The sequence below is a fragment of the Besnoitia besnoiti genome, chromosome IX, assembly GCF_002563875.1.
Source record: "Besnoitia besnoiti strain Bb-Ger1 chromosome IX, whole genome shotgun sequence".
NCBI classification, from domain to species: domain Eukaryota; phylum Apicomplexa; class Conoidasida; order Eucoccidiorida; family Sarcocystidae; genus Besnoitia; species Besnoitia besnoiti.
Window position 1 is genome coordinate 2,386,625 of NC_042364.1, and position 272,758 is coordinate 2,659,382.

General features: G+C 58.1%; 33 protein-coding genes and 1 non-coding gene across 34 annotated transcripts; 20 read left to right on the forward strand and 14 right to left on the reverse strand.

Moving 5' to 3' along the window:
- Window positions 1–1,370: 1,370 nt before the first annotated feature.
- On the reverse strand, window positions 1,371–11,707 carry BESB_015080 (uncharacterized protein; the record flags this gene model as incomplete). Its single annotated transcript, XM_029360237.1, has 9 exons — window positions 1,371–1,807; window positions 2,306–3,266; window positions 3,616–3,849; window positions 4,281–4,526; window positions 4,805–5,298; window positions 5,954–7,841; window positions 7,987–8,643; window positions 8,976–9,488; window positions 9,599–11,707. 9 exons carry the CDS (start codon window positions 11,705–11,707, stop codon window positions 1,371–1,373), a joined length of 7,539 nt encoding a protein of 2,512 aa, XP_029216904.1.
- BESB_015480 lies at window positions 5,761–5,833 on the forward strand. The gene has a single exon. It is a non-coding gene; the product is annotated as a tRNA-Lys (tRNA).
- A 2,930-nt stretch (window positions 11,708–14,637) lies between the features above and the next one.
- On the forward strand, window positions 14,638–18,610 carry BESB_015090 (rhoptry metalloprotease toxolysin TLN1; the record flags this gene model as incomplete). Its single annotated transcript, XM_029360238.1, has 3 exons — window positions 14,638–15,689; window positions 16,018–16,417; window positions 16,781–18,610. The coding sequence occupies 3 exons, from the start codon at window positions 14,638–14,640 to the stop codon at window positions 18,608–18,610; spliced, it is 3,282 nt and encodes a 1,093-aa protein (XP_029216905.1).
- Window positions 18,611–19,557: 947 nt separating this feature from the next.
- Window positions 19,558–28,704, reverse strand: BESB_015100 (Tubulin-tyrosine ligase family protein; the record flags this gene model as incomplete). Its single annotated transcript, XM_029360239.1, has 9 exons — window positions 19,558–21,120; window positions 21,312–21,530; window positions 21,821–22,732; window positions 23,162–23,992; window positions 24,201–24,436; window positions 24,560–24,770; window positions 24,994–25,235; window positions 25,478–25,681; window positions 26,016–28,704. The coding sequence occupies 9 exons, from the start codon at window positions 28,702–28,704 to the stop codon at window positions 19,558–19,560; spliced, it is 7,107 nt and encodes a 2,368-aa protein (XP_029216906.1).
- A 6,749-nt stretch (window positions 28,705–35,453) lies between these two features.
- BESB_015110 (AP2 domain transcription factor AP2VI-3) lies at window positions 35,454–39,615 on the forward strand (the record flags this gene model as incomplete). The annotated part of the gene is made up of 2 exons (XM_029360240.1): window positions 35,454–36,869; window positions 37,177–39,615. The coding sequence occupies 2 exons, from the start codon at window positions 35,454–35,456 to the stop codon at window positions 39,613–39,615; spliced, it is 3,855 nt and encodes a 1,284-aa protein (XP_029216907.1).
- Window positions 39,616–45,218: 5,603 nt separating this feature from the next.
- Window positions 45,219–50,623, forward strand: BESB_015120 (glycosyl transferase, group 4 family protein; the record flags this gene model as incomplete). The annotated part of the gene is made up of 11 exons (XM_029360241.1): window positions 45,219–45,231; window positions 45,751–45,884; window positions 46,252–46,954; window positions 47,229–47,296; window positions 47,650–47,712; window positions 48,035–48,102; window positions 48,599–48,644; window positions 49,071–49,172; window positions 49,462–49,502; window positions 49,909–49,975; window positions 50,504–50,623. The coding sequence occupies 11 exons, from the start codon at window positions 45,219–45,221 to the stop codon at window positions 50,621–50,623; spliced, it is 1,425 nt and encodes a 474-aa protein (XP_029216908.1).
- A 2,153-nt stretch (window positions 50,624–52,776) lies between these two features.
- Window positions 52,777–54,630, reverse strand: BESB_015130 (uncharacterized protein; the record flags this gene model as incomplete). The annotated part of the gene is made up of 1 exon (XM_029360242.1): window positions 52,777–54,630. The coding sequence occupies one exon, from the start codon at window positions 54,628–54,630 to the stop codon at window positions 52,777–52,779; it is 1,854 nt and encodes a 617-aa protein (XP_029216909.1).
- A 2,361-nt stretch (window positions 54,631–56,991) lies between these two features.
- On the forward strand, window positions 56,992–59,732 carry BESB_015140 (carrier superfamily protein; the record flags this gene model as incomplete). Its single annotated transcript, XM_029360243.1, has 4 exons — window positions 56,992–57,130; window positions 57,599–57,724; window positions 58,381–58,710; window positions 59,047–59,732. The coding sequence occupies 4 exons, from the start codon at window positions 56,992–56,994 to the stop codon at window positions 59,730–59,732; spliced, it is 1,281 nt and encodes a 426-aa protein (XP_029216910.1).
- Window positions 59,733–60,859: 1,127 nt separating this feature from the next.
- On the reverse strand, window positions 60,860–62,749 carry BESB_015150 (uncharacterized protein; the record flags this gene model as incomplete). The annotated part of the gene is made up of 1 exon (XM_029360244.1): window positions 60,860–62,749. One exon carries the CDS (start codon window positions 62,747–62,749, stop codon window positions 60,860–60,862), a length of 1,890 nt encoding a protein of 629 aa, XP_029216911.1.
- Window positions 62,750–65,651: 2,902 nt separating this feature from the next.
- On the forward strand, window positions 65,652–68,726 carry BESB_015160 (putative heat shock protein 90; the record flags this gene model as incomplete). The annotated part of the gene is made up of 3 exons (XM_029360245.1): window positions 65,652–66,650; window positions 66,981–67,866; window positions 68,065–68,726. The coding sequence occupies 3 exons, from the start codon at window positions 65,652–65,654 to the stop codon at window positions 68,724–68,726; spliced, it is 2,547 nt and encodes an 848-aa protein (XP_029216912.1).
- Window positions 68,727–70,355: 1,629 nt separating this feature from the next.
- BESB_015170 (uncharacterized protein) lies at window positions 70,356–74,585 on the reverse strand (the record flags this gene model as incomplete). The annotated part of the gene is made up of 2 exons (XM_029360246.1): window positions 70,356–70,634; window positions 71,178–74,585. The coding sequence occupies 2 exons, from the start codon at window positions 74,583–74,585 to the stop codon at window positions 70,356–70,358; spliced, it is 3,687 nt and encodes a 1,228-aa protein (XP_029216913.1).
- A 2,350-nt stretch (window positions 74,586–76,935) lies between these two features.
- On the reverse strand, window positions 76,936–83,365 carry BESB_015180 (uncharacterized protein; the record flags this gene model as incomplete). Its single annotated transcript, XM_029360247.1, has 12 exons — window positions 76,936–76,981; window positions 77,463–77,514; window positions 78,068–78,104; window positions 78,463–78,576; window positions 78,928–78,997; window positions 79,442–79,503; window positions 79,997–80,062; window positions 80,484–80,749; window positions 80,936–81,139; window positions 81,869–82,666; window positions 82,794–83,147; window positions 83,326–83,365. 12 exons carry the CDS (start codon window positions 83,363–83,365, stop codon window positions 76,936–76,938), a joined length of 2,109 nt encoding a protein of 702 aa, XP_029216914.1.
- A 1,346-nt stretch (window positions 83,366–84,711) lies between these two features.
- Window positions 84,712–88,189, forward strand: BESB_015190 (L1P family of ribosomal protein; the record flags this gene model as incomplete). Its single annotated transcript, XM_029360248.1, has 3 exons — window positions 84,712–86,995; window positions 87,467–87,589; window positions 87,852–88,189. 3 exons carry the CDS (start codon window positions 84,712–84,714, stop codon window positions 88,187–88,189), a joined length of 2,745 nt encoding a protein of 914 aa, XP_029216915.1.
- A 3,029-nt stretch (window positions 88,190–91,218) lies between these two features.
- On the forward strand, window positions 91,219–97,313 carry BESB_015200 (katanin-like family protein; the record flags this gene model as incomplete). The annotated part of the gene is made up of 15 exons (XM_029360249.1): window positions 91,219–91,278; window positions 91,319–91,483; window positions 91,605–91,664; window positions 91,890–91,948; window positions 92,134–92,185; window positions 92,317–92,393; window positions 92,898–93,070; window positions 93,707–93,797; window positions 93,938–94,026; window positions 94,334–94,480; window positions 94,677–94,801; window positions 95,400–95,647; window positions 95,830–95,938; window positions 96,472–96,642; window positions 97,194–97,313. 15 exons carry the CDS (start codon window positions 91,219–91,221, stop codon window positions 97,311–97,313), a joined length of 1,746 nt encoding a protein of 581 aa, XP_029216916.1.
- A 1,614-nt stretch (window positions 97,314–98,927) lies between these two features.
- On the reverse strand, window positions 98,928–102,347 carry BESB_015210 (uncharacterized protein; the record flags this gene model as incomplete). The annotated part of the gene is made up of 4 exons (XM_029360250.1): window positions 98,928–99,014; window positions 99,612–99,720; window positions 100,049–100,263; window positions 100,656–102,347. The coding sequence occupies 4 exons, from the start codon at window positions 102,345–102,347 to the stop codon at window positions 98,928–98,930; spliced, it is 2,103 nt and encodes a 700-aa protein (XP_029216917.1).
- Window positions 102,348–104,132: 1,785 nt separating this feature from the next.
- Window positions 104,133–107,405, forward strand: BESB_015220 (zinc finger, C3HC4 type (RING finger) domain-containing protein; the record flags this gene model as incomplete). The annotated part of the gene is made up of 4 exons (XM_029360251.1): window positions 104,133–105,745; window positions 106,335–106,500; window positions 106,546–106,621; window positions 107,119–107,405. 4 exons carry the CDS (start codon window positions 104,133–104,135, stop codon window positions 107,403–107,405), a joined length of 2,142 nt encoding a protein of 713 aa, XP_029216918.1.
- A 1,641-nt stretch (window positions 107,406–109,046) lies between these two features.
- Window positions 109,047–113,597, reverse strand: BESB_015230 (NEK kinase; the record flags this gene model as incomplete). The annotated part of the gene is made up of 8 exons (XM_029360252.1): window positions 109,047–109,100; window positions 109,586–109,705; window positions 110,366–110,497; window positions 110,877–111,022; window positions 111,765–111,899; window positions 112,373–112,466; window positions 113,104–113,176; window positions 113,506–113,597. 8 exons carry the CDS (start codon window positions 113,595–113,597, stop codon window positions 109,047–109,049), a joined length of 846 nt encoding a protein of 281 aa, XP_029216919.1.
- Window positions 113,598–115,677: 2,080 nt separating this feature from the next.
- On the forward strand, window positions 115,678–121,766 carry BESB_015240 (uncharacterized protein; the record flags this gene model as incomplete). The annotated part of the gene is made up of 5 exons (XM_029360253.1): window positions 115,678–116,902; window positions 117,404–118,179; window positions 118,879–119,129; window positions 119,560–120,722; window positions 121,426–121,766. 5 exons carry the CDS (start codon window positions 115,678–115,680, stop codon window positions 121,764–121,766), a joined length of 3,756 nt encoding a protein of 1,251 aa, XP_029216920.1.
- Window positions 121,767–123,117: 1,351 nt separating this feature from the next.
- BESB_015250 (uncharacterized protein) lies at window positions 123,118–127,716 on the reverse strand (the record flags this gene model as incomplete). The annotated part of the gene is made up of 7 exons (XM_029360254.1): window positions 123,118–123,271; window positions 123,754–123,936; window positions 124,150–124,217; window positions 124,686–124,874; window positions 124,923–125,216; window positions 125,587–125,671; window positions 125,732–127,716. The coding sequence occupies 7 exons, from the start codon at window positions 127,714–127,716 to the stop codon at window positions 123,118–123,120; spliced, it is 2,958 nt and encodes a 985-aa protein (XP_029216921.1).
- Window positions 127,717–131,900: 4,184 nt separating this feature from the next.
- Window positions 131,901–134,751, forward strand: BESB_015260 (putative eukaryotic initiation factor-5; the record flags this gene model as incomplete). The annotated part of the gene is made up of 5 exons (XM_029360255.1): window positions 131,901–131,922; window positions 132,524–132,776; window positions 133,169–133,533; window positions 133,918–134,171; window positions 134,404–134,751. 5 exons carry the CDS (start codon window positions 131,901–131,903, stop codon window positions 134,749–134,751), a joined length of 1,242 nt encoding a protein of 413 aa, XP_029216922.1.
- A 3,873-nt stretch (window positions 134,752–138,624) lies between these two features.
- On the forward strand, window positions 138,625–144,908 carry BESB_015270 (uncharacterized protein; the record flags this gene model as incomplete). The annotated part of the gene is made up of 6 exons (XM_029360256.1): window positions 138,625–141,255; window positions 141,687–141,793; window positions 142,337–142,411; window positions 142,890–143,042; window positions 143,473–143,554; window positions 143,871–144,908. The coding sequence occupies 6 exons, from the start codon at window positions 138,625–138,627 to the stop codon at window positions 144,906–144,908; spliced, it is 4,086 nt and encodes a 1,361-aa protein (XP_029216923.1).
- A 1,943-nt stretch (window positions 144,909–146,851) lies between these two features.
- BESB_015280 (uncharacterized protein) lies at window positions 146,852–148,594 on the reverse strand (the record flags this gene model as incomplete). Its single annotated transcript, XM_029360257.1, has 1 exon — window positions 146,852–148,594. The coding sequence occupies one exon, from the start codon at window positions 148,592–148,594 to the stop codon at window positions 146,852–146,854; it is 1,743 nt and encodes a 580-aa protein (XP_029216924.1).
- Window positions 148,595–151,011: 2,417 nt separating this feature from the next.
- Window positions 151,012–155,988, reverse strand: BESB_015290 (uncharacterized protein; the record flags this gene model as incomplete). Its single annotated transcript, XM_029360258.1, has 2 exons — window positions 151,012–152,663; window positions 153,096–155,988. 2 exons carry the CDS (start codon window positions 155,986–155,988, stop codon window positions 151,012–151,014), a joined length of 4,545 nt encoding a protein of 1,514 aa, XP_029216925.1.
- Window positions 155,989–157,375: 1,387 nt separating this feature from the next.
- BESB_015300 (uncharacterized protein) lies at window positions 157,376–159,301 on the forward strand (the record flags this gene model as incomplete). Its single annotated transcript, XM_029360259.1, has 1 exon — window positions 157,376–159,301. The coding sequence occupies one exon, from the start codon at window positions 157,376–157,378 to the stop codon at window positions 159,299–159,301; it is 1,926 nt and encodes a 641-aa protein (XP_029216926.1).
- A 2,650-nt stretch (window positions 159,302–161,951) lies between these two features.
- BESB_015310 (NAD(+)/NADH kinase domain-containing protein) lies at window positions 161,952–171,539 on the forward strand (the record flags this gene model as incomplete). Its single annotated transcript, XM_029360260.1, has 8 exons — window positions 161,952–162,646; window positions 163,387–163,515; window positions 163,944–164,013; window positions 164,561–165,191; window positions 165,482–165,702; window positions 166,219–166,420; window positions 166,716–170,899; window positions 171,264–171,539. 8 exons carry the CDS (start codon window positions 161,952–161,954, stop codon window positions 171,537–171,539), a joined length of 6,408 nt encoding a protein of 2,135 aa, XP_029216927.1.
- A 1,642-nt stretch (window positions 171,540–173,181) lies between these two features.
- Window positions 173,182–179,904, reverse strand: BESB_015320 (uncharacterized protein; the record flags this gene model as incomplete). The annotated part of the gene is made up of 10 exons (XM_029360261.1): window positions 173,182–174,055; window positions 174,282–174,337; window positions 174,542–174,593; window positions 175,971–176,003; window positions 176,455–177,324; window positions 177,693–177,823; window positions 178,126–178,185; window positions 178,847–178,976; window positions 179,469–179,632; window positions 179,800–179,904. 10 exons carry the CDS (start codon window positions 179,902–179,904, stop codon window positions 173,182–173,184), a joined length of 2,475 nt encoding a protein of 824 aa, XP_029216928.1.
- A 3,584-nt stretch (window positions 179,905–183,488) lies between these two features.
- Window positions 183,489–192,084, forward strand: BESB_015330 (uncharacterized protein; the record flags this gene model as incomplete). The annotated part of the gene is made up of 3 exons (XM_029360262.1): window positions 183,489–188,488; window positions 189,070–189,793; window positions 189,988–192,084. The coding sequence occupies 3 exons, from the start codon at window positions 183,489–183,491 to the stop codon at window positions 192,082–192,084; spliced, it is 7,821 nt and encodes a 2,606-aa protein (XP_029216929.1).
- A 3,251-nt stretch (window positions 192,085–195,335) lies between these two features.
- Window positions 195,336–214,543, forward strand: BESB_015340 (uncharacterized protein; the record flags this gene model as incomplete). Its single annotated transcript, XM_029360263.1, has 20 exons — window positions 195,336–197,783; window positions 197,987–198,826; window positions 199,181–199,381; window positions 199,674–199,798; window positions 200,387–200,489; window positions 200,917–201,729; window positions 202,042–202,181; window positions 202,642–202,723; window positions 203,186–205,030; window positions 205,268–205,455; window positions 205,827–206,045; window positions 206,681–206,796; window positions 207,201–207,687; window positions 208,149–208,372; window positions 208,945–209,193; window positions 210,268–210,574; window positions 210,767–210,837; window positions 211,163–212,683; window positions 213,144–213,805; window positions 214,475–214,543. 20 exons carry the CDS (start codon window positions 195,336–195,338, stop codon window positions 214,541–214,543), a joined length of 10,710 nt encoding a protein of 3,569 aa, XP_029216930.1.
- A 1,646-nt stretch (window positions 214,544–216,189) lies between these two features.
- On the reverse strand, window positions 216,190–218,594 carry BESB_015350 (zinc knuckle domain-containing protein; the record flags this gene model as incomplete). Its single annotated transcript, XM_029360264.1, has 5 exons — window positions 216,190–216,245; window positions 216,572–216,791; window positions 217,136–217,251; window positions 217,820–217,979; window positions 218,511–218,594. The coding sequence occupies 5 exons, from the start codon at window positions 218,592–218,594 to the stop codon at window positions 216,190–216,192; spliced, it is 636 nt and encodes a 211-aa protein (XP_029216931.1).
- Window positions 218,595–221,758: 3,164 nt separating this feature from the next.
- Window positions 221,759–230,187, forward strand: BESB_015360 (GMC oxidoreductase; the record flags this gene model as incomplete). Its single annotated transcript, XM_029360265.1, has 12 exons — window positions 221,759–222,368; window positions 222,946–223,217; window positions 223,858–224,178; window positions 224,782–224,905; window positions 225,535–225,886; window positions 226,164–226,397; window positions 226,797–226,950; window positions 227,473–227,622; window positions 228,033–228,150; window positions 228,511–228,969; window positions 229,320–229,524; window positions 230,130–230,187. 12 exons carry the CDS (start codon window positions 221,759–221,761, stop codon window positions 230,185–230,187), a joined length of 3,057 nt encoding a protein of 1,018 aa, XP_029216932.1.
- A 1,608-nt stretch (window positions 230,188–231,795) lies between these two features.
- BESB_015370 (uncharacterized protein) lies at window positions 231,796–236,130 on the reverse strand (the record flags this gene model as incomplete). Its single annotated transcript, XM_029360266.1, has 8 exons — window positions 231,796–231,968; window positions 232,518–232,763; window positions 233,157–233,391; window positions 233,692–233,780; window positions 234,432–234,477; window positions 234,884–234,952; window positions 235,275–235,508; window positions 236,119–236,130. 8 exons carry the CDS (start codon window positions 236,128–236,130, stop codon window positions 231,796–231,798), a joined length of 1,104 nt encoding a protein of 367 aa, XP_029216933.1.
- Window positions 236,131–237,426: 1,296 nt separating this feature from the next.
- Window positions 237,427–242,048, forward strand: BESB_015380 (putative quinone oxidoreductase; the record flags this gene model as incomplete). Its single annotated transcript, XM_029360267.1, has 9 exons — window positions 237,427–237,709; window positions 237,939–238,016; window positions 238,228–238,349; window positions 238,960–239,017; window positions 239,841–239,942; window positions 240,297–240,372; window positions 240,826–240,903; window positions 241,159–241,342; window positions 241,932–242,048. The coding sequence occupies 9 exons, from the start codon at window positions 237,427–237,429 to the stop codon at window positions 242,046–242,048; spliced, it is 1,098 nt and encodes a 365-aa protein (XP_029216934.1).
- A 2,635-nt stretch (window positions 242,049–244,683) lies between these two features.
- BESB_015390 (DNA-directed RNA polymerase I RPA1) lies at window positions 244,684–265,681 on the forward strand (the record flags this gene model as incomplete). Its single annotated transcript, XM_029360268.1, has 33 exons — window positions 244,684–245,046; window positions 245,874–246,466; window positions 246,884–247,095; window positions 247,615–247,734; window positions 248,105–248,648; window positions 249,122–249,305; window positions 249,767–249,864; window positions 250,254–250,824; window positions 251,216–251,383; window positions 251,801–252,082; window positions 252,290–252,528; window positions 252,928–253,083; window positions 253,627–253,683; window positions 254,041–254,947; window positions 255,349–255,609; window positions 255,844–255,974; window positions 256,468–256,568; window positions 256,907–257,029; window positions 257,513–257,747; window positions 258,338–258,542; window positions 258,798–259,076; window positions 259,434–259,715; window positions 259,851–260,081; window positions 260,424–260,545; window positions 260,733–260,914; window positions 261,317–261,820; window positions 262,235–262,342; window positions 262,637–262,724; window positions 263,139–263,229; window positions 263,685–263,785; window positions 264,044–264,223; window positions 264,670–264,764; window positions 265,266–265,681. The coding sequence occupies 33 exons, from the start codon at window positions 244,684–244,686 to the stop codon at window positions 265,679–265,681; spliced, it is 8,229 nt and encodes a 2,742-aa protein (XP_029216935.1).
- A 3,210-nt stretch (window positions 265,682–268,891) lies between these two features.
- On the forward strand, window positions 268,892–271,506 carry BESB_015400 (uncharacterized protein; the record flags this gene model as incomplete). Its single annotated transcript, XM_029360269.1, has 4 exons — window positions 268,892–269,743; window positions 269,990–270,439; window positions 270,713–270,777; window positions 271,338–271,506. The coding sequence occupies 4 exons, from the start codon at window positions 268,892–268,894 to the stop codon at window positions 271,504–271,506; spliced, it is 1,536 nt and encodes a 511-aa protein (XP_029216936.1).
- Between the last annotated feature and the right edge of the window lie 1,252 nt (window positions 271,507–272,758).

A 272,758-nucleotide genomic window follows, 5' to 3' on the forward strand; every position in this document is an offset into this window, starting at 1 on the left:
ATTCACCCTTCTCGGAAGTGCCAGGTCGGATTCTGGCCGCTCTGAGCCAACGACCCAGCAACGATTCGCGCGATGCAACCCGGCACTGTTTCACCCAAGGGGGGTCCTGTCCTGCACACGCAGCGAGACGCAGACCCAATCCGCCCTGCCGTCGATGGTGCTGTCAGCGCAGAGACGATGAAGGGCAAAAAGGAGGCTCTTTGCTCCACTGAGACAGTGGGTGCTGTATCTGCTTCAGTGTGGAGCGAAAATGCTACTGAGGCGCGACGAGACAGACACGAGGGCACGTCAACCGCCCCTCTGGCGTCGTAGCGGTGCGTGTGCGGCGCGGGCTAGCGCCAGTCTACACCACGGACAGTTTGGAGTTCGGTAGCCAAGCTAGTAATGAGACGTCGTTTACTGTTCACTATCCACGGCCCACGCATAGCCCTACCACCGGGTCGCCCCCTGTTGGCCTGTAGACCCTCACCGACGGGGAGGAGCCCTGGCAGTCTTGCCCTGCCAACTCTGCTGGCTCCACTAGCTGCCTGCCTCTGCTCCAGGCTACAAAGACATATTTCTAGGTCTAAAGCCCCATGAAATATGTCTTTCGTAGCATGTGGTGCAACACCGCCTGTCGTTCGTTACTGAGTCGATCTGTAGCTGAGAGCATCTCTCCACGAGTACTTCGTCGGAAACGCCAGACCTATGAACCGTTACGCAGCTCCGCGAACCCTCGTAGTATTAGCAATGCAACCGACATCAACCATGGCACAAAGGTCACACACTTTCCGTCCCTCCCCAGTGCACCTTGTCATCGTGGCTAACTCGCACGTATTGCGAGGACGGCTGCTTGGTGATACTTGTTTGCGGCATCGCGTATACCATTCATCACTACTCGCTGAAATCAATGCGCGCACTCACAGCGTGACGAAAATGCCCTGTTTCATCATCTTGTGTAAGGTGCATCGCTAAATCAGATGCAACTGCCTCACTGTATGGCGCCAAGCGTTCTTCGGCGGCGAAGCCCGCGCTGCGCTGGAGTTCCGACCATGGTTTGACTTTCGTTCCCCAACGTCTGTCCAACAAGAGAAGTCCCTCACAGACCACGCAAATCCACGGCATGAATGACAATACGGAAAAGCGAAAATCAAGCACGTCTGCAGCTCACATGCACAGAAGGTACATCTTCATTCCTGAACGCACCCATTCGTGAAGACACGCACAGATGGTAGCGCGGGCCTCTCCACACCCCGATCAACAAATTCAGGCACACTCGTCGGAGACATCCTGTTTGAATATCCTATCCTTCCCACTCGTCCCTCCTTGTGGTCTTTAGGCAGTGCCCTTCATCTCCTTGTAGCCGAGAATTCGCGAGAATCCAACCGCTCTCAATTTGTCGACGATTCTGAGACGGTCCTTTGCATAGCCTCAACGGCGTGAGGGCTCACGGCGACTGCCTTCATGGGCTTCTTTTGAGCAAGAAGCTTGTAGCTCAGCTTCGCACACACATTGAACACGCGCGGGCCCGCAGGTCTGGGCTGCACCCTGACTGGAGCTTGCCTGGGCTCGACGATTGGCTGAGGAGCTGGTAGCGGAGCCGACTGGGTAACTGGCGGAGCCGACTGGGTAACTGGCGGCGCCGACGGGGTAACTGGCGGCACCGCAGCTTGGGGAGGATAAGTCGGCGGATATTGCGGATAAACCTTCGGATAAAACATCGGATACATAGGAGGGACTACCACCGACGGTGGTTCGTACGTCGTAAGCGGTGCTGAGAAGCCAGGGGACGTGGCGCTAGGCGGCGGAGATGTGCTGCAGTAAATTGCTGTGCACACATCAGCACACGGACACCCACGCGATAACGCATTGAGGATAACAACGAAAACCGCAAAGAAATAGCCTAGACAAAAGCGATAGAAGACTATTAAGGACCAGGCATCCCGTCACTCCAGGACGTGCCGCCACAAGTTGATGCATTCCGTCCTACTTCCTGCGCTTGTCCATCCTGCGGTTCCTCTCCTACTCTTCCTTGCCTTTGGCCGCAGGCTTTCAGACAGACTCCACTACAACCCCAACTTGACATGGAATTACCTATTCAGCCGCAATAGTTGGGTGTAAAGGGCAAGCGCGCCACCACGTGAAACGTGGGTATGGTGCCACGCCCATATCTCCGTTTCTACGGTAGATTAGACCTGTCTGCTTCCTCCTGCTTCGGTGCCATGTTGGCTCTGCGTCAACCTATCTCACTGTCTACATATGCACAGATGTGACAGACACGTCGACCAGAGGGGAGTGCGTTCGGAGCTCCGGAAGTTCCACTCACCCTTGATTTGCTTGACGCCGTCACTCAGCAGCTGCACAACCTTCTCCAGCTCACCCATGTGCCCGAATTCCCTTAACAAGTTCTCAAACTCTTCTCCCAGAGCGTCCCCAACCTTCTCGAGCGCATCGTTGGGGAACAAGCACGTCAGCAGAGACGCGACACTCTCGTGCGGCACACGCGGGAGCAGCGACTCGAGTAGCGCAGTGAGTTGAGGTAGCGGCAGTCCGTCTCCGATGGTCTTCAGCAGGTGGAGGCTCTCGAGTGGGGGTGCTCTTTCGACAAAACGGGCGAGTTGCTCTTCTGTGTCAGCAGAGTTGGCGGCCTTGTTGGGTCGCTCGTTCTGCGTGCCTCCGGAGAGGCCTTTGGCGCCGCGGCCACGGAGACTGCGGCAGAGGCTACGAAGTGACGAGGCAAGCTGAACAGCCTCGGGAGACAGCTCCTTCAAAGACGCTTCCCTAACCAGATGCTCAAAAATCGCCCGCGCCTCCGCTGGCGAAACCAGCCGCTCCACCAGGGTCTCCAGGACGCTGGCAGGCGTCCAGGGGGCGAGCTGCCGCAGGGCCTCCACAACTTCTTTGGTAGAGAGGACGGGGTGCATCTGAGTGATGAGGAGACTTATCGCTTCCCCATCGCCGAACGCCGGCAGAATCTGCAGGAGCGAATCGACTGCACGTCGGAAGTAGCACTTCAGATCTTCAACTACGGACGCGGAGAGGGGCCCTGCGTGCTGAGACGAAAGACGAGCAACGAGGGCCTCGAGCTCTCGAATCCGGCAGCTGTCACCTGCGTTCCTATCTTCGCGCTGCTCGCCGAGTTTCATCTGGAACTCGTGCAACCTGGCCTGAAGCAGTTCTTCTTTTCTAGCAAAGTCACGCGACAGACGGCTCCGCAGATCTTCCTGCTCACGCGTGTACTCCTCCAGGCTCTTCCGCATACGCTGGTTGGCTTCGGTGACCTTCTCCTGCGAGCAACGGCACACACAGAGGAGCCGCGATGCTCGGCACTGGTCGAGACGAGGTGCGAAACTCGAGTCACCAAACGAAAAAAACACGAGGCTGACGCCCGCCTGTCCAGATGTCAGTCTCGAACGGGACAGGCAGGTCCAACCGACACGAGCTGGTTTGCGAATTGAGTTATTTTCAGCAAAGGCAGAAGCGGCAACGCCGGTAGGCCGAGAAGGCCTAGGACAGGCGCCGTAGGCAAAATCGAGGACGGGCAAGAGGGAAGATCAGTTGAAACGCAGACACACAGAACCATGGACTGACGCGAACTCTTACGCCATAGCACTCCTCTGCAGAAGATATGCTCACCCGTGTTATTGAAAGCTCGTCTTTGAGCCTCTCGATCTCCCTCGATTTTTGCCTTGCTTCTTCCTCAAAATGCCTCGCCTCAGCTCGAATCTTAGCTTCGAGGTGAACCTGTTCCTCCAGTTTCATCTCAAGATTATGCACTTGCTTCTCCAAGTGAGCCAGCTCATTGCCGATCTTGCCTGTCTTGGGATCTTCCTCACGCCTTGTGGCTTCTGTAGTAAGTCGATCTATTTCCTGAGTTCCCACAAACGCGACGGGACTCGGCGGTCATTTACTACGGAGGGGCATGGAGACACGAGGCTTCACGACACCCAAAACCAACAGCAAAGAGCGAGACACGCTGCAGACCGGACGCAGACTCCATCTATCTGCCCGCGTATTCCGATTCAAACACATGAAGGCACACTCCCACTACCTCAGTGGCAGCGATCGCACCTTCACCATCGCCCCACGAGGCTCCCTCTCGGTCGTGGTTCCTCGGGCGAAGCCGGGCTGACGCCAACTGGAATCGTTCGTCTCCTCAAACCAATGAACGCCGATTCCGGGTTCAGCCAGCGGACATGCGAGGCTCTTCTCCGACTCTAGCTTGTGTCCGCCTACTGCCCTCGGGCGCCTCACCCCTACACCTACATGCGAAGGTCTTTGTCGGCGCAACGGAGACATACCTCTTGAAGTTTGCAAATCTTTTCTGTCGATTCGCGCCGCTCTGCTGCCAGCTTGTCGCGCACTTTCCTCAACTCCGCATTCGTCGTTCTGGCCTCTTCCAAGTCGAACTCCAGTGCCGATGCCTTTCGCTTTATCTGCGCCATCGCTTCCAAGTCACTGTGGTCCTTCGATCTCAGCATATCCTGCAAATGATCCACATCTTCTTCCAAGTCTGCTAGAGCCTTCTCCTTGGCTGCAAGCTGGCTCTGTATAGGCAATAACGCAGTGAGAAGGCATACAGAGAGAGGCGGATCAGAAAACAGCGACAACTCAGATTTCACAGCGAGTCAGCTATGCAGGAGTTTCGCACATCTTTGACATATCTTGACGTGCAGGATCTCAGCTCCGCTCAACCAGGCGACTAGCGTTGGGTTTTGAGGCCAACAGAACAATGGAGTTACTCCCGTCACTGTACCAAGGCGCAACCTGCTCAAACACCGTCATCCGCCGTCACATTAAACACGTCGCTAGCTGCTTCGCTTACCTTAAGGGAGTTGGCAATTTCACGCTGTTTCATTTCTTGGTTCTTGACCAGACGCGCGGATTCGACGGCCTTTTTCAGTCTCTCGTCCTTCGCGACCCCGTCAGCTTTCTCCTTCTCAAGTGCGTGACGGAGCTCCGCCAACTTGCCCTCTTTTTCGTTCAGCGTTTTCGTCAGATCTTCGATCTTTTTCTCTTGGGTCTTTACGCTGTCCAGTGTCTCTTTGAGGCGACGCTCCAGCTGATCGTGTCCATCGGCAGTGCGGCCGCGTTCTTCCTCTATCGTGACTTTTTCTCGCTCAAGATCTTCCTTCACCTTCAGGAGATCTGCGTTCTCAGATTCCAGCTTCTGATTCTTGTCGCATGCCTCCTCCAACTTCCGCGTGATCGTATCGATTTCGTGCTGCAAGTTCATAATGCTCTCTTGAAGGGTCTGCCGGAAACGATCCGAGTGGGTGCCGTGCATCCGTCGCTCCAGCTCGAGGTTCTTCTTGTACCCTGCAGACAAGTTGTGATCGAAAACAGACAGAGCAGCAGAGCTTGTCGCTGACCCGCTATGACGCCTTCTTCTTGGCCGTTCACACCCCCCTCTAACATGTATATGGTCACCCCTTGTGCCCATGTCCGCGAGTTCTCACTTCCGCGCATTCTCGGATGAATGACCTGCCGGGTCCTTACCGACGCGCTCACCACGAGACCCGCTCACTCAAGCACCACGTATTAGTCCTCAAATGAAGAGAATCACACTGTGAAATGTGCGAGCGGAGTCGCAGAAAGACGCCGGCAAGCGCCATACGTGGGATAGACCAGGGCATTACATCTGTGGACGTGAACCGCCAGATGCAGCGCGCTCATTGGTAGAGCGTAAGTGTTTGAAAAGTTCACTCTATCGGGCAGAGATATGACCCTTCTGTCTTCCACTGTATTCCAGCCGCGGAGCCATCCCAGCCGCGGAGCTCAGCCTCTTTAGCTCAGTCGGTAGAGCGCCAGCCTTTTAAGCTGGTGGTCAGGGGTTCGAGCCCCCTAGGAGGCTGCCTTCCGCTTTCCAAACTGAGTTCTTCCTCATGCCGGTTTAGTTGAGATATGCTCAATAATCCCCGCCCCGCTGCTAGCCCGCCTTTACCGCCCACACACGTGCGCAAAAGAGACCTACGTTCAATTTCGCTACGAAGGTCCTCTTCTTGCCGTTTGAACTTGGTTTTCAGTCTTTCGATTTCCTCCGCATGGAGTTTCTTGGTTGTCGCGACCGCTTTGTCAGCCTTTTCGCGTTGTTCTTTGACGATGTTCATGTAGTCCTCCGCGCTTCTCGCCATTCTCTCTTTTGTCTCGTGGAGGTCGGCCGCACTTCGTCGCTTGAGCTCCTCGACCGTTTCTTCGTTCTTCTTCCGATGCTCCTCCAGCTTCTCGACCTGCGTCTTGCTGAGTCTCTCCACGTCTTTGGCGTGCGCCTTCTTGAGGGCGTCATGCTCTTCGGTCTGTCTCCTCAGAGCCTCTTCGTATTGCGCCTTTGCCTTGGCTAGGGCCGCCTCAGTCTGTTCCTTGTGGGCAGCAAGCGCCAGTTCATACTCCTTCTTAGCTTCAGCCAGAGCTCTCTGCGCGTCATTTCGGAGAGCCTGGATCTCCTCTTGATGCCTTCTGTTGAGTCCTTCAATCGACATGGACTTCTGCAGAAGCAGCGCTTTCTTGGTTTGCTCAACTTCTTTCTCGTAAGACTTCTTCACACTCGACAGCTGGCTCTCATGTTGCTTCTTGACACTCGAAAGTTCTTCCTTGAAGTTCTCCTCGAGAGTTGCCTGACGTGTCAGCGCCGCCTCGGCTGTCGCCGTCGCCTGCTTCAGCTCTGCCGCGAATGTCGCCTGACTGGTTTCCAGCTCCTTCTTGAATCCCTCATTCCGGCTGTCTAGCTCATTCTCGAATCTCTTTTGTAGGTCGGAGTTCTCCTCGACCATGCGACTCAGAGTTTGTTTCAGGACGTCTTTCTCCTGAAGGTGCTTCTGAAGAAATTTCTCCCTCTCGAAGTGCTGTTTGGCATTCATCTCCGAGAGTTTCGCATACTTCTCCTCCGCTTCATTTCGCAGCTTCTCCTCTTCCGCTCTCTTGTTCTCGGCGTCTGCGCAGCGCTTCTCAGCCTCTTCAGCCTTCCTCTCGAGTTCTTGGTGAGCGCGCTGCAGTTCGGCGACCTGGCTCTGCAACTCAACATCCTTCTTCCCTTCCCCCTTCAGCTTCTCCAACTCCTCTTTATGTCTCTGTTGCTCCTCCTGGCGCACCGCCTTCTCAGCCTTGAGGTCCTCCAGCGCCTTCGCACACTCCGCGCGCGAGGCCGCCAAGTCCCGCTCCACTGAAGCGAGACTCTGACGAGTCTGTTCAAGATGCAAGGCCTTCTCTGCCAGGCTTCGGTTCAAGCCTTCGGTCCCTTTTTTCAACTGTGCCTCGTCTTGGAGAATCTTGGACTGCCTTTCCTTCATCTCGAGGAGTGCGGACTGTAGAGTCTTCTTCTCCTCCTCCAGCGCGGTCACGCGCTCCTGTTCCTTCCTGCACTTGTCTTCCAGCAGCTGGCAGCTGGCCTCAGCCTCGGAAGCTTGCGCCTGGAAGGCGTGACTCTCTTGACGCATGAATGAGATAACTTCTTCCTTCTCTTGCTGGTCTCTTTCTAGCTGTTGCGCGAGGGAAGCGACTTGAGACCGCATCACACTCTTGGCTGATTCGTTCTCCATCTTGAGCTGTTCAACTTCTTTCTTCAGCGTCTCCTTTTCTTTCGCCTCCAACTGCGTGGACTCTCTAAGCGAAGAAATCACCCGATCCTTCTCAGAGATCTGGCGAAGTAGACCTTCCTCGTCCACGCCCCGCGCCTTTCGGAGCTCGCCAAGCTCCGCCTCGAGGCCTGTCAACTTCTGGCGCAGGCTCTCGACGTCCTGCTCTCGCTGCTTCACACGGTCTTCCGCTCGCTTGCGACCCTCTTCGGCTTCCGCAACTAGGCGCTCGGACATGACCAGCCGACTCAGGGCGTCATCCTTTGTTCTCTCCGCGGCGTCGGCTTTGCGCTGCATGACCCGCAACACACGACAGCCAGAGCAAGGGTTTTGGGACTAGGCAGACAAAATTTTCAACGGAGAAAAGCTGCTTCGTTGTCGAGATTCGCTGCACACACACCTAACACGTGCCTCATGCTTCGTTGTGCTAGTTTACCTGGAGCTCCACGATGTTCGCCCTCGCCTTTTCCCCTTCGCCTTTTATGGCGGCGGTCGCTTGATCTTTTTCTTGCTGAACAGCGTTCAATTTGGCCTCCCACTCCTTTTGCAGCGCGTCGCTTTGCTCCTTGAGCGCCTCCTCTGCCATCTCCACGAGCTCTTTGTTTTGTTTCTCGAGTGCCTCGGCATACGCCTTTTGCTCCGCGAGCTGGGTTTCAAGGTACTCAAGTTGCTCCCTACTCAGCCCTGCTCCAGCCATTTGCAGGTACGTTATCTGAGCATGCAATTCCGTGCACTTTTTCTGCAGAAGTTCGTTCGTGTTTCGCAGGTCCTCGCGCGCCTCGGCCTCCTCCTTGGTCAGCAACGCCCAGTACGAAGGCGATGGCGACCGCGACCTGGCGCTCAGCATTCCGTCGCGTTCCCTGCCCCCGTCCATGAGATGGAGTCTATACTCCGCCGACTCGGCAGCAGCAGCCCCTCCGGCCGCGCCATAGCCGTAGGGCGAGAAAGTTCGAGGCATAGGCGAAGCCGGCAGCGTGCCCAGACTGCGGCCGTCTGGGCATGCCAGTGCGAGGCGACGGCGACTCTCACTTGGAGCAAACGGGTAGGGGGTCGTTGTCTCTCGCACCAGCTGACGGAGCTCCTCCCTCCGGCTCTGAAGACGCAGCAGAAGGAAAGAAGACAGAAGCCGCAATCGCACGTCCGCAGGAAGAAACATTCGGGAAGCAATGCAGGCAGGGCGGAGGTACCCGACCTGTTCACCCGGAGAGATTCTCTTTCCGTTGTGGCGCCTGTGCGGAGAACCCACTCCAGAGATACAGCTGGCTCTGCAGACGCCATCGATAGCTGCTCACGACGCGCGAATCCCCCAACAATAGTGTTCACATCCGCAACCCTGGCGCTGACCCTAAACCCTGAACCCTCACCCACCCAGAGGCCGCGAGCGACCCTCGATGACAGGATTTCTCAAACCGCTATTTGGCTCACCTCTCGGATGTTCTGATCCAGCGCTTCGGCTTCCAATCGCGCGACAACCCGTTTCTGCATTTCCTCTTGTTCCTCCTCTTGCGCCTTCAACAGCCTCTCCTGCTCCCTCAGCAACTCGAGCTGCGCCTGCTGTTGGCGCAGCATCTCCTCTTCTTGCCTCTGCTGCTCACGTAGAGCCACCGTTTGTTCATGCAAGATGCGGACCTCCATTTCCATCCTCTGGCGCTCCTCCTCCTCGTGTCTTCGCTTCTCTTCCCTTTCGCCCAAAAGCTCGTCAAAGCCCGCCTCAGACATCTCGGTCGCGGAGTCAACGAGCAGCGGCTTTGCGGGGGCTGGCGGCTGGGACTCCAGGGCTGCCGGGCGGCTCGGACTCGACCTCTGGAGATCGGCAGAGCGCGCAGGCTCCGGCAACTTGACCTCGAGCGTGGAGGACTGAACGTCTGCGCTGGAGGCCGGCAGAGACTGAGAAGCACCGGGCTGTTCAGTCGCTAGAGGCGAAAGCCGGCCGGATTTCTGCGGTGCAGTTGGCAAGCTCGCGGCCATCGAGAGAGCAGTTGAAGACCGAGGCGACTCCGGAGGAGGAAGAACAAGCGAGGAGGTGAGGAAAACCTCTCCCCGAGTACCGGGGGGGGGACAGCAGCGGACGAAGGCGGGGGGAGAGCCTGCGGTTGAGGCGTTTGCGCCTGAAGCACCTGTGGCTGAGGCGCCACCTGGGCCGGCGCGCCGCTAGGGAAAGACGGAGCCCCGTCCCGCCCCTCAGGGTCTGCTTGAAGCGGCATATCGTACTCGTGGGTAGGGAGACGAACTCCTTCCCTCGCCGCCTCGAGCTTTCGATACAGGATCTGCAGCCCTTCGATGCTGCCTTGTCGCGCTCCGCGAAGTCGACGCAGCAGACGCAGGTGCCGGAGAAGGCCAGCCGTCTCCTTCCGCTCGAATGCGTTGGATGCCGCGTAGCACTCCAAGTCCTCAGACAGTTTGCGTATGTGTGCCTTGAGCAGCCGAATGGACTCGTCTTGGTAGGCGATGCATCCTTCCTTTAACATGTTTTCTCCGCGCGCTCGTACCTCCTGTTCAGCAAGAGTTGCTTCCAGTTCGCGAATGGCTTCTTGAGCCTCCGCAAAAGCCAGCAGATCCTCCTCAGACGGCCGCCCCGGCTCGAGGTGCCTTCTCTCGGAGCCGCCGACGCCCGCGGGAGCTGCCACGACCGCCTCCAGGTTTTGCCCGCCGCCTAGCGTGTACGGCGAGGCGACCGCGGCCTCGTGCGGCTGCCCCCCGCGAGTAGCGAACACCACTTTCTGTTCGGTTCCCCTGGGCGGCCTGGACCGCAGCGCCACTTCTTCCGCAGCAATGCCGTTGTAACCCTTCAGGCGCTTTCCCCGTTCGCGCCAGAAACTCGACAGAGGCTGCCGAGGCTCGGGCTCTCCGTCAAAGCCCCCCCACCAACTCGCGCGACGGGCTGGAGACGCGCGCTGCGCCCCTACTAAGCAGGCGCGCTGGGCCCCGTGGACGGTTCCGGGCGGCTCCGTCTCCCGCGTGAGCCAGTACGGGGGTCGCAGCGAGTTTCTTCCTGCTGGGTGCAGGCGAACGCCACCGGGACTCCCGAGCGCTCTGGTGGAAGCTGAGCTAGGCGAAGTTCCATTCGCGGAGAGGGCGGGGCGACCAGCGACGTGGAGGTGCTCAGACGACAGCGGCTCCGGCGCCGCGCTGGAGTGACCCCCCGCAGGCTCTCCGTCGCCGAAGGCAGCGATATGACAGGGTTCGCCAGCTTGGCCTGCGAGGGCGACTCGAGGTGCCGAGTCCCTCTCCACATGCGACAAATCTGAAAACGGTCCAGTGGACCCGCTCGCTGGAGTGGAGGCTGGTGCCGCCGAAGGCTGCCTTGGCAGCACGGGGGTGGCGTCTGCTGCCACAGAACCGACCCCTGCCACGGTGGCCGCAGAGACAGACGTCTCCGAAGCCTGATCTGCTTGGTCTTGTGCCGCACTCGAGGCGAGTTGCCGCGCGGAGGCCACCTGCACCACCTCGTGCGTGGCTGGGATGTGGGGAGGGCCCTCTCGCGCAGCTTGGCTCTCTTGCCCTTGTCGCGGGAACTGCAGCGCCGGCGTCACCACCTCGGACGTTCGCGCATCCGATATTTGGTAGGGGGCCCGTTGGCGCTCAGCCTGGCGACTGGGCGAGGGTGGGTTAAACGGGACAGTATGCTCGGAAACGGCGGCCGGAGGCGACAGAGAACTCGTGGCGAGGCGCGCCGGGATGCCGGAGGCCGTCACCGTCTCAGGAAGCGCCGAAGGCGTCGGGCCTTTCGGGGAGATGGACGGCGCGCCGCCTTGTGTGGCCCCCGCAGAGTCACCTAGCCGAGTAGACCTACTAAAGCAGACTTTCTTGGAGTCAGCCAGAGTGATGTGAACAGTCTCAGGCTGGTTCACGCGACCCTCTGCCCCTGCCTCGGCGCTTGCGTTCTCACCGCCGGCGGCTAAACGTGCAGACGAGAGGGCTTTCCAGCTACTTTTCTGGGGCACGTGAGCTTGCTCAGGCGCAGTTGCGGATTCGCCATGGAAGGATATGTCTTGCTGAGAAGAAAGAGCATGCATGCGCTTCAGGGCTTCTCGAGCAGCTTTTCTGGCCGGCGGAGAATCTGCTTCACCTTGTGTAAGCCCTGCTGAAGCCGCCACGTCGCGGGGCTTCTCGCTGCCCGCGACCTCGGATATCGCGCCTGATGCGGGAGGCCCCATTGCGTTTGCCAGGCAGGACGGGGAACTGGGTGCAGAAGACAACGTGCCACGTGGCGGCGCAGCAGTGGACTCGGCGAGCGGCTAAGAGCCTCGTTTCTGGCGTGGGGCCCCACCGGGCGCACGCGCACGGAGTTAATCGACTCCACTCCGCCCTAGCAGGCCTGACGAAGCTGCAAGGATCCGAAGGAAACCCTGAGCGCGTGGATGGTGCCTCGACGGTTTCCTGTTTCGCGGATGTCCGTAGATGCCCCCCGCTCGAGAGTCACCGGCGAAGGACGACGCGCAGTCGGTCTAGGATCTGTCCTGCAGACCCGACGAAGGGCGGAGCGCACCGTGACCTCAACGGAGATGGGAGTTACGGAGACGCGTGAGCGAGCAGAGACTCCACAGGTGACTAGACCGGGAGAGAGGCAGGGCGAACACCAGTTAGCAGGGGCAGAGTGCTGAAAAAAAGAGCGCGCGAAGACGGAGAAAGGATCTGGACGCCAGCTAGCGCGCTCTGAAGACCACTGCTGCGGCACGCCTTCGCTCCGACTTTCCAAAAGCGGTCGAAGCGGCGGCCTACTTGTGATTTGTGCCGACGCGGGCGTGCGCAGTCACTGCCTCTCCGGTAGGGCAAGGAGGCTCTGCGCATACAGCGCTGCGTTACGAGCCTAGCCCCTCTAAAAAAAAAACTTGCTAAGCAAAGATGCCGTTTTCCCGAAAATGCGCAGGAGAAGCTATTGCACGCGTGAAAACCGCAAAGACACTACAAAGCCTTCAGCCAGCGACGACCTTCGAGGTTGGCTCGATCCGAATTGTCTGCGGAAAGCCGCTGAGAATGCGCACTCGCGGAAGCGCGTGCGGACGCGGCACGGAAGGTTGAGTGGTTCAGTAGATGTGCTGGAGAGAGTGAAACGGAAGCAGTACTATCTATGTACAGCAAGGCGAAGATTCACGAACTCCTCGAGCCCTTCAGAAAGCCTCCCGGTGAGCCCGCGGCGGCGGGGAGGCGCAGCCGGAGTGGGGTGCGGACGGGGGAGGACAGGAGACCCGACAGTCTTCGCAGAGAAGAAGTGCAGGTTCCACTGGCGAGGGACGGAAAAACGAACGGTCTCGCTCGGAAAAACACAGGTGACGCAATTCGTCTAGGACGGCTACTCTTCACAGGACCGGTGCGACTCTGCTCATTCACTGTGAGACAACGGGCATCAGCCGACACACGTTTCTGCGAATGGGCCGCGCGCGTGTCTTTGCCAGGGTCCCTCCGGTAGCCGAGCGGCACAAACTGTCGCCCGGAATTTTCGTGGTTGCACAGGCGTCCAGGAGTTCTCGACGACGACTCTTTTACAGCAAGACAGCAAACTGACGTCAAACTGGACGCGCTCCAGAGCGAGGCAGGAGGCTGTGGCGGGCTCTCGCCCACCCTGGCAGCCTCGCGCAGCTGCGCGCGCAGACAGCCCCGAAGACTGCGCGCGCGACTTCCTGCTTGGGCAGGGGGACGAGATCGTGCACGGATTTCCTTCATTTGCTCCCGCGAGACCCCAACTGGACTCAAACAGAGACGGCCAGTGAGTTCAGAGCAGGCCGCAGTTTAGTGGACAGTCGACGGAGATGCTTCGCCTCGTATGCACTCAGAGCAGGGAAACAGCGGCGGAGAGCGATGTCGCGCGCTCCTCCTCACCTCGCCTGGAGAAGCAGTCGATGAGGCACAAGACCCTCCTGGCGGACGGCGTTTCCAGCTGGTCGGACTGCAAACGAGTCGCTTTGTGCGGAAAAGGAAACGAGCAAAGCGAGCAACTCGCGTGCCCAGCTACAGGGTTCCGCGTGAAAGGCTGCGGCTGCGGGTCCCCTTTTTTCCACTCGACGCAGGAAGCGGCGCTCGAGACTGAGCCCCTCTCGCAGAACAGAGTGTCTGAAGTGTCTGAGAGCGGAGCAAGGGCCTCGTGGTACCTCCGTACCTTCTTCGTCCGAACAGAACTCTGGATCGGTGAAGCGAGACAGCGCCACTATGGGAGCAGAAAGCTGCCACATGTGTGTTTTTCCCGAGTATGGAGATGGTGGCTCAGACGTGGTGTTGTCCGGACTGAAACAGAGCATACCATTCAACCTTGCGCAGCCTCCACACTCATCTCGTAGTCAGCTTGATCTTTGCGGTGCTCCACGTGCGACTTCAGCACGACGAAGCCAGATCAGTACTTCCGAACGACTGTCACTTCCAAACCTACCTCAACTTGCTTTTCTGGTGCTCAATGATAGCAGAAAAAAGCAGCTAGTTGATTCAGGCCAAGTCAAAGGGGCAGACTCTGTCTGCGGCAGCCGACAAGCGGGGCATGTGCTGACGCAAACGACTCGTCTCTTTATGGAGAGTCCCTTTCGTTTTTTTCGCCTTAGATGATCTGCTGCCAGCGCTGCGGTTGTGTCACGATACCTCTTGCCTAGGCTTTCTGCACCTGTTCCTTCCAGCCGCTCGTCATTCCATTTCCTTGGGATCTCCCGGCGCGCTCTCTGCAACCTACGTCTCTCGCGTTCGTCCCGCCGGACGGCTCTGAGGCGCGCGGCTGGCATGTGCGCCGGCGGTTTCTGCTCAGGTTCGGTCCTTCCATTTGATAGCCATTTCGTGCAGTTTCCCGCGTTTGTTTCAACCCGGTTGCTGTAGGCGACCAACACCTCCGTTTCGGTCTTCGCTCGCTCCACGCTGCACGCGCTCGTCGCGTCGTCGGCTCTAGCTCTCCCTCGGTTGCCGTCCTTCGGCTGAACCTCACAAACTTCCGTCCTTGAACGGAAGTCCTTCCACTGTCAGCAAGCAAGCTAGGCACTGGTGGCTCTGTCGGCGTCTGTGGCTTGCAGCGGGCATCGCGGGCTTCGGCTACGGAGACTGGACGTCGGTGCGCCGCGTGTTTACCACTTCGCACAGGGTCTGCAGCTTTTTCGCGATTCGGTGCTCCGCCATGGCGGTCTGCGTCAAGGAAGATATAGACAAACCGAACACAGACGAACGAAGCTACAGGTATGTGAAGCTGCAGAACAACCTCTCGGTGCTGCTGGTCAGCGACCCCGAGGCCGACTTGGCGGCGGCGGCGCTGGACGTCAATGTGGGCTCCTACTTTGACCCGCGACCCGTGGAGGGTCTCGCGCACTTCTGCGAGCACATGCTTTTTCTGGGGACGGAGAAGTTTCCCGACGAGACGGAGTACTCGAATTTCATCAAGCAGCATGGCGGGTGCAACAACGCGTACACGGAGCACACGCACACGAACTACCACTTCTCAGTCGCCCCCGAGCACCTCGAAGGCGCACTCGACCGATTCTCCCAGTTCTTCGTCGCGCCGCTCTTCACCGAGAGCGCCACAGAGAGGGAGTTGAACGCGGTGGACAGCGAGTTCCGGCTGCGACTCGTGAACGACTTCATACGGCGGTGGCATCTGCTCCACAAGCTGGCGAATCCGCAGCACCCGTTCAATCGGTTCTCGTGCGGAAATCGAGTCTCTCTGCAGGAGACGCCGCGGGCGCTCGGGGTGGATGTCCGCGAGGCGCTCCTCGCGTTCCACAAGCAATGGTACAGCGCGAACATCATGTCGCTCGTCATTCTCGGGAAGGACTCGCTGGATCGCCTGCAGCAGCTGTCCGAGACGTACTTTGGCGCCATCCAAGATAAGCAGGTGCCTCTCCGCCCCTCGAAAACCATTGTCGACCCGAGCGTCCCGGTTTTCCGCGAGGAAGATCTGCAGAAAATCACGTACATCGTGCCCATCAAAGACCAACGAGAGATCCACTTTCAGTTCGTCCTCCCGCCCCAGGCCGACGCATGGGAAACCAAGCCCACGCGATACATTTCGCACCTCGTTGGTCACGAGGGAAAAGGCTCGCTTCTCTCAGCTCTCAAGAGCGAGGGTCTCGCCATTGGCCTCAACAGCTGGAGCCTGGATGAGCAGTGCGTGAGCGTCTTTCATATTTCCATCGAACTGACTGAACAAGGCGCCTCCGACGCAGGCCTCGAACGGTGCGTAGCTGACGAGAAACGCGCCAGTCGCGCCAGAACGCGCCGATACGCTAGCCCTTCTTTCCACCCGCAGGCGTGCTCGACTGTGTATCTCAATTCTAGCTGCCGCCGTTCCTCGATTCCATCGGCGCACCGTGAAGACGTCGGTGAGAGCCTCGGCAGAGACAGAGCTGCGCGTGGCGACGGGCTCTGGTGGGTGCGGCTCCTGGCTCCGCCGTTGGCATGTGGACTGGTGCTGAAGTGTGAAAACTTGCGTGTGCTCGGGGAAATGGAAGCTAGCTCTGCAGGCGTCCTTCCCGCACATGTCGTGTCTCTCTCGCTGTCTCAGAGTGGAAGACCTGGTTTTCATTTACCTGCAACTGCTTCGCACCTCCTCGGTCCAAGAGTGGGTCTTCGAAGAAGCGCGCGCGCTGGCGGAGATGTCTTTCCGCTTCGCCGACAAAGAAAACCCGTTCCACTTTTGCGTCGCACACGCGAAGCACCTGCATCTGTATCCGCCTGAGTACGTGCTCTCCGGTCCACACTTGTTCTTCGCCTTCGACGAGCAAGAAATCAGAAGCATTCTCCAGCGTCTCACTCTGGACACGCTACGCGTTGAAGTCGTCGGAAAGCGTTACGAAGCCATCTGCAGCAGCAGAGAGCCCATCTACGATATCGCGTACCATGCAGAAGCCTTCCCCAGCGAGCGCCGCGAGCGGTGGGAGCGAACGCTTCGTGCGTCGCCGCAGGTAATCCGCAGACCGGGGCTTCGCCGGGGGGCGGTGGAGCCGACCGTGGTTACTGTGCACGCATGCACAGATCTCTGTGCAGATACAAATGACGGCAAGAATCCGCCTGTGGTGCGCACCTGCTTTGTAGGGTTCCTGTAGACCGTTTTCTGAGGTGTGCTTCGAAGCCGGTAGTTTTGTTGCGTGCGAGCTCGCAGGCTGTAGCTGGCGTTCCTTTCATAGCTCTCGCTGTGGATCTTCGTCAAACTCTGTCTGCCGTGGTTTGGCCTGTCGACGGTCACGGGACAGAGCAGCTGGCTGTGGAAGCTGTGGCATTGGTCCGTTTTTTCTCTGCGTGATTGCGCGTCTCGTTTTCTGCCTCAGGAGGCTTTGAGTCTCGCAACAAAAGAAGGCCTTCGGTTCCCCTCTCCGAATCCCTTCGTCCCCAGTGACCTCTCGCTGCGTCCGCTGGTTGCGCCCGCGTCTGCCTCCTCGCCTTCGCCTGCTTTGCCTCGGCACCTTCTGCCCGGGGCTGAAGGCACTGGAGACGCGAGAGCGTTCCCGTGCCTCGCCAGGCTTGAGCCGCAGATTTTCTTCAAGCATGACGACACTTTTTTTCTGCCCAAGTTGTCGGTGCGCCTGTGGATCAAAACCGCAGTGCCGTCGGAGCTAGACGACACTGCCCTCGCGCGCTTCTTCATTCGCGTCTGCGTCTACGTGCAGACGGTCGCGGAGACCGTCAACGAGGACCTGTACGACGCCGAGGTTGCAGGTCTCTACTTTGTCTTGCATGCTGGCGACTGGCCTGGCGAGATCTTCCTCTGTGCGCAGGGCTTCAATGACAAGCTGCCTCTGCTGCTGGACAGGTTGACTTTTGCGCTGTCTCACTCCGGAGCTGCTGTCGACTCCGCGAGCAGGGGGAGTCAGGGCGGCGAGCAGGCTGCAGACGGATGCTTTCTTCTGGATCGTCGCGCGTTCGACGTTGTCAAAGAAAACCTCCACAGGAAGCTCTCGAACAGCATCCTCTATCGCACAGTGTCGCAGCAAGCGGGCACGCTGTGTGGTGAAGCCTTGGAGACGCCGTTCTTCAGCTACGAGGAGAAGCTGAAGTGTCTCGAGGAACTCACCTATGAAGAGACTCAGCAGGTGCCGCGGACCTTGTTCAAGCGGGCGCGCCTGGATGGGCTCGTAGTTGGCAATATAACCGCCGCCGAGGCCTGCTCAATGCTGGAGAGAGCTTTGGCGAACCTGAACATCGAAGCCAAGCTGGAGGCAAGCAGCGTGTCAGAAAAAGCTGTTGTCGATCTCTCCTCTCTGGACCTCGCTCAGCTGCGATCCGCTGTGGCGGACTCTTGTGACGTCGACGGGACCACCTTATCGGCGAACGCAAAGCGGCTAGGGGCAGACGGGACGGAGGAGTCGTTGTCCGCTCCAGCGAAACTGAGGATCGAGAAGGAAAACTCGAACCCGCAAGACCCGAACAGTGCCGCCTTTCTGCGCTTCCAACTGGGTGATCTGGCGCTGCGAGAGCGATCCATGCTCTCGTTGTTTTCGCACTGTTTGTCTCAGTCGTTTTTCGATGACTTGCGGACGCAGCAGCAGCTGGGGTACGTCGTGAACGCCCACAGGAGCGTCCAGCTGCGTTCCCAGGGAATGGACTTCTTTGTGGCTGGCTCCAAATACTCCTCGGCGCTTATGACGGCGCGCATCCAGAAGTTCTGTCTAAAGTATTTGAATTCGCGCGAGAGTCTGGTGGACGTGGTGTCGGACGCTCTCTTTGAGAAGCACAGAACTGCGCTGATCAGTGAGCTAAAAGTGAGGCCGCAAAATGTCTTTGAAGAGGCGCAGCGGTACGCGAGAGAGATAAGCTCGAGGTATTTCATGTTTGATCGCCAAGAGAAGACCATCGCGGAGCTTGCGGACCTGAAGAGGGACGAATTCTTCGACTTTATTCTTAACCGCATCCGGCCTGCGCCGGTCCTCCTCCTCTGTATTGAGAGGCAGGCCTCGGCGCCGGCGAGAGACCTTGCGGCTGGCGGCGGCGAAGCGGACAGCCATGCAGCAGAGAAACAGGAAACGACTGCTTCGAACGAAGGCAAGAGAGAGGAGACTGTGGATGCCATGGAGGGAGATCTCTTTGTTGGCTGGATGCACATTCGCACTCCACGAGAGCTGCGCAAGTATGCCCGCGCGAAAATCCAGGTGCCGGCGTGACTGCATACTTCTCCATGTCCAGCGGAGTACCCATGAATCTGGCGCAGATTTCGGGATTCTCGGCGGATTTCCGTAGGTTTCTGTTGGCGTTCAACGCCGAGCAATTTGAAGCCCTGTCACACGCGCGGCAGCGTTGTCCTCTGGTTCCCCTTTGCTCGGCCGTGGTCTCAGGCTTAGTTCAAATCACTTGTGTTCTATTGTGTTTTCTCCTTAATGCCGATGCTGAGTTGAGCTGCGATTTGTTGAATTCCGCCCCCCCCCCCCCCCCCCTTGGTGTCTAGCGTCAGCTGCAATTCTAACCCCGGGTTACCGATCTGTTGGTTCCCGACTAAGGCCTCGTCTGCTCCTGCCCTCTCAACAGGTGCCTTTTCTCAACGACAGGCCGGGTTTCTGGCGGCTGCTGTGTCGCGGAACACCTCGCTTGGTACGCACATCCGTATTAGAAGACTCAAAGCCTTTTCGCGCAAAACCAGTAATAACGGGTGTTGTATTTGAAGAAAAGTTATATTACTGTAATAATTCACGAGTTTCTAGCAGACAGGCCTGCGTATGTTTTAGAGCTACTTGTGTTCGCTAAGGCAAGAATCTGGCGCCGCAGCAGTGGTAGTGCTAACACAGATATCTGAACTCTCCATGTATGCTCTTAGCGAGTAAATCCGCCGTTTAGATTCATCTGAAGGACGCCTTATGCAAATGCCTCAGCGGGGCCTTCTCTGAGACACATCGTACCATGTAAGATGTAGCAGCCACGGGCAGCCTTTAACTGTGGCATAGGCCGCGGAAAATGGATTCTGGCGGCGCGTCTCTTGTTCCATTCCGGCGCATTTATGTAGAGTTTCTATTTAGAGGCCCCGCACAGAGCGGGAGCACCGTACAAGGTTTCCGTTGCGTTAACGGGGATTCAAATGCCGCACAACCGAACAAGATCAGAAGACAAATTCCGCGTTCTACACAGTCTTTCCTTGAAGCAATACACAATAGTTGTGGAGATCCCATCGTAGCTGGAAGTAGTCAATAAGCCTCTCCATGGCAGCCTTCCTGTCTTCCGCTGGCACATGGTGGCACACAAACTCTCCGATATCCGGCCAAGATGAACAGAGGCCTTCGTGCCAGACAGGGGCGTCCGTTTGGCTCGCGTCGCCGCAGCCCGCGTTCCTGTTCTTGTCGACCGACAGTAGCGACTCGCCGCCTGACTTGCCTCGAAGCTTTTCGTCCATTTCGAGTTCTTTGTCGTCCGACAGCAGCTGCCTCTGGAGGCGCGAAGGCAACGAGGACAAGCGCCTCCCGCAGCCTATCATTCGACTCTTTGGCTCTTCAGCCGCCGCGGGAGCTGAGCCGGAATTTCTCGGCTTTGAGGCGGAGGGCAGACGGCTTCGATTTCTGCTTTCCGTCCCCAGCTGTCGGCCGCGCGCATTAGCGGCGAAACCGCTTCCTGCCCGAGCGGTCTGAAGTGTAGCGACCGAGGCAGCGCACTTCTCCTTCGACACACCCGCGTCGCCGGCTGTTCCCGTCGTAGACCGACTGCTGAGGTCTCTCTGAGGCGCCGTCTGATCGAAAAACCTCTCTGCTTCCGAATACTCCTGTCCCTCCAACGTCTGAAGCGAGGAGGAGTCTGTATCGCTCCTGCAGGCTGCGTTCTCTGAGCCGTCATCAGAACGTTCTTGGTCGGACGTTTGCGCAGAAATGCATTTGCCGCCTTTCGCTTTCGTCGACAGTTTGCCTCTCCGTTTCGACAGTTGCAGAGCCTGTCTTTCCTCCTCTTCAACCTTCCGCAAAGCTTCCTCGAGCTCCCTGACAAAGACAGTTTGAGAGCGGGACCTTTCCAGTCCTCTCTCGAGTGCCGGGGGCTCTGTCTTGTCCAGCCTCCTGCCTCCGGAAGGAAACGCCGCGGAGGACAGGTGCGAGTTCGCGTGCCCTGTGCTAACGTGCAAAAAAGCCTCCAGGAGCTTCGCCTTAGAGGGCAGATAGGGGTAGCAAATCAGTGCGATGGCCTCAAAGACGTACCACGCCTCCAGCAATCCTAATCCATACGACCCCTCTGGCAACTGGAGCTGCTTTCGCACCGACTGCAGGTGGTAGTACCACAGCGCTTCTATGTCGGGCAGGCCTAGGCGTCTTCGCCTCTCGGCAGACAAGGAGGACATGCTTCGTTGCGCGGAGGAATTCAAGTGCGGAGTCGAGAAAAAAGGAGCCTGCGCCGCACCCCCAGTTAGGCGCTGGCGCTGCAGGCCCAAGGGCCCCGGGTGCCCCCCCGCGCGGCTGCACGCCGCTGCGGAACTGTGAGAAAGCGACTTGACTGAGGCGGAGGACAAGAGACACGAGCCGTAAGCAGAGTCGCCCGCCAGGTTGGCTCGACTGTTGCTTCGTCCGAACGCAGAGAGCGGGGCGGACGCATCCTGGGTGGAGCCCCGCGCCAGCGCCGCGTAGAGGTGCGAAGACGCATTCGACGAAAAGGAACGCGGCCCCGTCTTGGAGTTTGTTCGAGTTGGAGTGACGAGGGGAACTTGAATCTGAAACGCACAACCACAACCACAGCGAAAGACGCATCTGCTAAGGGTCAAGACTCTCCACGCGCGCACACTGCGGTGGTGGTGCCCTCTGCGGGTCCGCATACCCCTCGAGCCCCTAGAGTAGGATGAGTCTCACTACTGACGTTGTCAGTCGCGACAGACAACGAGGGTTCCTAAAAGCAACCCCTTACCTTTCTCAAAATATCCGGAAGCTTGACGACCCGACAGGCGTCGAGAAGCGGGACTCTCTGCAATGCGAGCGCCTTCGGGAACTTAATGAGCCTTTCGAAAAGAAGCTGGAAGCGGAGCAGGCATGTTGTCTCAGACACGAGGTCGGTCACCGACGAATTCAGGTCGATCCAACAATGCTGCGGCTTCGCGTGCTCCCCCGAGAGAGGACGCAGAATATCCTGGGAAAAGCAGTGAACAAGCAGCCACTGCTGAAACGAATGTGTGTGTATTCCCTGCAAAAACAGTCTAAGCTGAATCGGCTTGCCGACTTCCGTGTCCCCTGCAAGGGCGTCCATGCATAGAGAAGGGAACACACGACCACAGGAGGTGTTTGCATCTGCGTGTGTTCGAGGAGATTCCAGCGTAAACCGCACAGCCCCCCGACAAGTCCCACACTTGGCGCTTCAGACGTTGCCACCTAGTGAGCGGAGCCACCGCCCAGAGGCCTGTGCTCTCTGCGTGCGCGCACCTTATGTAACTTCGTGTAAGAGGATTTGACTTGCGGCTGCATCTTCTTCGCCGCCACGCGATCTTTCCTGAGGAAGGGCTTGTACGGGCCAGGTGGGAACTTCTTTTTCCCTTCCTCTGTGGGTTTGCTTTCTTCCCGCGAAGCTGGGTTTGCGAAGCGCAGCCCCAAGACATTGAAGCCGTCCATGCACTTTTGCATTTCCTTGTAGGCGGCGTCGAGAAAGTTCAACTCGTAGCACAACTCCTCGGCCTCCGGGAGCGGCGAGCCCGTCACAGTGAGAACGGTGGAGCTGAGGATTTCCTTTTGAGGGGAAAAGCTCGTCGGGGCGCGCAGGTCGCTCTTCGCCTCCACGCTGGGGAGAGCTTCCTCTGCAGAATGCCTCGGGGACTCAGGCGACGCGGCTTCGCCGGCACAACGCGGTGAAGAGGGCGGTGAAGTCGCAGCGGTATCCGCCGACCCGAGGCGAGGGAGGGAGAGAGGAGACCCCTCTGTGGGGTGCTGGCCTCCAAGTTCCTCTTGGTGGAACTCGCCGTCGTTTTCCGGATTCGTTTTCTGCGTCTGAGCAGGCGTCTCCGCGTCCGCGGGCTCGGCCTTGTCGCCAACCTCGTCCACCTGCTTCACCCCCGCGCCTGCTGCTCTGTACAGCATTTCGAGCTTTTTTCCACGCGCATGGCTCTTGCGTTCCTCGTCAGAGTCTAGGCCACCGGCGAATGGGATTCCATTTCGACTCGAGACCCTCGAGCTCGTCGTGGTGCTCATCCTCGAAGAGACGTTAAGGCCGAGCTCAGTGCCTTCCCTGCGCTCGCCAGTCGCGCGGAGTTCGTTGTCACTGCTCATCTCAGCGCCCTCCTCGCCTGCAGAAGGCAGCGGAGCTGAACTAGTCGACGGGCTGTTGAAGGCCGCGGAGTTCTTCTGACACCAACACCAAGAAACACACCATCCACTGTGAACAGTCTAGCAAACGTCCACACCCCGCAGAACTGTCGAAGGAGTCACATGTGTAGATCTACGAATGCGTGCATAAGGTAGGACTGAAACGCGGGAATACAGAGACACAGAAAAGAGAACAACACACGTGTGTACCCAACGAAGTGATCGGAGATGCTGCACGACAGGCCAAAGATGGGTGCGCCTGACGCACGCCGTGAACAGACGAGGAGCAGTTGGTCGGGAGTGTCAATGAGCCACGGACACAGTCAGAGGCATGCAAACCTACACTGTGGTGAAAGATAGCCGGACAAGAGTTTTCTCTGCTTTGAGATTCTGGAGCATCCCCCCACAGTGAGGGAGTGCAGGGGCAGGGGGAATAGATTCAGTCCTCAGCTAGCTACAGGCACTTACCAACTGACACGCTCCGGACGCCTCCATGTGTTCCAGAAGCGCGCGTACTTTCTCAACCGCGTGCTCCATTTTGAACTCGGTCTCCTCAGACACGTCATCGTCAGCCGCTTCCTCTTCAGCCTTCTGCCGTCGTCCGATCCTCTTCGTTGGCTTCTTAGCAGCAGTTGCCGGCTGCCGTGCGGCGTCTCTTCCTGCTCGCTTTTCCCTCAGGTCTTTCTGCTTGGTCTCTTTTGCGGCCTTGGCCGTGCTGGCAACTGAAGACACCTTCGATGTCTTCCGCTTCTCCGCCGTTCTGCAGCTGCAGGCTGCTATCGAACCCGCTCGTCTGCCCGCACTGACTCGCGCATCCTTTTCATCACCAACCTTCGCGCGTCCCCTTTGGTCGCCTCCCCATCCGGAGCCGGTCGACGGCTTTCCAGACTCGAGAGGGACAGTCTCGCCTTCAGCCTCTGAGGAGGCCGCTTTGTTGACCGCGAGCTTGGGGCGCGAGGCGCTTCTCTCCAGAGATGCTGCGCGTCCGCTGGCATGCAGCGGAACCTTGCCAGCGCGCGAGGACTGTCGCGAAGGAGGCCGGCACGGAGTCAGGGTCTTCGAGAGAGAACTACGTGCATGCGCAGCGTTTCCTGGAGCCAAGACCGACAGACGCGATTGAGGACCGAGAAGCGAAGCGGAAAAGTCCGAAGTTCGTCCCTTCTCAGCGCCGCCGGCGGAGAAGCAGCGGCGGCGATCCTGGAGCAGAAGGCGATACGCGAGTCCCAGACCCTCAGAGACGACTGGCTCCTTGATGTGGCGGTCCATAGCGCTCTCCAGCTGAACGTCGACGCCTTCGTACTAAATGAGCAGGAAGCACACAAAACAAAGACGAAAGTACACCAGGAATGGCGCAGTTGAAAGGCGCGCTGACTGGAGAATGACTGGCGACGCAGCAGCTGTGATTGGTGCGTTACACTATGTTAGGCATCGCGTACACATACGCCGCAGACAGAGGCCAGGGTAAACGCAGCGAAGAACAAAGTCGCGAATAAAAAACGTAGCATACCTTGCTGTCAAAATAGTCGATGCGCAGACTCGGGTTGGAGTTCACTTCCAGAAGCCAGCATTTCTCGTCCGCGTCGAGAAGAATATCAAAGCCGAGCAGCTGGAAACACCGAGACGGCTCGGATTCTCGGCCCTTGTAGACGTGGCGATAACGCAGATTAAGCCACGGGTAAAGGCAGACGACCGTCCTCGCGGTAATGGACTTGATCTGGTCCCAGACATTGGCAATGTTGACGCCTGGTGAGCAGCCACAGAGCAGGAGTGAAACAGTGGGTCAGAATTCCAGTGCCGGGTTGCCAAGGTCCGGCCGAAAGAGTGCAGGGGCATCGCGCTGGCTGGTTAAGAGAGCAGAGAGATTACCCTCTTTAGCAAGGTCGCAGAAGACGTCCTTGAGCATGCGTTTGCTGTTGCTGTCGTCGTGCAGGTCCGTGGAACGAATGAATGAAGAGGTGTTGTCTTTGTTGATGGAGTAGTTTGTCAAATGCATGAACGGGTTGTCAATGTTGCGCCGCGTAGGCGCGCGGTACTGCTCTGTGCAGAAGCGCGCCATGCCGAGCTTGGAAATATACGCCTGGAGAGCAGTCAAACGTAGCGAAAAGGCAGACGCGGGTCGTAATTCGACGAACCCCTTCCATTTGGATCCGCTTCAACCGATGTGCCTGCCCAACCCCGCGAAGCGGGGTGAGGGCTTCCGCTGAAGTCCAGTCGCATGATGATCTGTTGCTGTGGGCGGCCTAAAGCGACTTAGTTTCCGCTCGTTCGCTGCTCCCCTTATCTCTCTCTCATGCCCCTACCTTGGGTGTTCCATTGACCGAGAAGAGCATGCAGTAAATGCGGAAGTCGAATTTCCTTTTATTCATCAGGTACGGGTTGGAGATGTACTTTTGCATGATGTAGTTTCCGTCTCCTCGAAGCACCATGCAGTCGATATCCTTATAGCGCGTGACAAGTTGGACCCCATTGCCCATGGCTCCTCCGTCGGGCTTGAGGATATACACTTCCTGGTTCTTGCTGTGGAGAATTTGCTCAATGGTTTCTGCGAGATGGCATCCCACATGAAGACACAGATGCGCGTGCTGTAACACGGAGCGGAACGAACGCGAGAGACAAATATCGCCAGCGGTGGAAGGGACGAGGTCGACCGGCTCAGCCAGCGACGCAACGGCAATGGAGAAGACCTCCAGTGTCGAAGGCAATGGAAAAGCCGAGGCAAAGATCCAAAAAACCGCCATGGACATTCAGCACCCCCCGGTCTAATTCTTGTTCGGGTCGGCCTACCTCGATCCTCCGGCAATGACCAGCACGCTGGCGAGAAATTGAAGAGATGGGGGTACAGCTGCTGATACAGACTAAGAACTCGCGAAAGCATCCTCTTCTTCGTCATGTCCCACATGCCAGGGAAGCGATTGATCAGCTGCAGGGGCTTCATATACTGGAGATGCTCGTGGTCCGGGACTGAGCCTCCAAGCCAGACGATATTGCCTGAGAAACGAAAGCCTTCCACAAAAGACTCGATTTGAGGACGAAGCTCCTCGACAATCTGCAAAGAGAGGAAAACAGATCCCTAGCCCTCACGTAGCTGAGTCGTGGAAGATAACGAGGAGACTGCAGCGACGCACATTCATCTCGTGGTTCATTCTATTCATCTGCAGCGGTGGAAGCTCGCGGTGCGAGTACGTTTGCTTTTTGCTTTCCGATACACGCAACACACGCGAGACAACCGTATTGCCGAGCCGCCTTTTGGTGAATTTTGGAGGGAGCAGAGCACGGGACGCCCTGGATGAACTTGGATATGCATGCGTGTAGGTGTCCTTACCTTTCGTGGTAACTTGTTCCTGTCGAGCCCACCCAAGGCGACAGCCAATAGTGTTGATGAGTGGCTTTTCCGCTCTGCACATCTTGGTGTTGAGAACGACTTCGTTCCAAGGAATGGTGCCTGATGCTGCTGCTGCGCGGGCTGCATTTTCGTCTCTCTTCCCCGTTTCGCCCCTGCTGGTCTTGGAGCGTCCCCTACGATTCGTGTGTGTCCGCTCGACCTCGCGTTCTTCTGGCCCTGTCCTTTCGGCATCTGTCTGCCCATCCGGATTCGATGCTACAGAATTCTCGAGCAGCTCGGCTGAGAGGCCGTCGTGCTTGTCCGACACTTCATGGGGCCGTGGAACGGACACGCGGACCACGGATTGGGACTCTGCGTGCGCTCTCGGAGTGGGCATTTGCACATCAATGCACGGATCGTCCGCCCAAGGCATGCGGATGTCTGCGTCTGTCGTGACGAGGCTTCGCGCGTCTGCTTTTTCATCGAGGTCTGCTAGTCGAAGCTCGTCCGTGTCGGAGTGCGACGCCTGGTGAGCGTCGAGGTCGCCAGCAGTATGAAGACCGTCGTCTCCGCGATCCGCCTCGGCAACGGCGGCCTGCGAGGCTCGGAGCAATCCAAGATCGTCGTTCTCGTACGTGTCTGCTTCCTCATCTTGTGCCTCACTCTCTGATCCCCCTATCACCTCCTCATCAGGACCGTCGCCCAACCTCACTGGCTCGTCTCCGGAGTAGATTGATCCCCACGCGTCTTCATCTCCCTCGTCAAGGCCGTCTTCATCTTCCACCGACATGAGCCCTTCCCGCTCCAAGTCTGATTCTGCAGAGCAAAATTCGTAAGTTACATGGCCACAACCCGCCTCCTGTTCCACGCCGAAGTCTGCAGAGCGAACCAGGCGACTGAGGTCTGCCTTCTCGCCTGTAGTGGCTTCGACTCGCTGAGAAAGAGCGTCGTCTGCTGTCGAGCTCTCGGAGCGGGGCTCGTGGAAGAAACCTTCGTGCGGCATCGTCGGGTTCTGCCACGGCTCCAGCTTTCCTGAAGATCCATGTTCGCTGCCAGCGGCAGCAGCGACGGAATTTCTTTCCTCGGCTTCGGAGCGAAGGACAAACAGTCCCTTGCGTGTTTCCTGTCTCCCAGATGTCTGCAAGAGTGATGTCTGTCCCACTTGCCCACGACACCCAGAGATCCCATCTGCTGTGTCCCGCAGCCCGTCGGAGGCCGGGACCAGTATTGCGCCTTCTGGAGACCTCACTGGCGACAGGCGACACCTTCCGCGATCCTGCTGAGGGTTCTCGGCAGCGGAATGCGTTAACGGTGGTGCCCCGTCTGTGGCGCAAACTGGATACGCACGGTGAAACAAACAGCTCTGAGCCTGACGAGACCCGCAGAGACTACCCGTGCTCTCTGGCAGATTCACACGTGTATTACAGCATCTAGATCCGGCCTCCAAGACCTCCCTAGTCTCTGCTGGGACCATGTCTCTTGCAGCAATAGAGCAGGCGAACGCACCGGGACCGAGGCTCGGCGCAGCAGGCCCTGTACCAAGGCGTGTTCCTGCTTGCTGCGGCTTGCCCTTATTCATATCCGGCTGGACGGTCAGAAGCGGTTCTTCAGGAGCAGCCTCTGACACCGTTGACGCGGAAACAGCTGATCTGAGCGTGACAGGATTCCCTAAATGAACGGGCTGCGCCTGCGCTGCGGAGGCTGAGCAAAACCCGGCCTCCGGTTGAGCCCGCACAGGCATTGGGCCTGGTAGTAAAGACTGAGGCTGCAAAAATCCAAGCCGCTGTGCAGCTGGCGTGGGAACTCGACCACGAAGTGCAGACGCTTCGAAGCCAGAGGGGAGGAGGCCGCGGGACAGGCGTGCATCCGGGAGACGAGCGTCCAGCTGGCTCTGATACGCCGTTGCCGTGCGTCCGGCCTGCTGCGTGCACGACCGCTCGACGGGTGCCCGTTCTGCGGGTCCTTGATATGGTTGCTGAGGAAAATGTGTCGACGTCAAGTGATTCTGCACGTAGAGCACAGCACTCTGTTCAGACGTTTGCTGGCGCATTTGTTGCGCCGGAAGCTCTACAGGACATGGAACGTGTCCCGGCGTGTTCGGCAGAGGTCTGGGCAGAGGGCACCCGCGGAGCAGGACATGTGCCGAAGACGATCGAAGCACAGGACTTGGCTGAAGTCCGTCCAGGGGATTTCCTCCAAATGCCTGTTGGGCACCCCAGTTGACCGCAGGTGGGCGAGGATACTGCGAAAGAACGGCGCGCGAGTACTGTCGGGTAAGCGGCGGACCCGTAACGGAGGGCAAGACTTTGAGGGGGCAAGAATTGAGGGGAGCGCCCGGAGGCGCGATGTGATGGGACGCCGGCATCCCAGCGGCCACAGCAAAATATGGAGGCGGATTCGGAGAGGCGGCGCCAAGAGAAGGCGAGATTTGCGGATTTCCTTGTCCGATTGCTGGTGGGAATCGACGGTGGAAGGCAATTTGAGGAGGCTGGTTGTTCGGGATGGCTTGGCAACCTGCACTGAAATTGAAGGATTGTGTAGAGCATGGGACGGACCCAGCGCAGGCCTTCGTGTAGGCGACCGAGGTTGTATGCGGGACGGCAGAAGGACCGCTGGCTTTCGGCTCACTGTTGACGAATGGTGCCGTGCCCGCCGGAGGCACGTTCTGATTCTGTGTGAAGTGCAACATTTTGGCGTGATAGGGGATATTGAAACAAGGGTAGCCTTGATGAACACAAAGAAAATTCCTATACAACTAAACAAGGAAACAACAGCCAAGCGAGAGTCTTCAGCGACCACCAATGAAATGCGTGTCTTGCCGGCTGCCACAACAACGCGATGCTCGTTCCAGACTATCCATCATGTAGCACTCGCGCCTTGGGACTGCTCAGGGAAAACTCTCACGGCTGAGCGTGGAGCCTGGTTCCCAACAAAGACAAAAATAGAATGGAAAGGGTGAAGTGTCACCCAGAAATGCGTATGCAAGCCGCGAATTTCATTTGGGTGTCCGTGCTCGGATCGACGTGGCCGCTGGCGACGGCGACTGGCACTGGAGACCCAAGCTGAGCGGGAGCGTGTACTTATTGCGAGGAAATTGGAGACCGCAGATATATACAAGGCATGTCCTAGACCGGATGTTGTATCCAATGTCGCCAGTCTTTCTCCTGTACTATGCCTCTGAAGGTTTGTAGCTGAATGCCTGGTGACTCTTGTCGCTCAACGGCAGTGCGCGCCCTCCCCCCTCCCGCTGGCTCGTTGGGGAAACGTGGCGCTGGAGGGGCGGTCTCTTGTCTTGAGGGAACGATAGGGCACGATTAGAACTCGAGCGCAGGCTGCCTGCTCAAAAAGCCACAGTCACCGATGAACAACGGGAGACGATGCATAACAGTAAAATTTTCATGAAAGAGAGACCTGGGACACGGGGGGGGAGCGGAATGCGGCCGCAAGACGGCCGCCACAAGTGCGAGTTCGGAGGCACAAGGGAGAGAGGCAACAAACAAGACCCACGCGTGAGCAAAACTGAAAACCTGTGTGCGAAGGCTAGAAATAGTTTGAAAGTCGAACAATGGAGTGGCTGCCAAAATGATTGTCCACAAGACCGCTCCTCGAAATGCACAATTTGACGATGTCCAGGTCACGTGCATCTCTGTTCTCTATGGCGGCATGGGGGCGCTGCTATGGCGTGCCAACCCGAGCGCTCGGCCTCTCGCCAAACGGAACTGCGTGCAGTTTCTCGACGGAAACCGAAGACTTGCGTGAAAGTGAACATCAAACCAAAAGGACAAGCGGGAGCGGATTTTTTTCTAAGAACATGCAGGAAGCGAATGGAGCAACCCTATCCAGCTGGGGGGACCGCCTGGTATTCATAAGAGGAGCGGAAAGAAGACGCGCGAACCTGGCGTTCAAGACACGCCAGTTGCAGCAGACAGCCTCTGCGCGGACTCTGCATCCCTACTAGCGAGCTGTTCAGCAGAGGGTCTGGAAAAATCCGTTGGTGGTTGACGACATGCAAGGTTCATCACCAGACTGCACTACTGCGCATTGCAACTCTCAGTCACCGCAAAAAACTTGTTTCAACGGTAGGTAGGTGTCTCTCTGAGTGAAGCATCCGGCATATGACAACACCGTTTGCTCGGGGCTACGAAGAGCAGTGTCTCGCCATATGTGAATACCCCCCGAATGGTAATTTTGGGGGAGGGTCTTGATATCGTTTGAGCTCTAAAGCAAAGCAGTGTCTTTACCGTGTCCGTACCATTTTCATGCGAGGTGTTGTTTGTGCACAAGAGAGGAGCTAACCCACGCGAGCAGAGAGGAGGTGAGTCAGCCTTGATGCTCAGCACAATCTGTCTGAAGTTTAGTGCGGAAATGACTTGACAACGGGTCCATGTGGCCTGTTCTCATCATTTTAAGTGCCCAACTGAAATCGATGAAGTATCCTACGCAGCGGCAGTGCTATGCACCATTTTTCGACGATTATTCGACCGTGCCACCAGGAACAAGCTCAGTTTACTCGGTTGAGGCCATGTCTCACAGGTCGATTTTTCGTGATGATGGTTCTCCTATACTGCAGGGTCATGTACACTCTATCCTTCGATGCACTTCTGCACGTCACTTCTTGGAAACAGAGATGAATACAGATTAAGCCCCCAAATGCTGTCAGGAGTGACTGATACAAACGTATGTCTGCTGTATGGTAAGGCTTTTGGCACTAGCATGAGCCGCATGATGGCGGCTCCGGTCGAAATGACGGTTGTATCAATTGTAGCCCTTCAAAGACATGCATCCCTCAATTGCTCACAGCGACAAGATCTAAACTCGACATCGGTTGTAAGGCTACATTTCAGTACACCATTTTGCTGGGTCAGGTCATGCAAGACTCTGTTGCCGCTTCAAGACCAAGGATACCAAAGTGTCGCCTCCGCAGTGGAAATGCCTTGTGGCACCCACATGATTGCTGCTCAACAGTCATCACTGGCAAGAAATAACCACATCAATGATTCAATCTTGCATATTAGACTAACACCTCTATCATGCTGCCATTCAACGTGGTGCCCAGGTGCTGAGATGTGTGAGAGCAGTGAGGAAGAGACAGCCTGTCGAAAAAATAAATCGTGTGGTGCTGTCGACGTACACCTAAGGCATCTGGCGAAGGAACTACGGTAACAGTAACTGTGGAAATACTAGCCGTGTTTTCTCCTAAGTCGCTTTTCAAAGCCCACGACCTTTTTCTAACACTGATGTAGGGGTCCTGATGTACGCTCCGTTGCGGTTCAAGGATTTCTGCTGCTGTGGTCAAGCAGGGGAGATAGGGCTGTCCTATCGATGGAACCATACACAAGCATCACGCAAACAGCCAGCAACTCCCGTGGAGACTCAAGGGATGTTCGTCGTGAGCCTACGAAAGCTACTGGTATAATACTTTTAGTCTTGAGCACACTTGTTGAGAATCGTCGTGGTTGTCTGCCGCGTAAGGCACGGTCCGGGTGGCTCAGTCCGAACAAAAACCATCGGGGCTGCTGGCGAATATACATATACGCGTCTGTTGCATATGAGCAGAAGCATGACCCCCCTCCATGTCAGACTGCCGCCTGGAAGCAAACCCGCTCTCTTGTCCTCATAATACATGAGCACGCACGATGGAGTGTCAAGCAAGGAAAGGGCTGTTGGATACTGCTGCTGTGCTGGAGAGTCTCCGAGTGTGATATTTCCTGACTATCCGTCAGCGGTATTCAGTGTTCTATGCTGTAGCTCACTCCATAAAGGGCATAAGGCAAGTCAACTGCCACACTGCGCTCGCCATGCGAGTTCTGGCCCCACCTTAGCGAGCCGCTGTTGAGCGTACATGAGGGAGCGAAGCACACATGGCGGGCTTCTGTGTAAATTGGTCAAAGGAGACCGCTGAGAGAAAATACAATGTCTCAGACGAGCGAACCTCTAACAAACTGGCAAAAAGTGGCCCGGCTGCTGCTTTACTAAGGAGGAGCAAAGTTTGGTACTACCTTATGCAAGCATTCCGGCACTGCTTGCACTGGTACGGCCGCAGATATCCCTTTTCGCAGACCCTGCAGTATGTTCGGTGCCCCTCTCGCGGAGACAGAACTACTGACGCGGTGAATGTTGCCTCAGAGGTAGTAGCCGCAGTCATGTGACTTTGCGGGCACAGATCAGAACGTCCACACACACCCGCTATGTTGCATCCGGTCCCGGAGCTGGATTAACGTGAAAAGGGCAGGACAGCTGCTTCGCAAGGAGTCGTATGCCGTGTTGGTAAATACGCGACTCTTCAAAGCCCAGCAGTCACGATATCGAACGCGCCCAGCAACCTGGCTCCCAAACGAGACTATGCATTCACTTGCTATATCGGGACCCTCGGCGCACTATCGCACTCAGCACACCACTTACCGGCGACATGAGCCATTGAGTGGCTGGCATCACCTTACGCGGGGATATAGCATCATAGGCAGTTCGACATTTTGTTGCATGAGTAATGCAAGTCTCCCTGGCCGCAGGACTCTGCACCGCCCCGTAAGTGCAATCTTCTCCACGAGGGCTCAGTTCGATGCTGAGCAAACACATGGAGATGACGTAGTATGAGACCCGTTCTGTCGTTTTCGAAGGCCGGACTCTTGACAGCACACACAACAGACGGTCGCTGCCTAGGTCGCTCGAGTTGTTAGTTTTGCCGCCGCTCCCTGGCAGAAACGGTGGTGCCCAGGAAATGGCCCTGTCCGACGGCATTTCACGCAAAACGGGAGTCCTGCGGTCGTCGCGGTCGGTCTGCGACGGAGGGTTTTTGCCGTTATGCCCCTCTCTTCGTCCTCCCTCCCCCTCCTTTTGCCTCCCCCCGGCCCCTGCTGCCCTGCGCTATTGCACGGTGTTTTTCTCCCCCACTCCCCCCCAAGTGTGAACTCGTGGTCACTCCACCGCAGGGAGCAGGTGACGGAGATCTCTGTGCGGGACGGCGGCGCCGCCCTGGTACGCAACAAAATTCGCCACAGTGCACGCGCCATCGTGCCCGGTCTCCTCACGTGTCCCTCCACTCCCCCCCCCCTTTCGCTCTCGTGGCAGCCGGGTGCTGTCGGGTGTGGCGGACCTCTCATCATCAAAGCGCGACCTCGGGGGAGCACCCAAAGCTGCCCCTCTTAGGTCCTCACTTATTACAAAGTTTGAAAATTTTCTTCTTGTGGGGGCTCTCGCCAGTACGAGCTGAGAGACAAGAAGTGTGCAGCGTGGATCTCTGGTTCTTCTTCCCCACTATGCCTTCCACCTCGCCTCCGCGCTGTGAATGTGTGTTGCTGATTACGTGCCCTGCCCTGCCCTGCGCAGTTGTCTAGTGATCCCTGTGCTGTGTGGAGGCCCCCGGCTGTTGGTCACTCTTGAGTGCGCGACAAATTCGGTGTGCCTCGAAAAAACAGTGCTGTAATTCAGAGAACCTGGATGACTTTCTGGGGCTGATCCAAGGGGCACGGAAGTTGAGCGAGGCTTGGGAGGAATGTTATTCTCTCCCTTCTTGGAGGTGTGCTCGAGGCAGTGCGGGGGGGCAGCTCCTTGAAACAACCTCAGTTAACACACTGCACGACTGCGCTGTGTGTCACCCACGCCCGCGTCCAATTCTTTCACGGTGGCGACCGCCTTTCGAGGAGAGCCATCCTGAACGCAGCGGAGCTGTGTTTTTCCGATAACACACACGAAGAGATGTGTAAATCTCTGCCGGAGGCATATACGTCCCCTCCAAAGATCTCTGCGTCTTCTGTGAGGAGAGAGCGAACAGTTTCGTCGGGAAACGAGCAACCGCACACGTGCTCCTACGCCAGAATAAATGCCGCGGGCAACAGCACTCCCGACGCGGTCGCGCTCTGTTTCGCTGGCATGTGCATCCACCGCAGTTCTGTGAGCGATTCTGGAGGGCAATACCTTGCTATCACGTAGGTGGGCAGTGCGATGCTTTCCGTGTGATGCATGGGCCGGTTCTCTCCCTTTTGATGCCCCCCTGCCCGTTCATTGTGGAGGGTATTTTATGCAGATTTCATTTTGCCTTGGCTTCGCATCCTGTGCGGACGCCTTGCCGCGGCTCCTCTCCCCAAGATACAAAAATCTGGCTCGCGCCCTGTTGCGGAGGGGGGCGGGTGCGTGTCTGTTTTACGCTGGAAGACATGAGGCGCTGGTAGACTTCCGCGGACAGCCACATCTCCGCCCTGTCCATCTCCCAGGGATATAATTCGGCTTCCTGCCCAACTGGCAAACTATCGGTGTCGAATGCGTGAGCTGTCTCGCTTCCCAGCAGGCTCCGCCACACACCGCGTGAAGGCGACAGAATTTGTCGCCTACTTATATTTCGGGCGAGGAGACTCTCCCAGTACCAGTCTGCCCAAGACCGCATCGAGCCATCTATCGTTTGCCCTGTTTTTTCACGTCTAGCGACCAGCAGAGCGTCAAAACAGCTACGTGTGATGGTCGCGCTTCTGGATACACACCCTGTAAACCCGGTTGCTTTGCCAGCAATGTGTTTTGTAAAAATCACGTTGGGCCTCGCATGCCGATATCCCCCCAAGAGCCAGCGGATCGAGATCTCCTGCGGACGCCGCACATCTTCATGGCGCGGTAGTCAAGCCGTCGGGCTTCACCCGCGGTTCTTGTATTGCGAATCGGCATCTACCCACATGCCGCTTTGAACAGCGACGAGTCCACGGCGTTGGTTCTGTCTGGACTCATCCGAGAACTCGCTCTGCGAGCTCTCCGCGAGGTGCTGACCATTTTCGATTAAGACAGGGTGGATTTCTGCGTGCTGTCCCCCCTGAACGACGAGGCCGCCTTCGCGCTCGGGTCTGTATTTGCCAGTTCCTTTGACGTACAAGGCGACCTTGCATTTTCTGCGACCCCATGTTTGACGTCAGGGACTACTCGTATCTTGCATAGGGACTGCGTCCGGCGTTCTAAGAAGCCGGACGGACGAAAATTACGTGTCTGGGGAGGAGCGCCTAAAGTGCGAGGCACGTTTTTGCAGAGTATCGCGTTCCCTCGCGGCTGCGCTCCCACGTGGTGTGTGCTTCGCATCGCTCTGCTGGAGGTAATTGCCCTTCAGGAGTCCCGACGCGGCGCTGCACGCGGACGTTTTTCCAACGAAAAGCGAAGAGACTGCTTTGACGTTTTCGGCAGGAACGGCTTCAGTCTTTGTGACAGATCGATCGCTGAGCCGAAGTCATGCGCTCACACTGGAGGAGGCAACCAGGAATCGTCACCTGTGTTGGGCAGCGAACGCTCGAGCGAACAGAGGAGCGGCAGAGCTAGCTGGACGTGAGTCGTGAAGGGGGAGAATTTGTATCTATTGCCTGGACGAAAGGGACGTTTGAACAATCTGTCCGCTGTTCAGACGCATGGTGGCGCGCCCCTTCTTGATCGCCGAAGGACTACGACAGAATTGGAAGTTCAGTTCCCAAGATGCCTCCTCAGACTCTCTCCGACCCTCTTGCTGGTGTCTCTTCCCGCTGCGGCGGGCACCCCTGGCCTCTAAGAGCAGAAGCTGAGGCTGCACCTTTGAGGGAGGAGCGAGGGTTGTTGAACCTCGTCGCCGAAACGCCGTCAGACTCACGCAGTGAGCTGCACAGCGATCCAGTGGCGCTGCGGGGGCTGTGGTCTTCTGGTCTGCCTACATCGTGCTGCAAAGCCAGCGGCTCAGCCTTCTCGTCGTCACCAATGATGCCTCTCGCGCTCCCCTCTAGGAGCACTTCGGGAAGCTCTGACATGACAGCCTCGACCAGTGTCTCATCCAGAGCAAGTCAAGTTTCAACTTACGAAGGCGCGACCTCTCCTCCCTCTGAGTCTGCATCGGCGTGTCCCCCTCACGACGAGGCGGCCATCCAAGCCGTCTCTTCTTCCCCAGCGTCCGTGTGCGTTCCGTTCGAATTCAGGACGCCTGTGGCAGCTTTTTCCGCTTGTACAGATCTACCGCTGTCTCAAGGTGCACCCGGTCCTCCAGGGAAGACCGAAAAATCCCATCAGTTGGGTCCGCTCTTCACGACACCGCCTCCACTGAAGCAACTGACAACGGCGGATCCCCGAAAGACAGCGCCGTCAGCGTTTGCGTGCGTCACGTCCGCAGACGCGGGATATGCCATCCCCCCTGCACTGGGTGGAGGAACAGAAACGGCGCGTGAACTACACGACGGCCTCCTGCGTCTCGATTTTTTGTCGCCTTCGCAGCGGCTCCGAATTCCTCTTCAGATGCCCAAGTCCTGCTCGGGGTGCTGTCTGCCGTCGACATCAGGCCTTGCTGCATGCGCTGAGTCCTGCTCCACTCCAAATGCGTTAAGCTCAGCGTTCCGCTGGGGGCCAGAGAGATACTACTACCCCGAGCAGTGCACTCCAACCGTGGCAGGAACGCCAGGACCTGAGGAGTCGCTTCAATTCGCGGGCGGCCGCATGGAGCCCATTGGTCTTTTGGAAGAACACAGCTGTGTGAGCCCATTCGGCGGCGGCAAATTTTCCCACGCCGACCTGTACCATGATTCTGTGAGTCTCGGCGCAGTTGCGAACAGTCAAAGGCGCACAACCGCTGGAAGCGAAGGAGAGCGCACGCCGCGCGGATACCACCCGGGTGGCGTGAGCCTCGGAAGGGACGTCCATCGACTCCGTTTGTTCGCGGATCCGCAGGAGCCCGATAAAGATGAGCAGTATCCGGTGCCTGGGGGAGCTCGCGGCCCTTCTGGGCGTGGACGGGGCGTGTCGCTGGACGGGGGAGACAGTCTTTGCAACCCGTACCAGGAATTGCAAAAGTTGACAGAAGGATCTCCTCTCTACGAACGCGGTGGAACGTTTCCACCCTTTCTGCGGGTCAGCGAACCCGACCGCCCCGAGGTGAGCCGCCTGAGGATGTGCATCGGCAACAGACAAATCTCACGTGTCGTGGCAGTTTTGTGCACTGTCGGAGCCTTGCCCAGCACGGGGACCGCTGTCGCTTGATGATCTGCGTGGTGTTCTACGGGCCACAACTGTACCGCCACTGTAATCATGTGCGGAGGTGGGTTTAGTCCAGGGCCTCGGAAAAGTCGAGTAATGTTCTTATTTCCGGGGAGCTTGTCCTTGACGTCCCCACGTAGCGTTGTTTCTGCCGTACCGCATGCTCGCGCCCTGCTTGCCACCACTCCTTGCGTGCGCCTTTCAGACCCCCTACACCTACTGCCCGTTTGACTCCCCCACGTCGTGGACAGCACTGACGGCGTCCCCAAGGAAGCGCCACAGCCGTTCCATCTCGCCTTCCACGTGGGACGGCTTGTCGATTCCTCTAAGCGCGTCAGACGTTTTTTATCAAGATATGTCTCTGCCGTCCGCCGGCCGGAGCCCCCGTTCCCCTCTGGTTGGACGTGGAGGGCTCACGCTTCCCGAGTCGTGCGCTCACGGCGAAGAGCCTTCCACTCGGCTAGCGCCGATTCGGTCGTCAGGCCTCGCTGGAGACTCAGATTCGACCGCGCGCGCACATGCTCCGCAGCGAGGTATAGAAGAAGGCCTTCCTCTGGGCGTCTCGCAAGCAGCAGCGCAGGCTTCGGAAGCTCCGCAACCTTCCACAAGCCACACCCAAGCAGCGACCCCGGTGACCGAAGTCGTGCAAGGCGCTGAAAAGAATGTCTTTGCTCCTGCTGCCTCAGGCGTACAAGCGTCACCCGTTCAATCGTGCGCAGGGGACAGCCCGGCTGTGCAGGGAGACGCGTACTCCAACGTTCAACAGCTGCAGGTGAAACACGAGACAGCGGCTTCGAGCTCCCTGCCGCCGATTTTCAGAGAGGGTCCGCCACCTTCGAGTGTTCACAGCGGCCACGATCCGCTGCAGGCCACATCGACTGGTGTTAAAGAAGCAAAGGCCGAGGCGACGTCGCTTCCTCTTGTCGCCGCCCCAGCAGGCACGACTTCACACCGGGCTGCGTCTACAGAGTGTTGCGCTTCTCGGGAATCGGCTGAGGCGCAGAATGACGACGGCGGGGCGCAACACACGCTCAAAGCCAGTGTATCACCATCAGCAGCCTTCAATCTTGTCCGTTGTTTCCTGGCTATCCCGCACTCAGATTTGACCCACGCAACAGCTAGTGCAAGCAGCGCTTGCCTCGCTGGAGTCATGGACTCGGTGCCCACGCCAACAACGGCGTCTCATTGCAGCCCGACTGCCTGCTCTTCTGTGTCGTCTGAGAGTGGAAAAACCGCACCCACGCCGTTTTTCCCGTCCCGAAAGGAGTCGCCATGCTTAGCCTGCGGCAACTCTTCCAGCTCTTGCAGCTGTGCGCCTCCCACGGGGCTTGCCTCGAGCCGCGTGGGCACCGACAACACCTCTTCCTTGTCGGCGGCGTCTCTCTGCACTTCACCCTCGTCCTCCGGAGGGCTGGAGGCTTCAGCTCTTTCTTTGAACAAGGCTCTTTCGAGTGGCGAGGAGGAGTCTACCCGGGCGCGTGTCCAGCCGGCGCACTACGTGGCGCGGGCCTCGCCGCCTAGTTTGTCCTCTGGAAGCGCAGCGATATGGAACCTTGCACAAGGGCTGCAAGAAGGCGACTCCTCAAATGCAGCCAGCACCAGTGGCCTTCGACTGTACGCAAACTCGTCGCTTAGCGTCAGCGCAGCCCCACAGCACTTAACGACGACAGTCGCTCAAGCGATTCCGCCGTGTCCGCGTGAGGAGTTTGCGGCTCGCTCTGTATCTTATGCTCCCTCAGGGAGCGCGGGAGACGGTCACGTGCCGACGCAGGCGGCGGTCCTGCAGCATTTGTTGCCACAGATAGCAAAGACAACTCCGGTAACCGCCAATATGTGGGCCGCGTCGGAACCGACTGCGCCACAAGCTTTGGCTGCTTCGTCACAGTTCTGCCCCCCGCGAGCGTTTGCCAACGGCCCCGCGTCTTCTGCGAGTCTACTGGCGGTTGCAGGCGCGTCAGGTATTGACTGCAACAATTTGGTGAGATACCCTTATCTTTGCCCCCCCATTTCGTATATCGGTCGAGCCGCGGCCGTGCGCGCATTTGGTAGTGCTAGTTGCTTAGTTAACGAAGAAGTTCCGACTTTCGACGAGCATGAACCCGCCGAGACGCAGCAGGAATCAACGTTCGACTTTGGCGGCCCGACAGCCGTCCCCATTAGGACTCGGAAAGGGTTTCGCAAGCCTCTTCCTCTACCACAGGAAATGCTGGCATGCCCAGGCGAGATTGGAGATACGGAGCGAGGCAACGAACCAGTACTGCAGTACGACGCAGCTTCTCGCGAGTGGAGGTACGTCATGCACGCGTCATGTTCACGGGAGGGCACTGTCAGCAGCCAACAGAGTGCCTTCCGGGCGCCTCCGTCCACGCAGGATAACGTTAGGGATCATCAAGGAAGTTTAGTTGCGCTGCGGGTCTTTGCTGCGTCGGCGCTCCGCTTGTTCAGGGTATTCTGGGTCGAAGATAGGCTCGCGCGGTACAAGGTCTTTCAGGCAAAGAAGTTCGGCAAAGAACGAGCTCAGCAGCTCGCGGAGGACTGGTATCACAGAGCACGGGCTGGGCACGTGTCTGTTGGTTCACGAAGCCTCCGAGGGGTTCAAGGTCAAGGCGCTCCAAAAGCGAAGAAGCTAAAAACGGAGTCGTAGGCTCCGGAGACGCGCGCTGTGGCTGCGCCTGCACCCTTTCGCACGCGCTTCAGTACTTGCCTCGATAGGGTTGTTCGATATGTACTTCGCTCGCAAGGTTCCCGGCTTCCACTGCGTTCTTTTGGCGGTTGCAAAGGTTGTCATTTAACGCATGAGCTGATAGCTGTGCTATGCTTCCCTGCGATCTATACGCTTTGGTGATGATGTAACCCGCCCGGCGATGGTGCAAGATGCCTGGTTATCTTCTACAGGAAAGCCATGGTAAATTACCGGTTGAGCCCTGCGCTCTACACCTTGTCAAGAGTATTGTATAGCTGCGGTTTGTGCATTTTCGCTTATCACTGTCTGGTCCAGGCGGCGGCATGGCCAGTGCGTCTACAGGAAACGTATGCTGCCTCGTCTCAGCACGTTGTACAGTTTTCCAACGGACATCCCGGCTTTTATGGGTTGCGTTTCGTGTGTGTGAGGCAACTGTCATTTCAAGCACAGAATGGTTCCGTATGAATTTCTCTTTAACTTTTCCAAAGGCGCTCGTCATGTTCCTGCGTCTATACTTAGTCGATGTGCCTTTGATAAGTTCCTCTGAACAAGGTCCTGCCCGGTCCCGCAATAGCCCTACGAAGTAACAATGTCCAGGGCGGCGATTTCCTACCTCACGACGGTATCCTGGCGGTCAAACGTCACACACCGGAACACATCTCATTCCGCTAAATAAAGGGAATCTGGGGCGTTCCATTGAATTATTCGTGTTGTCCTACACGGGGGCGGCACGGTCTCGTCATCTACTGCAACACAGCCCCCGAACATCGTTGGTCGCGGTCCACGCCATACGCGGCACCATCGTGCGGGCCCGTGTGTGCGCCCTGGTGTCAAGTTGTAAACAGTTAGCCGTCACCTCTCATAGCCAGAAACCAGGTAACGGTTCCTCGTCTACGGTGTGCCGTGCACTACGCGTGGGATGCTGAGCTGGTAAAAGTGTTAGCCCACAAGAGTATTCCCACCAGATCGTTGTACTGGACGCGCCATACGCCATAAGCCCCTATCCACTGTAATGGATAGTTGCGCTCTACAGACACATCTCGATTTCTTGCAACTCGGGGCTACTAGAGACATCTACGCAGCAAGGTGGCGCGCCGTGTGGGTGCCGACAGTTGCTCAACCCGTCTGAAAGATCCTATTGCACCGCATCCGTCGTTGTTAAGTTGAACAAAGACGGTCCGCTATCCTACCGCCTGCACCCCTCTGCCCATGTGCGACACACCTAGCGTCTTAGTGTAAATAAGGTGGTGGAATATACAGTGCAGTGTGCTTCGCAACTCACGCCGCAGTATCGACGCCGACATGCTTCACACCACCACCGCGTGGCCAACGGCTCTTGCGTGGGTCATTTTCCCAGGCTTTCGCCTGAGCAGAAAATAATGGAGGAGAACAGTCTTGTGGGATCAGGTGTATCGACATCATTGTAGAGGCAAACATCGGAAAATGGTAATCAAATATGGGTTGCCGATTCATACTATCATTCTGCCATTGGCACTAAATTGTTGTCAGCTTAGGGACACGCTGTGATACCGTGCGGCTAGCATCTTTCCCCTGCTCCGGGTTTCTTCAAGTTCGGATACAACAGGCGCTGCCTGGGTGCTCCCAGGCTCTGCTCAATGCCGCAATTGTCTCAGGGATACTGCAGGGCACCATCCTCCACATTGCCTGCAAAACCCTCTCCATCACCCAACGGGATGGCAAGACGGCTGAAAATATCAAGCTGACCTATAACAGAAGGGACGCCGACTTCTCCCGTAATGAAGCCTTCGTTGGGAACCTGTTCGTGCGCCTGTTAAGGATCCTCCGAGAGCAATAGCGTAGAAGCCTACGTACGTGTATCGCTTTCCCCTTGCATAGCCACGCATGATTTGTGAATGCAGTTTTAGCGCCCCTCACCCTAGTAGGCCGCGCACTGAAACCTGTTATGAATGCTGTCCTTGTGCACCTACCCGTTTGTCGTGGACAAAACAAAGAAGTCACAGTTGACTTGTTTACAGGCAATTGCTGCATCGCTGAGAAGAATCGAATCAGGAATGCATTGAATCACCATGGATCGTGTGCTTGGAGCTTACGCGACATTATGCACGGGGCTCGCCTCAGAAATGAGCTGATCTCGCTCGCAGACACTCTGCACATCTGTAGATCGCACTTCAACATGCGCCCATGTGTATTCCCATTCTTGATGCGTATCATACTGGGGGTGATAGTAAACTCAGACGCAGTGTTGCCTGCCGCTGGGTGTGGCGTCACCTCACACCTTGCGAGTTACGTACTAAATATCACATTCACCCTTGGAGGCCTTGATATAGACCTGCACAGAAGCTTCGAGCGTCGTCGGCTAAATCAAGCCACGCCACTGGGACGTACCATCGAACCCTTTTGCTTTTTAGGGTTGGAGTATGAACCCGATTTACAGAGAGTCACCGATAATGGATTAGCGATGAAGAAGTTGCAATATGTTTGAGATGAGCATCTGGGGTGCATACGTTCACAATCACGTGCGACAGCTCGCTGTGTCTGAAGCCACTTACTTCTCCTCTGCTTCCACTATAGATTGCACCGGCGGTTCCATCAAAACAGGATCGCTGCATTCAGCAACGCTAGAACAGGCATCACAAGACTGCGGCGTCTCTCAATACGGAGCAATCACTTACATGTCCGGCAGGTGCACGTACTGGAGATCTAGATTTTGTTGGGGTGAGACGGCAGACGGGCCCCCACCTGGTGTTCCAAAGAACACGGGTTGAATGCAGTCAACCCAAATCTCAACACTCAGATCAGACCTGGCTTCCTGGCGACCGTCCAATCTGCTTGCGTGAGACGTTTCCACAGAACTTTCTGAGGAGCTTTTCGGTCGATATCCTGCATGTCATTTGCCACCTGCCCTGGTACGTCGTTGGCAGCTTTCTGCCGATGCCGAACAAAGCTCGCGACAGCACACTGCCAGGGCAGTAGGGACGATATCAAAATTGTGTGTCTAAAATAACGCTTCATGATGTCGTCCTTCGGTCTGAACTATCTAGTGGTACCTGGCTGCCTCCTTACGATCACTTTGTCCACACTTTCTATCGTTCGCGACGGCGGAGATTAGGTGGCTCGTACATACACCTCAATGCGGGATGCGGGATGGCGGATCTTCAGCTAACTTGTTCGCTCTTTCATACCCGTGTGCTTTCTTGAACTGTTGCATGAATTCCCGGGGGAAACACTCTAGTGATCCCTAGCAAGATGTCGACCGTACTTTTTTTTTCGCATCGGTCGCCAACAGAGTGGTGCCGCGTGGCACCTAAGGTTGGCTTTTGCGTTTTCCACTGGGACTTTGTCGCAAGTTCGCCAGGGGTGTGTCACCGTTTGAAACCTGCGGACGAGAAGGGGTAAGCCTATTGTCGCTACGTTACAGAGAGTCTCAATTACAATTTTGAATGCACACCGAATGACTTGCGACGCAAGCAAGGCTGATGCAACTCCTCATTGAGCCATGCTCAGACACTCGTGTAATTGAATGAGTGCCGGACTGCACCCCTGGATCCTGAGATATAATTCCGTGACCTCGATTGCCGCCTGTAGTCTCTGTAGACGATAAGTCTATCCTGTTTTAATCCATCATGCCGTCAGCTAGTTTGAGAATTGGTTTGGGGACATATATCCCCGTTCAAACTCGGAGGCGCAAAAAGCGCCTGTAGAACCAATATGGACAGACTCTCTTAATCTACCGCCAGAACGATGCTTCGACGGTCGCATAGCCACGGATGGTCACTTTTATCACCACAAAACAACATGGAAACAAAATTCCAGATTGAATCTACTTCACGGAGATGACATAGTAAGGGCTACAACCTTGCATGAAACACTTTCTGAACAGCATTTTGTTACTCAGCTCCGGCTGAGCACACTCGGAGAGAAACGATTGCGGGGCTCTGCGACACAGATGATGGCGGGACTTACATGAAGGGAAGAAACAGTGAACCGGGACTTGTGCCGGCCAGCGCTTCGTTCAGTCCTTGAGAGGCAATCCTTTCAAAAACTGGCAACTGATCTTCCCCCTCTGGGGTGGAGACCCCAGCTATTAGGTTTTCGTTGCCACCTCCACCATCGTTCCCGCCAGACAACCGAAATACCCCTTCCTTCTAGACTAGCCTCTCGCCGCGGTGGTAACTGCGGTTGGCTATAGTTCGGCTGACTGAACAGTCCCAACGAAAAAGCAAACCGCAACCGCAAGGCTAGAGCGCGGGAGTTATACTTAGCTTCATGCTCTAGTGTCTTCCTCGTTTACCATTGACTTGCGGACCTCCAGCCCCCCGGTCGCTCCCGAGCACACATGCGCGCTAGAACTCTTTCCAGACAGCCATGGCAATATGCAGTGCTCCATTCAAAAACAGCCTCTGACGAGAAACTCTTCAGGCAGTTTCTCAATTGGAACATGCCGCCGAGACATCAGCGCAGGGTCACTTTCAAGTGTCGCATGCATCTTTTGTACAAAACATGTGCGCATGCCCGCAAGACAACAACATCAAGACGACGGAACGACTGGCGAAACCGGTATTCGCGCTCCGGTGGACGATTTAACCCATGCAAATGCAGAGGAAGTGGTACCTCTCGGACGCGGAACTTACTGCCTTCTGTAAAGAAGGAAAAAACTATGGTCGAGTACCGCTGTGCCTCGTGTATCGCTGCATGCAAGGAAGCAAATATAGTCGAAAGCAGACGAAACAAGCAGGAATATGACCATGCTCATCGGTGCTAATACTGATTACGACGGGTGAGATGAAACAGTATATACGTACGGGATTATGACATTGAATCTCCAAATCCTTCTGTCCGTCCGCTGCACTCTTTTCCTCTATGTCAGCAAGATAGACGACGGTATACGCGTCGTCGATGTGCACAAAAACGGCATGAGCACAGAGCACGGACACGTTTTCGGCCGGCCCTGAATTAAGCCTGCCTGTGCATGTTTTCCGTTGCCTTTGGCTGAAGCGAGCTAGGCGCTTCTCCAGTGGGTGACAGATGAATAAAAGTAGGCTGTAATTCCGCTTGTCTTCTGTTGCCGCTGGTACCTCTTTCTGCATCACTGCGTTGCGTTCCTTTCCTTCGAGTTTCTCTGCTGAATTCCCCTGGTCTATGGATCCCTTTTTTAAGAGAACAGAAAAGCTTCGGGGAACTGGAGCCGGAGATAGGGAGATGCGCCAGGCATGGTGCCGTGTCGCTCTTCGGTCTACATGTGACTGCCACCGCCTTTCTTTATTCCCGCTCGGTGGAACCTTCATCCTTCACAAGCAACGACAACGATACCACTGCTAGTGCAGGCAAGCGTGCCCACTTTCCTTTTCCCTGCAGAGGAAATGGAGAAGACAGGAGGAACGCCTCCGCGCGACCGCGACCAGGCATCCACGCTTCAACCCTCTCTCCGTCTTTCACAATGCGTCCTGATCTTGATCGCTCCTCTCTCTGTACCCTTCTTTCTTCTTCCAAGCCCTTTCATCCGACCGATAGCAGGGGTCATTTTGCTTGCTTTTCTTTGCTTTGCTTTTGTTCGTCGTTTCATTCCGTACTGGGACGAGAAAATGAAGATGAAGGGTAGGACATACCTGCCTTACTTCTTTCCAGTGCTTTCGTTCCGACCCTCACCCAAACCCTAAACTGGCACGTACATCTACGCGAAGAAGGGCTGCCCGGGGCCACAGTTTTCTGTCTTGCATGTCTGCGGGATCGCTCCTCGTATCCAGTGCCTCATCTGCTGATGGGAACGTCAATTGTCTCCAAATGTCTTCGTACTTCAGCCTTTCTGCTACCTGATCACATATGTATATATAGCTTATTATCTGCTCCAGGCTTTTTGACCACGTTTCGGGTCGTATAGGTGCAGCTATATGTCTTCACGTGCGTGTGTGCATCTGGTTTACCTTGAACTGACAGCTGCGCGCAGACGTCAGGCCTTTTTCCCTGAGAAACGAAGGTTGCTTGCCACGCAGAAGATGGCCGCTAGGGGGCGGGCCTCGGCTGCTTCGTCGATTTCAGATGCCTGGTTTTTCCTTGAGTTTCTTGCCTGCAAGTCCCCCTCGTGTCTGGTGTGTCTGTGCATTGTCTTCACTCTAGGCGTCACAGGGAGAGATATGCACAAACCGCCGCCGGCGCCTGTCCTCTCAGAGGGCATGGGGCTCGTAGCCGCCTTCGTGTTCGTCCTCGCTGCGGTCGCGTCGCAGGTGCTTCTCAAAAACAACGACAAAAAGGTCAGAGCTCTCTGTCTGATTTCTCAGACACTTTTCGGTCCCCCGAGGGAGGAGGAAGGCTCTTCTTCTTGAGCGAGGCGTGGCCTTTTCGCGTTGTCTTCCATCTTGCGCCTCTTCGCCGGGACTCATCGCCGCTCCAGATGCATCCCGTTGAGCGGGCGCCGCGTCCGCGAAGCCTTGCAGCTTTCCAGCGCGGTGTTGGCCGCCACTCCACCAGGCCCAGAGCTGTGCGTTTTGCCCGCGTGCTGTGTGTTTCGCCCCCTCGTCGAGGCTCCTGCAGCTCGTGAGAGGCTTCCGCAGCGTCCGGCGCTGGACTTTCAAAATTCTGCCTGCGCTCTGTGCGTTCTCTGTCCTCCTTCCTGCGCAGCTAGTGGAATACAACGCGGGTCTGCTGTCCATCACACTCATGACGTTCTTGGGCTTCGCTGACGACCTCCTCGAGCTTCCGTGGAGGGCTAAGATGCTCACACCTCTCGTCGCGGCCGTCCCTCTCCTCGTCGCGTACACCGGCCGCACGACGATTCTTCTTCCGAACTGGGTGCTTCCCTTTCTTCACTCCCTCTCTGTGCTCTCCTCGATTTTGGGTCAGTCTCTCGCCGAGCTGGGCGCTCCTCTGGTGACGCCCCTCAGCGCGTTGTGGGCATCTGTCGTCTCCTCTGCGGACTCGCTGCCTAGCCGCGTGCTCAGCGGTCTGCTCGCCGGCACGGCGGAGCTGTCTCTGGAAGACGGCGCACTTTTTCAGAGCCTCGGGAGCTCTCTCTCTGCACTCACCGCCTTCTATCAGCTGCTGCCTGGCTCGGCTCCAACCGAGGCCGTTTCTGTGTCTTCCTCTCCTGCGTCGGCCCTTTCGCTTCTTGCGTCGAGCCGGACACAGACAGCCCCTCTTCATCTCTCGACACCCCGCGGGGGGGGTGCGACTCTCCCGGCGCCAAGCGCCACGCCGGACCTCAGCCTCCTCTCGGGCAGGCTGGCGACAGCCGCGCCAGTCATCGCCGACTTGGGCGTCTTCTACTACGTCTACATGGCTCTCTTGACCATCTTCTGCACCAACGCCATCAACATCTACGCAGGTGTGTGTGCAGGACGCTGGCCGCCTTGTGCATGCGACGCAGAGCTTCAGTGATGCAGGATGGAGGCCGGAAACTCGTAGCTCCCTCTCTGAAATGAGCGCCCGCTGCTCGAGGCTAGAGTCGACACTCGGACGCAGCCATCAGCGTTTGCCTGTACACGAACGCGAGACATGTGCCCTTCTGCTGCAAAAGCGAGCGCCTCGGCAGCTCTCAAAATTCCCGCCTGACCCCCGCTGGTCGCTCGCGCCTCTGCGCGGTGTGTGTCCACTTGCAGGAATCAACGGGCTCGAGGTCGGGCAGTCGGTGGTGATGAGTTTCTTCGTCATCCTCCACAATATCCTGGTGAGAGGTCGCAAGTCCCTCGAGTGCGACGGAGACGTCAGGTTGCCGCCGTCCTCTCCTCTCTCTCGCGTGAGGCGGAGTGAGCCTCTAGCAGTTCATACAGTCCATACCCGCAGAGGCCGCCCTCGCAGAGGCGTTGCATACCAAGCGGCAGCCACGTCCGTCCTGAGGCCATGCGTGTTATAGCTGTTTCCACCTCACGCGACGATGGCCTGCTGCTCCCAGATGGCCTTCGAAGCGCCATACTTTTTTGTTAAGCGTTTGTCCGCGCGCACTCTTCTCGTTTGGCGGGGACGAATCCTTTCGATACTTTTCTCGCGCCTTCTCCTGCGTGCGAATTCGCGCGTTTGCAGGAGATATCGAGCAACTGGCTTTCTGGAAGTGCGCACCTGGAAGCGACTTTAGTTTGGCGCCAGGTAGGACCGTGTGGACGACGGTCGTCTGTCTCTTCCATGGCCCGCGCTGGTTTTTCTCTCTGCGAAGAATTGTCTTATCTTCCTGTTTTTCTCTCTTCATTCATTCGCCCCTTGGCGATTCCTCGCCGCTGTTGGCGATCTTTGTCCGTCCTCGCTTCCTTTCTATGCTGCTTCTCTGCGCAGAATCCCTCTGCCTCGCCCCGCGTCCGCTCCAGCGATGTGACACATGGCGAGGCCCGTCGCAACGTGTGCAGAGGCTTCAGCCTCTCTTCCACCCTTCGTCTTGCAGCCATTCCTTTTCTGTTTGCGGTGATGCTCACAGCACTACTTCTCCCTCATCCTTTCGCTTTTCTTTTTCACCTCGTCCGTCGGTCTCCTTTCGTTCAACTGGTGAGCCAGAGGAGCGGGTCTGAACGCTGAGAGACACCGACACAGATGGCGGGAAGACTCGTGCCGCGGAGGTGCGGCGCGTGCGCTGGAATAGTATCGTGAGCGGCCTCTGGTTTCTTTGCTCCCTGACTGCGGAGGCATCTCTCGTGAACACCTTCCCGGTGCTGACACCTCCGTGGCTCTTCTAAGCTGTGTACCTCCACCACTGCTCCAGAGACATGCGAGAGAGACTGCATCGGGGGCCTTTCATGCCGCCAGGGGCCGCGCCGGAGAGACAGCGGAGTGAGGTGTCTTCTTGTGCACGCAAAGATACGGATAGGTCGTTCTTTCTCTGTTAGACAAAGACTTTCAAGATCTAACCCCCAGTCGAACATGTAGTATAGTTCCAAAGAAGGTAGCCTAAATAAACCTACAAATCCGTTTGCAATCACAACAGTCATATGAGGAAGACAGTCGGAAGCATCCGAGGCGTCCTGTGTGTTTGGGCCTCCCTCAGGTACCCCTCTCGAGTCTTTGTCGGCGATACATATACGTGCTTCGCTGTAAGCGGCACCGGATTTACGACTCGTAGAAACTGTTCCTGAGAAACGGCTCGCGCCTTCAATTCCAGCGGGTCTCTTTGTGTTTCTTTGAGCACCTGTCTGCTTTGCGTCGCACCCTGAGGGGCTCGTTCGTCCCTCTACTCACGCGTCGTTTATGAGCGACTTCGCCTCTTGCCCCCGTTCAGTGCCGCTGACCCAACCGGCGCGTTCGCCGTGTATCTCTTTGAAGGGTTGTTTGAGTGTGGATTCGGGTCGTTTTAAACAAGTTCCCAGAAACGGCCAACAATGGCTGTAGGACTTAGCGACGAGTCGCGAGGCGGTGACCCGCGGTTCGCTGGCGTAAGGTTTGCCGAATCTCCTACGACTTTAGCGCCTGTAGCTGAGCTGCTGTCTCGGGTGTTTTTGCCTGGTGCTTTCGACCTGCAGGGCATCTACTTTGCTGTCGTCGGCATTTTGGGCCACTTCTCAAAGACGCTGCTTCTCCTCTTTCTTCCCCAGCTCTTCAACTTCGTCATTTCCCTCCCTCAGGTCGGTCACGTCTGTCAGCCGGATAGCAGCATATGAGCACAGTACAGTGTTCCCTCATCAACGCGCGAGCGCTCAACTGCAAAGAAAGAGCCGCAGTTCGCGTGGTGCAGCAGGCGCTGGAGGCTTTCACTGGGGGTGAACGCCCGTGTGTTGCGCGTGCCTGAGCTCTGGATTCAGCTGTCGCCGCATGGAGTGCCTCACTCACCAGGTGGCGCTGTGCGAGTGCCCACCGCGGTCGATGCGGTGGCTCACTCTCTCCTCTGTTGCGTTCTGCCCTGCGCCCGCCCAGCTCTTCGGCCTCGTAACGTGCCCCAGACACCGGACACCCAAGTGAGCTCTCCAGGGCTTCGCAGCCTGGTCGGTCGATGCAGCGCCTTCCTTCTCGCTGCGAGAAGGCGTGGACTTTCGTCGTAACTGACCCTGCGCGACCATGTTACAGTGTAGCTCATCTCCGTTTCGTCCAGCTTCGACGCACTGAGAGCCTCCACACACTGCATGTGCATCGGGCATCTGCCTTTGTGCATGCATGCGCTTCCCTCTGCCTCCTCAAATACGCGTGTGTGTGTGCCTGTACATGGGGCGCTAAGGAAAGGATACCTTGGGGAAGGGGGCTCTGGAGACTGTGACCCGTTTCCCGCGACCTCGATCGGGCTTAGACGGACTGGATGTGCGACCACATTCCGGTCAAACTGGAGTCCGTGCGTGCGTCTTCCTCATCTCGTGTGTCGGCTTGCAGGTTCAATAGCGCCACCGGCAAACTGGAAAGCTCGGGAAATCTCACGCTTATCAATCTCGTTCTCAAGGTAGGCGCACACAGTGAACCAAAGGAGGCCTAAAAAGACGCGCAGTCTGGTTGACAAGATTTACACGCACGTCTACTAGAGACGTGGAGGTCTCACACCACGCTGTTCACACAGGCATCGACGTCGGTAGCGTACCAGACGCGGCCGCTGTTGTTTCGCTTCGTGACTTCATCGTGGGGGGCTCTTACTCTTTAGGAGGCAACTGCCTCAGCCAAACTAGGTTTTTATGAACGCCCCTTTTTCTACGTGTCCAGTTGTGCTTGGCAAGGTGCCTGCTATTCAGTCATCTCCCTGCGTACGTCGGAGAAGACCAAAAGAGTGGATCAAGATGATGAGGAAAATGAGATCTCTCGACTTTTGCGTGTATTTCCATCGGCGCCACGCGTGTGTCTATGTGCGTGGGCCTCGCACGGACGCATGCAGGCGCTGAACCAGTTCTCAGTTCGTTCCTTGTGCGCACCGGTAGAAAAGTCTATTACGGCGCTCTCAGACACGCTTTTCTGTTTGTGTTGACTGTCGGCTTCGCAGATATCGGGTCCCATGACCGAGCGAAAGCTTCTTCTCACTCTCCTTTTTCTACAGTTATGCTGTTGTTCCCTGGGTCTTTTGATCCGGTACTCCTCTGGGATCTACATGCTCTTTCTCTGAGCGCTTCTCCAAAGAACGGTAAGCAGACACTTTGCGTGCGTTCCGCGCCCCCCTTGCCGGAGACAGGCACATCCGGAGACGCCACCATACTGTAGATTGTCTCGTGGAGTAGGCTGCCTCGCAGCGCTGGCAAGCAACTTCTACCGAGCCCGGATATGTCTCGAAAGAACGTTTCTGAGAAATACTGGTCGTTTGATAGTGCATGCGCCGACGAGCAGTGCATCTTGTTTCCTTCACGCCGTTTGAGGACGCTCGCACATATATTTACTAAGGGCTAGCCAACCCTGTGTTATAGTTTGAGCTCTCAAAACGACACGCATGTTGCACTTTGTGCTGAGGTTTCCGCAACTGCTAGTGCTGCAGGCTGACGGCCCCCCTTTTACGACATTCACCGTGGTCTGTTCGCGCGGCCTTGGACAAGAAACATTTTGATGCAAGAAGATCGGAGGGGGGGCGATCCGGGGTGGAGAACACAAGTCTACCCTGAAGAATAGCAAGGCGCCACCATTCTATGCACTGTATTGTGACACTCCGTGCGGTCATGAACGAATGTTGTTTGTGAAATTGGGAGCCGTAGTGGACTGCTGATACGTGTAGTCTTCAGTGCCGCTGATCTGGCATGCCAATAAAGCTTCTTCCGGGAGAACCAACTTAGCACGCCGTGCCTCTCGGTAGTGAGGCCGCCTGACCGCGCACGCCGTCATTTGCGGTAGTCTGCCGCGCAAAAACCGCACAAACCCGTTGTTCGGAGACCGATGCCGTCTGTAGCGGGGCCCAGGTTGGCGGTTCAACGCACGGATGACCCCAGCGCCCGAGTCCCTCTGCGACGACCACACACGGGCTGGAAAGGCAAGGACCCCTGGAAGGATAGAGTCGCTCGCTGAGGAAGTGCGGTCGTCTCTCGAGCTCCGGTTATTATGCAGACTGTCGAACGACCACGAGTCGGTGCTGATGCTCACACAGGCGTTTCTACCTGACTGGTTTTCTGTGAAACGGGGCGCCACAACAGCAGGACGGGGGAGGCGACGTCAGAGTTTGTCGGGTTTCTTTGGCTATGGATTCGAGGGCGGTTCGGGTTTTAAAGTAACCAGTCGAGCGCGTGCACTCGACTGGTTACTTTGCAACTAGACTGCACATTTGTTTGTATTCTGGAGCCGAAAGCCAACCCCACACGCGCTCGGGTATCCCCACAGAAGTAGCGACGTGGAGCCTGGGGAGTATTACGGCGGGGCGACAGTATTTTTTCAAGACAGGTGAGATGAGTAGCAAAACGAGAAGCCACCATCGTCTGAGAAGTCGCTGAGATGCCATCTCACGAATAACGGGTCGGCGAGGTCTCTGTACAACGCACTGTGTTGGCGGGTTTCCTCGCTACTGCTCTCCACCTCCGCCCATCAGATCGCGGGCTATCCGTGACCCAGTCTTCTCAACGGTGATGGTTGCAGCGGAATCAGAAAAAGAATAAAAAACCATATACATCAGAGGACGCGGCCAGTCTGCACAAAAGAAAATCTTTTGAAATCTCTGAGCTGCTCAATAAACGGATTTGAGACCACCGAACGCCAGTCAAGGCATTGTGTGACGGACACCACAGCGGGCGATGAACGACAGACTTGAGGTCCCTGAGTATGGCGGCGGATTCCGATGAGGTATCGCGTGGCGCGGTGCTGGGAACTCTCCTCGCCACGAGTGCGCTTTGCCGCGCTGAACCAGAGTCAAAGGCGGCGGGACTTCTCCTCACGAAAGGCTCCTTCGTTCTTCGCACACTGATATCGTGGAAGGCCCATCTGCCTAGGCTTGATCAGAGTGCGCACTGCATTCAACTCGGCAAGCGGGACGAAGGCACTACGACTCACAACCGACACTGGACTGCCGACTACGAGCGCCCACCGATCTGCCGGAAATCCACACACTACACAACGCGCGTCCGCGCATTGTGCGCGTGCCACCAAGCAGAGAGATAGATCCCCGCAACGACGTTGCACGTAGCGGGAGCAAGCACGCAACAGAGGCCACAAACATACCACGCGACAAGCTGGAACAACAACCGAGAGAAAACAATCTGTACAGACCGCGCGGCAGCGTCGTTCTGTCCCATGCAGCTGGCTTCAGGAATCTCACGGGCGGGCGGACCCCGTCAGCCGAAAGGAAGTTCAGTCATTTCTTCTTCTTGCCTTGGCGTAGTAGTAGCCGGCGGCGCCAGCGACGACGCTGAGAGCGGCCGCAAGGAGAGCGACGACCTTTCTCGCGGTCCTTCTCTTCGACACGAGGGAGCGGCGCTGCACCTGTGGAGACGAGCTCTCGCCGTCTTCCGCCGGGGCGGAGCCGCTCTGGCCTCTCATCGTCGTCTCACTTGCAGGCACACTACGGGGCGCCATGTATCTGCCGCCCTCTCGGGTGACCGCGGCCGTCGTGGGCTCGTACGCCTCCTCCGCAATCGACCACCCGCTCCCCATCCCCTCTGCGTTTTGAGCCTGTTTGCTTCCACGAGAGACTTCGCTGCGGAGGCCTTGTGCTTGGAAACTGTCGATAGGCTCTTCCCTGTCATACTCGGGAGAGCCTTCGTCCTCGAATGCCCCGGAGCGGTCCCTGTCTTCTTCACGAGGACCTCTGTCTTCCAGGTCGTACGACGCGGGGCTCCCTGAGGCCGCCAGGAACTCATGGGTTCTCGAAATATGCGCCAAGAAACGCAGGGCGTCTTCCAAGTTGCCTGCCCACGACGTGCTGTCATCCGCGACGAGGCGGTCTTCGGAGTCCTGATGCTCCAGCGCTCCCTCGGGCACGCGCACAACCGTGACGTCACCGTCAGTCTCCCCGCCTTCTGCGGTTGCGACTTGTTCGACACCTGCTGTGGTCCGGACGTCCTTCGGCTCCTCGCGGTCGGCGTCCGCACTGCTGGAGTTTCCTGCATCGCCGTGGTCGTCCGCGTGGTCGCCTCCTCCTTCTGGTCCCAGCACTTCTTCAGCGTGTCTCTTCTCGTCCCTCTCTGCCTGTGCTCCAACTTCAAGCGCCTCGAGGAGGTCAGCGGGGGCCTCATTCAGGAAGGCCTTCGCGTAGTCGTCGACTTCCCGCAAAGCAGACCCGACCACTTCCTGGTGCTTCACGGCCTCCGCTTCCTCGGGGTAGTCTCTGAACAGGGGGTACATCCCATCGCCCTCCAAGTCAGTAGTGTCGGTCTCGTCCGCTGGAGCCTCGAAGTCCGCAGGCGAAGCCTCTGGTCTCGTCTGCGTGGCCTCCTCGACTCTTTCGTCCGCTTCGGGCTGCGTCCCCGCGACATCCGCCGAATACGGACCGTATTCTGCGGAGAAAGGGTCGACTTCGTCGCCATCCAGCGCGAGTTGCTTCAGAAGATCAGCGAAATCATCGGCCTCCACCGGCACTTGGTTGAAGACCTCGGCGCCCTTCGATACTTCATTGAACTCCTCCGGTTCGTATGGGGCCTCGTTGAACTGATCGGAGAGTTTGAGAGCTGTGATGAGGTCCTCGGGATTCTCCAGGGCTTCAGTGAGCTCGTCGACAGTTTCTGGCAGATCCTGGAACGGCTCGAGGTTCTCAGCGAGTTTGGCGGGCTCCTCCTCAGGGCTGTCGGGGTCTTCATACAGCTTCTCTGCAGCCTCCTCCTCGGGCGGGACATCCAGATTCTCCGCCGAGTCATCCGTTTCTCCCTCTAAAGTGGTGGTCTGCAGAGTTGGCTCACTCTCAAGAACCCTACCTTCCTCACTCAAAGGGATTTCTTCTGGTTCGGGGGTCTCAAACTGATTGCCCGCCTCGCTCTCTTCTGTGGTGCCTGGCGCCGAGTGTTGCCGTTCAGTGACCGTCTGCACAACTGGTGGGTGGAAAACTGCCGGCTCGCTCCAGGTTTGTTGCAACGCATGACTCTGAGCTTGCTCCTCCTCGAGGCTCGGAAAGCTGATCACGAAGTCGTTTTCCCCGCCATGTGCTCCGCTCCCTCCGCAGTCAGGTACGAGGCAAGCAATGACGAACAGCGTAGACGCGAGCGCGGACATCCGCAGAGCGGCATCGCCTCGCGATTTCTGAACAACTAAAGATAAACAGGGCTTTCGGCGAGTTGCAGTGCACAGTGGGCAAGAAGGGCTCACGGTTCCCTCGCCGTCTGTGGGACCGAGGGCCGCCACCGGTGTTGTGGCTGCCATCGCCGGACGACGCGCGGACACGGTCATTTTTGGGGTGTTTCCTTTTGCACGCGGGCAACGGGGTTAGAAAAGCGCGAATCACTCCAGATGCGAAGGAACTGCTCGAAAAGGCGCGCCAACACAGACGGTCCAGAAGAAGGCACGCCCTGGCGGTGGCAGAGGCGCGATGAATGAAGAATGGCGGTGACCATCCGAGGAGTGGCGCCAGTGGTGCCGTGGCACGCCGAGACGGAGAGGGAGGCGGGGAAGGAGCACTCAGGACACGCGAAATGAGACAAGCCCCTGAATGTCACGAGGTATCAGATGCGCAGCCTATGCGGGTTTTTGCAGAAACCGGAGTTCGCCGTTGTTTCCTTAGAATGTCCAGCGTCTACGCGACCTGTTCCGTCGTCTTCGATCGAGCGAGCAAGGGTTTCCTCGCCGGAACTCGGCAACAAAGACGCTCGCAGCGAGCTCGTGCCCTGCTTGCTGCTGCCTCTGGCGCGGGTCTGCCTGCCACTGTCTCAATAGTCCGTGTCGCCCCCCAGGGTAGCCAGGTGTGGCAACTGTGTCGCCGCAACCCCGGCTGCTTGACCAAAAACAGAAGCACACCTCTCTCGTCCTGCGGAGCTGGGACGGACAGACAAGAGACCCGAAACACCTCCGCGACCGGAGCAACTGCAGGCGCACACCTCGCTTCGGGGAGCGGATGAGAGTCTCGCGACACACGGATTGCGCGTCTCCGTCTGTGTGCAGCGCGAGCCGCGTAGCAGTCGTTGCCGAGCGCGAAGCTTCCTGCCGCAGGTGTTGCGCGGCTCGGAAAAAAGATAGAGATGCGTCACATTTCCGTGAACCCCTCTTCAAGGCAAGCTGCTCGCATCTATTAGGGCCTGTTTTTCTGCTTGTTCAGGGGAGAGCTTTTCTCCAGTGGGGACTAGGCGTGGTGTCACCACGAGGGACACTGAAGACGGTTCGTGTAGCAAGGCTGCGCGTGATCTAACCTAGCGCAGCCTACGATAGATGTGTGTGCTGGGCGCGCAGGGGCGCTCCACGCTTTTTTTCAAGTGAAATGCTGGAGACGGCAGCCGAGCCGGCAGCCGCTGCAGTGGACTTAAACCCGACTAGTTGGAAACCTGAACCCGTCGACGGCTGTGCATGACGCTTGGTCCGAGCTAGGCCGGCGCGTTCAAACTAATTTCTGCGTAGACTGGGCTGCACTGCTGCCGGGTCCCCCACGCCGGGTAGTTTTCACGGGAGGGGGGGGTCACACCGTGGAAGACGAGACGTGCCGTGGGCGAATTTGCTGCCGCCACCGGCGTCCAACTTCCTCAGGCGCTTCCTCCATATCTCTAGCGGAGGGGAAGGCCCCCATGTGCCTTTCGCCCAAGCTTGCCGATTATGTACATTTTTTCGCAGGAAGCAAGGAGTAGTCCTAGCAACTCGAGAAAAAAGAGGAACCACTCACCAGAAAGGCTCAATGAACACGCATCACTGTTCTGTGGCCCACAGCTGTGTCGATGCCGGGAGAGCCCGCGAAACGCCGCCGAACACCTCTCGGGAGCACGGGAAGTGCAGCTCGACCTGGGAACTCCTGACATCACGCAGAGGCAGCTTCCTTCTACAGTTTGAGCGAAGAAAGGCAAATAATAGTGCCAAAGCCAACCGAAGACGATAAAAGGAGTCGTTTGAACGGGCGTGTGTAAACGAGAGGCAATGCCGTACAACCGGCATTATGGCGGGGGCTCTGCAGATCAACGGACGAACGTTGCGGTTTTTTCGACTCATTTTACGTGTTTTTGCTTCAACCGGTGTCATGGACTGGTCTCTGAGTTTTCTCGTTTGGGAAACCTACTGACTGCAAGGTTTTGTGTCGCCGGGGGTTCGACGCGACGTGTAGCTCCCTCCCGCAGGAGGAGGAGAGCAGGTGCAGCCTAAGCAATGGCATTGTTGTCACTTCCTGATCGGCAACTCTTCGTGTAGTTTTGGAGCGTGCTTCTCTGAAGCTTATTTTTTGGCGGGGGCCGTGCGCATCAGCATGCAACTTCACATTTCTGATGCATCGGAAACTCTCCGCACATTCACGAACGGGGAGGGACAGCTGCGCCAGATAGATTTCGTGGCACAGTAGAATGCTACGGCGGTTCCAAGCCCCCCGTGACGTTTTCGACGCGTGAAACTCTCCATTTTTGCACTCGTACCGCTGACTTGACCGTTTATTGCGGGGTCAACGTCACCATGGGAAATGACGAGGGCCGTGCTGCAGTGATCACCGGTCGTCGCGCGCCGAGCGAACGCATTGTGCCTTCGGGCTGCCTCACGTGCGGTCTTCTCACCGGTGCGCTCTCTTCCAGTTTGTTTACTCCTTTCGACAGAGGTGAGAAACGCAGTGAGCTGCGCCTCCCTCCTGCGGCGCAATGCTGCTTGCGCCGGGCGCTGTGACGACAACAGGTTGCTCATTCCGACGCTGGACGAGGTCGTGACGACATCACCGTATTCGTTCGTATGCAGTTCAGCAACAGGCGATTCCGTTTGCTTTCTCGCAAGTTTCCGCCTGCGTTTATCTCAGCCCTTTGCCGCCGCTGTCGCGCGAACTGTCTCGTGGCGCCAACGAGTCAGTGCAGCTTCAGTGGCGTCGCTGCGGCTGGTAGACCGCCTACGAAGAGCTGCAATGCAGCTGCTGTCATCTTTGTGGGGGGCGTGGGGACGAGGACCTCACTGCATGCTGTCCGCTTCTGACTTTTTTCGTGGGAGCCACGTGATCATCGCCTGCACGACTAGCAGGACCCCGCCCGCGCTCACAGGGTGTTTTCCTCAATCCCGTTTTCAACTCTCATGCCTTCAGCGTTGTATCTTTCTGTCACCGCCCGGCGACCCCTGTTCGATCGTCGGAACTGGGAGAGACCCTTCCAGGGGCTCCTGAACACGTTTGTCTCTCGGGCAGTTAATACGGGCCTGTATTATCCTCTAGGTACGTGTGCCGCCAGCGACGCTACAGCTGTGGGATGCGCTGCTCAAAGACAAGACTGAAGGCGACGCGTGCCGTAGACTCACGAGAGACTCACAGCTGGACTGAGTTGCGATCCTCACATCGCCAGAGCAGTTTACATGCACAAACGGCCAGGGGATTAAGAATTGGGCTTTCTTTCAGTGCCACGCGTAGAACGTGAGTCGCTGTACACATTTGACTTAGGCTCACCACCGCTATGTCTACGCACGCATATATATTTATGCAGGCAACATGCGTACAGACTTCGGTTTGTGACCCTCGTCTTAGTCCGGCATTCTGTTTCCCAGTCAACAGAATTCTTCGAGGGATGACCTGCCCTGATAGAGCCTCCACATGCGCGGAAAACATCGGAACAACCACACACGACTCGGTCGCGGGCTCGCGCATGTTCCACTGCGGTTTTAACGCCCCCTTTGACTTGCAGTGTTTTGCGTGCTGACGCGTCGGCGAGCAGTTTCGCCTTTCTGGGCCCTGGTCAGGAAAACCTCGCAACGTCGCAGCTCTACATCGATGTGCTTCGCTGTGGGTCGACGCCGGGCGCTTCTCGTAGCTACACTTCGTGCTGGCTCGTGTAGAGGAACGTGGACCGGCTCACTGAGTATGGCTTTCCTCTGCAGAAAGCATCTTCGCCAATGTCCTATCCTCGATTTGTTCATCGTCTCCATTTCTGAACGCGCTGCGAGCTCAGCAACATGCCAGCCTCGGCGCGCCAGGACAGGCGGGCGCACGCCAGTTGCAGGAAGCTGCAGCTGGTGAGCCGCATGAAGCTGTGAAGGACTCCGGCAGTTCGCCTCCCACTTCGAAATGGATTTTCTTGGCTTCTGGGCAACTCGTCGGCCTGACGACCGCGCTCGTGTGCCACCCCATGAATATGGTGAAATGCGCCAGCTGGAGCAACCATGCTGAGACATCGTCTGGCGCCTTCTTCAAATCTCTGCGAATAGGAGGTGAGCACAAGGCCCGCCGCGGCTCCACGCCTGCGCAGACTCAGCGCCGCAGGCATTCAGAGCAGAGACTCCGCGGCCACTCCGCAGCGGCGGGTGATGAGCTTCGCGAGCCGCGCACACGGCGATTGAGGACACGCGTGAACTCATGTGGGGCCGGCGCCTGCGCGGACTCGTGTCTGCAACTCGCCAGTCATGCGTACAGGGGGGGGGGGGGGGGAAGGGGGGGACTCCGAGGCAGACGTCTGGTGTCCACGATGTTCAGCAGGCACCTGAACGCTTCGTGCTGCCCCTGAGGTGCCTGCGCAGAGGCTCGCCCCCCGTTGAGTCTTTCTGCAGCTGCCGCTGTCTCGCATGCAGGTCCCCAACTCCTGTACCGCGGGCTGGGTCCAACTCTGTGGAGGGAGGTGACCTTCGGCGGCGTGTTCAGCGTCCTGCGCCACGAATGGGGGGCCGCCAGGGGGGACGCAACGTCCTGGAGCTCGACGGAGACCCTAGAGGCACCAGGAGCGCCTCCGGCTTCCTGTTTTTCGAAAGCGACTCTCCTGGACATCTTGAGCCCGTTTGGCGCGAACTTCCTCGCGGCGTCCGCGGGCGTCCTGCTTTCTTCGCCGTTCAACTACGCGCGAAACATGCAGCTCGCGACTCCGTTGGCGCGGCCTACGCCCTCGACCTGGGGCTCCTTGCGCGACCTCTGGAGAGACGCCTTCCGCCCCGCGCCGGCCGCAGAACACGAGAACCCTGTCGCGCGGGATGTCTGTGGCGCAGGCACACCTGCGCAGGCCTCCTGCCGCGCGCGAAAGCTTCTAGGCAGTTCGTCTCAGGCTTCGCGCGCAGACCTGCCAAGGGACATCCAGAAGAAAGCGCTGGAGTTCTTCGTCCACCACCCCACAGTCCGCGGCCTAGTCGCCCTAAACGACCGCCTGCGCATCGGTTGGGGCACGGGGCGAGCATGTCTGGGAATAACGATTGGAGCGATCGCGTACGATGCATGCATGATCCACCTCATAACGCCAGGCTGCTGAAGCCCGAGGGGTGGCTCAGGAGTTGCGCTGCGCCAGGGATAGGAACTGCGACCTTGTGAACCCTCGCGGCTGCCTTTGCTGACATCGAGGTTCGGCTCTCCTCTGAGGACTGCGCACGACACCGCGTGCTGCTGAACTCGAGTCAGTAGCCGACAAACGACTCGTGGAGCAGCCTCCCTGTGAGTCACACTGGCGACTACGCGTGACGCTGCCGAGGCCAACACTCCTGCCAGAGAAAGCCTACGGCGCAGAGACCGAAGGAGGGGGATCAGAGCCCTGGAGCTCAGCAACTCACTAGAGAAGTATCGATTGCAGCCTAGCTGCCTCGTTGCTCACGAGTCACAGAAATAGCTCATGCATCTTTTTCCGCGCCGTGGAACCCCTCTTCGGGCCCCGCGTAAAGAATAAGTAAAGAGATATTCTTAGGTAGTCCCACCGGATAAACTATATATATATATATATTTGCATGTATGTGTATATGTGGCGCTGCATGCATAGATGCAGACGCGTACGCCTCAGCATCGCTGACTCCAGTAGCTTCAGCCATCTGCCTCGCATCCAGTGTAACAGTGTAACTGCCTCTGCCGCGCTGTGCGAGCCTACACCGGCGCTGTGTGCTTCGGATGTCACTGCGAGTACAGAGGAGCTAGAATAGAGAGCCAGAGTCTAGTACAGTCTGTCGGCTTCCTCCGCTGGTGCCTGGCTACTTGAAAGTGCCCCTTGGAGACGCCGCTGCGACATCTCGAAAGCGTTTCGTTTGTGGAGGTGACGACTGCCCCCGAGAGAAAGCATCGAAGGCCAGAGGCCGTCCGCGAATTTGAAAAAGCTTCCATTAAGAAAAAACGCGGTATGCGCCGACTCGTCGACGCCGGCGGAGAAGATACGGACGCCGCCACAAAGGCGAAGACAGGGTACCCGAGAAACGTCCATCCAGGCATGGACTCAGGCTTCTTGCCTCGAGGGAGACGACACCACGCAGACGGCGCACATACCTGCCTCCTCCGCCCTATGAATGAGCCTCACGGAAAAACATACACAGATACACACATGCATATATATCTGTATATTTATACATACCAAGAGGCACACGTGCATGTGCATGCATGTGTGGATAGATGTGCGCCGTCTCAAGCGCGTGCCTTGGATCCCATGTTTGGCAAGAAGGCGAAGACGATAGCGAGGAGCGCAGCGACCGCAGCGATCAGCAGGGCGCCTACGTTTGCAGAGACGGAGCCTCCTGACTGCGTTCGGCCTGCGCCTTTCTGCCCGTTTCCTCCAACCTTCGCCTCGAGTGCCGACCAGAAGTCGCCGCGGCCGACGAGGCCCTCAACAGCGACCGCGCCCGCGCCGTTCTCCGTGGCTCCGTCTGCCGCCCCGCCAGCGGCGTCGCTGCTGGGCGCCGAGCTAAGAACTGCACGGAGAGAAGGCGGGAAGACGCCTTCGACCAACTCGCTTTCGAGAAGCGGATTCGAGACGCCCAGAAGGAAGCCGAGCGCCTCTCGCGCGGCTGCAAGCGGATCTTCTTCGCCGTCGCCTTCGTCCTCTGCAAAGGGCGACTTCGTGTCAGCGATCAGCAAAGGCGCGACTGCGTGCTGGTCGCCCGCGCCCTCACCTCCCTTCCCGCCTCCTCGCGACGCGGCCGCAGGCCAAAAGAACTGGCGGGTGCCCAGCGAGAGCGGAAACGCGGCCGCGTCTCCGGTGTTCTTGCCGCTCGCCTGACCGCCCTCGGCTTCTTCCGCGGCGGCCGCGTAGTCTAGGAGGGCCTGAACCACGCGGCGCGAGAGCGAAGCCGCGAGGTCTCCGCAGAGCGCGCTGCAGACGTTGGACAGCGGGGATGAGTCCGCGGCAGACGAGGCAGCGAGCGAAGAGAAAAAAGCGGGGAGACTCGAGCCGACGGCTGTGGCGACGAACGCCCCCTCCGCGGAGACGACGCGCCGCCCGCTCTCGGCGCCTTCCGGCGCGGTCGTTGGAGCGCTCTCCAGCGCGAGCGACGGTCCACGTTCGCACGACTTTGGAGACAGCGAGAACCTCAGCGGCGCCTGCCGGGTTTGCAGCGGCTGCAGGTAGACGAGGGGGCGTCGCGGGGCGAAAGAAGGCAGCGCGAAGGCGTGTCGGTCGGGTAAAACCGCGCAGACCGGCTCGCGCTCTCCCTCTTGAACGAAGAGCAACGGACCCGCGAAATACTCGTCGAGAAGCGCGAGGGTCAGCTCGTGCGCCAAGAGATTGGTCGTCTCCTCAGGCTGCAGGGACACTGCGGACAAGACTTCGCGGGGAGAGAACGAGACGTCCACGCGCAGAGGAAGGACCGAGGCATACGCGCAGAGCGTCCAGCCCGCAGAGGGCGGCAGCGAAAGCGAGGCGACGAGGTTCACGGGGACGGAGAGAGGCGCAGACACGGAAGAGTAGTCCGTTCGCAGAACGAGGCAGCGGACCGCAGAAGCATCCTTTCTTCTGGACTCGGCTTCTTGCGGCGCGCCCGCAGAGACGAGCAAGACAGCCAGGAAAGAGGGCGCGGCGCCGCAGGGGCCTGGAAGGCCGGCGAAAGCCGCGAGGAGCGAGGAGACGGCAAAGAGGTGCGTGAAATTTGCCTGCTTCTCGTCGATCTTCTCAGCCGGAACGCGCAGCCAAAGACCTCGAATCGCGCAGCCTCCAGGCAACTGCTGAAGCGCCAAGGCCGCTTGCCGCGGGAGCCTCCGGCAGAGGAGATCGGTCGGAGTGCCCGCGGAGGGGAGCCCGCGGTGGAAGGCGAAGAAATCGCTCGCTCCCGCGGCAGTTTTGCCGTCAGATGACAGCTGAGAAGCCGGAGGAAGAAGCAGCACTGGCAGCGAAGGAGCTTTCTCCGCAGCGGACAGGCGCTGGGGGTCTGCTGTGACTGCGAGGCCGAAGGGATGAGCGTCGGGAGACGCTGCGCCCCCGAGGAGAGGCGAGGGGACGGCTAGAGAAGAGAATGGGGGAGAGGCAGGCGAAGACGAGGACGAAATGGCCTTCTTCGCTGAGGGCCGTTTGTCTTTCGCCATCTTGTGGGGGCGACGCGAGAAAAAATGTGCAGAGGTGGAGACGACAAAGGGAACGGACCTCTCTGCCGAGGCGCGCAGGAGAGGCCGCCGCGGGAGCGGACTCAGAGCGCCGAAGCGGCGTCTCGGGAACGGGACGAAGGAAGAAGAAAAAGCTGGGACGTTAAATGGAGGAAAAGAAGGCAGGGGGACTTACCAGGAAAGAGAGAAGAGGACAGACACACAGGAACGCGCAAGAGAAATCGCGCGCGGTAGAGGCACACATTTACAGATGTGCCGATGCTCAACGCAACAGGCGATGCGAGACGCGGCGGGACTGGCGCGCTTCTAGCGGAGTTTTGCAAAGCGCTAGACGCTCACATGTTGAAAACAAAGTGCCCTCAAAACAGAGATACCTCAATCTTTACACGCGCCTTCGAAACAAAAGACATAGGGAAGCCCGCCGCTCATCGGACGCGCAAGTGGTAAAACTACGCACGCGAAGACAGGTCGCGGAGACCGCACTCACACACCAAGGTACAGAGAAAGCGGGAAGACACAAAAAAAAGCGGAGACAAACAGGGCACGAGATGCCGGTCTTCCCTTCTTTGGTTTGGCTTCTTGCTCAGTCGCGGTCTTGATCTCTGCCTCGCGGAAGAGTAATCGCCGAAACACCCCGCCCCCCTGCGAGAGCTCCGTTCGCGCCCACGAGCGGGAGAAGCCGGGAGGCGCGTCGTGCCCTTCTTTGTAACAAACAACAAATTCACCCCTCAAGTATACACACCGACTCATTTTGGCGCCTCTCATTCACCTCAGTTTCACGCCAAACTCATAGAGACAACACAACGGGCAGCTCGTGCCCAGGCGGGACCTCCTGGCTGCGGCGCTGGACGTGTTCGAGTTGATTGAAGATCACCACATCGTGACGCGACTCTTCGCTAGAGAGCCTTTCTGTAAAGATGCAGTCGATGACAAATCCGATCTATACAGAGTTAGTGCCAATTTCGCCGTCAGTGTATGTGGGCGGCTGTCCGCTATCCAGACGAGCGGAAATGAGACTTAGCTCTATCGCAGTGTAGTTCGGGTCGTGAGAGGAGACGCGATATGCTGCTGCAGTAAGAAGGCTGTTGCTTCTAGACATTCGTCTAAAATGCGAAACTTGAGTTGCAGCGAGGCGCAGGGATGTGCAGCTCAGAACGACTGGAGGCGGGTGTCTTCTTCGGCGCGCGGCGCTCGGTCTGCAGCAGCAGCAGCGCAACAGCTGGGTAGCCCTTAAGGGAGAAGGAAAGAGAGTGGAGCGGAGACGGCACTCGGCAGCGTTCTCAGGAAGTCAGTTCTTTCCATAGATTGCTGTATATCCTCAAGGCCATCTGCAGGCCTCGTATGGCTCCCCAGTCATCCCCTGTGGCAGCTCGTCCTTTGCGAAAGTCGCTCTAGATGTCCGCGGCAGGCGAGTGCGTTTGAACCGATACACTACGGTAAGTCAACTAATGATGCGGACGCGGTACGCTCACCTGTAGCCTTTTTCGGAACTTGTTGGCTTTCAGCGGGAACTGAAAGGGGGCGGCGCTGTTGAGCCCGTTGTGGGATCGGTGGATGTCCCATCGCTCAGACGTGCTGCCGCGTTCCCTGCCAGGTGCTGTGTGCTTGACGCCGCCTCTCTGTGAGCGTGTCTCTGCGCGGCGACCACCTTGACGAGGACGAGTGGGGGGTTGACGAGCGCGAGGAGGCGGAGGGAGGTTTGGAGCACACGCGGTAGTACCTTGTTTGGATGGGAAAAAGTGCGTGAGAAGCCACGCAGACGCGCGTGCGTCGGCGAGAGTGCGTCGCGTCATTTTCTTCTTTGTTTCGTCCTTACTTTGGCCAGGTGGTGTGGCGCCAGGGGCAGAAACGGTCGCGCCTTGTTTCACTTATCTCTTTCGCGCGTTTTTTTCTTTTCTCTTCGTCTTTCTGTATCGAAACCCAAACGCGGAAGCGGGCGAGAAGTCACCTGGCTCTGTACACTGCATCGCGTACAGTCTCCGGCGCCTCTGCTCTCGTCAGTCACTTTTGTCTTTCAGGTAAGACAAAGCCTACAAAATCAAGGGCAGCAAAGCAGAAAGGCAAGCAGGCAAAGGGCGACGAGGCGCGGAAGACCGCGCCGCCATCGCGCCGGTCTCCAGGGATCGCGCACCAGGCGTGTCTTCCGCGTTCCAAATAGACAGGGTTCGATATTCTTTTTGACAGGACGCAGACATGAGCGCGAGGCAAGTCGTGGACGGGAAACGGTCGGTGGATCGAACAAAAACGGATGCTTTGTGCTCGACGTGCGTATGAAACAACGCGGCGCTGGTGTGTCTACTGTCTCTGTCCCGCCGTCCGGAGGAGGCGGAACACACAGCTTCTGAGGCAGAAGACGCAGCGGATATGTGGCAAATTTACAAATTTTTTTGATACTGCGTGGACACCAGGGCTGTTTGCTTTCATTCTCATACGATTTCAAAGACGTAAAATTGGATAGGCAGATGCAATCTCCCCTTGCTAGGCGTCTGTGCCATGCGTCTACATCGCTTGCGCTGATGGCGACCTGACTTAAAGCTCGCTTTTTCATACGCCTTCCAGCTTCTTCAGTTCGGTACCGCGTTTTCATTTCGTTCACGTTCTCTCGAAGCCTATCCTCCGTCTGGCGTGGATGTCGACTCTCATCCCTCATTAAGTGTAGAGAGCTCCCTCGCACATGGACGCGTGGTGAGGAGTTGAGGAGTCACTGCACATATGTTGCCACGTGTGTCATCGCCATTCTGAGAGTGGACTGATTGTTGCTGCCGGCCTTGCAGGTAGGCTGGATGCGTTTGTCTTTCATTGTCTTCTGATGACCTGTGTGTGTTGTCTACAGGCGTTTCGTTCATCCCCTTGACTTCTAATTGTTTTTCAATCTCTTTCCAACATGGCGTTGACCGTTCCGCACGGCGCGGCGCTGGGCGCCTGCCTGCTGTTGCTTCTCCTCTCCGTCGCTGTGTCTCCGGCTTCCTTGGCGGCGGCGCCGCGCGTTATGGGCGTGTCGGCGGATGCGGCAGAGGCCTCAGAGCCGCTGACGGCTGAGGAGGCGCCGCGGTCACTGCCTGTTGAAGAAAGCGAGAAGAAGCCTGCGGCGCTCTCGGCGGAGGAACAGGAAGCCGTTGAGAAGACGCAGGAGAGTCACCAGTACCAGGCGGAAGTGTCGCGTTTGATGGATATCATCATCAACTCGCTGTACGCGCAGCGCGAGGTTTTTCTCCGGGAGTTGATTTCGAACGCCGTGGACGCGCTGGAGAAGGTGCGCTTCACTGCTTTGAGCAACTCGAGCGTGATGGAGCCGAAGAAGAACTTGGATATCCGCATCGAGTTCGACTCCGAGGCGAAGACCTTGAGCATCATCGATACCGGTATTGGAATGACGAAGCAGGACCTCATCAACAACTTGGGGACTGTCGCCAAATCGGGCACCAGCAACTTCCTCGAGGCCATGGCGCAGGGGAACGACGTGAACCTGATTGGTCAGTTCGGCGTGGGCTTCTACAGCGCCTTCCTCGTTGCTGACAAGGTCACAGTCATCTCGAAGAACGTCGAAGACGACCAGTACATCTGGGAGAGCTCGGCTGACGCGAAGTTCCACGTCGCGAAGGACCCGCGAGGCAACACGCTCGGTCGCGGAACGTGCGTCACCCTGCACCTGAAGGAGGACGCGACTGAGTTTTTGAACGAGTGGAAGCTGAAGGACCTGACCACACGCTTCAGTCAGTTCATGAGCTACCCGATCTACGTACGCACCACACGCACTGTGACCGAGGAAGTCCCCATCGAGGAAGACGGGGCGACGAAGGAAGCCGACGAGAAGACGGAGGAGGAGAAGAAGGACGACGTCGAGGTCACGGAAGGCGAAGCTGAGGAAAAGGAGGAAGAGAAGGTGAGCACAACGCACAGGACGGAGACGAGGAGAAAGTCGAAGGCATTTGCTTTTCTGTGTGCGTCTCGCGCATCTGTCAGCCCGTGGCTGACCCGCTGTTCGCTGCTGTCTGCTCCTTCTCCAGGTCTACGGATTACCAGGTGTTTGTGTCGCGAGTGACGCGTGGCAAGCGAGTGTGTGAATCGCCAGTTGGAGGTGGAGTCTCCTCACTTTTCGGAGTGGAGACACTTTGTCGCTCATCCCCGCTCCCGGTTGTGGAGCGTTCCTTGATCGCTAGCTGGTGGGCGCGTATCATGGAGGCTTTGTTTTTTCTTTTTTTTCCCTCTATAGCCCAAGACGAAGAAGGTCGAGAAGAAGAAGGAAGAGTGGGAGCAAGTCAACACGCAGAAGGCGATTTGGTTGCGCCCGAAGGAGGAGATTGAGGAGAAGGAATACGCGGAGTTTTACAAGAGCGTGAGCAAGGATTGGTCCGATCCGCTGACGCACATCCACTTCACCGCGGAGGGCGAGGTGGAGTTCAAGGCGCTTCTGTTCATCCCGAAGCGCGCGCCGTCAGACATTTACAGCAACTACTTCGACAAGCAGACGTCCGTGAAGGTTTACGTGCGCCGCGTGTTGGTCGCCGACCAATTCGAGGACTTGCTCCCCAAGTACCTGCACTTCGTGAAGGGCGTCATCGACAGCGACGACTTGCCGCTGAACGTCTCGCGCGAGCAGCTGCAGCAGCACAAGATCCTGAACGTCATCTCGAAGAAACTGGTGCGCAAGACGCTGGATGCCATGCGCAAGCTCTCTCTCGACTCGATCAAGGAGCGCGAGGAGATGCAGAAGGAACTCGAGAAGGAGGAAGACGCGCAAAAGAAGGAGGCGCTTGAGAAGAAAATGAAGGAGAAAAGCGTCTACGAGAAGTTCTACGACGAGTTCGCGCGCAACCTCAAACTCGGCTGCTACGAGGACGACACCAACCGCACCAAGATCATCAAGCTCCTCCGCTTCCACACGAGTAAGACCGGTGCCGATCAAACGACGACCCTTGAGAGTCTGGTGAGCAAGATGCCGGAAAACCAGCCCAACATCTACTATGCCGCCGGCGACTCGTTCGAGCAGCTCATGAAGGCCCCCGAAATGCAAATCTTCCTCAAGAAAGACATCGAAGTCGTCTTCCTCCTCGAGGCCATGGACGAGCCCTGCATCCAGCGCGTCACCGACTTCGAAGGTGAGTCAGTCGCGCGCAGGCGTTTTTCTGTAAAAGAGAAAACGGCGATCTCGACGAACTGGCACGCCTGGGGGGGCGACCAGTGCTGGAGTGGGGGTTAGGGTCGGCTGAAGACTGGTTGTGTTTGTTTTTCTTTTTGTGCGGGCGAGTGAGGCGCGGTTTCACGTTTTTACCGCGTGTTTGGCGTGTTTCTTTCAGGCAAGAAGTTCCTGTCGATCCAGAAGGGCGACGTGCAGCTGGAGCAGACGGAGGACGAGAAGAAGACTGAGCGCCGCCTGAAGAAGGCGTTCGAGCCGCTGCTGACATGGTGGAAGAAGCTGCTGGACGGCAAGGTCACAAAAGTCGAGATCTCGAAGCGCCTCGTCGACGCGCCGTGCGCCGTCGTCGCCTCGGAGTGGGGTTACTCTGCGCAGATGGAGAAGATCATGAAGACGCAGACGTTTGCGGATCCCCGCCACGTGCGCATGATGGCAGGACAGAAGGTCTTCGAGGTGAACCCGCACCACCGCATGATTCAGTACCTCTTGGCGCAAGTCACCAAGGCGGGCGCGGAGAATGTGGGCGAGAAGGAAGCCGAGATTGCACGGCTGCTCTTTGAGGTCGCGAAGCTCGCCTCCGGATTCGAAGTCGACGACCCCAAAGACGTCGCCGCCAGTCTGTATCAGGCCGTCGCCTCGGAGATGAACTTCGGCCGCGAAGAGACGATGATCGCCGAGTACGAACTCCCCCGCGAGGAGGAAGACGTCAAGGTTGGCGACGAAGAGGAGAAGAAGGAAGAAAAGGACCTCGAGGGCGAGGAAGACGAAACCGATGACAAAGAGCCTGAGAAGAAGCAGGAAGGCACTCACGACGAGTTGTAAAACGACGCGTGCCGGGTGAAAACCAGGAGCAACGGATGTGTGTACGGACGACGGCCCGCTTGGGCTGGAAGACAAAAAGGCTGAAGGGGAGGTTTTAAAGAGTGAAGAGGGGGGGGCTTCTACCCCCGAAGGACTCTCTCCCCCTCCGGGGTTAGCATGCTGCAGGGGTATAGCTCTAGATCGAGGAGGCTTTGCTGGTGTAGGAGGCCTGGTGTGTGCGACTAGCTGTATCTGATTCCGTTCTACTTTTGGTGGCGACATAGCCCGCCCTCAACATCTACCAACACCGACTGGAGCCGTTCTGTTCGACTGCGTGGCCTCTACTGGATCTGAAGGGCAGAGGGCGAGTATGAGCCATCGCGTTCCACGCCTGGGGTGGCGCCGCCCATCGGAGACGGGAGTCGCTGCAGTGAACAGCTTCTAGCTGCGTTTCTGAGGATTTTCTCGCGTTTCGGTTTTTTTGTTTTCTTATAGTTTGAGACAGAGTGCACCGCTTCCACCGCCTCCCACACCTTTCTTCACGTCTCACAGGACTCGCAGAGAACGAACATTGTTCCTTCTTTTCTCGTTATCGACATTTTGCTGCGCAAGCGCGCATCCTCACTGATGAACACTGACAAAGTCAACCAACAGCGGGGACCTCCGTCGCTCGCCGCGCGTCAGCGGAGTCTCGCAAACTACATGCAGAGGCATGCGCTAGGGCAGGGGATCGACTCCGAGATTCAGATAACTAGGATTGTTTAGAACTTGGGATATCCCAGTCTTCCCTGGCGGCAGGCTAGCCGGGCGTGTCCGCCGCCACCATACAAGCGCGCCTCGTGACAATTAAGCTGATTCTTGCGTCGTTATGCAAGCTCTGCTCTCTGAAGCTTCCCCCGGCTTCTTTCACCCTCCGCGATTGAGTCGGGCTCCAGCGCTGAAGCAAAGCCACTCTCCAGTCTTCACATGCAAATATATACACCTCTTGAATACTTAGAAGCGGATATGCATACACGAATATTTATAAACCATGGTACGTGTGTAGTGCCGCATTTGTGTACTCCGCAGCCAGACGCGCGTCCCTCTCGGGCGACGCTTCTCGAGAGGGCGACACGAGAGGGAAGCAGATTTGGAGCCGTATCGACGCATTCAGTGTTTTGAATAAAAAGAGTCACGTTTATTGTCGGAAGTGGATTTAGGAGACCTCGCTGGAGGCCCTACAGCAGCGCGGATCGGCGATGACTTCTGACACGCACCCTGTGCGGAAAATTTCAGATGAAAACGGCAAGATGACGCGCACACATCTAGATACACGCGTTAGCGAATCTATATAAGATCGTGGAATCACGAGGAAGCAAAAATCGGCGCCGGAGTGACGGGGCGCGCATTTCTGTCTTCCCACAGCTCCTGTACAAAAAGTGCACCCATGCATGTTCGTATATATATTCATGTGCTTATGACGTGCATTTATCCTTTCACGTGTCATGGCACCGACGCGAGCTCGTAGGCGCCGAGCGCCACTGCACACAGCGCCAATTCCACGGCTGGAGGCGCAGTGCGCGCGCCGAACCTCGCACACAGAAAAAATTTCTGCCTGCGAGATGTGCGCAGATGCGAAGCGTTTTCGCGCGTCCAGGCGCGACGGTCGCCTCATCGCCAGCGGAGAAGACGCCACGGGACGATCGCCCGCAAAACGCGCAGAACGGGCTCCAGGAGATACTTCTCAGGCAGCGTTTTGAGGAGAGTTCTGTACAGACTTCGATATCGCCACGCCGGCGCGCCGTCGGCGAGCTCGCCAAATCTCTCTGAGGAAGAATGGAGGCCGCGACAGGCGCCCGAAGAAGAAAACGGCGAGGGTGCGCCGCAGCCCAAACCTCCGGCCTCATCGCCCTCGCGCAGAAGGCGGCCTCTGACGCCCCGGCGGTAGGCCTGCAGCGAGAACCAGCAGCCACAAGGAAGCGAGCCGATGCAGAGATGGAAAAGACAACAGAGGCAGCGGCTGCGCAAACGTGGCTGAGGAACTACAAGGCAACTCGAGCACGAAGCAGGGGGGAGGATTCACATCTAGTGACCCCGCAGAGGCGAACCGAGAGAGAGGGAGACAGCAGGGAGGACGCCCAGAGAGACGCGAGAGCTCGCGGAGTGGGAAGAACGACCATTCCTCAGTTTGAGTCAAGGAGTCCTGTGTTTACAGCTCGCGCCGTTACTTTCAGGAGAAGACAAAAGAGTTAAGAGGGCGCCAGCAAAGCAGCTGAGACCAGCGAAGCACAAGACGTTCCCCATGATGTGGGAAGATGAGAAACGTGGACACGCTGGGCTACCTCTGAAACGAAGTAGATGCAAATACCGCGCTCGTCTGCATGTGTTCGACGCGTGCTGACGCGCCTGCAGCGCGTGACGTGGCGAGCCTTTCAGCTCCTGAGATAAGCGTTCGAGTTGAGCCTCCCACTTCGCTGCGCCCTCTCTCCTCACCTCAACGGCGGGGAAGAAGTAATCTCTAAACACTTGAGCGTAGTCACGCTGGAGCAGAGCAAACAGCATCGCTTGCCTCCTCAGCGCGTCGAGTTCGCCTGTCTCAACGCAATCTACGAGGCGCGCGAGCTGCGTGCGCATCTCTTCGGCGATCAGCCGCTTGGTTTCGTCCCCTAAATCGCACAGCGCGCGGTAAATATCCCAGTTCTCGTGATGCCGGAGGCCGATGAAAGCGTCGTCGTCCTCCTCATGTCTGTCTCCCTCCCCCTCCTCGCTATGCGCGCCCTGGCGTCGCTCCTCTGCGTCTGTCGCTTGTCGGATGGCGAGAATCAGACGCTCTTCGGCTGCCTGGCGTTTGCCGCGAGTCTCGTCTCTGCGGAGGATCGCCTCCAAGTCGATCTTAATCGGAATGATGAAATCGCGTGCATCTCCTGGAAATCGCGCGTCTTCGCGCGATCCGAACCGCGACTGTCGGGCGTGGCGCCTCTCCGCGTCGTCTCGGAGCCGCTGCGGCGGCGCTTCTCCGCTGCGTTTGGCGCGTGCTTCTCGGTGACGCTCCTCCTCTGCGCTCTCCATCGGCTTCGTCTCGCGGCGGCCTGCGACAGCCTCTCCATCGTTCTCGCGGCCTTCTGTCTCTCGCGCGCCGCTAGGGGGTTCGCCACCTCGGGCGGGGGTGCGCTCGTTCTTTCTTCTCTTTTCCAATCTCCTCCCGAGAAGCACTTCGGCGACGATGCAGCCGCTCGCCAGCATCTCGATCGCCTTCCGTAGTACCCAGCCCTCCGCGCTGCCATAGAGACAAATCTTCGCCTGCATCATGGAGCCGAGGTAGGCGCCGCGGTGCTGATTCAGCTGCTTCGTAAATGCACTCAGGTGAGAAGACGTAAACGGCCGGCTGCCTTTCACGCTCTGCTCCCCGCTCGCCCACGCTGTCGCGCCTCCCCCAGAGTCCCTCCCGGCCTCCTCCTCCTCCTCTAAGCGGTTCCCTTCGCTTCCTTCTGCGCTGGTAACGCGCACCTGGCTGCATTCTTCGGCGTCGCCGCGCTGCGAGCCCCGTGACCTTCGCGCGTCTTCTTCGCACAGAGCAAAGCGCCGCTCGAGTTGATCAAAGTTCTGCGGAAACTCGCGGCTGATGGTAGTGTGCGTCTTCGCCTCGGTGTAGCCGCCATGCCGAACTTGGTGGACTGTCAGGCGGCGCGGGCTGCGGGTCTCTGGCCCCTGGGGCGCTCGCCCCCCGCCCCCTCCCTCCGCCCCTTGGAGAGGCGCGTCGGCTGTCGCCGTCTGTGTGCTGCTGTCTCCGCCGCTCTCTGTTCGCTCGCCCGTCGGTAGTTTCTGCGTTTCGGGCTCTGCGGTCTTCTGCGACTTCGCCAGTTCCCTGAAAAGGACGCTGAATAAGTCCCGCGTAGGGTACATGGAGCAGCTCGCGTTGCCGGCGGTGAGCAAGTCTATCGGGCGCGGGCTGCGCAGGAGCGTCTCGACGCGCGCCTCCACAAAGGCGCGCCTGCTTTGCCTCTCCGCCTCCCTCGCGGCGGCGTTTGCTGCCTTCGCGCCCGCCGCGTCCTGCGCGCTTGCGAGCGGTTCTTCGTCTCCAGGCGCTCCTCGCTCCCCTCCTCCGCCTGTCGCTTCCGCTCGGCGACTCGCCGCGCCCGCCGCAGGAAGCCCGGGGGCCAGAGGCGACGGGGCGACGCCGCGCAGGATGCAGGCGGCGCTGATGCCGTGAGGCAAGAGAGCCTCGAGCAGCTCCGCCGCGGGCGCCTGCGGCTTCTCCGCAGCCTGAGCCCGGAAGCGCTGGCTGAAGTAGACGCGCGTCGTTGGCGGCGGCCGGTAGGCGTTTGAGATCCATTCCCCGAGCGCAGAGAAGAACGCGTCGCGCGCCGACCGCGCGACCCGCGGCGCATTGGCAGCCAGAGGCCACCTGCTGGGTCTTCTCGCACTGGCTCGCGTCGCCGCGTTCGCGTCTGCTCCGTCTCCAGCTCCGGCAGGCGTCGAGGTCTCGACCCTCTGCAGGCCCGTAGGCGAGGGCGTCTCCGCGGCGTCGCCTGGGTGGCTGCCGCGCGGCGGCCGCAGGACGCCGGTCTCGCCCCCTGCGAGGGCGCCCAGGCTCACAAGTGTTTTGCTGGCGGGACCGAAGGCGAGAAGCTGGCTGTAGGTGTGCAGGACGAGGTTCGGCTGCACCGCGAGGAGCCGGCGATGCGCGTCGTCCTCCCACTCGTGTTCGATCAGGACAATCAGCGAGGAAGGGTGGAGCCCGGCGCGCCAAAACTGCGCGTCGTAGTTGCGGAAGCGCCCCTCGGCGTCTGAAAAGCGCGTCAGGTGCGTCCAGTGAAGCAGGAAAATGTCGTTGGGCGTCTGCGGACCGAAGCGCCGCGACAGCGCGCGCCCGAAGGACGCCGCCCCGGGCGAGGGGGAGGAGAAGGCCGCGCATGAAGGGAAAAAAAGCGCGCGGAAGAGTCGGTTGTGCGAGGCGCAGGACGCGAAGCCCCCTGGGGAACCCTCCCGTCCGCATCGGGCTGCCGCGCGCGAACAGAAGGAGGGGAAGGGTGGACGCGCAGCAGGGAAGCCTGGAAATCCTTCGCCCCAGATGTAGACGTCGTACGAGATGTCTGTCGTCGAAAACGCAGACTCGCGCGCGTCGGTCTCTGCGACTGCTGGCTCGCCAGAAGCCTGCTGCTCCAGCCTTCTTCGCGCAGCGTCCTCCATCAGCGCGGAGGCCATCTGCGTCACCCAGCGGTCCATCATGCCGTAGTAGTACGTGAGGGGCTGGATGAAGAAGAGTCGGTAGTGCCGGCGCCGGCCTCGGATGTGCGCCAAGGGCGGCAGCGGCGCCGCATCTGAGAGCGCAGCTGCAGAAGCGCTGCCTGCGTCTTGGTTCGGCGACCAGGGAGAGGGAGGCGTGACTGGCGCGCGCGGACTCTCGCTGGCGCACAAAGCCGGAGCGAGGCAAGGCGCCTTCGCGCGGCCTCCAGCGCCCTGGGGATGATTCGAGGCTGTGTGGAGATCGGCCAGGGGCGAAGGGGTCTCCAGACCCCGCCGCCCAGCGCTTCCTCTGTAGGGGGCGCCTGTGCATTCATCCAGAAGCGGATACACTTGGTGGAAGAGCTCTGCGAGCCTGTGCTCGGCGGCGCGTTCCTGCTCTGCGTCGCCTTCCTCGAGAAAGGCAGCAGGGAGCGTCGGGTGCCCATCCCAGTCTCCCACAGAGGACGCTGAGGAAGCTGGCGGGCGGCGAGGCGCCGCGAGGGAGGAGGGGGCGTCGCGGCCGTGGGGACCGCCGCCCCCCGCGGAGCCATCGCGATGGAGGAAACCCGGCAGGCGAGAGAGACGGGAATCGAGCAGAAAGACGTGAAAGGAGGAGAGAAAACAGGTGACAAAAACCGAAAAAAGAGCCACCCAGCGGCAGGTCACCGCCCTCATTGCGGCGGCGGAAGGTGCCTTCCCCGGAGACCGAGCGAGAGGTTCCGCATGCGCGCACCAGAAGAAAGCTGCGCGTGCCGGCAACCGCACTCTGTCTTCCAGGGCAACAGAAAAAGCCGAAGTGACATACGAGGAATGACGTCGCACACGCTCACACCCGAGAGCCGGCTGCTTCTCGCGATTCAGACACCCGCGGAAAAGGCGTTAAACTGACACACCCGCCCTAGACACCACCTGATCTGAGAGAAGCTGCATCGAGCTCTTCTCCTTCTGTAGACACGACCCAAGACATCTCAGCGTCCGCCTCAGAATTGGAAGCCGCACAAGCGAGGCGCAGACGAAGTGGAACACCACATGTCGCCGGTTACGTGCGGCCTGCACCACGGTGAAAGGCGACGCCAACGAAGCCGGTCGTAGGCGAAAAGAGCGGAAAACTCAGAGAGGTTCGGATACCATGAGACGCCGATGAGACAGAAAAACAAGTGCCTGTGGCTAGGTGATCCTGATTGAAAGTCCCGGGGGCTTCGACCCCCGCGAGCACCGAGGAAGCCGAGAGACGCAGGGACCGACAAAAGAGGAAAGGCAAAGACACAAACACCGACACGGAATACGGTGCATAACGAGACTAATGCGTTCCTCTCAGAATCGGCAGCGGGCGTCTATTTCATAAACCAGCGTCGGGCTCAGGACACGCCGCCGTCCGCCGTCCGCTCCGCATGCAAGCGCGTGCAAATGCTAAAACTTGGATCCGGTAAACAAAGACCTTCAAGATCTAAACCCTTAGTCCAACTCGTAGTATATACTCCCCAGAAAAAGCTGATAAATAATTCTGTCTCAGAGATTACAAGAAAAGGCGAGGTATTTTCCTCAAGGGATCCGAGCCACTATCTGTGAAACTAGCGCATCTTGAATCCTACTGACACTTCTGTTTCGCCCTGAACTTCACTTCACTGCAGGTGTTGGCCTTAACGGGTGACTCGGCCGTCTTTTTGTGGATTTTCCGCACACTTGAGCCGCGTCCCTTGTCGCACCTAGTTGGGCGATTCTCTCTCGTTACGCCTCGCTTTCCCTGATCTCTCGGCTTTCCTGTGTGTCGGGTCTCTGCCCGTAATGAACTGAGGGGGGCTCACCCGCAGAGCGTCGGCGGCACCACCGTTCAGTACGCTGCGAAGCAAAGTTACAAACGAGTCAATCGTTTTCTCAAGTGCGTAGTACTGAGCTTGCTCTCGTGTACTGCTGCCTTGCTAGCCGTGCTGAGCTCCAGACAGATTTTCTGCGTAGCAGGGCGAGATGCTGAGCAGTTGATATGAAGGCTTAATTGACGGACTGCGGCCTCACAATCGTTCAAATTGTGAGGCCGGGTCTCGAGGACTGCAGATGCATTACGATTAGAAAGTCCTGGGAGGGAGGAAAATATATTCGATCGAGTGTGCAGGGGCCCAGGAAGCAAGGGAGCTTTGAAGGGTGCCGAGGAAGCCTATTCTACTTCGTAGCGCCCTTTGGACGCAGATACTCGTATGCATCTAACGGGAAACATCGCAGTGATTTCGCGCAGGAACGATCTCGGGTTCGCCTGCGCAGAAATTCCTTGCCGAATCGTTCTTGTTTTTCCTTTGTTCCTGGCAGCCGCTGGAAACGTACGATACTCTGGATTCGGTCTTCCCTTGGTACTGCGTACCCCGTCTCGCCTGCCGGCGTCTGAAAAACCCAACCAAGCGACTACCAGACGTAGTCGTTTCACCTGGGGCTGTTTTCCACAAACGCCGCTGGAAAGTGCGTTGAAATCCACGGCCTGCAGCTCCCACGTCTGGAGAAACGCTGGCATACAGATTAGCGGAGTCCGTGAAAGGGGGAGGGGGGGGGGCAGAGGCGTTACAATATAAGATTCTGCCACGACACCGCTGAAGCGTGCAGACACGGATATCGCCAGATGAGTATCTCTATATTCCTTGCAAGAAAGTGCTTGCAAAATACATCAAGTGATCTTCAGAGAGATCGGTAGACTGGTTCGTGGAAAGCCCTCTAGGCGTGGCAGCGCACTGATGACTTGAACGTTGCAAAGCGCGTAAGCCCCCAGCCATTTAGACACGACCCACGGAGCTTCCCCAGAGTTTTTTTGGCTAGAGAGGGTTTCGTTTCGAAATTGAACTCGGAAACTGTAGCAGCTAAGCAGAGAACGACACCCGAGTGAGCACCGAGCTACACACATGCGCCACCACCAGACTTTCCGCTAGGCGGTCACCAGAAGACTGCCTTCGACAGGCAAGCTGCAAATGCCGCAGCTGCTTCCGGACTCCTCGGCATGCTTCGCCGCTTGGTTTCGCATCCTTCCGCAATTCTTTGAGGGCGATTACCCCGCGAGCTGCCCGTCCAGATGGGCGACGATCCTCTCCGGTCTGAGCACCAGACAAAAAGACGGAAGCGCATGCAGGCCATGAAATAAAGCTTGTCTTAGGCAGCGAATCCGAACCCAAGCGCTGCTTCCCGGCACTCACGCAGGCCCAAGACCCCCCAGCGTCTCAGTCTGAAGAACTTTCGTTGCAACGCACAGGCGTGGCGGGCGGGCTCCTGTCGCGCCGACCGCCCGGGGCGCCTCGATTCCAAACTGCCGAGCTGCAGACGGGCACTGCTCCGCGGAGAAACCTGAAGCCCGCAGGGACGAATCCATTCGCGGATTCACGTGGATGCAGAAATAGTTACGGTATGCCTGCACATATGCAATGTATACATATCGGAGACTTATCAACAAATGAGGAGGGAGCGCTGCGGTACCCGTAGAGTCTGTTAGTTGCTTTGAGGCAGGTAGGCAAGGGAGCGAATTAGTCGTCTCGCGTGCGTGGCTGGCGAAACAGGGTGCCCAGACTGGGAAGGACTTACGGAAGGCCGTAGCGTTCAAAGAGCGTCTGCAGCTGGCGCAGAGTCTCTTCATCTACAAACACAAACCCCACCGCACACACACCCACACGCACCTCCGCGGACGGCCCCGTATCCATCGCGCTCTGCCTGCTCAGCTCGCCTGCCCACCTGCCGCACTCGCGTCAGCTCTACCTCCACAAACATACATCTCCATGGAAATTGCGAGATTCATCGCACATCTGTGGGGGCGCATGTAACTAAGAACAGACGCTGACACCGAGACTTCAAACCCAGCGGAGCACGCAAGTGCGCGGGGCTTGCACGCACCGCGGAGCCAGAACTCGCGTGCCAAGAATGCGGAGGCTTCACTGTCACTCGATTCACTCGCGTGGAGAGTTCACTTTCTGTAACAAGCGCTCGCAGATGCCACGCAGCGACGACAAAAAACTGCAGAGAGCATCCCTTGTACTAAAGACGCGGGGACTGGACTGCGCGAGAGGCTGTCGGTGTGGGAGACAAGAAGAGTCACGCTGAAAACACAAGAACTTTGGCGCTTCGGAAAAGCACCGAGCCAGTCTGCAGCGCTGCCGAGGATCCAGGCCGCGGCGCTCTCTTGGACGGCTTACCACACGTTGCAAGAGCCTCATCGAGCCGCGCGCCGACCTGAGAAGACACCAGCCCGCACCAGCGACCTCTGCACACTTTGCGCGAAACAATACAGGGGAACGTCTGTCTATAGATGTATGCAAAGTGTATTCGCGTGTGAAATGCATCTGCCCATAAGAGCAGACGCAGACAAAACGTCGATGTGTGCACTCTGAAGGTGAACCGACACCTGTGGGTCACGACCCAGGGCCGCGCAAGTACAAATATTCATGTGTATATATATATATATATATATATGGATACACGTATGCTTGTATATTACCTACTCGTGAGCCCGTATGCACGCAGAGAACGTATGTGCACACATTCAGGCGCGACCGGGCACGTATCTTTCTTGACACGGAGCTGCGCATACCTCGCTGAGAAGCAGATTTGGAGGAAAGTCGAGCGCAGAGAAGTGCAAAGCTAGCTGGATCATGGCGGGCAGTTCGAACTGCGGAAGAGTCTGCGACACGCGCTCCCCCAGTGCCTGCAGCGAAACACGTCAACCAAGGAGTCGAATCTACATTCAGCACCCGAGTTCAGACGAGGCGGGAAACCACGTATGCGCGCAAGGCTGCATAGGGCGGGCTGTGTGACAAGGGGCTCTCTAAGGATTGTTGTGGAGAAGAGCGAGGCGCATGCTTGTGGGTATTTGGAGCGCAAGCTCGGCATGCGGCGCCCAGGTTTCCAGTCGTCGTAGTGGCATCGATCTGACTGGAAGCACCGAGTGAAAGATCTCGCATTCGTGATGAACGTGTCACAACCCGCCCCCGGTGCCGGAGATGCTCCCTGCGGGTTCGAGGATCCCCGCCTGACTCGCATGAGTCTGTTTTCGGACCTGAAGAAGGTCATCGAACTGCACGTCAAGGGCCGCCACCGTCTGCAGAAGTCCGAGGATCTCGTCGGGCCTGTCCCACACACGCGTCAGAGAAGAGAGACTCCGTTTACAATTTAAACGGAAACATTTTAAAGAAGATCGAATCCCCATTTTAACATTGAAATTAATTAGTTAAATCAATAAACGCGCAAACGATTCTCAGCTGCGGCAGACTCTCGGCGATTGCACACCCGAGAGGACCTCCAGGTCACGATAGAGGCGCTTCGCCTTTGTTTCTTAGTGCACATAGGAGCGCGGCCTTGGGCCTTCGACGCCTCACACACGAACTTTCGGCGTTGCCTCCTAAACAGTCCAACTCGTATATACTGCCCAGGAAAAGGTTGTTTAGATGAACCTTGGAATCTCACGTAAGTAAGTGTAACATGGAGTCTACCTTCAGTTGTTACGGACTGGTAATGCATGCCCTGAGAAAGTAAGGAAAAAGAAAGGTTAACCGCCATTTAAACACCCTTACCTCATGTAAGGCACTCGCGGGAGCGCGCACGTGCGAAGCACCTTGTCAACGAGAGAGCCCGGCTGAGAGGAAACGCAAAGTCGAAGCCGCAACGACAAGCTCCCTGGATTCGCAGCCAGCACAGTCACACCGGCAGGCCCTCCAAGCCGGCAGCAGGCACACACCGCCTTTTCCCTGGCGTGAGAATGCGCCTCTGCAAAAACTCTCGAGGCCTATTCAAATGCCCATACATTCGGAGAGGCAGAGACGCACACCGCCCGTCTCTAAACGCGCCTCAATTTACAGAACAATCCCACTCAGCGCATCGCTAAATCGAGACAAATGGCTTTCTCTCTAACTGCAGGTCGCCCCCGAAACCTCAGCGCCCGCGCAGGACGGCAGCAGTCAAGCGCGTGGCCCTGCAACGATCAGCGGCAAACCCTAAACCCTAAACTATATATATACATGTATACACGAACAAATTGTAAGTATATGTATGTACACCAATCATATATATATATAAATATATACGTATATATGTATATGGACAGAGGTCGCCAGAGTGCGAAGGCGTACCGCGTAGGAAACCAGCGCAAGCGCCTCAAAGAGAAGGATGACGTAGCGAGCGTCGAGGCTGGAGACCTGGGACACGTCGCAGCCAAACTCAGAACGAGTGCCCCTCTCCTCACGTGTAGAAGCAGAGATTTGTATTGTTTTTACCGGGGCGAACTGCGCAGTTCTCAACTCAAAAATAGAACCTGCAAAATAATCCACCGATGAAGCGGTGCTGCGAGGCGCGCCACCGCACACTGGACCAACACGGGGATTTCTACGCACTCATCGCCACACAGCACAGAAACTGCGCAACCTCATATGTGCAGCGGATGTGTACGGAGGGTGACTCGTTGGATGTGACGACTACTGTATAAATAATATATACTTACATATATACACATAGTATACATTTAAGTTGCTTCTTGAGTGGCCGTGAGTGTATGCGCGGGCGTATTTCGCCCGGACTGTAAAAGTCTAGATCAAAAGAGAATTCAGACAGGGAGCGCACCCGTTCCTCGACTTGCGCGAGCGCGTCAAGAAGCAAGCCTCCGACGTTCCAGTCAAAGGCTGCCTCTTCGCTTCTCTCCGTCGCGTTCTCCTCTCGTCGCCCTTCGCCTGCGGCTGCAGCGGAGGCGAGCGACGACGCGGAAGCACCAAGACAAGACAGGGAGGGACGCGACGCCGCGGGCGTATCTGCTGCGCCGCCAGATACAGGGAGGAGAAGTGACTGGCGGGCGAGATGCATCGCGCAACCTCTCACAAGAAACACGAGGTCTGAAGGCAGCAACGCGAGGCACGGAGAAGCGCCGCGGCTTCAGAGTCTTCCCGGTTTGAAAAGAGAGAGCGCTGATCGTCATCGACGTCTACACGCAGCGATCCCTGGCGCACCAAATACGCATTCCCACGCAAACAGATGGGCACAGAGGAGTGGGAGGAGGCGCGCGAGGTCTGTTGTTGTACCTTCTGTGGAACACGCGACTCTGCGCTGGGCGCCCGCAGCCCCTGCGAAACACTCCACAGCAGCGACAGCGAGGGCGGGCGCGGCGAGACCGAGCGCGCCCGCAGCGTGCCAAAGTCGCAGGAGCCGCCAAGGCTCTGAAGCCGCTTCTGCCTGCGAGTCTCCATCGGAGGACGCGTTGCCGAGGCCTCCGCCGGCGAGCGTGGCTGAAAAAGGGCAGAAGCCACGAAGGCAGCAAACACAGGAACACGTGAGAACACAGCGAGATAGTGACGCGAAAAAGGGGTCAAGAGAGGGCGTGTACTGCTGCAGAGGCAGCGACACGGACGCCGCAGAGAGTCGCAGAGAGAGCCTCACGCCGCGCTGTGTAGACTTGCGACCTCCGGAGCCTACATCACCATGTAGGCGAGGAGGATGCAGCAGACCAGAAGATCGTGGTTCTACAAAACTAGACACGAAACTGCTCTCTCGCTCCGGGGGCCAGTTGAACATATACTTTACTGCCATCCACAGACATCCACGCAGATATATACATACATATACATATATATACATATATATACATATATGCCCGACGTGGCCGTGCACTGGTAAACCAGGGTGACAGAAAAGAGATGCAGAAAAAAGATGCAGAGACGACACGCCACAGAAACGCAGGCACTGCGAGGCGACACTCTCGACAGGCGAGGTCATCCGACAGACGCAGCGGCACGCCGAGTCGAGAGAAGAGAGAGTCAGAAGACAGCCGCGGCGGCACAAGGCCTTACTTGGTTCGCCAAAGTCGCTTGGAAGCCCCAGCTTGAAATGCTGAGAAAGCCCTGCCTGCGGCGTTTCGTCCCGCGCCCGCTGGCGGCCTGTCGGGACCTACCCGTTCCCCCCTCCCTGCCCCCCCTTGGGCATGTGCGTGCCTTTCTTGAGCGCCAGGATCCACTTACGCTCAGCTGTTTCGGCTTCTTTTTCTTCGACTGTTTGCTCAGCTAGAAGCCTCTGTCTCGCCGCCGCGAGGAAGCGCTCGTGGCCAGTTTGGAGGAGCTGAAAGGAGTTTGAGAACGCGGCAATTTCCTCGAGACTCAACTCGTCGACTTTCCCGATCGCCTGCGCCTGAACAGCCTCGAGGAAATCCACCGAAAAGCCCTGCTGCTCCAGTGTGAAGGCGCGGACGCCTTGAGAACGCGATAAGGCGGCGCTGGGCTCGCGACCGACAGGGCCTTCCCCCGCGGGCGAGGGCGCGGCGTTCGCCTCCCTACGTCTTCGCCTGGAGCGCGCGCAGGAGAGAAGACACGCAGGACCGAAACGAGCCATGGCGTCGAGAAGCACGAGTAGCTCCGCAGTCGAGAGCCGCGCGAGGTTCCCGTGCGCCTGAAAAAGTACCTCATCCCAAGTCGCTGCATGCGAACAAGCTGCCGAGGCCGAGGCAGGCGGCGAAAGGCGAGCGTTGAAGGGCGGAGAAAGGCTCGTTGGCGCGGAGCTCGCCGACCTCCATGCAGATGCCGACCTCAGAGAGCCGCGGAAGGAGGAAGGGGAGGCAAAGGTGGAGGAGGAGGCCAGAAACGGAGACGGACGCGAGAAGGAGAGCTCCTGCGCAGTGCGAAGCAACTCCGCGAGCTCGCCGCCGCTGCTGGACTCTGCGCGAGCCGCGGGGGGCGTGGCAGACGAGGCGAAGCATCGAAAAGAGGACCGGCGCACAGGTCGAGACACACGCGGAAAGAGAGGCGAAAACAAACCCGACGGGCCTGTATGTGCAGCGCAGGCGCGGGAAATCACGGGGAGAGACGACGAGACAAAGTTGAGTAGAAAACAAGAAGTGCAGGGAACGACGCGAGGCGAAGCCGCCCAAACCGTTGCGGAGCGGGGTCGCACCGGGTGGCAGACAGCCGAGGAAGAAAAGGAGCGAGCTGAAAAGGGGAGCGAAGCGGAGGCAGATGCGCGCGAGCAAGTCGGGGAGGAGAGACGACGTCGACTTCCTTTCGAGGCCTGGGAAGAAGCCAAACTGCTCTGAAAGACTGCAGACGCTGAAACAGCGCACTTCCTGTTCAGCCACCTTCCTTCCCCCCACGGTCGCCACAGAGGACTCGCCGCCATGGCGCGGCTCCTGTCTCCTGTCTTGAGCGAATTGGAGCCCTTCACGCCGGTGAACGCCGCCCGCGGCCTCCTCCGCCGTGCAGACTGCTGCGGCTCCAAGTCTGCTCTCGGCCGCCCCCAGAAAAAGACGGCCTGAGGAAAAGAATCCGTCGAAAGGAAAGAGGCAGAAGAGAGAGGAGGCACCCGGGATCAGGAGAGTCGAGAGACTTCGAAAGACGGCGACTTTTGGAGACGCCGACGACGGACGAAGTTGAGCAGACGCCTCAGAAGTGGAGTGGAGTCGAATGCAAGCAGAAAGAAAAAAGCTCACTCAGACAAATCCCATCGAGATCGGGACGACGAATGAGCATGCTCGTCGATTTTGTACCGAAAGCGTAGAGACACTCGCCACGGGGCCTTCTCGGGGCGGCTGGTGCAGCGGAACAGACAAAAATCTGCGCATCGCCGCGAAAAGAAGTCGATTTTGAAGACTAATGGTGCTTGAGCAGCCAGGAAGCTTCTTCTAGCATCGAGACTTGCCAGAAGCTGTCGTGCGACGTTTCCAAGCGTTGACTCGCGCGACGACAAACAACATGCGCAATGAAGGATAGTGTAGCGGGAGATGACGCGAAAACGACGCCGACAGAGCCTGCCTTCCGTCGCCCTATATGGGCAAGTTCGAGAAGCCAGCAGCCTTGGATCTCTGAGAAGAAGGCGGAAGGCTTGGGTGAAATGAACCACAGTCGCCCGCCAGCTTTCCTGTGTGTCTTCTCGCGCGAGCTTTCGACGAAGGCGGCGTGCCCTACACAGAGACAGATGCGCAACTGCATGCCCGCTGTGCCTTCTCGGTCTGTGCAGTGAATTCGTTTCAAGTGGCCTCTGTTCACGCGGAATCGGGAGTCTTTCTCCTTAGAGAGTTGGAATATCAGATTTCCGTCTCGAAGACCGCGGGAGTCACATCCGCTGCAGAAGATTTCGTCGTCCCCTGCCGTCTCTCCCGCAGCGTGTCGCACCAGGGGCCTCTCCGGACGCACCCTACCGTGCGCTCTTTCTCTCTCTTTCTCTCACTCTCGTCCCGAGCCAAGAACCGTCCTCCTTTCCTACATCTGTTTCTTGGATTTCTTGCCAACGAGTCCATAGCCTACACTCTTCCGCCCTAGAAGTCGAGAGATGTGCGCCGGTAGAGTCTAACGGCGGTCGCGGCGCCGGTGTCTCTGTGTGCTTCGCCTGGCCAAAGAGCGACGCGAGCGGCTGCAAAAAGATGGCGAATGCAGAGCTTCACCAGGGAAGCCGTGTTTTTCCTCCGTCCTACGCGTTGACTCTTGCGCCTCCCTGCCGCTTCCTGCGGCTGCTGCGGACATCCAAACAGCCACGCCGACGCCTCGCCAGGTCCGCGACTCAGAGGCAGAGACGCTCGCGACGCGCGCGCGCAAATCCGCCACGAGAGACATCGGGGATAGAGGCAGATGACTAGAGAGAGCTGCGTCTGGAGGGCCGAAACCGAAAGAGCGCGGACGCGCGTGAGGAGAGAAAAGACACGGAAGCGGATAGTCACGCCGGCGGGGAGGCTAGTGTCGGCGTTATGCTTGGAAAGATTCGGCGCATGCACACGCGGAGGAGGGCGACTTGCGGCCGCTTCGAGATTTCCACAGTTTTTCTTTCTTCTCCTCCAGAGGGGCTCTCAAGTCCCGGCACAAGATCCGCAATCCCTCACGCGATGGAGAGGATGGCTCGCCGTCGTCCTCCCGCAGGCAGGATCTGCTTCGCATTTCTCTCTATATCGCTTCTGACCACTGAGTGTGGCCCTTCTTTCCTCCCCGCTCTTCAGCTTGCTGCCGGTCTCTCGGCGCCCTGGAGCGCGGAGCTCCGGCGCGGATGGTCTGTGAGGACTCCCGACAATCCAACTGCCCTGTTTAGTTCGCCTTTTTTTGCGTTAGCGACGCCTCGACAGACTTCTCTGCTACGTCTGGCTTCTTCGCTCGTTTCTCCGCTCTCCGCGCTGTCTTCGCCGCCTGCACCTCGCTCTCACGGCTCTCCTTCCTGCTCATCCGCTGCGTCCTGGCTGCCACTTTCGCCGTCGCCTTCGCGGACTCCCGGCATGACCGGCGCCCGGAGAACTCGATGCGTTCAAACGGCTCACGCCAACCACAGTCAAGAGAGCGCGCGTTATGTCAGAAGGCGTTTCTTTGCATGCGTAGCGTCAATACACTCTGCAACACATGCGACGAGGCAAATCCGAACACTTCACGCGACGCCACGCCGCACAGCCCACCGCCGGTGTACCTACACTGGAGGGCTGAGTGATGTGGATACTCAAGCGGAAGAGAGAGCATTCGGCGCGTTTCTTGTTTCGCGCGCGATGCATGCTCTCCCTGTGTCTCGCTCCAAACCTGGTTCAAAGCGCGTGGCTGTTCCCTGCCGCTCAGCCGCTCGCTGCTCACTCCGTCTTCCCTCTCCCCGCGAGGAGGTGTTTTCTGCTGCTCCCCAACTTCGCCGTGCGGAGCAGCTGGGATTCATGGTGGTTCTATTGCCTTCAAAAGCAGCGAGCCTTTCCGTCGCCTTCTCCTCCTTCTTCTCCTCCCACGGGCTTGGCCACTCGGCTGCGATTTCCTCCCGTACACCCGAAGCTCGGCGCACGTTGTTGCTTTCTGCTGCGGTCCCGCCTTCGAGTGCCCCGGAGTCTGCTTCGGCTGCTGCTTCGCCTGCGCCCAGTTCCGCGTCTGTGTCTCCTGCGTCTCCTGGTTTAGGCCAAGCGCCTGCGTCGCCGCGCCGCCTTAACATTGGCGAGCGGCGTCGCCTGGATCGCATGCAGAATTGGTTCAAGCAGTACCCCTACGCGCCCGAGCCGCCGGTGCCGCCTAAGCAGAAGAGCACGATGAAAATCAACGTCGACCCAGACAATATCTCTCCCGATCGGCTTCCGCTGCCATCGAGACGCCTGCCGTCTTCGCTTCGGTGGAAGGCACTCGCGGGCACTGCTGCGCCCGCCCCCGTCACTCTCGCAGCCGCCGGAGCTGCCGTGGAAGCTGCGCACGAAGCTGTGCGTACACTGCAGGCGGGCGGGATGCCTCGCAGGCGAAAAGGCAAGAACCGGAAGATGAAGAAGGTCGCTCTCGCGCGCGCGGCGGTCGCCGCCGCGGTCGCTGCCCAGAAGGCGCCGGGGCTGGCGGCCCTTAAGGCCGCTGCTGCATCCGCAGAGCGCCTCGTCTCATCTCCGCTGTCCACTGAGTCTCTTGCATCTGCGGGCAACTCCGTCTCTGAAGACGGAATCCCAGACCCCGTCGCGGTAGGAGCCGCGGACGCCGCAGCGTTGTTACCTTCCTCGCCTTCTTCCTCTTCGGCCGCCGAGCGAGAAACGGGCGGCAGCGGGGCGTCTGCGGAGGGACAGCGCTCGTCGCTCTTATCTGTGCTGTATCCTTCTCGGGACGCAGCGTATCCGCCGGATCTAGCAGTCTTTCTAGTTAAGCAGCTGAGCACTGCAAAATTCACTGAGACAGTCGAGCTGCATGCGCAGCTGAACCTGGGAACCGGCACCCGGGGGAAGGCGCGCAAAGGCGGCGGCTCGAACGTCTCAGGCAGAGTGAGGGGATTCGTAACGCTGCCGCACGGTCAGCTGGGGCAGCTCGCCGCTCTCCACCCGCAAGACGCTTACGCGGAGAAGACGCCCGCGTCGGGCGAGACGGCAGAACAGGCCGCCGAGGAGGACGGAGACGCGGCGCACGCAGACGAGGAATGCAGAGAGGAGGACGAAGGGCATGTAGGGCGCGCCGCGCGCCTAGGCCGGGGAGACTGCGGAGAGAGGAGCCCCGAAACGCCGCGCAAGGCGCAGGACGAGAAGGCGAATGCCCAGGCGGAGTCGGCGCCGCTTTTAGGCGGCGTCATCAACGTCAAGCCTGAGTCTGGCGTCGTGAGAGGCAACAAGCGGGGAGGGATTTGGAGGCGAAAGCGAGTCATTGCTGCGTTTGTAGACAAGAAGGACGAAGCGGCAGCCCTCGAAGCGGGTAAGATCAACAGACGCAAAAACGTTTGCGAATCCACCAGTTGCACACACAAATCTACGTTGGGCGGGGCGGGAGGGGGGGGGGGGGGAGAAGGGGAAGCCTAGTACCCGTGACGGTGCATTCCCAACGCACTTATCAGCTTTTTTACGTGTGCTGCTCTCGAATTTTTGATAGTACTGCTTTCAAATGGGTTCATTGTACTTATTTTTCAACACTTATACATTATTACCCCTTCTGTTTTTGCTTTTCGAAAGATGCAGTGACAACACAACTTTAGTATTTGAAGTCCCGCCGTTCAACTAGTGGCCTATTCCCTTGCCGGCTCGCCTTCGTCCGCCGCGCGTCTGTGTGAAGACCTAAATGTATCTGCATCGCCAGCTTTGTATTCGTGCACTGTCTATCTCTATGCGTGCGCTGCGTCTTCAATGAAACACCCTAAAACTCAACTCGTCGTTTTGTGTTTTCGCTCAGGGGCTAACATGGTCGGTGCGGAAAGGATTCTGGAGGAGATTCGAACGAACAAAATTTCCTTTGAAGTTCTCATCTCCACCCCAGATATGGTAGCTCGTCTGACGCGATACGGCAAGATACTCGGTACGTGCAGCCACGGACTTTGCACTTGTATAGTGTTCCCTTTCTCTCCGTAGTATGGGGTGTCTACCTGCCTCAACATATAGGGGCGTGGCACTTGACACACACCTCAAAACTGTAGTGAGATCCGTGCGATGAACAACTTAAAAACGCTGGATTCCACTGGACACTGTGTCACTCGAAGGCGGCAGAATATTGGAGGGAGTCAGCACGCGAAAGTCGCCGCATTTTCCTTTCTCGGTGGTGTTGCGCTTGCGGCGTACAGGGCCGAAAGATTTGATGCCGCAGACGGCGTGGGGCACATTAACGCCCGATTTCGCGGGGGCAATTCGTTTGTATAGACAAACGACGATCCCATACAAGGCAGATCGCTTCAACATTATCCACATGCCCATCGGCTTAGTGTCCATGAGCAACGAAGAACTTCGGGAGAACCTTGATGCAGCCATAGCGTCCATCAACGCCCGCCGTCCCCCCTCCGCAGGCAACAAATTCTTCAACAAAATCCACATAAGCTCCACCATGGGGCCTGGCATCTTTATTGACATGCACCATGTCAAGCTCACTGCAGCCGCAGCAGCGCGAGGCACGCAGCGCCGCTGACTAAATGGAGGAACGATACAGGTCAACTAGCTTAGGGGTTGTGCAATGCTGCCTCATTTGTGTGGATGCCAGCCACTCGACCGGTAGCGTGATTTGACTAATGTACCTCTCATAAACGCCTGAGCGTTGCGCCGAGGCTCCGAGCGCAGGGAAGGCTCTCTCGAAACGAAGAGTGAAACAGTGGAAAACACAGCCTCCTTCGTGAATTGGGCATTCGGGATACGCTGGGAGTGAGACACGCGTGTGAGCAAGACTTCCCGTATGCGGCTCAACAAATACACTTCTTGGCATCTTTGAGTCTGTTGTGACTACTCCTTCCTCGACCTACGGTCAGAAAAACGTGTCAGTTTCGCCTTCATGACATTGACTTCACACAACGCAACGCACCCTGTACTGTCACGCGAGTTCGAAAGACGTCTAGACGCATATGTAGCGAATGCGAGGAGTGTATTATGGAACTTCATCGCAGGATTCTTAACGCGCTGAAATCAAGAAGAGTTGCAGAGAACATGACCTTTGTACCTACGTATATTGTGATGGTAACGATGCATGGCCTAAATATGATCACTGCGTGTATAATGCTTGCTTTGTACAGGGGACAGGGTATCTGCAGGGTACGAGAAGCTGCCATATCCGCCCTACGATGCAGGCACTAAGAACGCGAAGATCATTGCTGCGTCATACATCGTTATTGCAACGTCGTCTCTGTACCAAGGACCTGCGACTCAAAACCGTCAAATCAAATTAACAAACACATTATAGCTCCCCAAACTCTGAAGATGACCCTTGTTATGACACAGGTCAAGTGCGTCGATGGCTACACGAACAATGCTTTAAACTATTCTGGCCGTGCCTTTTGAAACATGTATCGTGGAAAGACTCTTCGTGTCCAGCACTGATAGGCAACCCACACTGACAGACTCCGCGATCGAGCTGCCTGGTAGAGTGCCGGCCTTTGCGGCTGCGTTTTTCAACCTAATGGGCAGATATCCCTGCTGGCCCTCCCCGCACTCTAGTAACAGGTACTACACAGCAACCTCCCACTACGTCACCGTGCTCGGCGGCGCGGCAGCCGGCTCACGTCACCAGCCATAATACACGGTTGTCTCCATAAAACGCTGGCATGGGATTTGAGCTGTTCGACATTATTGAATGAGTGATGCTGTGGAAGCCACTGGAATTTCACCACCTCGTGAAAATGCTTGTGAGCACCGCATCCTTTCGCTTTCGGAGTACGCTTCTTTCCTGCGGCCGCCAGGCAAGGTGAAGAGAGGTCCTCAGGCTGGCAAAGAAATCAACTAGTTTTTGCGCTGGCCCTCAACCTATTGTAAGCCTGCTGTTATCGGAAACGGGGAAATGTCGTTTTCCGCGCAACTGCACTATGGACCTGACAGCTCTGTGAGGTGCACGCGAAGAATGCCCTGGCACACAACATGTTTCATTTTGCATGGTATGCATGTTCTGAGCTTAGCGACTCTGAAGGAGAAAAGCCTCTCAAATGTCTCGTACGACTGTCGATTGCTGCGGGCACAATCGGGGTTCGTTTACGCGCTTTTCCGCGGCTTAACGGGGCCAACTGAACATGCTCGTTGGCGCGTACATGTGCGCAAGTTGCACCCTGGAGTGACAGCGCATCAAAATGCAGTCTAAATAAATGACTTCACTTTGTCGAAGAATGGTGTATACTACCGAGTCTAGAGCATGGCCTGACGACAAAGGAGGCGACCCTCTGCGAACCCTAACGTGCACGTATCAGACTTGCAACAGAAGCGATCCCTTTAGTTCTAAAATGCTGCGCATGGTATGCACTGCTCCGCTTGCCTTCCCAGCACAAGCTGCTTGCCCATGAGGAGACAGCTTGCGGCTTCCAAACAGCCGAGACACACAGCTGTAGTTCCCGTTCAAGTCGTCCGTCTCACGTTCCCGCCGGCAAGACTTTGCCTGCTCTCGATGGCGACCACAAGCGCACACGCGGTTTCTCAGGCGAACCTGGAAACCAGTCAGAAGAAACGTCGCGGCGGAGCAACGCCTCAGCGGCGCCAGGGAACGCACGGAAAGAGACAGGAAAAAGGAGAAAGGCTTGTAGCGCTCACCTGCTTCCCGCAGGACACCGCGGGAATGACCCGGTCCGCCTCTTTCTGGTCGACCTCGTCGTCAAGCACGTGCTCAGTTTCCACAGCTTCACGTCGAAAGCTCTCTTTCGTCAGCCTGGAGCCCTCTTATCCAAGGGCGTTTGATACCTCGGGGGGCCGTGGCCGTCGTCGCCCAGGAGAGTATGGAACACCGCCTCTATGCCTGAATAAGGGCACGAGTGATTACACGAGCGAAAATGACTCTCGTCACTCGACAATTCCCCATGATACAACGTGGCACTTGTGTGCATTCTCTGCATGAGTATACAGCCTTAGTTAAAAAGGAAAATAAGCCACCACTTACTCTCGAGCGGACATCGAGGATGGCCGAAAAAGTAAATCAGCTGGCACGAAACACACGCGCCCCCCAACGTGGTAACGCACGACCCCCCTCAGACTTTTTTCGCTCGCTGTTAGATTTCTCATGCACAGCTTTCCGCTGTACCGGGTTTCTGCGCCGTTCGCCTTTTTCCTTGAGAGCTGAGACTTCATTCAACTGCTGGCCTCTCCCCCGGTGTTCGGTGACTGCTGTCTCGGGCAGTTTCAGTTGAACCCTGAATAAACTAGCTCGCGGCTTAGCTCCAGTTTCGCCCTCGTGCTGCGTTCTGTCTCTCAGAGTTGCTGCTCGTCCCGGGACAAAACCTGCAACGAAGAAGGGAGCTATGGAGGCTGGCGCATGTGGAGGCTGGGTACAGTGCCGACTCACCTGCTTCAGATCTTTGCCGGAAAGCATTGGCAACTCAGTGTCGCCGCATATCGGATAAACCTTTCCTTCCTCAAATCATACAATCAAGTCAATCGTTTCACAAGTGCACGAATACGATTTATTGAACTATGCGCACGGCGAATCGGAAGGTAGTTTCTTCAAGCTCAAGGTTCTTTGTGCTCAAGGGTTGCATGAGTCATCATCGGAGACATCTTCGTTCCCCTCCGCATTTACAAGCACCGTCGGACATGGTGAACGTTTCCTCGACACTGGTGTTTTGGGGTTCTGTAGCTCAAGCATACGGACCGAGGACGCGTTTACCTCTCTAGAAGAAATAAAGCGGTCGTGGTCATAGAAGGCAGTCCTGCCGCTTTCTGCGTCGCCACATACGAAGGCCTGCCAGAGGAGAAGGCCGCACAGGCGACAGGCCGTTTCTCACTGAAGGCCACTCTGGAGGTAAGACAGGAATTATTGGCACTCATTCTCTCCGTAGGAAACTGGCAATCGCGAAGGAGGCGGGAAAAAATAGATGGAACATCATCATCAATTGTATGTCGAACCGGACTTTCTTTTTCAGGCTGCTCCATCAGGGCACCTCGACGGCCAAGCCCTCTACCTCGTTTTCGATCTCCAGAAAGTGAGCATGTCCCGCATTAACAGCACGGACTGCCAGCGTGTGACGGTTTTCGCTGATGTGTAGAGATATGGCTCTCAGAACCCCTCAGGGTCGGTTTGCAGTGCTTCGAGACTGGCTGGATGTGAGGAAAGCCGGAGCAACATTACGGAATTTCTTTCAATGAAAGTTTTCGGACGTGTTAGATGTGTGAGCGTCCCTCCGCGTCTCCGAACCTTTGCTCCGCAGGCAGGCGACGTGACTGGGGCGTGTGACTTTTGTGCCCTGAATTTAAATTGCTCCACTCGGTAGGTGCTTTCTGTTTTATTCGAGTCGGTCGGTCCATCGCCCGTCTGAGACTAGACTGCCCATGATTGGCAAGGGCTGATCAAAAGGAATCAGAGGATTCGACAGCGCTACGGAAACACAGCAAGCTAGTGGCGTTCCACGCTAAAGACATCGTCTACGTGTTTTTGGTCTCTAACAACCTCAGGGAATATCGCGTTGAGAGCTACGGGGCCGGAGGAAATCTACGCGTCCTCCAGGTAGGCGAACATAGCATTGGACGGGCGGTCGCTTCGGTGACACGCCCGAGTAGCATGCGGGATTCCCGCCAACTAACCAACAGAAAGTGTCCCGCATTTCTGTTGTTTCTGCCTGATATCTAAAACTTCAGACCGCTGCGAACGTGGCGGCACTCCGCCCCAACGAACCGGTTTCCGTGCGGCTCATGTTTCATGCTGACGTGATCAGGTAGGAGCGTTCCACAAACTCTTCCAAACCTCAGCAAAGCTCTCGAACGCCTGCGGTGAGCTGGCATCGCCGCCGATGCAGAGCATTCCCCTTGGGCGAAGAGTAGTGAAACGAGCATGAAAGAGGAAGCGCGGAGTCACGCAGTGTCTCCGGGGGGCGTCGCGGCTGAACACATGTCCGAAGAACCAGAATAGATGTTGATCGTGTAACCTATCACCAGAATACACCCTGCAGACGAACCCATAGCGGAGGACTCACGCTGCCACTTATTCAGCCAGTTCTGCAGTAAACTGAGACGCAACTGACGAACTCGAGGGGAACAGCCGTCTTTCCCGCGCGGCACTACCTCTCGTCGACGAAACAAGCAGTTCATTTCTCGGCGTTCGCGTCAAGGGATCCACCGCTTCACGACTCACGGAAAACCGCGACAGTCGTGAGAAGAACCTGGCGTCAGAACATGCTCGCTTACGCCGTGCCGTCGCCTGTATTCCCCTCTCTCGCCAGCGTGGAGATAAATGAGGCTATCGTGACGGACAGCCTCCACGTCGGTCGCTGGCCTGCTCTGCCAGTCGAATGTGCATATACGCGCGGCGTGGGGGTTGCGGTATACGGTCGGACGCGCGCCCTCGTTTCCAAGTTCTCACTCACTTCAGAGTGCCCGACTCTGAGAGTCGCGAGTGAGCACACTGCACAGAAAAGGGGACACTCGACACATGCATAGTCGTGAATGCCGGCGAGCCGCACTCAGATCTTGGCGGGCGCCTTCCGTTCCAACCGCCCCCTCTCTCTCTTCCCCGGCGTCTTTTCTGTGAAGCGCGCTAGCGTGTGAGGAATTTTGAGCGCCTCAGATAACGGCACGAGCTGATATCACATTCTAGCAGGATTCCCTGTCATAGCACCAGCCTGCCGGCAGCGATGAAATGTATATGCAATCCTCACATCCTCTCTACAAATATCGCATGCGCCCTGGGCTCAGAATGAGTAGGAGCAATGCGAGCCCCAGACTAGCCACGCGTCTCACAGCAGGTTCCATCATCTCTTAGAAGGTTGAAGCGTACTCTCACATCGGTTCAGAGGCCATGATATATATTTCGCCCGAGGGGACGACGCCCGTAAAGTAGGAATAGACCTTCTGCCTGCATTGCACGACGACCCAGCGGCGAGAGTGATGCCACGAAAGCAGATCGCGGTACACATCGGAGCACTTCGAGCCGCGGGTTGAGGTGCATTGAAGCTACTGTGACTAGGATTCGTATTCGTAGAGGCAGAAGAAGACGGATTCCGACGTTTTCCACGCGGTGTTTCCGTCGCAGGACCCTCCCTCTCTTTGGGAAGTGATGAGCTAACTGCGAGATCCCTCGCCACCGTGGAACGCACGGCGGACTGCTCATTTGCCTCGACCAGGTAACGCTCGCGTGGCAGCTGCACACGGCCGCATGCTAGTAGCAATGCCAGCAGAAGCTGCAAAGCTGCAACCTCTTCAGAGAGTATTTCGACGCGTCTGACGCTTTCGAGTTCTCTTCTTGACTTCTTGGCGGCTCCAGGCTCGTGGAGGAAGAGGGACCCCGCCGGGACGCCGAGGAGACGGAGCTCGCCGCCATGCTTGAGCGCGACATTCTTCGCGAGCCCCTCCGTATGAGACAAAAAGACAGCTTACGCTATCTTCTTACAGAAGAGTCCGCTCCGCCCCTGTCTCTTCATCGTCTGCGTCTCTCTCGAAAGACGTTCCGCTTTGCTACATTTTGTCCTCAATCGCTGTGCGTCGAAAGCACTCCGCCCCCCCCTTTTTCATGCCTCAGGCGCCTCAATCAACTGCAGGTCTGCCGTCTTTCCCGAGAAAACATTTGGCGGGCCTTTCTTCAGCGTCTCTGTCTGCTCGGCTGAAGCACCATCTCAGAAACGGCCTAGATTTCGCCATGCCGGGGGTGTCTTCTGCGCAGAGGTCTCTTTCGACGACGTGGCGGGTTTGTCAGACGCGAAGCGCCTGCTGAAGGAGGCAGTGATTCTTCCTTCGCTTCTTCCGGAGTTGTTCAGAGGTGTGCGAGAGCCGTGGAGAGGCTTCCTGCTGTTTGGGCCTCCAGGGACCGGTGAGAGATCTCGGGTGAACGTTTTGTCTGGCGGCCTAGGGTGAATGTTTCTATCGCCCTTTCGCGACTCAGGGGCGCGGAAACTCGCCCACACTGCATTCTTCACGATAGGAGAAACGTCCCGGACCGTACTCGCAATAAATGTGGGCACGAGCTGCTTGGGCGTCGCCGTTCCAACTTGTTTTTGCAAACACAGGCAAAACCCTTCTGGCGAAGGCAGTGGCGTCTGCGACGCAGTGGACGTTTTTCGCGTGTTCGCTGGCGACTCTCACCTCCAAGTGGCGCGGCGAGTCTGAAAAACTCATTCGCGCTCTCTTCCAAGTGAGAAAATGCAGGTCGCCAGGAGTTCTCCATGGTGTAAGAACTAGCCTGCCGCCCCTTCGCAACAAGCGGTGCGCGACGGCTTCACACAGGCAGACAGACAGAAGGCCGGAGCGAAATCCAGGAGCGGGGTCTCTGCCCTTTGGTGAGGGAGAGATTGCTGTAAGCAGTTTGAGCAGCGCTCCGGACGGACTGGCTGGAGAAGTTCTGTGCTTTGGAATTTTGCGCAGGGGGCTACGTGACACTACCTTCCCACGGCCACTCGACGGAGACGTATCCCCCTACATCCGTGTTTCTGTTTCTGCGTACGCATCCCTACACGTGTCCACTCCACAGAACGGCACTATTTCGCAAGCCGACGCTTCTTGCGAGTGAGGCAGGGCGTGAGAAATACAGCCCATTTCCAGTCTAAACCTGTTGTTTCACGGAGGTAGACCTGGATCCTCTGCCCTCTTGCCCATCGTAGCGGATCTGCTCTCCAGCGGCGAATGCTTCTCGCAGTCCACCGCCTTCTCCGCGCACCCAGCCTCGCTCTGGAACCGAGAGGCGACGCGCACTCGACTCTGCGCTCTTCTTTCCCACCGTTTCTCTCCGTCAGACGGCTCGCGCCAGGGGCCCAACTGTCCTTTTTTTCGACGAAATCGACGCCCTGATGGCCAGGCGGGGGTCGGCCTCAGAGCACGAGGCCTCGCGCCGCGCAAAGAGCGAGCTGCTCATTCAGCTCGATGGCTTAACTGCTGCGGCGGTTCGTCGCAACCGGGCCGGCGAGGAGCCTGAAACAGACACAGGCGGAGAAGGGCTCGCCCCTGACCACATTTTAGTCCTCGCCACCTCAAACACGCCGTGGTAGGTCTCCGCGTGGAACGGAAGGCGCTCAGGGGCTGCCGAGCAGGAGGCACCAGGCAACGCCGCGGAAACAGGGCGCAGACGGAGTCGGGGTCTCTCACGACTCCTGCGACTCCGCCAGAAACGAGGGAAACATCCGCTTTCGCCAGCGAGGCCCCGCACTGTCTTCTCTGCGCTCGCAGGGACATTGACGACGCTCTGCGGCGCCGCCTAGAGAAACGGATCTACGTCCCGCTGCCTGACCGGGCGGCGAGGGAGCACCTGCTGCGCATTCACGTGGGAGATATTTCTGTGAGTGGGGGAAGTAAGGCGCTTGCAGAAGTCGCGGAACGATTCGAGAAGAGCTCCTGCCGTCCGGAAGCTCTACGCCGGCGAGCTGACATGCAACGCCAGCGAGAACTCGGTGATGCCCTTTTATTAGACAGAAGTGGATCCACAACGCTGCCATCCGCTCGTTCTCTCCCCCCCTCACAGAAGATTCTTAGTATGAAGTTCCCCGCAGCGGATATCTCGGCGCGTGTATCTCATCTGCCGTTCCTCCAGTGTGTTTTCAGACGTCTGTAGGTGTTCGCCGCGGTCGCCTCGGGCTGCCGCTGCCGTGTGCTTCGTCTATATGTGACTCTTTCCCCCCTTATCCGCTTGCTGACTTCCGTCGCGGGCGCATGACCACAGAACGTCACGCCGGGTGCCGCCTCTTTGCAGACTCTACCTGCAGATACATATATATATCTACTTACATACACATATTATATACATATATATATCTATATGAAGAATAACTATCGCACTGGCGCCAATCTGCTTGCACGCGGTGCGCCCTGCAGTCAGCTGAAGACCTCGATTTGTCCACCGTGGCGGATCGCACGGAGAATTTCTCTGGTGCCGATCTCCAGCACCTCTGTCGCGAGGCCTGCATGAACCCGATTCGTCGCGTTTTCGCCGATCTCTCCCTCGACGAAATAAGGGAAAAACGTGCAACGGGCGCGTTCGATAAAGTAGGCTCCGGGGCTTCGTTACCAACCACAGCGGTGCGGATGGCGTGTATTCAAAACATCTGACGAGGGCGGGACACACACAATCTGTTTTTAAGGGCGAACGCAACCTTTACAGATAGGCGCCTAGCACGCTTCTAGGTGCCGCTCTGCGCCCTGCACTCCTGCATGTGCAGCATGCATTACCTGCTCTCGACTCTACAGGAGACGGCTTGTCCGGCTGAGAGGGTCAGAGGATAGTCAAGAAAAAAAGACTACTAGCTCACCGCCAGAGGGGGGGGCACTATCGATCAAGGCGTGGCACATTAGTTTTCGAGTCACCGCCTGCTAGAGGCTGCCCGCCATTTCTGTGTGGATCTTCGCTGGATTCCGGAGCGACGTCGCGCATCCCTTAGGCGCTTCACACACCCGCTTTCCGTGCTGAGACCACCTCCCAAAAATGCGAGTTTTTTTCTCGAGAGCCTCGATCCCGAAGGAGTTGCACAGCAGGTGGCCGGCCCGTGGATGTCGCTCTCGAGAGAAGCGTCCTCTCATCTGCTCAATTCTCTTTCCAGGACGCAGTTCAAGTCACCATGGCAGACTTCGAGCAAGCCCTGCAGAAAGCGAGACCGTCGATAAACGCTGCAGAGATCAAGAAATATGAAGCATGGGACGCGGCGTTCGGCAACCGATGAAGAAACAAGAGAGAGATTTCCAGATACAGGCTGCCTCTTCTTTGCGCTCTCAGGCTTGCTGTCACAAGTGGCGATCCCTTCGCTTTGTCTCAGCCTCGCGGAATAGAGCCATGCATTTATATATATATATATATTTGCAGATTTAGATGTCCATATCTTTGCAGAACAAGGCACCAGCAACCGCTTGTCAAACGTGTAAATGAACTTTTGGCAACCCCGTGGAACCTGCGGTGAATGCCCTCCCGTAGTGCCTCCCCGCCAATCGGCGCCTCTACATATCTACATATATATCTATTAATATACTTATATATATATATATTTATATATGGACGCGCATGTGTGAATGCAGCAACGAGTGTGTATTTACGTAATGTGTTTTCTGTCTCCTTCGTGCCTTCTGAAGATTTGAATGGCCGCAGGAGCCTATGGGATTGGAGCTAACCCGTGGGAATACGAACGGATTTTCTCTGGCACGGAGCTCCACGCCTGCGGGATGGGTGTCGACTCAGAGCATGCGAATAGTCTTCTGCCTTCGATATTCTCTCGCCCGTTTTCGCCTTGGCTCTCCTCTAATTTTGTATCCCTCGCCCTGGGTAGAGACAGAGAAGTCTGTAAGGTGTTTCCTGTGCTTCTGTAGCTTTGCTTGCTCGGGTGACCACGCGACAGCGAATCGGCGGCATCGTCTTTGCGCTCCTGTTTCTCTGTGCATTTCATCGCGGAAAACTATACACCGAACGCCGTTAAAGAGCGGAAGTCGTGTCGTGTGTTCTGACCTCAATACAGGCCCACGCCAATACGAGTTATTCTGAATCCCTCCGATACATAAGCTGCAGTCCGTTTGGATACATGTTAAGAGGATGCGTAGTCGAGAGGACGCTAGCAAACGAGGCGGGAGAGGGTGGAACGAGAGGAAGAAGAAACACGAGATTTTCTTCGCCTCCCGAAGCAAAATTTCCAAAAAAAACCCGAAGGAAAAAATCAGCGGCGCGAGTCCACGAATCACGCGGAACTGGACACGGCCGCAAAAGTGTATCAAAAGGAAAAGAGCAGGCAAAAACCGAAATTGAGGAACTAGGACGACAAGATTGAGTTGCTACACAGAACTGTTTTTCCTTTCTCCGCAAGAAGTGGTTTCGAGTGCCTCTGCGAGCCACACGAGAGGAAACCGGCTCGTATCCCTTCTCTCCGCAGTCTCTCGACCCCATCCACGCATGTGCATGCACACACACAACGAACCCTATGAAATACTATTTTATTATCATGTGCGAGCATGAGGAGAAGGCTCTGCGTTGTTTTAAGAAGATATTCGAAGACGAACAAACAGCACCCCGCACGTTCGCCCCGGTCTTCTGCTTCGCGCGACACCCTCGCCTGCCTCCTCGCGGCTGCGTCGATTTTCTACCTCCCTCCATGGCGCACCGCGCCGCCGCTTCAAAGAGGAAACATGGGAGGGAGAAGAGACGATGAAGCAGGCGAGAAAAGGACATAGCTCTAAAGGCGGAGACGAAACGAGACGACAGACAAAAAACTGGGCGACACGCGCGGAGACAGAGGAGGTGCGCAAGAGAGAGGGCTGGGGAGGAAAGAGACTGAGAAAGCGAACTCGTCCTCTCCTCAGAAGAAAGTCGACGGGCGACGGACGCCGATCGTCTCCTCGAGCATCTGCACACCGCGAAGCACGATGTTGCTGTCGACTCGCCTCTGCAGCACACAAACATGAGAACAAATGCGCAAGGAAAACAAAAGAAAACAAAACAGACATGCGACGATATCGGACTTGCAGGCGACTCACAACCCACCACACACCGCCTGCCGCGATGCGCACATTCCCCTCCCATGAGTATCTTCAGGCGGACAAATACGCACCCAAACGCCTGTAGATACACACACAAGTCTACAAGATATATATTCTCTGCAGACCAAAAAAACAGGAGGCACTTACATCGACGCCCCGGCGCGATATTCGACAAGCGGCCGACCCCGAGCTGCAGCTGCCTTTTTCTCCCGATCTCGACTACTCGGAACTGCTTTCTTTCGCCGGTTTCTGCTGTGAATTTAAGAGCTGCGGTGCTGCTCAAGCTCTGACTGGCGAGAAGTGATGAAACACCCCGCATGCGTTGCGATTTCGGTCAAGGTAACGAAACTTCGCCCTCGACTTAAAAAGCGCTTTGCCTCCCTCGCTGCTCGCGTGCGCGTTGATTTTGTGTGCGGTCTCTGCTTCGCCTTAAACTCGCGTTTTTTCTGCGCGCTCTTCTTGGACTGCATGCGACGCCCTAAATTTTGTTCAACATCCCTTACCCGCAGCTGCGCCATGCGCCAGGTGTGGCGCCAGTGCTCGAGCAGCATGTAGCAACCCAGGCCGAGGCCGCAGAGCAGGAAGAATTGATTCATGCGGCTGCTAAAAAACCTGAAAAAAAACGCATGCCCCCCAGAGAGCCCTTCATTCATGCGGTTCAAAAGCCCCCTTCAATACAGGTTTTAACCATACACACCCCCGCTCATAGATGCATATATATATATATATATGGAGAGAGGAGACGAACATCGCACAGTTTCGCTCTTTGGCATGACGAACAGACCTTGCGAAAGAGGCATGTACGCACCTTTCATGAGTCGAGCGAACACGCGCGAGCATCTGCGCCCAATTGTCCTGCAATAATGCACTGATGCACGTGAAGATGTGTCTCCCATTGCGGCGTGTTTTCCGTATTTTTCTCTTTTTGCGTTCGCTTTACCTGCTCAGCCACTCGACGAACCGGTTACGCGGCGGGTCGCCGCGGCCGCCTTGCTGGACGTTCGTCTCAGTCGTCGCCGCGACTTCTGTTTTGTTTTGAATGATGATGTTTGGAGGCTTCGAGGCCGCCAATTGCAGCTGCATCATCTCGCCGCGCAGCCGGGAGAGCTCCATAAGCATCAACATCTGCGCGCGCCCGTCCTGCGGTGGAGGAAACTGAAAAAAAAAAGACGCGACGACGTGACACACAACTCCAGTTCCTCCTCCCGCGTAAGTACCTGTGTACTTGATTATATATATATATATATGTATATATATATGCATGCAACGCAACTGTACAGGAGGCAATGCATTATCGCAGACAGGTATTTCATACCGGCACTCGCTTTCTCGCCTAGTTCACACGCATGCATACGCACACACACAAGCGAGAGCCATACATACAAATATATATATATATATATATAGAGCGATAGTAGATAAATATATCTGTGCACTTGTATATGGTTATTGTAGTGCTTTTCGGAGCTACTGGCGGAGCCCCGTGTCGTTCCTTCGTTCGGCGTTCGACGCATCCGCTCTTTTGAGACTGGAAAGCGATTCCTTACAAAACGGTAGTCTTCAGCGCGGCGCGCCGGGTACGGATGCGGGCGCTGGGCAAGAGCAGACTGGAAGTCGCGACTGAGCTGCGCGTCCACTCCTCCGCATTCGCGGCCGCGGGCCTGCTCAGGCATCTTGAAGAGGGACTGTCTCTCCTCGGCGTGGAGATCGGCGCGCGCGAACGACGGCAGCGCCTCGGTGGGCGCGAAAGACGCGAAGGACGCCGAAAGCGAAGCAGCCTCCGCGGGCGGCGGGAAGGCGACAGCGGAGGAAAAGGACGACACACGCGAAGAGACGAAGGACGCCGTCGCGTCTCCGGCGGCAGAGGAGGCAGAGGACTCACCGGACGCGCGCGAACGCGGCTCAGGTCGCCGCGGCGCGTGGATCAAAGAAGCTGCTTCGGAGTCAGCCGCCTCTCGCGCGCCGCCGAGACGCTGAAGCAGCTTCGCGAAGCGCCCCGGGATGAACGCCGCGCGCAGACCGCGTTCGGGAGTTCTCGCGCGCGTCTCTTCAGACTGAGCGAAGGGAAGGAGGAGCGAGGGAGGCACGTGCACGGACGCCTGCGGCAGCGGCGACCAAGTCGACGCAGGCAGCCCAGGAGAGAGCGACGAGTCGCCCCGCGAAGAGGAGATCAGAGTCTCTTTCTCAGGTGCTTCAGGCGCCTCATGCGACTCCACGGCTGCGCGGGCGCTCGCGCTTGACAGTGCGTCGTCGCGGCCGCCCCGGGAGCCGTCAGGCGCGCCGCTGCGGGTGAAAGGAGGGGGCGGATAGGAGGCAGTCAGGCCCGTCAGAGCGAACCGCGCAGCCGTGGCGAAGGGCGAGGTCGCCGGGAAAGACGTAGAGGAAAAGAAAGACTTGATGGGCGAGAGCGGCGGCGCGGCGTCCACGCTCAGCTTGTCTTGAGGCAAGGCCGGCGCGTCGCAAAAGGACGCAGCAGAGAGCGGCGACAGCGAAGCCTGGTTCGCAGGAGCGGCCGCTGTCGCAGAGTCGCTTTCCCCCTCGTCTTCCTCCGTCCCTTCGCGGGCGGCGTCGACGGCGAACGGCGCGGACTCACCCGCTGCGCAGGACGCGAGAGACGAAGAATGCAGGCGGACGGAAGCCGCGGAGGACAAAGAGGAGGATGCCGCGGAGAGAGGCGAGGCGGGGACGGGCAGCGACTCGCCCCGGAAAAAGAGAGGCAGGCACGCAGCCTGCGACCCTTGGGAGAGAGAGGCGCTCTGCGTCCGCCGGGAGAACGAGGAAGGCCGAAAGAACGAAGAAGAAGAGATCTGCGAGAGCGAAGTGACTCTCTCACCCGGTGCCTCGCCGTCGCCCGGGGCGACCGGCTCGGGGGCGGCGCCTTCGTCAGAGAGCCGCTCGCGCGAGTCAGAACCCGAAGGGGCCTCCGGTGGACTCGGCTCCTCGGAGATGCTGGAAGAGAAAGACGAAGAGGAGACGAGTGAAGACGCGGGAAGCGACAAGTACGAGGACGGAGACGACGCAGACGGGTCGCAGGAGGGGACGAACTCGGTCGACGACGCCCGCGAGAGGACGCACGGCGAAGAGGAAGGCGAATGCGCCTTCACTTCCTCGTCTGTCGCTTCTTCGCGCTCCGAGCCCGCCAGGTCTTCTGCGCCGCTGTCGCTACGTGCCTCTTCGCCTGACAAGCGACTGGGCGAACACTCGCTCGGCTCCGACGGCGGAAACACCAGCTGAGGCATCTCGCTCTCCACGCCCAGTCTCGGAAAAAATCGAAAAAAAGGCACCGGGAGTCCGCGAAAGACCGCAAAAGGGGGAGACAGACAGAGGAGAGGGACAATGCAACAGACGGACGAGAAATACAGGCGAGGAGAACCGAAAACACAAAGGCAAGAAAGGGGGATCGCAACATTGACCTCGCGGATACGCGCAAGAAACGCAGACACCGAGAGACAGAGCGAGCCACGAAGCCTCACACGGAAAAGGTAAAAAATGCGACGGCAAGCAGGACAGGCACAGCGACAATTCCAGAACTTACGTCGAGGGGATTCGAAAGAGAAAGGAGTGAGTGAGAACGAGAGAGTGAGAAAGCGAACAATCCACGGGGAACAACGGTAAGGTGGATTTTGGGTTCACGTTGGACTACGCGAGAAGCGAGAGGTGTGCAGAATGCAGAAGCGCCACGAGGAATACCATAACGTTTCTCTAGGCTACGAGTTTCAGCGATTGTTTGTCTCTGTTTATAAATGGGGCCGTAAACACCACGGACAAAGCGACAGAAAAAAAGAGCTGCTTCCAAGCGTGCCTGAGCAGTGCTCACCTCACCTGAAAGCTCTGAGCAGCGGCGCAGCTGCAAGAGGAATGAACGGAAGCCAGGGAAGCCGAGAAAAAATCAATGCTTCCTCACAAACATGCCGAAATACAGAAGGAAGAAAAATAGCTACGCCTCCGGAAACGCAGCCGAACGCGTTCAGCGTCGCACATGCACGTTGCGCAGAAAACAACTTTTTCGCGTTTGCTTCGCGCGCTGGGCTGAATAAGAGACCGCATTCCACTGTTGTTCTAAACAACACGAATAGAAGGGAGAACGAGAGAGTTATTCACAGACTTCTGCGGGAACGGAGATGCCCGTCTGCGCCGAGATGCGCATATATATTGGTGTCTATACACTTGAGCCCCTGCGGACCGCGAGCTCTGCCAGAGACATGGAGGCTTGAGTGAAAAGAAAAGGGAAATTGAGCCTTCCTCGCACTCAAAGAGCACCCCGCTCGACTTTTCTTCCAGTCTGTTTGATTCCGCTTTCGAGGCGAGCCTGGAACAGCGGGAGGAGACGCCGTTTTTGAGGCTTTGGCATACCCTGGGCAGGCGCGTGTGCTGGTTCTGTTCGTGACGAGAAGAGGAGAAAGTCGTGTTCTCTCTGTTTCGACTGCCTCTTTCTTTCTCCAGTCCTTTTCTTCTTTTTCTCAGGAAAAGGAGAATAGCGTGACACCTCCCGCTTCTCTTCTCGTGGCCTCATCACGGCGCGTGGCGTCACTCCTGCACACGCGCGGTACATGCGTCGAGCTGCGTCCTCTTTTCATCGTTTTCGAGACCTTTTCCTCATTTTCAGTGGTAAGTCAGCGACTAACCGTGTTGGTGTCGCCTTCGTGGTGCCCTCGAGCCCCTCGAGCATGCGTCGTCGTTCTCTTGGCTGCGCGGCGTAGGGTTTCGCGGCGTCTCGCTGGCAGCCGGCCTTCCCGTCCCTGCAACTTCCTTCGTTTCTTGCTGCGCCTCGCAGTCGCTGCGGCCTTTTCTCGGGCAGAGCGGAGGCCGGGAAGGTGGCATCTCGCGCGTGTGAAACCATCGATGAAGACCGCACCGAAGGCAGTCCCCCCCCCCCCCCCCACGAGGCAGCGGAGGCTGCGAGGCGACGAGAAGATGAAGGGTGAGGAGGCCGAAGGCGCCTTCTCCTTCCTCTGGACGGAAGACAACGACTAGAGACCGATCCCGCGAACACGCGCAGCAGACGGGAGACGCCTTGCTCCACAATGTCCGCGCCCGAGCAAGACCTCGAGGACTTGCTGGCCGCCGTCGAGGCCCTGCACGAGGAGACTCCTGCCGTGGCCTCCCCACAGCTGGGGAGCCCGCAGGCAAGCGCCGCTGGCTCCGCGCCTGCCTGTCCTTCTTCGGTGTCGCGCTCGGCCGGAGGGGACTTGCGCGCGGATGACGGGCGTTTGGCGCGTCGGGACGGCTCGGCGCCAGGCGACGGAGAAGGTCCTCGAGACGCCCCACGAAGTGTGCAGCCCTCTGCCGCACCTGGCGCCGCCGTCGCCGTCGCCGCAGTCCCTGGTGGGCAGGGCGAGGAGAGCTTGCGGCGCGGGGAGCAGCGCGTCGTGAACGACCCCTTCGAGCTTGACGCCTCGCTGGGGGACTTCTTCGACGAGGCGCTCCCAGCCACTGGCTTGGAGACCTGGGCAGACTTCCTCTCGCGCCGCACTCGCGATGGAGACCATGCGGCGGTTGCTGTCGCCGCAGCGCCCTCGTCGCGGCCTCCACCGGCTTCGGTCTCCGCGCCCTCCGGCTCAGCCCGCGCCGCGCGCCTGTCTCCTCTCGCGCGGGGCCCCCCGATCTCGCCCCCGCCGCTGCGCCGCGCGCCTCTCCTTGTCTCTCAGGCAGCTCCACTTTTCCTTCCGGCGGGCGCGTCCAGCGCGGCGCCCGGCGCGTGGGCTCCTACTCCGCCGCGGCGGCGCGATACGGAACACTGCGCGGAGCGCGGAGGGCACGCGGACACGCAAGGCGCGCGTCCGGCGGCGGAGAACGGTCCACATGCGGCGCTGTCTCCGTCTCGAGGGTCGCCTCAGCTGCCGCGGCGACGGCCTCTCTCCCTGGAGGACTACTTTTCCAGCCGCGAGCAGACGCGACGGAGGCGCGCAGACGGGTCCGCCGAGGCAGGTGGAGGGGAGGGGCACCCCCAGTTCGCCGCAAGGGGGCGCGCGGAGGCGGAGACGTCGCCGCTCACGCCGCGCGCGCCACCCGTGGCCGCCTCGCGACCGAGGACGCCGTTGGCGGCGGCTTCCACAGGCGGGGCTTCGTCTTCTTCCGGTGCGCCGCAGCTTCTTCTTCGGGAGACCGAAGGGGCGAGGAGGGCGGAGCTTCCTCTCGGGGGCGACGCCGCGGACAGTCCCTTGCAGGCCTCTGTCGCTGCGTCTGTCTCTCCCCTCGCGGCTTCGGCCCTCGCGCGCCCTCCTCCCTCGTCCAAGTCGTCTTCTCCGCATCCTCCTCTCCCTCGAGCGCCGCTGCAGCTGCCGCCGCGCCTCTCTCAGGCCTCGCCGCTGTCGCCGCCTCGCTCGCCTTCGGCGTCCGCCGCGCGCCTGCCGCCGAGCGGGGCTCCCCCGCTGCGGACCGCTCCGCCGTCGCCCGGCGCAGCGACCCTGGCTAGGCGAGAGGCCGCGCGGGGAACCGCGCCGTCGCCGAAGAAAGAGCCGCTTGTGTCTGAACAGGAGGGGCGCACGGCGCTTTCCGCGAGACTCGTCGGCGTGGCGTTCCGCGTCTTCGAGAGAGAAGAGGAATGCTCCGTCTGCCTGACAGAGCTCGAAACCGTAAATGAAGTCGCCACGGTCGACGACTGTCGCCACTCCTTCTGTCTCGGTTGCATCTCCAGGTGAGAAACAGCAAACACCAGAGCCTTTCCATATTTACAAATATATATATATATATATATATATATATATATATGTATAAATACATGCAGGTTCGTGCTTTGAGTTGTGGTTCAGCGTCTTCCGCGATGTGTAGTTGCGTCCATTATTTGTATATATATATTTATAATACATATTTTGTGTGTATGTGTTGGTGTTGACGCAAAGGGATGCAGTCGGCGTATGCTCAGATTCGAGAGTCTGCGGCGTGGGCACATTCATTACTTCTCTCTCCGACTACATGCGCGTGTCTGTGTCTGTCTGCATCTACTGTGAAGTTTTCTTCTCGTTTGTGTCGCGCTGGGGAACGCTGCGGGATGCTGGGCTCAGCAGCCGCAGCGAGGCGGTCTGTAGATGGGGACGAGAAAGCATTTCGAAGCTTCGCGTGTTTTCGCGGCGCCGCAGCGCGGCGCTTTCGTCGTTTCGTTCGCCGTCTCTCTACTCTTTGCGCGCGCGATGCACAAGACCCTCGCGACATAGAGAGCGTCTGCGCCGCCTGCGAGAGGCTTTTATTTCGCGGCGCTTATGTCTTCTACTGCCGTCTCCGTTCAGGTGGGTTCGCCAGAGCCGCTCCTGTCCCCTCTGTCGGGGCCCCACCACGACTGTGTCCCTCTGGAAGGCCCGCGGCCGAGCCGCGGCGCGCCCGAACGGAAGGGCGACTAAGGCGAGAGGGAAGCCGCGAGGCGAGGGGGAAGACGGCGAGGCTTGGAGCGGCGGCGTGGAGACGGAGATCGAGAAGAAAAACGACGCGGGCGAGGAGGAGCGAAGGCGCTTCGCCTACTCGCGGCGGCTGCAGCCGGATGACAACAACATTCTCAAGCCTGTGGGCCTGGCCTCAAGTGAGCAGCCGGCAGGGCAGTGTCGAAGGTTGTGAGAAAACCAAGAGGGAGGGGAGCGACAACAGATGTCGACTTTGTGTCTCGCTTAGCTGCAGATGCAGTACCCTTAGGAGAGCTTCGCCTAGTCGCCGTTCTGCGCTTGTCTGTCCGTGTGGGAGTGCAAATGTCTCTACGGGCGACTGCGTGCACGCTCGCACGCATTTATTCGGGCGCTGCTCCTTCCCCTGCTTCAGTGCATTCGTTGGTATCGTACGTTAGGAAAGGAGAGACCGGAGAAGGCAGAGACTGTGTCGGGCACGCAGGGGCCTTTCAGGTCCCTTTTCTGTTCTTCCGTGTGGCCTCCCTCTTCTCGCCGTTGGCTTCAATGGACGCAGCACAGTGTACGAGTCTCTCTGGCGCGAGGTCACGCAGTGCGTATTCAGCGCTCAGGCTGTGGAGGCTGCGCCTCGACGATTTACACTCCTTCTGAGATTTTGCGATTTCTCTTGTTTACCTAGAGCAGGCCAGCGGCACGTCGCGCGGCGGCAGGGGCTCCCGCCAGGGCGCGTCCAGGCGCGCAAAGGCCGCGCCGATGAGTCGGCCTGCGCTGCGAGCTCCGCCGGTCGCACCAGCCCCTTCTTCGCCTCCTGTCTCTTCTGTCTCTGGAGCCGCGGTGACAGCTGCCGGACGCGCAGGCGACGCAGTCGGCGGGTCCGCGGCGCCCGGGGCAGCGCCCTGGGACCGCGGCCTCGCGCAAGCAGCGACGAGAGGCGTGGGCGCGGAAGCGAGGGCGCAGGAAGCTTGACCCAGACGTGCTTCGGGCGACAGGGCAGCGCTGCTCTCGAAGCGGACGGACGGTCGCGCAGCTTCTGCGCCGTTTCTCTGCGAACTTGCTGGTCACGCAACTCATTTTTTCCGAAGCGGAGGGAGAGCGGCGCCGATAGATAGGCGACCTGTATGTGTATGCGTGTACCTGCATGCACATCTGAAGACGCTGCAGAGACTTCGCTGCGTTTGTGAGGCGGTCGACACGTTCCTACGGGCGGGGTTTTGTGAAGCGGTGTGTGTGGTTACGAGGTCAGAGCTGTCCTCGCGCGCGGGCCGCGCGTCAGTAAGCGAGCGTGCCCTGCAATTAAAATGTTTTCTCTTTCGAGTCCGGAGCCCTGTTTGTTGTTCCGCGACTCGCGAGCTAGCGAGGCAAGGAGTTGCTTCGCAGGTGGAAGTTGTTTTTTCGTCAAATCGGCGGCCGCATCCATCTGAGACAATCGCCTCGTTCCTGCGGGCACGCTGGTGCCGTTTACCTATCTACCTATCTGCCTATCTGTCTGTACGTCTCTCTATTTATACCATGCACATATGTGCATGAATACTGAACACAACTGCGAATGCGGAGCTTGTGTTAATGCCTCGGCGTCGCTCCCAGGCGACGGAGCTGCAGGCGAGAGGGATGGCGGGCTGCTGGCGCCGTGCAGGTCAAGGCTGTTCCGGAAGAATGCAAGACTTTTTCGTTTTCCGGATTTTTTTGTGCGGTGGAGGCTTCTATGGAGCGACTTGTCAAACGCAAACACCTTCGTTTTAGAGAGCGTCGTCGCTTTTTTGCGGGACGGGAGTCGCTTTCCCGAGAAGCGGGACTCGTACTCCGTCGACAGAGCGGACGCGCCCCAGAGGCATCCCTCTCGCGGCCGTGAGAAAAAGAGCTACACTAACACCAGACATGCATTTTGAGCCCGCGAGTTCACAGATTTCCTTCTCAGGTAGACGGTGGCGCGACCGCGAGGCATATCCAGTCGCAGCGCGCGGGGTGCCGGCGGCCTCGACGCGCGTGCGGGCGCCACAGACTCGCGCCGGCAGCTTCGCATCATCTGGGCAAAGCACCAACGTAGAAAGAGACGCCTTTTTGCTGCAGCTGTACCTGCCTTTGCAGTTGACGGTGTGCACAGAGAATGCACATCGCTGATCCGTATACAGAAAGATACATATATTCATAATATACATGGAGATATATATATTGCATATTACTTATATGTAGGCAATGTGCAGATATACACATACTGGCGTGCCCTACACTGTACGGACATACGCACGTGATTAAAACTCCAAATTCTTCAATCGCAGCCCGCTTCCAGTCGTCGGCAACTTCCTTGTAAGCTTCCGCCACGTGCCTTTTAACCACTTTTCGAGCGCGTGGTTGCTGGTTTTTCGTCCCGCCCTGCACGGTACGCCGCTGCGCCCGAGGGGAACTCCTGTATGCGTTCGGATTTCTTCTTTTGCCGTTGATGCAGTGTTCGAATTTTTTTCGTCCGATCTGTTGGATTCCCTCCCTGTCTGCTTTCACTTCAAAGTCTTCGACATGATCTTGGCCTGTCTCTGCTTTTCTCGCTTCATGGTCTCCTGCACGATTTTCTCTTATTTATGTTTTTTCTTGCCTCACTCCAGGAGTTGTGCCTCACAATGTTTTTCCTCTGCTCTGCGTCTCCTTCAGCATCCCGCGGATCGCGGCCTGCGTGAAAGTCAGAAAGCAGAATCGCAAACGCCCTTCATTGTCGACGACGCGTGCTTAGTCGCGCTGCAGTGTATCCGTAGAGGAGTGAGATGTGCGCTCTACTCACGCCCTAGGAGTCTGAAGAGAAACGAGTCGCCATGCAGTCCATACGGTTTACAAGGATGCTGTTGCTAGGCTTCGGGGAGGAGCTATGCCGTTTTTGGCTCATACACGACTGGCGCTCTCTTCATTGCTCACCGCCCACGCTGAGCGCGAGATCCTCTCTACGAGCCTCAGGAATCTGAGTCGGTGGCGTCTGGTTATTGCCTATTCTGCGGTGTGTGTCGAGTACGAAGATCGTTTCGCTACCACGTAATGAAACACTGGCAAATATGCAGTTATCGCGGCTCCTGTCGCGGGTATCGCGACCACCAAGGCGAAAAAAAAAGGAGTGTAAGTAAAGTCCGACGAAAGACGTAGAGAATGGAAAGGTCTTCTCTCACCTGAAGTGAAGGCCGCTCCAGGAGCTCGCCGGCCGTCGCACGCTTTCGGGGGTCGCGTTGAAGCATGAGGTTCGTAAGGGCTTGGAGCTCCGAGGAGTAAACTTTCGGCAACGGCGCAATCTGACGAGACACACGGCAAGTCGAGGAGAACACGAAAGGAACGCTGGCCTGAGAAGTCCCCGCCCGCCACAGAAAGGCGATGCGATGGTGCAGCCGACGAAAAAAAAACGACGAGGCCGTGGACAAGAGAGACGCCTCAAAGAGCGCAGCAAGCAACGGTACTCTCCGCGCAAAAACGGAGCTCCTCAGTGAAACAAGAGGCTTCTTTTTTACATTCATTGGGTTCTCATGGGCACGCTTCGCCTCGGATCAGCAGGCAATCATAACAGAAGGCACGTGGAGGGGTGAAACTCGGAAGCACACCGGCTCCATCGGTCGATGGAAACGGAGGGGGAAGGAATCGCGTCGAAGCAAACTCAGAGGAGGAGTGCGTCTGGCGTCGGCACCGGAAAGGAGACAGGCCGAGAAACTGAGAGAAAGCCGACCTTGTGCTGGTGGAAAAACGTGATGCCGCACGATATTTCCGGAACTCCCCCCTCTCTTCTGTGTCTATCACGCAGGTGGGCATACACAAACCGATATACATATATATATATACAAATATATATATGTATGAAAGTAATGGGGTGAATGCAGTCTCTTTCAGTGACAGACTCTGCAGGCATGTGCGTACAGAGATGGGCGTCGACGCCAGAGACTGCGTGGCGCTCGAGGACCTACCGGCATGTTTTGGATTTTGTAGCACAGATCCGGAATGTTTGTTGCCATGTGAAAAGGCGTGCGGAAACTCGCCATCTCGTAGAGGACACAGCCTACAGCCCAGATGTCGCTCGCTGTCGCGTACGGTTTCCCCTGCAAGCATCAGCGAGAAGGTCGCCACCGCTCTTAAGGTGCCAATGTGCCTGGTTCGCCTTACAGCGTGGATGCCTGAGAAAGGCGATTGTACTGCATTGTGTATACGATTTACCGGCGCCAGGTTTTCTGCTTATGAGGAGGAGTCTCCAGAGAAGCAACCTGTATGTCTCGTCCTCGAGAGTGGCGGATGGACGACCGCAGGCGGCGAACAAAAAACCGCAACGTTCCATTCCCGGGCGCAGATGCATCCGAATCTGTGGCTCGCTCAGCCGTTGGAGACGAACCACTTCTGCTGTCTGCCCTGGCTCCACGACGATAAACCCACGCAGGCATCCTAGCCTACACGAAGTTCGATTCTGTTCCTTTTCGCGCTTACCGCACAGAGTTCTGGACTCAGGTAGAAAGGGCTCCCGATGAAGGTCTTCGCCTGCGCGTTGGTGTGGTCAAGTAGCTTGCTGATTCCAAAGTCCGCCAAGCGAATGCGGCCGTCAAAGTCCACCAACAAATTTTGGCTCTTGATGTCTATGCGCTCAAAAACCCCCGAGAAACTGCCGCCATGCAGTCATAAAAGAAGAGTACGCACAGCCTTGATTTCGGAACTACATATATATATATATATATATCAGTATTCGACTAGAGCTGGTTTTTTGTATGTAGTGTTTCGTCCGCTACAGGTAGTCGGAATGTACTTGCCCTAAGCCACCAGTGCGCTCTCTCTCTGAGTCGCCGGCACCATACCAACGCTGCTTCACCATACAACTGCAGTTCTGGCTTTACATGATCAATGACCTGGAATTTAGGTTGAATACATATACACAGAACTGTATACACGGAAGCCTGCACACGTATGTCCCTATTTTGAAGAAGGATACGAAGCTAAAGCTCGATGTTTCGCAAGTGGCTGTCGCGCTGGCGCTGAGGTCGCTTCACTCTGTATAGAGAAGGGCAAATCAAGCCTTGCGGCCGACGATCCCGCTTGACTCTCCGTTCACAACCGTACTCAACGTGGAAAAAACAGACAAGCCGACGGGCGACTTCAGCTCGAAATTGCTGCATAGAGGAACGAAAATCGAAGGATGGAGCGCGCGCCTTCCTGGCTTTCGGGGTCGCAGTTCACCGCACATCGAAGGCCTTAACTCAACAGGCACGAGAAAGAAGGGTTTCTTGCATGTGGGATCAGAGTCCCTATCGGCTGCTACGCCGGGTTCCGACATCGTATTTCCGGCCTGAGGCAAAGACGCGGCGTGCTCTGAGAATGACCTACCCCTGTGAATGATTTTATGGCTGTGAACGTGCTTCAGGGCCATGAGGATTTGCGCCAGCCACTTGAGGATTTGCGCCTCCTTGAAAGGGACTCCCGATCTGCTCTGCTTTTCAATCACGCTGGTGAGATCGCCATCTGACGCATTTGCAGACGGAAAAGAGTCTGTGTCCTTGTAGAGGAAACAATGTTTCAGAGGAAATTGAGACGCGCCCCCGGGGATCTTTCACAAATGCACCAAATACATTCCTCAAGAAACGCATATCCACGTATTATATTCATTCTAACGAAGGAGAAACCAAAAGCTCCAAACAAATGCGTACGGAGCTCGACATACACGGCCGAGTGGCTGCAGCGTCGGCCTTCGCCCGTCGACGAGAACGTCTGCGCTCGACAGTGTACCCGGACTTCTTCTCTTCTAATCCATCGATATATCTTTGCCTGTCTGTTTGCGCGCCATTTGCTTGCTTTGAGTCTGCGACCTCGGCACAGTGCACTACTCCAGCGCGTATAGTATGTATGTATATACATTTATGCATATATATATGCCTCAGGGACTGCCGCACGTGTGGAGATATACCCGCGCGGAAATCACATGCAGATCCCCTCACCGGCGCAGTAGTTCATGACAATTTTCAGGGTATTTCTGTCCATGAAGCTGTCGAGATATCGAACGACGAACGGGTGCTCCAAACTCGCCAGAAGCTAAAACAAGCGAACCGATAAAAAACACGAGAATGCGTTTCTGCGCGGGAGTCGTGGCAGGCCCCCCACTGCGAGCGAGTATCGAAGTCGCTCCTAGATGTGGACTTACACACGCTCCATAGAAAGAAAGCAAGGCGTCTTGCTGGCTTACAGGTCGATACCGGTACCCACGCATACACATATACAAGCGTGGGCATACGGATAGATAGATAGAGAGACAGATAGATAAATAGATATATAGATAGACATATAGACACATACGCATGTGAAGAGAGATGTTGACTTGTAACGGAGAACAAGGTAGAGAGGTGGAAATAAAAGTGGAGAGAAACAGAGATGACCGAACCCGATTCGTAGGACCCTGAGGTTCCGACAAGAGGCCTCTCTTTCCTTGGTTTCGCCTCTGGCTAGAAGGAGCACAGATCGGTTTTTTTTGGTAGAAAGCTCTTCCAGTCCTTGCAGGCGTGGAAGAACTTTCTCGTCCGCGTTGTATCTTTTGTGTGCTTCTCTTTGAGGATGCAAGTATGCGAGTTCAAAAAAACTCCGATTCGTTTCCACGTCGGGACTAGACGCCTGCTTATACCACATGGGCAGTCTAATAAAACCGGCTTAAAATTTCGCCGATGCTCGCACGCACCTGGACTTCGGTGATGCACCCCTGCCTCTCCTTGGGCGTCATTCGCGTCACGTCGATGGCCTTTATCACGCATCTGCAACAAAGTTCCGTACAAAGTTGACACAAATACTTATATGCCTGCGTGTAACCATGCGCAACGTATGGGAAAGTTCGCATGCCGATGGAGTGAATGTCGTAAGTCAACTGAGGCAAGGAATCTGAGGAAGAAACATGCGCAGGGAACGCGATTTGCCACAAACGGAGAACGGCACACAATTCGGGCGAGTGCGTGAGCCACACGCGAAGCGAATCGCGGCATTGCGAGGGCAGCAGCGTCGGTCGAGGACCCAGAATCGGGATGACTGCGGAGCTGAGTAAACTGTTTGGTGTTTTGACTTTGAAATCGTCTTCAGCCCTGCCTACTGGTTCCCGCTGGCGTCTTTCGCGAGGTAGGCCGTGCCGTATGCGCCTTCACCAATCTCCTGGATACACGTGTACTGCTGTACCTTCGCCATGCTCGCAGAAGACGGAAAACTCAGAAACAACACACAATGAAAGGAAGATCGGACTCTGGAAAGCTGGGTTCCGACATGCGAGTCAACCTACGCAGAACTATGTAGGCGAAGGTCGCTGCCGATAAGCAGATGTGCGTGGGCGCGTCCTCATTACAAGTGGCAGCGCTCAGTTCGAGCGGTCTGCAGAGGCATGCGGAAGATACAGAAAAACGCCTTTGCGCTCTTGGTTCTACGTGAGCACGTGACAATGAAGTCGCTCACGAATCGAGCAGAAAACGCAGGGAGGGATAATCGACAGTTTCTATATGGAAGAGAGAGTTTTCTTGTGAACAAAGTCGCCGTTCAGCCCGCGAGGTGTTTTTGGCATGTGTGCAACTACTTGACTCGGGAAAAAACTCCTACTTCGAAGCCTTTTTGTCTTTTCGAGACAGCTTATCAAGCGAGCTGAAGACTTCCGCAGTCCCGGCGTGCAGTGGAATTCTTTTCTCAGGGTTGCTCGCTCTTGTCAGTGAAGACGCGTGCCTCGCACGAGTGAGCAACAATCTCGCTTGTCTCGTCGACGCAGTCTCTAAGCAGAGGACGGCACACTGACGTTGTTCTGGCTTTCAAATTACAGCTGAAGAGACTGACATTTCTCAAAAAAATCTTTAGCAGGAGGTGCCTTTGTCTACACACGAAGAAATTCGCAGAACCCTTCTCCGCGGATCCGTATGTCAGTGGCATGACGCCGCTTTCAGCTTCAAAAATCATCGAGACGCCGGGCACGATAATGCATCCTGTATTTTTGTAAATAGCTCCATATATATATATATATACCCATGCATGCACAAATGTGGAGGTCGCGGGACACATCTGTGTATTTTGCCGAGAAGAGTGAGACATCTTGAAAAACGCGCGAAAAAAAAGTCGAACCTGCGCACATCTTATCCACCAGCTGCACTCCATTCCTCTTCTCACACTCATGTGAGGACTCGAACTCGACAGATGAGCGCCTCATGTCGCTGTGACGCGCTCGCTTCAGGCAGCTACTTGCTCGTCCAGTTCCTCACTAGACGCCACAGTCCGCTGACTCACTCCCTCGGCTTCTCGACCCCCTAACCAATCAGACTCCAACTCCGTTAATTCGCACATCGTCTGTGCGGATATTCCAACAAGCTGTAGAGCTATTTCTTCGAAGGGGGAGCATTTCTAGCGCCGTACGAATCCATGCTGCTGCACGGATTCTCTGTCGGCGGAACCCAGAGCTCTTCAAGTGTGTTCAGGAAAAAGGATTCGGTTTTCTGCTGGACAACGTCTCGAGGTGAACTGCTGGGTCTCGCAGACCTAGTACTCTCAACACAACTCCCACTGAAACACTCCTTCTCCGTAGTCACCCACTCAAGCCTTCTCTCGCTGACTGCCGCACTTCGCATGCGGCCGCGCAGCCGCAGAAGACTCTGGAGTGCTGTGAAGAAATTTTGAATAGTTCGAAAGGAGATAGACCAAGTGTTTACGAAACCAGAGAAAACGAGTTCGCATTCTCTGTGTGAGCTGATACGGACACCAAGTGAGCGATGGGACAAAGCTCATCGCGGGCGGCGGTTTCTCGCTAGGGCATGCAGAAAAAAACGCATACATGCAGTTTTTTTCTGGTTTTGTTTTACGATCTGATATGCCTTTATGCTAAGAGTAGTCGGTCGTCCCGATTTTTTCCCCTTTCTCATAACAGCCTGGGCTTCGAGTCCGCTTTATTTGCTCTATTCGAGGACTGAGAAGCAAGATACACACACTCTAATCTTTAAGTTTGTCGCATGCTCGCGAAAGGCTTTTTTTTTCCAAACTTACGTCGCGTTCTGCAAAGCCAGTTTTCGTTTCCTCTCACATATCGCCTTTACCCCTCTTTCTCCCCTTCTGATGTCTCTCTTCTCCAGGATCTTGCTCCCTCGCCTTTCGTCTTTTCTCCCCTTCGTCCATCGCTGCTCTTGTCTCCGTTGGTGCGCTTCCACCTTCGTTTCTGCCTTGGTTTTACCTTCCATGAGGGGCTTTTTGCATTTTCTTCTCGCTTTTATTTTCCGTTTCTCTATGTGCTGTGTGAGGCAGCATGCGGAGCTCACATCTGCGCGCAAGCTGCGCGACGCAGCTGCGCTTCTCAACCTCGCGAGTGATACCGCGCAGGCATCCTGCTAATGCTTCTTTGCGTCATAATCCTCTCAGAGAAAATCGAGTTTCTCACTCGAGTTCTCTTCCCAAGCGGCGCCTTTCTGCTTGGACGCATGCGCGCGCCGGCGGCCTGTCTCAGCCCGAATCTGCCGGTCTTTCATCATTGATTCCTTCCTCGTCCTCTTCCCCCTCTTCTTCTCTCTGCCTTGTCTCCGCTATCTCTCCGCGGCGTCGTGTGCGGCGCGCCGCTTGCCCTGTGTCTCCTTCTGCGTCTTTGCCTTTCTTGTCTTCGGTGCTTTCATGTCGCCGCTTTTCCTCGAACGCCTTCTCAGCCTACCGCGGGTCGCCGGTGCTGCACCTGCGCGGCGTGCTGGCTGCGCGGCAATTTCTCCCCAGAGACGAAGTGGACGCAGAGCAGCAAGACGCCTTGCGCGAGAAAGACACCCTAGAGGCGAAAGGCGCTCCATCCGTCGCAGGCAAAGGAGACGCGACTGAGAGACCGCCGGCGTGTCCGGAGTCTCCTGCGTGGCGCCGGGGGCGCGGAGTCGCAGAGGGAACTCGCCCGCATCAGCCTGGGCTGGTCCGACCTCTCGAGGAGTGTACGAAGGCGACGAGACGCGCAGTAGGAAATGGAGGGCGTTCTTCACAGAGCTGCGCTTCGCTGGCCTCTCGCGCGTCCGACGCCGCGAGGCCTGCGGGCTCCTTCTTCAGCGGACGAGACGACGGCGGATTGTACACAGAGGGGGAGATCGGCGCGGGCGCGTTCGTCTCAGAGAGGCCGTGGAGTCTGAAAGGCATTCTTCGATATCGCAGCGAAGATTTTGTGGTTCGCGAAGTCGGGGAGGACGGCAAAGTCTGCGCGCTGGAGCTTGGCAGAAATGACACTTCGGGGCTGGCGGCTATCGACGCCCGCCGCGAACACCTCCTCCGTGCTCTCCAGGCGCATCGCCTGAAGACCGTTTCTTCTCGCCTGCCTTCGTCCTCGCCTCTCGCTTCGTCGTCTTCCTCGGCGGCTCTCTGTCGCGACTCCGACCTTGGACAACACGAGAGAGGCCACAGCCGCCTCTCTGGATCGGAGGCGCTCAGTCGAGAAGCGATTGAAAAAGAAGTTGCAGCCGTCTCTTCTGTGCGATTCATCCTGACGAAGCACAACCGCGAGACCCCAGGTACCTGCTGTTTGATCGCACCTTTCGTCTCTTCTCTGCATAGGCACTTGTTCTGTTTTGCCACGCGTGCAAACACTCCTTCCGGGCTCGCACGGTGCCGGTAGCTTCGTCGCCGATTCCTAACCCCAGCCGAACGAGCCCGTCTACGAGCTCGGATTGCTCAATGGCTCCCTAGAAAAAGAGCTGCGCTGCTCCCTGCTGGCTGTGTGTCTGTGTTTACTCAAAACAGAGATATATTTATGTGTAGTGTTTAGATCCTGTATGGCTGCGTGTATCTACGCACTTCGCTGTCGCGCATTAGACGGAGCTCGAGGTTTCTGCCTCGACCGAGCGCGTGCGAAAGGGGCTTCGACTCCCTCTAGCGAAATTCTGACTGGCAATATTTACTCGTGATTTTATGTCTTTTTCGTGTTGCCACTGTCGCTGAGGTGGGTCTCGCGCCGCCTGTGGACCTAATTTCCGCACTCCTCATGTGCTTGTCTTCACTTTTCGTTTTTTCAGAGGCAATAGAAGTTCTCGCGCGGGCGACGGGCATTGATGCGAAGCGTTTTTCTTTCGCTGGGATGAAAGACCGACGTGCAATTACCTCGCAGTGGATCGCCTGCTCCAATCCGCTGCCGGCGCCGTCCTCGCTACCTCCCGACGCCTCTGTCAAGGCCTCGCATTCCCCGTCTCCGCCACCGCAGTCCTGCTCAGCGGCAACCGCGGCAGAAGAGTCTCCTCAGTCCTTCACGGCCGCGCCCGCCTCCGCGTCCGCTAAAGAGCCTCGAGGCGCCCCGGGAGGCGAATCCGCCTCCCGGGGCGCCGAAGCGACCGTCGGAGGGCTCTCGCGGAGGCGCGACTGCGCGCCGGGCTCCCTAGTGCTGCCTGCGTTCCTCGCGCGGTCGACGGAAACGGCTCTTCCCTCCGCGCCTGCCGCTGGCGACACACGCCCCAGAACCCTAAACGCGTCCTTGGCTGCGGGGGAGAGCTGCCCGCAGGCCCGCAGTTCGGCTCAGTCCGCCGGGTCGGCGGACGTCACCGCCTGGGCTGGGACTTCGCATTCCGCTCGCCCTGGTGGCGTGCCTGTTGAGTCTTCGGCCGCTTCGCCCTCGCGTCCAGCGCCCGCGTCGCCGGAGGCCGCTGCGTCGCAGGGAGACTCCCGGCGGGGGTCGCAGGCGCCGCCGAGTCGCCCAGAGGCTCCGGCGCTGCGGCGCGAGGGCGAACACGCGAGCGAGGTGGTTTTCACTGCGGCGCTCGCCAAAGAAGCGATGCAACACCCCTCGTGGGACGGATGTGTAAGCCATTTTCACGCACGCGGCCCAGGAGCAATTACTGCCTTCTCTCCGAAGCCCTACCGTCATCTACATCTCTCTATCCACTTAACTATATACAGGTGTGTAGGGTTCAGGGAGATAGATCGGTACAGAGGCATGTGTAGGAACAGCTGCGAATTTGTGGCTACTCACGCGTGCGTCTGTTTCGTGCGATGGCCTGGTCGCCTACGCGGTTGTTGGAGGCTGCGAAACGCTCGAGGGCGGGTGAGATTCATTGGGCCTCTTCGAGTGCGGACGGCGGGAGCGTCGGGGCTTGTGTGTGAATACGGAGGCAGAGGGAGGGCGCGGCCCCAGCGCCAGGCGTCCGCGCAGGGCGCGAGAAAAACACAGACCCAAACAGCAGATTCGAAAAGTTAACACCTCTTTGGTTATCTGCGTTTGCGTTTGCCTCTGTGTATTGGGGTTTGCGCGTTGCGGCGTACCTGCCTGACTTGGCATACACTGCAGACGGGGCGGCTTCCTGTCCGAATACCTCCTACCCCTTCGACGCAAACGTCGTCTCTTGGATGTGCACATACATCCTTGCATATATCAGTGGCTCTGTTTTTTCACACAATTTCTCGTCTGACCCCGTTGTGAATGCCCGCGTCGTGGTTGTTTCTCTATCACGTTCAGTCAAGTTCACAAAATCCTACTTTTTTCCGAATTGGGTTTTCGCAGGTGTCGTGGAGTCACTTCGAGCCCGGCGAGGTTCATCTTGGATGCCTGGGCGGCAATCGCTTCTCGATTCTTCTGCGAGATTTCTCGATGGAGCCGCGGAGCGATGGCGCTCCGTCTCTCCCTTTTTCGCGATCTTCCAGCGTCGCAGACGCCTCGAGCGACGACTTGGAGAGTTACAGACGCCAGCTTCGCGCTGCGACAAAGGAGGCTGCAAACGCGATTCAGGAGACAGGCTTCATCAACTATTTCGGGTAAAGTTTCCCTCCTTCACTGATTTCCTCGCTGCGAGCTGGAGCCCGCTCTGCCCTTTACGCCTCCTTCTTGATCTTGCGCGGTTCAGGTCGTTTTCGTTCTTCTGCGCGGGATAGTCTTCACCTGCTTGCGCGCGTCTTCTCGCTGCGCGCGACCCGCGAAGAGGCTGTCTGGATTTCTACAGCAAATTTACTTCGAAATTTGGAATGCAATCGAACTCGCATACGCCGCAGCTGTGTTCCTGTGCAGTGACTACGCGCCAGTGTCTTGTGTCTTGGCCTTCATCCGAGCATGTGCGTCTTCGTCAGTTTCCTTTGTTTTTCTTTCTCCAGGCTACCTCCTATTCACGCCGCGTTTTCTCTCTCAGGTTATGCTTCCTCATGCCCAATTTTGTTTCGAATGTTTTTCGCTCTTTCTCCTACTTTTCAGCCCGCAACGCTTCGGCACTGGCGCGCGGCCTACGCACCACATCGGCCGCGCGCTCCTCCATCGCCAGTTCGCGCGCGTCTGCAATTTGATCATGCAAATTCCCGCAGCCCTGCCAAGCTCGAGACGCGAAAAAAGTCCCCAACACCTCGAGACTGCCGCGCACGCCGGCGGCCCGTGCCCTGAGCCGCTGCCGCCGTCAGCTGCGCCGCTCCCCCCGTCCGCCTCCTCGTCTGCGTCTGCCTCTTCGTCTTTCCCTGTTCCATCCTCATCCTCCGCGGCGCCTGTCGCGCCTGCTCTGTCGCCTTCTTCTCCGCGGAGTCAGGGCGGCGGGGCGTTTGCGGCGGCGCAGGAGGCCTTCTGGGCGGGAGAGTTCCGGCGGGCACTTTCGCTGCTGCCTCGCCAGTGCCGGCAGGAGCGTCAGATCGTTCGCGTGCTCGCCGCGTCGTGGTTGCCAGAGTGGCGGCGGAGGTGCGACGCGGCGCCGGCTGAGTCCGCCGCAGAGGCTGCGGCAGGATCCGCAACGCCGGACACGCTGGAAGAGGATTTGGAGTGCGTCGAGGCGGTTGAGATGGCGGCTGCGTCGGGGGCGGTCTCCGAGAGCCTCGCGCGCCGGACTGCGGCTACGGCGTTGACCCGAGCGCGCGTGCCTGCCAAGCGCGCGAAGTCCCTCGCGCCGCCGTTGTCGGTCTCTGCAGGCGACGGTGCCGGCGCCGGTTCGCCCTTCGCGGACGGGGCGGGCGAGCGCGAGATGCACGGGGCCGGCCTCGCACGACGCGACGACGTGCTCAAGGCGGTGCGAAGCGTCTCGCGCCTCCAGCGGCTGATCTACGTGAAGGCCTATGCGGCCTATCTGTGGAACCTGTGCGCCTCGGAGCGCGCGAGGCTCTACGGCGTCTCGCGCCCGGTCCTGGGCGATCTCGTGCTCGAGCGGCCGCAGAGACCCGCAAAAAACGGCGCCGCGCCGTCTGCGGGCTTCTCGCGCGAGGACGGAGGCCGCATCCGCATCCTCCAGAGTGAGGAGGAATGCCGCGAATTCTCCATTAACGACGTCGTCCTGCCGCTGATCGGCGTTGGCATGCTGTTCCCGCAGAACCAAGTCGGCGACTTTTTGCGAAATCTGATGCGCGACGAACGCATCTCCGAGCGCCTCTATCGCCGCGAAGGTGAGCAGAAAGCGCAGCGGCCGAAAGCAGCGCTGTTCGAAACCTTTAGCGGTCGCGCCAGGTTGCGAGGAGACAGTGACAACTCAAGTGAATAGCTAGAGATCAGGCGTAGTTGTATACATCCGCAGAGATATTTGTATGCGTTTGCAGCTTCTGACGCCAGTATGGGGGTGACTCAAGGAACAGTTACAGTGCTAGGGCCGCGGGAGCATCAAAAACAGACTTTTCCCGCGCAGGTGCGCTTGCGTTTGTGCGAGAACGCGCACGCATGCGTGTACGCATGTAAGGGCAATGCATGCGCGCCAGCAGACATGAAAGGCGGCGGCTGCTCCGAGGCTGCGTTGGCGAGGGACGGGTTTTCAAAACTTCTCAGTCTTCCTGAAGACCTCGTGACGGTCTCAGCATTTTTACTGGCCTAAACGGCCACACGCTCTAACACAGACACTTATTTGCATGCGGCATAAATATTGTTTTCTATAAACAAAACAAGGCAAAGGCGAGACACGCGGCAGGCGTCTCAAGACGGGACTGTAACATTCCTTTGGAGAAAGCGCTTGTGCGACAGCAGCGAGTTGCGCAGCGCTCGTGGGGTTCCCGACCTGTCCTTTGGCCTCCCTCGAGGGTGAGGCTGACGTTTGTGGACTATCCGTTCCGTTTAATTTATCATGTTTCCGCGTTTCTCGGACTGCGACTTGCTTCTCAGAAGAGCTCTTCCTCGACGCCTCCTACCGGCACTTTGTGGCGGTCCCTCGTGACTTCGCCTGCGAGCTCGTCGAGCCGCAGACTTCTTCTCTCGCCGCGACCTCTCCCTCTTCTGGGGCTCCGTCCTACTCTGCATCGCCTTCCGCTTCCGCTGATTCCCCGCGCCAGGAGCGCTTCAGCAGCCCCTTCGCCTTGCGGCTCGAGTTCACGTTGCCGCCCGGCGTGTTTGCCTCGTCGCTCATTCGCGAGTTCACCAGTTCGCCCTTTGAGCATCCATTCAAACAGCGCCAGCGCGAGCACCGGGCGCTGCCTGAAGCTCCAGGCGCTTCAGCTGCGTCCTAACACCGCCTCTTGGCAAAGGGTCCTTCCCTCTTGGCGCAAGGCTCCGCACAAGGCTTCGTGCAGGCGCTCGCATCTCGTCCTCTATTGAAAAAGCAAATCTCCAGCGATCGAGAGCACGTATATTTGATACACACAAATATATATGTGGATATATAGGCTTAGCGAAGGCATATGTTCTCGTCGTGTCGCGAAGACCGTCTCTCCCCACCGAGACTGATTTCCCCTGTTAGTTTCCTTTAGCCTTGCTGCTAGCCAAAGGTCTCTTTGGCGCTTTCGTGTCATACCGGCTCTGTTTCAGACGGAGGCTTTGAAGAGCCGCATAGCAGCTAAAACGCACACACATTCACATATATATATATATATATATATATATATAAATGAACGCAGTTTATTTCTATGTATCATGGCCGCAAGCACGCGTGACAAAGGACGTGTCTGGCACTGGTTCTGAATATGACAACTGCGCCACTCCATAAATATTTGGATGCAGAACGCTACTCGCTCTTCGCTCCGCTCAGTTAAATAGGTATCTATTTATACTGGTTGTACTGGTCTAGATATTCATCTATATATATGAATAGGTAAGCGCATGCAGCGTGCTTCTAGTCTGAGTATTCCCACATGAATAAATATATATACGCATGTGTATGGTGCGCAAAAAGCGCTTGGCTCTTCGTGAACTTCGCATTTCTTCGTTCCGTACTGCCAGTCTCTTTCCGTCTCGGGTGATGAGCTTGATTTTGGTAAGCAAAAAGTCATTTTTGAAAAAAATATTCAAGAAATTCCGAGAACGGCGCTGCGAGCTCTCCCCTCCCCCGCGGATACACCTCTTTGTCACGCGCATGCATGAGTCGCCATTTCAAATCAAACAACCAGTTCTCGCGCATATGTATCGATTTTTGTATCACGTTTCAAAGGCGTTTTGCGTATGTCGGGTCTGGCAAGCCCGCGACACCATGAGAAACACGCACAGGAAAACGGTGCCTTGACATCAGATGCGTACACTCGACAGGTACATGCGCCAGAGGACGAAGCGAGTCTCGCACCACGCAACGATGCGCGTCTTTCTTCTCTCTCGCGCCCAGACTCGGATGTCTTTTCAACTTCCTCAGTGCGTCCACGGGAAAGAAAGACAGAACAAGGCTCTCTACCGTGGACACGTGAGCCCGTTAGTTGCCATTCGTCCCTGCGTCCCCCGACCGCAAGCCCAGCTCGAGTCTCGCGCGAACTAGCTTCCTCGCCGGCGCATCCCTCCGTAGAAGCGGGAGCGACTCAACGAAGAAGTAAAAGAAAAATTTCGAGAGCCAGAAACGAACGCGGTTCGCTCTGAGCGTCTTCACCGCTTCCAGCCCTACGCGCTTTCGCTGGACTGCAGCAGACAGGAGACGAGGTCATCGATCGTTGAGAAACACTCCCGTTTCTTTCCCTGTGTGTCCTGCTGCTCCCCCGCGTTGGCGCCGCTCCTCAGGCTGCGCGGCAGCGCGTCAAAGGTGCACTTAATCGCTCTGCAAACATAAAAAAGACATGCCGCCAGGCAGCTTCTCTGCTATGCGTTCATGTGCCCTCTTCTTCCATCGTGTTTGGTCGCTCCACACTCATTTTTTGCGCACTCAACGGTTTAGGGTTACGGCGTTGCTTTTATAGTCGTACTTCAGCTGCTTCTGAAATCCTCCTGTGGCGCAGCCTCTCCACCCGCTCTCTCTCGGGCGCGCCTTCGTTTCTTCTCGCTGCCTCTCCACCTTGTCGCCAATGAGCCGCCGCCAGTCGCATTCCCCATTGCACGCCTCGCCTGTGGCCTCCGCTGCAGCGGCCCTCTTCTCTCTGTCTGCGTTGCCGCTTCCTCTGCGCGTTTCTCATCAAAAATCGGTGGACTGTTGGAATCTATGTTCCCAGCATGTAAACGAAATACCGAAACCATGAAACCGCTGCTGTACTCCGCTCTCCCCCATTCTCGCTTCCCCCGTGGCTTCCCTCTGTGTCGACTCACCGCTTTTCGCCCTGAGTCCTGCAGGTACGTTCACTACGTGCGGTGCCGCTCTCCCCGTCTCCTCGCTGCGGTTCCTCAAGAAGGTCGCGGAGCTGCGCGCAGCTGTCAACGAGTTTTCCTAAACCGTCAATAACTGTCCACTGCGCCCCGCGCGGCGAGCCCGCCTCCCACAGGCAGAGAACCCTGAAGAGGAAAAGCAGACAGAGGAACTCGAAAACTAGAAAGTTCCACACGATGGAGAGACAGGGCAGGGGAGGACGCGTGGAAGAAGCAAGGAACACAGCCAGAAACGAGAGCGAGCGACACCCACAGAATTCATCTTCCTACTCGCGACCTTGCAAAACGCAAAGCAGTCTACACTTTGGATCAGCTCTCTGTGTGACAGCAGCGACTCACACAAACGCATCCGGCTGTGAGCGGGCGAACTGAATCTCCGGCGCAGAGAGAAAGAACGAAGGGCGACCCTGAAAACGAAAAACAGCAAGGGCAGAAAAAGGAGCCGACGCCGGAATGCGAACAGTTAAACAGCGAGAAGAAGAAAACATACAGCGGTGCACACAGAACGTGACCTCCGAAAAACAAAGAAGCAAGCATATATATATATATATATATACATATATATATTATGAACACGCAACCTCGCATAGAGGCTCTAAACCCTAAACCCTAAACCCTATATATATATATATATATATATATATATATATATATATATATATATATATATATATATATATATAGGGTTTAGGGTTATATATATATATATATATATATATATATATATATATATATATATATATATATATATATATGGATGGACAGACACATAGATACGTGTTTGCAGCATTTTCTGCTGCGGAAAGAGCGTTTGTCTCTGCCTGTTTCTTTGCTCTTTGCGAGCGGATCCCTCTCCCTCCGCGACGTGGACTCACCCGTACAGTGGCTTTGACTTCGATGAAAAGCGTCTCTCGGAGGGCGTCTCCAGCCTTCACGTCGAGGCGAATGTCGTAAGGCAGGCCGCTCTCTGTACAGCCGTTCACCCACTTTGCTTCGAACACGACGAGGTCTTCATCGCCTTCTTCCGCCTCTTCCTCCGCAGAGGAGAAGCCAGGATCTCCCCTCTTGGCTGCCTCCGCTTCTTCTCGCCACGCGCCTTCGCCGGCCGCTACAGACGCCGGAGTGCCCAGCGGCGAGAAGAAGCTCGCGGGAGAGTCGAAGGCGTCCGCGGCCTCTTCCTCCTCTTCGTCCTCGGGAGGACTGCACACGGAGAGAAGAGGCACGGGCCTCTTCTCCCCCCGCGCAGGCGGTGCGGACGCGAGGGAAAGCGGAGCAGCCGCGGAAGCCGAGTCGGCGGCAGTCACGCAGCACGAGGCGAAGGAAAGCCTTGGAACACAGGTCCCAGACGTGAGCGACAAATCCAAAGTGCAGAGGCGGCGACGCGCAGTCCAGCAGTACGGGCCCTCCTGAACAGAAGAGAGACACGCGAGACGCGCTTGAACAGGCTGAGGCACACGCTTTCTCGTCTTTTCGGAATAGGCGACGCACACACGGCGCCAGTCCAGGCGCCGGTCTACCAGCGGAGGCAATGCGGGATGCGGCAGGAAGCGTGAGAGAAAACGCACTCGGGACCCACACGGCCATGACTTGGGAGGCGCGCGGAAGAGTGGAAGCGACAAAAAAAGACGTTCGCACAAGAAACAGAAGACGCGAAGAAAAACGAGGGCGCGGCGACGCCGTGACCATGCGCGCGTGGGGAATATCCACACGACTCCGCAGAACTGCGTCCTCGCTGTAGAGCTTCGCCTGAGAAATGCTTTCCGAGTCAGCGCTTACCTTCCGCAGAACGGATGCAGAGATTCCGTAGCGACGCGCAAGGAGCTCTGGAAGGATCTTCGTGAAGGCGAGCCACTCGCCCCTCCTGCGAGAGACGGAAACGCAAAAACGACGCGTGTCTGCAAATGGGTGCACGAAAACACACCACGCGTGCCAGACGCGCCGTTCCTCCTCGAGACAACCTGCCGTCTCCGCCGCACCGGTTTCCGCGCTCTCTCCTCCCAGTGCTAAGTCATCTGTCCTTGCTGATCCCTGAGACCTGCCTTTTCCTCTACGATTTCCCTCGCACTCACCTTCCGATGTTGAGCTTCTCGTCAATCCAGTGAGGCAGGCTCTCGAGCAGGCGCGGCAACAGCGCGCGGAGCGCCTGAATAGTGGGGTCGTCTCTAAGGTCTTCCTCGCTCTTTTCGCCGCGCATCCACGCGCTTCTCTTTCGGCCTGGGCGGTTGCTCGGCTCGGATCCCCCCCGTCCAGCTGCGAGGCGCCTGGTGCCTCTCCCTCATGGTCTTCCGTGTCGGGAAGAGCTCCTGCGTCGCGCAGGACTCTGCGGGCTTCGCGCAGGAGTGCCTCGCAGCGTAAAACCTGCAGCACACGGCTGACAGTGCCTTCGCGATCCTCCTCGGCCTCGCGGAGGGCCTCGCGCGCGCTCTCTGCCTCCCTCGCCCAGTAGAGCGCTGCGCCGCCCGCCCCGCTCAGAGATGCGAGAGCGCCAAGGTAGTCCTTGCTCTGCGCGAAGCAGCTCGGCAGGCCGCGTCGGCGCTTGCCGTCGCTTCGCGCGTCGCCCCTCCCCGCGACTGTCTCCTCGCCCTCTTCCAATCTCCGAGCCCCGTGCGGCGCCGGCTGTCCGGCTGAACCGCTCGCCGCGTCTCCCGCGGTGCCTTTCGTCTGATCCTCCTCCGTTCCCACGGGCGTCTGCGCCGCCTTCGTGCGGCCTGCGCGCCTCAATCTGCACTCCGCGAGTTGACTTCGCGCAACCTTTTCAGCCGCAGTCTCCTCGTGGCAGCCCACCGACCAAACCGGCAGGGCGGCGAACACCGGAAAGCGAGCGAGCACTGCCGCGGAAGCATCTGCCGGCGGAACCGCAGGTAAGGATGCGAAGGCATCCGTCGCTGCCGCTCCCTTGTTCGGCGCCTGCGAGGAGCTGCAAAGCGCTTCACCTGCGCCGGGGGCCGCGGGAGCGTGCTGTGGAGAAGTGGCTACATCTTCGCGCTTGACGCTCTCTTGCTGTTGCTGCGTCGCTTCAGGGCCGCACCGGTCTTGTTCCCGGCGCGCGCTGGACGCCTCAGGCAGACGCTCGGCGACAGGCGGGGCCCGAGCCTTCCGGCCTTGCGCCTGACGCAGCAGAACGGCCTGCACAACGCTGGAGCGATAGTCTTTCTCAGCGGCTGGCGACGCAGGAAAAGCCGCGGTGGAATGGAACGGCGCCGAAGACGAACGCGGACAAGCGGCCTTCTTTTTGAGGTTAGAAAAGAAGCGGTCGGCAGGTGGAGGCGCATGCGAAGCCGTGGCGAGCGAAGAAGGCGCTCTCGAGGAAGCCGAGCAAGGCGCGGAGGTCGAAAGTGCAGCGGGAGGCGCAGAGGGCCCGGATGCGCGTCTCGGTTGCGCGGCGCCTCCCGGGCGGAGGTGCTCGCGATTCTTCTCTTTATCGCGTCCCTCTTCCGCCGTCTTAGCGCAGCGCGCAGAGGCCGCCCAACTCGCCAACAAATTGCGCGTCAGTTCGTCGCCGCTGGAGAAATTCCCAGACTGAGAGCCCGAAGACTGACGCGAGGCATTGGAGCTTGAGGCGGAAGACGCGCGCTCGGGTTGCTGTTTGGAAGCAGGACGAGAGAAAGAGGCGTGCTGGGAAAACGAAAGGGACTGGAAAGCAGAAGCGTGCGCAGCGAAAGACGGAGAGGCAGCTCCGTGCTCAGCGGGGCGTGGGAGCGCGGGGGATGGTGGCGACATGCGAGCGGAGTCTTGCCGCAGCCGAGAAGCAGCGATTTTGAGCGACGAACGAGGCAGACGTGACGTAGAGACAAATGAAGCGGCGGACAGCAAACGAGAAGCCCCGGCGTCGAGGGAAGCCGTGGGAGAATCGGCCGTGGGTGCAGAGGGGCAGGACGGAGGCGGCGAAGTGAGTGCGGCCGACATCCCTGCGCTTCGAGGCTCTCGAGACGTTGCACAACGGCAGCTGAGGGAAGAACCTTCATTGAAAGGACGCGAACTCGGCGGGGTCGAGCGAGGCCATCCAGAGCTGGTACGCGGAGCGCAGGCGGCTAGACGACCGAGCAGACTCGAGACGACGGAAACGCGGCGGTGGCAGAGCCGGCTGAAGCGAACATGGAAACGCCCAAACCTGCGGTCCTCTGCCGTTGTGAACGGCAGCCCTCCCGCTGAATCAAGCTCACGGGAAGAGGGAGACGCGAAAGAAAGCTTGCTGTTTGGAATCTCCGCAGCAGACAAGGAGAAAAATCGCGTTTCGTCTTGTTGCGCGTTCTTGGCTGGCAACTGTACGTACGCCAGCTTAGGCAGATTCAGCAGCGCAGGCGAAAGGAAGATGGCGTTTTTTGGGCCGTCGTCGCTCAGAAAAAAGGATCTTCCGAAATGTCAGCAGATACGCTCGCTTAGCAAACTCCAGGAGCCAAAGCAGCGAAGTGGCGGACCGAGGCCGCGATTGCCCAGCGCAGAACTCGAGGAAGGAGGCCGCCGGCGTTGCTTTGATGAACCAGTCACGACCGTGCGAGCGCTGAGCAACAATTTCCGCTTCTCCAAGGAGAATTTCAACAGTTGCCTGGCTGGGAAAGCGCACGTATGCTGCGCGCGCGAAACGAACTGTGACTGCAGATGAATCAGTCTTGTCTTGCCACGCGCATGTGCAGCCGCCGCGCGGGAGGTGGGCCGCCCAGCGAACAACGAGCCATGCCTTCCTCCCTTCGCCGTTTTTGTGTAGGGGTCGACCGCTGCTTTTAGGGTTTGCTGCATGAATTCTCACTCTCCATAACAGTTTCGCGACGAATTCTTGATAGCGGATAAACCCGTTTTCCCGCACCAACGTCCTCCCGACGGCAGAAAAGCTGCGATGCAGTCAAACAAGAGAGGTCCTGCGTACCGAGCAATCCGCGACACCAGCCGCGGAGACAGTGCACACAGGGCTCGCTCTCCGTGCAAATCGTTTGTCCTGCGCTCGCTGAAAAGCCGCTTTCAAGTTGGCAGTTAAGCGAGTTCTTTAACTCGTATTCCCCGAGGGGACTGTGCCAAAACTGTCGTCTGCGTGCTCACTCGCGAGGCGCTGCGGAAGAGCCAGCAGATCAGCAAACGTCTTCTGCGTTGCTTTAACTCGCGGAGGAAGTTGCGCCGCCGCCTTCTTCCTGCCGGAGCTGCGCATACTCGTGCGTGGAAGGGTAGGGCATGATGCCAGTCAGCCGCGTAGCGCCTATCTCCGCCGGCGTTCGGGGTTCAGCCCGCAGTCCGGCACGAGAGTCGGCACCCATTCCTTCCTCAGCGCCGTGTTAGCTTGAGGCACGTGATTATTTCATACGTTGGGTACACGCGGTTTCCGCTGAAACTGTGCATGACACATAACGCTCAGCCGACTTGACTGAGATACACATGCAGGAATTCACTTCTACCCCCCGTATGCCTTGCTCTATGGATGATCCGTCCGCGCAGAACCCTAAACCTGCTCTACGGAAAATTGGGGGCAGCACTACACTATCATGCCAACTGAACCTAAACAGGGTCGTGCTAGTCGTTGTGCAGCGCCGGATTTCGGCTCGGAGATAATGACATCCCTCCTTCGGGTGTTGGTCCTCTACAAATGTAACGCAGAACATTTTCAGGGCTTGTCGACCGCAACTAAAGTGGACGCCAGAGGCGCTGAGCCGCAAATATGGCTAATTCAGTGGCGACTCGCCTGAGGCCAGGGAAACAGTGGACATCCTATAGGCTCCGATTCGACCCTCGTCGAGATCTATGGAACGCGCGTTCAGAGAAACAGCTAGAGAGTGACCTAGGAGCGCTCAACAGGGGATCCATCTACCGCAGCGTCTGAGCATTAGGCGATCACCGCACGTATAGAGCTAGGAAAAGCAATTTTGAGTTCGAAGCTAACGTACGGGTACGAAAGCAGCGGCGTGTGCAGTCACCGGTTTGGTATGGGACTGCCTTTAGCACCGCATAATGGGCTAAAAAGTTCCATTCAGGTACGCTCTGAGGCGGAGTTACACACCGGTGCACTGGCTTAGAGTCATGTGGGTGCGATAACTCGATCAATTAAGGAGGCAAGATGCAGATCGAAAGGGTCGGGCCCTGAACTCAGAAAGCCTTTCCCACGCCAGCTCAGTGGGTTTTCGCATGAAGCGGTGTCGTCAGACTTGCGAGTGGGCGACACCGTGGGCATGCTCCGTTCAGCAGCGTCCCAATTGGCACGGCTAGAAAGCTGCAAGAAACGGCCACGAGAAGCGATGAAACAGCCGGAGTTCCCGTCAGGTAGATTGCCCGCTCGGAGCGCCGAGATATGTGAACCGAGGTACCCACAGAAGGCGTCCCACCAGAAAGAGTGTGTTCGCCGCGAGCCTGTCGTGTAAATTTTTAGAGAATAAAAATGCGGTCAAGACCACAGCCTCCCGGACGTGTGTATCCTGCCACCTGCCAGCCGGGCGTCTCCGGACCCCGGCGCAGACTTCTTGCGTGCCTTATCGAGCCACGTAAGAGGCGGCGGCGGGGGGGGGGGATTCTTTGAATGGCGAAACTGGCTGTTACAAGGAAAATTTTCTAACCATCTGCGCTTACAGGAACGACGGGTCTCTCCCGCACGCAGGGAAGCGGTACGGGCGCCGAGACCTGGACTTTTTTCACGCAGTCAGCGGCGCACTTTGCCGGCTGCGCAGGTGTCACTGACACGCCTTGGAGGAGTGCTCGTTTTCCCCTTTGTGGGATTTAGTTTCGTCACTTTTTCCGCGTGAGATGACTCCATTTGTTTTCGCGAGTCCCTCCTCCCGACTCCGTCCGGCTGCGGCGCCGCATGCCCTCCCGTTTCGCAGTGACTTTTCGACGGAGGTTGGCGCGGAGGCTTTCATGCGCTAGAGGCGCGGCAGGTCATCATGCGGGAGGCCAGAGGGGCGAGGACGCCGTGATATCACCACCGGGATGAGCAACTCCTCGGTTTTTTTTCGTGGGGGGGGCCGCGCGACCGTTCTTGTTTCGCCGATCCGCCTCGCCTTCAGATTTCCACTTGTCTTGGCGAAACCTTTTCTCGCGTCGAGCGCCACTTTGTTTCTCCGCAGCTTTGTGCGTGCCGTGGACCCAACGCGCTTCGTGGCCCCGTGTCTCGTCCGCGTTTCCTCTTTCTTTTGGTGTTTTCTGTCAACCCGAGAGTCAGCGCAGGGGCGGAAAAGCGACCGTGGGCGATTGCTCTGTCGGCGTCTGTGGTGATTTGACGTGGATTAGTGTGGCTCAGAGGGACTTTTTGAGTTTCGTTCGCCTTTCTTCCTAGGGCTGTCCCGCTGTCGAATTTCCCGGCTGGCGGCGTCGCGGCCAACGCCCCTCCAACAGTTTCGGGAGGAACCGGGTTTCTCCACGCCCGCGACACGCGAGTTTCGAGAGCACGGCTTTGAGGGTTTTCGCATCTTTCGTTTCTTCCACAGTGACCTTTGCGTTCCCGTTTTCGCTCTACTCTCTGCATGGCAGTCCACCTAGCGCGGCCTCCACCACCACGAGAGCGGAGAGACGTCCGTGCTTCTCTCTCGTCGGCGGCCATGTGTGAGTTCCGGATTGAGAAGACCGACTGTAGTCTCAGTCTGTCACGCCCAGACGCGTCGCCACTGCGCAGCTGTAACCGCCCGCGGAGTCTTCTGTCGGTTCGCGCTGCGCCGCAAAGAGACTCGCTGTCCGCCGGCCTGCGGCTCCGCTCCGTCCTCAGCGGGTCTCTGATTCGCGGCGGCCTGCATGCGTCTCCTCTCGCGTCGGTCGTCGCTTTTTCTTGACCCTTGTTCCCTCTTTGTCCAATGCTGGGGCGCATCTGTTGATTTGCCTCCCGTCGGCGCAATCTCCGACTTCTCGGCGTTAGCCCCGCCTCGCCTTCGCGGATCCTCTCTGCGCTGTTGATGACGTGAATGACTGTCGGCGCATGCAACTTCTTCTCGCGAGCCACTCCCGTCCGCTCTGTGCTCTCTGGCTGCTAAAAACTCTTTACTTTTCCTGTTCACTCTCCACGATCACAGATAGGCGCAGCAACGCCCTCTCCTGCGAGAGCTCGGTTCACGTTTTTTTCTGCGTTTTCACCGCCCTGAGAGGGACGCTGTTTTTTTCTGGCGACCCAAACCCCCGACATCACAATGGCGCTCGTCAACATTCCACGTAAGTGCAACGATGCACGTGGAGCTAGGCGCAGTCAGGGAACCCGCATCGCGTAGCTTATGCATACGTGGGGTCGCAGCGCTTTAGGGACATGTGGTTCCCGCATAGAGGAGGTTTAGGGTTTTTCATTTTGTGCTGTGCCAATACGAGCCGGCGGCCTGCCTTCTTTCATCCATACGAGGAAGAAGGGTCTCTCATCACGAGCTTCAGATGCGGATGTCTGCGAGTCTCTGAAAACGAAGAAAGAAGCAGTTGCCGCGCGTCCGCTGTAGAAGCGTTAACGTGTTTGTTTTCCCCGCAAGGCAACGCGGGCGTGCGCGGACCGAGTGTCAAGGAAGATCTCCCGCGCGTCTTGGCTCATCATAGTCGGGTTCAGCGCTAGTCCTTAGCAGTCTCATTCGCTCGGGTTAGCCGTGACCGCCAGCAGCGGAGAGAAAGGGCGAGGCTGCAGACGATGGAGGGCGCCGCAACGCGCCTGTAACGAAACCAACAAAGGTTCGTAGATCGACGCCTGTGTGAAATAGACGCAAAAGGAGAGGAAAAACCGTGCTTTTGAGCTGCTTCTTGGAGGTTTTGGCGACTTTTTTTTCTGTCTTTCCAGGCGATCGGGACGATCCCAACTACCGGTACAAGATGCCGAAGTTGGTTTCTAAGATAGAGGGCCGTGGAAACGGCATCAAAACGAACATTTTCAACATGGGAGAAATCGCGCGGGCTCTCAAGCGCCCGCCCATGTACCCTACCAAGTTCTTCGGCTGCGAACTCGGAGCGATGGCCAAGTTCGAAGAAGCTGAGGAAAAGGCGCTTGTCAATGGCGCACACAAGGAATCCGACCTTGTCAACATTCTTGACAAGTATGCTCCCCACAGACTCATCACACACATACGCATGCAACTGCGCATCTCTTAGCAGATCGGCGAACCCATATATGTATATATATATATATATATATGTATTTGTATGCTTTATATGCCTGTATACAGATATGTGTATACTTATGGAAGCCTGAACACGGAGGCGAAAAGGAATTGGCTTCTGCGCTCTGATGGGGCGTCTCGCAATTGGCTCCTGATTGGTGTGCGTGCCCCTGCGTACGTGAGGGTCTGCATGGATGTCATTCTTTTCACAGATATGTCCTTATTTGGGCCTGTGGGTTTCACGCAACCCCCGTTCTCTTTGTTTTCTGCGTTGGCGACTTGACGTTTTTGATTTCGTCCATCTTTTTTGTGCTGTGGGCGCTGCGCAGGTTCATCCAGATGTACGTTCTTTGCCCAGGGTGCGAGCTGCCTGAGATCGACATCATTGTGAAGAAAGGTTTGCTGACTTGCAAATGCAACGCCTGCGGCTACCAGGGGTCGCTGGACAACGTGCACAAGGCGGCGACCTACATGGTGCGGAATCCGCCCGACGCAGGCTCCTCCACCATGGGCAAGAAGAAGAAGTCCAAAGAAGAGCGCCGCGCCGAGAAGCAGGAGAAGCAGGCTAAGGACGCCAAGGAGAAGAAGGAAAAGAAGAAGAAGCGCACCGAGGAAGACGACGAGTCCGACGAGGAGAGCGGACACAACGGCCACGGCAAGGAGGCCTCGGGCGACGCCACGCCCACCAACGACGGTAAGAAGAGACAAGAGAAGCAAGTTCTACCAAACGCAGACAACAAAAAGAGAGATTGTGGGTCACGCGACCAAAACAGAGCGGACACGCGGAGCAACAGGGGGCGGTACTTGCACAGAGGATAGAACAAACGCGTGACTTTACACCTGAGAGGAAATGAGACGGAGTCCTGGTTTTGTGGCGTTCGGCTCTGAGGGGCGAGGGTATCACCGGGTTTTTATTTGTGGCTCCGCCGAAAACGCTGCGTGAAAGTCTTTCGGATTTGGGGCACTTCGCACGCTGCGCGACTTCCGGCGCTAGCGTTGAGGCTTCCTTCTGCGGGAGTGTGCACGTGGCTGGCGCGTGCGTGTGTCTCGGGGGGCGCATGTGCGCGTGTCGCTGCAGGTGAGACAGACAGCTGGGACGACGAGAAGGAGAAGAAGAAGGACAAGAAGAAGAAGAAGGACAAGAAGAAGTCGAGCGTGTTGGACTCGGAGAAGCGGCTGATGCAGAAGGAGGCACTCGTGTTTGACAGTCCCGAGCTCCAAGACGTTATCGAGCGCCTGAGGAACGTCGTCAGTCGAAGCGAGACTGTCGACTTGGCAACGTTTTTCCAGGAAATGCGAATTTTGCAGGTCTCGCAAGATTTCGACTCGAAAGTAAGCGGTGAATGATTTGTCGCTGCGTCCGCACAAACCTGAATACAAGAGAGGGGGGGGGAAGCGGGGGGAGTTCTGTCGTGACGCCACCGTCCTTTACGATTAGGCATGGACGTCGCTCTTCAGATACTCTGTGAGACTCTATGCATAAATATGTGGAATAGTGCAGACTGCGAGGCGAGGCGGCGCCGCTTTTTTGAATCTCGGCTTGCGTTTGCGGTTTGTGTTTTAGTGTCGCATCTACGTGACGGTGGCTGCGATTTTCAACGATGATATGACGCCGACGTCGTTGGAGCAGCGCATGCCGTATATCTTGAAGGTAGTGGACTCCTCAGTCTCTGCGAATGACATGTTGGACGCGTTTGGCTACTACTGCAACGAGAAGGGCGGTGCAGCGATGACGAACTTCCCCTACTGCTTGCAGAAGCTGTACAACGCCGAGGCTCTTGAGGCGGAGGACATCCTCAAGTACTACTCCGAAGATCGCGCAGACCCCGTGTTTTCCGCTTGCAAGAAGCAGGCAGAGCCTTTCCTCCAGTGGCTCGCACAGGACGAGGAGACCAGCGAAGAAGAGGACTAGAGAGAGCGCGACGCAAGGGAACAGAGGTGGAGGAGACCGCACAGAAGAAGGAATGGAAGGTGAAGGATACGACAGGGACGCAAAGAACATGCGAGATGATAAAGCAGCACAAGGAGATGTATCGGCCTGCGCATTGTGGGCGGTACGCGACCCGCATCCTACAGTTTTGAGGCAGAAGAGACTGTAATTTTGTGGCTTAATTGCATTTCTAGATCATCGATAAGGCCACACGCTCGTTCTAGAGCCCGGATAGACTACCGCTCAGGTGTATCTGTGCCAGTAAAGCAGTTACAGACCGGGAGGAGCTTTCCAATGCTTGCACAGCTCATCAGTTTGCCGCCCAGCGGAGGAAAGTACTGTTGATGGAGAAGGAACACTGGAAAGGCAAGCGGTAGACGATATGTGAACAGAAAGCGCAGTGATGTGACGAGGGACTAGCGATTACCAGGAAGGAGCCAGAATGCTGAATCCGCCGGTCCATGTGATCGGGGCCTTCGCGAGGGCACGAGTTTTTTCTTTTCACTCAACAGGAATCAACAGGCGCGGAATGAAACCGACGAGGCTTCTCGTTCCACGCGTTTTCTTGTGGTTGGGGGGTCCGCGCCACTTTCGAGTTGAGGTGTAGGTACACCCGAGCGTCGCTCTGGCTGCACTCCTGCACGACCTGAGTACCGTCAATTCCAGCACGTTCTAGCGTCGTGTGTTTCTTTTCTTTAGTCGTTCGCGGCGGTGAGCAGTCTTTCACCTGCCCTCTCCTAGTGGCGCAAGATTTTTTGGCGTTGCATGTTCTTTCAGTTTTGGTTGTTCTTGTGCTTCCGCGGAAAATTCTGTGGTCATAGTCTCTGGGCGTATGTGTACGCAGACTTGCCTGGATCTGTCAGGGGGGTGTGCCTAGCTTGCCCGTGTTCTCCGCCTCGCTTTTGCTTTTTCGTCGGAGAATGTCAAAGACAACCGTAGAATCTGGTTCTTCAACCGTTGCTTCAGTGATTGAACCGTCATTGAGCCCATATGGGGGTCATCGGTGCCGGCAGGTTGGCGAACGAACCGGACGCCTGCCGGGGAGTCACTAGCGTGTGCAATTTCCTTCAGCACAGACTCTGCGACTCGATGCCCCTGTAGGCCAGAGCAGGCGTGCTGCCCACGAATGCTGTCTCTTTCCCGCGGCCGCTTCAGCTTTGTAATACAAGACTGTTGTCAGCGTTCCGCTCAGTGCTGCCAGCTAGCAAGCGTTCCTCCGTTTGCGCAAAGCGCCTTAAACGATCATGTTTGCTCATAATCTGCTCCTAGGTGTAGGTTTTCGAGACCGGACACAGGCGCAAGGAATACAGTGCAGCGCATGAGTTACTGGTGAGTGACAGTGTGGAGAGCGCCATTATCCAGCGTCGTGCATGAAGCGAGGGCACTTCTCTGGAGCTTAGGAGTGCGGGCGCGCGTTCCAAGTTTGCTGCGTTCCATTTGCATGAGCTGTTCACCGCTTCCACTAATACGCCCTCTTTGACTGTCGTCGAAACAGACAAACCGCCTCGGGTCTCAGCGGGCTGTGAGTAACGCACGATGCAGATGCCCTTCGCGGCGTTGCGTGTGCGCGTCGCTCTCCTGCCAGCACAGGTGCATTTTTCGTGATGAATATGTGGTGAACCCCCATGCTTGGTAGCTGTGAGGCGGCAGTCTCTGCGGCGGATCACGCCCGGCTCGCAAAGGCGGCGGAAATCTGGTAGGCGTCAGCAGGGCAAACTTCGCGGCACGGAATCACCTGCAGCGGCCCTTCCCGCAGCAGGAACACACCGCTACCTGCGGGCGCACGAATTTGCATGGAAGATCGCGAGCTTCCCTGTTCCTATCGTGTTTTTCGAAGCATGTCGAGTCGACAAATGTAAATCTGAAAGGTAACTCTGGACCGGGCGAAACGCCGGCCTGCGTTTATCCGTTTGTATTTGCGTGTCTTGAGAGGGGTCACCTCGCGGAGGGCGACACGGGGATCGGGTGTAAAAAGACATGGGTCGACGCGTTCCCGAAACTGAGACTTGCATCCAGTAGAGTCACCCGAACGCTCAGAGCTTCTGAGAGAAGAGGAAATGCATCTACGACACTCGAACGCCTGGAGAAAAAGAGACACACTACCGCTGATTTCTGGTTCAAAGGCTGAGACAAAGCGCCAGACCCGCACGCGCGGCCCCCCACTACCAGCCAATGCGCAAAGATATCGATCGCTGCGCTGGGGAGCTACCTTGTCTGCTCGCGCCGATTCTCAGTTTCTCTTTCTTCTTGCCTTGCTTGGCTCGGACCCCCCCATTCCGTTCGCACTGGCGGAAGGCGAGACGGGCTTCTTTCGCGAAGGCCAACATGCGCTTGTCAATCTCTCCGCGCACTGCAGCAGGTCTGCGCAGATGCGCGAAGAGCGCTGGGAGACGGGGGAGCTAGTTGACTTGTTTTTCCCTCAGAGCGTTTCTCTTCGATTCCCTGGCACCACCTAGGAATGCCATAACGAGAAAGGCAACCCAGACCAATGCAGTTGTGATATGGCAGGATTATTTGCGCGGATTTTTGCCGTTTTCCTTTGACCGACCGCCAGTCTCAGGAGAGGCGGAGCTCGCTAGCGCGCTCTTTACCGAAACCAGCCACGCACTCGGTCGCCCGTCCCAACCTAAGCTTGTGAATGAGAGACCTCCTCGTTGAATGAAGCCAATCATCGCAACGATTGCCTTGCTGCCGGTTTCAGCGGACTTTTTGGATCCCGTCTTCCGCTCTCATACGCGTGTGTGTGCCGGTCACTTCGATTCTAACCATTTGCTGTAGACGAGGCAGCGCCAAGTCTACAGTCCACTGGAAGCGACATGGGCGAAACTGCGTTTTCGCTTCGTGTTGAACTCGCTCCGCTCTCTAGGTGTTTTTGTGTCGTTCCTCTACGCTATCTGTATCAATGGCAGTGAGCAATGTGCCTTACGCATCAGAGACACATGTGAACAGCTAGCGCCCGTCCCAGATCCTCTTGTCGCTTTCGCGCGAATCCTTGAAGAGCGACTCAAGCGACTCTTCTATTCCTCTTCCTTTGGTATGCATCCTCCCTCTTCTGGATCTCGTGTGGGGTCGCGTCGTGTGTTCCAACGAGGGCCCTTCCCGCTGCATTTTCTTCGACAGCCGCGCGGCCGCGGTTGGCCTTGACCCAAGATCTTGGATGTAGAATGCTTTTTGTTAACTGAAACGCGCCACACATTGCTGAGAAGAAGGAAGTTCTTGGTGTCGGGAGACCTGCGGGATGCTTGTAGAGGCTGTGGACCTCCGTTGCCGCCGAGTCAGCGATTTTCTGCCCCTTTTCTCATGCGGTGGCTGTGCATCTCTTTGCTAATCGTTGAGGAGGATCTGAAATATGTCCCAGAACGGCGGTGAATTCCACGGATGCCATCGTACATACGTGTGCCGAGAGAAGATCGCGTTCCTGCTTGGAGTCCCGCCTCGAGCCGCCTGAGGCCTCACCGCCTCATCGTCTCCGTCTTTTCGGCGGTTTGTGAGCGCGTCTCCTCAGTGGCGCTCATCTTCTCGATGACGCGGCAGACGTACAGAAACCCTAGAGAGAAAGACTGATGCTTCTGCTGAAGACTCGTGTCACACGCTGGCGTTTCCTGCTTGAAGGCCGCGTGGTCCGCCAGACGTCTGTTTCATTCTATAAATTCCGTATATATATATATATCCGTATATACATTCTCTATTTAGGGTTTAGGGTATGCATTTATATATATACATACGGGCTTTATCGAGGGAAACGAAGTCTATATATATATATATATATATCTGAAGCAAGAGGCGCGCCTGCGCGAAGGAGTTTGTGTGCCTTCAGCCATCGCGAATCGGCACGCGGTGGCGCCGCTGGAAGCGATGAACGCGCCGCTGCGCGTCTCGACCTGGGGACAGCCACGGGATGCAGAGGCCCTGAACACGGAAAAATCCGGCGCGACGAAGGCGAGCGGGGGGTCGCGTCCACTGCGGACGTCTGCATCGCTGGCCGCATCCCGGCGCGCGGGTTCGAGGCCCGGGAAGTCTCGCGGGTCGCTCAAGAAGCGCGCGCGGAGGTCGGTGCGGCTGAGTGGGAAGTCGTCCGGCGCTGCGGCGTCGTCCTGCAGCAGACTTGACGAATTTCAACGCTTCTCCTTCGCGACTGCCGTGGCCTACACGCCGCCCGCCCCTGCCATCTGCCCGATCCTCGCCGAGCCGGCGCAGGCCTACGCGGAAAAGCCTGCCGGCCTGGCCTGGCGGCTGGGGCGAAGGCCTCAGCAACGCCCGCGCCTTAAGAGTGACGCGGCCTTCACGTTTGGCGCTCTCTGCGAGTCCCCTTTCACGGCGTCGTCGTTTTCGTCTGCCTCCTCGTCGCGTGAGGACTTGCCTGAGACCGGTTCATCCGCCTCCTGCTTTTCTTCTGTGTCCTCGACGTCTGGAGCGTCCTCGTGCACGCTCTCTATTCCTTCCAGGGTGTCGTCCGCTGCGCCTCTTTTGGCGGCGTGGCACCGCTGGGCGCCTTCGACTCCGTTGAGCATGAGCAGTTCCTCGGGCGACGGAAATGCGCGCAAAAAGAAAGGCGCCGGGTCGAGGCGGGCGGCGAGCGGCAATCGGCGAGGAGGCGAAGCCGCGCAGTCAGGCAGGAAACATGCGGACGGAGACACCGCCGCTGCGATAAGCAAGGCGCCCTCCAGAGAAGGGGCCTGCGGCGCAAAAGACGCGGAGACAGAGAAAAAAAATGCGCAGCAAGCGCACAGAGAAGAGACAGCCGGAAGGCAGCGGGGCGACAGAGAGAGCGAACCTAGCACCGCATCCGCCGCGACGAGCTTTGGGGGACAGAGTCGCTCACGGGGGTTGAGGAAACCGGGCAGTTCGCGACTTCGCGGCACGACTTCTGCGCCTCGGGCGGAGCGGAGACGCAGTTCGGCGCCGATGGAAGAAACGGAAGGCGGAAGGGAATTCGAAGCCCCGGCGAAGAGCCGCAGCGCTGGCGGACTCGATCCCACGGTTGCGTCGAATGCAGGCATTGGCAGGCCGAGGCGGAGGGGCTCCTCGACGACGCGACCGCTGCGGGGGCGCCGGTCACAGTCCCTCGCCTCAAACCTAGAGCCGCGGCGCGACCGACGCGCTTCCCGCCCAGCAGGAGGAGGCAGGAATGAAGCAGCCGAAGGCGAGACAGGCGAAGGAGACGCAGGCAACGGCAAAGTACAGCGCGAAGCAAGAGATCGGGGAGCGGGAACGTGCCGCGTCGCGGAGGAGCCGCGCGCTGGCGAGTTCGCTGAGGCGGATCAGAGGGAGAAGGAAGCGACCGGCGCACGAGGCGAACAGAGCGCGGAGGGCGTGCCCACAGAGAGACAGCATGGAACAGCGACAGAATGCAGAGTCGCTACCGCGGCGGAGAAGCCGAGAGAGACGTCGCGGAGGGACGTCAGGCGACTCAAGAACGCCGCAGACGAGGCGAAGTCGCCGGAAGCGGCTGGGGGGAGTACTGGAGGGCGAAGAAAGGGTCAAGAAGCGGAAGTCTTGTGGACGCAACCTGAGCCGCGAGCGTTGAAGAAAACCGACAAATCGCAGATCGAAGCGCTTCGCGTGCGACGGGCCTCGTCCATCCACTCCGCAGCGTCGGCCTCAGCTCGCGCTTCGCCTCCGTCATCAGCTGCCTCTTCAGCTACGGCGGCGGCTTCTTCTCCCTCGACAGCCAGCGGGACTTCGCTGGCCTGTTCGGCGATTGCGTCCTCGTCGTCTTTGTCTCCTCTAACGCCTCCTCCTTTGTTCGAGGCGGGCGCGTCCGCCTCGCCGCGAAGGCCCCGGGGCGAGCCGCGCAAGCAGGCGCGCCGCTCCGTTTCTGCCCTCGCGCGTTCCTGGCGAGGGGGCGACGAAGCTGAGGGAAGCGCATGCGTGCGCGCTCTGTGGGAGATGCCTGCCGCCGACGAGGCGCTGCGGTCTCTCCCGCACAAGTCAACCCTTTCCCCTTCTCGCAAGCTCTCGCGGGCCTTCTTCTGGCCGCCGTCGCCAGGTCGCCCGTCTTCGTCTCTCCCTTCCTCGATTTCAGCGCCCGTTTGCAGCGGGACTCCATCGAGCGCTGCGCGCGTGCGCTCCGCGCTGGCAGCTGCGGCGTTTGCCGTGTCACCTGCAGCAGCGGAGACGGCGAGGTATCGTCGCGCGAGCGTCGGATGTCTCAGCGCCCGCGCCCCCGTGGGGTGTCCCTCGCCGGCGTCTCGCCTGGCGAAGCCGCGACCGCGGTCGGCCTCGAGAGCGTCGTTTCGTCTCCCGCCGTTCTCGCTCTTTAAGGACGGAGAAGGAGCTGACGCACGCTTTCCAGAGAGCCTCTTGACCGACGCAGAGCGCCGGCTGCTCAGTCACAGTCACGTGCCGCGCGAAGGAGCTTCGCGGCGCCTGGGCGAGGACGGCGATGACGGAGAGTCATCCACCGAGCAGCCGCGGAGAGGCCGGACGGCGAGGAGGCTGGCGCAGCTCGACGAGTCGCTGTACTTCACTTTCAAACACACGAAGGTACGCGCGGCCGGCGCAAGAGAGAAAAAAGGAAAGGAGAGAGAAATTAAAGGAAGTCCGCCGCAGGCCGTTCAGGGGTGAGGGGGAGATGAGGCACGTGGAAACGGGAACACAGGCGCGAAAGTCCCCAAGAGCAAGAACGAGACAGTGCTGCAGAAAGAAAAACAGAGCTAAAGCTGGGGGGAAAAGAGCTGCAAAATGCGAGAAATGCCGATGGCTTGTTCTCTGCTCTTTGCGATTTGTTGCGCACCGTGTTCATCCTGTTAAACAAAAATCCGGAAGCAGGCGGCTCGGCTGCCAGCTCGTGCATAAGCTTTAGCGTCTTACAGTTTGCGTATTTTGTCTTCTTTCGTTTCGTTTCTTGGCGGTCGCTTCCCTGTCTCTCCCTGCTGTTCACATGCGTCTGTCCGCAACTCTTTCTTCTTTCGCAGGTCGACGGCATGTTAGTCCCGCTGGCTAACCGGCAGCGGGTCTTGGAGGCGCTGCACGTACTTCACACACTCTACGGATCCGCGCTTTGTCGCCGCTTCGGGCTGCGGTAAGTGAAGCACAGAGGAAAACGCGGAAAACTGTCCTGCCTCGGGGGCCTTCGGAAGTGTACGCAGCGCGAGCCGAAACGGTTTCGTGCCGAGCGTGAAGGCCGGAAGGGAAGCCTCGTGTCCATGTGGCATCTACACGTGTGTGGGCTGGTGCGAGTTAACGTTGAAACTGCAGACGGCTGCGAGCTCCAAAGGACAAGACATAGGGGGAGCAGGGGCCCTCCGCGCGGCATTCCCTGCTTCGTGAGTTTTCGTAGTTGAAGGGAGCGGTCTGTGTCGCGAGCAGGCGCCTCTGAGGGGCGTGAGGCAGCCGCATTCGCACTCTGGCGCAGGATCGATTTACAGCGTCCGAGATGCAGCTTTCCGTCGGGGAGAGAATCCATTTGTCCTCTTTCTGGCTGTGGCGGAGGACGTCGAAGTCGCTTCGGCTTCGCGAGTGCTTCCAGCATATACCTGTGGGCACAGTAGGTGGAGCGCCTCTCGCGGGGTGCTTGAATGAAACACAGATGGCCGTGCCCGTCGCTTCACGGTGGTACTTGCAGCTACTCCTTCCTCGCTGAGCATCATCCTCTGGAGAAGAAGGCGGGCATCACGATTAAGAAACCGATTCAGGCGAGGTGAGAAGGCGCCTGCCCGATGCCTGGCGGAGGGACGGAGCGTGCGGCGCTCGCTCGCCTTCCTGCGGAGATGAAAGACCCGCGGCGTAGATGCCTCCAATCGACACGCAGGTGCCTAGGGCTCGAAATGCCCCTGCGGCGTCTTCTCGTTAGCCTTTCAAACCCTGTCACGTGGCACGCTAGCTTCAATAAACACCACGAAATGGAGCCAAGCGGACGTCCTACTAATTAGTCTCTAGCCTGTCCAGCCTGAAGGGCAGCAAGCCCTTCGAAGCGGCGTCGTATAGTGAACCGCCCACATGCTTGTGTGGATAGCACGATTCATAAGCGTGTTGCGTCTGTATAGTTAAGCGCCGTGTCCATCGTGGGGCGTCTCGGAGTCGCTGTACGAGGTGCCTTTTCCTCGGGTGTCGGGCGATTCTTCGACTGTGCTTCGTGCGGCCGTCTGTCCCCTGCGGCGCCTCTGGGATCGGCTCAGCAATACCGCTCGAATTCAGACGCGCGGGACAGCTGCGGAGCTCCGCTCTCTGGCGATGATTCGGATTCGCCTGCGAAAGAAGGAAAACCCGAACGAGCTCATCAGCCGCCCAACTCAGCTGGCGGTATTCTTCCACGAACTCGCCCATCTCAGGTGAGAGTGTTGTCTGCCAGCCACGTTGTGTCTTCCTCAAGTCTCCAAGCCTGAGGCGGATACACAGACGTGAGCCGCGAAAAAGCAGATCTATGTGCTCACGCATGCATTTATACATGCATGTATCTGTAACGGACTCGAGCGGCGCCCTCAGCCTTCCTCCATATAGCTGAGGACTAGTTGCGGCGTTCATTTCGGCGCGTATCGTCTCGGAGCCTGTCTCGGCGAAGGCCGCCTGAAGCGGACAGACGTTGTCTCACGCGCCAGTGAGATCCCTGCCTTGTGTTTATAGATAATCTGGTTTCTGTCTCTACTGTAGCCTGAGCTACCGCGCACACGCCCGTCGGTTCAGCCCCGACCGCGGCTAGGGTTTATGGTTTAGGCCTTCTGCAATCTCTCAGTTGTGCATGTGGGCTCGGGTGCGCGACAGGCACATGAACCACGGGAGGGAGTTCGCACGCTTTCTGCGAGACATCTTCAGCTATGCCGCGTCTCGCGGGTTCGTCCACGAGGTGAGAAACCGGAATATTCGCAGGAGCGTCGCCATCAGTCAGTATTTTTCGCCCGTTGAGGCGTTTGATTGAAGATGCCAAGGTAGGGCTTGCCACGTCCTGCTGGTGCGTCTGTGCCTGTCCATCCGGCTGCGAGTCGCTTGCATAGACGCGCCACGCCAGAGGCGGCGGCGCGCGCCTCGTCTCTCTCTCGGAGCGCATTCGAGTTCGGACAACCCCACACGGCGCGTTGCTTACGCGATGAAAACCTAAGGACACATTTTGCTGCCGCTCTCCACGCCTCCGTCCTGCGCTGCTGCGGCTGCTGCGTGCGCAGGGCATGGTGAACGAACTGCCCTCGCCCTGGCGATGGGAGCGAGAAGTCTTTGTCAAAGCCGGCGCCGTTTCAGACGAGACCCTTGACGAGCTCTTCGAGAACTCCAAGGCACTCGACGCGGAGGCAACGCTGGCCTGCTGCAGAGACGCGCAGCCTCCGGCCGCGTCTGACTCCCCGCCTCGTTCGCCTCCACGGCCTCTGACAGCCTCGCCAAGGTCGTCTGTCTCGCCGCCAGCTGTAGCCGCCGCGCCGGAGTCCCCACAGGCGCGGTCGGCGGCCCCCGCCTTCTTGACTGAGGCGCCTGAGGCGCCTCTCGCGGCCTCTGCTGTCTCCAAGGTCTCTGCAGTTTCTGCTGTCTCGGACTCTCGCGATTCAGTCCCGGCGTCTCCGCCTTCGGGGTGCTCGCCCTCGCAGGCCGCAGCCGGCGCGCTCGCGGCGAGCCGCGGCGGTCTGCGTGGCGTTTCCGCGAGTTCACGGAGTCTGGCGCGGGGGGAGGCTGCGGCCTGCGAGGAGTCAGCACGATGTGAGGAGTGCAGCGATGAGAGGGTCGCGGGCGCGAGGGCTGCGGAAGGCGACGACGCGTGCAGAAGCACCTCTCTGCAGGCTAAGGCCGGCGCGTGCGTCGCTGCGCCTCAGAAGGCCCGCGGGATTGTGGTGCCGCCTCTGCGCGAAGACGCCACGCAACCCCAAGAGAGCGCGCCGGCGTCGCCTGCGGGGGCGGGGGGTCGGCACACGGCGGAGCGAGCCCTGAGGAAAGCTGCACTGGCCGCGTTGCATGCGGAGATGACCGAGAGAAAGTCTGGGAAACGCGACGAGCCCCGAGACTCGCGTGGCGGCCTGGGGGGTCCGTCGCCCGGGTCTCCGCGGTCGCCTAAAGCGGAGAGGAGAGAGAGAGAGAACGAACCTGTCGGCGCACGTCCGCGGCAGTGCGCGTCGTTGGCGCCTTCCACGGCGGCCTCGCTGTGCTCTTCGTCGCCTCTTCGTTCGCCGTCATCGGCATCTGAGAGGTCTTCGCCTCCTTCCCCAGCGTCAACTTGAGCTGCTGACTGCGCGTTCGCTTCACCGAAAGAGACTCAGCCAAACGCAGTCGCCGTGAGGGCGGAGTGAGGTGCCTCTCGCTCTCGAGTTCAGCCCTGGTTTCGCGTGCTTCGGCCGTACTGGGCTTGCCTTTCTCCTCGTTTTACTCTTGGCTGCTTCCTTGACACCGTCGTTCTGCCGTTTGTTCTCTTCGGCCTGCGACGACCGCCAGCCCCATAGGGACATATTCCCATTATGCGTCTTCGTGTCGTCGTCTCGCCGTTCGTTTCCTGCGATCTCGGGAGGCGTGTTTTGTTTTCTCACCTCTGGGGGTTGCCTGGGCTCTTTGTTCTGCGTTTTCTCCGGCTTTCCATGAGTCGCGCGGGCCCTTCCCTAGCCGGTGGCCTTGTTGTGTGTTGTCTCCTTTTTTTTCTCGCGTTGCCTCCTCGTGAGCTTCGCGCGCTATCCTTCAGTCGCTTTGCGCCTCACGCTTGTACGATAAATCGCATTTTAATGAGGCGCTGACCACAGAGCGGTGTGCTACGGTGTTGTGTCCTCTGTGAGTCTCTCAGAGCGAGAAGTTGTTCGGCCGGCGAGCTTCTTCACTCTTGCTCTCAGAGGGCGATTCGCTCTAGAGACCGGCGCAAAGTGTGGACTGTCGCACTTTGCGTACATGAAATAGCACCTACAGCTCCTAGAATAGGCACCATTTCCTGGAGTCTCTTCGTCGCAAAAAAATGGAAGCCGCCTGCAGGTGTACCTTGCAGAGGAGACTTGTTGCTCTCTCTCTCTCTCTCGTTTGAGAAGGGCAGTGACGTAGCAAGAGACTCGCTCCCGTCGAATTGTATTCCCCTCTCGCGCGACCTCGCAAGTCGTCGGCTGGGGCACAGCGGCTCCCACGAAAACCCAAGAGATCCACGTATTTTCTGCCAAAATCGTTTTGCCGGTGTTCCTTGTTAAAGAGCGAAACTGCTTACGGTCAGCGGAGAGGATCTCATCTCACCTGCCAGGGCCTACAACAGCGAACAGAAACCCCTTCAAAACTCAAGTTCCGCCTTCCTCACACATGTGCGTGAAATGCAGCACCCCGCCAACCGGAGGGGAAAAGGACGCGGGCAGTCAATAGCACGGTGCCGAAGTAGCGAGACAATTGTTTAGAAATGAAAAAAGAGTCCCGACTACGCAGCCTTCGGGGAAAGCATCACAGCCATCACGCTACCGTGTATGTTCCTATCTTCCTGCCGCAGTTGTGGCGTCAGGCTCGAGCGAGACCACTGCAGAACGACAAGACACACCAGGGGCGTGTGCCGCTCCTCTTGCTTCGGCAGAAACTCTCAGTCTGCTTTCCGTTTCTCAGTGGGCGGGAAAGGAGAAACGGAGAGGCTCTGAATCGATGGGATGATGAGTGCGATGCCCGGTGCCATCTCGTCTCTGATCTGTCAGCAGGCTGCTGCTGCCAGTCCGTAAGGGTTCTGTTTTCACAGTCTGCCACTCGCAGGCAAGAACCAGAAAATGGAAACTCGAAAAAAACGAATGAAACCTCTGCAAGAAGCAACGTCTTGTGGCCGCGCGCTCCTGTGTGCCAAGGCGAGTGAGGCGCAACTCGACGTGCAAAAGATGGCGCTTTCTGCGTGTTGAGTACGTTTCTCTGACGGACTCTTGATGTGAATGTCCGTGCCTGATATTCCCTGTCTGCTCGTAGCGAACGCGAACACTCCCCGTCTCTGCTTCGGGCGCCGGACGCACTCGAAAACGCCTTCCTTGACTATCCAGTGAATCAGCGAAACCGCTCCTTCACTGCAAAACTCTCGGCCGTGCCCCTGCCGCGACCGGCGCAGAGCCGATGGAGTGAGTCGGGAAAAATCGTGAAACAAACGAGACCGCAAACATTTAACACCCTGCCCAGCCACCAGCTGACACCGGGGATGCGCGTCGGAGCCTCTTCGGCCTTCGACTCCCCCTTTCTACGCAAGTTTCCACGTGCCCAGCTTTCGCCGAGCCCGGCGCAGGGTGCCTCCAGAGAGGTCTTCCGCTTTGGGCCTCCGCTCGTCGAAAAGTGGATCGCCCACGACCGAGAACTCAAAGTCGTCCACCGCAGGCGCGCGACAGGCTTGATAGACGTCGAGTGCGAGCTGAACGACGCCTGGCGCAATGCCGCCCTCCCTGTCGCCTGTGCCACGCCTTGCAAGACTCAAACCCGCGCCCCGGGCACCTTCGGCCGGGGGGGCAGAGGCCCGGCTGTCCCCTGCGGCGCGAAGATCAAACGCGTCGTCGCCCAGCGCAAACTCCACACTGCGCAGCGCGGAGCGCGCCACGAAAGGGCTGTAGGGAGGCGACTCGCTCTCGGTCTGCGCGTCCTGCTGACCGCCCTGCGAGCTATCTCCGGGCAAGGCGTACGCGCCCGCTGCAGCGCGCGAGAACACGGATTCGCCAGGCGACACTTGAAACGCTGGGCGCTGCGGCGCGCCGTACCCCCCGCCCTGGTGCGGGTTAACTGAGCTCGCAGGCGAAACGCCGACAGAGCCGCGCGCAGGCCACAGCGGCGCGCGAGAGCCCGAGGGCGCCTCGCCTTGGGGGGGGGTCGTCTGCGTCGGCGAGCAAACGACAGGCGCGGCCTGAGGAGGCCTTGCGTCCAGCAGAGGAAAGGATGGAGTGCTGGCGGACTGCGGCGGCAGGTTCTGCCGGAGAGTGTGCGCCGCGCTTTGCGCTGGCGTGAATCGTGGAGCCGCGAGAGAGGCAGCCGCAGCGTTGGGCGACGAGGAAGCGCCGCCGTAGGGGTATGGCGCAGCGGGAGGCGCTCGCGCGGCGAACGGCGGCGTGTGCAGCGGTCTTTGACCACAGGAATTCCGCGCGGGGGCGGGCGGAGGGTAAGCAGAAGCTCCCCGACCAGACGCGGAAAACGCGTCGCGCACGCGGAGGCGTCTCGACAGTTCATCCTCACGCAGGGGGGAGAGTTCTTCAGTGTCCTCTGAACAGGGACGTGCTCCCTCCGGGAAAGAAAACTCAGGGCTTGAAACGAGGTAGGGGGAGGGGTACGGGCTCAGTGGAGAATTCGAGCCTGCAGGAGGTAGGCTGCGCATCCCGGCGTTTCCAGTGCGAATTAGGCCAGGGGGGAGCGACGGCTTGTGGCTTCGAGGGGGAGACAGCCCGCTGGACTGAGGCGAGTCTCCGCTGGCTGCTCCGCTGCAAGAGGGAAAAACCGACGCACTCGAGAGGGATCGAGAAGCTGAGCGCCCTGCCTCGAGGCGAGGAGGCGTGCGTTCGCACGACAACGAGAACTGCAGCGTTTCGCAGAGAGGCGCCGACAAGGGAGGCTCTGCGGCGGCGGCCGAGGAGGAGGAGGGAGTCGCCGCGGTATCCTCCCGCCCGCAGCCGGTGGGCAACCACAGGCTGTCTCGGCTTCTGAAGAACGTGGAAGCCGGCGCGAAGGCGCCACGCGGAGCCGCAGACACGCGAAACTCCGTGTGGGCGTCCTGACTCCGTGAGTCCTCGGTGCAGGCGCCCAGCCGCGCCGACAGCTGCTTAAACAGGAGAGACAGAAAGCCTGTCCCGCCACTACGGCCTTCGGCGCGGCTGTCCTGCTGTGGAAGCGCGGGGCTCGCTCGGAGAGAACCGCTGGAAAAATCGCCGCCGCTGCAGCAGCGCCCGCGACTGGCCGCTGGCAGCGAGGCGTGCCGAGGCGCCACAGGCAGCGCCGGTTGAGACATCTTGCCGTTGATCAGGTTTTCACAAGCACAGACAGAAGACCTCGTTCTCTCCAAAAGGAATTCCGACACCCGCCCCGCGGAAAGCTGCGCAGAGCCGCCGCCGCCGCTGCAAGGGTTCAGACGGATGCGAAGGCATGCGAGCCGCCGCCGCCGCACCTCTCACGAAACTCCCACTCGAGTTAGACCTACGGAATAGCGCGAGAGATCGCTCAGTTGGACGGAATACGGCCCGCAGAAAAAAGGAAACTCATAGACAGACGACTGAACAGTGCGTAGATGCTTCGCGGGTGACAAGGGGACGACAGAACAGACGGGTTCAAGGCGAGTGAAGCAACGAAATCGATACTAAAGACACACCTGGAGTTTCACGTGCCCGACTACGCAGTCTATTCCCAGCTCCGAAGCTCGTTAGGGGAAGAGAAGCATTGTCTTTGCAAGGAAAACCAGCGAAGGGTGGAGGGCACACACCGGAGAAGCGTTGGGTACCACTCAAGGAGTGAAACCGCCACTTCAACTCTCACATCATGCTCCTTCACAGCTTCCCGCTGCCACGTCGTCCGCGGGCTAGCCAGCCGTCGGTCGGGCTCTCTTCTGCTGAATCGCTAAGAGAAAGCACAGTCCAGAGACCCAAATTACAAATAAGGGCAAGAAAGTCAAGCGCTGACAGAACCATCCGGCTTGGTTAGGGCTGAGTTCCGAGACAGAATGAAAGCCAGAGGTCGCTGGAGAGTCTGCCGCCCTGGACCACTGCAGGCCTACGCGGCGTTCCACCCGCAGACAAGACAAATCTACCTAAACTGACGCAAGAGCGACCATCCTCTTCACGGACCTGCAAACCCCGGCAAGTCTTTAGGGCCAGAAGAGTTCCGAACTCGAGACTCTCCGCTACATGCGGAGGATGGAGGACTTGTCGCGCAGCCACAGCAGCGCTCGTTGACCTGAGGCTAGTGGAAAGACGCAAATGCTGCACATCTAACGAGGGAAACACGCAGTCACACACACCCCGGTGTTCGCTGCCGTGGCATTTCTCCGAACATCATAATCTACAGAAGACTCACAAAAACAACTGAATCACCGGTGCGAACATGCACAGCGGTGCCGCGTCTAGCTGCGCTCGTGAGCTTTCCGCCGAGCAAGCGTCACGCGCCGAAGTCAACGCGTAAAAACACTCTTTGTGGAGCCTTGAAGATCAAAGACTCCGCAAAGACAGCAAAAGATGAACAAAAAAAACATCAGAACGGGTAATGTGTGGCTGCGCCGTCGTTATCTGTCACTAAGGCAGGAGCATCGACGTTTCCCATCGAAACCGATACACAGAAAACAGTTCAGGACACTTTGCCGGGTCGTTCTCACAGCAAGCAACGGCCAACAACCGCCAAGAACGGAAACAAGGCGACCTACTGCCGCTGTGGTGTGGCTCGCTATAGGGTCGAAAGCGGAAGATTGTGCAGCGTTCTGTCGACTTCGCGTCTGAATGTTTCGGGAAGTCACTGCAGCCTAAACCCCGCGGTGGGTGAGTCACCGCAGAGGCTGCCGCTTTGGTGTTCAAATGTGGGGCCTTCCACCGAGATTTGTCTCAGCATGACAGGCTCACTGCATGCCATGTCTCGACAGTCAGGGAGGTTGTTGTGTACGCAGTGGACGACTGACACCATACTTGACTTTGCAACATTGAGCATTGGGCTAACGGCAGCAACCGGCACCCCGCTGCTGCCCTCCAGCTGCATAATGTGAGCTGCTTTCCTATATTCGCTCCTTACACCAGCGAGCAACTAGACTTTAACCTTAGAAGTGATAGAGACATGGACTGACAGGCACATCCGGTCTGGCATCCGGCGAGTCTTTCTGCCGGTGCTGAGGTGCTCCATCCAACCACATGCCGAGTACAGTATCTGTGCGCGTGTAACCGTGACTGGCTCCCACAGCTGAAAGGTAATTTCAACTAAGAAACCAAAGTTATAAGATGAATTTAGATTTAGAGCACACCAATAAAAGACGAGGTGTGCCCGGAATAGACTCTCGCAAATTTGGTGTGTTCTCGAAACCATGCTAGAGCCCGTGGATGCCATGTCGATTTCCACGCTGTCCAGTGTGAAATATACCGGTTGACTAGCGCACGCTCTAGCATCCGGTACTGTCTCAGTTTTACAAGCAGTGGAAAAGCCAAACAAGAAAACAACACCAACACACCACTTCATGTCATCCGACCCCGGCGAAGTACTCGACGTATGGGCAGTGACTAACGGTTCCTTAAAAAAAAACACACAAGGAGATTGCATTTTCCTACCGTCTCGCTATCTCCTCCCGTGGAGCCGGCTCAGAGGCATCCCTCTGCCTAGCGTGTCCCTCATGGCTTCAAATTATACCAGACAGACGCCGAGACCCTCGCACCTTTACGCGCAGAATCGAGCGTTAGGCTATGCGTCACGATATGAGTTGTCTCTTTTTTCTTCTGTCCTCCGTGAAGCAGCCGACGCGCCGCAGAAATGCGGCGTTGATTCGCTCTGCGTCACACGCTCGACGACGAAATCAAACAGTGCAAAGTCCGCCTCGGCGCCGAGTTCGAAACTGCGCAGCCGCTGCGCGCTTCCTTCCCAGCCGCCGTAACGCTTTCGCCATTGCACCTTCCGTGCCTGATAATCAACTGCGCGTGCCTTCAAACTGTCGTATGAGATCGACAGCCCACTGCGCAGACCCGTATGCCCACGCCCGTCTGTAGACATTGCATTCTCTTCCGCCTCTTGACGGTCTCGCCAGAATCCCTCGGTGTGCTCACATTCCTGGCCGTCCATCAGCCCGCGTTTTTTCGCTTCGTCAAGGACCCGCCTCACCGCGACCAGAGCTTTCTCCGATGCGACAGACGGGGACTTGGTGCGACTCAGCGCTTCTTGCGCAGTCTCCAAGCCCGCAATTGCCTCGCGCAGCGCCTTCAACAAACCGTGTTCCTTCAAAACTGTGAGGTGGAGGAGCACGCGCGACAGATTCGCCTTGCAGAGTTCGGAGTGCAAGTAGCGGCAGTCCTGCGCCTTTTTTACCATTGTGCGATGCAGGAGGCCGCTGCAGCCGACTGTGACTTCGTGAAACGCCTTCGAAGAGCCAACTAGACACAGACACTTCGACGCACCACACGCCTCTCCGCTATCTCGGGCCTTTAGGCGAGTCGCACTGGGATTTCCCGCCTCAACCGGAGAGGCAGAGAACTCGACCTCGGGAGACCTATGCCACGCAATCGAGAGCCCTGACGAGCGAATGGGGGGGAGCGCCCGTACGCCTTCCCATTCTTTCGTTTTCTTTCTCCGCGCGCCAGCTGGGTCCACCTCGTTCTTATCGGGAGGAGCCTGTGCAGAAAGGCGACCCTGTGGGTTTGTAGACTGCGCACATGCCCCTTCCGCCCTGGCGTGTTCATCCGTCCCCACACCGAAGTTGCCTTGACAACCATGATACGGCCTATCCGAAGCACGCGTCCCACGACTGGAGCACCGAGCGGATTCGTCAGTCTCCATCTTTTCTGGCCTTGCATCACTCGTGACCTCTTCGGTCTCGTCGCTGCCGCCTTTTTCGACGCAAAATCTGAGCCCTCCCTTTTCCTCTGCGCCTAACTCCTTTATCCGCTTCCTCTCAGATTTTCCTTTGCACACGTCCTCCGCTGTGTGCCTTACCTCGTCCTTTGCGCCGCTCCGCGCACTCAGGTCCTCCGCGCGTCGTCTTTCTGCGGCTTCGCGCGAAGCCGGGAAGATCGTGTCGCTCGTCGTTTTGAGCAGAATCGGAAGATCAGGTGCTTGTGGCCTGGCATGGCTGCGCAGGGATATGAACGGCAGCAGCTTCGAGGTGTCGAGCACCTCGTTTTCACTCCCTTCCTCCGCGTCGCTGCCGCCTCTATTTAGAAGAGAGACTTGCAAAGCGGAAAGCGAGACGGAGGACTCTCCTACGGAAATGGAGAAGGGCAGGAGCGGCGCAGCGAGAATCCGCGAAAGAACCGCTCCCTCCCATCCGAGACAATTCCAGCGCCATATTTTGTCGCTGCAGCTGAGCGAACACGAACGCATGTGACTCGGAAGGTCGCTCCGGCCTGACACACACGGAGGACAGACGGGCAAGCCAAACGCAGCCATACACATTTGCAATCGTGTTCGCGCGTTGAACTCTTCAAATGACGCTGCAGGCCTCGCTCCCTGTCTCCATGCATTGAACGTGCCACGCAGCAGACACACAGAGTGTACAGCTGACCTCACCCCATCCTGCCCAGGAAAGACACTCAAGTAGAAAAGAGTGTATCAGGAGAGGCACCACAGGAGAGCGAGGACTCACAGGCGACTGCAGACAATCACGGAGAGGACGGGATTCTGGAGAGAAGACGCAATGAACAGCAGAGATACCGAACCCAGTCGACTGCATGGGCAGACCCTCGATGAGCCGAGCAGCGATTCGGGCGACAGCGACTCAGACGCGCACCAGGTCGAGGTTTGCCCTCGCGGATCCGCAGTTTTCAGCGGAGTCCTACCGGGTTTGAATCGGAGAATTCCCCGTTTCTGTACCGCGAGGAGATCTTGGTCGGACGTCAGCAACGTGCCCCTTTCATCGCATCGATCTGTGACTGAAACGGGCTTCGCGCCGGTGGGGCGAAAGCGGAAAGAAGGAATGGGCGCCAGTCTGCCCCGGTCGCGATCTTTGACTCTTTTTCTCCTGCGGCGATTGCCCTCCTCGCCTTCACTCGCCAACAAAACCGACAACACTTCGCTTCCTCCAGGCTCCGCGTCACCCTTTTCTCTCCACCCCTCGGTTGCCTGCTCGCGGCGTCCGGCCTTCGTCTCCCTACCGTCGCCGGGTTCGCGAGCGTCCTCGCTGTCTGCGCGCCTTCCCACCGTGCCCTGGCTGTCTCCGCCGCCGGGGCTCACCTCGCCTCCGCGCTCTGGCGCCTGACTGCGAGGAGCGCCGGCCTTGCTGTTGCGGCTGTCGCCTTGCCGCGTCCTTCGTGGCGCTTCCGCGGCTGCGCTGACGCGAGGCGTGAGTGCTGCGTCTCCGCAGGGGGCCATGGATGCATAGAAGTGCAAACGCGTGCCTGCACGCTGCCGAAAAGCCCTAGCCAGAGGAAGAAACTCGAGAATCCGTGCATCATTTAGCTGCTCACCTCGGTGAGGCTCCGAGAGCCCTACTGATCGTGGCGCTGGGCCGAGCGAGGCAGCGACCCCTGACCCGCCGCCGCCTCGCGGCCGGGGCTCGCCCGGGGTGCAGGAAGGAGCTGAGGGTCGGCAGAGCGAAGTCGGAAAAGGGCGAAGGAGGAGCACCGCGAGGGATGTTACTGCCGAGGCGAGAGTGTGAGCATCGCGACAGGGGCTCTCGAGGAGTCCGTGGCCTCCATCGCGCACCTCGAGCAAAGTCGCCTCTTGGCTTTCCGCGTGCTGCCCCCCTTGCTCGTTTCGTTCGTCGCGGCCTCGCTCCGCACGTGAGGGCAGGCGCTGGGCGCCTCCCGCGCCAGCGTCGCCTCCGCCATTCCGTAGGCCTCTCGGTATCACGCCTTCGCAGACTCCACCGGTCTCACCTCGCTCTTTCGCGGCTGAGATCGTCGTGGCAATCGCGTCGCCGCGGTCCCCTCGGTTGTTGCCACTCCCTGTCAAAGCGCCTAGATGCGACAGCGCGGCTTCGAGTCTCTCCACGCGCTGGCGTGTCTCGGCGAGGAAGGCATGGAGCTGTGCAAGCGCGCCAAGAGCGAGGTAGCGCTTGAGCAGGCGTCTCGCGAGAACTTCCGCGTGCGAATCGTGAACACAGACGCAGTTCCCCTGCGTCCAGCGTCTGTACGCTTCGGGGGCGACCGGTGGAGGCTTGCGGCCACCCGCGTGGCGGCTCTTCTTCCCAAGGGTGCGCATGGAAGGCAAACTTAATGCGCTTGGAGACGAGTGCCTTCGCTTGTTGGATCGCGCCAGAGACGAGCGAGGGGAATCAGCCCAGGCTCCGCCGGACCGCGGGCGACGCGGTGAGTCAGGCGAGCGACCGTGAGAGAGGGAGCAACGCGAAGCAGACAAGGAGCGGGAAGACGGCGAAGATGCAGGACACCGCGAGGCGGAAGGCGACGGGGGCGTGGAAGAGCAAGGCAAGGAAGCCAGACAGGGTTGAGAAGCAGGGGCGGGGCATGATGCCGCCTCGGTTTCAGAGGGCGTGGCTCCATCCCGTACGCCGTCAAGGGCTGTCGCCGTCTCTCCTTGCGCCGAGGTCGCAGACTCTTCCACTGCCAGACCAGCTACCCCGCGACCAAAACGACATGCGCGCCAGTTAGCGTCGACCGAGATCGAGGAAATACCACGAGGAACCACGCCCCAATAGGGGCAAGACGACCTTCGTCGCCGCCCCGTCCCCCTATCGTGGCCGCGCCGCTCTTGTTCGAGGGACTCTACGCCCGGCGCGCAAAGGCTGAGAGACCGCCCCGGGGCGTCGGGCTCTGTGTGGAGAGACTGAGCAGAGAGAGAAAGCGACAGAGGAGAAAGAGACCACTCAGTAGAAGCCGCGGGCGTACTGGGCGGTTCAACGGAGTTCGTCTGCGAGAAGTGAACAGACGGCAGAGCCGACGCCGTGCTCACAGGCGACGGAGAAGGAGAGGCCCTGTTCGGCGGCGGGTTGCTATGAGTCTGCGGCGGAGCCTGAGGCGCTCGCACGTCGCGCTTCGTTTCAGGAGGACGTGCCTTTCCGCTTGCCTGTGGAGTGGCGACAGCGGGGAATAGCCGAGAGGCGCCAATGCATCGCGACCCGGTTGCCAGCACAAGCGAATGGAAGAAAGAAGATGTGCAGTCAGGAGCACCAACGGCGGGCGCGGAGGAAACGAGAAACGGAGCCGCTCGGGGCGAGGACGGAGACGAACCTGAGAGCGGCCGGCGGCTGCTTCGAAGGCCGTCGCAGTTCGCGGACACTGCGAGCGGAGACAGAGGCGGCGCGGGAGACGTCAGATTCGGTTTCAAGGGCTCAGTCCACACGCGAGGACACTCTGTGTGATCATGCGACTCATGGTGGCGCGACAGCTCCGCCCCCTCGAGTGTCCTCCGCTCCTCGCGCCGCGGCTCCGAGGAGAGGCCGCTCTTCTCCGCGTGTCTCTGCTGGCAAGGGCGTCTTAGCGAGGCGGGTGTTTTCTCTTCTTTCCCCTCCGCACCGACCCCATTCGTCTCCTCACCTTCCTCTGTCGCGGCAGCACACTCGTCACGCTCTCCTTTCGCCTTCTCGCTGACCCCCCCCTCTCGCCTCACCTCGAGCACGAAACCCGCAAGGACCGTCCACTCGCCGGTCGCCTCGTCGGGCTTCCCACGCCGAGGGATGTCACGCACGTAGAGCCGAAAGAGCGTCTCCGCGACGCTGTTCGCGAGACTCGACGCCGAGGCTGAGGCCGGAGAAGAACCAGGGGAGGCACGCATGGAGAATGAGAGACGGAAGAGGGGGGCGTACGCGGGGGAGGCAGACGAGCGGCGAAAAGGCCGCAGAAAAAGCTGCCGAGAATCTATTGAAGAAGCAGAACAAGGCAACGCATTCAGAGAGAAGACAGGTGGAGACCAGTAGACGGCTGAGAACGAAATGACGAGGAAGATGGGAGGGCTCCAGCCACCGTCGAGTCTGGGGCTGGAACCACGAAGGGGCGGCGCAGCGGCACAGAGCGCAGTGACATGCAGAACGGGGAAGTCAAGAAAGGAAGGGACACACGTAAGACTTTGCTAATGGAGAGTTGAGAGGCAAACGCTGTAAAGGGAGAATTCGCTGCGGCACAGCTAAGAAACACGGAGCTTGCAAGATGTACTCGAGGCTCCGCAGCGGTGCGGGCCCCTTGCCAGACCACGGCGGGGCGTACGAAGGCCATCACACCACGCCATTGTGACCGATGCAGATCCTTTCTTCATTCCGTTTCACGGTAGTTTCGAGATTGAACTCGCTCTTTGACATTTTTAAACTCCTTCAGTTGTCGTTGTTCCCGCGCGGACCGCCACTGTGGGACAGACAGACTCAAACCGGCCCTCTTGTCTTCTCCGCCAAGACACACGCCGAGGCCCCTTGCCTCCACAGCTTTGCAAAATATGCAGACATTTGCCTTGTGTTTCTTCGTTCCCCGTTCGTGGGAAACGATGAGCCCTCCCGAAAATTGGCGCGCAAGATGAAGAGCTGAAGAGCCTTTTGAGAGGCGTTCACTGTGTTGTCTCCTTGTCTCGCGGGGAAAAGCCAGTCCTAGCAGAGGCCATAAAACATCCATTCGATGTTCTATTTGTACTCCTCAAATCTTGTTTCGTTGGACGTCTTTGGCATCTCGTGTCTCCTCGTTTTCTCTAAGCATCACTTGAAGTCTGTTGTGGCAAAATGCAAGACTGAAAACCGCCCGCAAGATGCGCACCCTGTGGACTGTGTGACATTCATGTTGATTTCTGTGGTGTGCATACACCCGAAAACAAGGTGTCGCGGACCTTCCATTCGGTGTTGCTGCCACGCGCCAACTCTGCGTGTTTGTCACCGTTAACCTTCTTGAAAGTCAAGGAGGGCGACTCGTCTCTTTTCTCCGTACCGCCCTCGGGAGGATAGTGCTCACGAAGGGCCGGCCGCGGAAAACGCACTTTGTGTTTTACCGCTGCCGCCCTGACACCGTCTGTGCTGCCTGCGTCTGTTTAGCACCGCCGCGCCTCGAACTCTCCACAGCTCCCTCCTTCAACACCGAGACAAGTGCAACTGGACCAACAACGGATGAAAGCGGTACGATCCTCTCTCCCAGTCCGTGTTTGTGCTAGCCTTTCAGCCTAACGGCCAAAGTATTTCCTCAACAGGATGGCGACCTCCGACCTCTCTCGCGTGTCTCTTTCGTCTTCGACGGCTTCTGTCCCTTCGTCTTCTCTCTTTGCGCGCTCCCAAGCCGCGCCGTTTGTCTTGCAGGCGTACTCGAGCTGGTGGGATCCGGCCCCCACATCGGCGGACTGTCCTCGCGAAGGCGATTCACAGGCCTTGACAGAACGGAAGGACGACGACGAGGCAGGGAAGCACTCTGCCGGCTCAGCGGACTGCAGTGCGCCAACAGAAATTGAACGCCGGCGGCGCCTCGCGCGCCTGCGCCGGGACTTTGATTCTGCTTCCTTTTGGGTAGTCGACAGCTGCGGTCCTGCGGCCAGTCGGTCCTCCGCGTGCTCCAGTTCGTCTCTGTTCCCGGCGTGCACATCCCGGTCGTCTCCCGAGCAAAGCGGCGACGCGAACGCAGAGGAAACGCGTGGCGGCCGCCACCACACAGGGGCCTCCAAACCAGCGGGTGCCGACCGAGGAGAATCAGAAAGTGGTGTCGCAGAGACCGTGCAGGGGTCAGACGGTGACGTCGGCGGGCGGGACAGTGGCGGGGAAGACGTTCTCCCTCCGCTGTTTCGCCTCCTTCTGAAGCACAGCTGCAACTTGACTCTCGTCGGCAAGCGCCTGTGCGCGTCGGACCTGCTCCTCCGGCCTCTGGCAGTCGTGCACGCGCCAGCCAGCGAGCAGAAACGAAATGCCGACGCGCAGCAAGCGCCCGAAGAAGGCAACCTGACAGGGGGAAGACAGAAGCCGCGACCGGACGAAGGCGGGCGGGATTTGGCTCGCTGGCAGCAGCTCCTCGTCGCAGAGCAGAGCACCGGCAAGTCAGCGAAAGGAGAGGAAGGCCCCACGGAAGGATTTGCGCGTAGCAGTGTGCCGGCGCTTGCTTCTCCGAGTGAATATGGCAGTTCACTGTACCTACGCCACATTACCTTGAATATCCCGGCCTCGTCGCCTCTCGCTTCACCGGGCGCGTTCACTTCCGGGGAGAGAGAGGAGGCGCCCTCCGCAGCGCCGCGCGAGGGCGCGCAAAGAGAGGCATCGGAAAAGGAGACCTCGCTCAGCGTGGAGGCCATCCAGAAGGCGCCTGGCGTTCCCGCGTTGGGGCCCGTGTTCTCGTACGGACTTCTGCTGGTGCAGCTCGAGGCGCTGCCTGAGAAAGTCCGCGCCGAGGTGCTTCGCGCAGCGACGCCCTTTGGCCGGCTTCTGGAGGACAACGGCGTCTGCCGACGCGTCTGCGTGGAGGCGAAGCTCCACATTCACATGAGTCGGTCGTTTTTCGACGTTGAGCCGCGCGGGCACGTCGTCGAGGCAGAAGCGAAGCGCCAGGACGCAAATGGGGGAGAGCTGGTCGCCCGCAGTCACGAAACTCCGCGGCGGGAGGGGTGCATATGCGTCTTCGTGCCGCCAGCGAACAATGCGCCGGGAAGGGAGGACCAAACCTGCACTTTCGGGCGATGGTCTCTGATGCTGTGTAACAACAGGCCAGCGGCTCGCGTGCTGGAGATTCTGAACGCCTCTCTGCTTCTGCGGGCCGCCGTTCGGGCACGCCGACTCGACAAGGAGCGCGAAACACGCGCTGAACCCCGCACGGGGGCAGACGCCGGCGAGAGAGGAACGCCGGCTTGCTCAAGGAATGCCTCACGGCCACACTCCAAGATTTCTCTGGCTGAAGAAGAGGCTGTCCTCGCGCACCTAAATCAGGTCTGCCTCTGCTCGGCGCAAGATTGCCCTGTTCATCGCGAGTGGTTAGAGATCCCCTCTGTCTGGGGCCCGCCCGCAGGCTTCTCTGCAGCTGACTCGCGGTGTGCGGCCACAGCGAAGCAAGCAGGTCAACACGAGACGACACAAGCCGATACGACAGAAACGTGCTTCAACTGTAACAGCGCTCTGTGCGTTGAAATGTTCCGCAGAGACTAACAGGCTCCACTGAGAGGACGAAAGACAGTGAAGTCCCTCGAGGAAAGACCAGGGGGGGAAGACAACTCAACAGCGCGGCATTGTTGTGCACGCTCCAGCCGCCGCAATGCGAAACGCCGGTAGCTGGGTTCTCTGATAATGCTACGCGTGTCTGGGGATTTCCTCCAACCTCTGCGCTACTCAAAATCTACGGGAGACTCTAGTAGCTGTAGGTCTTGTGCGCGTGACTCCGGTAATTATGGATCCCAATATGTCCGGTTGCAGCGTGCGAACACATTGCAGCCATGCACAGCAAACGCTGAATGCTCACTTAAGGGCAGCCGTTGAAGGAGAGCGGAAGCCTCGCTCCCCCCTCATTGTCTACACTGTCTGTGGAGACTCTCAGCAATAGTTACAAACACCAGGCAGTCTCGTTGTTACCTCGCGAAACTTCCCTTCCGCTCACTGACTTGAGAGGAGCTTTTTTGCGAGTCAAACTTTCATTGAGGATCGCTGACAGCGAGGGCGGCGCTTTCTGAGTCGGTCAGCAGCTATGGCAACTAAGCGTGCACGTGGCGCCTCTTGCGTTAGACGCCGCACACTCATAGATTCGCTATGGGGCTATGGCGGGTTGTCGTCGCTAGCAGCAGCACCTAACTTGCGGGCATCTACTTAATGTCTCAGGATTTCCATCGCGAATCATGCGACAGCGGTGACACCGACTTCATAGGTGTGTCTATTTAGCTATTTGTATTCGCATGTCGCCGTATTCGCCAGCTCGCTCGTCCGCTATAGCTGCTCACAACGCAAGCGACAACCTCTGCAGTCCGTAGGCCTGAAGTGCGCGTCGCCCCCCTTCCCTCGTTCCCCCTGACTTCAGAGCAAACCCCGTCGCTTGGTGAACTCGTGGGGTGACTTCCTCGTAGTTCGATTCTGCCAAGTTGGGGTCGCCAGCCAGTGTCGCCGAGAGGTCAGCCCGGGAGAGTATTCGAGTCGCACAGCACACAGAGGACCCCATCGACTTGGAACTCGAGCCAGAAGAGCGGATTTTCTTTGGGCAAAGCAACGCGCTGCGGAGGAAACGCAGAGGAAAAGAAATGACGGTAGAAGTCGAAGCCGTTCCGCAGTGTATGTACACTCGAAAAGACCTTTTCCGTGAGCTCCGGTCTCCGGTTCACTGGTCTACGCGTTGCACGAGGAAAGCGCATGACTCTGTGCTCGGTGAATATAAGGTTCTTAGCCATCAACAGCGCGCTTCAGCTGACTTTCTTGGTTCAAGCGCCCGTTTTCCATCCATTCGCTTGAAGGGGTGCGGCATGCGCCGCTATCTCCCTTTTTCTGCGGCTTTCGAGGCGTGGACGTCTCGCTTCTGTCGCTGCGGGTGCGGTGGCGAGGGTTGGCAACGCGTGTCTCTCTGGTTCTTGCCATTTTTGGCTACCCGCATGAAGCGGCGTGCTGTTATTCTTCTCGATTCGTCGAGTCACAGGTCCGGCAAGTGCTTCACGTCTCACTTTGTCTGAGAAGGACGTTAGTTTCCCAGCATCTCTGCTACTGTTACCCCGCGACACCCAATCGAGCTGCTCACGTTCTTTTTCGATTACCATAGTTTAACCACGTTTCATTCCTTTGGCCTCAATTCTCTTCCCTCAATTTCCTTCCCAGTCTGTCGTGAGACGACTCCTGCCTTGCCTTTTCCGTTGTTTGTCGTCTGCGTCGTCGTTCCCTCGTTTTTCCACACTGTCTCCGACTGCCTGTATCAAACATCCAAGCACTTACCTACCGGGCCAGCTCCGCATCCTCTTCTTCCATGCTTTGCTGCCGAGCCCTGTTCGTGCCTGTATCTGTCTTCCGCGCCTCTCTGCACTCTCAGGCGCCACGCGCCACACACTATGCTTCTCGGGTGGTGATTTCCGTCTCGTATTCCTCAGCGGCGCACAGCAGGAATTTGCCTCCGCAGCACGCAGCTCTTTCGAGGTGTCCAGAAGTACCTAATACTCCCGCAAGAGCCCATTCATAGCCCGTTACAGCCGTTGCCGCTGTGTGACCGGATGGAGTGGTTGGGCATGGTTGCCTTCAGCCGTCTGGCTTTCCGCTCAAGTACTTCCGAGTGTTTTTTTCGACTGCTCCGCGTCTCTCTCCGGACTTCATCCCGGCTGGCAGGTGACGGGGGAGCTTACATTCTAAAGTTACTGTTTCTTTCAGCCACACGAGCGTAGATGCTGCAGTGACGCGCCGTCGATTCCTGCCTTCTGTATATGTGCTATACCGCACGTGGGTATCGGTGTACCTTAGCGCGCTTTTGCTGATTATGAACATATTCCGGCGCGGACGAGTACGTACGAGGCCTTCGAAACTTCACAGCGTGTGTGTCGGAGGGTCTCTGTTTTCCTTTCGCTCTTCGAGCCTTTGCCGCGCGGGGCGAAGCCAGCGTGCGATTAGCTGCATGCGGAGGTCGCTTGGAGGCGGCTTCCAGCAACTCTTCTTGTGACCTCCTGCGAGCAAGTCCAGGGCGGGAAGCTCCCTCGGCGTTGCTGCCGTGGCGCGAGCGACCTCAGAAGACGTCGACGAGGAGGCGCCTGGTGAGCTGAGCTTGAGCAACGTCAGCATCAGCATGCATGTTCTTTGTCTTTCTTGAAGGGAAGGAGACCGCCGGAGCCGGCGTGTGGGAGCCATGGAGCGAGTCCAAGTGCCGCCGCGGACCCGCGGCGGAGACGGATCTCAAGGATATCCATTTGTGTCTACGGAGACAGCAGCCTCGCGCAAATCGAGAGAAGGTCAAGGAGTCCACCTAGAGGAGGCCCGGCCGGCCGCCATACCTTTTTCGCCTCCCTCCGCTTCGGACGAGCCGTCGGTCTGTCCCTGTTGCGCCTCCGCAGCGCCCGAGGACTGGGATCGCGCCTTGTCTCCGGGGACAGCGAACGGAGAAAGCCAGTCAGAAGCCGAGTCGGGGCTGGACGGCGAGGGGGGAAGCGAGGCGCAGTCGCACACTCTCAGGGCGAGGAAGAAGCCGGTCCGAGGACGGGCTGCAGCAGGCAGAGACGGGCGAGAGAGCGCGTTGTGCTCGAGGGAGCTTGGGGATGACCAAGCACAAGCGCAGCAAGAGGGGCGTGTGCGCTTCCAGGACGGTGAGGGAAGCGGAGAGGATTCGCGGCCAGCAGTGGGAGAGACGCGGTTTATCGAAGTGCGCGACTGGAGGCCTCGACAGGAGCAAGTTCACCTGTACGATATTGAGGACGATGAAGAACACGCTGGAGAGGAAGGTGGCGCACAAGAGCCTGATGCGGACGACGACGAGGAGACACCCAAGTCGCGCTCCACAGTGCAGATCGTGCAGCGGAAAAAAGAAGAATGTTACTGCGTTACAGAGTATGTAGCTCTTTCTCACCCAGTGTCTTGCCTGCTCGCCAGACCTCAGCCTAACGTCTGAACGTGCGTCCTTCCCAAACCGTCTCTCCGCTGTTTGAGCGTCTCTGCGCGGTTCGATAGACGAGCGTGCCGGCGGACTACAGCTTTGAAAGCTGGCAGTTTCCCGTTCGTTTTTCTACAACCTGACTGAATATCTCTTGTTACTGTTTTCTGGTTTCTCTCTCCTCCGGTATTCGTCGGCCTGTAACAAAGCACGTTTTTCCTCTTCTTTGCATCTAAGTGCTTGCGTCCGTGTCACTTCTGCCACCGAGTTGTTCTCCATCGCGGCTCCAGTCCTAGGCTGTCTCGCCTTGCCTCTCTCCGTATGTATCCATTTGTCTGCGCGTAGTCTGTGTCCTCCTCCTCGGCCTGGCTCTTTGCTCTTTTTCGATTCGAGGAGCTTTCTTCGCGCAGTCCCCTTTCACCTTCTTTGTCCGAAATCTGGAGAGGCGCAGTGCCCCTCGATGCTACTTCGCACTCAGAGCTTGCTAGGCTTTCCGCTGCTGCGAAATTGGCTGCTTTTCTAGTCGCGCCTCTGTCTCGGCGTCGTTTCATTCCGCTTGTGTCGCGCCTCTTCGGTGGTGTTTTCTGCATGCGTCGGTCGAGTCAGGTTTTTCTCTCTGCTGCAGCTGCGTCTGCTTTTTCTTGTGTTGGCTCCGTCTCCCAACGGCTCCTTTCTGTGCGCGTTTCATGGCCCTCAGAGTGGACTACATTCCGCGATTCTGGTCGACGGACTTGGTTTGCTACTTCACTAACCGACCCAAGTTCGTGCTTCTCATCAAACGCATCAGCTCGCCCGCCGTCACGCGGGAGGCGGCCTCGCTCGCTTTGTGAGTCTCACGCAATCCAACGAGGGTGGAGTTAACTTGAAGGAGTCTTCCCCGATCCAGATATGTGATACTTTGAGACGGTCGACCACAACTGCTTGCAGACATATATATATATATATATATATATATATATATATATATATATATATATATATATATATATATGTGAGACTATCTGAGCGTTTTCTTGTAGATGTTTGTATATATGTATATACACGTATAAGTGTATATATACATATATGGTGTGTCAGGAAGTTGGTGGATGTGGGCGGGGGCGAAAAGTATTGGGCGCCGCATCGAGAGAAGGCAGACGGGGTCCACAGGAGTAAGGGCTTCAGGAGGAGCCTCAAGCTGGCGTCGTTCTGCGTGGTGCTTTCCAGCGTTCACTGTCTTCTCCTCTCTGCACATGCGCCACCTGTTTTTTGTAGCTACATGCACCGCGTCTTGGGTCTGACGGTCATCGTTGAGCCCTCCGCCGCAGAGGAAATGGCAGCTGCGGTGAGTGAAAAGAGTGTCTTGCATATTCATATATATGAAGGCACATGTTGTGGTATGCGTTTCCCTGTATAGTCGACGTGTGTGCACAAGAGTGTGGCTGCTCAATATCTGTGTATATGAACGTGGGATATGTGCCTTTCGATTCGTCTATTCCCTTGCGCAGCACAGGCAGGCCTTTTCTTTTCGTGTGGTTTTCTCTTCGCCACGAGGGTTCGGCTTCCTTCCGGTCTCTGCAGAATGTCGTCTTCTCTCCCTTTTCACTGGCCTTCGATCCGCGGCGGCCGGTGCCTTCATGGTCTCGCGCCCTCCTCTCGCCCTTTCCTCCCGCCCCCCCCTCCCCCCTCTGTGTCTGTTTCCTAGCCTGCCTCTGTTTCTTTGTTTTCTGTCCTCTTCGTGGAGTGCGCGTCGGCCCTCGTGGAGTCGTCTTTCAGTCTTTCTCTCTTTCCGCTTCGCGTGTCTTTTGTCTCCTCTCGTCGCTTGCGTCCGGTCGGGGGGCGTGCCCTCTAGGTTCAGAGGCTCTTTGTTTTTCTGTGTCGCTCTCGGCCAGACCAGCAACGCGCTGCCACTGAAAACGTGGATCACCAATGACCCTCGTGGCGCGTGCGGGCGCTCGCCAGCGTCTCGGCGCTCGCAGACCTCTTCGTGTTCGCTCACGTCCTTCCGATCCGCGTGTGTGTCGCCTCCGTCGCTTCCCTTGTCGGCATCGCCGGTCTCCGCAGCGGCACCGTCCTCCGGCTTCAAAGGCCGACAGGGGCGGCGGAGGGAGTCTTCGCCTGCGGCAGGCGTTGCCTCCTCGGGCGCGGTTCTCTCCGGGTCGCCTCCTCCCTCCTCGAAGCCCTGTCAGCGGACTCCGTCGTCGCCGTCGCCATGCCCGTCGGCGTGTTCTGCTGCGGTCGGGGGGCGCTACGCGTCCGCGGCGTCGTCTCGCTCCTCCGTGGCATCGTCGCCGCGGCCGCCCTTCCGCCTGTGCGACGGCGTCGACCTCGTCGTCGCGCTGGGGGGCGACGGAACGATGCTGTGGGTGTCACGCCTGTTTGAGGAGAGCGTGCCCCCGGTGCTCGGCGTCTCCATGGGCAGCCTGGGGTACTTAACCCGTTTCTCGCTCGACGAGGCTCGCGACCAACTCGCTGAGATGGCCGCGAGAAAGAAATTCTCCGTCAACCTCCGCTGCCGGCTGAGTAAGCGCCCGACCCTGCTCGGCTGCAAGAAACTCTTCTTCATCACGGGTGGAAAACTCTAAACCCTAAAGGCGGGACGCCGCGCGGCAGCTCTATTCTTAGGTGCTTGATCTCTCCCTCCCCCCCCCCCCCCCCCCGCCCCCCCCCCCGCCCCAGCCCCAGGCCTCTCGCCCCCCTTCCGGGCGTGTGCCAGTCGGGAGTGCCCCCCGGAGGGCATTTCCTCGGCTTGCATCGCCTGTCTCTCTCACGCGCAGGTTACGTCTGTCTGTGTGGGTCGGTGTGTGCCGCAGAAGTGTGTTTGGTGTCGAGCGACGACGACGTGCTAGAGACGTTTGTGGCGTTCAACGAGTGCGTGATTGACCGGGGGCACTCGTCCAACCTCTGCAGCCTGGACGTCTACTGCAACAACTGCTTCTTCACGACGGTTGCCGCCGACGGTCTGATCCTCGCCACGCCCACGGGCTCGACGGCCTACTCCATGTCTGCAGGCGGCTCCATGGTGCATCCCAAGGTACACGCCGCGTGCCGACCTCTGATCCTCCGCAAGCCCCGGATGTAGCCGCTCTCCAGCTCTGAAAAAAGCACGCTGACCTGTCAAGGCAGACGCGCCGAGGGGGGCGAGTCGCGAAACGAGAAAGAGAGCGAAAGCTGAGAAAAAGAGAAAGAGAGAAAAGAGGGTGGAACAGGCAGAACGTATACATCTACAACTATATATATATATATATATATAAATATATATAGGACATATACAGATGTATATAGATGTATATGGATATATATATGGGTGCAACAGGTGATGTCATCTTTGTATGGGAAATTAATTTCTGTTCGTTCAGTTCCTTTAAACGCATCCGGCTGTCTTTTTAGTGTCGCGGTCCCGACGTCTCCGCTCTGTCCCCTGCGTCGCCTCAACTCTGTCAGCCCGCCTACTGCTTGTTCGCTGCTTGCGGCTTCTCCGCATGCATGATTGAGTGGCCGTTGTGCGTGCATGTGTGGCTCCTTCTCCGGTTTGTTTTGATTGACGCAGGTCCCCTGCTTGCTCTTCACTCCGATCTGCCCGCACTCGTTGTCGTTCCGCCCGCTGATTCTCCCTGACTCGGTTGTGCTTCGCATCGTCGCGCCGGACGACGCCCGCGGCTCCATTTGGATCGCTGTCGACGGCCGCTCGCGCACGCAGGTCAAGCGCGGGATGTCGGTTCTCGTCTCGCTCTCAGCCTACCCTTTTCCGAGTGAGTTTGCCGCTCCCAAGAGAGTCAGGAAGGAGTCGCCGCCTACGCTTTAGGACTCCGTGCCCGTCTCTACGCTGCAGGCAACCGAGAGCATAGACACGCCGCAGATGCGGCGAGGGGGGGCAGGGGGGGGGGTCGGCCTGCGGAGCGGAGGAGGGCGAGGAGGCGAGCCGGATGCGTGTTGAGTGAGCTGTGTGGGGTCGCGGCAGCTGCGCCTTCTGCCTGCGGCCACGGCGTTTCTCTCCTGTGCAGGTTTCCGGCTGTGAGTGTGTTGTCTCCTGTCCCCTCGCTGCAGTGGTTGTGCGCCGCGGCGCGTCGTGCCAAGACATTTGGTTGGAGTCGCTCAAGAAGGGTCTCAACTGGAATCTCCGCATCCGGCAGGGCGCGCTCGGCGGCGACGACTGGCGAGCCGCCGGGCGCTGCGAGACGCCGCAGCGGCGGACCTGGGACGAGGCGCGCAGAGACAACGCGAGGCGCGGACGTGCAGACGCGAAGAAGCGACAACTCGAGAGCGAGACAGACGAGGAGACCCGCGACAGAGACGGGCGCAGGTGGTCGCCTGCGTCCTCGCGTGCGAATGTGAGCGCGCGAAATGCGTTCGCGCCGTCCTTCGCCGAGCCGCAGCGGCGGCGGCCTTCGTCGTCGTCGGCCTCCTCGCGAGAGAGTCGAGGCGCTGCTGCCCCAGGTGCTCGGCGCACGCGGGAAAACGAGTTGCAGGCTGCGCGGTCGCCGTCGCCGAGTCCCCGAGCCCCGGAGACCGGGGGGACGCGCGACCCACGGCGCAGGGCGTCGGCCTCCTCTTCGCGGCGGGAGAATCTTTTCTCGCGCTCCATCGCGTCTCCGCCGCCTGACTCCCCGCTTGCAGTTCTGAAAGCCCCGCGACGCACCGATTTAGAGGCCAGTGGCGTGGATGGGGAAGGCAGAAATGCCCCGGCGGAGAGGCGAGATCCGCGCGTCTCGACAGATGCGGTGTCTACGTTCCAGGGCGCCCACCAAGATGACGCGTCAACAGCTCGTCGTCGTGCGCACGCGCGGTCGCCTTCTTCTCCGCTGTCTGACCCCAGCGCCGCGTCGTGTTCGCCCTCGTCGCCTTTTTCGCTCCACCTCTCGTCGTCTGCCTCGGCACCGGAGCCTCGGCTGGACCCGCGACGCGCCAGAGCGGCGCGTGCGTCTTCTCTATATTCTTTTCCGTGTCCTTCCTCGTCCACGCCCTCCGCTTCCGCACCCTCGTCTTGCTCTCCGCTGTCTTCGGCGTCGTCATCGGGCGAGTCTGCGCATCCGTCTCACTTCGCCGCGGCTTCGGCCGCGCACAGCCTCTCTGCCTGCGTGGTGCGGCACCTTGGCGACGCACTCAAGCCGCTGAATGAGGCGCTCCCCCTCTCCGGCGTGCCCACGCCCGCTCCGTCCCATTCGTTGCAGCCGCCGCCTCCCCCGCCGAGTCGGTCGAAGCAGCTCTCGCCGGAGGTGCTTCGCGGACCGGTTCTGCGCGTGGCCTCGCTTCAGTCCTGCTCCTCGTGCAGCCCCGAAGGCGCTCTCGGCCTCTCCGCGGCTGCCTCGTTCCCCTCGGCGGCTCGCGAGCGCGGGGGGCCTGCCAGGCGGCGACGCGGCGCGGAGGAAGACGCGCGCGGAGAAGGGAGCCGGGAAGGCCGCAGGTCGCGGCGCGACGCCGGCGCGGAGAGTGCAGAGAGCGACGGGAGAAGCTTCGAAGACCGTGCGGCGGCGTCGCGCTTCTCAGACGATCCGCGCGGCGCAGCGGAGCAGACTGTGATAGTGTGCCCCGGCTGCTCGCGCGCCTGCCAGCGTGGCGTCGGCCTGCCCCTGTCCGAGTGGAGTCGCCACCAAGTTGATCACCGCCGCATTCACCGCGTGATTTCCTACGCGGAGGACGACGCGAACGCCGAGGCGGCGCGCGATGGCGCCCACGAGGCGGAAGACGGAAGCGAAGAAGAGCCGAACGCCCCGCGGCAGCCAGAGGCGAAGTCCCGCAGGCGTCCGGTCAGAGAGCCCCTGAGGCCTGGGGGAGACTTTGGAGCCCAGCGGGCCACGGAAGAGACAGCGCGAGCGGGATCCGAGGCGGACGACGGTCCCGTAAGAACGAAGACGAGCCCGAAGGCACGGAGAGAGGGGCACGAAACATCGGGCGACACAGAGACAGAACGGCGACCCCACAGTGCGCACCAGGCCCGGGCGGACGCCTGTCGTGCGGATGACGCAAACAGGCTCACGGATCGCGAGTTCGCCGAGAAGGCGTCTCTGTCGAGGGAGGCGAACGGTGGATGCAGCGACTCTCAACCGCGGGAGTGCGACAGGCATCAGGCGCGGACGCGGCGCCATGAAGAGGCAAAAAGCCACGAAGGCGACGAGGCCCTCCCATCGCGGGAGGCTGAGGCGCCTGTTTCTCGCGCGCGTGGGCTCGAGTCGGGAGCAGCTGCGTTCGTCGAGGAAGGCCAGGAGGAAGCCTCACGGGCGGCTTGCGCTCTCCGTCCCACGCAGTCCTCCTCTCAACCCGTGCCGGCCTGCTCACGTGACGCTGCCGTCGCAGACGGTGAGAAGACTATTGCAGATGCAGGAAGCCCGCAAGTGGGCGACGCTTTGGCGACGCTGGATGACTCGGAGAGGGCGAGCGAGAGCCGCAGCGATAGCGAAGGAGTCGCGAGCTCGAGTAGAAATCTCGGCGAGTCGATGAATCAAGCAGGTGCTCTGGGGGCGTCAAGAGGGCCCATGGACCGCCGAGAAGACGGCAGCGAAGAGTGCGAGCCTGCGCCTCAGAGGCACGCGGCCGATGCAAATAAAGAGGGCGCGACGGCAGCCGCGCCGCCCGGAGGAGATGGCAGTGTGTTGGAGAAAGCGGACACGCAGCAGGATGCAGCTGAGGCTCAGGACGACGGGTTCACTGTTTCGCGAGGAGAAAACGACGAGGCGCGGGAGCCTGGCGGTCGCGCGTCCACAGGCGTTTGTGCAGGTTGTCGGAGGCGAGTGAGCGACCCATCTGCGCAGGAAGGAGTCCCGCCGTTAGTCCTCTCTCCGGCGACGTGCTCGCCGACCTGCTCGGTCTCCCCGTGTTCGTTGATTTCTGTGTCGTCGCCTTTAGCGCACCGAAAAGTCGGCGCCGTGATCTCGCGGCGAGCGGCTGACCCCTGCGCGGTGTCGGGGTGTTGCTTCCGCTCCGTAGGGCTTCCCTCTCGCGAGGATGGCGACGCGAGCGTGAAGGAGTCCGGCGCCGCGCCCAGTCTGGCGGCCGAGACGCTTGGCGGGAGCGCCCAAGAGTCTCCCTGTCTCCTCGGCGCCTCGCGGTCGCCCTCTCCACGGCGTCAGCGACGTATCGCCGCCTCCTCGTCGTCGCCTGCACCTACGGGATCGGTCTCCGCTCTGTGCAGCGTCAGCTGCGCCGCGTTGCGGTCTGTCTCCACCTCGCCTCCCTCTGGCGCAACGACGCGAGAGCGCCCTGCGCCAGACGGGGTCGCGGCGGCCGACGCAGGCGCTCCAGAGCCCAGGGGCGACGGGAAGGAAGCGCCAGCGTGTGGCGACCGGCTCCGGTGCCGGCGCCGCCCCCCGACGGGAGATTCTACAGAGGCAGAAGCCCTGTCGCCGCGTTTCGCGTGGCGGGGTTTGAACCCGGGGCGGCTAGCGGGCTCGGCCGCTCCACTCGGCAGCGCCCCGTCGCCCAGGCCCGTGGGGCGCGATCGCCTTCCCGACTTCGCCAGCGGCCCTTCCGGCGACAGCGAGCCCGACGCGTGGAGCGGGCTGCAGCGGTGGCATCGCTCGCTGTCCGCCTCTGTGCCAGCTTCCCCGTCTGAGGGCCTGGGCGAGCCCAAGGCGAGGCACCCGCGCCGCAGCGTGCCACACGACGCGGGCGCCGCCGCTGCGCTGGCGAACGCGCTGCGCACCACCGGCACCAGCTTAGCGCGTCCCCGCGGCTGTCCCCTGGAAGCCGCGTGCCGGTCCGCGCCGCCCTCGCCCGCCGCGGGGGTCGCTGGCGGCTCGTTCTTCTGTCGTCTGGGCTCGCCGCAGGGCGCGGAAGGGGGGGCGCGCGAGCGGCGACCGGGTGTCAAGGCGAAGCCGCCGCGCGACCCCCGTCTGTTTTCGAACTCCGCTTGCGCGTCGTTCTCCCCGGCTGCGCGTCCTCGCTTTGCCTCGGCGGCGGCCGCGGTGAACCCAGCACGACGGGGCGAGCGAGGCGGCGCGGGCGCTGCTAGTCGCCCAGCGTCTGCGCTGCCGCGCTGCGCGTTCAGCACCGGCGCCATGTTAGCCTTGCTGGCGGGCGGCCGCAGCGAGGAGGGCGCGACGGTCTGCAGAGCTGCAGGAAGCTGGCGTAGACAGGGCGACCGGGAGGGCAGAGGAGACGGGGGGCAGAGGCTGCGGACGAGCCGAAGCAGCGGTGAAGTCCGCGCGGGCTGTGGCGTCTTGCCGAACGGCGCAGGGGCGGCCGGGGCGCAGTCTTCGGTGTTCATGCTGCCCACAGACGAGTGCACGACGATGGTGAGCGACGGAAGTAGGGGTTGCGAGAGCATAAGAGAGCTCAGAATGTCTGCGTGAAAATCGGTCCCGAAGCGACTGAGTTGTCGCCGAGACGGACAAGCTCCGTGGCGCTGTGGCGACACGCTTCGTGGGCGCTTTCCTTGGAAATTTCAAAGTCGCGGAGCGACTGAGGGCAGCCTGAGCTTTGACTTTCTCGCGGCCCGCGAGCTTCCGCTCTTCGGATCGGCGCTGCAGCGTGGGCGGCCGGTAGGGGCCGGAGGAACGTTTGTTTTTCGGTGTCAAGGCCCCGGTCAATTTGAAGATATTTCTAGCTCATCTATAATCCGCCTATTTAAAAAACGGTCTCTGCATGCTGTGCGTGCAGGTGCGGCTGGTGTCGCGCTCTGCGCGGAATTCCTCGGAGTTTTTCCGCGACGTGCAAGACTTGAGTTCTTCGTCCTCTTCTGCGTCAGTCTCCCCGACAAAGCCTGCGGCAGCGAGCCCGCTGCCTTGCTGGACCACCCCCCGAGGCGTCGCTGGCGCTTCGGCGAGATCGCGGAGACAGACCCCAGAGGACAGCGGCGTCTCCTCGCCGGTGCACACTTCCAAGTACTCGAGTCGGAAGGAGTCGCGGCGCGGCGAAGCTCTGCGGTTGGAGTAAAACGGCGGCGCTCGAGGCCTCGCGCGAAGGGATTCAGCCGAATAGTGAAGTGCTAAACAGACTCAAGAGAGAACTCTAGTGCCGAGCGGGCGGTTCGACAGACGAACGATACGTGGGCTAACGGAGCTCGAATGTCTGCGTACGTGTGTGTGCGAACCGCAAGTGGTTTTTGAAGACACGCGAGAAAAACAGACTTCACAAACCGTGCGGGCGCGCCATACATGCGACACACGTCGAACCCCTCGTAGTCGTGACCGCATGCATGAAACTCAGATGTAGAGACTGTCACTGGGGGCGGGTGTGCGCACTCCGAATTCTCTTCATTTCTTTTCAGTCAGCTGATTGGTGTCCATTGCTTCACTGCTGGACGGCTTGCTGGACTGGAGGCGCTGCTTTTCTCGCGTTCTCCGCGCGCCACATGGTCGCGGAATAGAGACAGTTTTCTACAGTCGCGCAGACAAATCAGCCGTGGCTTTAGAGAAGCCCGGGGAACTTCACAGTGACTTTCCGCAGCAATGCCTTCTGGCGGCCGCACCGGCGGGTCGCCGCGGCGCGGACATAGAAATGCAAGGTCTTTTATCGCAGCTCTCGCACTCCAGAAGACAAGCGCACTCAAGCACTTGGCGGTTGTCCGCACGGAGAGAGGGCTTGCCCACGAGTTCAGAGTTGCCCTTGTTCGCTCCGTGACGGCATTACGAAGTCGCCGCTACGGTCACCGCGTAGTGCGATCGCCATAAGATTCGCGTTCGATCGGCTATTCGTGCCGATGCGCGGCTTTCATCTTCCTGGTGCCCTCAGGCCCCCGCAGGCAGGACAACTTCATGTATTTATCATGTTTTAGTCATTTGGAGTAAAAGATGCCTGCGAGCCAACCACACGGTGTCCGGACATCGATACGGCCTCCAACGTACAAGATGTGTGGCGGCCGATCGATCCCGTGGATTTTGGGAGTTTCCGCAATCTCTGGTAGCGTCTGTGCAAGAGCGTAGTCTGCGAGATATGATCGCGTACTGAGCGAAGCTGTTTCTTCTGACCAACTGCGCAGAGATCGATGTGTCCCGACGGTGCTTTCAAAGTCGCCAGAGGCAAGCAAAGCAGCAGCGGATGACTACCTCGCGTTACGGGTCGCAGCAACCTGAAAGAGTAGAGAGATTGTTCTGCGTTGAGACGTGGCGAGTTGACAAGAGGACGCTCTATTGCTGGGCGCAAGCGAGAAGCGAATGTGAGTGTGCAGGCCGTCGGGCGTCCAGTAATAAGAAAACGAAAACACTTCGGCAAGGGTGATGAGTGCAGTGTGTGCCACGACACTCTGCAGACGCAATTTGCTGAAGTGGCTCAAAGACAGGCGCGAAAAGAGTCGGCTTGCGAAACAGAGACATGGCATAGCAACGAAGAACGGGAAGTCGCCTGGTACAGCAGGCACAAAACGCAATTAGCAACAACAATGGACTTTCGTCTCGAGCTTAGGGAGTGTTTGTTGTTCAAAACGAAGACGTGGTCGTGCCTGGTGCGTGTTTGGCTCTGCCGTCCGTATCACGGCCGAGTCTGAGGTCGTCTGCGTGCGCCGCTCTTGGCGATTCGCGATCGCCTGTCTCGGGTTGTCTTCCAGAGAGTTGAAGGGGTGTCTCTGAGACGCAGCACATCACGGATGCATTCTGCAGCAGTTAGTTATCTCAGGAAGAGTCAAGCTGCGCGTCCTAAGCGCTTCAGATGGGCTCCATGATGCGAGTTTCGAGACGCCTGCTCTCGGGGGAATTGTTATTGATGCGGCGGAGAATGCCTTCGCGGGTATCTCAGGAGGCGACGAAACGGTGAACGGGGTCTCCCCACCCGAACGTAGCGTCTTGGTTTCAACGCCATCCGTCGAATGGAGCTTCGTGGACATTTTACCGGCGACGAGTGACGGGAACTCTTTGGGCGTCCACGCAAAGATGTCACGGAATGCGTCCTTTAGGGTGTACGTTTTGCTTGAATCGTCATCGCCGCGGCCGCTGTGACGCCATTTCCCCACGTTCGGCCGCGGCGAGCCCGCAGGAGGGAGCCCTCGAGTGGGCTGAGGCGAGTGAGCCCCGCCGTTCGCCGAATCATCCGGCGACGCCGTGTTGTGAACACCGGGCAGCGGCGTGCCGGCCACGTCCTTCACATTGACGCCCTGGTCGACGTGGTACGCGCGCGGACTTAGCGGAAAGGAGCTGCAGAAAGTCAGCCTCTGAAGCACACGTACAGCCCCAGGGGACGCGAGGCAGGGCGTGGGTCTCGCCGCATCGGGAGCTTCGCCCGGCTGTGAAGGCCAGCAGCCGGCGAGACGCCCGAAAAGAGTGAATCTATCCGAACGGATCGCGTGTTTTTCTACTTCAGGCTGCGCAGCCGCATGGCTTCTAACGCAGCCACTCCGCAGGACTGCTTGGATGCTCATGGAGTGTCGCCCTGTCACTCCGCAGTCGCTGAGCAGTCCACGCACCTTCAGGACTTCTTTCACAGTCCAGTCCAGGCTGGCGAGACGCCTCTCCTCGTCGCTGCACATGTTGCACACACACAGGGAGAGTGAAGACTTGCCAGCTCGAAACAGTGGCATCAGACTTTCCCATCAACGTAGCTGCGGACTGCATTGAAGACTTGAGGCGTCTCAGCTTCGCTTCAGACGCGCGGCGGTTAGGGGGAGACGGATGGGCGGGTCGCGGGTCTCGAAGCCGCTTCACCGCCTGGAGGCGCAGGCAGAGACTTGCAGCCTTTCCGGAGTACCTTCGTCGCTTGGCGTTGACGCTGTCAGCGAAGGCAGTCAGAATCCCAAGTTTCTCCTGGCGTGAGCACAGCGTGAGCAGAGGGTAGACGCAGCGCACACTGGGTGAACACTGAAGCAAATGTAGGGCGTCATACGCGAAACAACGGTGCACCGCTGTTTCTGTCTCCTTCGACGCCTTCTTAGGTCAGCTGTGAAGACGCATGCCATCGTACGGTAGGCGGAAGAGAACTCCCAAGCCTAGCAACGGACTCTCTCGCACCTCGGCTGCCTTGAACTTTTCTTCCACGAGCTCAAGGCAGTACTCAATATACCTGCATGGAGAGAGATTCAGGCAATCCTGTCACGCTTAAACAGCAGCGCGAGCGGCTGCGACTGGAGCCAGAAACCCGGCTGTCCAGCCGTATTTCTGGTCGTGAGCGATCCGGCATTGAAGCGACATGCGTTCTCTCTGAAAACCTAAAACCCTAACTCTAAAACCTTACCGCGGGTAGCAGCAAAATGCCGCATCGGCCGGTGTCGTCTGCAGGCAGCGCAAACCGCTGACTCCGCACGCGTGACCACGACGCCGAGGAAGCATCCGCGGCTGGGGTCGGCGCGCCTCGCAAACAGACGGCCTCCGCGACAGCACAGCGCAGCTGCTCACAGGATATCTCACCTTTGAGATGCTCTTTAGTGAGGGAAAGAAAGACAGCGCCTCTCCGTGATGAAGGAGGTGCCCTATCTGGTGGTCTCCGCATGCCTCCCATTGAGGACGCAGCAGCTCGTACGCCCCAGACGGGAGACCCGAAGCTTCGCAATCTTGACACTTGTTCACTCCACGAGGCAGGCCGCAGCGGTCGCAGAGCTGAAGACGACAAACAACGAAGGTCTGATTCGCCGAATGGTTGCTCCCAGACTGCTGACGTCATTAGAGATTTTGTTTGTATCTCACGACATCTTCAGTATTCTAGGCGGTCTACCCGTCTGGCTATCTGGACCCTCGTAGTCAGATGTAATTCCGCTTTACAAAAGTTTTCGATAGACGAGGTCCGTGCGTCGATGTAATTCCAAGTATAACGCCCGCGCTCGAGCGCCACGTACGCTTCTGTCGGTGACCCAGAAGCACGCGCTCTGGGTAAGAGCTCCCTGGCTCTTAAAGAGAGAAAGAGAGCCGGCACATTAAAAAGCTTGTCCTGTAGCCCTTACCAGAAACGCTCTTCTGCAGTCTTTCAGGTGTTCAGAACCGACAGCAAGTCACGCACACAGGGAAGGGAAATCAACATTATCCTCCCGGTGAAAGTGTTTTCTCACGCTGAATCATGCAGACAGCGTGCTTCTGCTTCGTCGTAGAGCGGTCACCTGTCACGGCTGCAGAGCGGAACTGATCGTCACACGGCACCATCTGAGTGGGACTTGCGGCCTAACACCTCTGCATCCGCACAGTACCTCTGGCCGCCTCTGCTGCTTGCCTGAGAGGCAGAGTACAGAGTCACACGGATTCACCCTTTGATGAGAGCCTGTGAAGCCCTGCCCCTGCCGTTGAGGCTTCCTCCTGGAGTTCAGTGGTGTCTCTGCGCGCACATGCCGCCGAGGGAGCCGCGAGCGCTTATCCACCTTTAGAGCGGCCCGTTGCAAGGATACGAACAAAGGCTCTCTTGTGCAGCTAACTCTCTTTCGCTCCGTCTACTAAGGATTGCAGAATAACTTACATTTGCTCCAGCATCTCGCTAATCTCCGCTAGCCTGTACGGCACACGAATCCAGGCAGACTGGCGCCACGCGACTCTGGGGAAGCGAGCGTCGTTGCGGGATCGGCTTAGGTGTAGCGTCTTACAGGCTTGCGTGTCTCAGGAGAAGGATAGCTAGCGTAACTTGAGGACGGCAGGAATTAGGAGACAAAACTACCTCACGTTAGCGGACGGGACTCGCGAGGCGCCTCACCTCTGCAGGAGCCCCTGGCTTTTATGTGAGACGCGAACCGGCTTTGGCGATTGGAGTGCAAGCGCCTGTCGGCTAACTGTCTCTGTCCTCGGTGCGCGGGCTGCAGAAACGACACACCCAAAGCGCGAGAGCTGCCCCTGCCGACTCACGCCAGACTCTGCGGGAGCGCCTCGGGCTGCGTAGCACCGTTCTTGCTGAGCCAGCAGCTCTTCGACGCATTCTTCCCTATTGCGCACGGTCACTCAAAGCGCACCTAATAGTGGCGGCGAGGACTTGCTCGCGGGCGCGCCGGCTTTCGCGCGTGATTCCAATTAGCGTCGCCCTCATTGCCCACTGACCGGGGGATGCCGGGCGGACTGTTGTCTTGAGCTCGGCGGCTTTCTTCGCAGCCACGCGAGTTGCTCGCGGAGGACTCGAGAGCTGTGCTTTGTTCTCTCTTTGGTTTGATGGCTCGAGAGGAGCGGAAGAAGGACTGTAGGCTCTCTGGCGTTGTGTCCGCCCCGCTGGGCGACGACGGCGGCAAGCGCCGGGTTCGTACGAAGATTCCTGTGGTGCGTCGTTCTCTTCTGAGTCGACGCTCGTCCCGCGACTCCCTGCTGCTTGGTCGGCATGACATTGCCTGACTTCTGCAGGGTGGCCTGAACTCGCCACGCGGCTTCCGCGCGGCGGAGGCTCTGCTAGCGTCCGTGGCGCCGGAGGCGCTCTGCATCGCCTCCTCGCGCTCCACGGTTCGCCGAGGCGCGGCGTCAAATCGACATTCGGAGAGACAAGAGATGAAGGAGGACTGACAGTGTGCCGCTTGTCGCACGTTCCTGAGGACGTGTTGACGATCTGTGGAGTGGTGGGCTCGCGCGCAGGGAGCGTTCCTTCGGGTTCTTTAGCCTCCGCGGACGCGCTGGCGCAGCTCTGCTCCTCTCGAACTGCCCGCCCCGCCGCCTCGCGCCGAGGCGGCGCCCGCGGCGTTTCCAAAGAATTTCCAGGCTCCGCCGGCGTGTCTGATGGGTTGACCAACAGCTTTGCGGAAGGATCGCTCAAGCCGAGCAAGTCCCACATGATCTTGCAAACTGCGGTATTCTTCAACACGGCGGGGACTGTGTTCGCAGCGACGTAGTCGACCGTAGGTCTGAGCAAAGGAGAGGAAGACCAACGCCAGAAGCAACAGCTGGCCTGCCCTCCTTCATTGTGGACATTCCCTGCCGAATGTATGAGGTGTCCCGCATCGGAACGCATGCGCCTGGTCAGGAGTCGGGAACTGGTTTTTCATGAGATGGCTCTATGACGCGCACTGGTTTCATCATGTGCACGCGGCAGCTGCAGCAGGCCCAGTGCAAGCCTCTAGTCGCTGCCAGGCCTGTCTGCGGTAGATTTAGCTGAGCTCTCATTTAACGCATTCTTTGCCGACAGGTGAGACGGTACGTTTCCCGCAGCCACGGATCTAGACGTAGAGATGCTGCACCTGAACTGAGTCGCCTGATGCTTTTGCCTCCCTACCGAATGCATTCAACTTCACGCAATAGAGCTCCTTGGATGCGTTCTAGATATTCTACCCGCGCGCGAAGAGCTTTCACTTCTGCTTCGTCGGCCTTGGCTCTCAAGCCCCAGTTCACTGCCTCCACGTCAGCCTGCGAGAGAGATGCATTGCGAATGTCACACGGTACCGAGCGCAACCAAGAATGAGGAACTGAAACTAACGCTTGCGCTCAGATATGACGCTCTAGAGGGCGCCGCGGTGGTGGTGTCCTCGATGAGGAGGGGGTTCGACGGAGGGAAGCTAGCACCAGGCTTGTTACTGTCTTGGCTGCGGATGAAACTCGGTACAAATGTTGAAATCCGCCTGAAACAGTGTGAGACAACTAAATCTCGGTGAGCAAAGGAACGCCGTCCGCGCCAACTGCGCACGGTGCAGCGGACAGTGCCAACGTACCTTTTTATCTAACTCGTCCAAAACAAATTGTCTGTGACCAATAAACACCTTCTCAGCGGCCTATTCGACCAAAAAGCAGAAAGCCAACCTCTGGCGTCTGAAGATCTCGCTTTCACTGCATTGATGCGACACTAGCTACAGCGGAGGTCTGTTGTATTCCACAGTCCCCGTATAGTGTCTCGTCTCAGTATTGGCGAACGTTTTCATTGAAGCGATCTCGTTTGCGGTGTCTGGAGTTCAGTCGTTTGCGGCCGCCCTACCTGAACACAGAGCGGTCAAGGGCGGAAACTTAAATGTCCATATTCCTCGGGCAAACACGTAGTGTCTTTCCGTAGCTTTCTTTAGCCACCACAATGTTTTGGCAGCTAACGCCTCCTTCCGTCGGATTCCTAAACGTATCGACAAGTGTCCACCTTGCTCCTTCCCCCCACTTCCACAGGAAACACCCGCACATGCGCTACAATAGCTGAGCAAGAGGCCTTGTGTCTGGCTAACCCGACACCAAAGGTGTGGCGATCTGACTCAAGTGGCGATATCAAGATACGGGTGTGTGTTGTTCTTCGGTTGAAGCGTACGCTCTTGCACTTTCTAGAGGCGCAGCCAGAGCGCATCGACAAGCACGTCCGCTTGCAAACTCTCTGGCGGATGTGGGGAGTGCGCCAACATGGACACTAGACTCGAGCGCATCTACTGTGTGATTCTGGAGGTGAGTCTAAGGTACCGTTTCAAGGAATACGCGCATTTCGTCGATTCGGCGCAGGCCATTTTGGAAGTCGCTCCAGGAGACTTTCCCGTTGAGGATATTCCAGAGGCGCCTCACTTCTTCCGCAGCGGCAAACATACGCGAGTCCCTGCAAATATGACCCGGAGAGGAGGATCGGGGGGAATTCCGTCTTTCTGCCGTCCCCCATAGTAGCTGAAACGATAGATTTGCTTCAGTGTCGCGGCACAATCTGCCTGGGTGCATGGGAGCCTCGGAGGCTGTGAGAAGCGGTTTCACGTTACGCAATGAATATGTCTTGCGTCAGGCCTCCGAATCCAACGTGCTGGCGAGCAAGTGTTGCACGTCGCAGGCCCCGTCGGTCGACTCCCTTGAACAGAACGCCAACTATTGGCGTGCGGAGTCAATAGAGATGCTAGTGTTGTCCCGCATTGAATGCCACATCCACCCTGCATAAACTACGTGAGTCGAAGTTACGTAAGGGAGTCAAACTTTCTCGCACGACAAGCCGTGCGGTAGGACCAGCCTCACCACAGCGAAGGCAAGAACTGGACGGGTTGCAACTCGAGCCAGGACAAGCAGCGAACCTCCAGCCAGGCCTTCGAATCAGCCGAACCAGTACCTGGATTCTTTTTCTTGCAGCAGACGATGGATCTTTGCATTAATAACATCGGAAGGAAGCAGGCCAGCAAACAGTTCATCTTGACGTGAGACGGTGGATGCGTCCACGGTCCGAGTGTTGACTTTCTTCCGAACCGTCTCCAGGTCCGCGCGCAGGTCCTCAACCTGCGCGGAACAGCGCAGCGGACCTCGAGAGCCGAGAAAGTCCCTTCTTTGTGTCCTGAGACCAAACCTGTGCAGCAAGTCAAACGACTTATTGCCTGTTAGACCGGCTACCGCAGCCGAGGCGGGTTCGCATTCAGACTGGAAACGCCCGAGGTCATCGCCCTCACGCAGCGGCACGACCGCTGTTTTTCTTCTGCAGTGTCGTCTGTGATCACCTGCTTCTCCAGCGCCTCGAGCCTGGAAAGTTCGTCATCGCTGTCTAGGACCCCCATCGTGCTGGCAACAAGCGAGGAAAAGTCTGCCGCTGTATCTGCGCCGCCCGTCCCTGACTGAGAAGAGCCTGTCCTCCACGCCTTTCCGTAGGGAAAACCGGTGCAGCGCTCGATGGCGCGGTAGGCAAGAGGCGGTGCGAAGGCGCAACAGACGCGCAGCAAGAGTTCGCCACGTGTTGCTACGTAGCTTCTGTTTACAGCGTCTCGCCGGCTGTTTGACACTCAGCGGTGCCATCACACGCTGTCCAAGCCCCCCCACCCCTGCAGCACCACGGATAGGGGCTTCGAGACTCCACCGCGTTCCGCCAGCACACACCCACACCAATGAAAAATCCGGTACCGTCACGAAACCCGTTCTTGGAAGAACGCGGAAGGTGTGTTACGCAATGATGTCAGTGGAAGTCCGGCTTGATCGCCATGCAGAGAATCATGCCTCTGTTTCACGGGGGGCAGCTACTTTCGCCTCGAACGTGGCAGTAGAGAAAGGACGATTCTCTACCCCGAACTCTGCCGCGGATTTCTCGTGCGCGATGTAGAGGGCACATCCTTCTTATCACATCATATAGCCTGATAAAATTTCGAGTGTTTCGTGCATATTCGGCCGTAGTGCGCAGAGACGACGTCCTAAAGCTTCAACATGGAAACGTATGAGAGCAGCAATCGGAGAGATGCAGCACAGCTGCCGGCTGTTCTCCAGGGGACATAATGGGAATGACTCAGCTACCGATTCTCGAGCTTCAGGAGCCTTCTTGAGTTTTGATCGGGTGCAACACTGCCTGGCGGTCACCCCTCGCAACACGGGAATAAGACCCGGTTGCCCGGTTTGCCTGCAGCACTACCATGTGTCTGCAGTATATAAAGCCACCGCCGCTGAGGTTTCCGACCAGAGCTGGCTCCTTTTCCAGAGCAATGATATTCTATATAGCAGTCCAGCTCGCAGCTGGCAGACATGGATAGTCGATATGAAGAGCAACAGAGACTCCGGCTCACTGTCGTTGCTCACTTTGAGCCGGGTTTCAGCACCGTATCTCCACGTACGTCTCACTCCGTAGGATCGAATAAGCAGAGAGGTGACGCAACGGTGTCTCGAGTGCCGGCCTTGAAAAGGCGTTGCCAGACGGACGTTTGATTAAACAAGAGAAACGCGCACAACACACCTTCCTGCAAATGCTCAGAAGATATCCAAGTGTAGTATCCTCAGTCCTGTGTTACTGTCAGCCTACAGGCAGAAGGGTCTCACTGAAAGTTTTGCTACCAGACATGGTTTTGGACAGGGTACTCTATGGCGCTCAAATGTCGTCCCTTCACCGAGATTTCAGTGGCGTTTCACACGCACATGAAGCTAAGCGGATACACATTATGCAGAGCGTATGCAGTCAAGAGACAGCAGTTTGCCATTCTGCTATACAGCAGTCCCCATCTGCAGCGATGTGCCCCGGTACGTGAGGATCTCGTCCCGAAAAAGATCTCTTGACCCTCTTTTTGAAAACTAGTATCGCTCTTCCATGTGGTTGTCACACCGCTGCACAAGCCTTACAAATCAGTATCGCGTACAAGCTCTACAGTTGCGGTGGTGTGCACCAATAAGAAGGACAATGACGCTTTTTTTTGACCGAGAGCGCACTTTTACTAACGTAGTGTTGGCAGAGGACCGCATGTCCCCCTATAGAGATGCTGACGCTCGGCGACTGATGCTGCACGCTGTCTCTGCGGAAGTGCTGGAAACGATGTTAAGTCGCCGAACCCCCCCCCCCCCCCCCACATTTCGCCATCCTGAGCAACTGCAGGAGCAAGGGGAATCAAGCTGTGACTTCTTATTGAAGCAGTTTCTGTGCAGTCCTGAAAAGAGCTCGAAGAGGCCCGTTGTTCCGGCGACTCTTTTCCTCACTCTCCGCTCCCCAGCGCGCGGCGGGGGGAGCCAAAGGGGGGTTGGTTACCATGTTAGCCGCTGACTGTAGCTTCAGCTCAGGAGACCCCATAAGTCCTGCTTCAGCTAACGAAAGGCCTAACCTGTGTTGCATATAGTAGGAGCGCGTGTGCTCTTGAAAATGACTGCGCAAAAGATGGCAGATTGCCACTGTGAGATGCAGCCCCCGAGCACGCATCTGGCGACCCTCCGACCCACCACAACACCTTTTGTTCTGCCACCTCGTCCGCTTGTCTTGTCTTGAAAGTTTTTTATCGCAGTTCACCCTTGCAACCGACCGCCTCGAAGCGTGAATATCTTTCGTGATGCCTATTTTGGTGTTCCTGCCCTCTCGGCGGCCCTTCCTTCGGAAATTCCTTTTGTCGTTTCTCGATTTCGCGTTCGCTCTCTGACTAGCGCGCGTGCCAATGATCGTGGCTCTGTCTCGCCGTCATCGGAAGCTTGCATGCACCAGAGAGGTAACCCTCCACACAACGAAAAACCTGTCCTTCTCTTCGCGCCCCAAAATTTCGCTTGCCATGTCGGCACGAGTACCTTCACCCCCTGATACACGACGGTTTCCGAAGGCTCTGAAGGGAGGATTTACCCTGCAGCGGCCTCGATGAGTTCGACCGCCTCACTCGCAGCCCCCTTTCCACCGCACTGCCCTTCGCCGAGGTTCATTCCCTCTGCACTTCACGTACTTTGCATTTCGTCTTCCTGAAGCGCGGTGAGTGGACTGCCTTCAGTTCCAGGCACACGCATTCGCCCTGGGGCCCCCAGACACGGAATTCTTCTCAGAATGGACTAGCATTGGCCTCGTGTTTCGGTCCTCTACGCCGGGATGCCCTGTAGACCGTCAGCGCAGCTCGTCTTTCTGTTCTAACGCACTGTCTTTATGTCCGGAGCTTTTCTGTTGTTTTCAGAAGCCCAGGCCCTTGCCATGCAGGACGAACCGAGTCAGGGGCGGCTCCAGCCCTCACAGCTAGCGACACAGGGCTACACGGAAAAGAAAGAGTTGGAAAGAGAGGCTAAAGCGAACTCCCTGCTCTGCAGCTCGAGTGCCGCGGCTTCCACTTCCAGGCGCTTTTTCGGAGCTAACAGAGACAAGTGGTCTTCGCCGTCACTCTGTGGCGAGTCCCAAAGTGCGTTTCGCTGTGCGCCGCCTTCGGGCTCCTCCTCGCGCAGTTTTCTCTCTTCAGCCGCGCTGCAGCGGAGAGCTGCTCTTCAGACTTTGTCTTCTGGCCGTTCTTCGCCTCAATGGTCGCTGACACGTCGGCAGTCCGCTCCAGAATCCGTTTTCGTTTCTTCTAGCCTCACTCGAGCATCTCAATCGTTATCTCGTCATTCACTGCAGTCGCAAGCGTCATCTTCTTCTCTCTCCCCGCAGCCTTCTCTGCTGGAAGCGGGGAACAGAAGGGATGCCGCCAGGTATGGCGGCGGACTGGTTTCTTCCTCACAAGCTGAAGCAGATCTCTCCTCGAGTTCGAACTGCGGGTCGGGGGGCAAGGCTGGAAAGCCGTCGTTTCCCACGCACTTGGCCACGGCAGCATTTGTTTCTCGGGGAGATGGGAGCCGCTTTCATGCCACTTCTAGCTCTTGCTTGTCGACGCACGGCGCCTCAAATTCGGCATCGCTTCTCTCCTCGCCGTCTCTTGAAAGCCGCCATCTTCTAGCAATGGAAGCGTCAGGCAACGGCTTAGGAGCGGCGAAGCCTTTTCCAGTCTTTCCCGCGCAGATGACCTCTTCTCTGTCGTGTGACGCCCTTCCTGCAGCGCGAGCCTGCGGCGCCAGTACTCAGCGGCCTGCGACGAATTCGCCCTTATCTGCGCCCAGGGCAGCCAATGAAGCAACACCCTTTGCGTCGACTGGCTGGTCGCGGTGCTTTCCGCACGGACTGGCTCCTGACGATCTAAGTGGAGCCGCTTCTGCAGACGGCAGCCGACGGCCTTCTTCCGCCGCGCAGTCGGAGACACTGGGTCCGCTCGGTAGTTGGGCTCCAGCGAGCGAACGGGCACCCAGCGGTCGCAGAGCCGCGGACCACAGGAGCGTGTCGCCAGCTCGCATGCGGCGAGGAGGAAGCCCTGGCCGTGAAACCCTTTCATTAGAGCGTGAACCGCTTTGTCCGAGGACCGACACGAATTACTGTCTGGGAGAGAGAGGCGGAGAGCTCGCCATGCCTCGAGAAAGCAGGTACGCGTCTGCCGCGGGGGATCTCGACTTGGCGCGAGCAGGCAAAGACGGGAAGAAAGGCGGCCTTCGCCTGCTGTCCTCCGTGCCGCTCCTGGCGGCTTCTGCATCGTCTGCGTCTTCTTTGGCGTCCTTTGCGGACGCGCCGAGGAGCTGTGGCGACGGCGGACAGAGCCGAGGGCGCGCCACTCCGAGTCTGTCGCGCACACTCGCCCAGCAGCTGTCTCACCGCTCTCTCGCCTCGTCCCCTACTGGCCGCTCGCTGCCGCATGCGGCCTGCTCTTCCGTGCCGTCTCTGTTTCCGCTTCGCTTTCGTCTCCCTCCGTTGCCGATTCGCCTTCTGCTGCCTTCCTCGCTCGACGAAGAAGCCGAAGAGGAGCCTGCGAAGGAGTTCGCCTCCACGACGTCATACGACCCCGCGGCGCCGCCCCTCGCGGCTCCTTCTTCTTCCTCGTGCTCAGGGGGGCCTTCCTCCTCCTCCTCGTTCTTGGCGTGCTCTGACTCGCTGTCCCTCGAGGAGCTCGCCTCGGATTGTCGCCGCGGAGAGGCTGGGCTCTTTCTCTCGAGCAAGACGCGCCGCGACGACAGCCAGTTCCGCAGCGCTTCCGCCAGTCAGCGCGAACGCGAGGGCAGTGCGAAGAGGCCTGCCGAAGACCCGCGCGTAAAGCCAGCTGTTGGCCCAGAAGGGAACGACGAGGCCGCAGCCGCGGGGGACGCTCAGGAGTTCCAGCACCCGCACAGTGCGGCCTCAGGCGATCCGCGAGGGCGGCGGGAAGGCCCCTGCGACGGGGCGCAGCGTGGCGTCGGCGCGGAGCCGGCAGAGTCGAGCGACCGCCGCTCTTTCCGCTCAGGCTGTGTTGTAGAGGGTGCCGGGCGGGAGGTCGGAGCGTTTGGCGGGAAAGAAGACGAGAAAGGCGGCAGCGTTCAGCTCGAACCGAGAGCGCATGCTTCTGCGATTCTTCTCGGCCGGCCTTATGTCACCGAAGCCGAGCGAAAAGACGAGTGTTTGCCCCAGCTCGCCGCCTCTTCTTTCTTCAGCAAAGCCGTTGGGCCTCACTTCGCCGCGCTGCCCTCTGCTCACACGGAGCCGCACCCTCGAGGGCTGCCCGCTGAGAAGCTATCCGCCCTGGGACGCGTCACACCGAGAGAGACAGATCAGGGGCTCTTTCTGGTCTCCGCCGCCTTCTTCTCGAGTGCCGCGAGGCGCCAAAGCGGAAACTCAGTGGCTACCCTCAACACGCGAGAGAAGGAGACGCACCGATCGCCGCTGCCGGTGAACTCTCACGCGGCGAGTCCCTTCGCGGCCGACCGTTCGTCTTCCTCCTCTTCGTCTTCCTCCTCTTCTTCGTCGCAGGATCTACCACCTTTATCAAACGCTTCTTCCTCCTGCCGCCTTAATGAGGAAGGCGGCGATCTCTCGCCTGCGTCTGCGAGGGAAGAACGGCAGGCCGCAGTCGCAGCCGAAGAGAAACGCGAAGCGCAGGCCGCTCCGCCCCCCGATGGCGGCCCTTTTTCTCCTTCGCTTCTGCGCCTGGAGAGCGAGGGAATGGCGAGCAACAAGAGACAGCCCGACGCAAGGAACGAAGGCGGACTGGAGGTCGCGCGCACCGCCGAGCGTGCGCCGACTGCGAGAAAAAGCGGAAGCCCCGGCGCCGATGCGGCGGGACCGGCTCTGGTAGGAGACGCTAAGAGTCGAGAAGAAGCCCCCCGCGGGGGTCCGCTCTTCTCCAGGCAACACGCAGACAGCCAAGAGAGTTTGTCGGCTTCGCGGTTTTTTCAGCTGCTCGAGGCGTCTGAGCCTTCGTCGTGTCTGTCGCCGCCGTCACTGGATGCCGCGGCTTCTCTGTTTCTGCCCTTTTCCTTCAATCTTGTTCAGCAAACTAGCGACGCTCCAACCGCTTCTCTCACTGGATCTTCGTCTTCCTCGTCTCCCTCCTCGGCGTCTGGCGACTTTGCCGGACGCGCCGAGAGCCCGAAAGCTGCGCCTGCGTCGCGCGACTGCTCAGGGGGGGGAGGTGTCGGCCTCAGCGGGTCCGCGTCGTTCGCTGGCGCCCGGAGCGCAGGATCGCCCCGCGTGTTGTCGTCCCCACCGCATGCCGAGTTGGGAGGCGCGACCGCGGAAAGCGCTTTCTTTCCCGCGTCGGCGAGTTCGCTTCTCGCGCGATATCGGTCTTCGTCGTCTCCGCGGCTCTCCTCTCCCTCCGCGCAGGCCTCTTCAGCTTCGTCTTCCTCTGCGGCGGTCGCGACCGCGACCCAGGGGCTGCGGCGCTCCTCGCTGCCTTCGTCTCTCTCCTCCTGCCCCCCACGGCCTCTCTCCGGCGCAGCCCTCCCTCCTTCCTCCTCCAGCGCGGCTGCCGCGGCGATTTGGCCTCCCCCTTTCTCTTTTGCTGCAGCTTCGTCTGCCGCTGCTTCTTCTGCCTTCCAGGCACACTCCGCCTATTCCCCTAGCCCGGTCGTTGGGTCCACCGGCGTCTCAGGTGCTCCGGCGCCTGTGGGCTCTGTCTCTCTCTCCGCGGCCGCAGCCGACAAGCCGGGGCTTTCGCGGACGCCTGATCTCACGCCAGCAAGGCGCGTGGCGGCCGAGGCTGCTGAGGGAGATCTGAAATTCGAGGCAAGCGCGCGCGGAGTTCCTAAGAGGAACAGCCGCCAGGAGTGCCGGTCGCCCCTGCGACTCTGCGTAGAAGCCCTTCGGCCTTCCGCAGACCCGCAGCACGAGGCGTGCAGCGAGCCGAGCCGGGGCGGCGGGGGAGAAGAGCTCACGTTGGTTTCGTGTGCTCAGATAAAACTCGCAGGCCGCATCGAAAATCAAGTCCGACCTGAAGCGAAGAGTGTAGTAGACGCAGAAGCGAAAGCCGCGCAGACACAGAAGAAGCCCTTCGATTACAGCGCGTTGCGTCGACACATCCGAGGCGTCCCGGGGGCCCTGGCGTCTTTCTCTTTGGCTTCATCGTCCTGTACGGTGCCGTCTGCACCCGCGGAGACAGCGCGCTCTGCGCGCGACCCCGCTGCCTCGCTTTCGCCGTTGGCTTCCTCGCTGCTGCCTTCGACTGGAACACGCATGCCGCCCCACGAAGCAGACGCGAAGGCACGTGCAACGCTGCTGTCGCGCTGGCCGTCTTCCTGCGCGTCTGCGTCTTCCTTCCTCCTCTTTGCCTCTCAAGCGGAGAGCGTCCTGGGGTCGTTGGGGGCGAAGGAGGGCGAGGACGACGCCTGCAACCCGGGAGACAAGGCAGCGAAGGAGGCGAAAGCTGGGAAGCGGGACTCTCGAGCGCCCTTGTTTCCGTCCTGCTCGCAGGACTCTGAGGAAACGGCCATGTTCAGCGCGCGGCATAGCCTGGAGGAAGAAGGGCGGCCGTTCGACCGAGAGCCAGATAAGAAATTTCAGGCAGAAGCTCAAACCGGCAGTCCATTTATGGCCGGGAGGAAAGGAATCGCTCCGTCTCTTTCTTCGGGTCTCGCGTCGGCGGCGAGACTCGCAAACAAGCGCTTGGCAGACGCGGCCTCGCTTGGAGAGTCAAGAGAAGAGAGGCCGCCACGGCCGCTGGCCTCCTCTGCGCTGCGGGAGGCTTCTCTGCCTCTTTTCGGCGCAGAACTGGAGATCTCTCCCCCCTGCTGTCCCCCTCCTCTGTCGGCTCCCGCGTCTGCGCGGGGGTCCGCCTTTGCCCCCGTCTGCCGCGAGGCGCGTTCGCCGGAGTTGCTCGGCGCCGCGCGCGGAGAGACTGTCGAACAAGGCCTCGAAAAGGCTGGGCTCAGCCTGGCAGCGCCAGTCTCCGCTGCCTCGCTGTGGGCGCGCCTGAGCGCCCGCACGCAGCTGCCGTCGATGCCGAGCCCTGGGCTCCTTCTCGCCCCTCTCGATGACTCCGCCGAGACGCCGACGCGAGCGGAGGTGGCGACCTCTGAAGCGCGCGGCCGCCGCTGGGAGATAGGAGGAAACGCCCGCGCGGACGGCTCGCCCGCTTTCTCGTCTTCGCGACCGGACGGCGGCGCAGGGAGCCGCGAGAGAGCTGGCAACGCGCGGAGCCTCTTCGGCGCCTCCGCCCGTTCGCCCACGCCCATGGAGAGACGCGCGAGTCCGTTCGCCACCTTCGTGGCCTCGCAAGAGCGACGCGCCGGGGAAGAGGAGACTCGCTTGCGCCGACGCGAGCCAACCCCTCCGTCGCTTCAAAAGAGAGAGAGAAGGGGAGACGGCGGCAGGCAAGCGACGGGCTGCTACGGCGTGCACTCCCCTCTAGAGGGGACGTCACGCCGCGCGCCGGAAAAACAGGAGAGAGAAGAGGAATCTGCTTCCCTGCTGGCGGCTCGAATGACGAAGGAGCAGCAGCGGGCGCTTCGCGAGACCTTGGACCTGGAGTCCCGTCTGGTCGGGGCGATGCGCGGCTCCGGCTTAAATTCGGGCACGACGCGCGACGCGCGGGGGTCTCCGCGGTCGTGTGTCTCCGTGGCGACCGCTTGCTGGGTTCCTTGTTCGCGGCGCGACGCAGGCGACAGGTCCGGAGGACGCCCCGGGGCCCTGAGTCCGTGCAGGTCCTGCCTGAGCGAGAGTGGAGATCGCTTCCACGTCGACGACGCCTGGAGACGACGAGGGCGGGACCTACTGTCTCCCGGCTTTCAGCTGAGAACTGGGGTCGCGCGGGGGAGGACAGATGTTGCACCTACAGCCCAGCGTGCGCGCGCCGCTCGCCCGCATCTTCCGCAGAGGGGAGCCGCCGCAGAGACGCCGGGCAGGGAAGCTCGCGCTGTGTCGACGGCAGCAGAAGAGACTCTCTCTGCTCGGCATCCAGCGGCCGGCTGAGGTCCCGCACAAGTCCCGCTTCCCGATGCTCTGTCTCTCCGTTCGGCGGCGCTCAGTTGCATCTGCTTCATCGTCCGCCGCGGAGCGAATACCGCCGAGCGAACCTGCGGAGAGGACGGCGCGAAAACGCAGCCGACGCCCGCTCCAAGAAGATGCTTTCTTCCTCGCCGGTGGAGACCCCGTCTGCGAGTGACGCGTCTTCTCGCTCGCGCGAGAGGTCGACTCCCACGCAGTGCGGGTATCCGCGCGCCTGTCTCTGCGCGCGCTGCGTCCGCAGAGATGCCCAGCCCCTGCCGACGAGCGGGGAAGCACGCGGCGAGCGGAGGCGAGAAGAGAGAGTCAGACTGTCGCGCAGGACGGAGAGGCCGAGTTCAGGGTGCTCGAGTCGAGATTCTCCTCGGGAGGAGGACGCCTACGGAGACGCCGTGAGCAGGCCCGGGAGAAGGCGCTCGGCGTCTCCTGCGGCGGAGGCCAAAGCGAAGCACGTCGCGCGCCGCGAGTCGCGCGAGCGGGAGGCGGAATATCGATTGCAGCGCGGCAGGAAGAGCCGAGAGGAGAGGAACGAGAGGCGACGGGAGAAGGCGCGGCGAGGAGCGGGGCGGTGGAGTCGCAGCGACGCCAAGAGACGAGACGAACTCGACAGGAGTGGACGCAGGGAGAGGATGCATCGGTCCCCAGACGGGAGAGAGCGACGGCGAGAGCGAATGCACGGGCGTGAAGGGAGACGCGAGGGAGCAGGCGGAAGCAGAGAACAAGACGGTGAACTCGGATTCGTTCTTTCAAGGTGCCGGGATCCCTGCGAAGGAGCCGGCGCGTTGTCGAGGCCGAGTCGTCGTCGGTTTGGGTCTGGGAGCTCGGGTCGCGACGTCGACAGGCATGAAGAACGCGGAAGACAAGTCTCGGTTTTGCAGCGGCTTCGAGAAGAAAGAGCGCGGCTAAGAGCCCAGGCTGACCACGTTGAACTCCGAGAGCATCAAGTGGAGCTCCTCGGAGCTGTCCAGGTAGGCGCCCGAGCGACACCTGCCAAAGTCCTTCGGCCGGGTTCACTAGCGTGATAATCTCTTCTCATGAGCTGTTTCCAAGCCTGCGGGTAAGGGTCTGCTTCGTGCTCGAGTCGACGTTTTTGGCCGCGGTTCCACTCGTTCTCACCCGTCTGTCGCACTCCCTGTTTTTTTGGTTTTTTTTTTTTTTTCAGCGACTTGCACTAGACCAGCGGCAACTCGAGGCGAAGGTCGAGTCGCTCGCCTCGCAGAGATCGTCGCGGCGGTCCTTGTCGCTCCGGTTTCCGGAGGCGAGGGATGTTCCACTTTTCCGGGCTCCACTGAAGAAGACCGTCTCTTCGTCGCATCCTCCCTCCGCGCTTGACCGCAGCGAGAGCGACCGAGAAGGGCGAGAGAGCCGCGCCTCTCGGTGCCTGCTGCGTCAACGCGAAAAGCCTTTCGCGCCTGCCTCGCGGGAGTCATCTCCCCGTCGTTGCCCTCCCCCCGCGGCGCCGAATTATCCACCTTGGGCTTCGTCGTTTCTCCATACCCAAGCAAGGGCCTCTACGTGGCTCGGCGCTGCTTGCCTGGACTCGGCTCGCAAGCCCCCGCTGTCTCCTCCCTCGCCGTCCTGCCGGCATGTATCTCTTCCCGCTGAGCGCCTGCCGGGTTTCTCTGCGCCTCAGGCCCGCGACCGGCCTTCGTCGGCGTGTCTCAACCCTCAGTCTTCTCCTCTCCCTGCGTTCAAGTTCTCGCTTCGCGAGAGAGACGCGGCGCGGGCAGCCTCGCCGTGCGAGGACACGTCGCTGCCTCGGCAGCAGCCCAGCTCGCCCGCGCACTGCGCGCGGGATCCGCTCTCCCCGTCGTGTTCCTTGCTCCCTTCGTCTCTTTGTCCGCCTCGCGAGCTCTCCGCTCGCACGTTTTCTTCTCTCGCCTCCGGGTCCCAGCCCCCCCGGTCGCGTCCCGCTTCCTCTTGCTCTCAGCCGCTCGGGGCGACCTCGGCGCCCGCGGACGCAGGGAACGCGATGGAGGGAGTGCTTCATAAAATCCTGAAGCTGAAAGAAGAGACGCGAATGTCCTCGAGCTGCGTCGCGGCCTCTGAAGGCCCCAGGCAGGGCTCGGGCTCCGCGTCGGCTGAGAAGAGAGGCGCAGACGCGCGCCACCCCAGGGAGCAGGACAGCGGCAAACAATCTCTCTTCTCTGCGCCTTTCTCGAGTGCGTTCGAGAAGCAGAAAAAGCCTTGCCCTGCGTCTGCTGATGCCCGCGGCACGCCAGCGAGGCACCCGACCGGCCTGACTGAGAGGGAACACGACGACAGAGGGGGTCGGAGCGAGACGGGGACCTTCTCTTTTGGTCGCCACCGCAGCAGGCAGGCCGCGGACGCTGCAGAAACGGAGAGAGGAAGAGAGGAGAGACTACTTTGGACGAATCTCCTACACTCTGCGAAGCACGGACAGCGATCCCGTCGCGCCTCAGCACGCGCGGGCGAGCCGCCGCAAGAGTCGAACGGCGAAGGAAGAGAAAAGGACGCAAAGTCGACGACGGAATCTGGGAAAAGGGCGCCTGAGGAGGCCCCTGTGGAGATTCGTGTTTCCAAGGCTGCCAGCCACCTGAAGCGCGGGTTTTCGGGTTCGAGCGGAAGTGACAAAGATGAGAGAGAGGGCAGGGCCGGCGGGGCGACGAAGAAACCCGGCGCGAAGCCCGGAGACAAGGAAGGCGGGCACCATTTCTTCGCGTGGAAGGCTCTGTCGTCAACTCATTCGGGGAAAGAGAGACTCACGAAAGAGCGGAAAGCCGCGAACTCAACTGCGACAAAAATGCACTCCTTGCCGCCGCCTTCCTCAGGGCTCCGTCACGCCGCGCGGTGCCAGAGCCAAGGCGCCCTGGAGACCTGCACAGGACGAAGCAGAGGAGAAGCAGCGGAGACCGAGCGGAGAGGCGCGCGGCAATTCGAAAAGCAAGAGACTGGCGGAGACGTGGAGCTAGAGAAAGACCTGGAGACACCCGAACTGCGGCAGCTGCGCAACCACGCGGCGCTGCACGACATCCCGAGAGAAGTCGCCTCTCGCCTCTCGCGGTCGCCACCTGCATCTTCCGCTCGCGCGGACCTCACAGAGGAGGGAAGAGGAGAAGCGGGTGAGCTCAGGCGACGAGGGAAAAAAGGATGGAAGCAGGGAGAAGGCGTGGGAAGAGACGAAACAGAACGAAGAGCAAGCCTAGCACCGTCAGTCGAAGAGGAGTACCTCGCGGCCCTTGAGCGGCTCAGATGGAAGTATCGCACTAAAGCCAGATCGACGCAAGAGGATGACTGAGAGGGACGCGTAGAATAGGCGTTGCGAAAGAGGGGGAGATTTTCTCTGGCAAAGGGACGGGCGTCAGGCAGTGAATTTTTGAAAAAAGAGCCCAGAGACTTCCAGCGAACGAAGAGAGAGGCCCCTGAGGACAAAGGCAAACGCACGCCAAGAGGAACGAGACAACCCCGCCTCTCTTGCGTTATACCCCGTCCCTCTGGGCCTCGTGCTGCTTGTCCTGCATTAGAATTTAAATAGTTTTTTCTGTTTTCTCACAAACGAGATAGATGGAGAGACATATGCGAGGTAACCTGGAGTGTCTTTTCGTGTCTCTGTGCTGGGGCCTGCGCCAGGGCACTTGTGAACTTCTGAATCCAATCGTTTTCGAGAAGCGAACTCGCGCTGGCGGGCCCAGTCTGCTTTCATGTCCGCCAGCGCTTTTCCGCGAGGCGCTTATGGCGCTGTCTTGAAAAAAGGAGCACCGCAACATGCAAAGACAGCGCGCTGGTACTTGCCGCCTCAGGGGATTTTGAGACAGAGTTCCAGAGCGCTTAATTATAAAAACGCAACCGTAGATACGAAGGCCACAAGAGTCGCACATGCGCAGAGCTGACGAACTCAGGCGCTGACGAATTCCTCGACGAGAGTCCGGTAGCTCTTTCCTTCGCGAGGGCATGCGTTTTGCTCTCAGGTCGCGCGTTAGCTCTGGTGCCACATTCGCAAAACCCGCATTAGACTCAATGCAAAAGTACATCTAGGGTGTTTTTCAGAGGAAGCAGCGCTGAAGACTTTGGCAAGAGGAGAAAGCTCATGCACGGAGGCTGTTTTTCCGCTTTTTCACAGGCTGAAGGGCTTTGCCTGGAGCTAAATGCGAGTAAAGGAGATCACATTTATGGTGCAATGCTCCTGGTGCTGTGGCAGCTCTCCGGGTTGACAAGGCTTTCGCCCTCGAGTAGATTCAAATCGAGTTTGGGAACAGCTAAGCTCAACAGATGGAGCGCAGCGAATCTGCCTCGCGGATCGCTGTGTGTTCGCGCTCTTTCAAAGGCGGCTTGGGACTTGGTCGCCCGGAGGGTCACGGATAGCCTGACGGAGACAAAGCTACTCGAGATTCGTGGACCGAAACTACCCCTGACATACGGGACCAGTAAATCCCGGGGCAGGAAGGCACTTTTGACTCTGAGAAAAACCCTCTCGGCGATAAAGCCTCGACGCCAAAGTGTGTCGAAAGACCGCCGAGAGCTGTGCGTGTCCCCAACCCCATCGGTACACAACAGAGAAAGAAACGTTGAGTTTCTGCTAGCGAACAGGATTGTCTGTGACAGCGAAGAAGGGCTCGGGAGCAGACGATAGAGGAAATCGCGAGCGCTAAACCCCGGAGAGCGATTAAAGGTAAATGTTCTCTGTGAAGGCCTTCTTTATGTTTTCAACAAGTCCGTACGGGTACAGTCTTTGTCCAGAAACGAAAAGTCCACTAACTTTCGCCTGATTCCTTTCCGCCAGGAAGCATCGAAACCTTCTGAGAAAGGCCGCAGCAAATTTCGAAGTTTGCGTGGGAGTTGATCAACAGCGTATCACGATATATATCGTTTAAGGAAGCAAACTGTATCTATGTGTATGTGTATATATGGATTCATGTATAGATGTATGTACGGATGCATGCATGTACTTATGTGTACGCGTGTAGGCACCGTTTAACTCACGTAACTTCCACTTCCAGATTTCAGAATTATTTGGACTTCTTTCGGTATAGATAGGAGGATTGGTGTTTGGCATGGTTTTTTCTAGCACGAATTCGCTGAGGGAACCGTTTCGCGCTAGTTTACCCGGCTTCGCGGCAACGTGCGCGTGCTCCAGCGCGCAGGCAATCCAGTCCAGTGTGCGGAGATAACGAGCGGCGGCGTGGAATCGCCTTTTCAAGAAAATGCAGATGCTTCTCTCTTTTCTAGTTTACACAAAGCTTCTTCTAAACACACTGTGCTGGTGCCCTCGGCTCTCCGTTCCTATTTCGCGTGGAACCCTATTTTCTGGGCTCGAACCACTGGGGCTGTCTGTAGCTTTCTTCCGCTACAGATGAAGCAGAGAGACAACGTAGTCGGCGTCGACTTTCCCTGACGCCTTTCATTCACACTGCGAGCAGTGGATGCCAGCCTCGTTTCGAAAACAAGTGGGCAATCGCCATCTTTCACGTTCCTCCCTGCCGAAAATGCGGCGCTGCGCTCCTCGTTGAGCCGTGGTGTGAGGCGCCGGCGGGCGGCGGCGTGGGCGTCCCTCCTAGCTAGAGGAGAGGTTTTCTTGTTTCTTTGTCTAGAAAAACCTCAACACACAAGTAATTTCTTTCTGCGCTTTGCAAGCCTCCGGACAAGGCCCTCTCCCGCCTGCAGTTGCATCGGAGTTCTTCCGCTCTAAGTGACTCAGCGCGGTCGCTTCCCTCGCGCGCGACATCGCGCACATCTAGCGCCGGCTCGCGGTAGATGCGCAGCCATGCAACGTTATCGGGCTTTATTTCCCGCGTGCAAGCCGCGCTTCCAGCCCCATTTCGTTATCGCCCTTTTCATAGATCTCGAATTTTCGTCCCGCGCCGCAACGTGTCTCCTTTCTGCGCTTGTCCCCCCCCCTCGTCCTCTAGCGGCGGGTCTTCCGGGTCAAGAACTCGCCCCCTGCGGAGGAGACTCGCCCCCGTGGCGGACACGACTCCTCCTAGCCTGTCCGCGGCAGTCGCTGTCTCTTTTTCGTCACTTCCACAGAAACGGCGACCTCAAAAGGCCTTTTCATGTAGCAGCGAGGAGTAGCTCGGAGGCCTTCATACTGCTGAAACACACAGGGGAAGAAAAACGGCGGGAAGCGGAGACAAAACCCAACACACCGAGACACACAGTTGACAAGACACACGCCGTCCCGCGAATCCCCGAACTCATTTAAACTCGCAACTGCGATTACGTCGGTGCCAGCTCCTCCGCAACTGGGGCTTGATACAGAGGGGTTTGATGAAATCAGGGTTTACGGTTTTAGAGCATGGAAGCTCGACTGAGTTTGCGCTGACGTTGGCATTCGCATTGGCTAGCCCCTGAGACCAGGCTGCAACGGGTCCCGATCCTGAGTTCACCAAGCAGAAAAACTAAACAGAAAATATGGCCGCAGAGAGGGGCGCGCACAGCATAGGAAGCAGAGAGAGCGCTGCAACGCGAGGAGAGCAAGGAAGCAGAAAAATGAGTGTGTGATATATCCACACGCAAAAAGAGCACGAAGGGGAAGCGGCGAGGCCAAGCACAATGGAAAGCGTCTCGCCTCTTTCGCCCGCCAGCCCCCCGCCTCGGGTGCGCGACAGCTCCGAGGAAACGAGCCCGGCGCCCGAGCGTTGCGCTGCTGACCATTCAGATTCATGCTCATCCTCGTGTTCTTTTTCACCTGTTTCGTCTTCTTGTGTCACTTCGTCTCCGCTCGGTGCGTCTGCTTCGCCTTCGGCTTTTGACCGCCCTTTCTCGCCTCCGCTGCCGCGGCCTCCGGCGGTGCTGCGGGCTCCACTGCCTCGCACGTCGTCGCCACCGTCGGGCTCGCCCCTGGTCGCGCCTCTCTTTGCTTTCCATCCTCACCCGAACCCGCCTTCGCCCTTCTCTGCCTGTTCACCTCCCCGTCAACCGTCTTCTCTTCCGGTCCCTGCTGTTTCTTCCTCGCCTCCTTCGTCTCCGCTTGCGCAAACCTGGGCGCCTTCTGCCTCCCCTCCGCCTCAGCCGCTGTCTCCTTCTCTCTCGCCCTTTTCTCCAGGCTTTTCTTCTCACCCAGATGGTGCTCCGAGCGCACCTCCTCCACCTCCGCCTCCCCTGCCGGAATTCGAAGATGTGAAACCCTCTCCCGCGGCTCCGCCATCTGACGCCGGTGCGCCGACTGCGCTGAAGGAGAAGTCGTCTCCCCCCCTCTCGCCTCCGGAGAACCCGTCTGCCTCTCTCTCTTCCTCTCCTCACTTCGCCTCCTCCCTCGTCTCCTCGGCGGCTCTAGTGCCCGCTGAAAGCCCCGAGCCGCCGTCAGGTGCCTCTTCGCTGCCTGCATCCGCTGCCGAGAACGCGTCTCAGTCTTCCTGCGTCGCATCGGCTGCGCAGAGTGCTTCGGCGCCACCGTTTCCCTCTCCGTTTCTGTCGTCTGAAAGTCGCTCTTCTCCCCCACCCGCCGCACCGCCGTCGGCCGCTGTGCCTGCTTCTGGCGCGGAGCCTTCTGCGGACTCGGCAGCTTATCCGCCGACCGCCGCGAGGCCCTCTCGCCCTGCCTCGACTTCTTCCGTGTCAACGAAGTCGCCCCTCCGTCCCTTCTACCCGCCTTGGTCGGCAATTCTGTCCTCCTCTCGCCCACTTTCGCCTGCCTTTGGGACCGGCACCGGCGCGCACGCCCCCCTCGCCACCCTCCACGGCGGCGCTTCTCCGCGGCCGTCCCCGTCTCCCGGGTCGCAGGGGCATCCGGGGGTCGGCTCTTCTGAGCTTCCCTCGCCTTCTTCCTCTGCCGGTGCTTCGTGCCTGGCGCAGCAGTCGCCAGCGTTGCCTGCTGCCTTTTCCCCCGCCTCCGCGTTGCCGCCTTTGGGCTCTGTCTCTCTCGTGGCGCCTGAGCCTTCAGCGGGCGCGGCACAAGCCTCTTTGTCGGCGTCTTCGTCGCAGGGTGCTTCTTCTCCTTCGCCTGCTTTTAGCCGCCCCAGTTCGCCGGAGCCTGCGCCGCCAGAGCAGGACGGTCTGAAGCAGCTTTCTGGAGATAGATGTGCAGGCGACGTGAAGGCTACCATTCCGGAGACATATCAAGAAACGCCAGACGAGGCGAGAGGAGAACACCCTGAAAAGGCAGGAGCAGAAGGAGAGACAGCGCCGCACAAAGTGCGGGCGGAAACAGAGACGGATGCGACGCATGAGAGAGCAGAGAACGCAGAAAGGAGAGACGAAGGAATTCCGGAAGAGGAGGCGGATTCGCGGCAAGACGGAGACGATCTTCTGCAAAACAGAGATTGCAATCTACGAAGAAGGGCCCAAGGGCCGTCGCTGCAGGGCGAAGCGGAGGAATCGCCGCCCGCGGAGGAAGCGACGTGCGGACAGAGAGAAGCGACAGAGCAGAGAAATGTGCGGGCGGAGGAGGGGAGCCGACAGGGAGATGCATCCACCACGGACTCAACAGCGGCGAAGGGAGCGAAAGCCGACATGGGGGACGCACGCAGTCTGACCTGCACATCCATTCCAAGCTTCCAGGCACCGGTTAGAGAGAGTAAAGAAGGAATCGAAAACGAGCCTCACGAACATAGCTCTCAGACACCAGACAGCCAAGAAGATGACGCTAGCATGCGACAGGAGGACGACCGTCGCGACGCCTGCAGCGACAACGGCGAAGCACAAAACGAGGCAAGGGGCGACGGCGGAGGCGCGGAGGCGAAATCGGCAGCTGGAGGAGCGAGCGACGATGCCTGCAGAAGAAGAGGCGGCGACGCAGAGCTCGACGTAGGTCCCGTCAAAGTCGGTCAGCTGAGAGCGGCAAGCGAGGACGGCGATCAACGTGGGGGCGGCAAGAAAGAGACTACGAATCAAGCGAAGGGAGATTTAGAGGGCTGTCCCGGCTCGAGCAGATCGCACAAGGAAGGCGGCTCAACTCCAGACGAGCCTGAGGCCAGTCTACAGGAGTCAGGAAACGGAGAGGAAGAGAAAGCCGAAAAGTGCCAAGAAGGGAGAGACCAATCAGAGGAGACGGATGAGCAGGTTAAAGAAGCAGACGAACCGACAGGAAAGCAAGAAGAACGAGAGAGGCACACGAGGGGAGGGGAGAGGCGGGCGCTGAGCCGCCGTCAGTAGAAAACAGGAATACGGAGGAAAGCGCGGGAGCCGGGGCTCCGAGTGGGAGAGAAGACAAGGCAGGAAGCTGCAGCGATCGAGAGACTGGGGTGAAGTCGCGCGCCGTGCAGTTTCCGTCCTCTTCTCAAGAGGCATTTGTTCGACCGAAAAAGCCCCTCGCGGGAGCACCTCACCGCCACAAGGAGAGAGAGAAGCCAGAAGACATCACACCTGACCAGAGAGACCAGGGCGCTTCGGCAGAGGAGGCTGAGGGAACCCAAGATGCAGACAAAACTAGAACGCATCCGGAGGCGCGCCCGGCGGAGCGAGGATTCACAGACAACAGCAGTGTCGATGTCGCTCCGCTTCCGCCGACCCTGTCTCCCTCTCACCCGATTCTGTGCGCCTGCGCCAGCACGCCTCGGCCGCGCTCATCGTTTTCGTCCCTACGCCTCCCTCTTTCTCGTTCTTCGCGTTCGTCGCGGCCCCTCGCCGTACCTCCGTCGTCTGCGCTCGCCCCTCCCGCACCCGCTTGCGTTTTGGCCGCCCCAGTGACATGTCCAGCGGTGCTGGCGGCGAGCGCAGCTGTCGCCGAGCAGGAACGGATCGCTGAGAAGCAGAGACAAGAGAAGATAAAGGAGCAGCTGGCGCAGAAGGCGCGCGAAGCCGCGCAAAAGGAGGCTGCGCGGCTCCTCCGAATCGCCGCGGAGCGCTGCGCGGGTTCCGAGTCCGTCCCCCTCCCGGGGACCCCCGCCGCCGAGGCCGCCGCGACCGCGCGGAGACTCCTGACGGCGAGTCGGAGACAGGGCCTTGGAGCCCAAGGCGACGGAGAGGGGCCGACCGGCGAGGCCGCCGGAGCAGCCAATGGAAGCCGCGCCCAAGAGAAGCGATTCGGTGAGGCGAGTGGTCACGGGATTTCGAGTGCGTCCTCGGAGGCCACTCCCGACACAGGTCACGTTGGCGCTCGCCCAGTAAGCCTGCGTGCTCAGTCTCGAAGAGGCAGGGTTTTCTGCTTCTCGACGCGCTAGTGTGCGCTGTACGGGAAACGAATGTCTGATCCTAGTAGGCCTCTGCGAAGGCACCTGCAGCATAGCGGGAATGGGGCTGCCAAAGTGAGAAGTCTCAGTGGAGGGAGGACGCCGAAGGCGAAGAGCGAATGAGACGCAACGCGCGTCTGCACTGCTTCCCATTCACAGCTGCACACTCACCGCGCCGTGGCTCGCTGGCAAACTGTCTGACGACTGGCCTCTCTCGATCCAGGCCGACGCCTGTACGCTCCGTCCCCTTCGCCCTCCTCGCGGCTGGGACATCGGCGCTGTCTGCAGCCCGCTGCGTCGGCTGCAGCTTGCGCGCGAGAGGCGCGAGAGGACGCATCGGCGCGCGCTGAAAGGGGCAAGCGGGGCCGCGCGAAGACGCTGCCGTTCGCGCCGCACGGAGACCTGGAAGGCGGATTGTCGCTGCGGAGGTGCAGGGAGAGAATTGAGGAACTCGCGCGACAAATCGCGAATCTCGAATATGAGCGAGACGTAAGAACGCGCCAAGCCACGCGACGAAGCCGCTCGATTCCGGGGCGCTACGTGTGTCTTGTGTCTTACTACATCTAATTCCAGCACGCGCGCCGCCCCTCGTACCAGCCCCGCCAGTGCCTTGCTAGAAACTGCGAGCAAACTCTACGCTAGACGTTTTAATTGAGCAAAGCCTCCAGCAGCACCGTCCAGCCCAGGTACCTTGCCCGGCGGGCGGGTCGGGCCTCGTCTCTACGCCATTGCTCGCGTCGCCGGCTTTGCCCTGTCTTTCGCCTGGTTGTCGCCTGCGCAGTGCGTGCGAAGCATCAAGGAGATCTACGCTGAGGCGCACCAGATTCAGATTCGCCAGCTCCAGGAGATGCGCAGACAGCGCGCGAAGACGCAGGAGCTGCTTCACGAACTCCTTCGGCGCAGATCGTAAACCCACGAATCCCTCTCTCTCTTCGCCCACTGGTGCTCGCACAGCCCTGAGGCGTTCGCCCGCAAAGTCGCCCAAGTGTTCCCCTGCCCGAGCAGCTTTTCGTACTCTACCTGCTTGTCTGTTTCCACGGCCGCGCTAGACTTGCGTCGCACGACCTCGCGCGCGGTGTCCGCTGCTTCAGTTCCCGGCGTTGCGGTCCAACGGGTCGCGCGGGTGGCGGTCGTCCCACAAATACGCAAATGCCAAGCCGCATATCACGGCGTAGATGCAACGCTTAGGCGCTCTCTCTGCGCATCGTCGTTTGGGCGTTCGCCGACCTCTCACCGCACTGCGTCGCACTCTGCTGTGCCTCCCGCCGCGTCTTGCACGCGCATCCATTGGGCGCTTCGTAGGACACTCGTGCTGTCCTGACGAGTGCAGCATTGCTCGGTAGTCGGCAGCGTCTTCGTCGCTGGGTGTACGCCATCCTACGTAAGAGGCCCCTCGCGCGACCGCCTGCTTCCTCGTGCCATTAGCGAGCGTTTTTGGTCTGAGCCTACGCATGCAGTGAGCGATGCCGCTGCTGTGCCTTCGTCCCCCTTCAGCGGCTTCAGTGAGCCTATCAAGGACTACGAGTTGATCTATCAGGGACGCATCAGTCGCGGCGCTGCGGAGGAAGGACGAAAGAAACGGGCGCTTCTCTCCTCCGTACGCTGTCCCACTGAGCCTGCGGAGCCACAGCCGCCTCCTTGAGTGTGGTGATCTCGCTGCGCAGTTCGCGCACCCTCTGTTTCCTTGGTCTCGCATCTATTCGCTCACGTGTTCCAGGGAGAGAGGAGGAGGCTACGCGAGACGTGATGGCAGCGGTGCATTAGCACTGTTGCAGCCAGCAGGCCGCTCCGCTGCAACGGAGCTTGTTTCAAATGCTGACGGGGCGGACCAGTGTGACCGGTGCGTTCGTGAAAACAATAAACAAAGAGAAGATGCTATGAACACTTGCGACAGGAGGGCGGCGAACTCGCGAGTCTGGCAAGAGTGGGGACTTCTTCGTTTTCTCTAGTTCGGTTCACTAAGCCAACGTGCTGGCAGCCGCCTCCAAACTCTGTAGCCTTGTGGTCCTGCGTCTTTTTCTCAGGGATCCTCGGCTTCTCACACCAGAAAAGCTAGTCTGTCGCAGCTGGCTGGAGCCCTCGAAAGCTCGCCGGTGGCTTGCTTGCCTGCGGCCTCTTCTTCTGCATCTTCGGTCTCTTCGCCTTCTTCGCAGCTCGTCCCCCCCGTCGCGCTCTCTCTCCCTGCCGGGTCGGCTTTGCGTCTCTGTAGGCACTCAGTCAGCTGCAGCAGCTTCCGCACCCATCTGCCCCGTTTAGGGCAGTCTGTCTGTGTCTCGGCGGGAGCGGCTGACACAGCGGCGAGCCAAGCGCCGCATCTCGCGCACGCACGCGGAGCTGCAGCCCACGACGGTCGGTCGCTCGGAGACGGCGAGAGGCGCGCCGCACCTGAGGCGCGCGGGTTCCTCTCCTCGAAGTCCGCGGAGTTTCACGCCGACGGAAAGCTCCAGCGGCTAGGCGACTTGCTTGGCCTCGAGGGGGGGGGGGTCGCGCCAGCGGGTCACAGCGACGCGAGCGAGGAAGCCACACGCGACAGCGGCCTCGAGCGAAACGAAAGCCACGGAGACCACGGAGACAGCGAGAAAAAGCGCTTGCCTGGACGCGCTTGGCCCTTCCGCGCGCACGCCTTCCACTCGTCTTCTTCAACGCTCTCGTCCTCCTCGAAGGAGCCTGGAGACGACGACAGGCGCCAGACGAACGGCCGAGCGCGCGAGGGGAGCGCAGGCCAGGAAGAAGGCGACGACGAAGAAGAGACGCTGGCGCTAAATATCCTCGCTGTCGCACTAACGCCAGAGACGCGACAAAAGCAAATCGAGCACCTGGCGGCCATAAAAATTCAGGTACACATGCGCCAGTCTGCCAGGCATGCTCAGGACACATATATATGCCAATACAAAAGATAGAGAGACATACGCTGACAATATATCACAGCCTGAGAGGAAGTTGTGCAGTCCGCTTGCTTTCGTCCACTCTCGCCTGCCGATCGTCGAGCGTTGACCCTTCTGCAGCTGCATTATCGCGCGAAAGCTTTCCTGTTTAGATGTGTATGGGCGACTAGGCTTCAGCGCCGCGCGCAAGGATCCTGACTAGCTGTGTGTGAATCTGCCTGTGATTCTCGGTGCCTCTTGTTCAACGTTGTCGCTCTTGCGCAGTCTGTGTTTCGGGGGTACTTCTGGCGAACCTTCATGCGGCGAATGAAGCTCGTCGCAGTCACTGCTGGGCGAACCGAGAAGCGCATGAACGACGCGGCGACAGTCCTGCAGAGAAAAATTCGAGGCATGTTCGCCAGAAGGTAAATCAGCATCTGCGCCTGGAGGCCCTCAGCTAGACGGAAACTCAAACAGAGGCGAGGGCGTCTAGAGTGGAGCAAAGAGGGAGGCGACAGAAACGGCACAGCTTGCTTTGCGATGAGAGGTAAAGTTATGCGTGAGAACTGGAACAGGAGGATGTTTCCTCTGAGGTGATTACAGATTTCTCGAAAAACCCTGAGGTGGTGACAGCGCCCCTTTTTGTTCCTGATAGACTTCGTGCAGTTGATACACATCTACACTTGTATATACATATATATATATATATATATATATATATATATATATAAAAAAACCCTAAACCCTATATATATATATATATATATATATATATATATATATATATATATATATATATCTGCACTTAGCCCAGTATTTGAGGCGGTTTCTGGATCCGCATTCGGGTGTGTGGCTGTCTTTGTTGCGATTGGGCCTGTTGCGTAGAGTCTTTTTCGCGGAGGTCTTCAAAGGCATGTTGCCTCACGAGGGCCGAGGAGGCCTCTGCCCCTACCGCAACGCCGTTGCCGTGAGACGAAACTCACCCGCTTTGGACGTTTGTCGCCGTTTGGTCGACGACGCCGACACGGCTGTCAGGATGAGCAGTTGAATCCCCAATGCACTTAATTATCGCGATGAAGTTGCCCCAAGCATTCTGTAGAGTTTAACATCCACCTGGTAGCTGGTAGAGGCCGCAGCACGCTATTGGTACCCGGAGTCGCTGCAGGCGGAGGCCTCTCCTCGGCTTGCCCGTCGGGGGCCTTCTGAAACGCATTCCCGGCATTCGAGATAAACACCTTTAAATGCACGTCCGATCGACATGAATAGTTGTGAATACAGCGCCTGCTGCGCACGAGGCGGATGTGGAGCGGCGTAAGCTCGACTTCGTGAATGCGCATCTTCCGGAGAGTCACAAGACATCCTCCGCCTAGGCCTGTCTAGCATTTGCTTGCTGCTGTCTTCTTCATCTCCGTCTTGTGGGGATCTTCAGGATTTCTACGAGGCGAAGCGCCAGCAGCGGCGTCACTCGTGGATGCGGGCGCACCGCCGACGAAAGGCTGAAGAGGCACTTGAGAGGCAGCGCGAAGCGTTCTTCGCAGCTTCGCCCGCTTCGGCTCCACGTCAGAAGCCGCAACCCCCTCTCTCTGCGTCGTCGCCACCTTCAGGCGCGGCTGCGTCGTCTGCAGGGCTCCGCACGCGACCTGCTTCGTCGTTTGTTCCTTCGTCCTCCACTCAAGCGCCTCGGCGTGCGTCGTCGCCGATTTCTCTCGCAGAATCTCTTCCTCGGTCTCGCCGCGCGGCGCCCGAGCGTCAGCAGAGCGACCGCAGCCCGTCGCCCTACTGGCTCGAGGCGGATGAGGAGGGCGACGCCCCAGACGCGCCGACGGAGAAGCGGACGCGGAGCGAGGACGTGAAAAGACTGCAGAAGACGCCGGAGCCTCTCGACGCCACGGCGCTACTCGACCGCGAACGGTCCAACTCGGTGCTCACGATTCGAAAGTGTCGGCAGCTCTTTGGGTCTTCCCTTCCTCTGGATCAAGGCGGACGAGTACCGCAGCACCGCTTCATGGCCAAACCGTTGCCTTCCGCGTCCTCGCCTTCGGCTGAGGACTCGCACGGCGGCGATGACGATACTGCCGAAGAGACCGACAAGCGCGGCGGAGCTCCTGAGCGAAGGCTTGACTCGCTCGTGTCCCGGGATGCCACTATGAGGTCGCCCCCAACAGAGGACGAGGACTACGCAGCGTGGCTCTGCACACAGCGCGACAGAAAAAAGGCGAGGAAGAAAAAGGAGACCTCGCACGACGTGTGTGATCTCGCCTCCGCAGAGACGCACTCGCAGCCGCCTGGAGCATCCCGCCCCATCGCGAAGCAGCAGTGCGAAGGCCGCGAAGCTCGCCGCTCTTCCTCCTCCGCAGCTCCCGATTCTCGCGCCATCTCTCCTGTCTTTGCGGCGACCCCTGGACGCGCGCCCTCTGGCTCTCCGTCGGCGTCGCCGTCTCGACGGCAGCCGCGGCTGCCGCGCGGCAAGAACTTTGCGCTTGCGAAAACGCGTTTCCCTTCTGCCTGCGCTGCGGCGCTCACTCCGTCTGACGCTGCGGGCGCGTCGGCGCCGCCTCGCAAGCGCTGTGTGTCGCTTGACCGCCCGCCGGAAACCGAGGCGGAGAAGCACCTCCAGGCGCTGGTGTGGCTTCTGAAGAGCGTGATGCTCGAGGCTGAGAGGGAGGCAGCGCGGCGCGACCGCGAAGACCGCGAGGCGCACGCCGCAGCCGGCGTCGCTGTGGAGCGGGAAAAAAATCAGAAGAATCCGGAAGAAGACTCAGACGCTTCGCCGATCTCCGCGCCGGTGTCCGCGGCTCCGCGCGCCTTGGCACTCGCGCCGGAAACAAGCCGCGAAGGAAGCGAAGGGCACGCAGCCCGCGAACAGCAAGCCGTAGACGCGGGGGGGCAGGAGGGGAAAGAGGACTCGAGCGACCGTGGGAAAAACAGGCGGGTGTTTTTGGTCTGTCCGCTGTCTCCCGAGAGGCCCGCGGCGGAAGAGGGCTGCCGACCTCCCAGGCGAGAGCGAAGCGGGACAGAGGCGCCCGCGGGAGAGGCAGACCAGCCAGACCGCGAGGGCGCGGCAGGCGACACGCAGGAGGCGCGCCGAGCGGCGCTGCGAGAAAAGCGCTCCCAGGAGCTGCAGGCCTTCTGCACGATGCGCGGGCTCGCGGCCTGCAGCCATGAACACCATCATCCCTGCATTCCGTTTCTCGAGTCCTTCGCCACGCTCTGCAACGGGGCAGTGAAGCTGCAGCGGTGGCTGCGAAGCGTGTTTCATCGACGCCGCTGTCGGGTGAGTGGCTGTTGAGCTACCGGCGAGAGCGCCGAACCGTGTGGATTCGGGATCGACGGTAAAAGTTTCCTCTCGATGAGCTTAATGCCTATTCTAACTGGCGGAAGAGCACCCGGCAGCATCTGATCCGGCGCTTGCGTTCACGCCCACGTCGCCTCTCTGCTTCCTTGCGCGAGCTCAGCGGTCGCACCGCTCGGCTTTCGAACGAAACTGCGGTTTCTCGTCGTTTTTCTGCAGGCTCAACTTGCCGAGATGTGGCGCCGACGGCAGTTCGAGAAGCTCCTCGAGGCGACGAAGCGAGTGCTGCTGCAGTGGATGCAGTACCCCATGCTGACCTCTCAAGATGAAGCAGCCATGCGCACCAACAAGCGCCGAGCCGAGCGCCTGAAGGAGCTCTCTGACAAGCAGTCCCGCGCGGCGCTCAAGTAAGGCAACACGGTCCAGGCCTCGCTCCTGTCGCGAGACCTGGACCGGGAGGAGGCGGACAGCGACGGAAAGCGTGCGCCACAGCCGTGAAAAAAACTCTCTCTCGTGGGGCGGCGGCAACTCGACTCCACTGACGACGCTGCGCCGGCCTTCTCGTGTCAAGGCGAAGGCCGATGTCGGCTGGGCGTCGCTTTTCTCGCATGCGCGGCGGGTTCTCCGTCGAGGGTCAGTCGCGGCTTGGCGGCTGGCCAGTGCACTGCGCAGAGAGGGGCTCTCGGCGATCTGGTTCGCTTCCTTCCGTCCGCAGCGTTTTGGCTCTCGCATGGGTTCGAATCCCGGTCTCCTCGTTGCTGCGTGTCGGTCTCCGCAGCCCTGGCAAAGGCGGGCCGCCGGCGAAGCCGCTGAAGCTCCCGCGAGTCGAGACGCGCCGCCTTCTCATTCGGCTGCCCTTCACGTTTCGCGCGCACTCCTTCAGCACGCGTTCCGAAGTGGAGAAGCACCAGAGGCAACTGCACAACAGCCTCAAGCACCTCGCAGTTCTCCGCAAACAACAGCAGCAAAAGAGCCAGTGGAAGACGCTCTGGACCAAGTAACCTTCCGCCATGAAATGCGAGATGCACCTATACCAAGAGACACATATACATACTCTTATATGCATGTATATGTACACACATATGCATGCATATACAAATACATCTAGGTATATTGATATGTGTGCATGCCTGTACAAGGTCGCCGCGATATCTTTATACGCGAGCGCGCCGTGGCGATTCAGGCAATCTCAAATTGCTGACAGGGAGCTGGAGAGAGCAGCAGGCTCTCCATAGGCGGCTTGAGCGGGTTCGATGAGCCAAACCGGCACGCAGCACGCTGACACCAGGATCGCAGCGCACGTACATTCATACCTCCACAACCTTTCGGATACGTTTCTGTCATTATTACAAAGCAGTGGACTATCAATGCTCTGGAGGGAGTGCGCACCCTTCGGAGCAACTATGCAAATTTATATATATAACCTACATATAGAAAGACAGGTGCATCGGGCTACCGAGAGATAGCTCATCACTGACGAGCAAGCGCGGGCCCCGCAAGGCAGAAGCAAACGGCGGAGGAGAAAAGAAACAGATTTTGAAGAACGAAACGCGGGTCAGAGGGTGGATGGGGACTCCGCAGGGTTGGAGCGTTCAGATGAAGTTTCGTGTTTTGTATATTTGATGTGCGTAGATGGCGCTACGAGCACGACTGCCAAGCGCTGTCGCCTCGAGAGCCGAGCCGCGAGGTCGCCGACCCTGCGTCTCCCGCGCCCGGCGCAGAGGCAGAAAGGCGAAGCAAAGACGCAGGTAACGCAGCCGCCATCCAAGCCGATAAGGCACTCTGCGAAACCCAGCTAAGCAAACGCGCGAGACAGTCGAGATAACGCCTTCTTTCTGCGGCGCTCGAGGCCTTCTGAACCTTCGGCGAACCCACGTTGATAAGTGCTGTTGCATGAGTAATCGTTTCGTAGGAAGGCACGAAAGGCGCTCATTGAGAAGAACGACGTTGCAGAGTATTCTGCCGTGTGTGCCCATGACTACGGACGCCTCTGAACGCACATATTCGACACAGATCTAGACACAGAAACATCACACAAACAAATTGAGCCCAGTGAACAGGCTGGCAAACAAAGCATGCGTCAAGACGGAGAGCGACACACACAGAGATCTGTTGCTTCTCTCTCTCTGCGTGGATTGTGTGCGGACTTTAGACTGCGCGGGAGCCTCGGGGCTCGCGTTTTCTTCGTCGTTTCTGCCTGGCGCCGCGTCTTACACGGCGGCCTTCTCGCCAGGCCTCTGCCTTCCGCTCCTGTCTCCAGCCGCTTCGCCCCGCAGTCGCGCTTTGCCTGCCTCGCCCTTCCTGCCGAGCGACGCGCGCGCCAGCGAGCGCCCGCCAGCTGCCAAGGCTCTCCGCTTCTTCTTCGGCCTCCAGCTGGCGCCAGCCGAGCAGGAGACTGGAGGCGAAGGCCCGCGGGAGCAAGGCAGCTCCAGCCAGGCTTCGTCGCCGCGCCCCGCGGACCGCGACGCCGCCCCCAGCTTGCCGCCGGGCGGGGGTCGCTCCCGCGCAGAGGGGCGGGCGGACGAATTCTACAGCCGCCGGAGCATCAGCGCCTCTAGCTCCAGAAAACAAATTCGCGAACACTGGCTAGGGCTCGGCGGCGAAGACATCTCCGCCAAAGTCGACGAAGTTGAGTTCTTGTGAGACGCAAAAAAACGCGGCTCGGACGTGTATATCAGAATGCTGGAGTGAAACGGCCGCTGCAGACCGTCAGCGCGCAAGGCGCCCGCGACGCCGCCTGACTCTGGCTGGCCTCGCATGCTCACACAGGCAGAGATATGTAAACCCACATGTTTGTCTGTATCTATGCTTTTATGTATGTCTGTACGTGTATATATATGCGTGTTAGTAACTCATGTATAAAAGTGTGTCCTGCGGTGAAAACGCGATATGGTGGGGATAGCGAACGGCTTGTGGTTGATGCGGAAACACAGATCTGTCTGCATATCTACGTATAGATGTATATATATAAATATATATTCTATGTCTATATATATATCTGTATATGTTGTTGTAAGTGCAGTATCCATGTCCTCCCGCCCGGGTTAGCTTGTCCTATCCTCCCTCGCTGAGTTCCGTTCTCGCATGCGCGTCTGTTCAGCCGCCACGTGTTGCCGCTGCGGCGTCATCGCGCAGCTCCGCCGGCCTCCTACTCGCCGTGGCTTCACCTCACGCTGGGTCTGAAGCATCCGAACTTCCACCGCTACGGACCCCCGCCGCCCATCCACATTCCGGGCTTCGCCCCTCCTGCAGTGCGCGCGGCGCTGCTCAACGAAGCGAGGCTCGTAAACTCCGGCGCTACGCAGGTCGCGGATCCAAGTGCAGGTGAGACGCGAGCCTAGGGGCGCTGGAGCTCACGCGGCTTCGAAACAACCGAGTCCCTTACGACTGCAGTATACCGCCACTTCAGCGCCTAAGCGAACCAAAAGTGTTGGACTTCAAAATCCTCTTACATCAACACTATTCCGCATCGGTTATGTTTCACGTCTAACGTATGGATTCTTGATTTCCCACTTATCTCAACGGCGCAAGCCCCGCATTCTCCCAGCGTGTGAGGAAGCGCCTCGCAACTTCCAGAGCGCCTCCAGCTGCCGGGTTCAGCGGCACCCAGGACTCTGGCTTCTCGTTGAAATTCTGGTTCTTCGCCCTTATGGCGTGCCTCCCCAGTCGCGCTTCCCTCTGGCGCGGGCGGCGACGCTTCCGCTTCGCGTGCTCGCCAGCGCCCTCGTCGCCGAAAAGCTGTCTGCCCTATTCCAGAATGCTGTCTGTTTCCGCGCTTCCACATGCTTTCAAGATACGTAACGTTTTCTGCATTTCACGCTCCAAACGCCTTGCATCTTCCGCCTGCAGCACGCGCCGCTGGTCTGTTCTGTTTGTCTGGTTGTCGCGCGCTCCAGGCAAGGGCTTGTCAGCATCGTCAGCTGCGGCGCCGCCTCCTGTCCCTCCGGCAGACACGTTGGGGGCCTCGCCTCCCGTGCAGCCGGCGAAGCACCCCGTTGAAGCATCCTCGCCCTCGCGAGAGACCTGTCCCCCGCCATACAGCCTGCAGGAGCGCCCGCCGCCGACCGCCCTCCGACACGCTCCAGGCGTTCTCCAGCCCCTCGCCAGGCTGCTCCCCAGCGGCGGAAAAATGACCCCCCGAGAAGGTAGCGCCGCCACACCCCATATTTAGGTCGACGTATGCATTGATACGTAGTTATGTAAGTAACTATGGAAACGCATAAGTATGCATACCTAACGAGCTACATAAATTTGTATTGCCCTCTACAGTGCCCGATGCAGGCACGGGCTGGCGGAGTGCTGATAGAGGAGAAAAGGGAATTGCGGAGCGTTAACCCCAAGCCTGTAGCGCACAGATGCTCGACATATTGAGGCTGCAACATGTTAGCGTGAAGGATGTCTATGTATGTGTTTGTAGTTATGTAGGTTTTTCTACTTGTAGAGTTACTTATGTAAATATTCGTTAATGTATACGTCGGCCTCTCTGCGCCCGAAATTCCTTGTAGTGTGATACTGTTCCACTGCCCGCTACTGAAAGTCTGACATGTTGCCTGGCATCTGTCCCCAAGATAAACGCAGATGCCAGTAGTTGAGATCTACAGAGACGTAGAAGCAGACATAGATCTATGCGTCGTTTGCCGGCCGCAAGAGCCCGAAGGGGCGGGTCATTTATTGGGATAAATCTGCAAAGCGGAGAGGAAATGAAGGTCGCGTATCTTCATCGTTTCCCATTTTTTCCGCGCAGCGACCGCAGTGTTAGCCTCGATACCGGAATCGATTGGAGACTTCGAGGGCTTCTCGCCGGCTCACCAGCTTCTGACTGGTGCGCCGGATCTTGGAGTTCCAATTCCAAAGGGTCACTAGGGAGCCCCTGGCGCCAGCCTGCCTTGCGTGCGGCGCTCCACGGCGTGTACCTCTTTGCTCGCGTTTACACATGCACGTATTATAGACTCGAGATCGGTCTATCCCTGTACATCTACACACTCATAGACATGTCCGCGAGCCACCAGAGCAGCAGAGAGAGGTCGCGGGAGGGGGCCTATTTGTCAAGCGGGAATTCTCAAGCAAAGAGAGGCAGAAAGATCCCCAGTCACGCAGAGCGCTGACTAGCTGGCGGACTCTCTCCACGCGGATCCGCAACCGGGGTAGCCGGCTGCGACGGGGTGCTGGGTTGTCATGTCTTAAGTGCCTCGTGGCTCGCCAGATCTCGTTTTGTGCAGGAAAAACTGCGCGGCTGCTCCATCTGGGGGACTCGAGGGAGTTCCGCCAAGTGCTGAAGCAGCTTACGAAGAAACCGGCTTCCTCAGGCTCGCTGTCTTCTCCGAGCTCGTCGGCGTCCGCGCTTAAGCAGGAGCTGGCTCCCCCGTCTCGCCCGAGCAACCTCTCCCCTGCTTCTGCGTCGGCGAATATTCGGCAAGCCGGCGCGTGCGAGTGCCGGCCTCGAAAGGGAAGCGAGGAGGAGCAAGAGAAACAAGACAGGCGAAAACGCGGTAGCAAAAATAGCGTACGCCACGAGGACACCTCCAGGTGAGAAGGCCAACGCGGAGTAGATGAATCGAGAGCGTCGAGGGCTTCACGTGAATGCGGCTCTGTACCTCTCTGGGATGTGTTCGCCGCCACCGGCCTTCCGCGAGACACCATCTGAATTGCGTCTCTTCCTCAATCTCGTCTGTGTGTCGCCTCTAGCCCCCACGCGTGGCGAGGCGCCCGCCTGGGCAGGCAGTTGAGCGGCGGAGAGCCGGGGCGGGCAGGCGCCGCAGAGAAGAGCCGCGCCTCCCTCTCCGATGGACGTAAGCTCGACGAAATGCGTCTCGGGGGGGAGTTGCGGGTGAGAACGGCGAGCCCTTGCCTTTTAGACTGGGAGCGCCTTTCGCCTCAGAACGTCGCGCGGGCGCGCCTGCCGCCGCAAGTTTCCGATCTCTGCGTCAAGCCGCTCCGCAGCTCATCTCTTCACCCACGTGACACTGTGGCGCCACACGCCTCTACACAGCGCTTGGTGCCTCTGTGCCAGCGACCGCCTGCCGAGCTCAGTGTTTTTGCTTCATCTCGCCCTCTTAAACCCTAAACCCTTAACTCGCCTCCTGCGTCCTCTGCCTCTGTTGTGCGTTGCTTCAGCTTTCCAGCCGCCGGCGGGCGCCGCCTCTGCGGGTTCTTCGTCTGTCTCGCGTCCCTCTGCGCCGTCCCACCCGCCGCTTCCGTCGCTTGCGTCTCTGCTCCCTCCGCTGAAGAAGCCCGCTGTCCCCACTCGCGAGGCGGCGATCGGGCGCACACCACAGTCTCTCTCGCCCTCTTCGTCGAGGGCCTCGTTGCCTTCGGCGCTCGCCGAGAGCGGGAATACGGCGGGCTCCTACCGGTCGGATGGCGGGACGGGAGGGGCGACAGCGGACTCAGGCCGCCCGCAGGCAGGGCTGCAGTCCAGCACCGAAGAAGACCGACTTCCGACTCTTTGGGAGCGCGGCTCTTGTGCGAGGTCCAGTGGTCAGGATAGCCCTGAGTCCTCTCCGCACACCCGCCAGTCGCTGCCGTCCTCATCGCCTTGCTCCTTCTTGCCCTCGCCGCTCGACTCCGCTTCTGGATCGCCGCGGGGCTCCCGAGAGGTTTGGTCAGCATCGCGGCCTGCTCCACGTCTCTCTTCAGCGACGCTGAGCAAACCTGCTTCCTTCTCCAACGCCCCCCCGTCAGCGCCTGCGCCGTCTCCGCCGCCCGCTGCATCGCCCGCAGGGGCTGGCTCGAGTGCAACGGCTCCCAAGGCCTCGCTCGCCCGCCGCGTCACGGTAAGCGGGCGCGGCGGCAATCCCGCGACACGCGCGCATCCCTCAGAGAGGCTCAAGCGAACGCCGCGCGGCTCGCGGGCGCTGTCGCTCGCCTCGTCGCGCGAGAAGCGCGAGCGACTCAGCAGCCTGAAGGACTCCCGCTCCGAGGGCAGGGCCTCGCGGTCGCGGAGCGAGACAGTCGGCCTGCAGGGCGCGCGAGACGCCGGCGAGAGGCCAAGCGTGGCCCGCGGGACGCGTGCGGGCTCCAGCGCCCTGCGGCTCTTCACGAAGCCTCTCCTCGCCGCGGCGCAGCCCGACAGTCCGCGGAACGAGCCCGCCATGCATGCGAAGCCGCGGCAGACGCAGGGGGCCTCGGGCGAGCCCCGCGGGAGCGGCGGTGGACCTTCCGCGGCGTCTGGCGAGGCGAGACGCCCCTCGGAGCCGGCTTGTCGCTCTGTCGGCGCCGCAGCTGGCGATGACTGGAGAGCGAGTCACCGCGTGTCGGTCGTCGGGCGCCACGGCTCGATTTTGGCTGGGCCTGGCGCGGCGACCTCGCTCGCGCGGTCTGAGCAGTTCCTCCAGAAGCTCTTTGCCGCGGACTCCTGCCACGCGCAGCGCCTGCGGCAGCGCGGAAGCAAGCTGCTGCAGATGTCTGCTCTGCCGCGCGAGTGTGTGCTGTGCGGCGCGGGTCACTGCGAAGAGCACTGCCCACTGGGGGCGATGTTCCTTGCGGCGGGGCGGGGCGACGCCGCCGAGAGCGAGGGCGAGGACGAGGAGACCGACGGGAGCCGCTGCGAAGAGCAGCGCGCCGCGACCCGAAAGTCCACCAAGATGCTGCAGCAAGTCGACGCGTGGAACCTCATCGGCACTGACCCTTTCGGAGGTACCCTGCGTGCAATGCGAAAAGGGAACCGGCGGCGAAATCTGACGCATGTGGAGGGGCGGACAGGCGTGTGACGCACATACAAACGCGTCTCGAAAATATGAAAAAAAATGTTAGCGAGGTTCTGCGCCAGGCTGGCGCCCAGAAACCGATCACGAAGGGGGGCAGGGGAAGGGGGGGGGACTGGATCGCTCCGAAAAAAGGCCACGAGTGACAGAGCCAACATCCACTTTTCTGGTGTCTGCAGGATACATGTGCTGTCTTCTCTCTGGTGTGCGGTGTTTCGTTTTTCCTCGTGAGGACCCCCCTCTCTCGTGTTCCGTCTTTCTTGGCCTGTAGGTGCAGTTTTGTCGGTGCGTCTCCCACGCCGTTTGCTCGCTCTTCGACCGCGCGTGTCTGCCTCTCCTCGTCGTCTCTCTTTGTCCCACTCATTTCCTGTTTTCAGTTTTTATCTTCTCAGGCTCCAGCGTTGCTCACGCGGCGCACCACGCGGCGGATCTCCTCGACTTGGATGAGAGCGACCTCTCGTTTCGCCTGCCTTCTTCTCCGTCCTCCGCGCGTCTGTCGTCTTCTTCTCTCTTCGGCAGCGGCTTGATCTCTCCCTCGTCTTCGCTGCCGACCCTGCCTCCGCAGGAGAGGAACCCTTTCCTCCCTGGGTCGCGTCCCTCGCTCGCACTCCGCAGGCCGGAAGGCAAGTCTCCCCGCGAGGCAGGGGAGGCCTCTCCGCCCTCCTTCACGAAGCGTCGAGGGGGCGAGAGAGCCTCGGAGGCTGCACGTGGCAGCCTGGGCGGGCGCCACGCCGGCCGGGAAGAAGCAAATGTGGAAGCAGAGAGCGACCGAACCTCGGAGGAAAGCGAGGGCGACAACTGCCGCCTCCAGGATCTGGCGAGAGGGCCCCACTGCTCGTTCGGACGCGGGGCTTCGCAGGAAGGGCGCGCGGCGGGCTGCGCGGATCGAAGAGCCGAGAACTGCGAAGAAGCGACCAACATGTACTGCCGCATGTCGCGCATTTTAGCGGCGATGGAGGCAAACGCCAACTCGGGACGCGAAGCCGAAGGAGGCCGGCAGGGCGGCCTCAGAGCGTACCGCGACGACGACTCCGAAGATCCTGAGGAAGAAGAGGTAGGGCGTTCGAAAGGAAAACACGGACACGCCGCAGCGGGTCCCCTTGCAGCAGGCGCCGGCTGCGCATGCAGAAAGCATAGGGTCGTCCTCATGTTCTTGACGTACCCACACTCAGTCGCGGTGAGCAGGGGCTGTTCACGCAGGTTTGCATGCGGACGTTAAATCCAGTCTTGTTGTATGTGGATCGTTACCCACCGGCCTGCAGTTGCAGGAAGTGAATGTGTTCGCGCGTATGTCCTGCTGAAGAGCGAAAAGACCTCCATCTGTATGTGACGCATGCACGCAAACAAAATACTCTTTTTGCGGATGTTCGTAACTGCAGGTTCAGTTAGCACGGTCTCGCGGCGGGTCGCTCCTGTGGCGGTTCCCACTGTAATGAGTTCGATTCCTGCGATTCGGCCGCTCGCCTCGCGAAGCTCTGAAAGACTTCGCTGCCTGCCTGATCCTACTCTGCCGAGGAAGCGCAGAGCGAGGCTCTGCCAAGCCGCACGCCGACAGTGACAAAGGAGAAATGACACCCTGGGTACTTTGTGCGGTTTCAGCTCGCGTTCCTTCTTCGAAGGCCGTCGGCGAGAATACTTCGCGCCGGGTTCCTGCGGACTTTGTCGCTTCACCAGCGGTTTTTGATGTGTTTCCGTCCTGCCTCTTTTCGCCGCTGCTTTCTAGATCGAAGCACGCTGTCTCAGTGCGCTGCTGACCGCGTTTGTCACGTTTTCTGTGGAGATAAATTCTTGAAGGAGAGGCTCACCTAGACCGCAATGTGGTTTCGTTGATTCGAGGTATACCGGGTCGTGGGCTATCTATGCTGAGACGATAGCTACCAATAATATGATACTAAGCGTGCGTGACTGCCGCTGTCTCAAAACGTCTGCTCATCGTTTGTCATGAAATTTTTGACGAATCTTTTCAAACTGCAAGCTGAAAAACGCTTCTGCGAAACTGGAGAGAAGAAACTGAGTCGCCCGCGCTGGGTTCGAAAAGACGAGAACCTCCAAAAGGTGAAGACACAAACGTAGTTGGGTCCCCATGAAAATCGCGGTCGAGAGAAAATCAGAAAAAATTTGGAAAAAATCGCCGAGCGGAAGAGAAAAAAATCCTAAATCTAGTAGGTTGTGACAATCGTTTGAGACTCGAAGACATAGAGGCAAAAAACGAAAAAACAACCGAGTTAAACGCGCTCGAGTCGGACAGGACAGTCAGCTACAGAAAACATCAAGTATTTCATCAGAAGAGCCGCGCAGAACCTCAGCACATCAGCTCGAGACGACCAGCGGCATTGGCACGGAGGGCAGCAGAAACATAGAAAACTCAGTCAGGCGACAAAAAGACCCAAAACGGCAAAAGACAGATTACATCCCACTGTCCCAACTCTACACTCTCTCGTGTTCACGCGTATATATAGCCTAAAAATCCATGCAAGTCCATATAAATACTGATATGTGTGTGGCATGCATATACATGAATACATACGAAAATATACACGCCCATCAAATATATCCAGAGAGACGGAGATAGTTGCATCGTGGGCTCGACAGCAGGAAAATAAATTCCATATCGTTGCGTTTTTTCGTTTTGACGTGGTAGAGACAGCAGCGAGGTAGGGCGCGCAAGAAAGTCACACGTTTAAAAAACAGAGGAATGAAAAAAAGGAAGCAACGTAAAGAGGGGAGAAGTCACCGAAGCCCTCGATGGACGACCTTTGCCTCAGACTCTGCGCGAGAGCGGCGTTTGTCGCTTTTCTTCGGAATCGGGGAAAGACTACCCTCATCACTTCCAAGCGCTTCTCGCTAATCACGACCTCTTCTTCTTGCTCTTGGATCTGAAAGAAGAGGACAAACCAAACTCGAAACACATGCATGCAGGAGGTCCGCGAAATGCCGAAATGCCCAGCAAATCACAGAAAACGGAGACGCGGGGAGAGCGATGACGAATGGAAGACAGAACCTGACGGTCCAGCTGAAAAAAAAAGACCTCTCTGCAGCTGACCGACCGACCAAAACCCCCAAAAAAGTGCTGCTATTCCCATTGGGACCGTTTGCAGCTAACGCTAATGAGATAAAGCACGCGATCACGCGATCAAGCCCCGATGTGCACGAGCCGCATGCACCGCTGTGTGCCAGCACGGTCAGATAGAACGCGGAAACGCAGGGGGGGGGGCAATATGCAAGAGTGGAAAAGAAGACATGGAAACAGAACGAAAGCCTTCGAGGACGCACAATTCGCCACGGAGATCCAACGGAAAAACCAGAAGCGCAGCCGGAGAAAGAGGACTGAATTCAAAAAGTGGGAAAGCAAATTACCGCGGGACGCATTGATGTCAAACAGAGAAAGCGGACACAGACAAATAATGAAGGCCAGCTTCACCGGCAAAGAGGCCTCTCTCACTTTCGGTCGCGCCTCTTCTGCTTCTTCGATTTTCTCTTTCTCTTCTTTTTCGCTGCACAAGAAAGGGACACTGGAGGCAGAGACGCCCTTCTGTGAAACGTCATCCTGTCGTCGCCTCAAGCTTGCGTTTGATCAAGTTTAAGCCGAGTTGAATTCAAAAACAAGTCACCGTTCGCTATCTCTACTTTGATCTGCATTGCATTAGTTGCTGGCGGGAAACCAGGCTGAGGAAACAAATCACTATCAAATTGGCGCACAACTCCCTTTTCCTCTCTGCGTGGTCCCCGGAGGCAGCTTGTGTCGAGGCGCTCGAGTTCTGAGACTCCGCAAGCGCCGAATTCTTCGTGAGTTCAACTCTTTCCCGCGCTGTGGGCTCACCCCGTTCGTCTTCGCTGTCGCTGCTGCTGTCTGAGCTGCTGCTACTGCTGTCTGACGACGAGGAAGATTCCGCTTTCTTCGCCTTCCTTCGCTTCTTCTTCTCCGCAGACAAAGCCCGGATATCGCCACCCGGGAAGCCCACGCGAAACCGCTTCCGCATCTGGGTGTCGTCGTCGCTGTCCTCTGAGTCGGTCGCGATGCCGAGAGCTTGTCGCGCTCTCTGAAAAAACAAAAAAACAGAAAAAACCAGAAACAGGGCGTTCCAGTCTGCCGTCCTACCGCGCGGGAGGGGCGGGGAACCAACCGCCCATATGCCGACAAAGCTCTCTGACACCACACAGAACGACCCAAAAAAGACACAAAAGCCCCTCACAAGACTCTCCTGCCGCGCTTTTCGCGCAGGCAAAGAAGCATCCCTCACACGCACGGCCTTACGAGCAGGTAAAAAAGAAACAAACGCAGAGCCTGTGGCGGCGACCAAGGGCGGAGGCATCAGAACGAACGACGAATTCCCACTTCGGCACTCAGGTCGGAGTCGCGCTTCAAAGGACACGCAGATCTTACCTTGTCGTCTTCCTCTTCGTCGTGGGCCTGCACTCGCCGGAAAGCCTCTTCTGCGGCGTCACGCGCGTCGGTGGCGCCCGTGAGCATGTTGCGGCACTGATAGGCCAAATGCCCGACTGCAGAAAAAAGATAATTGATAACAGTAAATAGCCGTCGATGCAACGGAAGATGCACCGGGAGTGAACACGTGGCAAGGCGCAGACGCCGCTGGAGAGCGAGCGAGGAAAGAAAACTGACGCAATTTATCTCCCTCCTCCGTCGGCAGGAGTCCCCGAGAAACGAGAACGACGAAAGACCGAGGGGAAAAGATAGAGACAAAAACGACTGAAACCTCCTCAAAAAGAACAGTGCGAGCCAGCTGTGCTCCAACGAGTAGAAGGAGACATGCAGACGCAGCAAGGAAAGGAACCAGCCATGCGCGGCGCACGCCAGCGACCTCCGCAGAACGCACTGCGATGTCTCGAGTCTAAACCCTAGACTCCAACTCCCTGGCGCCTGATAGACAGAAACAAAGCGTGTCGGAAAATTTTCGCCGCAGGTATGGTTTTACGAAGCGAACTTTCCCCTCGAGACCGCTCACCAACCCTCGCCGCGAGCGAAGACGACGCTCCAAAGTCCTCCATTCAACCTTTTTCTGTCCCTCCACGACAGACGCGAATCCCAGTAGTAAAGCTGGATTCTCACCCTGTCTGCATTTCGGGCACGCGCCGGGCGTGCGAGAGGCTACTGAGCCGGTCAGTCTGGCGAGAACTAGCAGCTCCTGCGCCTTGTCGCGCAGCGAGGCATCGACTGCCGCCTCCTGACCCGCCTGCGGCGCGTACGGGTCATGCCCGACTGTGTCTCTCTGAAGAGACAAAATTTTGAAAACAGACGCGCAACGCAGGCATCTGCCACCTAGTCGGACGACAGGCGTCTGTTTATACCCCGAACGGCACACACGTGAATATATAGATGGCGGTGCGTATGTATAGATATACACATACGGATGGCAAGGTCCGCATTCACACTCGCGCGAGGGCGCGTAGTGCGCCTAGCACACGAATCTACTCAAGTGTAACTGCGAAAGCACACTCTCAGGAGGGTTTGTGTCTCTCTCTGGTGAGCTACCAAACGTATGTAAGAAATACGCACAAATGAAGATGACGCGCAAGAGCAAGAAGAAGCGACGCCGAAGGCACGAAGAAACAATCAAGGACAAGAAATGGGGAAAGAGAGGAGGACAGCAAACGCACGGAAACTGTGGCGCCCTGGGTTGGAGACCACCGCGTTTGCGGTTTCCGAACAACAAGGCTAAGGAGAGAGAAATACGTACGAAAACGTGATTGCTGAAACGAAATAGAAAGACGGGAGAAACGGGACTTTTAGGCTGCCTTACCCAGATGGCGTGAGTGCGCAGAGTCGAGGAGACAGGCACTCTGTTGCTGTCAGGCATACGCGTGTGCGGAACTGTCGCCGGCATCTTGTCTCCAAAAAGCCGAGAAAAAAGGGGAAAAGAAGACAGGTGGGAAAAGCGATAGAAAAGAGTCGAAAGCGACGAAGAGGATACGTGCGCTGTTACGTGGCCCAGACAGTGAGGGAACGTCGCGGAGAAAAGAGCTGAATGCTTTTCGTGAGGAGGCGCAGAGGGCGAGAGAAGCTCCGAATGAGTGAAATCGAGACGTCACATTCTATACAAGCCGTGCGGACCAAGGAAAACGGCGACAACGTTTACAGAGGAAGTGGAGAGAGATAGAGAAGGATACGACGGAAGAAAAGGAACAGGTGAACAGAATGTCTTTCTCCGGTGTCTCTAGTCATGCGGCTGTTTTTTCGCCCAGAGAAGAGCTGCCTGAAAACATCTGAAAACATCCTGAGGCGATCATCGCTGCAGACTACCTAACGGGCTCGCTCAAAGAGCGACTGGCTAACGAAGTCGGGCGAAGTAACCAGACGAAGGAGACACGAAAAGAGCGCAATTGGGGAATTCAAAGCCAGAAAAAGGCGCGCCGCGAATGATGCCTGCCTGGCTTCGCCTCAGTCGTCGCGCGTAGACAACCACATGGACAGAAGCGCCTCTCGACGAAGTCCGGGAGAAAAAAAGACAAGCGTAGAAAGAAAAGAAAAGAGGAAAAAAGAAGTGATAACGGAGAAAAGTCGCCCGCGCAACGCGCCCATTCTGTATTCATGACGCATGCAAAACTTCGTGACCTTTCTATTCAAGGTCATCTGCGAGGCACGAGCGACGAGACATTTGCCACAAGGTTTCATCATGACAGGAGCGACCACTTTTCATTTCATATCAGGCTCTCCGTGTTTTTCGATGAACGGTTTTGCGCCTCTCTTCTTCGCTGTTCGCCTCGTCTGGCGACCTTGCGCCCATTCCGTGGCTTCTCCTTGTCTCCTTCCGCATATCATTCCTTTTTCGCCTTTCGGCTTCCGTCGCTCTCTGGTTGTTCCGCGAGTGTCTCTGTTTCTGCTTCCTGCCCCAGCTTCTGTTTTCACACACCGTCGGGTTCTCTTGGCGTATTCCAGCAGATCTTTGCCCTCGAAAGGGCACGCGTGAGTCAGGGCGGCTCTCTCTCTCTAAATACATATATAAATATATATATATATATATATATATATTCCTGAACAATAGATATGTATGTACGCATCGAGGCTTAAGATGCGAGCGCCTGTGCGCTCTGTGCGCCTCACCTTTTGACCTTCACTGCAACGCGTTTCCCAGGAAAGAGGCATCCGCACGTCACAAGTGGGCTTCTCTGAGCGGGAAGCATGCGTAGATCTAAACTGTGTTAGCTGCACGACAGAGCTGTTCAGCATTATGAACTGTTGAGACGAGAGGGAGTGGGTCGTCATGTCGTCATGACCTGTAGGGTCCCTCACACACACAGCAAATCGTAGTACCAAGAGAGCACACAGAAGCAGGATGCGAGCCTTTTCTGGATTCCTCACGTCTGTTTTACGACAAAATACCCAAATGTGTAACCATTGGTGACCAGTGCCACCAACAAAGGACACCAGGTCTCGCTGCAGAGAACGTAGCGCCAGGTTTGAGAGGAAGTCCATGTGGATGGCGCAGTAAATGCGGAAGGACGTGTTGTGCAGTACCTTGCGAGTTGGAGAGTTAGACTGAGACCACGAGGATATCAGTTATCCGTAGCGCAGGGGGTAACGACGAGGGTGCCTCTAAACTGCGGAGGTTGCCGCGGGGTTTCTGTGTCCGCATGCACTAGCTTCGCTTCTGTACGCATGTGTAGCTGCAGAGGTGGGGGAAGAGGCCCTTTCTGCCATGAGGACAGCAGCGAATATGAGGAACGAACACCCACTCCACACGCAAGTCTTCCCTTTTTGGGTATTAAAACACAGCGTGGCTACGCGGGGTCGCCTGTCGTGATGGCGGCGGCGAAACAGAAGCCTGGCAAGTGGGGAAGGCGAAATTCCACTGGTAAATCGTAGAAGAGATGGGTATAACAAAATATATAGAACTGTGTATATCAGGTGTGGCTGCCAAACGCGGGCGGCGGTCTACACATTCTTTGAGGAATAGCTGTAGCTTTTAAACTCTGTAGTGGAGCGCAGACTGCGGCAGCCCAACCATGTACTTTTTGCCCGGTATACACGTACTGCAACAATAGTGAGCTTGGGATCTCTGCGGGCCGAAATGACTCGCCTGCTGGGAATTGGGCGCATGTGTCGCACGGAAGCTATAAGCAGATGTAGACGTTGCGGAGTGCAGGTATCTCACTGCATGTCTTCAGAGTTCGTGGCTGGCTTTTCCACGAAGTCGCTTCTCTTTCGGTTCTTAGTGTTTTTGCATCTTTTTATGTTGTGACTAGCCTTCGCAGTACTCACTCGGCCCGGCTTGTGAAAAATGTCAGTGAGTGCGTCGAGATTTGTGTGTGGTTTAGGGACGCTTGAAGCGGCAAAGCTTTCCAATATCTGCAACAGATTCTCTATCTGCTTGGCGAGCAAACCGTGCGAGAAGACGTGAGGACGGGAAGGCCTCCAATCTGATGTCTGTCGCAGGCAGCGGCAGCTGTCCAGTTTGCCTGTGGACGCTGCCTGAGAAGACCCTCTTCACTGACATACTCGTGCCAGGTTTCTCGGTTTTTGCGCGCCCTGCATTGCCTCTGCCGTGACTCATGCATGACTAAACGCGACCTCGGCGCATCACAGCGCATTTTCCTTCTGTATCCACTCTTAGTTCCGCCCTCATATCTTTCGGTTTCCTGGTTCTCGCACTGAGGTTGGCCGTCGCTCCAGCGATGGGACTCGCAGTTTGACTCATGGGAAAGTAGGAAAGGTCACTTAGAAGAGGGCGTGAGCGCCACCGCAAACGCTTCCACTTATCACAAACCCCTTCAATTTCACCTCGCTTAATTGTCTTGGCCTAGCCTTTCTGCCGTCTTTGATTCGGTGCATCGCGATGCGCGGTACTACGACCTCCGTCTGCGTCGCCCCCGGTTTGGACTCGCGCAGCCACGGAGATGCCCATCTCTAACTCGATCTCTTCCAGTTTCTTGATGCGTTGCTAGTTTCCGTTGGCGTGCCTGCCTCCTCAGGCTCTGTCTTATCTTGCGTCTGTCTGCATATCTTTCCTGCAGAGAGAAGTCACGTGGAAGGTCCAGCACATCGGGCGCCATGTTGCTCTTCCTACCTTCCCCAGCTGCGGCATTGCCGTCTGCTTGGAAACGCCCCTTAAGCATTTCCACCCAGTGTATATTATCCGCCCTGGCGTTCGCAAGTCTGTCTCTGCTCCTTAATAATCTGCTCGCCGCCTCTGCTCATTCCATCCCAACCTCGACTCACACGTCCGTTCGCCCCGCGAACGGTGATGCTGCTCCAGATGCCATCGCGCCGGGTTTTCCTCCAGAGGAAAATCCAGCCGCCACGGACGCAGGCACCACGTTGTACGATACTTACTCGAAAAAAGATGCATCACCAGAGTCAAGCGCGTCGCCAGGCTCGGCAGCCTCGGAGGTCTCTGGAGCTGCGCTGCTGGCGTTCCTTGATGAGCACCGGCATGCCTTCGCTACAGCGGAGGGCGCGGATCTCCCAAAACCGTCAGAAGCGGAGCCGCCGCGTTTTTTTGAGCGAGACGCAGAGCTGGAAGGCGCCGAGGGACCTCGTCGACCCCTGGAGCTGTTTGATTACATCGTCGTCGGCGCGGGAGCAGCGGGCTGCCCGTTCGCGCGAACGATGGCGAATGCAGGTAGCCTGTCACAACAGTTCACATTCTCAGGATACCCCGGTAGACTTGCTCCTTCGGCTGACGCATCCACATTTGCATAGTTGCACACAACGATATAAATATATATGTATATGTTTTTCTGCGGAGCGAAAACACGTACGGTAACAGTGGCACGAGGCGAGTGACGATGAGACGGACACGTCTGCCTGTCGAAGTGAATTGCTACCCTGCGGTGTGAGTGTGGAGCCCCACCCTAGCGGCGCGCCTCAGACTCGCAGAGCATCTGAGCAGGCATGTAACTGGGGATACGCACGCGCGTTGTCGAACCTGAGATTCCTCCAGACGAGCGCGTGTTGCCGCATCTGCCTAGGTCGCATCTGTATGTTCCCGCTGTCAAATTGCCTGCTGCCTGGATGTCGCTCCTGAGCGCGCGCCAGCTGCTTGGTGTCTCGACCTCCCCTGCGAGGCTCTCATCCAGCCCTCGAGAACACCGTCCAAAGCACAAGTGCATGTGCCTGTATCTAGCTCTTGGACCTACGAGTGCGAGTGCATGGGTTATCCTCGGTCTAGGCGTAATATATAGGTTCCTGACTTTACTCATCTTAGCAGCGAGAGAACCCCTGTGTTATCCTGGTAGGCAAGCGTGTGTTGGTGATTGATCGGGGGCCTGCGCGTTCGGCTGAGCGGACGCCGTGGGCGATGGACTTGGAAGGAGCGGGTCGAGGCATCAACGACGAAAGCATCAGCCAGCCAGTTGTGACGACTCAGGGCGTGCGCACACACATCGGCAAAGTCATGGGCGGCGGCACGAGCGTCAACGTCGCCATCATGGTGCAGGAACTCGACGAGTACTTCACCTATCTCAATCGCGAACACGGCCACTCCTGGGACATCGAAGCCGTCCACCGGGTCGGGCAGCCGAGGCGAGAAAAACCGCAGACCGGTCGCCGACGAAACAGATATAACGCACGCGGCAACTGAGGCCTGCATGTGCGCCGAACAGCACCCTACGAATCCTCGGACACGACCAGGCATATATATATATATATATATGCATGTGTAAATCTATGTATATGGGGCGTCAGGCAGTCCTAAAGAGCGCCTGGGTGTGTAGGCCTCAGTAGGAGCGGTGAGCTGTGTATATTTAGGTATATACATACATACGTACATGCATACCTACAAACCTATTTACTCAGTTTCCCAGAGACATGCACACAAACATTCGTTCACATATACATGTATATACACGTATAGGTCAGGCTCGGTGTGCTCATCACCGATTCACAGGTGTAGGCGACTACTGGGGATCAGCACGTGCGCAGTCACGAGGCACGCAGACCCGCAGGCGGGCTCGCCCCGTGGCGCATGTGCGTGTGCGAGCGTTCCACACCTGCGACCGCGCCGACACGAGCGTGAATGAAACTGCATACATCTTTCGGTTTCGGTGCTTCCCACCTCTTCCTGTCCGTTTTCCTCGTGACCGTGCAACGTGCCCTTAGAGTAATATGTATGGACACATATGCCTAGATCTGCATGTCTGCTGTTTTAGGCTTCGGCATGGGTCGAGCAGAAAGTGGCGTGGCCGATGCTGCAAGACAACGACTTTTCGCGCGCAGTTTGTCGGAGCTTCGTCGAGCAGAAGTTCATTCCTCATGGCGGCTTTCACGAAGACGGAAACTACACTTACCCGATTCCGACCTCGGTGCAGCTGAGACATGGCGAGTTCTGGAGGTCGATGTCGCTCTTCAACTCCTCCGACGCGGGCTTCAGGAACGCGGCAGATATCTTCTTGGCAGCCAACTACGGAGCTAACTTTGCCAGCTTTACGCCCGCCGAAAATATCGAACTCATCACCGACCACATTGTCCTGGTGCGCGGGATGTGCATGCTGTCCAAACACCGAGACACGCTGTGGGCTCGAGCGAGGGGGTGCGAATGCAGACGACGCCTGCATTCGACAACGGCTCCGTTGTATTCTGTCTTAGCAGTTGCCTCCATGAGAACAGGGATCTCTCTGCGTCGACTGGCCTTCAGCGGTGAATATACAGTTGTATGTAAGAATGCACATGTGTGCAAATGCGTGTGGAGGATGCGGCTGCGGAGTTGAGCATGCGCTGAAGCACCGCGTGAGCCTCTCCTCTTCACATCTTCCAACCGCCACAGAACGAGTTCCTGCCGTTCACCATCCTTTGCACATACGCAATAGAATACGCGCATGTATCTACAGGCATATGCGTCCGCAAGTGCGCATCAAGGCATAATATCTGCTTGCTTGAACTCCTCACTGCTAAGATGTTAAAATCTGTGTGGTTATACAACTATATATAAATATATATATGTCTTTGCAGCAGGCCTTGCAGTAGAGCGTTCCTAGCTGTTTGATGCCACCAGAAGCTCCATGGTGCTTCGGACGCGCCGACCTGCGTAAACTTCTGCCTTTCTGTGTCCTGAGGCTCCGCCGCTCTGCCTGCAGAAAGTGGTGTTTGACATGTCTGGACTTCGCCCTCGAGCGCGCTGCGTGAACTACCGAAGGACGCGAGCCTTTGATCTCCGCACGCTTGGAGAGAGCTCGCCCAGACGGCAGCGACGCGGCGCAAGTAAGGGCTGGGCGCAAGCGAGGGATGTAGGCGCGTCCTATCCGCTTGCTATCCGACGCGGAGAAGAGACGGCGAGCCCGCAGAACGCTCCTCTATTATGCATGCATCTTGCAGTACGAAGTGGGGCATGTCTCACGTCAAACTGAGCATGCATGTGAAACTGGATAATCATGTAACGTTGCCGAGTTCACATTCCGCAGGGCTGCAGAGGCATCCGCAGGCCTCACGCAACCTTGCAATTGTGCTCTGCAGCTAGCCTCAGCACTAGTCAGCGCCCGCCGACACGTACACATATCTCTATATACACATATGTACATACATACACTAATTATATGTATATGTATTTACTTGTCTGAAAGCAGGAGCCACGCTTTTTTCGGCGGCTCGCGCTTCCTCTCAGACGCAAATACGTGGCAAAGCGGACGGCTCAAGGGTTTAGACTCCGAACCGCTCGAGTGGATACACCCACACATCAATTCTGCAGGGATGCACAGGTGTACGTGCGTCGGGAGCTGGCGTAGACCGCTTCTTGTGTTTGTGTCTCCCGTTTTCCTCTCCGGTCTGCGTCCACAGTGCCCCCCCCTCCCCCCCTCTCGTGCTGTGACGCTCGGCGTTCGCTGTCCTCGCAGGCGCGCGCTTGTGGCGCGCGATGCACAGCGAGTTTTCGATTGCGCAGAATCTCCGCCCGCCGCGCGTGTTCCACGCGTGCGTGAGGGAGGGCGGCGAAGTCGTGATGGCGTCGGGCGCGATCTTGTCGGCTGTGAACCTGTTCAAGTCGGGAGTCGGTCCTGCGAAGCAGATCGCGGCCTTGGGGCTCCCGCTCATCCTAGACGTCCCGGAGCTCGGCCAGAAGTTCTCCGACCGCATCGCAGTGCCCGTGGGCCTCTTCTTGACGCGCGAACAGCAGCGGAAATTCAGCGCCCCCCGGATCTCCGACGTCATCGGCTTCCGCGCGTTCGGTCCCGAGTGCAGCGACTTCGCGTGAGGCGCTGAAGCGCGAAAGGCACGCAGCCGCAGCTCCCGCCCTCACGTGCAAGCCGGAAATGTGTCCCGCTGCAACTGTTCACTGCTACTCGCGCACATCCACACACACACATACACATACACATATATGGATGCGTGTGTGCATGCATGCTTGTGTGTAGAAATAGGGACGTATGTGTACATGTGTGTAGGTATATATCATGGATGCATCTATGTGCACACACACATATATCTGTGTGCCAGTGCACATTTTCGCGCGTTCGCTTTTCGCCAGGATCGGAGCGCGGACGCTCAAGTGCACGCAGGTGATTGTGGAAACGATGTACGGCCCTCACGCGATGGACGGTCCAATTCTCGCCGCGCGCGCCCTGGTGCCGCCGCACCTTCGAAACACAACGGTCATGTCCGCGACCTTCCGCCTCTTCAGCCGCTGTGCTCAAGCTACCAAACGCGAGCGCCGCACGATGCCAATCTGCATCCTCCTCCGCAGAGCGATTGAGTGTGCGAGGTGAGAGAGGCGAAGCTCGACTCAACTTGTGCAGAGGCTCGTGCACAAATTCTTGCGTTCGCGGGGTTCACAGCTACCGCTACGTGCAGGAGGACGTGCATCTCCACGGACTGCCTCAGAAAACCGCGTATCTGTTGAAATGTGCGCGAGTTCATCCGGCCGCCCGCCTGCGCGTACTTCTCAATGCAGGTCTGCCTGTGCATATCTGTGTATTTAGCGACAGATGCGAGGGACTGGAGACAAGGACGCCAAAGACAGGAGAGGGAGATCGGGGGGTTGTTTTTGTACATCTACGCATGTATAAATATATATATATATATTTACATCTGCATATATGCGTTGACCGCTCGGGTGTTGTTGTGTGTAACTCTGTGGGTCGTCTTTGGCTGGGATTCGCAGCCGCACGGCGGTGCAGTTCACGTTTATCTCTGAGCCGAAATCGCGCGGCAGCGTCAGACTCGAGAGAAACGGAAACGTGAGGATTGATGCAAAGTACCTCCAAGATCCTCAGGACTTCTTCGACGCGATACGAGGCTTGCAAACGACGCTCGAGGTCAGTTACGGGCTCGGCGTTTTCCCCTGCCCACGCGATTTTCAGTTTGGTTACAGGCTCGCGTGCAAATTCATCGAGCTTCTGTTTTCGTTCTTCGCGGAGTACACAGCTTATTCGCTGGAGCTCGCCCTCGCACTGTCTCTCCGCGTGCGTGTACGAGCTTGTGAATGTTTGTTTGCGTTACTCCCTAAGTCTTTGTGATTTAGTCCGATTTTTTCCACGTTTGTGTCTCGCCCAACGCTGGCAAGTCTCTGGTCGCTTCTGTATCTGCTCGTCCTGGCTCAGACCCAGCTTCTTCTTCGGGTCTTGCGAGCACATCTACGCAAGAAGGAGCCTATACACGCTTATTGATGGAGATAAATATAAATAATAGACGCATATTTGTATCCGTGCAGAGGCGTGTGAGCGCCGCACGAGGATCGCTAGTCTGACAGTTACCCCTCCGGGACTATTTGGGTAATATGCGAGTATCCGCGCTTAAATGCATGTGTTCGTCGGTCGGCGCGTTTGTTTGCCGTTTAGCGAGTCAACAGCGACGCCTTCCGGGGCCTTGTGGACCCTCTGGGGGAAACTGCCTGTCCGGTTTTCCTCCTCGACACCTTCCTTCAAATCGTGACCAAGCTGCTCCAAGAAACGTCCCCCGCCTCTCTCACCCCCGAGCTTCTCGAGGAAGTAAGCTTCCATAGGTGCCCAATTCTCTCTCTCTCTCTCTCTATATATATATATATGTCAATGAAAGAATAGGTACGCATGAAGTTCCGGGCGTAGTTGCACGCGTATGTGTGTGTACTAAACTGCGCTGGAAACTCGTATATCTGGCACCTCGTAGTGTTCCCACTCGTAGATTCGTCCCCCTGTGTGTTTGGTAGCTTGTATTTCTAGGTCGCCTGCGCCTCCGGAGAGTTCGCGTCTGCGTCCTGTCTCCCTCATGTATCCGGGTGCCCGGATAGAGAGATTCTCTGGTTTTCGGTCTAGTCGCAAACATATAAAAAAGTGTATCAGCTTATATACACGCGCGTCTTCTTCGAGTCTCGCCCCCAAAGTGCTGCTGCTTAGGGAGCTCCTTTGTTCCGTTTTGTCAGGTTCAGAGGCACCACGACACGATGGTCAGGATCTTTCCCGTGACAGACGCGGACGAGGGCGACGATGAGGACGAAGACGAAAAAGGCATAAGCGCGAATGAGCACAGAAAGAAAACCGGTAACTGCCTGCGAGAGCTCAAGCGTTAGGCGGGGCGTACAGCAAAAGTAGAAAACTGCCCGAGACTGCGGCGACGGAGGGACAGCCGTGTGCTTCATCTGTCTACTGGTGAATGCCTCGACCCCGCCACACGAGACCTTACGCGCAAGCATGTGCCTTCTCATAGCTCTTTGCCTGACGCCTGTTTCAAGGTGTCAAGTAAATCACGTACTCATCTGGTATATATGTATATAAATATACATCGAAATGGATGGGGGGTATCGGCTTTTATGTAACGCAGCTGCCGATGGCGCTTTTGTACCGTGCAGTGATGCCGCGGCATCCCTCCGTCTCCTTTCGTGCTGTGTGCTTCACACGCAGGAGCAACGCCGGCGACCCGCGGAGAGAGTCGACTGTCCTCTCTGGAGCGAATTGCGGATATGCAACGTTTGTTGGAGAACTTGCTTGAGCGTGCGAGCGATGAAAACGACAACGAGCGAGTGCTAAGTCGCCCTGCGTATACAGTTCACCTGCCGCGGCTCGCAAGGTCGATGGCAGACCCTGGCTGCAATGCAACATGTAAACTTGTGAGCGACGAATTCACCAACGGACTCTACAGCAAAACTTGTCCGCTGCAAGACGTCTACTACCGCTTCTACGGGCTCTGTCCCTCATCTGCGGAGGCGAAGCGAGACCGCGGCGCTGAAGCGTCTGAGAGAGAGGAACCCGACGACGAAGACCTGGTCATTCGCATCCCCGCTTCCTCCAGAAGCTTCCAACAAAAAGAGACGCTCCAGGCCTCTCAGCAGTGGGTCGCGAGCTACCCGCCCATCCTGCCGTGTAGGCCTCAGCCAAGATACTTTCACGCTATACGCTACTCTAGCAAAAAGCAGGCACTTGTGAAACCGGTGTAAATGAATTTGTTTCCCATTCGGCTGCTTCGCTGTCAGCAGAGGCCCGCGCAGGTGCTCTCGTATCGGTTTAGGTTTCCGAGATGATTAAGACCTTCCTTCGCGTCTGACTGACTTCATCACTTTGTTGGTTTGCTGGCCTGCCGCGCCTCTCTCGCCTGAGATATCCGCTCTCTGGCCCCGTCCCTCGCACTTTTCCGCGACACTCCTGCAGAGGCGTGGACCGCTGTAAATCTGCGCAGAGTGCGTCTGCGTTGTCTCGGTGCTTGGCTTTTCCAGCCCCCGACGATCCACAGCAAATGGCTGAGTACGTCTTGACCTTCATGAGCAGCATCTGGCACCATGCAGGAACGGCGGCGATGGGGACGGTCGTGGATGACTTTTTCCGCGTCAAGGGTCTTGACGGCCTCTCCGTCGTTGACGCCTCCGTCCTCCCCCAAATCACCCGCGGCAACCCAACGGCTACACTCCTCATGATGGGGCGGTAAGCGAAGCGGCGACCCCCTACGTTCTTGATTCCTCTACGCAGCGCCGTGTCTACACACACATCGCGAAAACGATGGATACCTAGACATATCTGGAGATATATGAGCGTCTACACATGAAACTGCCTACGCATTTGTGGAAGTGCATTCATTTGCATTCCATTTGGGGATGGAGAGCTGGGCAAGCGTGAAAAAGCTTCTGACCATCAGGCGCGGGTCGCTGGCATCATGTGCGCCATGACCCCCTCTATGCGGCTGCAGAGAGACACGAAGGGCTACCGACTCAGCCTAGCCACGTCGGTACCTATCCCTGGCCGTTGTTGCTGTCAACGCGGATGTCACAGTGGCGCTCTGCAGCGTCTCAACCTTTTTTTTCCTGCCAGGTATCCGCCGGAAAGGCCTGGCAGCATATGCAACCGCCCCCCCCCGCCCCGCGCGTGCTCAGTGTGTGCGCGCCTTGTGCTTGCGACTCTTCTCGTAACTCGGCCGTAGAAAGGCACGTTGCGCCCAGCAGCCTGCGAACAAGTTAGGACATCAAAAGGCCACAGGAACGTGCGGTGCAGACGTGTCGTCTGTTGATGTCAGTTGTCTTGCATGTGCTCAGCTACGCGGCTTTGAAGAAATTGGGCGCGCTCGCGCAGAGTCACGCGGCCGTCGCGTGAGGGCATGCACACCGAATGGATGAACGCGGAGCCAAACTCAACGCACTGGCAGGCTGAGCCTGTTTTTGGCTTGCAAGAACCTGGCGGGATGCGCAATCAAAGAAACGCGGCGAAAACGCGATTCACAACCAGAAAACAGCGGGACCCCGCGATTAGGCATGAAGTGTGGAATAGACGCAACCGTTGCCTCTGCAAAAGGAGAGGAAGCAGGCTGCTGCCCCGTGACAGGCGCTTCGCTCTTCAAACGTGCAGGCGTGTCAGCTTTTCGCGGGAAAGCGCCGTTCTCTGGCGAGTACTGCGGCCGAACCTGGGCTCCCTTGTCTCCGCAGCTGCTTCTCGGCAAGCGGAGGTGTCGTACATACATAATCTGAATACATAAAATATATACCTATATGCATTCATAGACACAGTCGTCGCCCATGTGTGTGAATATATATATATATAGAGAGAGAGATAGACGTATGCATATACGACAAGCCTAATCGTGCATGTGCTCATGTATGCGCAAATGGAGTGGAGCAGTCCCTGTGTACCGTGGACGCTATTGGGATCCACGCGTAGTTACAGGTCGCGTGCAAAAAATATACGCATGAATATCTATATATATAGATACATATATATGTGCATGATTAGTGCAGGTATCCACATATATAGATATGGCGTTGATGCATCAAGTGGATTCGTGGCAGGTGCCTGCAGTGGCATGCTTGTGTCGGAACGCTCTGGCTTTTTTCTTTCACTCGAGCGGCGAAGCTGAGCGTGTAACGTTTCTCGTAGTCTCGCGAATGTGTGCCTTACTTTGTACTGCACTGATACAACTATCCATCATACACGCACCTAGCTAGCTACTGAGAGAGACACGACGAACCCAAACGCGCCTGAGCCCTCAGGGGAAAGCCTTGCATGCGCTTTCAATCCAAAAAATGACATTTGGCGTCTTATCGCTCTCTGTATCCATTCCTTGAGCACCGGCCTACTGCGGCTTCCTCTTGCATCGCATAGGCTATCTTGCTTCGCCGTTGCTCGTGGACTCTCTCTCACTTGTGCCCGCCTATTTCCTTCTGTAGAATGAAACCCCGCGGCGCGCTGCGTAACAAAAAAAAGCCGACTCCCCCTACTGCGCGCCGCGTAGAGCAGGCACTAGCTCCTCGGCAGCTTGCGAGTGGAAGCGAAACGTCACTCGTCCGCTGCAGACGCATAATCCTGCGCGTACCCCCCAGTCTTTGGAGCGGCGCCGCGAACGCACAGACACCTTGAAATCGAAAGCACTTAACGCACTCTCGGGCATAAACGAAAAAGACAGAAATCCATTCTTTCCTGATAGCAGCAGACTCGCCTCCCACACAGTCACACGCCCATCGACAGAGAGAGTAAGCGCGACAGATGAAGAAACGCAAGCAACGCAAAAACAGCATCACCCCGGGTTGCTGACCACAGACACTGTATATGCGATTTCCTTGTCTGTGAGGGCGTCCCCCGCCCTTCGCGCGAGGAGAGGAGGACAGCAAAATGAAGAAGAGGACGTTCCAGCGCCCTCACTGCGCCGCGTCGTCTTGCGGCGGGTGTGGCGTGAACCTTTCGAGGTTGTATTGCCCGTTTACTTCTCTTTTATCGCGAAAAACCTCCCGTGTGCTCCAGCGAGCACAGCAGCGGACTTCGCAGCGGGTCGCATCCCCAACTGACAACTGACCGCGACGCTGCGAGCTGCACGACTCTTCTCTGGATTATTGGGGAGCCCATGAACTTTGGAAAAATGACTTCCTCCAGCCACCGGTGAATCTCTGCGCACACCACCAGCAGCCACACACGCAACTCCTGGGATGACTGCATGCGCGCCTTCGATCGAGTGAAGAGCGCTAAAGAAACCCCGGAGAGGCCACACCGCGGGTCTTCTCGGAGTCACTGAGGCACTCACATGCAAGAAAACTCCGCCTCCATCCCGCGGTGTTAAAACTAGTCCCATCCAAAACCAGTGGTTTGTTGATATTTATGTTATCACCATGTCAATGAAATATCAACAACGATGAAACTTATTTGATTAACATAACAACATAGAAGGTAGGGCAAAACACGAGCTCGCCCGAGGACGCGAAGAAGCCGGGAAAACGGCAGTAGCGAAACCGCAATGCTTCTTTTTCTTTAGTTGAGCCCGCCCGCGGCACGACAGACTATAATCGCCTCCGAATCTCGATCTAGGTGAAGCACCACGCCAAACCCGACAACAACCCGTCAGACAGAGAAAGGGAAACAAACACAAAAAGCAGCCAGAGGTATCGCGTCCTTCCGTTCCCAGATTCTTCGTCCCCTTTTCTCTCGTTGTGCACCCTTACCTTTCTTCTCGCGCTGCTCCCGCTGCGTGTCGCTAGGCGCATGTGCGCCTGGCCCTTGGCTTTTATCGGTTTCCTTCGCTCGTGTATCTGCGGCGCTCGCCTCTGCGGCCGTCGGCGCTTCCTCGCAAGCGCCTCGTTCTGCACTGGCGCCGCTCGGGTTCTCCATGTCTGTCGCCTGTTCGCCCGAGTGCGCCCTGGGATCGAAGCCCCGAATGTAGCGCAGCACCTGCTCCAGGGTGAATTTCGCTGAAAGGCCCAGTGGAAGGAAGAAACGGGGATCTCATGGGGGACAGGCGAGGCAGCGAGCCGCGGAACGCAGCAAGCTCGCCAGCTTGCGAGGCAGCAAAAACACGCACAGTGCGGGACGAAGAGAGAAACAGCATCCCACTCCCGTGAGGCACGCGAGCTTCGTAACTAAGCGTCGACCTGTCGAAAAAAAACCGCCACCCCGGACGCATGCCAGAGGACAAACACGAGTTTTGCAGCCCGCGCCTCCAGGGCCTATGACGCGACTCGCATGCACATGCACCACGCTGGAGTCTGCGAGACGACGACTGACTCTCCATGCCCCGCTCTGGGTTCTGGTTTCCTCCCCTCCCCCCCCCCGCATCAAGCACGCGGTCTCATCAACAAACTCACGAGGCGCTTCGTCGTCGGACCCAGAGTCGTGCGGTGTCTCGCCGTCGCCGCGCTGGCTGCCTGCCTCTGTTTCGTCTTCTTCCCGCCGCGCGTCCGCCTGGCTGCGGCCTCGAGCGCGGGCGCTTCGCTCCGAGGCCGTGCGGAAAAAATCGACAACGAATCCCTCGAAGAGCTCCTGCGTGTCGCTGAGCGCCAACGCCCCGTCCAGCGTGTACGTGCTCTCCAGGCACTTGAGCTGCAAAACGCGAAAACCAGAAAAAAAAGCGAGTCACGGACGCCGAAGCACAAGAAGGATCATGAGACTCGCCACAAGTACGAAAGCAAAGAGCGAGAAGCGGACACAGACGAGCGCGCACTCTCCTCGAGTGCGCGTTCGAGCTGCCTGGAGAGAGCGACAGGGGCGCCGAGACAAGGATCACTGAGGAAGCGGGGTAACAGAGACAACGGAAGAAGCGGCTACGGACTACAGCTGGATCCAAAGGCGGCCGGCAGGTCTCGAAGAGGAAAGCTCAGAGAAATCGGAGAAAAGACTCACCGCGGCGGAAGATCTCTTCTTCTCGCCCTCGCGAATCCTGAGCTCGACGTCGCGCAACAGGTCGCCTTCTCGCACGGAGACGCACTGTGCTGAAAAGGAAAAAAAGAAAAACTCGCGCTCACATGCAAGATGAACCGCGCACCGGCTCTGTCTGCCATGCTTCCGCTTCGTGGGCATGGCTCAAGCACAGGATAGAAGAGAAAAGCGAAGGCGAAGGTGTGTTCTACAGAGAAGAGAACCCCTGCTGGTGCAAACACAAGATTTGACATCATCACTCCAGAAGCCCGACGCAGGGCGATCTCTCCGCGACGTAGGCGGCTGCGCCGCCGCGAAACAGATGCAGTGGCACAGCTCGCGGAATGCAAAAAAAAGAGATAAAGCGCCTCAAGAAACCCCGGGCGTCGCGCCGCCCTCCGGTGACCAAGCGAGAAAAAGACTCCCAACTACGGAACGCGGAGGGACACAGCTCTCCGGCAGGCGATCGCCTGTGCCTCTGTGTCGAAGAAAGAGAGAATGAAAAAGTATATATATCTTGGATGACTGTATATTAGCGGCTAAGTGGATCTACACCGGTAGTCCACCTCGTAGTACATACCCCCAGAAAACAGCAGGTTTTGCCAACCTGGGATTTCAATTTTAGCAAGTGAAACATGGAGTCTAGCCTCAGGTATGCGAGTCTGCGCAGAGAAACTCCGCTCGCTCGAGGGTTTAGGGTTCCCCGTGATGGACTCGTTTCTCACTCGCTAGCGAAAGGAGCCACGCGTCGCGTTCGCTTTGGGACTTTGCCTGCACATTGACAAACGAGGAAAAAATATACGAGCTACAACGAAGCGGCCTCGATACAGCAACGAAGCCGCACACGGAAAAACACTCTCTTGCCAGCCCCTCGCGCTCGCGACCTTCTTTCGCTTCCTTCTCTCCCAGGGATCGCTTTCTCTTTCTTTCTCTCTCCCTCTCTCTTTTTCTCTCGCCTTGTGCAGCTGTCCATCGCCAACCTGGCCTGGTGCGAATCCCTCAGAGTTGCGGCCTGCGGAACTCGTTCCCCTCCGTGTTTGTGTTCGTGCCCGCTCAATTGCTCCTTCAGCTCTGCGTCCACGGCGCTTTAAACGCTATTCAGCGCCATGCTCGCCGCCCTCCAGTCTCTGCGGGATGGCGCTGCTTTCCACTCCTGAGTGCGACGCGCTCGACCTACGCGCCAGTAGTGTGAACGCTCGCGGGTCTGCAGCAGGAAACTCTGCGCGTCGTGAGGCGGCGCGACGAGCTGAGCAGAGAGAAGACGAAACAGCGAGGAAACCGCGCGAGAGGATAAAGGACAAACGCGTCACTTCCCCCCCCCCCCCCCCCCCCCCCCCCCCCGCCCCTGCCCAGCCGCGAGGCGAGGGACGGTGCGATGCAGCGCGAAGCTCGCGTCTGCTGCAGCGACGCAGAAACCCCACCCGGCGAGGACGCGCATGCGGAGAGAACGCGACACCAAACAGAAACGGGCGGCTGCACGGGCGTCATCTGGGAGATGCCGAGGGAGGAAAGCACAAAGCGAGCTCCAGGCTGACGCCCGAAAGCGCGAGATGTCACACGAGCCTCACCTGGACGCAGTCTCGGAGAGGGATAAACGACCAGCGGACGCCTCCCTTCTTGGCCAAAGGAGACACAGGCGAGGAAGAAGAAGAGGGAGAGGCAGAGGAAGAAAAAACGGACGAAGCAGACGGCGAAGTCGAGGAGGCAGAGGAGGGAGACACGGGAGCCGCCTCCTCTGCGTCAGTGTACCACAGCGCCTCCGCGCGCAGGACGCAGCGTCGCGCCTTCCATTCCAGCACGTCCTGCGAAGAAAGAAAACCAGAGGAGCAGACGAAGCGACATCCATCCCTGAGAGCGGCGGCAGAGCCCACCACAGAGGAGAGGCGGACAAAGGCACGAAACAAGACTCGGTAGGCAGACGTGGAAAACGAGCGAAACTCGAACGGTAGGAAACCCTCAAAGCCACGAACGTCGAAGCCGCCATTTCGCGGAGAGGCAGAGAGCGAAGCCACGGAGAAAAGAAAGAGCTCCAGGAAGCAGAAAGTTGCAGGTGAGGCGAGGCGTTGACCCCCAAACGAGGCTCATCAAACGCACAGTGAAGTCGCTCACTTTGCTAGCCTTCTCCAGTATTCCCTGACGCAGAATCTGCGCAGCAAAGAAACATACAGACTCTTTTTCTGCTGTGCAGGAAATCAAAAAGAGACGCCAAGTCACCCTCTAGAAGCCGCGCGAGCGACGGTTTGAGAAAGGCAGTCCGCGGCTTATCTCGAGGTCTCCAGGTCTAATATCCGACGAACTTCTCGCACTGCAGCGGCTGTAGGTTGTCGCTTTTTTCTAGAAAGCAGCGGAAGCGAATGTGAAAAGAACTGGGAAAAAGACGTGCTCGAGCCCTGATGAGTCCTTGGAACTCACGTTATCCTCCATTTCTCTGCTGGGATATCCGCGGCTAGTCAATCTGAGTCATCCTCATTCAGCTTCCAGGGAACAAAAACGAGACCTCCACTCTGGCTCGGAGCTAGGCTTGGGAGTCTCCTCTTAAACCCGCATACAACTATAAGACACATATATGTATATATATCCATATAAAAAATCTGTACGTGCATATGAGTCCTTCACGCTATTCTTAGACGCGCTGCGACTTTGCTGTCTAGACAGGGTCCTTCATCTCCGTCTTTCGGCCGTTCGGCTCCGAGTTTCGGCAGGAGATGCGCGAGGAAAAATAAGAAAAAAGAGGGAAAAAGGGACGGAAGACGCATCAGCGCCGAAGGAAGAGACAAGGTTGGCGGCGCGGCCAACGGAGGAGAGAGTGTAGGTCGAAGCAGGTCGAAAGAGAAGGACTAAGAAAGGATTTGCAAGAGTGAAACCACGGAGGAGGAGTCGAGCCTGGAGTAGCAAAACAAGTCAGCGTGGAGACGGGAGACCCAGTGAAGCTGCGAGAGGGTAGGAGACGGGACACGCGTTAGAGATTGAGAGAGGACTCGACGTACAGAACTCCCTTTTCATTCGATGAATCCACGTCAACGACGCCAGAATCATACCGAGGAGTTGACCTACACGTGGATAGCAGATGCATGGAGAGAAGAGAGGCGCGCGAAAGAAGGTCAGACAAACGACGCGCCGGCAGCCGACATCAGCGACCGCAGAAGAAGGAAAATTCAGGGCTTCATTGGCTTACGAAAAGAAACAGGAAACCCGAACTTCTGAGACTGGCTGAGGGCGTTCCTCTGTAAACACTCCGTGCTCGTTTTCTCGGCTTGCTCTGTCTTCTTCTTTGCGCGCACCCCTCGGTCGAGTGTCTCCTCTCTCGTGCTTCCTCTTGAATCTGTGTCTCTTCTTCCTCAACGCGGAGCCTTCTAAGGACTAGCGGCTCTTCTCGCGTTGTGTTTCCCTCTCTGGTGACGAGCAGTTCGCCGGAGGAGGGCAAGGCCCCGTGAGCTGTGCGCCTGGCAAGACAAGCTGCGCAGATTCACGAAAACGGCATGCGCTGAGAAACGCTGAGCACTTTCGGCCCTCCAGTTCTTTTTGTCGTCTGAAACGTTTTTCTGAGTTTGCTCCCACAACTGCTGCTTCGCGTTGCATCTTTCTCGCCTTTTTTTTAAGTGGCGGCGCTGAGCCGAAGCGGAAGTCGCACGCCCTGGCGGCTAGCCCTCCCGTCTCTCCAGTCCTCCGCGAGCGCGAGCGCTTCGTTCGACTCTCGGGTTCCCGCTCGGCGCAGACGGAATGAGACTCTCTCGCGTGCTGTTTCACATCAAAATGATGCGAGCCGTGCTCCACGATCCCCCTCCCTCGCTTCCTCGAAAACCCGCTGGGAGTGCCGCGGCCGCTGCGAGCGCCTCAGCGGCTTCATCGGGAGATAAAGGAGACGCCACGTCCCACCGCGAGAAAAAGGTTCGCCTGTTTCTGGGCTCCGCCCCGCGGCCGGAGCCGAGGAAAGAGGAGCAAGAAATCCTCATTCGAGTCAACGCCGCCGGCGTCAACCGCATGGATCTTCTTCAGAAAGCAGGTGAGCAGCGGGCGACCCCAAGGCCTGCGCGCGGACTAGAGAGATGAACAAAGACGCGCCGTAGCCGCAGAGAACCCCATGAGGCAGCGGAGCAACAGAGGGAGACGAAGGTGGGAGCATTCGTTGAGACGTGACGAGGACTCTGCAGCGCGCGAGCAGCATGAGGTGAGAAGACATGCGTTCAACGGTTTCCTCCGCCTTCTTTGTCGCTCCTGTTCGCTCTCTCTAGGCAAGTATCCGGCGCCGGCAGGAGCTTCGCAGATTCTGGGTCCCGAGGCAGCGGGCGTTGTTGTCTCTGCTCTCGAAGGTAAGAAACGGCCGACAAATACTTGCGCACGAATCAGAGTATGTTTGGCTTCTTTGGGTGTGGAGTCAGGCATTGTTACGAAGCTTGCTTCTACCGCGAGAGGCACGTTGATTCCCCCGGCAGCCCTTCGCCGTGCAGACTCTTCTGCGAGTTGGTTGTCACTGCCTCCCTCCGTCTTCACTGTCCTCTGTCTCGCTTTCGTTCGACGCAGGGGGGCGGTTCAGAGAGGGCGAACGCGTCATGGCGCTTCTTCAGGGAGGAGGCTACGCCGAATACGTCGCAGTTCACGAGGGCCTGTGCCTGCCGGTGCCCGAAACGCTCTCCTTCGTTCAGGTGAGGACACGAAACGTTCTCTCGCCTCTCCATCTCTCTTTCCTCCGTGCTTCAGAATCTCTGTCAAACGCAGATGGAGCGTGCGAGTCTGTATATCGAGTGCATGCCGACTCCGTTCTGCGCATGGGGCTGCCACAGTGTCTTCTTCTCTCCCAAAGGCGTGGGCTCGCCTCACTCCATCGAGCTTCGTTCCGGGTTTCCGTCTCGCGTTCACTATCTTTGTGCCTCTCTTCTCCTTTGGGGTTTGCCTCGCGTTCCGCCGTCGACTCCCTACGCCTCCACGGGCATGTGTATTTCTCTTCGCATGCATTCTGGAGCTCCTGCGTCTTTCGATCCCCTGTCTCTCTCTCACGTCGGCTAGCCCGGCGTTCTGGACTTCAGTTCATAAAAAGTGAAATCCTCTTTATCGTGGACGCCTGACGCCACAGGACCACCTTGGGTCGCCTGTGCCGCTAGAAGTTTTGGTCGCCGAACTGTGGCCAGGAGTACGAGCCACTTCCTGCCGTCTCGCTTGATGTCTCTTCACTCGCGGACGACTCGGCTGTCTCCGCGTTGTTGAGTTCGAATTTTGCTTTTCTCCCGCACCGTTGCTCTCTATTTTTGCCTCAAGGCTGCTGCAATCCCCGAGAACTGGCTTACTGCCTACCAGCTCCTTCACATGGTCGCAGGTGAGTCGCGTCTTGACGTTCCGCGTGTCGCCCGTCTCTCTCTGTCTCTGTAGCCGACAGGAATCGCGTGCCTGCAGCCTTGTCGCACTTCCGCCTTCGCCGCGTGCGTGCAGGGGAGGTGCCTCTCTATGCGGCGATTCGTTTCTCCTTCCTTCCTTGTGCGGCAGGCGTCCATCCTATGGTTTCGAAGGCCTCGTCGGAGGCCGTTGCCCGCCGCGCTGAAGATTCCAAAGCCCATGCAGAAGTTGTGCGCGAGCCAGCGTCGCCGTCGGTGGCGCTGGGGGCCTCCGGGCTGCGTCGACGCGTCCGCTCCATTTTCATCCATGCTGCGGCTTCAGGCAAGCCGGTCTCTCACGCTGTCAGCGGAGCACGAATATCAAAGATTATTCCTTCGATTTATAGAGAGAGGCGGGTAGCCGCGCTTCAGAGCCCCGAGCGCGAGGCGCGTTAGTGACGTTTTCTCGATTCGACGCACCGCCTCAGAGGCGTCTGCTGCGTTTGATAGCGATGTCGGGGATAGAAAAGAGAGAGCCGCGGACTTACAACCGTCAGTAGGTATATCCTGATAGGCAGAGAGGACTCCGCAGTGCGGTAGTGGCAGTTCACGGATGTGAAGCGGCGCGTGCACGCACAGGCTCGAACCTCTCTATCGGCGTGTAGGAATAAATATACATATCTATAAATATTTGTGTATCTCGATACATGCATGTATATAGACATATTCCCGTGTATGTTTGCGTGAGTGCGGCCTTCGGAAAGAGCGGTGTTGCCAGCGCACACGTGAATGTTTTGTCACCGAAGTGGAATTTCCTTTTTGACGCAGGCGTGGGTACGGCACTGATTCAGTTGAGTCGGCTGGCGGCGATTCCAACTGTCGTCGCCTCTGCAGGCTCGGACGAGAAGCTTCGTCTCTGCCGCTCTCTAGGTGAGACGGCGCGGAGGGCTCCACAGGCTTGTGAAGGAAACCTCGCACGTCGGAGCTAGTTATATGGATCTGCATCTGCGCGCCAGCTTTATCGCTTATGTCTATCCGCATGCGCCTACGGCGTCTGAGCATTACTCCCGCCCTTCTCGTCTGGCGTGCTTAAGCTGAGAGACGAGAGATAGGAGGCGGCACTGTGTGCGTCACCCCAGTTACGAGAGGGAACGGGGGATCAGGATTGCAGGCATCGGAAAAGACAAATCGAGTTTCGAGGCGGCGGTCTACGCAAGCTTCCCCTCGCGGCCGACGGCAAGCCCTGGGTTATGATTAGAGGCATCTGTCACTGTATCTTGGCAGGCGCGACTCACGTCATCAATTACCGCGCGCTCGAGGGCAAATTCTCCGATGCAGTTTTAGAGGCCACACAGGGAGAGTAAGCTGGGAATCCGCGAGGCGTCACGCCTTTGAAATTTGTAAAGTAAAACAATAAAATAAATTTGGAAATACGCAGGTACGGGCTTGCCGCTGCGTGTCCTGGATACACGGTGACCATGCAATACCGTGGCGACGAAGGAACCTTTGCAGTCGAAAGGCAAAGCGCGGCGCGCAAGTTACATTTCGAGTTCGTTTTTTCGCGCATGCCGAACCGCGTGGCATGCCAAAGTCTCTCCTGCATTCTGTCCGGTTCTCTCTGTGTGTTGTGTGATCTCAACCAAATGAGCGGCGCCTTTCTTTTTCTCTCCGCTGTCGTGGGCGAAGTCTCGCCCAGGGGCCGTCCCGAATGTTTTTTCTTCTTCTTCGATGCGATTCCGTCTCTTGCCGTGTTGCTGCCTGCGGCGGGCTCATCTCTCTATCTATTAGTCTCTTCCTGTTTTTTTTTGTTCAGAGGCGCGGATCTAGTGCTAGACCCCGTCGGCGCATCCTTCATGGCGGAGAATGCAAAGTGCTGTGCGCTTGACGCATGGTAAGTCAAACGACGTGCCGAGGCAAACCCAAATCCTGAACTCCCAACGGCGGGAGCGGCCTTTCGCAAAAGTGCCGAGATACACGAGCTTCTCGATCGAAACTTGTGTGCCCGTTGCCCTGCAGCGGTTGTCGCGAGGGTCGTGGGGCCCCGGGGTGCCCGCATTTTCTCTCTTTTCCGAGTTGGATTTCTGTGAGAGTTTCTGTAACGGCTGTGCTTGTGTGACCTCCCTCCCCGCCCCCCCCCCTCGTTCAGCTGGGTACTTTACGGCAGTCTCGGTGGCGTCGTGGCGCCTGCGTTCGACGTGCGGCCGTTCCTTGCCAAGCGCATCCGTCTGCTCGCTTCGACACTCCGCAATCAAAGTCTCGTCTACCGCGAGACACTTGTGAAACTCTTCGAGGAGGAGATTCTTCCCAAATTTGCCGACGGCACGCTCCAGGTACGCTTGGACTTTCGCAGCGCCCGGTGTCTGCCTCCGCTTTCGCAGGCAACTGCGTTCCGCCGAAAGCAGCCTCGGCGGTGCGGCTGAGGCTGCCTGCGAGGACTGCAAGCGACAGATGGACGCCGCTCAAGCTACAGTGTCATCGTCAACAGCTGTATATGCAAAGATTCGGAGTTCGCGTGCCTCGCGGATCTCGCCGTCTGGGGGCAGGCGGCGCTGCGTGTCTCTGTGTGCCCGTCTAGAATCCCCATGCAACTCGTGATCTTCTTTGCCATGCACGACTGTATACTAACCTATCGACAGGGGTTTACGTATGCATGTCCGTCTGTGTATGTAAAAGTAAATATATATATATATATGTAAATATATGTATAGGTGTACAGGTGTATGTGTCCGTGTTCGATGCTCTGTACGTAAGGGGTATATGCACCATGCATGCGGCGACACTGTGCGGGCGTTTTGCCCTTTTCGGTTCGCTGGGTGTATAGTGGCGGCACGCAGAGACTGGATGCCGCGATGCGCGTAGGAGCCACACACGCCGCACACGTGCCTTGTCGGGTCGCGTTTTTCTGTTTGTTCTTGGCAGGTCGTTGTGGATTCGGCCTTCCCTGCGAGTCAAGCCGACGAGGCGCACCACCGTCTCGAGACAAACGCAAACAGCGGGAAAGTCGTTTTGACGTTCGATAAAGGAGACGAGAATTAAGCGGGCGCTGCGGATCGCGTCTAGGCTGTCGCCACGCACGCCCGTCTATGGGGAGGTCAGCTTCGCCCCAATCCCAGCGTCTGAGCTGTCTAGCGGCTTTCACGTTTTCCCTGGAGCCAAACGGGTCCACATCTCTTCACCTGGAAACAGCTTCTGCATTTATATACGTACGTATATTTGTATATCTATATATCTGTCTATCTGTATGTATATATCTCTATATATATACTTGTGTGTGGGTATAGCTGTGAGTTAGGTATATATGTGTGAAGCGTAGGTTGCGCAGTAGTGAGTTTGGGTGACTGTCTTCTCTTCGCGAGCGGCATATTATTTAGGTACGCGGAAGTGCCCGGTTCAGTCCGTTTCGGGATGCGTAAAAAGAAACTATTCGCTTTGACGATTTTGACCGCTTTCTTCCGTTTCGTACGGCGTGAGCTCGGGCGCACTACCTCGTCCCAGTGGATGGCGTCTTTCCTCATGTCACGCGGAGGCTGCTGTTGTAAGCGAATCGACGAAAAAAGCAGAGCGCGTGCTCGCTGAGTCGTTTAGATGCTTTCACTTCGCAGCATAGCGTGCGCGTACCCGAGTGCGTGCAGCCTTTCGTTGTCGACTTTCTGAAGCTCTCCAAGAGCCCACAATAAAATGTGCGAGAAATGAGAGGGGCGCGTGAACCCAAACCCCCCACGTCCCCTAACTAGGAGAAAGAAAAGTAGAGTTCCGTGACGGCGCGCGAGGATTCCTTTGCTGTGTCTAGCATTGCCCGCAGAGACAGATACTTAGAAGTATTTTATAGGCCCAGATTGACAACGGAGCTGGGGTTCGAATAGCGTACGACACACGTGTCTGACACGAGGACTGTGAGCGGTGGCGGAGAAGGCCCCAGGGCTCGGCACCGCGGGAGTTTTCTGCTGGAGCGCTTTCGGGGGCCGCGCAGACACGCTGCTTGACGCACGCAAATGTGTACGGAACTGCGGACTCTCCAGAATCCGCGAGGAGTAGAAGAGGGCGGCGTCGCAAGGACAGCCGAAAGAGAGTCGCTGGAGCGTAGCCTCCAGCGGTTTCTTCAACAGCAACTCCAGGGCTTCGCGTCCCCGTGGCACGCCGTGAGAAACACGCAGAGAAGTTTCAGGCTCAGAGCTACACATGTCTCTTCTCTAGTTTCAGCGCGGCCTGAGAGAGAAGCGCTAGGCAGGGAGGTTGTGCGTTCGACGCGCCGCGGCCTGTCGTCAGCTAGAGAGAGCCGACCAAGTTGGTGAGACGTGGAGGGTAGGAAAGACGCGAAACGCTGCTCCTCTCTGTCTGTCTCCCCTCTTTTCAGAGTATGTCTGTAATGCCTAACGATGATGCGTCGTCTCGCCTCTCGTTCTCTACTCTGGACCGCAGAGTGAAACTCATCTCTGCGGAAGGCTGAGGAGGCGCGCCGCCACTCCCGCCTCGTCGTCCCTAACGAGCTTCCTCCGCCCAGGCCTCCGCTGGATTTCTCTCTCGCTGTATTGTACACATGGATGTCTTTGCCAAAGAATTTCGCGTTCCCTTTTCCATTGCTAAAGAATTCTCATTTTCAGTTTTGCCTCTCCTCCGCTCGTAAAATTTGCCCGCCCCACAAAACAGCGCTCGTGTCGATTTCCTCGCATGATCCCTTATGGGGCTTGAAGTCCGCGTACGCGACCTGTCCGCCTCAACCAAAGTTCACTCAGAAATTCCAAAGCAACTATAAAAAATTGCGCCACGTCGCGTTCCCTCTACGACAGACAAGAAGCTGTGCAGCAAAGGAATGACCGAGGGAGAAAAAACGCGGGACATGCTGTTGTGTAATTTTCTCGAGTCCTGCATGCACGCAGTTTAGGATATGCGTCGAGCGAGAAAGCCCCTAGAAAACCTCGCCAAGTTTGTGGCTTCGTTGTTTTCTTTGCTCCGGGGCAGAAGGAAGCGCCTTCAACCCACGTCTTCCTCTCTCCTTCATCTTCTTCTTCCCTGGCATAGCAGCGGCCGATCCCGCGCGAGAAAAGAAGGGTGAAGCAGGGAGAAGAGACCGGGGATTTTTTCGTGATTTTCTGGCGTCGAGTCTGCGTATGTCGGCTTAAATTTTTCCTTCTCCGCGCTCTCCGGAACCCGCTCGTGTCCTCTCTTTTCCCGTCTCATCTCCTGGACCTCCTGCGCGCCTTTATCGTCGGCTCAGAATCTCTCCTCTGCATCTTTTCTTTACGCGTGTGATCTGAAGTTTTCTCGCTGCGTCTCCTCGGGCGCGGCGTTTTGCCGTTTGCTGCTCCGTCTCGTTCTGTGGATCAGAGGTTTTGTCTCGGCTGCAGACACAAAGGTGCTGTTTTCGCTTGTCTTCTGCTCGGGAGGCCTGGAGTTGGAGGACAGAGCTGTCGGTGTGCTCGGCGGTTTCTCAGCTTAGGAGAGAGGGCCGCGTTTTCTCCCACACGGAATCGTCAGAACGAGCGGCGGAATGGCTCTCCTGTAATGTTTGCCCGTGAGCAAACACCGCGGGCACTTGGCTGTAGGTTGCGCGTGTTGTCGGCTTTTTCCCGATTTTTTTTCATTTTTGCGATTTTGATGGTCGCCGGTCCTCGGGGCGACTCTTCCCCTCCTCCCTCCGTTCACGAGTCCGTTTCTCCTCGCGTTTGCCAAGATGTATGATGCGAACGCGACGATTTGCTCGTCGGTTCACAGCGCGTCGCTGACGCTTTTTTCGCAGGAGGAGGTGCGCGCACTCTCCTCCTGCCGAGTCTCCGACACGAACGTTTTCCTCAGTCCGCAGGACTCCCTCGGATCTTCCTCGCTGTCTGCGGCCTTCTCTGCGGCGCGCGGCGGCTCGCCGGTCGCGGTGGCGGCGGGGCTGCACGACCCGAGGCTGGGGAGCATCGACGGCCGAGACATTTGCGAAACATGCGGCTGCCGCAGCGACTGTCCAGGGCATCTGGGACACGTCGAGCTCGCGCTCCCCGTCTTCCAACCGATCTTCCTTCCTGCCCTCGTTAAAGTGCTGAAACTGGTAAGGGCCGCCCTCTCCTCCGCACGTGACTGCATGCCCAGCCGTTGAGTGACGTCTGTATCGCTGTGACTGCCGAACACACCGCCATCCTCTCTTCGTGGATCGCCCGAAACCTCAACACCTGCTGTGGGACGTGCTGAAGCATTTTGGCGGCAGGGGCTCCGAGTTCCGCGCATTTTGCTGTACGCCTGAAGCACAGCGGCGCGCCGGAAGAGATTCTCGCGGCTGTGCAAGCGTCTGTGAACGGCTCATGCACTTAGAAGTATGCATTCGTAGAGAGAGATGGATGTAGATGGATGACTGAGTGCGCGGGAATGCGTAGATATCCATGTAAGCGAACCCCAGACGCAGTCGGTGCTGCTGCTGGCGCGGGAAGATAATCTTTCCGTGCTTTTCTCGGCCTGTTCTTTCCCGCGTCGTGGCGACTGCAGGCGATCAAATCGATACACCCGCTGCTGACGCGTGGATAATATCGCCCTACATGCGTATATCTGTGTGTATCGATAGGCGCGTGTAGTTTCCGGTTTCCCCTCTTAGCGGCTTCCGTATGTTTCTTTCACTGTGAGTGTGCCCCTGGTGGGTGGGCCTTTGCTATTCGTACGCGTTTCCGGCGGTTTGTGTCATGTTTCGCTTTTTTTTTGTCTCGTGTCCGCCAAATTCCCTGACACCCTCGCTCTCAAGGTTTTTTTTTCCAGGCGTCGGATCTTTTTTCAGGCCTCCCTCTCTAGTCTCGTAGCTCTGCCTTCACGAGACTTCCGTTCTCTAGGGCCGACGCCGCTGTTGAAGATGCTCGTTCCTCGGTTGTGTTGCGTTTGTTTTTCTTTCAGTCCTGCCTCCACTGCGAGCGCCTCCGTGTTTCTTCTTCAGTTTCCTCGCTGTTTGTTAAAGCCTTTGAGCTGCTGCAGTTCGGGTTTCTTGATGAACTGGAAGATGTCTCGCGTCTGGCTTCGTCGTCGCTCCGGACTGGGTCTCGCAGGCCCGCCGCAGGTCTGCTGCTCCCCCTCAGTCAGCGCGCGGCGCTTGTTCGCATCTTCCAAAAGCTGGAGACCGAGCTCGGGCGGCGAGCAGGCCGCAAGGAAACGGCCGTCCGGCGGGGCGACAGCGACGAGATGAGCGCCGACGAGGCTCTTTCGGGCGCGGAGGCGGACGCCCACGACTGGCGCAAGTCGGCGGCGCGCGCCGAAGGCAAGCAGGGCGACAAAGGCGACGCGGAGAAGCAGAAGGAGGCGCAGGAAATGAAGCGCATGACGCGTCTGCTCGAGGGCTTGACCGATCTGGAGAAGGAAGAAAATCGCAACTTCCTGCAGACCTTCGGCGACGACATCTCCAAGAGCGCCTGGCTCGTCGCCTCCTGGCGACGCCTCAGACATCTTCTCTGGACGCGCGCCTCAGGCAGCAGCGTATGCGCCAACTGCGGCCGGTATGGGCAAGCGAACTCGCAGACGGGATAGACGGCGGCGCTCGGCGAAAGCCGCTGCGTGGACTGCGACATCGGGTGATTAGGCGCGAATCGTTCATGTTGTACAAAAACTATTTATTTGCAGACTGAAAATCCTATGTGGATCTAGCAAATCCTTTTATATCTGTGTGCATTTTCGTCGATGCGCAGAGAGCCGATGTGCCACCATTTCTCCGTCGATATATATATATATATATATATATATATATATATATATAGGGTTTAGGGTTTAGATATATATATATATATATATATATATATAGGGTTTAGGGTTTATGTATACATATATATATGTCTACGTGCATATATACATATATATACAGCTGTATCTGTGAATCTGTGTAGATGGTTGCGGACTTGTACCTGTCCTGTTTTCAGCACGAATGCAGTGACTTACCACGTGGCTCCGCAGTCGACGGGCGTGGAGATGCGGTGGAAATGGACGGGCTCGCCGCCGTTTGACAAACACAGCGCGTTTTTTTCTTTCGTGCGCGACGCGACGAAGCGACGCGATGACAAAGCTGGAAAGAACGCAGAGGGACAGGACGACTTCGCGGTCACGCTGTTCGATGAGAGATGTCTAACTTACGGTACGCGGTCTAGGTCTATGCATGCATCTTCCCACTGTAGCTAGCATGTTCAGTTCTACCGCCCAGCGGGCTCTTTCAATGAGTTATTGTCTGCATACGCAATCGACAACACCCAGGGCGTTTAGGGTTTGGCAAATAGCCGTCGCCCTTGGTCGCTGGGAGCCCCTGCCTCTGAGTGCGCGTCTATGGAGAAGGTCCGCTCCACCCTCACAGGCGCGTGTACAGCCATGCGGCTGTTTCTGATTCATGCTGTCGCCGCACTCGCGCGAGCTAGTCAGGGGGGGAGGGCCGCCACCCGCTCCTCTCCATCTGTTTCTGTGGTTGGCCGTCTTTCCTTGTGCACGCTCTAGTTCTTCGCGGGTGTCTTTTTCTTTGCGCGAGCTCAGGGCAGTAGTCCGGAGTTGCTGTTTGTCGAGTCTGAAATGCACCCCGTGGCGAGGGCCTCGTAAAGGACCCGTGTGCATGCTGCTCGGCTTTCGCTGAAGGAGGAAGCTTTTGTGTTTTTCCCTTTCTTTGCAGGCAGAAGCGGCCGCGCCGTAGGGAAGCTTCACTTGCATGCCTTCCAGCTCATGCCGCTCCTTCAGAATATTTTCAAGCACTCGGTCGACCGCTGCCTGCTTAACTGTCTCTTCCCCATGAGTAAGCGGGTTTGCAGCGGCGGTCGATCGCCGGAGGGGCGCGAAGCGACAAACAAAAGAGACGAGGTCGCGGGAGATCCGGCAAGCGCTTCCTGCGACGGACATCACGAGACACTTTGTTCTTTCCGCCTTTTCTGGCTTTTCCTCTCACCCCTCTGTCGCTCTCTCCTCGTTGGCTGTGTGACTGTCCCCTTCCTCCTCACCTCGCAGCGGCTTGAACACGGGCGGCGCCCTGCAGGCTGCGCATGTCTCGTCGCCCTTTCGCCTCCTGGCTCGCTTGTTTGTCTGCGGCTTTCGAGCGCTTTGGCGCGATTCCCGTCGCGGTCCCGTGGCTTTACACCGCTTCGTTGTGTGCGGCTTCATGTGTGCAGCGATACGCTTGAGTTCCGCTTGCTTCTTCATTTCGTCGCTGCCGGTCTCCGCGAGCAAGTTCCGCCCGCCGCTGGCTGGCGGCGCGGCGTTTGGGCGCGAAGGCGGGGGCGGCATGCCGATTCTGCATCCGCGGACGGGCACGCTGCTTGAGCTGCTCAAAACCAACGAGCAAGTTCAGTTCGCAGTGAACATCATGAAGCACCCCGACCCCGTGGGAGCGCTGGAAAACCCCGAGTGCTGGGGCGAGCTCTTCGGCTACGGGCGCGCGGCGACGGGCGCCGGCGGAGACCGCGAGGCCGAGGCGGACGACGGTCAGAGTCAGCGGAAGAAGGCGCGCACGCAGGACGGCGAGGATGGGAAGGCGCCTGAGGCGGCGGAGAAGGCGAGCAGCATTGCGTCTGTCCTCAGTCAGGACGAACAGAACAAACTGCGGGAATTCGTCCTTGTTCATGCAGCAGGCAACGCGGCGTGGCTGACGAGCTACGCCATTCAGCTGCAGCAGCGCGTGAACGAAATCGTGGACAAGACCAAGGCCGAAAAACCGTGAGTCGAGACAAGGCGCGCATCCGGCGGAACAGGAAGCTTCCCACACACCCGCTTGCCTTCGCCGCGTCTTCTTGCTCTGGGTGAAGAGTGCGCGTAGCTTTTTCGTGTCCGCACGTCTGCTTGTTTTCCTCTGCCTTCGGTTCGTCTGGGGGTGTTGCTCACCGCTCCGGTCTGGCGTCTGCGTTGGTCTTCTCGCTCTGCATTATCTTGCATGTGTTTGGGTGAGTGTGGGTCGCCGGTCCTTTCGCGCAGTCGCTCGTCTTCTCATTTTTCTGGAGAGCGCAGCCTTCTGTTTTCAGCTCGCTCGAGTCGTTCATCGTTTCTCTAGCGCGTTGGAGTCTAGGTCTTCCAGGGCAGTGACTCTTCCACGGAGCCCGCGCGGGTGTGTGGCCAATGGTTCGTTGGATTTCGCGATCCGAAATTCGGGCGAGGACGCACACTTCCTCGCGCTGTCTCGGTGCTCTTCGCAGGCAATCGGCGCCGGCAGGTGTGCGGCAGTGGATGGAACGCAAGGCAGGGACGATTCGGCAGAAGTTGATGGGGAAGCGTGTCAACTACGCTGCGCGCACAGTCCTGGCCCCAGACGCTCTGATCGCGACAAACGAAGTCGGCGTTCCGCTCGACTTCGCCATGAAACTCAGCATTCCTGAAAAGGTACGAGGACGCAGGCAACACCCGAACGCCAGCCGAGAGTTCTGGCGGGTGCCTCTGGACACACACGGCGCGAAACAGAGCGCAGACGGGGTCGGAGGCTATGAAGCCTGGGTTCCGTCGTGTCCTGGTGGGCTTCGGAGGAGTCTGAGGCGACAAAAGCGAGTCCGTTCCAAGCCCCATGCAGTTCCCCTTCAGCGTCCATCGGTCTCGAGGCTGCGCCCGCCTCTGTGGTATTCGCACGTATATTTGCTTTTCTATTTCTGGAGCGAGAAGGAATCTCCTCGTGTCTACGCACGGATGCGCCTACGCTCCCGCGCGTGCCGCATCCCGTCTCGTGCGCGTGTGGCGGCCGCGGCGTCTGCGGCAGCCGTGCCGCGAGTGCGACTAACCTTCCTTTTCTTCATTTCTTGATGCCCTGTCCCCCCCCCCCCCCCCCCCTCGCCTCCCGCCCCTCTCTGCAGGTGACGCCTCGCAACGCGCACGTGCTGTCTGAGATGGTCATAAACGGCGCGCACAAGCACCCCGGAGCCCTGGCGCTGATGGACGACTCAGGGAACGTGTAAGGCCTCGAGCGCCGCCGGTAGAAAGCGCGGCAAGAGGAGGGCGCGACGCAGCCAGGGCAGCGGAAGAGCAGGGAGGAACGGAGGCGTCAGTTAGTCTGCGGTCATTACGATACGCGTTGAGGCGGGCCTTAGAAACACGAAAGGTTTTCTAGAGCACATGCTGGTCTACTACGTCGCCGCCTGTGCCCGCTGCAGATGGAGTGAGGCCATCGGACGTTCGCCTAGGCCTCGTCGGACCGTCTTGAGCGATAGCACTGTAGCTTGCGCCGCCTAGGGATATCGTGTGTCGTTTTCCGGCCTTTCGCAGATACTGTTTTGCAGTTTGTTTCGCGGGCTCATCTTGGTTGAGCGTGGATGCTGAGGAATCGTTGGGTGCGCTGTTCAGATTCAACTTGGAGTTTCTGTCGCCTGCGACGCGCCGGGCGAAGGCTCACCAGCTGCTGCTTTCTGCCTCTTCCTCGTCCTCCGCGTCCTCTTCTTCAGAGGCGCCGACCCCGAGCGGGAGCTACACAGTCTACAGGCACGTGCTTGACGGCGACGTTGTCCTGATGAACCGACAGCCGTCGCTGCACCGCGTTTCGCTCATGGGACACTTTGTGAAGATCACGCGCGGCGTCAGCTCTGTTTACCACATCAACGACTATCTGGTGCGCAACCACATGCTCCACCTGCTTCTCGAAACTCGTGGGAAGAAGCAGATTCGGGATGCGGACACGTCCGACGGCGAAGACGCCGAGGCGCGCACTGCCTCAAAAAGAAAAAGCTTGATCCACTACTCGGGTCTCTTCAAAGGCAAAAAGAAGAGCCACAGGGCGACTGAGGAAGCAGACGGCAGCAAGGCTGGACACGAGAACTACGGTTTGACAAAGGAAAATGTCTTCCGCCTCAACTTCGTCAACTGCAGCAGTTACAACGCTGACTTCGATGGCGATGAAATGAACATGCATTTGCCTCAGGTACCGCGTCAAAGGAACAGCCATCCGCTTCCGTCGCTCTCCACGGCCATCCATTGCGGTGCTTTGGTCTCGTCATCACACGCGCGTCCGCGACTGCATGCATATTTATGTACATATAAATACGTACGCTCTTGATTGTTTCTTTCTTGCCTGATCCATTTCCCGTATTGATTCCGGCAGCCACGGGAAGTGCAGTCTCTGGCGTGGACTCACACACATACATAAGTGGAACGATAGACACCTGCCAGCGCGCATACTCGTCAAGCTTATGCAAGCGCGTGTCGTAGACCAAGGAGGCATTCTCCGCTCCGTCGCCGCAGACTTTGCCGGCGTTCGTTCGGCATTTTCTCTGTTTCCCGTCCTCTGGCGTGTCCCCTGGTGGGCGTTGCAGGATCCTCTCGCTCGCACCGAGGCCGCCTACATCCTGAATGCAGACTGTCACTTCTTGGTGCCGAAGAGCGGCGAGCCTCTCCGCGGTCTGATTCAGGATCTCTGTTTGGCCGGCTGTCTGCTGACAGCGCGAGACACCTTCCTCGACATCCACAGTTTCCAGACGCTGGTCAGTCTGTAGTCATATTCAATTTTTTATGTGTTTTTTGCGTCTCGCTGCCGCGCTTCTTCGTCACTCTCGAAGAAGCCAGGGCGACAGGGAGACTCCTCGCTGTAACTAGATCCACGCGAGCGCAAGGCAGAAGACGTGAGGCGCAGGACTGCTCTCTTCCTTCGCCGCGTGTTCTGCCGCCAGACGCCGCGATCTCCCTCCCGCGCCAGTAGAGGCTAGTTCCGCTGTTCAGCGACTGGCGTAGAACTCTGAGGCGCGAGGTTTGCTAGGTGTGGCGACGCGTCGGGTGACTAGCGTCGTTAGCTCAGCGGGCTCGCCTTCCGTCTCTCTGCGGCTTCTTCGCGCGTCTCGCCCTCCGTCCGCCGGCCTGCTCTCTGCTCAAGTAGTCCGCGTGCCCGCCTGTCTCCTGTTCAGGTCTACGCAGGCCTGTCGTGTTACCTGGACGCAGGCCCGGGGCGAATCGTCCTCGACCGCGGGCGCCCCGCGCCCAGCGCCTTGCACGCGTCGGACGTCGCGTCGCTTTCGCAGACGAAAGACGAGGAGCTGGACAAGAAGGGCGGCGGCGAGCGCGAGCGCTTCAAGGCCCCGGGCGACCCGTACCGCAACCAGCTGCTGGACGCCCGCAGCGGGCGATCAAAGCTGCACATCGAGCCGCCGGCGATTCTCTGGCCTAAGCAGATGTGGACGGGAAAGCAGGTGAGCCTCGAGGCGTTTTGGGACTCCTCCGCCCCGAGGTGGAGGCCTTCGCCTCAACGTGGAAGCCTCGCGCAGAAGCGGCACCGCGTGTCGGCGCCCCGGGCGTGTGGCGGCGCCCGCGAGAGAAGCGCCTGACGGGCGTGCCGCAGGATCTGGGAGTGAATCTCGAGTGCGTCTCGTGTGCCGCTCTGTGCGCCTTCTGCCTAGGTCATCACCTGCATCCTAAAGACTCTCGTCGACGGCATGGCTGCCACGCGCTTCTCACAGTGCAAGAACTCGCGGAAAACCGGCCGCGGCGCGCGCGGCGCTGCGGGAGACACCGAGGCCTGCGACGACTGGCTGAACCAGTACGAAGGCGTCAACCTGACAGGAAAGGCCAAGACTCCCGGAGACGCCTGGGGAGGCGCTGAAGACGGAGACAAAGAAGAAGAAACTGTCATTATTCGGTGAGAGTCCAGCACGGAATCCCGTGGACCCTTCGGTGATGCGGCCCGCTGGGTGTCCTTCCACAGCCTGCATTCCACTAGAGAGACAATGAAGGGGGGGGCTACCGCGGCTGACGCCGTTCAAGCACACACTTATTTAGTCCTTTCCTCCTGTGTATGCGACGTGTCTTGAAGCCTCTTTGCGCACGCCCGCACAGTCTGTGTGGATTTAAGCACTAAGGGTCCCCACACTGTCCTGGGCGGCGAAGCGCACCTAGCTGCTTGTATTTGCGTATGTATATATATATATATATATATATATATATGCCTGTATGCATTGATGTGTGAGTCTCCTGCGGTCGCCGCGAAATGGCTCTCGCGCATATGGCGCGGCTGATGCGTTCTGTGTGATTTGTTCAGCAACTCGGAGCTTCTTCAAGGCGTCTTCGATAAGGCTCAATTCGGCCCAACAGCTGGCGGTCTTCTTCACTGCGTGTTTCTGCTTCTCGGCGGCGCGGCTGCGGGCCTCCTCTTCCAGTCGCTTGCTGCGCTTTTCTGCGCATTCCTCAAACTCAGGTGCGCGTCTTTCCGTCATTCCTAGCTGGCTAAGAATCGGCGGGCGCGATCTCCAGTGGGCGTGTCCATGCCTTCCCCTCCACAAGGGCTGGCTCGCCTGAAGCAATAGTATGTCTGGCTATTGGCTAACTCTCATGCACATCTTTGTCGGTGGAGCTGAACGGGCGTCGTAGACGGGTTGACGCCCAGGGAGCTGTTGCGGTAAACAGGGAGATGTCCCGCTCGGACGGAGCCGCTGATATGTGGTGCTGCCAGCCACGGGAACAGAGGAATGCAAGCATTCACGCGCACCTAATTACCGTGATATTGAAGCTCGATTTTTTGTGGTCATAAGCAATCCAGTGGAGTCGCACAACACAGTCGGCTGTGGATGCCACCGCGCGACCAACAAATGAGAGGCAAAGTGGGGGAGGGGGGGGGGGAGGGCAAGGCGGCGGGTCGACCGGGGGCATCTCGTTTCTTTCCGACACTCGCGCGCACTGGGGAGCCTCTCTGCCGTCGCTCCACGTGTTGGTTGTTCATGAGTTGTGCCCGCGCTTTCAGGGGAGCGACCACGTCGCCTGCGGATTTCGTGATGCGCCGAGAGGGAGAGCTGCAGAGGTGAGTCCTGAGGCCGCGTGTGTCCTCTCGGTATTCTTCCGCAGAGTACGTCGATCAGCATCGGCGTGGTAGGATCCCTTCTTGCAGGACTCGTTTTTGTGGCGGTAGCTTCTGAAGTGAAATTGTCAAGCGTCCGTTTATCTCGTTCGTTTCTTACGTGCGACATTTTGATTCTTTTCGAAAAATCCTTCTCTCTTCTGGTTGCGCTTCTCCCCTGTATCATGCCATGTCTCCAAGCGACCAGGGGGGCAGCCGGCGCAACGGCGAGCGTTTCTTTGGTAGCCGCGGCCTCCTCGGGTGCTGTGCCGCGATTTCCGCTGACCGCGCGTGCGTCTGGGTCCATTCTTAATGTTTCAGACAAGCCCTCGTGCGCCAAGTTATCCAGGCGGGCACGTATTTGCAGGAGCACTTCACCTCGCGCATGAACGCGCTGATGGGATGGAAAGACGAGGGATCTGACAATCCGCTGCTGCCGAAGCTGGCTGCGACTCCGCCGCCTGCAGCCGCGGCGACCAAGGCGGGCGCGCACGACTGTGATATGGAGGACGGCGAGCCGCCCGTCACGTCCAAGACGCGTGCGCTGCTTCAGATGCTCGCAGCCTCTGTTGCCTCGAAGGAAGAGGCAAAGGAGGGCGCGAAGCCGCGCGAGGAGGACGCGTCTCTCGAAGGCGCGCTGAAAATCGAGAAACTGAATCTAGCGCGGCTCTCCGATGCTGCGGCGTACGCCATGCGCCTGCAGGGCGACGCGCAGGCATCGTCTCTCCCAGGGCCTGAACCGGACGCACGTGTGAAGCAAGAGAAACACGCGCGGGAAGACGGGCACGAAAGCGGTCTAAAGGTGAAGAAAGAGCGAAACTGCGCGACCGGCGAAACAGGGGCACCTTCGAGCGGCGCAAGCGGGACAGCCGCGCTCCCCGTGAACCCATGGATTCTCTCGCGCTACCTCAGGACGCCGAACCTCTTGGAGGCCTCGGGCAACCTGCCGAGCCGCAAACGCGTCTGCGAAGAGTTGAAGGCGCTCATTGAAACCATGAAAGTTATCCAGCGCCAGTGCCACACAGTCACCCGAAAGGAGCTTCTCTATTTCCTCGCGTGCTACCCCAGCCTTCAGTATCAGCTTCCCCATCTCGCGCGCGTTTTGGGCTCCGAGCGGCTGCTGTCCACGCAGCAGCGAGTGAGCCGCGCGGCTGGAGCTGGCGACGAATCTGAGGGACGCGAAGTCACTCAGCAGGGCTCTCTGCTCTTCCCTACGCCAAACAAAGTGGTAAGGTAGTCGCGACGATGCTGCGGATTCCCTAGCCTCGGTTCAGTGGCGACCTCGGCGGATTGTAAGTCGTCTCGCGGAGGATTCGTCTGGCAGTCTTCGTTTCTGTCCCTGTCGCGTGTTTCGTGTGTATGGGGGATCTCCGTCAACCCGTGTGCGTCTTGTCTGTCGGCAGGTTCCTTCGTGTTTCGGGAGGCCTTTCATCGGCTACCGATTCGCGTGTAGGGTTTCCAGCGCCCGTGCGCCGCGCCCGGTTTTACTCCCCGCATCCTTTTTTCCTGGCTCACTCATCAGTCTGCGCTGGTGTTTTCGCGCGGTCAGCGCACGGAGCAGCGCATGTCTGAGACCTGGGAGTGCATATTCAGGCGTTTTGTTTGCTTTCGATGTGACTGGCCTGACAGGTGTCTCTGCCGAATGGCGGCTCGATCCAGGGCGACGCGGCGCTGCTGCAGAAGAAGCTCTACCATCCTTCGTGGTTGTGGGCGGGTGAAGGCGGGAACAGCGCCTCGGCTGCGAGCTCGGACGCAGCTTTCTCGATGGCTGCGAATATTTTCGAAGGGACGGAGAGATACGTCTTGAAGAGCGCAAAGAGCGCCGGCATCGCAGGAGAGGGTCCCGGCGAGCAACTGAGGGCCTTCCTTATGCCTTCGCTTCTCACCATCGTAAGTCTACGCGCCGTGAGCAACGTGAAGTGCTGACGTAGGAATCAAGCGTCACAGAACCTGAGCTCTCGCAGCATTTCCGTGTGCCTGTGTGGGGGGGGAAGGGGAGACAGGGGGGGGGGAGGTGCGAATGCAAGACCGCAATCTTTGTTGAGGGGATAGGTGACTCGTGGCAGCCCGGACGGCGAGACACGTGCGTCAGTTCGCGTCGACTTCCTGTGTCTCCTTGCTCAGCGGCGTATTGGCGCCTTATATACAGAGCATTTTCGAGGCCGTGAAGACACGTTCAACGAAATGCTGGATGCCTTCTTCCAGTCGGCGATGGGCAAGGTCGCTTCGAAGTCGACAGATATCATGAAGGGAAAGTAGGCAGCTTTTTTTTTCGTTTTTTCGAGAGTTCCGCGTCAAGAGCGTTGCTGAAAAAACGGGCGCGCGCCCAGACACGGGCACCGACCTAGGCATTCAGAGAGCATGATGCGGAGAGATGCGACGGCGGTTGAAAATTATTTCTTTTTTAGCATCTGTGCGTGCATCGACTCCGTTTTCCTTGTGAGTGCGTGTGTGGGAGTGGTGATGCTCGAGAACCGGGCGAAAGGAAGGCAGAGGTATTCCCTTCGTTTCTTGTCTCAAACTTAGAAACAGGGCGGCAGTCTACCACGAACCGCACGTATCTGCGACGCTGCATGTATCTAGGCGTAGTTATTCGTGAGTGCTTGCGACATTAGGAGCTAATCAGAAATGTGTATATATATACATGCGGGAAAGCACAAACAGTTCGGCAGCTTGATCCCGCAACGGATGCACAGGTGGAGGATCGATGAGAAGGCAACGGAAGTCTTCTGGTTTGTTTTCTTGCAGTTATTTTCTTTACCGCTTCCCTCACAATGGTTTCGCCTCGATGATCAAGAGTGGCTCCAAAGGGAGCAACGTCAACTTCGCTATGATTTCTGTCTTCCTCGGTACGCATGGGAGGAACTGAACGCCGTCTCGCCTACTCTGAGAAGTGTCGCAGCAGGTGTTTTTGGCTACCGGCAGGAATGTGAGACAGGGGCGTGTTCATGTGTGTCAGTATGCTAAGTACGTCTGTGCCGGTGGGTGTATGTGTATGAACGTGTGTGCCGGTGCAGCGATGTCTCCGCCTCGGCGTACTCTTGCGAAGATATCCATTTGCATGCAGGTGGATTCAACTTGAACGGGGTTCAGGCCTGTTTCGGTGTGTCGTGTGTGGTTCACCACGGGTGTTCCCAAGCCGCGAGTGTATTCCATTTTTTTCGCTACATTCTGGATCTGTGCGCAGGTCAGCAGTCTCTCGAGGGACAGAGAGTGAAGTTCATGACAAGCGACCGGTCTTTGCCTGCCTTCTTGCCGTTTGATTTTGGAAGTCGCGCGCGCGGCTTCATCACGTCTTCCTTCTTGTCAGGTGAGCGCGACGCGGATGAATTCTTGCCGCTTCAAGCCCGTCCAGGGGATGTCGCCCCTTTTTTTTGTCGCGTGTTGGTAATGCCGTCCCGCGTCTCTAGTCAAATTCCAGTCTCACTTACAAGCTGGGCTGTCTTTTCCTTGGCACCTGTTTCCTATGCGTGTATGCATTGTGCGTAAAAATATATGTGTATCTGTAACTGTGTGCTAGCGGCGTGCTCGGCTGTGTATGCGCGCACGTGACGCCAGCAACACCACCTAGAACCCACACTTTTTTTTCTTGTTTAAGCGTGCCTGCATCAGAGTTTCGACACATGTGGCTAACATGTATCGTGGGCTTCTTCTCAAGACGTCGCGAGAAGGGCTGTGCGGCAGGAGTGGCGTGATGCCGGCAGGAGTCGAAAGGCGGAAAAGAAAGTGTACGACGCAGCGGGTATGTTTATTTTCCAGCTTTCACGTATTTGTGAGGTGCGTGTCGGTCCAGGTCTGAAGGAAGAGGAGTACTTTTTCCACTGCATGGCTGGACGCGAAGGGCTCGTGGACACTGCCGTGAAAACCGCGAAAAGTGGCTATCTGCAGCGCAGTGTGACGAAGGGTTTGGAAGCCCTCACCGTGCGCTACGACGGAAGTGTGAGAGACGCTGACGACTCGATTGTCCAGTTCGTCTACGGAGACGACGGCAGGGACCCCGCCCACCGACTCACCTTCGAGAAGACTCAGTAAGGGACGCTTCAGGAAGGCTGCACTTTTCTGCTACCAGGTGTCCACCGATATGCATCACTCAGACGAACTGTTGCCAGCAGGAATGGGGCTGTGTATTGCGTTGAAAAACAGAGCAATCGGGACGATGTCCTGGTGTGTGGAAGTCAAGGTGATGGAGATGTGAACCGACTTGTGGAAATACATAGGGAGGTGTTTGGGGACTGATGCGTATGTCGGCACACACATAAGTGTAGCGTAGAAAGGGAGAAAACTGGAGATAGGTAGAGGCACAGTGCGGGTAAAGGTAGCGAGACGTGGGATCCAACATGGTTCGCGGGCTTGTAGGGTGCCGCAACGTGCTTTTCCACGTGAAAAAAACTGGCTCTGGAATGAATTGTCGGTATCTTAAACGGGTGTGTATCCCCGTCTACTTGGCTGAGCTTTCATTCGCCCTCGTCGTCGTGCCGTTTCGCGTTTTGCGGACTATCGTCTGTGCTCGGTCGATCGGTCTTTCGTCGCTTTTGGCTGTCTTCGACTCTGCGCGTTCTTCCCACCTGCGCCGCACCCTGAGGCTCTGCCTGTCGGGTCTGTTGTATGCTGGACTCAGAATGCTTTTGGAGAATCCCGCGATTCTGCAGCGGGTGTACGCGCCCCCTGCACAGCTTAGCTCCTCTGTCAGGGCCTCGAAGATCGAGGCAGAGCTGAAGGGGGCAGAGGACGTGGAGGAAGATGTTCGCAGCTTCAAAGAGTTCGGCTCGCCTCTCACGCGACTCGGCGTCACGTCCTACCAGTTCGAAAACGACATGCAAGAAGTAAGGCGGACGGGTCACAGGCTCGAGGGGACGTCGCGGCTCTCGTGGGCGAGGAGAGGGACTGAGGGTGGAGGAGGCTCCGCAGCAGGAGACAGAAGCGGCGTTTTTGGAGACTGACGGCCGCCGCTGCGACGCGCGAGGAGCTGGCGGCTTCTGCGCGCCGGCGTGTCCAAGCGTTTGGCTTCTTGGAGTGCGCAAGGCGGCCAGCTCGCATGCTTGCGCTGGCTCACTGTTTGGTTTTCTCTTCGTTTTCAGCTCGTCGCCACAGCAGTGGCTCGCTACGACGCACTCCGCGCATCCTACGCCTTGGCGCAGGCACCGCTGCGTCAGAAAAAGAAGAAGCTGGCCTACGATGCCGGCGCAACTTCGGCTCGCGGGGCGAAGAGGATCGGCCTCGAGCGGGACGAACTGGAAGATATTCTCCGGGTTGTGTACCACAAATGCTGCATGCCACCTGGCGAAGCCGTTGGCTGCGTCGCTGCGCAGTCCATTGGAGAGCCAGCGACGCAGATGACGCTGAACACTTTCCACTTGGTATGTCGCCGCCTTTCTTGATCCGCCTTCCTTCTCAAGCAGAAGACAAGACGGGCCTCCGCCGCGCGGCCGCCTCGTCCTTTCCTCGTTTCTCCTCCGTCGGGTCATGCGTTCCTCAAGTGTGTCTTCCTTTCCCTCCTCTTGCCGCTCTGGAGCGTCTCACCTCAGTTGTTGACTGTGTGTTCGGCACATTTCTGAGCGTCGGTCTCGCCCAGCTATCTTTCCAGACTCTTCTGTCTACGTGTGGCTGCCCTGCGCTTTAGAGTGCAGAGTTACAGCGGTCGTCTGTATCTGAATTCGTCTGCGTTCTCGCTAGCGCTCCCCTTCCTCTTCTCTTTCTCTCCTTGCTCTCTGCAGGCCGGACACGGGGCTGCGAACGTGACCATGGGTATCCCGCGTCTTCGCGAGCTTCTGCAGCAAGGCGCAGTTACCAAAACGCCGATTTTGTACATTCCCCTGCGGACCGCGGTCAATCGGCTCCCAGACCGAGACTGCAGCGCGTCCGACGCGCGAGGCCGAGAAGAAGACGCGAGTCGCATCCTCGTCAGGAACGCCGGCATCGCCCTGCGAAGCTTCACATCCATCGGTCTCGCCGACTGTGTGCACAGCGTCGGTGTGGAGGCGAATGTGTGCTACCAGGTGCGCCTCCAGGCCCTCTGTTTCGGGTTCAGGGTTGTGCGTCCCTCCAGATGTCTCGCCCACTGCCGTCTGTGTCTGCTCGTTTGTCTGCGTTTGACTGGCTGACTCTTTCCTTGTGCTGGCTTTCGTTTTCAGCCGCCGGACTGCCCCAGAGGCTGTCCGGCGTTCCACCTCCCGCCCTACGTGCCTGGACCGAACTCGCCCTCCTCGGAGCCCACGGCGCCGTCCTCGCGGCTCTACTGGCAGTACGAAGTCTGTTTGCAGCTGGAGAACCTCGCGCACTTCTCCCAGGTGGTCAAGAGCTTCACGCCGGCACAAATTTGCACGCTGGTGCTGCGCAAGATTCTGCGGACGTTTTTGAAGAAGGTCAGTTTACTCTGAGCCCTTCAGCGCCGATGCGTTTGCGAAAGCTCTGGCTTCTTCGGTGCCAGGATGTCCTCTGTGGAGCGGTCTCAGGGTTCGCGTGCGGAAACTGTCGCACGTCCGCATTTCCTCTGTGTTTTTATTCAAAAAAAAGGCCTGTTCCTAGTCAGTCTCTAAAAACTGAGCAAGGACCCCGTGGGCGATTGCTTCTGGCGATTTTCTCACACGAGTACAGTGTACCCATCGCTGGCGTGTATGAACTACAGATGCACACGGGTACGTAAATGTATGCGTATTTGGATCTGCGAACGAAAGCCACGCCTTCGTTGTTTTTTGCTCCTGCAGGCTCACCGTCTGATGGTGGCGGCCGTCGCCCACCACGGTCGAACGGACTTTGCAGAGGCCAGGAGCGACTTGCAGGCCTTTTTCCAGAACGCGATTTGCCAAGACAACAGGCTGACTCAGTGGTAAGACTTCTGTCCCTGCGAGCTGGCAGCCTCGCGGCAGCGTCGTGCAGGACGTTTGCATCGCTGTTCAGAAGTCCCCTCAATGCGGTGGTAAACGCACAGTGCGAAGCGGCGGAGGGGTATGGAAGTGGGGCGCAAGCGCGGCGCCACCAGCGGCTCTCTAGTGCGGTGCGGCTCCTCTTTTCAGGGATCATCGCTCCAAGGTGAAGGAAATTCTTCGCACCGCCCGCGTCGCTGACAGCGTCGCTGCGGACGGCGCGGACGACGAGCTCTTTGCAGCCGCCGGCGCCTCGCGAGCCGCGCGCAACGAAGACCGGGAGGAAGGAGACAGGAAACGTGCAGACGACGAAGAGAAAGACGAGGAAGAACGTAGGCCCAGCAGCAAGGTGCACCAGCAGCCCGAACGCGGAAGCAGGAGGGGCTTTGTTGGCAAAGCTCTCAGCGAGCGGGGGGGGGAAGGGGGGGGTGGAAACGGGGGTGGGTTCGGGTACAGGATGTGAGATCCCACGTCGAGGTTGGCAGACGATGGAAAACGCGAGGGTCACAGGCGTGGCAGTAGATTGCTTCGGTTGGTTTCGCTGGAGGGGTGGATCCAGAGGGCATCGCTGATCCTGCTCGCCCTCTGAGCGCCCTCGCGGAGCGTGTAGCAGGCGAGTCGCAAGCGAGGCGAGGCTGCTAAGGCCACGACAGGTGTTTGTCTCTGTTCCTGTCGCGCTACGTCGCGCATGTCAACTGCATGCGCATCACATTTGTGTGTCCTTCGTTCCATAGGTGGACGCGAGAGCAGTGAGGACGAGGAAGAGAAGAAGAAAGAGGACGACGGAGAGGACGAAGACGAAGACGGCGAACGAGGCGAGGATGGCCGCGACAGTGGAAGCGACAGAAGTGACGCGGAAGGCGATGACCAGGACCGCAGGAAATCGAAACGCCGCCGCGGCGAGCACCTCGCCTCGAAGCCAGGTCTCTTGCACAAGAACGCGGGCGGACCGCTGTCTGAGGACGACGGCGACGGCGACGAAAGCGGCACCGACTCGGGCGACGAAGACGAGAATTCGTCGAGTTCGGAAGAGGACGAGGAAGATGACGTTGCCGACGACAGCCGAAACAAAGCATTGAACGCGGCTCAGAAGCGCGCGAAGCCGGAGAGACAGGAGGAAAGAGTAGACTTCTACGGCGCCATGTTCTCGCCGATGCTCCTCTCGTTCGCGCGTCTCATCAAAGGGGAGAGCTTCGATATGAACAGCCACCTCTTCGTCCGCCAGGACAAGAACAAAGGTCAGCTCTCGCCGGGGAAGTGGCGTTCTGGCCTCCGAAATGAGAGTGTGTCCGGTTCGAACGGCGATTCTTGACACATCTGCGCTGAAGGAGATATCCCTTCCTGGCCTTCATTCACGTAGAGGAGAGTGGTCGCCAAGAGGCATTCATACTGACTGCTGGGTGTGTAGCTTCCAACGCGCATCGTCGCCAGAGGAGACTTCAGTGTTCATGGATTTGCTGCTACGTCCGTACAGCCTTGCCTGAACGTATTCGCTGGTGTGCCTCGACAATTTTGAGTGGTGCCCGTACGCCGTTCTCAGACTCCTCCGTTGTGGTCTTGTGTCATGCGCGCATCGCGCCTTCCCTGGATGTTCAAAAACCAGTGCATTCCTTCGCTGTGTGTGTCGCCTCGTTTTCCGCGGTTCTCCGCAGGCGCAAGCGCGAAGAAGAGTTCCATGGTCGCTCCCGCACCTGTCGAGGCCGACGCGCTCTGGACCGATGGACGGAAGTACAAGGGTTTCGTCCTTATCACACGAGATGGTACGTCTGTGTAGATGCATCTTGAGGCAGCTGGACTGGTGGCTTGAATTTGCCATGGTGAAAAAAGAGGTAAAGTGGCGGGCCTGTTGATGGTCACGCGAGTGCGCAGCGCTTTGCGAGAGTCATTGTTCTGCATCTACTCTTCGTACCTTTCATATGAGATCTTCATTCCTCTATGAAGCAGCGGCATATGCATGTGTGAATGCACAGCGGCGTGTGTAGCTCTTTGCCGGTTTTCGATTCGTGCAAGTTGCGTTTTCTCCATGTCTTCCTATTCCGTCTGTTTGTTCGCAGTCGCCTCCATTCTGCACGAAGTTGTTGTCTGCCGGCGCACATGGCGCATCATTCTGAAATTCGGTTGGCCTTTCGAGCGCTGCCCCTAGTAAGTCCCAACTGCCCTGAATGCGACCCGGCTCGGGGCATGTGCACACGCATGACGCTCCGCAAGAGTCTTTTCCGTCCTGCTTTCACACAGTGTGCATGCCCGAGACCCAACTGTCTCTCGTAAGCCACCATGTATGTAGGCAGATGCGCGTGTGCGTCTCCAGTTCACGGAGTGCTAGATTTACAAGAAGACGCCTGCGCTTTCTCGCGGGCATCCAGCCCGGCGACGGGTGTCTCGGAGTCTGCAGGTGTCAAACGTGAAACGTTGACTCGGGCCTGACTTAAGCATGTGCTAAATGCAAACAGGAAGTTCACCGCGCATATATGGGACACCTGTTGATGACGCTCGCTGCGTGAAGTAGTTGGGACACACCGTGCGTGTTGTAAGGCCGTGACGTTGCTTGCGCTTCAGCCGACTTGAACTTCTTCCGCTTCTTACGGGACTCCTGAAGAAATGCAAGATGCAGGAGCCTGAGGGCGTTGCCGCGCCTCGCATTGTCCAGGTGCGTTACGCAATTTGCGGCGTATGGATACGTTGAGTCCATCCTAGTTCTGTTGGGACAGGTAATGTGAGAGGTTGAGATTCTCGTCTGGGCGCGAGGGACGCTGAAGGAAGCTGGGGTGTCGGAGTCACTTCATCTTGGAACGAAGGGTTTTTTCCGTTCCAGCGCAAGCGGTTATGGAAACAGATAGTTACGATATATTACGTCAGGTAAGGCCGAAATTGTGGCATCAAACAACCTATGAAGTGGAGCGGAGGAGTCGGACTCCGTAAGAGTGTCGACCGTAAGGACAGTTACTGGAGCCGCACAAGGTGACGCTCTGCAGAATATGCGTGAGCAGGCGGCGTATGGCACGACTCCAACACCGCCGGTGGTCACCTGCGTAGGAGCGTGGCTGCCAACAGACAACAATGTGGAAGTGCAGGGGAAAAACGTTTTGCCATATTTTTTTTTAGGGCGAAGGGTGTGTGACGAAGCAGAAGGTTGAGATCCAGTGCGAGGGGTCGAACTTTGGATGGATCCATCGCATGAAGGACGAGGCGATTGATCACAATGGGTAAGCTTTGTCTAGTTTCCTTTGCAGGAAAGAACTCCCCGCTAGGGCTTTTCCCCGGAGCAACGATCGCACTCCGTACGGATATTAGTGTGCGAGATTTGCCTGCCTGTCTCGTGACAAGTTGAAAGCGGTGCCAAAAAAATATTTTGTTCGGTGTCTCGCAAGATAGTGTAGGGAAGCGTTTCTCTAGGAACTGGCTGATAGAGTGGCGGGTGTGAGTCGCTCCTGCGTCGTCCGCTTCCGCTTGTCCCGCTACAGAATCCTGACGAATGACGTACGAGCGGTTTTGAAGTACTACGGCATTGAAGCGGCACGAGTGTGTCTGGCAAGAGAACTCGAGCGGGTCTTCTCAGCGTACGGTATCAAGGTTGACTATCGTCACTTGGCTTTGATAGCAGATTTCATGACGCATGACGGGACGCTTCGTCCTTTCAATCGGTAAGTCAGTCGAGTTCGGGATGTCCGCAGGGTGGACTAGAGGGGCGTGACCCCAGGGTAGCCTATGTAAAAGGCGTGAACGGTGTGGGAAGGGGGGGGGCACGTACTCAGTTGTATCTGTGACCAAATGTGTGTGCATCGACCGAGGGCTAGTCCGCGCTGGAAGCCCTCCTCCTGTTCTGCTATGGCCTTTACGGTAGCGGTCATCCAAGGAGCGCAGCATTTTCTCAGGGCTCGGGTTTAGGATTCATATCTGAGAGTGGTGTGGCGGGTTCCCCACGTGAATGAGCGACTGCGACTCGCGAAGACTGCATAAGATACGCTAGTAAGGACGGTCACGGTCGCGCGACCTCGTGCGCGAGCCTCTGGGGCAGCGCGGTACTGCCTCCTTGCAAGAGTGCAGCGTGAACCACGCGCATCTTGCGTCATTGAGGTGCTTGTTGCAGACTTGGCATGGCCAGCTCAAATGCTCCCTTCCTCCAGATGTCCTACGAGACGTCGTTCAAGTTCCTCACAGAGGCTTGTGAACGGGCAGCCGTCGGTGAGTGCGGGGTGATGCCATGTGTGTTCGTCAAGCAGTCTTGGTCATGTGTGCATTCGCTCACCTTCGTCAGTCGTGCACAAGACGCTATGTGTAGTCGGCGTTTGCGGGGCATTTCAGTGTGTGGACCTCTTACGTCGGCAGGAGAGGGTTTAGGCTTCAGGTTGAATTTCCTCTTGTCGGCGTGGCGGATGTCAACGACGTCAAAGGCTGTGTCTCGAGCGAGTTTGCAAGGAGAATTCGTTAGGTTCAGAAAAGCTTCGAACTGTATTTCCTAGTATCATTAGAGAACTCTGGCGGCGTTCGTGGCGGGACTGGGTGTTGTACATCGTACATTCAAGCGTGCCTCTCTAGCATCCACAGTTTGTCTGCGAGCCTCGTGTGCTGTGTCCTGGTAGGTCTGGGACTCAGCGCGCGATATATGAATCGCATGGCTTATCGAGCGCCAGGCCGCATGTATCGGATTGATGGTCTTGTCTGACTGGGCTCTGTGGTTCTCAGATTCGCTTTCGACGCCATCCGGTAGCTTGGTCGTCGGCGCACCATCTGCTATTGGATCGCAGCAGCATCAGGTGTACACGCAGCTTCACCCCAATTTGCACAGGCAACGGGACTTGTTCTCATTCTCGAGAAAGAGCCGTGCCACGTGTCAAGAGAGCTCCACGGGAAAGTTCAAGAATGAGTGTGAATCGGTCTCTGGAAAAAGGCCATGCCGAGTAAAGTCGGAAAACACGTCAAACGCCGAAAAGGGCAGCCCGGAAGAAATTGAAGGAGTGACGAAGGAAAAAAGCGCCAAAAGAAAAGAGGAGCGGGGGGACTCGGCCTTGTCGAATGAGGTTTTTCAGACGGGGACAACTGAGTCAGATGAGGGCGCAAGAAAGAAGAAGAGAAAGCGCAAGGCGTTTGATTTCATTTAGAACTCGCGATAGTAGAAAGCGTGCGTCAGTTATTGATTCCGGTATCACGTAGCTGGAGTTCCTGTGCCGGACACAGTGGTAGCAGATTATCCGGTTGCCCACTCTGCGGGGGGGGGGGGGGGTGAGGGGGGAACGGGCTGGACATCGTTGTCCAGCGTGAAAGACATTACACGTGAGGACTGTTTGAGTTATACCAAGCATGGTTGTATTGCATCTGAATGTTTGTCGGACAGTCCCGGATTGTGGGCTCTTAGTTGTCCACAATATCCACAAGTTACTGTTACAGAAAGCGTCCTCCCCCTTCAGAAGGGGCCTAAGAGATCAGTCTCCCCATATTGTTAGCGAAGTACTTATCGACAGCATTGGCATTTCTGACGGATACTTGCTCATTACTGGATGCGCGGTAGTCAGCTTTCGTTTTGCTCTGTGTCCGATTCGGTCCGTTTTCCTAGTCGTTGAACACATCGAAAGATCGCAGTAGTTGCCGCGGGGTCACTGTACCAAATCGAGCTCGTGCAGATTATGTGTAACACTCGCGAGAAAACATAAGAGGAGCCCTCGCAGAAGCATGTGGCGTCTTGCTTCATCATCCGCCCTAGCGCGCACGTGTTCCGTTGCGCGGGCATTACGGTAGCTTCTAATTTTGTTGTGCAACTGAATCTGCGGTTGGCACCTTCGCCACTGCCATAGCCGTGCGGGCTTGTTCTGAGGACCTGGTGGAAGCCACCGTGCGACTTGCCTTCGACTAATGCGTGCGGCGAAGCGACATTTGGTCGTTGCTATGACGCTAGTAAATCCAGTAGGATAGTTGATACTAAAGTTGTCAATGAGTAGCACTGCTTTAAATGCCACGGGCACGTAGACTGACCTGACAGCTTCCCATTCCTCAGCTCATTCAGTGGAGGATCAGGGCCCAAGTGACAAGGCGGTTGCTCAGTGGTAGCTTCCGCAAAGCGAAAGCTAATCAACTTGTAAAAATGAGATTTGTCCGCTCCATTCCCGGGTTTGGAAATGAGGCGTATTTTCCGGGCCCATGTCAGTGTTACTGGAAGCGAAGCTCACAGCCTCCCATCATCGAACAGTGGAAGACAATGTAACGCACACTCAGTGCATGTACAGTGGCTGGACTGGGTCACGGATGGCAGTGCGTCTCCCATCTTTGGTCGGTCACCATATCTCAGGTTCATGAGATGACGTTATCTGCGTGTTTAACTCGGTGTTACTCGTCTTCCGGCAATCTGCGAAGAAGTGGATGACTCGTCGACAGCCCCCCCCCCGTCCGTCACAGATCCCGCATGATTGTTCTGTGTGTCCCCCATAGAACCCGGGGTTGCATGTTTGTTTTTCAAGAGAAAATAGACAGTGATTCGCAAAGACATCGACAGAAGCCGCCGTGGCAGATTTCCTATCCACTTGCATACATAACGGGGCGACTACTAGGGTTTCTCAATGCCCGAAGGCTTCATGCCGAGAAGCCCGAAAGCACGCGAAGAAATTACAGCCCCGCATCGCATTGTCCCATTGGACCCCGCCGTCAGCCCCAAACCTGTACTCGGACCGCACTTGCGGGTCCCAATCGACTTTGAAGAGAGTCTTTCAAGTGTACGTCTGACCATAACGGCGCTAATTGCCCGCGCGGTTTGGAACAACTCATAATGTTGATTTGGCCGCTGGTTTCCGAATCGCAACATTGGGGTCCCACCCTTCCTCAGTTCAGAAGTCGCCCGGGAGCGACGCGCACGTAGGTGTGCCTGACAGTCTCGAAAACCAGGCTCTGCACACGCTGCCGGCCTGTTGGATAAAAACGCAGGCTTCTTCTCTGTAGCGTGTCTCCTCGATGATGATCGTTGAGTGCGCTTGCGACACCCAGGGGCCTGAAAATGTTAAGTCTCCCTTCCTCCTTTCCTGTCCAAGTAATAAGAGCAGCCGTCATCATATGCCACTGAGACGGCTGTGCTCCAACTAACAGGCCTGGGACTACACTGTGGGGACGTCAGCAAATGGGTTTTCTTTCTCCGAACATTACGTGAGGCACTCGCACATGTCTTGCTGGATCTCGTGTGCCCCGGTACGGCTACAATGCACTGCGGCGCTGAATAAGGGACGGAAGCAGCTCCACTTGTATGTGCATGCCCCTCCGCCATGTCGGTGTTCGCGTGGAAGATGTCCCTCTGTAATGAGCACTCTCAATCTGTCGCTTTGATTATTCGTGCTGCTTGGCTTCAGCATGGCCACTACGTGGCATGATGCATAGTATCTTACTTTGGCGTGGGTCTAGCTACAACACCGTCGCACCATGGTCATTTTTCAGGTGGGGCCACCTCTGCGATATATCACCATGTTAAAACGTTCATCATCGCACTTCACAGGAACGTTGCTCGTAAACCCTTAGTTCTCGCTTCTGAGAACCGATGCCCCGGTGGGGGGGGTGGCAAATGCTTCTTGTATCACTGAATCAAAACCATGCCGTTTGCCCCCAAAAAAAGACGGCCGCGCATGGGCAGCTTGATATTACAATAAAGTACAGGTCCGGCAACGGCGTTGTTTTAGGTTGTGCAAAGTATTGAACAATGAATCACCATGAACGGTGACACCACTGCGGTTAATTTGTTTCCAGATGAAGCGAGGTGCTTTAACAGAATAAACAGCCAACTAAAGTGGCACGGGTTGTTACAACAGATTAGTCAGCGGCGGGCCTATCTGCCGTGCCTTCCACAACAGTCGTCTCGTAATGTGTGCATTTCTGCCAATCAGACAATGGTCGAGGGCGAAATGAGCAGAATCCCCTGCGAGTACGACCCTGTACACGACGGCCTCCGGCCCCGAGTCGTTCCTTCATGTGCTGGGTTTCCCCGCGTGAGGAAGGTGCTCCCTCGGAATGAAGCAGCTGGGGGTGCGCTGTTAAATGAAAGGATGGAAGGGAAAAGTTGGCGCGTTCTAGGAAGTGACGAGCAATTCAGTTCATACGCACTCAGGGCTCGCAGATTGGTTCTGAGTTGCTCCGAGGAGGGCCATGTGAAGCACCGCGGACAGCAACACGGGGGGGGTCTGCTAGTCAATCTGACAGACCAGAGGACTCTTTTCACGAAGAATGCAAGAGGTTACAATGTATCGCAGAGTCCAGTAAGCCGAGACTTATTGAAGTCCAGTTCGGTGAGGCATGGGGCACCCCGCTCGGCAACAGATTGTCACCAGCAATCGATTGCCACGATGGCAAACAGGAAGCTAAAGAAAGCGCCCTTTTCCAGCCTAAATGCATCATGCGAAAACTGGCAGAGCATTAACTTAGTCGAAGCAACACTTCCAAGGTGTCTCAGCGCTGCTGTGGATTTATCTACGCGCGCCCGACTCGAGGACACTCTCAAGGCTAGCGCCAATGGGAAGGCGTCACACAGCTGCAGAAGCGCCGTAGTATACCATGTGTCGGAGCCTGAGAGCACCTACCTATCCTCTGGAAATACTGATGCGTCCAGTGCAGTATTCACTGCGGAGCATCCATTATACGTGTTGGACAAATACAAGGCCCTTGATCGCGAAGCATGGCGTGAGCCAGTTCGTCCCATCGGGCACCGGTTCATGGCACTACGACCCGAAGCGAAAACGACTTCCAACTGTCCCAAAAGCTTCTGCCAGTCGGCGGCGGAGGATCATGGGGAGTCGAAAGGGAGCGAATGTAGCTGCTCTCGGCCGACAACTTTGAATAGTCTCCACTGTGGGGAAGTAGCATCGGAAGCTGCTATGATGGCCAAGCAACCTGTCGACCGGGCTGGAAGCGGCGAACACAAACTCCGGCCCGCCCACCGACATGCTTTTGCCGCTGTCTTTCCTGGAAATGATATCATTGAAGACAGCACCACATCTGCTGGAGTGTGCACTGAGCCGGTCGGCTCCAGCACCTTCACCACGCTACCTGCACTGTCTGGCCCGGAAGAGGATGAGCTTCCTGAGCACGAGGGCGGAACTGAAGGTCTGAAAGAAGGCTCACTCTGCAGTCAATTCGGAGAAATCAAGTGCTCAGTGGAGAAAGAACAGAAAAGTGTCGAGTGTTCAGGCCCTGCGACTGTAAGGCCATCTACTGGATTTCTGCGGGAGAGCCTCGCGGCTGAGGGTGGCCCATCCTCCAAGGCCCCAGGCTCCCCTCGAAGACGAACTCCGCATGCTTTGGCAAAGGGGAGGTCATCAGGCGAGTCGGATACGTCGTCCAAGGAGTTGTTTTTCAAGACGGAGGCCTGCAGCGATTTCTGGTGGGAAGGCAAGGATCTCGTGACGTGCGACCAAATAATTGGGTTACTCGACGACTGCAGCAAGATATCCATGTACGGCCCAGATGTCGAAAGCAATGACCCGTCTTTCTCTCCTTTTCACTCCTCTCATGCGCCTTCCATATCTTTGCGGGATTACTTCCTCGGCCGCATTGTCAAGTACACGCAGATGACCTCCACTGACTTCGTGCTGGCGGTGATCTTCATCAACAAACTCCTTCGAGTGAGGCAGCCGGTCGCGCATGATATTCCTAACGAAACGATAAACCGTTCGTTAGGAGCCGAAAATTCATCATTCCATCAAGGTGCTTCGCGAGTCTCAAACAGGCTCACACAAATAGAGTCTTCTGTGGAAGACAGGATGTCGCAGGTTGTTGCAAAAGACGAGGGTATCGAGTACAACGTCCTCACTGCTCACAGGCTGTTACTGACAGCGTGCCTCATAGCGAACAAAGTCCACTATGATCGAGGAATAGTCCTCAAGCACTGGGCCAAGGTAAGCACATCTTCGCTGTCCCCCACGGGTGACAGAAGAGCAAGTAGGCAATGCTGCAGTTCACAAGAAGCATCAAACTCCCTTTGCTCGCGTGGGCAGGAGCAGCTCCACTTTATCCTTACGTACGACAACACATTATAGAAGTTCATCATGTTATAATATACTCCGTTAGCGCCAGAGACGTGGCTGCACAGTTCAATCGCTTGCCGTCTAGAAATGCCGGCGCAGGACTGGGTTTAATTCACCAGACGAGCGTCCCGAGTTGTGATGCAGCTAGGAGGTCTGGAACTGGAAGAAGCTGTGAATCTGGAAGCCACCTTTCTCAAGATTATTGACTGGTAAATTGGTAGCAAAGCGGTATCATGAGTGAAGATATGCATGGTCGTATTCATAAGGAAGACTAGACGCCGCGCAGGGCACGAACATGCCTGCCTCTCACACGACTCTCAAAAGAAAGTAAAAGTCTCGTCAATAAGTCAGCGGCGGCGTGTGCCTTAAAGGCGCATGGGCCAAATATATTTCAGCAGCACTTTCGCCATGAGCAGCATAAAAACGCTGCACCGTTCCTCTCGATCCGCCGGTCCATGGTACTCTGCAGATTTTATAACGGCGGTCTGCAGTTCGTTAGGAATCTATGGGCAAGCCAACCTTCAGTGGCGCACGTTGGAATAAATAAGAAAGCAAAGCACACGGGGGTCAACGTTTGACTGTAATTGCCACTTGGCCTCGGCAGACCTTTCCGGAGACAATCAAGAACACGTGGTACACGAGGAAATATTGGTGCGACGAGCTCTCCCCATAAAACGCAGCATTTCTAGCTCGGTAACCGCACCACCTCCTGTTGAATAGTCTGCACATCTTGGGACTTCGTAATCCCGAAACTTTTTCATGTGCTTAGGCGTGTGAAGGTCTCTGTGGAAGAATTCATTCTGGTAAGCACCGTACACAACGAATGTGTTTATATGTTCATAAGCTGCAGGAGAGCGCGAGCCTTCCACAAGCCGTGGAAAAAGTGTTCGAGAGCCTTTTTACAGAAACACGCCATGCTTCAATGTAGTTCGCGGTGAGGCGGCACTAGGGGTTGTCTAAGGGGGAATAAGGACTTGCACATCCGTGCATTGCGTGGTTTTCTTCACGACAGGAAAGGTAACGGACTCGTCGAACTGGTTCCTATCTCTCTTGCAGGCGTGCCATCGAATTGCTCATTGTGACGCATCTCTGCTTTTGAAGCCGAACGGAGGCCACATTCCACCTCCGCCTTTTTTCCTGTTCGACCGTTCCAAGAGCATATTTGCGCGAGGCCGTGAGTCCTTTGAACACGGAAATTCATCAGCCACAACCACATCGTACCGCATGACTCGTGGTAAGAGGCAGGCGTCCGAAAGCAGCTTACAACTGCAGCCAAGGCCCCGCCTAGCCAGAGAAGAAACTCCCTATCCAGGTTGTGGCGGCCCTCGTCAAAGAGCCCAACAGATCCGCGTGAAAAGCAGGAACATTTTATTTCACGGACAGCGCTGGGCGATCGGCTAAGCGCTGGCATGACAGTTTGTCGTATGTCTGACCCCAGTTCAGCATCACCAAATTCCAGTCACACTTTCTCTCAGGTTGACCAGCTTCAGTCAGCAGCACGAAGGAGTGAGCTCGTTCAGACATTTGTTCATCGCCTTACCAGAACACCGGAACTGCCGAAGACAGCAAGAGCTCGGTCGAGCGCCCGTTCGCTGACAGCGATTCGGGATATCTGTTCAACTCGAGTGGGAAGATCTCGGAACAAAGGCACCCTCGAAACGAACCTGAGGCCGGCGTGCCAGCCTCTTCATCGGAAAGGCGCCGCCGAAAGCAATTCCGATACCGGCGCTCCCAGGGAAGCAAGTGACACGCAGCGTCCGTCACCACAGCGGAGCGGATACGGTCCCACCTCGAAGCCGGTTCAAGCGCCCCCAGTGGAATCGCGAGGCATTTCAGAGGATGCTGCACCGCGCAGGCGCGGGAGGCATCCCGTCGGTGAGCGTGATAGCCATCGCTGTGTCGCAACCAGCATGCGTTCACAAGGGGAGATCACTGACCACTGAGTCAGCCCCTGCCCAGTCTGTGTGCTCAGACTTGCCAGCGGTGAAAAGCTGGCTCTGGTATGCAGAGCATGAGCGAGAGGTTGACCAACTACCAAACTAGAGCGCCTTCCCGTGGCTTTCTCGATGACTCAGTCCGCTGCAAAGCCTCTCTGATATATGGTGCCGTTTGGTATACACCCTTCATCTGCACAGGAAATGCGCTTAGGACTGCCTTAGTTGCTTGTTTTATGGGTGGAAGAGGGAGGGC